The sequence below is a fragment of the Chroicocephalus ridibundus genome, chromosome 3, assembly GCF_963924245.1.
Source record: "Chroicocephalus ridibundus chromosome 3, bChrRid1.1, whole genome shotgun sequence".
In the NCBI taxonomy this organism is placed as follows: Eukaryota; Metazoa; Chordata; class Aves; order Charadriiformes; family Laridae; genus Chroicocephalus; species Chroicocephalus ridibundus.
Window position 1 is genome coordinate 56,905,778 of NC_086286.1, and position 288,358 is coordinate 57,194,135.

Below are 288,358 nucleotides of genomic sequence, written 5' to 3' on the forward strand. Positions count from 1 at the left end.
AACTTTATTCTTTGAGGCTTAGGCTGAGGGACTTCACCTCTGTTTGTCACTGCTCTGACTTTCATGCATAACTCATCCTCTGAGTCAATGGGATTTATGAGTTCTGCATGTGCGCTAGCTTTCATAGGATTTACATAATGTAGATTTTTAGATTTAAGATCAGTAGGGAAGTACAGGTCGATTAGTATGTAATTGCATGAAATGCAACCATGGCTCCCTATTTGGCAAATTAGGCAAGTAACCCATCCTGGGCACTGCACGTGATTCTAACCACTGTGGTGCTTACTAAAATCCATCAGGAATCAGTCAGCTTAGTGGAGAGGTGACATCCCACTCAAACAAGCAATCCTTTAAAAAATCTCGCAAAAATCTGACCCCATGCTTCTTGCTTCCTAAAGAACACGTGTGGTAGTGCAGGCAGCCATTTCTAAGACTTGTTGTTTTAAAGGCACTTAAGATACAAAGAACTGGCATAACTGGTTGCCTGTATGCAAGAGCATAACATGCATAAGCTTCCACTGTAGATAGTCTTGGACATTACCCAGTGCAACAGTAGCTAACTGATACTGCTGACATTAAATGTATTGTCAATATGGAGCAGTTAAGAAGAGGACCTGATGCCAATTTTGCATCTCATTTACCTTCAGAGAAGGAAAAGAGATCAGTAGGAGGTCTGCACTGCTCCCAGAAGGCTGAAAATGGATCAGATGCAGATCAGAAGCGGTACCACAATGCTAACATGCAACATGCGCTCAGGATAACATATCCTTCCTTTTAGCAGAGATTTGCAGCTTGGGTACAATGCCATGCTAACATGGCTACGTGATTTCCAGAGAACTTGGAGTACAGGCAAAAGTCATTTGAGTACATCTAAACCTGCCACATAGCCACACGGACAAGAATGCATTTAAATTTACTTTTTAAATTTTTGTTGCAGTTGTATAAAATTATGGTTCATCTGCATTGTTTCATTAAAGACAAAGACAGCATCTGCTTTGAACATAGCAGGAAGAAAACACTGCTGGCTAGACCAACTCTGAAAACCGGAAAGTAGCTTTTGAAACCTGTTCTTGCCTTTGAGGTAGCCATATACATTCCAAAATGCAGGTAATTGTCTGATAGGCAATTACAAGGTTTTGATTTATCCATTTTTACAAGGGAAAAGATTTGAATACAAATATAAATATTGCCAAAGCAGATTGCATAAATGGCAGTCTTCTTATGTAACTCTGGATATGTGTCATAGGCAAGCATTTACAGAAATTCAGCAAGATTCCTTCATTAAGTACAGATTAATTCTAGCTGATCTCTAGCTTCAGCTGCTTCAGGTCCAACTGAAAATGAGCCTGCAAAAATGTGTATTTTCTCATGTCAGTTTGAAAGCTTCTGAACCATTGATCAAACAAATTTGGAAGATTCTTGAAACATTCAGCAAAGGGAAAACAATCACGTGTATTTCTTGAGCATAAATTGGCAAGAGGGAAAGGTCATTCTATTGACAGGCTGCAAACAAAGGGCACTTTTTTCTGGCAGCTGCAAACAGAAGTCACCGTTTCCTCTGAAGTGTAATATTTGAGAGTTTGAAATGTATTTTCACAGCAGGAAAAAGTCAAGTGGCTCAGCCCGTCCAGTACACATAAGATGTCCCCTGTGCCTACTCTCCTCACTTTCCCTGCCTCGACATCTCCCACAAGAACGGTGCAGCACCTGCGAAGTAAAATTAAGAGAGGGAAAACACCAAATCAGGCAGCTGAATACCTTTAGTCTGTTGGCTTCTGCTGTCTGACTGCTATGGTAAACAACCACATAAGGTAAGAATTGGAGTCTACTAACAAAATTGTCAGTTACTATTCCGAAATAATGGTATTTACAAATAAGACATAGTTTAGAGAAATGGAACTAATAACAATTCTTACAGATATTGTTTTAGGCTAAAGCACTGATGAATGTAACACTATATCCATTGGCATTTAGACTATTTTCCTTACAGACACGTGCATGAAAAAAAATTTATGACATCTTAAAATCTGCTCAAGACAAATATCATATTAATTTTATAGTGAGAATGGTTTTGGTGCCTATAATTTGTGTATCATCATAGGCATATAATGCTGACTGATGTCTTTAGGGTTCTTATTAGGCTTGGCAATGGCCTGTGATAAGGTTGTGCCTACATTTACTGAGATCGTCTCTACTTTTACATTGCATAAGTTAAAAACAAACTTAATATTTTCTATGCAGTAGCATTAGAAAATATTCATTAGGAAGGATTGGATTTTGCTATTTTAGAGGTAAACTTAAGCATGTTTACATTCTTTCCTACAAGTGGAACACTCAAACTTTCATTTTTTTCAACAGCCTAATACTAATGCTTATTTGCTAGGTCCAGATTTTGGGTTTGCATTTAATGTGCAGTTCTTCTCTATTCTGCTACATAATGTGGGGCATCATTTCAACTGTGTTCTCTGATTTTAGTCAGCCACATCACACCCATTTTCATACAATATACATTCTATTTCTTAGTTTTGTCACAGATCCAACAAGACAATGGGAAAGTGAATCAGATTCTACATTGCCAATAATTGAAACACTTATTCCATCTTCTTTTTGCTCTGTGTGATTACAACAGTGTAATTAGAGGCAAAACAACTATTTCTAATATGCTTAGGGTGCCAAAGGGGTGGTCCATTACCAAGATATGTGAGTCAGTAAAACATCAGTCTTCATTTTCACATCTCAGAAGTAGCACGCCTTGCTGCAAATTAGAAAAATCTTTTGTATCATAAACTTGGCAAATTTCAGCAAAAAAGCACACAGAACAGAATCAACAAACTTGACCACAAGCCTAGCAAATGCAATATTTAAAAAACTTCATTTATCACATGAATATCAAGAGGCACCAGTTTTGTAAAGTTCTTATTGACTGTTTAAGAAATGCATCCTCCTGATGTTTCATGTAAGGAAAGGAAGTTTCCTTATGTAAACAAGTTTCTTTTTGATATTATTCTCAACTGCACATACTGTGAAGTACAATTTACAGTGCAGAGACTGCAAGAGCTACTACACTGGTCTCTTGGTATATTCAGGAAAATAAAACATATGTGCACAAATCTGGGAGGCTGTTCACCCCCCAAAATTAACTATCTTCCTTACCAGATGCAAGACCGAACAGAGGAAACTCTAGAGGCTAAGTCATCTTTTCATATCATGAGAACATTGGCTGTAAAATTGGTCCTACCCATAAGACTCCTGAGTTTCTTTCACTGGGAAGTATATTAAAGACCCAGTCCAACTTAAAGTTAATACGTCATTTGTCACGCAGAGAATTTCTATTAAAAATTTCGGACCTATATCATTATGCACCATCTCACCATCATTATGTTCTTCATGGCTCACTAAAGTTAGCAGAGACACACTGATAATCAGAGAGATTTTACTGCTGAGAATTGTTAATGCCTCCTTTCATAAGGACAAGCTGCTGACCATGCTCAAGCATGCGATAGTTACATCTTCTTTCCAGCTATCTTTGGATACCAACAAATTCACAAATTATTATCCTGCCTGGCACCTATTCCTTTTAGAGAGCTATCCTAGTTGGTGTTAGGTGGCTAAGTATAGACACATATAGAGGCTTCATTTTATTTTATCTTAATCAGACTGTACAGACTAACAGAATATTAAGCTTGATGGAAGGTCTTCTCACAGAACGAATCAGAAGTAATTGTCCTGATTTTTTAGGTCTTCTCACCATTGACCATAATGTATTTCTGGCCTATACAGAGGTATTTCAGGGATTTCACTTTGATAGGGGATTCCAGACTGCTAGAGAATTGATTTGTTCCTTGAATCCTTTCCAGAAGAACTGACTGTGCTCTCTTTTGACCCTTCTCTTGTTTGGTGAGTTATACAAAAATCTCGAGAGAATTCCTACTTTCATAATGAGTTTAACATCTCCAATACTTTTCCATTAAACACAAATTCTGGATTTCTCATACCGTTTCCAGATCTGAGAGCAAGGGACAGCTCAGTTCAGGAGTGAAGTTTGGTGGTACAAAGGCATTTGGGGGAGGAGACAGAAGTTTTTTCTGCCCTGTTCTTTGACAACGTATTAGCTTTTACCTCCACACTGAGTTTTACTTGTAGGGTAAGAGAGGAGTTGCTTTTAAGTTGTTCATGTTGAGGGTGACTGAAGCCCTAAGCAGCCTAGAACAACTGCAGGGCAGCCAGAGGGCCCCCCAGCACAACTCCCAGTGAACTGCTCAGAGCCAGCTGCAGACTCAAGTCAACACGTGTATCAAACACCAAGATTTCTATCTCTCTAATTAGAGATTTTATAAAGTTCCTGCCACTCTAGTATCTGAGCAATTATGGAGTTACTCCTACTTCGTATCAATGTTGAATTCAGTCATATCCAGTGGCAGGAATTTCTCACTTGAGTGATCCTACCATTGGGATGTGCTGCCCTTGAAGGCCTGAATTTCATACCCTCCAGGGCATGATGCCCTGATTTTTCAGATTAGCATTTGGTTCACTCAAACCTTCTTGTTTTGTTTTTTAACTTCCACAGTAAAAACATTCATCAAACACAATGCTCATAAATTACATTTTAGAAACAAATAAATATATATATATAACAGGATAGTATTTGCATGCTTTGAAACAAATAATTCAAGGGTTAATTTCATTGCAATGTTTTGGGTCAAAAAAAACCATTGTCATAATATGAAAACTTGTAAGTAAAATAACCAGTCCAGCGTTCACTCTCAAAGCTCAACACAGATGAAAAACAGACATGCGGTATTAAAATTATGTATGTGAATGATCATGTTAAGTCTATAATATAGTAAAGAACCTTTAGAGAACTACATGTACATCCAATTTTCTTTTAAAAGGCTCTTTGAGTTAGAAGTGCACATCTTCTGTAACTCCCTTCAATCCTGAAACACTGCAAATGTTTCATAGAAGAAGCAGTTTCTTCATACGCAGTGAAAATTTCCTACAGATATCCAGGCATATTTGCTGCTTGAATTTCAAGTGTCTTCCAGGATTCTTGTCCAAATATTAATAAGTTTTTAAATGTCAGATACTGTGTTTGCCCAATATATAAAAAGTTTAACAAGGTTTCTCAAACACATACAAACAATACAGGGAATTTTTCTTATTTTTATTACTTATGAAGTGATGAATCCTCCCATTAACTTTGTTTAGAGGGTGGGAAATACTTGTTCCAAGATATGAAGGGAAGCTTCAGAATTCAGAAAATAATTTCAGGAACAGAAAGGCTCCTGTGCAGGGGTCCATTCTTTGATAACAATAAAGAAAGTGAGATACTTATAAATATCATAAGCAGAAAGAAACTCCGTCATAAGTAAAAAGCCATCACAAGAGAAATAAATGCTGCCTTAGTTGGGAGGAGAACAGCAGTTTACCAATGGAATTAAATCAGTGGTCCATATAACCCTGTTTCTGACAGCGGGCAATACTTGATAGTTACAGGAAGTAAGAAATTACTCCAAAATAAAGAAATACAACTGATCTCTCTGTAGAGGAAATTGCTCCCTTACTCCAGTTAAGTTCTGATTAATTTAGCCATGAATGTCTATGTGCAATATTTTTCAAAGTTGTCAGCTAATAATCAGTAGATGTTCTCATTAATAATCCAAATATCTTCTTTTAAAATCTTTCAAAGCTCTTGGCTGACTAATATTTTTGCATTGAATTCCAACACTTCATTTTGTGTAGCATAAGCGATATTCCCTGTTGACAATTTTTAATTTGTTAATTCTTAGTTAAATATTTGTCATTTTTTTCTTGCATGACCAAGTATAAAGTAGACTTCGCCTTCTCATAATCCCACACATCGTTCTCTTTTTCACTATTATTTATATATAACTGATGCCTCTTTAATTCACCTCTTTCATGAATGATGTAGACCTACTCTCCAATATCTTCTTACAGTTTTCCTAAATGGGTCAGACTCTGCTTACTTATTTTAATTTTACAATGTTTAGAGTGACAAAATTCAGTCTCAATTCAATGTGCCAAAGAAACAGTGCTCTTCTTTCCTTTCAAAAGGATCTCATGCAATGTTTAAGACTTCTGTGTAAAAGGCATATCAATTTAGATCCATTATTTTAATTTCTATTATTATTTTTTTTTTGCTACATTGTTTACTATGTGGTGGGAAGGAAAAGAAGTTCATACCCTATGAGAAAAGTGGTAAATTATATACGATAAGAGACACAAAATACATTTTTTCTCCTTTTCTAAGCCTAAATTATGTTGCATGAAAGGAATAGGACTTTCTGAGAGGCTTACTGGGCCTTCTAAGTTGATTTCAGAAACTTTATGTATACATGTAGGACATGAAAGGAAAGAGGAGATCCTCCCAAGCAAACAGTAAAAGTTAGGAATATGAGTATCAGAAATTAATTTAGGTATGTAAGAAGGAACAGGGTCTTACAGAACTTGAAAATGCTGACAAAATGCTTGAAGTTAATATAAGGTGAAGAGTAACTAGGGGTTAAAAAAAAAAGAATGATATAATGGTAAACAATGGACAAGGATGAAAACTTGTTTTCATGGAAAAAAAATATGTGGAAAGATGTATTTAAAGAAGCCAGAGAGATGTTGCATTATTTTTTATGGGATGAGGACCTGAGAAAGGAACACACCCTTGAGGTGAGAAATCTTTGTGACACTGAGAAAGAAGATGAGGTAAAATTGGAGCTTGTATTGCTGTGGAGAGGGAGCACGGAGAGAATTCATATCCACTACTTTTAGTGCTGGTAGTGTGAGCTCACACTGTGAGCTGTGTCCAATCTACGAATAACATAATGTTCTGGGAGGAAAAGGGGTGTGATTCTCTGTGTGTTAACTGAAGGCAAACAAGGGGATACACAAGACATAGTTAAGAGATGGTCCAGGTCTTTAGTGAAGGGTGATGGGCTTACAAATCAGCACAGAGACAGTAGCTATAACTGGATGAGATATCTCACAGGAAACGTTGAGTTCAAAGTTCCTTCAGGATGTGCCAGAATAAAGTACGAAGGACAACAAACCACATGGGGAGGTAGCCAGGATGGAGAAAAGCCAAGAGTACATAACATCTGATACTGCTCCTGATGATTATCTGACATCTGGTGGTATAGCAAGCAAATATTTTTGTATCTTTTGTTACCCCATTACTGGAAAGTTCTCAAATGTTATGCAAATCTACACAATAAATTACCTCAGTAAATCTTTTCTGATTCAAACATTTTAATAAAATTGAAAGCAATTTTTTAAATACTTTGCCCTTAGATTTCCAAGTATCACATATACCTTTACATTAGAGCAATAAAGCAACAGTTGAGGGGCATGAGTGTTGAGAAAGTCTAAGTCTAAGACAGTCTAAGAGAAAAATACATAAAAATACAGGGGCAAAGTGGATTCATTGCCCTTTGCATGGTTCTCACTCATGTAACACTGTGGCAGTTGAGGTCAGCTGAAGCACTCATACTCACAGTTCCACATCAACCAGGAAGGAGCTGAAGGAACAGACCTCCACCAAAGGATCTTCAACCCTGGGATGTGTTTCTCTGGTAATCCGCTGGAGCTGGATGTCACTGACCTCCAGGTCACACTTTTTACCCATATTTTTTACCCACTTGCGTACTTCCTATTATACAGAAGAAATGTCTAGCTTTTTCTGACTGGGGAGGGTGTGATATCTTAACAGTTTCAAGTTGTGTTTCACAAACACTACATAATGCACATAATTACTTCAGAAATTCAATATTAGGCAGTGGTAGATAATGACCTTTTTCCAAAATGTGTGAAAAACAAAGCAGACTCTTTCTTTTCCCTATTTATGCTCTTCCTTTAATTTGGTTATTTTTGGTATTTTCCAGCATGAAAATACATGAGCACATTTTGCTCCTATTAAATTTTAGAATATTTTACTTCTATGGGGCATGAGTTTCACTGTTTGAACTCTCCTATAGTTTTTGGGTAGCAAGAGCTCTGCAGAGAGTTTGTTTAAAAAAACATTCCTGTTTTTTAAATATTTACTTATTCTATTTATGTCCTTAGAAGGAATATTTCTCCCTGCTTTCACCTTTTTTGTTAAACTTTTTTGTTATTGTTTAAACAAAGTTCTATTTTTTCACTAAATTTAATTTACAGTTTTGATGAAATATGGATTGTCACAAACATTATCATTTTCTGCTTGAAGTGTAAGGCACATTTCTTTGGTCATACTTTCTCTCACATAAAAATACAGCAGCGCATATATGCAACCAACCCTCCACCTCAAAGAAAACCACCAAAGGGAAATATTATACCGCTCACACAATTCTCCTGAGAGACCAAGAGAAAACAAGCTGTGTATGACAGATGAGAGTTATAATGCTGAATGCAGAACTGGTGTTCACAGCTACAGTGGTGAGAGTGCTAATAAGAACCTATGCAGAACAGAATAGGGAGACAAGATAAACTTCTTATTTCACTTAATTGTTTACTTTGCTCAAAGATACCATGCTTTCAAAAGATGTGAGGAAGAAAGCATTATTATTCAGCATTATATGAGCAGTTTCACATATGGGAGTTTTTGGGTAATGTTTGTTAATGCTTATATTGTTGCATTTCAGAAGAGCTGGTTTTATTATAGTATAACTCTAATATGCTTTTTTTCTGGGAAGACACCTTTTCAATACATCTGTCCACACCTGAAAGCTCCAAAGTTACAGGCATTATGAATCCAGCTGTTAGAGATATACTTCATCACATTCGTGCTTAAATGAGAATAATTCCTTGAAACTACTACTCAGTGGCCTCAATTCTTGGATTTAAAAAAATGTGTTTAGTGTAGAATCAGTGAGATAGACAAAGGTATGCCAAAGCACCTAACGAAAGATAGAGCAGCCTCACGACTCTGCGAAGTATGTGGTGGCTTAAGGTATGTGGTGGCTCTAGGGCATTCCTGAAACAGCGTGTCTGTGAGTACCTCCAAGCCTGAATGCAATAGCCAGGAGGAAGTCTGTGGACACGGATATAGCATGTAATATATGGAGAATTCCTAAATACCTGCTTAGGAACTGAGGAACGTGTATGTGGTGGAAATGTGACTTGATATCTAGCCTAGCCTAGCCATTGGTAATCCCCTTACTCAATTTCAAGGGAACAAACTATACTAAAAGCTAATGTTAGGGACTACACGCTATTTCTGATGAGACTGGGTAAAACAGAACAAGAATAGCAAAATGGACTTTGGAAATCTTTCACAATTGCTGCACAAAATGCAGCATTTCTTTAATTTTAAGATATACACAGATAGTTCTCCAAATCCATGTTAGGCTTACAGTGCATAATAAATAACAAATAAAAGAAAACTGCTTGTTTGCGCTAATTTGTGATGACTCTCTACAAGTCCTGTTTCCTTTGATTGCCACTTGTAAAGTCACTACATAGAGTTGGAAATAAACGGGTAGCAAAAAATATGCAGTCAAATGAAAATAGGCAACATGTGAGACAGAGGGTCTGAGTGACACAGATCAGAGAAGCCCAGGTTTTATTGATTCTTAAATCAGCTCTCACAAAAGCAATGTACTCCCTTGCTTGGGAGTTAGAAGACTGAGAGTGAGATCTTTCCATTTATGTTTGATAGGAAGTAAGTGACATTACACGCTATAAATCTTAAACTCATTTTCACATGAAGTGAAACAAAATGAACAGCTTTAATAATAACACTCACATTGCATAACTGTTGCCAGATTTTCCAATTTTAAATTTGTGAATGGAGCAACTTTATACAATTTTTCCCAAAAAATCCTTCTAGGATTATGAATGCATGTCCACACTAAATAGACAGCAAGGGAATAACTCACTTAAATTTGATATAAGGATTATTTATGAGATACATTTTTCTCTTTAAAAAATGTTGCTTTTGCTGAACTTTTAGACAAAAATAGTCATGACATAGAAAAAGATTTCCGTGGGACATAAATTAAGACTGCCCTTCAGATATGAATTGCTGCTTTAGATGTCAGCCCTGAAAATGTCAGGGCCACGGGGGACACCACCAGCCCCGACTAGCCCTGCCCGGCCCCCTGAGACTCCACCATGGCCCAGGACCCCACGTCAACTCCCAGGGCCATCAGCCCCTGACCCAGCAACACCACAGCCAGGCCAATCTCCAGCTCCTCACATCCCTGCCTGGCGATGGGCCCACAGCTCAGACCAGCCTTGGCCCATTCCTAGGGAGATGCCCACGCCGGGGCTGTGTTGGGGACTGATGGCTCCTGGCTCCTGGCAGGGGGGGTGGGTCGGGCCCTGGCTTCCAGGCTCTGTCCTGCACCTGGGAGCCAACAGCCCTCACAGAGAGCCCTGATGGAACGTGTATCAAACCGTCTTTACAATAAAACCTTCATGGCCCAGAGTTATAGAATCATAGAATCAGAGAATTCTTTTGGTTGGAAGAGACCTTTCAGATCATTGAGTCCAACTGTTAACCTAGCACTGCCAAGTTACAACTGAACCATGTCCCTCAGTACCATGTCTAACCGTCTTTTAAATACCTCCAGGGATGGTGACTCAACCATTTCCCTGGGCAGCCTGTTCCAATGCTTGATAACCCTTTCAGTGAAGAAATTTTTCCTAGCAACCAATCTAAACATTCTCCGGTGCAACTTGAGGCCATTTCCTCTTGTCCTATTGCTTATAACTTGGGAGAAGAGACCGACCCCCACCTCTCTACAACATCCTTTCAGGTAGTTGTAGAGAGTGATAAGGTGTCCCCTCAGCCCCCTTTTCTCCAGGATAAACAACCCCAATTCTCTCAAGTTAGTGCTCTTTAGTATTTATTAGTTAGGCTGGTGTGTTTTTAAAAAGCCTAGCTGCCATTTTGGCCTTAAAACACTTCCCAGCATAACTCGGGGCTACTCCGCCTCTGTGAGGAGCAGCACGCTGCACGCTGGGGGGAAGGACGGAGGGAGCTGAGCTGGCCAGGGAAAGCAGATCTCTGCACCCTGGCAGGGAGGCAGAGCTGTGGGTACCCTCCAGCTGTGCCTGCAGCCTCCGCCATACCTCTGGACATGCCTCAATGTTGGTACAGGAAAGCGATTTGCTTTATGGGCAAGGGGAAAAATGCAAATCTAATGCAAATTAAACAGCTTCCACTTCAGACTGTAATTTAGGCGTATGAAGCAGTACAAATCGTACCAGACACTTGCACAGGTAAACCAGCATGGCTTTATCTTGTGTATCTCAATTTCCAGTTGCTAAAATTAAGATAATCTCTTTTTTCCCATTAACCTTGCCTAAAGAGGTGGGCCTCTGTGCCAATAGTCTTTCTACCACTGTTTCTCAGAAACTGTTGTTTTGGCCTACATTAGAGTATTGACATGGTAATGCACTATAAAATACAGGTATAATTAATAAATATTGGCTATTCCTAACTGGCGCTATAACCAGCCCTAACTGGGGCACTATGGCACTAGGTGACCCTGCTCTGGCAGGGGGGTTGGACTAGATGATATCCAGAGGTCCCTTCCAACCCCTATCATTCTGTGATTCTGTGAATGGTGACCCACAGGGAGATTTGAAGGAGCAGATATTAACGACTCCTTACACACCTTGCCTGAAGTAAAGCTCAAAACCGTGATAATACATCAAGTTGCTGAACCTAGGCCCAGCAATAGGTCTAAATTCTGGTCAGGACAATGCCACGCACTGTAGCACTTGCTGACCTGATCTAATTAAAGCTTGCAACTTCCTCTAAGCCTTAATTCAATCAGTTACTACCTGCCAAAGTTCAATTGCCACAATTAGGGTTTCAGAAAGTCTCAGATTAAGTCACCAATTGGACCTAAAACCTACTGAAGAAGCTCACTGACTAGTGCCTCAGGACAGAATCTAAAAAAATTTTAAGAATTGGAGAAATGAGAATTGTCAGGCTTAACAACTTTATTAATAAAGTGGAATATGTCCTGCATACTCTAGGCTTCTCCAAATCCTTTGCCTTGTTAGCCATTTACTTCCCCTGAAACAATTATTTGCCTTGTTATTTTCAAATGATTATGTTCTTCTTAAATAGGAGGGCACTAGCATTTTCTTTGGAAAGTCTCAGCTGTCCTTGCACTTCACCTCCTGTTTCACTCGTTGGGAAAGAGGGGGGAAGACATCGAAAGAGGTACTGTTAGCCATACTTGGAATGATGTTAAAACCATGCAGATTATTCTTGGTTTTATGGGAAATCTTTTAATTGTCTTGAAATATGAAATTTTCTTGCACAACTGAGATAATCAGAAAATTTAAATATGTATCTAGTATTATTATTATTTCTGAACTGGTGTTACAAAAAGGGTTTACATTCACAGAAAAATGGTAGCATGAATGAAAATAAATGTACTAAAAAAAAAAAAAGAAAAAAAGAGCCAAAAATTACATGAAGCATAGATGCATTTTGGATCTTCTAGCTTCAACATCAGTAAAGGGATAGTCCACTTGCTTGCTTGTGTGCCTAGCCTTGCAGTTTATGTAATTCGCTGCTTTTAATTTAAAATAAGAAGAAAAAATACCAGTGAAATAGTAGCTGTTTTTAACAAAGGCCTGATGTTTCTGTAGTCTAAATGAGTACTTGTCTAGATTGTTAAACTACTGTACAACAGAAGTCCCCTTCCAACTAATGCATTGTAATTACAATGTCAGTAATAAAATATGTGAGCTTTTTTTTTTTTCTTGTAGTGGGCAGTCACTTAAAATGACTCATTGATGAAAGATCCTGTCTGAAAAGCTACACTTCGTACAAAATACTGTATATAAACAGATCACTATATTTGAAAAACATTTTTAAAACTGCAGCACTATAAACCTGTTTTAAGAATGGATAAATTAGTTTTGTCCATCATATTTTAGCTTTAATTCATTTAGTCCAAAAAAACCCTTCTTCACTTGGCAGACACTCATACTTCATCTTAATTTGACTATTTTATAAAGCTTGTGTTGATTTCACTTGTAATATTTTGCTGCCTTTTAATGGAGATAAATTGTATTTCATACTCACTTCACTCTGTTATGCAGGCCTTAAAGTGGCACTGTAATAAGAAGCACTTGTATTGTACTTGACCAAATACCATAAAACGTGTATGATAAATACATATGGAACAATATTCATTATTCAGTAAAGTATCAGACCATATTTTTCTAGATGGATAAAAGCTTTACATTGTTTAAAACCTGTTCTAACTGTATTAGCACTGTCTGAGATTTTAATCCTGGCTTAGGCCTACTATTAATGTAAAACTGAGAAAACAGAAATACAGCACATGGGATGTGAAATTGTAATTTTATTTTGTAATAATGCAAAAAGCAGAGGTTACAGAACCTCCATATTTGGAGATATGCAAAAATTAGACAGGACACTGAGCCTGAGCCTTCAATCCGACTTTGAAGTTGGATCCATTTTATGACTGAGTGGACCATTGGAGCAGATGACCACCAGAGAACCCTTCTCACCTCAGTTATTCTGTGCTTATATGATTCTGCATTAACATGTTTGAAGTATCCATCAGAACAGACCAAATTGCAGAAGCAATATGATATAAGGCAAGCAATGATGCAAGTTTTGTACTGGTGACAAGTATGTCATACTATCAGTTCACTAAATCACATCTTCTCCTGATGTAGGTTAAGATTATACATACTGTTAAGAAGGTACACGGACTGCATTAAAGGAAAAGTAAGGTTAACTACATGTTGAAGTGATGGCATGGATCGGGTTAAAATTATAAATTCCTTAGAATCATTATTTGTAATTTTGATTTGGTATCTAAAGAACTACAACATATTAAGCAAACTTAACAGTTGAACGTACATATTACATGCTCCTCCTGTAATCATTACAATCCACCAGCAGTATCTGAGTAATGATTTTCTTACAAATATATGGAGACTGAAAATCCCAAAACACTTCAGTTTAAGTGAGAAATAAACATTACGCGATGAATTCATAAACAAGGAAGTACTCATAAAAATATAATCAGTTAGAAATGGAAAAAATTCACAAAGGATCAGATCCAAAGTATAACAGATGTGGATTTTAGGAGCCTAACCACAACACTGCACTTCAAAACTGCTGATTCTGTGACTGCCTAGCCCTGGTGGTGCTTATTTGTGATAAGAAAATCAGAATCTTAATTCAGACACCCCACTTTCCGCCTAATGAGTAGACACAATCCAGAGGAAAATGTCATGGAAAGAGAATCTGTCCTCTACTTCACTTACTGATTTTTTTCCAAAAAGAAAGTAGGTGACAGAAGGAGACAATCTCTGCAGCTTACAGAGCATCCGCTTGGAATGGAGGCATCCTGAATTGTGAACCCTGCTCCTACTGCTGCTGTTAATGCACCATACCCTAGAAAATCACGAACAACAAAGAAGAAATACTCTGCCACCAAACTGCCTGTTTTGATTGCACAAGAGATTAATTTAAAGGGTACAGGACAACTGAGGAAGCTGTTGTAACTAAAAGCATGAAGCAGGAGAGCAGAGTACATGCTAGGGTTGAAATACCTCTATTCTTAACACAGAGCTGGCCCAAGCTCAAGTAAAATGTGACACAGAAAGCAGAAGAAATCAACAGACTGCATGAACAAAAGAGAAGTTTGCATTTTTAGTACAACATAAGAACGAAATTAATTAAATGTCTGCACTGGCCAAAGCAGATTTGGATAAGCAGAAAAATAAATTACTCCTTCAGACAGCGATAAAAGGAAAGGATTGGCTGAAGCCAAATCAGTTGGACTGTGCTTCTAGGATGACTTAACCTTAGGTACTGAAGACATGGCTGAAAATAATGACAGTAAATTTGAAGAAAAAAAAAAAAGTGGTGTTAACAACCTCCTTAAATATTTATTTGATTTTTTTTATTTTAAGAACTTCTATCTCATGAAAAAAGATGGATGTTTAAGTACAACCTTTTTTGAAGGGACTGTGTATCGTCAGTGAAGATGAGACTAATATGTAAGTAGGTCAATAGATAATAAGCAATAGACATACTTTCATTAAATACAGTAATTTTTTGTGTATAGTTTAATAGCTGATACTGCTTTTGTCTGGTCCAAGATGACAGTGGTGGGACAAAAGTGCAAACAGGCATGTGAGCTACTAAGGAGGACAGTGCACAACCTCTTTCACAAGTCTCACATTTCCATTGCATAGTGCTGCTGTCATTTATTCCTTTTGCCTTATGTGCTCTCCCTTGCTAGTGCATTGTAGCCATTCACCCCTTGTTACGTACCACCAGTAGCAGCCAGCAGTCAGAGACTCACAGTGGTAAACTGGTAAACAATTCCTTAAATTCTTCCTGACAGCCATGCCTCTTTCTTTTGCCATGCCATAGCTCAACACGCAACAGCTACAAAGGCACCTGTCTATTATTATCTGTACTAGTTGTGTAGATCATTGCTGTAGAGCCCTTCCAATTCATACTTCAACAACCAATGTATACACTTGTCATTATACTTGCTGACCTGTCTCGGAATCTTGATGCAGTCTCTGCAGCAGTAGGATGCGCCCTCTCTACCATGCACGTCCATACAGCCTAATGGCATCCATACATAGGCTGTTAGTCATGCTGTTCCATAGGTCTTTAATAAAAGATGCCCATGATCTGTGATCCTGCCAAAGACCACGCAGGCTTCCAGATGCAGGAACTCATCATATCAGTACAGGCATGGTCAATCAGGACGTTTCTGAAATGGGTGAATTTACAAACAATAGACAGCTCATCTCCAATTGAGATTATGGCAAGAACTAGCACAGGTTTTTTCCAGGAGGTGAACAGCTAATTGACACATGCTTTTCATTTCGCGGAATCATGGAATCACGGAATTTTTCAGAGTTGGAAGGGACCTCTAGAGATGATCTAGTCCAACTCTCATACTAAAGCAGGATTGCCTAGAGCACATTACTCAGGCCTGCATCCAGGCGGCTCTTGAAAGCCTCCAGAGAAGGGGACTCCACAACCTCCCTGGGCAGCCTGTTCCAATGCTGCCTTGTTTCCTTCTTGTTTACAGCTTATTCAAATTAAGCTGCAGAAATATCAAGAAGTTCACCTGTAGCTGGAAGTCTTCCTCAGGATTTGTCACCAATGCAGATTATTGGGACAAAAAAATCACAGATGTTTGTTTGGCAACAGATCTGAGTCTAGAAAGCTTGAGCAGTTTCCTAGCAGCCAGGAAAGATTCCAAAACTCACTTGGAGCTGTCGTTACACTGCCCTGTCCAATACATTTGAGTAGAACAACCTGAATAGGATTAGTTCAGAAACACTTCCCAGCTTCTTTCTATTTATGGCAAGAATGTTTGGCTAGGGCTCAGTCGATCCTGACTCTGCAGTGTGAGTGACTAAGCACCATTAAGAAGTTCTCAGGAAAGCTCAGCATCTTAGTTAGTCTTCAAAGCCTGGATTGACTGACTGTCAAAAGCTTTAGTGCAGATGGAGGCCAAGCAGAGATCTTGAGGTCACTTCTGATGGCCCTTTTCTTGTCTATGCTGAGTAGTGCAATAATTATTATGGTGTGCAAATCACCTGGACTACAGTGCCTTCTCTGGATACAAGCGGTAACACTTTTGGGGCTTACACACAAACTAACAATAAACACCAGAGTGGACCTGTTACTTCACTACCTACCCACTGCTCTGGGGTTACTCCACCAAATCTTAGCATATACCTTGTAACTGGGTGGGCTTTTACTCATTCTGGCTTGTGCGGGACTACCATTTCTCTTTCTTTTTCATGCTAACACTGATGGTATACTACCGCACAAAAAAAAGAAGAAAAAAAGAGACCATAAGCACAGTGATGTCTGCATTCTGCAGTTATCCATGAAGTTATTACGATTATCTTGAGAGAAAAGACCCAACAAGTCTGACCTGCACCAACTGTGCAGGTTGTCTGCGAGATTGTCTGTAGACCAATTGCCTCATTGCCTCAAATGCCTATTAGAAATAAGTTGCTTATGTGGTATCTGTAGAATACTAATCAAAAAAAGCATCTCTCTCCTTTTCCAGGTGCAGTAAATAGCAGGATCAGTAAGAAAAGGCGGGAAAAGAAGACCAAAGTGGATTAATTTGGTGGCAGGGATTTGTGTGGCCAATGAAGATTCACTGCTGAGGGCGAAGTGACTCATGAACACTTTAACAGTGGCTCTGTCACAGCTGGACTCTGTCACAGTAGAGTACAAATATGTTGCGAACTAGTTGGGTCTCATTGCTTCTTCTAGAGCTATGCAAGACACTTGGTCTTTGGCCTGGAGTATAAAACACTGGCAAGAGATTTCAGACATCAGAGGCCGGAAGGTCTGAGTGGGCAACATGAAGCAAGGAGATTAAGCAGAATTGGTCTTGGTTGTAAACAGGATGTGGTTATTGGGTAAGAGCTGGAGGCCCCAAAGAGGCTCTGAAATACAGCAGCTAAATCCTGAGAGACAATGGGGATGTTCACTGAACTATAAAATTAAAAGGCGTACTACTGTTCCAACTGATGTCCCAGTGAGAGGAAAGTTGCCACTAATTTTTTACAGGAAGAGTTGAAGTCCCAGAAAGCATTGGCTTGTTGAATGGCATCAACTACAGAGTGTGAGGGAAGAGAACTGCTGTGGTGTCAACTTTCTGTGTCCTGTATCAATTGCTTAAACATTCTGCAAGTATTGGTACAATGTTGCAGTAATGAATGAGGTTCTCCTTGTGTTAGGTGCTAATGTAAACAGAAAACGAACTCCAATCTCTCCTCTAAAAATGTATCGTCCAATTAAAGAATGGATTCAATAGCCAAGTGCATAGAAGAAAATGAAGAAGAAAATGGAAGTGACTGCAGTTTGCAAAAAGAGTGCTTTTTAAGTAAGTCCTTTAATTCTTCATCCAGCTTTGATGGGGGGCGGGTTGCTCTGATTAATATTGCTATAAATAATGAGGCTACTTGTGCTATGCAACTTATAACTAGAAGTGTTTGCAAGGCCTGGCCTAACGTATACTGACAATAGAACTCAAATAGACTATAACGTAAATTCTTAAAGTTCTATCTGTACACATCTTTGCCTGTAACAGTCTGTGTTTGCCACTTAGTCAAACACAGACAAGTTCTAGAAGTTTTCTTCCCTGTTTTTAGTGTGTTAGAATAAGCGTGTGTGAATAGATGGAAAAATTAGACATTATTTCTGTAACTTATAAACTGCTAGCTAAAATACGTAATGGGTATATAAAGACATACTGAAAATGCACAGATTTCTCTCTTAAAAATAAGTTTTTATATCAGATACTTACAGATCCTTATTTGAGTCTGCTTCTTGTATTTCTAGGACTTTTGCCGTCTCTGGAAGCATTCTTTCACATTTTACCAAGATGATTTGAGTAAGTGTCCAAGTGTCTTGGTAACGCAGGGAAACAGCTCTATAAATTCATGACTCAGTCACTTTCTAAGAACATGTAAACTGTCTTGGTTTCTATCAAATGCTTATACATCATATACCTGCTGTCAATATAGCTGTAAATTGATATGTGGTTACAGATCTGAGAAGAGTTTGTGGAATTTTTACTTCCGAGGTCATGATGATGGCTGCATCGTAACTGTTTTGCTGCATTCTGATTACGCTTATCCCTCTGTGCACTACTACATTTACTGTGCTAATAAGGCATGCCTGGCTATCAGGCTGAAAACACCACTTTAAAGGACCATTTCACTGTGTGCAGAGCCTTTTACTGCTAAGGCACTCACGCCGTAGCTAGGAGACGTGAGCCAATGTCTTGAATCACATCTCTACAAGCCTTCCCTCCAAAAGTGATGACTGATCTTCCAGTTCACTTCAGTTGAAAAGAAAGTTCAGGAAACGGCCAGAAATAATAATTACCTTCAGCAATGTAACAACGACCGGAACATGAGTAATGTCTATTACCTGACCGTGGACTAGAAAATCCAAAAATGCAACCTAGTAATAAAAGAAAAATAAAAGCAGAATACAGAATGCTATACGACAGGGGAAAAAACCGTTTTACTCTGTGCCACCTGCTTAAATTAGTTTGGTTGCCGTAAGAACGGATGGAAGCACCTTCGCCACCCCGGCGGCTCGCCCCGCCACGCGAGGGCTGGCGGCGACTTCCTCGGACGGCGGTGGCCAGCTCCGCGGTAGCCCTCGGTCCGGTCGCTTTGGGCTACGAACAGCAAACGCTCCCAGGCCGGGGCGGCGCCGCCCTCAGCAAGGCGGCGGTTAGGGCAAGGCGTACGGGTGGATCAGCTCCTCCGTTAACCATTCCTGCCGTTGGAAACGTTGCTCTTGCCTCGTCCCCCGCTGCCCCGGCCCCAGGGGGTGCCGCCAGCCCCGCCGCCGCCCTGTCACAGGGAAACCGCCGGCGCTGCCACGGCCCTGGCTGACACCCGCCGCCACGGCCGGGCCGCCGCCGCCGCCACGGGATGAGGCTCAGCCGCAGGGGGATCTTGCGCCTGTAGCCACGCGCGAAGCGCGGCTCTCGACACGGCAGCCCGGCTCCCCGGGAGCCGCCGTACACTTCCACTGCAGTGCCAGCGGCGGGGACGGGACGGGACGGGACGGGACGGGACGGGACGGCGCTGGCGCCGCCGCCACCTGTTACCTGCTCCCGCCTGCCCAGAAGCCACCACCCAGCTCTCGCCGCCGCGCCCCACCCGCACGCCCGCAGCCCTCACGCCGCCCCGGCCCACGCGCGGCGCGGCACGGCGCGGCGGGGGGGAGCGATGGAGCACCGCCACATCCGGGTGCCGGCGCTCTTAGAGCGCATGCGCGGCCGCCCCGCCGCTGCCAGGCAGGGTGTCGCGGTAGCCACCGCTACCGCCGCTCCTCCCTGGGGCGCTGCGCTTCCGCGTTGTCAGGCAAGGGGGAGCGACCGTGAGGCGGGGAAGGCGCCCTCCGTGGCGGCAGGAGGAGGAGGAGGATGGTTGTGGGGGCGGGCGGCCGCAGCAGCAGCCGCTGGCAGCAGCCGGGAGAAGCCCCGCCGGTGACTGGCTGGCGGCACACGCAGCTCTGAGGAGGCGGAGGGTGCCTGAGCCGAGCCGCGGGGCGGGCGCCTGCGAAGGGGGGAGAGACTGCGGCGGCGGGAGGGGACCGGCACACGCACGCACACGGACAGACACGCACACACTCAGGCACGCACGCAGGGACGGATGACAGCAGCAGCCGCCACGATGTGAGGCGGGCTGCGCGGGGGGACGCGGAGGCGCCGCGGAGAGGAGAAGCGAAGCGAGGCGAGGCAGTCCGCGCACCCCCGGCGGCGGGAGGGGCGGCCGGGGCGGGGCCGGCCGGGCCCGGGGCGAACCGTGTGCCCCGGCGGGCAGGGCGCGGAGCGGCCGCGGGCGGCGAGTCTGGGACCGCTGGTGGCGGCGCTGGTGGGCTGACCGGCTCCTGTTTGCTTGGCTCCAGTCTCCCTCTCTCAGCCCGCGGGCCCCGATGAGGAGCGCCCCTGCGCTGCCGGACTGACGCCTCGCTGCCCTCCCCTCCGCTGCCTCCGCCGCCGACGAGGAGGAGCGTTGCCCCGCGGCGGAGAGTGCGGCGCCCCGGATCGCCGGCCGCCCCTTGCACCGCCCTCCCCGGCGGGGGCTCGTCTGCCGCCTGCGGGGCGGGCGGCCGCGGCGCGGCGGTGACAGCGCGGCGGCGGCGAGGCCGGGGGAGCGGGGAGCGCCGCCGCCGAAGACCATGAGGAAATTTAACATCAGGAAGGTGCTGGACGGCCTGACGGCGGTCTCCTCAGCCGCCTCGGCGTCGTCCGCCGCCCAGCAGCAGCAGGCGGGGAACCGGGAGACCGAAATCCAGGAGACGCTTCAGTCCGAGCACTTCCAGCTCTGCAAGGTGAACGAATGCTGCAGCCCCGAGCCGGCTGGCGGCCGGGGAAGGGGGCGCAGCGCCGCGATGGGCTCTGCGGGCTTTGCTCCTCGGTACCGACCTCACCGAGCCTGCCCGCCGCTCCTGTTTACTTGTTTGGATTTATTATTTGGGGGGGGAGGGGGAAGGGAAGAGGGGGGAGAAGGGAAGGAAGCGGTGGGTGTAGCTGTACAGGTCTCGTTGGATTTCCGTAGTCGGCTTTCCTGGAGAGTTTCAGGGTTTGTCGTCTTCTAGGCTCTTTCATGCGTTTAATATTGACCGTGTTCATGAAGGCTTCGTAGAAAGAGTGGGATGGATGGGGGAAGGAGTGATACCTAGCTGTAGTGCAGATCTGATTATCGCGGCATTTGAGTAGAAGCCTCTGCTAATGGGCCCGAAGGACAGGGGATCTGTCGCTCTGCATTATTTGGAAATGCATTTATCCTGTTCCTTTGCGCCTGAAAAAGGCTGTAGACGTTTGTGGTGGTTTCGCTGCAGTGTGTTGCCAAGTTGCCGATGCTGCTATTGCAAATGTTCTCTAGAGACAGAGGAAAAGTTCCTGGTGTTTTATTTGCTTGTGCATGATACAATAACTGCAGTTTGTGTCTGCACACTTCAGAAAATGATGCAGCGAATTAATCCACCAGCTGTACCAAGAGGAATAAAAACTGATTTGAATATCAATACCCGGTTTTATCTTTACAGTGTACCCATGGCCTAGCTTGATATGGATGAGCTTGTTTGTGGATTCTCCTCCTTGTTTTATCTAGTATTGCAGGCATTTCTGCCACTTTTGCAAGTTGTTCACGAAGGATATGGAAAAGACCAGAGCTGTTGCCAGTTAGATTTTATTCACTGTGAAATATTGAGAGTTGCAGGGTATGCCTTCAACTTAAGTGAAGTAAAAGGAGTATATCAGAAGTTTGTTATGCATCTATGAGGTCCTAAAATAACTCTGCTTTAAACTAAAGGTTTTGAAATGGAAAAGCTAGGATTTGTGTGGCCTATGTTGTGTATGTTTATAACAGAAACTAGGTGATGCTTCTATTATGCTCTCAATTCTGATTAGTTGCAGCTTGAGAAGTGTAATGGAGTTATTGCTTGGTCAATTACCAAATTAGTCTTGGATAACCAAAAAGCTAAATGTGCCAATAGCTTCATATTAAGAAAGAATCCCATGGTTGAGGGGTTTTTTTGCTCTGTTGTCAGGGGGGTGGTGTGGTAGTGCATTTTTTTGGGGGGAGCTGTTTTTTTCTTCTGGGGAAGCAGAGGGCAAGAGACTAGTTCTGTGGAGCTTGGGTTGCTTTTTTTCTTAATGTGCTGAAGGAGGAGGTTGCACTGTCATGTGGGGCCTGTTGGATTGAAATTGAAGTGAGTCTCAGAAAAGCAGGTCTAGTAATTTGTAATAGTTCTAATGACAAGTCTGGCTTTGTTGTCAAACTTCCTAGGAACAGCTCAGACTTTAATAGTTTAGTGTCTTTGTTAGAGCTGAAAATAAGATTACTTGGAGAATGAGGTAGATGAAAAAATAAAATGCTGAGTCTTTGTACAGAAGAAATATAAGATTCAAATTAAGTTTCAGTAAGTATGACTGTCACTTGCTGATCAAGGATGAATGAGTAATTATGCCTAAAAAAAATTTTATAATTGGTTCATGTAAGACAGCTGATTTTCTCAGTCTGTTATTAAAGTGCTCTGTAGTTCCTTTCTTAATTGTGATTAATGCTGAATCCTGTTCCCTAACATATGATATTGATTCTGTTTATTTTTGGTCTACTGCTTGATCCATCATTACTGCGATGTTCTGGCTTGTTAGACTGTACGCCATGGTTTCCCCTATCAACCTTCAGCCTTGGCATTTGATCCTGTTCAGAAAATACTGGCCATCGGGACTCAGACTGGAGCACTAAGGCTGTATCCTTTTTTATATTCTGAAGCGGATTTAGTGCACCTCACGCAAGTGGCGTTTTGATTCAGCTGCTGGAACCATTCAGAAGTCTGGTGGGAACCAGGTATGCAGGATGGGAGAAAAAAAGCTCTGGTTTCTGTTGGTGGGTGGCCTGGCTGTTCTGGTTGTTCTTTGTGTCAGTTCAAGTTGTGTTAATGATGGGAGGTATGGCTGCTCAGTCCCCGTTATCTCAAATAAATATATACATTTTGTAGAGGGTTACTAGTGTGCTGATAGCTTACAGCAAGTGGCTGCAGATCAAAGGAGAGACCTGGGGTGAGCTCTGTTTCGTTGTTCTGCTGTATCCTCTGGGATTGAAAAACTCCGTGCTGCTTGGTGGGTTGTTCTGGGGTGGTGGGGTTTTTTTAGTCGTTGTCTTGAAATGAGCTTTGTAATACTGTACTTAACTGCTACTGTGTTGCTGAAAGATGATTTCACGTGGGAATGCTAAAGGATACAGGAATTGTATCTCACCAATAGTTTTCAAGTGACTGAGATAAGCAGAATGAATTTGTGGAATAAAGCACCAGTAACCCTGCTTCTTTTTGTTCACTAAAAAGTGAACTACCCATATATTCGTAGACATATGGTACCGTAGCCATATGGTACTATCCAAGCCATGTAACACATATGTGTTTAAACTTTTATTTTTAAAAGAAGATGCCCTGTAGATTCTTTAATCCACGCTGCTATTGCCCAGACGTTACTTTTCAGCAGAAGAGAATGAATTGAATTCCCTGTTGTCCTGAAATTGGCTGAACTCTGACCTTTTTGGGGAAGGCTTAGGCCATTTTCCTATAAAAATTGACGTAATCTTTAAACTGTAGGTAAATCTCATCTTTTCATTTGCTGCTTATATTAGTCTGCAAGTAGACCATTTTTGTTTCCCTCTGTAACATCACTATTCTGTCTATAAGGTTAATTGCCGTAGAGGGTTGTCTTCTAAAAGTTGAAAAATTAGAACTTCAGTATCAGATCTGGAGCTTTAAGAAGGAGGCTGGAGTGAAGTAGCTTGTATGGTATCTATAATGATATCTATTATGAACTCCCAAGATCTTTTAATTCAAAGTATGAGTAACAGTAATGATCGTGCAGTGCTTTTAATGCCATATTTGAAACTACTCAACTCCATAAATTTTGTTTTTAAAAAGGTGATAAAATTGATTTAAATGAAGAATGAATTGTGGGTGGTGCTGTTAATTATGCTCATATTGTTAGAATAGATGAGAAAAGAACGTGACCTAAAAATAAGGATCTGTGTTGGAGGAAAAGGAGAGATCAAAATGTACCTGTTTAGAGCTTGCTTACCTGTAATTTTGGGCAACATGATGTTGCAGTTTGGGTGATTATGACTTGATAAAACTGGTTTACTGGCATTCATCCATGACTACACCTGTGAATTCTTGGAGTGTGAATGCTTTCTAAATACCTGAGAGAAGTATTGTGAGGGAAGAAACAGTTACTGTGAGAGGAAGCAGTAATGTTGACAGAAAATGTATTTCCTAAGGGAATAAGTTTCATGCAGAGGCTGAAGTGTTGATGCACCCCTAACTTGATGAAGATGCTTCTCAGTACTTTGATACAGATGTTGATTCTTGGAAGAACTGGTTAAAAGCCCTCAACATTAGCTTATAGGTTAGCCCTGTAACCCAACAACACTGCAGAATTTGTGTCTCCTGTGATTACTTGCTCTTTGGGGTGGAGGAGCGCAGGCAGAAGGGATAGATTCATGCACATTCCCAATGTAAAACCAGCCTCTTACTTTCTGCCTAGTGAAACTGGTTTGAAAAGTACTCTTTGAGAAGGAGTGAAACTTGCGAGAAGAGCTTATTTCATTCTGTTGCGCAAAGATGACTTATAAGATGCTTTATCTGCTAAGGTTTTTACTAACTATAAACTATGGGCAAGGATTCATTAAAGTGGGAGCCACTTACTCTAGAGCTGCAAAAGCATTTTTAGTTGAAACAAGGTGTGGACTAGAAAGACTAAGAGTCAATAAAGAAATCATTGACAAGTAAATACTAAAAGTCGTAGAAAAGTCCTCATTTTCTTCTGCATTCATGTTGTGAGATTATAGAAGTAAAGGAATAATAATGCTTCTTTCATTGTGTACCGTGAGATGGGAACTGGGTATTAGTGTTTTCCTTGCATCTTCAAGTATAAGTGCATCTTTGTCAAGCTTTCACATCCTGTATTTGACCAGTCTGCAGTTCAGGTATTTTAATTTCAAAATCAGTATTGATTAGAACAGATTAATGTGAGCGGGAATTTTCTTAACCACACTTCCATCTGATTCTTCTTTATGAGGAGACTAACCGCTAGTGGAGGAACAGAGAATTCTAATACACAAATACAAAATGTTGTCTCTAGTATTGATACAGTGACATGTGAAAACAGAACTAAAGTTTTTTCTGAAGAACCAAAAAGTCTGTGGATACAAATATACTGGAAGTTCACTAAGTATATTTATCGATTAGAGATAAGTAAAAAAAAAAAAAAAAATAACATCAACACTCTGTTGAATTCTCTGAATCCCCAAAGTAATTGTGAAAATGGAAATACCTAAATTATAGGTGGCATGTTTCACTAATTGGAAGTAGAATTACTACTCTGGTAATATTCTTTGTCCCTGATTGTAGGCTTGATGGGTTAAAATCAGAGGAGAATGTTGTGGAGATGGTGACTTAGTGTGCCAGAGGCAGGACTTTGCCATTCTGTGTCCATAAGCAGCCGCTGGTTGTAGATCTTGCAGTTTTAAGAGGGACAGAAGCCTATAAAAATATTAGGAGACAGCTTTTAATGTAAAACTTAAACCTTATCAGTCACCAAAGTTACCGTTTGTGATTATTTACTATTTTAGCTTGAGTGGTGTATCCCTTGTATTCCTTTTAAAAAAAAAAAACAAACAACAAACTTGATTATATTTGCAGAGTTAATCAGAAATATTTCTGACTCTGATCTGGCTAGGAAAAGCTAAAAGCAAGTGTTTCTGAGGCAGACCAGTATTGCTCAGGTATTATCCTTAATTGGGGAAGTATTTTGTGCCCTCTATAGAAAGCAACGTTTTGAGCAATTAACAGCAAAGACTCTGTTCTTCTATTTTCAACAACAGACCAAAACTTGGTTCCTCTACTGTCTATGAGGGAAAGTTACAAATCATATAGCTTACTAGACTACAAATCTTGGAGAGAGTTCAGATGCTGGACCTATTACTCTCGACTGTAGAACAGCCAGCTGATGTGACCCTTTCCCTGACATCACGATCGGTTGAAAACAGTTAAACTGTTTGATCCTGTTTTCTGTATTACAGGGGAAATTGAGTAATGAGGTAGGCACAAGAGCAGAAGCACAGCACCAAGTGACATAAAATCTTAAATTGATTTATCTTGCATACACCCACACTCATCTGCTCATGCAGCTCCAGTTGTTCTTCTGGGTTCGTGGTGCTGATCAGAGGACACTTGTTCCAGCTGCTGAGGCCTTTGAGTCTTGGCTGATGGTCTGGCTCTTACATGTACCAATTCTGCCTTAGGCTCACCCTTCTGCAGAGTGCTGGATATGTGAGCATATATGATTTCAAACTGCAGTGGTCAGTGTAAGCTGCTAGTGGCCTCATTTGTTACTGCAGGCCAATCTCTTTGACTTTCTCCATGCTTAAAGGGGTTTAGCTGTTGTTACCATGATGGCTTTAACCTTTTGATCTCCTGTCCCAAAGTGTTACAGATACCAAGTAGTTAAAAGTTCATCTGTGCTTTGCCTCTTACCTGTGCATACCCAAACCATAACAGCAGGACATATAGTCCGTAGTTTTTTAGGAAGTTTTGTGCATAATTGTCTGTGCTTTGTTTTCTCAGCAGATACAAAAACCTTCTAATGAGCTCAAGTTGAGTATATGTACTCAAGATTTAGCTTGCCTGAATGGTGTAGTTGGGTAGACTTCACCCTCTGACATCCTGGCAGCATTCAGTATCATAAGTAATAGTTCTGCTTCTGTGCTGTCCCTTGTTTTCACTGTTCTGCTTTGAAGTCCCTCTAGAAGAGAAATGTGATCTGAACAGAGTAGCATTTAAATTGTAAAGAGGTATGAGAAAGGTGAAATGGACTTTTTCAGAATTTGTCTGTCTTAGGATGATGATTCCTCAGAACTTTAAACTACTAATTGTACAGGGCTGTGGACTTAGTAGGCAGCTAAGCTTTTATATTTGCTTTTATAGGAGGTAGAATAAGCTTTGAATCTAAAGCAGAAAATTGGAAGGAAGCCTCCTGCTCCGTGCTGTTTTAACTGTTCCATCTTAAAGAGGTTTCTTTGGTTTTGTGTGCTTTAATTTCTCAATAGCAAAACTAGGACAGTATATCAAATGAGATGTATTTTGATTGTCTGCCAACATGAATGCAATATCTTTATTAGTGCTTCATATCTTAAAAATACTCATTTGCAGCTTGGAGCTCAGTCTCTCTCTTGATAGAAAGAATTCTAAAAAGGAAGACTGTTTTCACTAGAAATTCTTGAGAATAAAGGGAATACCTGTAGAATAAGTATTGTGCCTTCCACACAGACCAAATTATGCCTAGGACTCTTTATTCCCAAGCCGAGTAAGTTATTTAATTAAAGATTGGGTGGCTTTTTTTTTTCTATTGCAAACCCAGGTTCACAGGAAGGAGAAAAATTAGGTTGTTTGTCATTCTGTCATTAAATATCTGAAGATCCAGATCATTCTGAATGTCAGCATCTGTTCATTTCCCCCTATTCTTTTCAGCAGTAAAACATTACTTTTATGTAAGCTAATGACTGAAGTTTTCATATATTTGAGGTGTATAAAACTTGCCTTCTGTGACTTCCATTCTCTGGCCCTTGTGAGAAGAACTCACAACTGTTACTCTTTGATCAAAATAGCTCAAAGCCTGGATGTATGGTTCTGTGAAGTCAGTTTCTGATGAAATGTTTATGTTGCTGCATCTGGATAGTTTTGCTGTAGATGCATACCAAAAAATTCAAGCCATTTGTGAATTCTCTGAAGCTGTAACAAAATTCCATTTTAAACTTGTGATGTTGTTGTATTCATTGAAAATGCTTTTCCTTTAGATCATTCAGACTATGCAAGGCAGTCTTACCAGGTGTTTTCCCTCCTCTCACCGAAACATCAGCTTGGGATGGTTTTGTGGTTTTGGTGTGTTTTTTTTGAAGTAGATCTACACCTGCTCCTCCCTTCTAGAGGAAGGGCATTAGGGCAATGACTGGAGTTGTGCTTACAGTACGAAGAGCAAAGATTTCAGTTTTTCAAACCAAGCATCTAACTGTGAAGTTGGCACAGCTTCAAGTGGGAGACTGGACCCAGATGAACTTGGGAGGTCTTTTCCAACCTAAATTATTCTGTGATTCTATCTGTTCTGTGAACATAACAAAGTCGAACTAAACTATTGTTTTGTGGATTGTAATTTTTTTGGGCATTTTTACACTGAAGAGAATAGACTCAACCTTTGCCAATGTTCTTCTGGCCTTCAAATGAATCTTCCTGTTTTGGGAAGAGTACATCAGTAAAACTACTAAAAATATTGCAATAGTGTCATGACAAAGACTCTGTGATTATCTCTTATTAAGAAAATGTTTATTGGCTACCTTGACACCCAGTTCACAGAGAGTAGTTTAAACAAGAAAACTACTTTGCTTAAAATATACATTAATCTTATCACATTTCCTTTTTCTTTTTTTTATGCTCTGCCATTTCTTATCATATCTTCCAGCACTTAGTTCACATGGGTATCATTAGCTCCCTTATGTCTGTCTTTCAATGAAAATTCCCCATCCCCTAAATGAAGAAAATCAGCTACCTTTGGATATTCTGAAGTGAAATAAGGTCAAAAGGTCATGATGAGACACATAACTCTTAAAAATGTGTGGAATTATAGCAAGTTAGTAGTACACAGAGCAGGCTATGACTGAATTCTTCATAATAAATAGGATGGTGTAGTTAGATGTATTGGGAGACGTGGTGATACTTCCATCAAAGCAAGAAAACTGAACGGGTCTTTGATTTGATGTATTATTGCATATACTGCGGTTCTACTAAACAGCTTTTTAGTAGTAATTGCTTTTGTTCAAAAATACCTGAAGTATAACTGTATTAAATCTCATACTGCAATTTACAAAAAATGAATTTTAGAATGAAAACTCTTATTTCCGGTAGCTATTTTGCTGACAGAGCAGAAGCCTAATGGATATAGCCTTGCAGCTTCAAACTTGCTGGGTCATAGTGAGCTTGGGGAAGGAAACATCTTCGGAAAGCATGCAAAGTTTGCAAGGCTGCACGTGTTACCATAGCACTAGCATAGCCTGTTTCCTTGTACCTCCTAGCTATTTGTGAAACACTGTGGTGGTATGGATTGTGTGAGCTGCTGTTTTTAGGGTAAAATGTAACAGGGAGTTGGACAGCTGGGACCCAGCTTAGGCTTTCAGACGCTGGTGCAGTGCTCAATTCACTACGCTCTTGATTCAACATTTTACTGGATTTGTTCTTTCTCAGTCACTGTGGAAGGGCTTTTAGAACTGAAGTAGCATTATTGCTGCAGGAGAAGAAATGAATAGTTTCAGTAAAGTTGTGTCTGGAAAAGTAGAAGGAGCTCACAATTTGAGATGTGATGAAGATAGCTTGAAAGCACAAATCAAGACTGCAAACCCTTAACGAAACTTCCTGTTTGGCAGAAATCTTTGTAACTGCATTAAACACCTGATAAGTGTCCAGATCTCCCTTTTTACAAAGGTTTCACAATGCAAAGATAAGCATTCGTACACATTACCTTTAAGGTGACTAGAAGTACCCGTACCCTCAGTTATTTTTATCTGTTTCCTATTGCTCTTCTAGAACTGTTTGTTTTGTTTCTCAGTTTAATGGAACAGTAAAAACCCGCATTACTTATCAGGGTTCCCATAGCATATCTGTTTTTTCTAGGGTTTTCTATGTAGAAGCTCAGTGAAAAACAGAGTAAAACTTGTAAATTATTACATTCTATGTGAAGTTAAACAAAACTGGAGGACATGTATTTTGGGAATAGTTCGCTTTGTCCTTAATCTTAGCTAACTGGTAATGGTTTCATGTTTTCAAAAAAAAAATAGAGTTCTTAGAAGCTTTGAGAGCGTTAATATTGTGGTAGGCCTTTATCTTTAATCTCTTGGGTTTGTCTCTTTTCCTCTTCCTGCTCTTGATGTATACCATCAAACTGATCATTATAATTTTTTTGAAAACTATAGATTCTTAATCCTGCAAAGTGCATCTGGTTAAGTAGACAAGACTCTTACTTTTCCAGAGATCTGTTTCTCGGACATGGAGTGTATTTATTTGTTTGCTGGCCTGAGGAAAAAGTTTGTGATACTTGTGAACCAAAACCACATGAGAGAGTGCATTGCTTACCTACTGCCAGTATGCTGTCTTTCAGCAGCTTTTGAAGTTACCTTATTTTGCTGAACCATAAGTTTAAATGGTGGTATCATAATTGGTACTTGAGTCCTAATCAAGCATAGCCTCTTAGTATTCAACTGGTGATAACTTAGGTGACCTTTTTCATGTCAACGCTTCTATCATAGGCACTTGATAATAATACAGCATACGTGTTTATCAAAGGGAACACTAAGTTACTACTTCTATTGGCTTCCAGTGCAAATACAGGTGAAGGTCTAATGACATAATGTAAATCTCTGGCAGTGATACTTGCATCGCTGAATTTGGGCACGGTTTAAAATAATGAAGGTCTTAGAAATAATGAAAAGTGAAATATTTTGCTAGTGAAGACTGTGTTAGAGTCGTATAATTCCTTATTTAGTAGATTTCTAAAATATGTAGCAATTCTGTCAATCTCTGGAGACTCATACTGAATCCTGATTCATCTTGATTTTTTTTTTACAATTCTTTCATGAAATTACTTTTTCTGCAGCTATCACTTAGCCTGATTGGACACACTGATGTTCAGTTTAAAACCCTCTGCCACGATGAAAAACACTTTGTTTTACAGTGAAAATCTCTCTTTGGTAAGAGATTCCAAAACTGCTTTTATGTCTGAGATCTGTACAACTTGATGACAGCCTTGGTCTGTGTGCTAGTTGTTCTAACCTAATCACTTCCTGCAAAGACAGTCTATTTTGAATCCCTAAGCTTATCTTAAAGAAAATAAAAAAATTCTAGTTATTTATAGTGCTGCCATTGAGGCTGCCATATCAGTTGCTGAATTAAGATTGAGTCTAATACTGTGTTAGTTAAAATTTTTCACTGAAGTTAAGGAATAGATCTTCCCTAGTCATTTGTTCACGGTTGTTCTGCCCTGCATCATTGGTTCTGTACTTACAGATTTTTCATTTGCTTTGAATTTTATCTTAAGTGTCAAGAATAGTGAAAGTAAATGAAACTTGAAATTTGTGTCTGCTAGTGTAGAAAACAAAGTGCAAGATTCGGTGCTTTGAGGAATGCTAGTTTATGCTGGTTGAGCTAACTAAAATATGTAAAACTGAAGCTTTTCATAATGACAATTGTGCTGATCTTGTAATACTTGAGAGTGCAGTCTAAAGTGTTGCAGTTTGCAAAATCAACTACTTGATCACTATTCTACAGAGAAGTTTATAGCCTGATGGAAATAATGAAAGGCTACATTATTTATTAATTTTACTGCATGTCATGGGATTTTGTTTCATAGGTGCCTTAAAATTATAGTAACAAAACCTGTGTTCTGTTTGAGCAACTTGAAGCTTAGTTTGCTATAGAAATGTAATTGCAGTGACCACTGCTTCTGTGTCCAGAATAATTCTCAGCCTGTCCTGCTCAAACTATAGCAATACTGGCAGAGAGAGGAGGTTAGGTTCTCCACCAAGAAGGCTGTAGACCAAACTCACCATTTTGAGGTAACTCCTATGGATTCTCCAAGAACTAATCCTCTCCTCCTGCTCCTTTATTCTAGTGAAAAGTCTTCTCAGGAGCTGTTTTAACTTGGCAAACCAGAGAACTAAAGAAAGGATGCAGATCTAAAGGAAGCAAGGCCTTTGTACTTCTGCTTAGCAAGCTACTATTTTATTTTGTGCGATTTATGCCGTTTCAAGCAGGGGAATGCATTGCATAGCCTCTTGAAGCTGCTGCCAGGCTTGTACTCTGTATGTGTTCAATTAACATTATTAGATCTTTGTTTCACATTAAGATGATATATTTAACACTTCAAGAGTAGTGAACTAAAGAGGTGATCCATCTTGTATCCAATGTTTTTGATAACCTTTTCTGCTAAAGATCCTGCCTCTTTCCCACCTAGTAATGCCAACTTGTAGTCAGCAGCAGCAGAGGGACAAAAGCAATTCGCATTTTTCTACTTGCTCGTTAGGGAAAAAATAATAGAATGGTAATTTTTTGTGATCACGTAATGTGAAATTGATAGGATTAATGTGCCTGTATATTTTTTTTTAGCATATGCTCTGTTCAGTCTTACTACCTTGTTAAACAGAGCAGATGTTCATCTTCACAGTTGAAAAACATTCTTGACTGAACTTTGTAGTGTTGATATTAGAAGTACAGTTACTAAGATATAGTGAGTCTTATTAATATGCAGAATGGGATGCATAGCAGTAACTTGCCTGGTGTTCCCTTTTATACATGTTCCAAACTTGTGCAGTGAGATTAGTTTCACAGCCACCCTTGAATGTCAGATGAAAAGGAAAGCCACCAAAAAAGCACCCAATAAACTTAGATCTAAGTGACTAAATATAATAAGATTTCTTGCTGCCATGGGGAATATCCCTTCGTTCTTTAAAATAGTTAGGTAGGAAACATAACACTCAAGAAAGAAATCATGGTAAATTACTAACCTGGGAAAAAAGAGATTGGGTAGCCTACCTCTTTAGAGTACACAGTATCATTAGTAATGTTCTCATATTTTCAAAAGGAATGCTGACCAAAGGAAATGATATTCAAATAGCAACAACTCACAAAGAATACTACCATTTTCTTAAACTTGTTTTGTACTTCTCTATTTTTCAGTTAAAAAAACAAAAACAAAACAACAACAAAAACATAGGTCCAAAAAGTTTTTTTTCCCGTTACCCACAATATATGTGGCTGCCTAGGACGTGGCTGTTGTAGTTGTTTTCTTTCAGACATTGCCCATGGAAGTACTGTGAATATAGTTCCAATTATGTTAATAGTCAAAGGGATAGTAAGAAGAAAAATAAATTAAAATAGAATGGAACTTATACCTGTTTTAGAGGATGCTGAGAGGAAGAGGCAGTAGGAACTTCTATAATATTGTTTCTTTTCTTGAGTAGTAAAGCACAAAAACTACTTACTTTTGAACTATGGCAGTTTAGAAGAACTGTGGGTTTGTTGGTTTTTCTTGGGTGCTTTTTTTTCTCCATATGAACACTCTGCCAATAACTTCCAGATCAAATAAATGCTGTTCTGGGTGGAAAAAAAAAATGTGGGTAAAAATCCTGAGTAAACTTTCTGACTTTTGATGATCTGTTCTTTCTGCTGGCAATTCCTAGTAGGGGAAGCAGTACATCGGAAGATGCTAACAGTGAATTTTGGTTACAAAATATTTAGGAACTGCAGTTTTGTGTTTTAGCATATAACCAGAAGCAGTTCCAGTACTTTGTGATAGTCTTGTGCATAACTAACAGTGCATTCTGTCACTTCCAGACCATGGTTTTTGATTGTGCAGCCTTTTACCTTCTGTAGCTTTATATAAACTGACTGAAACTTAGTAAACATATCTCTTTTAATGCAGGGAAGTTACCTGTAATGCATTCAGTGTAGTGTTAGTGCCAACAGCCATGAAGGCCCCAGTTACAGCAGTTTGCAAATACAGCTCTACTGAAATAAAAACTTAACTTCTACAGACCTGCAAGTACATGACTATGCACTGTGATGTCTATAATTAGAGACCTAAGTGAACAGTATGTGAATGTATCAGTATCTGGTTGGTCCCCTACTTTGCAGCAGAACTGACTTGTATTTGCAGCAGACTTTATTTAAAACTAGCTCTATTTTAGTACCAGAGATTACAATGCCAAAGGGGCCAGAAACGTAATAGTGCATGGTTTAAATGTGAGTATATGGTAGCTGCTAAAAAAAATTGCCTTGATGCGTTTTCTCTAATATAAAATAGCTAAAAATGAGGCTCTTGCTGCTCTTGCACCTGATGGTAAAGTCATCTACTTTGGTATAATAAGCACTAGAGGTGATCACCGTCACCAGTTCCTCTGGCAAATAGCAGCTGCCTGCATTTCATTTCAGTAGGCTGAAGTTGTAGAAATCCTTACTATTCTGTTGAGGTTATGGACAGGCTCTTTTTCCCTTAAGTGTTCAAAAGTGACCTTAATTTATCTGTTTCTAGTGTACCCTGGCCCAGGCAGGACTTTACAGACTTTAGCTGTCACCTTAATAAAACCCTTTAAAAGAAGAATAGTTTCTAAAACCAGGAGGAGGGAAGTATTTGGTTGTTGTCTACCCACAAGCTTTCATAACTCACTTAAAGTTGGGCTGTCCTTTACAAATGTAGTCTTCCATTATTTTCAAGACTGACCTGGGAGGGGAGGGGAGGGAGAAAAAAAAAATCAATTCCTAGTCGTGCTGCAGAAACTTGGGACACACTACTTCAATTCCAAGAATAGCACTTAAACGTTTAGTTTGTAAGGTTTTTTTGTATAATTTCATAGTAATTCACCTGTCTGAATTCACATCAGATATAATACTTAGGTTTCTAAATATATAGTACACTATTTAATATACTATATTGCAAGTCATATGTGCAGTATATATGAAGAAAAATAGGATTAGATTAAACTATGTCTTTGCTGAGACATAAAGATCACAGCAGTCAAAGTACAAAGATTCAAATCAGCAGATGTGTATTTTCTTTGAACTTTTTGATATTTTTTTTTTTCCACCAAATCTGCCCAACAAACTCGGAAGAGCATGGTGAACAAAAAAAGCATAACTTTGCTGTCATGTAGAACAATGGTGTGTCCACATTTTGAGTTCTGTGTTTTACACAGAAAGGCTTCTGCATTCTAAGTGGCATGGATTTAGAGGAGGGAAACTAGAGAATAAAGTGGCTGCCTTAAGGGGGGATTAACAATGCTTGGTCCTCTCAGTTTAGAGAGGCGGAGAAGAGGTAAATATCATCAAGGGTTGTAAAACTGAGGGAGGGCACTAGTTAATGCTCCCTGAGCTGTCATTTAGCAAATTTGCAGTGCAAAAATTAGGAGGCATTCACTAAAGTACTATTAGACTGATTTAAGAGATAAAAAGCAATTTTTAGTTTTAATATAATGAACAGTGACATTCTAGAATTTGTGGGTGTGTGAGGCTGTAGGCAGGCTGAACTGGTGCGTTTGGGAGGGGAATGGACAAACTTGCAGACAACAGCTCTACAAGCAAATGCCGAAGAGACTAGACTGGGATTTGTCCTCTAACATACCCAATCCACCAGGAGGATTTCGTTTGGGAGTGAAAAGGGAATAAGCTGCAAAAAGGGGCCAGGCTGGTGTTCTCTCCGTAGGTCATGTTGATGGCTTCTGTGTGCTCCATGGGCTTGAGTCAGTATGGTGGCTCCTGTGCTCTTTGTCTGGCTGACTCCTGTCACAGGAAAGAATTCCTTAACTATGAAGTTGTTCAACAGTATGATTGCACAAACTTCTTAATTTCAACTCAGCACTTCACATTGCAATAAGTTTTGTAAGCACAACTTAAAATTTTCTAAGCTTCTGTAGTTTATTAGCAAGGAAATAATTTTTGCTGCTTGAGCAAAACTTATCGGATGCCTAAACAGTTGATGAAACAACTTCTATGGTATGGTAAAACATAAAACACCAAGAGCCTTGGTGTGGTGTAGTGGTGAGTTTTAATGTTGAGGAAGCTGGCATGAAAACTTGTGTGGTAACCACACTGTGATCTGATGATGTTCTCTGCCTTCACTTTTTTTGTCTGTAGCTGAGGTTACTGTTGCAATTAGAGTGCTGTTCAGTAAACAATGGCCCTGAGTAAGTTTTAAAGGGGAAAAACTATTTTGTGCCATTCTTCAGATGCCACAGTGTGCTATTATAGTAGTTGTGTCCAGTTTGACAGAGAAGTTGCTACTGACAATGCTGGAGTAATGGTTCAGCATTTTTAGGAGTATAATCTCACTTGCTGTAGGAAAGGTCATTCAAAGAGACTGTTCTTGCAAAATATTCCTGAAATTGTTATTTAGTGTCAAAATTAGCAGATTTCAGTTACAAAGCAGGTAAAATACTCAGAAGCATAGTTTGAAAACTTTGTCCACATAGTTTGTTCTACAAAAAACCTCTGAAAGTAGAGAAACCTCTTAATTAAAAAATACAAAACTGTATTCTGAAACTTCTCATTGTCTGCTATAGTACATTAAAAGCATAAAGTGTAGATTATACAAATGTAATTTGTGGGGAGTTCACTTCTGATGAAATTAAACTGTTGGGAATACTTGTTCTAACTGTTGTCTCTGTGTGTTAATAGAGAATCTTTAAAGATGATCAGTGCAAGGGCATTCTGTATGAGTGATATTAAATAATTATAAATATATTATTTTCAGCTCACTTTTCAAAATATTAATAATCTGAGGTATCTCAGTAGCTCAGCTAGTCACAGCTATTTGGTATGTTATTTCTCTGGTTGTCTTTATTAGTAGTCCTTTTATTAAAAAAAAAACGATTCAGCATACTGTTTTTGTTTGACGGAATGCATGTCATCATGGTAGTTTTAAGTAGAACAGACTTCATCCTGGGTTTGTACAGGCTACTAATTGATGTTCCTTTTTTTCATTTGTGTTTGAGGAGATTATATGAAAAGATTGTTCCTTTTATACTTGCTGTTTTGAGTTATTGGTTAACAGAAATGATCTGTCTTTCAAAACCTAGTTAGTCTGCCTTTATCTTAAACATATGCAGTTTTCAGTGTCTGTAGATGACTGATTTCTTTTTCTCACTAAATGTTTCATCAAAAATACTGTTTTACAGTTGTCAGGTGTGCTTTTGTACAGTGCTGTTTCTGGTGGAGTTAATCGTAGCTCTTGTCAAGGAATAGTTTCCAAGAATGTATCCATCCTGGAAGAGGCTATCTCAGGTGGTTGGGATGAATGATTTAACTCTTTCCTCTTTCTTCTCTGCTTCAAGAGATACAAGTTTGTGGCTTGTTAGGAGGGATAAGGCTTGAATCTGAAATGTTTTTGTCCTGACTGTGCAACTTTGTTCACATAGTGAATTTGAAGCCACCTGTTCTCTGCAGACTCACCAAGTTTAGAGTCCAGCAGACTCTGAGTGTTTGTGGAGATTTGTAAGTGATTCTTGATTAAATCTTTTCTGGAGGCTGAAGTTGGTAACCTGGGCATTCATGAGTTAAAATGAGTAATAGTCAGGCTTGAGGTTGCAGTGCTAGCATTATCAGTCAGGGGCTTTTTATAGTCCTTTGAAGAGAAGTTGGGATACTTTGCAAGCAAAACACTACCAGACTTGTAATGCTTCAAAGAATGAAAATGAATCTGCTTGCAGCTGGCCAGTAAAGATTCTGTCTTTGTAAGGGGAAAATACACTTAGCTTTATTCTCTTAATACATATGTGGCTTGAATTTAGCTCTGGTGGAATTCCTTACCATCAGGAAGTCTAATGCCTTTCTTGAAAACTTTTTTTTCAGTTCACACAGAGCTACTGACCACCATCAATCTACAACAGGATTATTTGTTTCCATTTAAGATTGCTGTTCCACTATGCTAACAAGAAAGAAGAAATAAACTTTGAATGGTACCTTATAAAGACAGTATTCTCTCCAAACTTTTCTAGCCCAATCATGGAAACAATAGTTTTCCCCAAGTTTTTTTCTTTTCTTTCTAGTAAATGTTTAAAAGAAACATAACAGGTGATTTAGTCTGACAGATATCAACTTAAATGCTTGCTATTCCACATTATATCTGAGCCTCCTGTGTTTTTACTCCTCACCATGCAGAGCATATGTAAAACATCCATGTTTCAACTTCTAGTGAGTTGCAGTAGCTGGCTGAGAGTTACATCACTGGTTTCCTCTTGTATTTTTTTGGTGGAAGGTGTTATGGAAGTGAACTTTCAAAACAAATTGGCTTCATTTTCTGTATTGCTGAGTAGAAAAAGCTGTCTAACACTCAAAACATTAGAACAAATGTTTAAAAACATTTTAAGCAGTGAATTACACTGTATCAGTGCAGGTTCTCCTGACTCAAAGCAGGGCTGAACTGACTGGGCTACAATGCCATGTTAATTTTAATGATCGGGATTTGCTGCTTAGAAACCATCTTCAGGCTAGATGAAGAATCCTGTTCCAGACAATACTTTTCTCTTGTCTGAGCCCTGGATATTTTCATGTTCCAGCATTTCTAAAGTGCTGTTTCCCACAGATGGAAATTTCCCTAGAGAAGGTGGGAAACACTGTTTATTTGACATCTGTAACTTCAGGCTTTGATACTAAAACCTCAGTAAAGCTCTGGACTATGTTGATAGTCTACCTCAAACAGTGAGTGTTTGATTTTTTTTTTTTTTTAATTTTTATCTGCGGGGGTGTTACTGTGACTAGTGATGATGATAGAGGTTACATGTTTGTTTGGGTTTGGTTTTTTTTTTTGGAATACATATGATTGCTAGGTTTTGAAATACTTTTTATCTTTTAACTAAGCAGCAGCCATTTCACTCTTGGAGTGGTTTCCATGTGTAAATAAGTTGCTGAGGATTCCAGTGGGAACTAAATTGCTTAAAAAAAAATAATAATTCCAAACTTCCTTAGTCTTGCTTTTTAACAGCTGTCATTTTGAAGGTGGTAATTTTCTGAGAAATCTGTCTGTATTTCTCTTCAAGCATATCTTTGTGCAGACTTGCTCTTTACCTTGTTGCCTTTTCACCATTTAAAAAAAAAAAAGGGGGGGGGGGAGGAGGGGGGAAAGGAACAGTGGAAACCTGAATGTCTTCCCTTGGCGTTTGGGGAGCAAGGTGGCAGTGAAGGAGACAGCACCACTCTGTGGAAAGGAAAACTTCTGCTCTGTTTCTGCAGCCTTTCTTAGACAATGCAGCCAGTGTAGACAAATGCCCAGCTTTTTTCACACCCCTGACCCTTTCCTTGCTCCTAATTAAATCAGCGGTCAAACTATTAAATTTCACTGCATGTATTTTTTCAAGACAATATCATTCTTGCAGAATTATTGCTAGATATTTCAGTTAAGCTACAGGATTGTGGAGGAACCATGGAAATGCTGAGCAATGTAAACAGGTATAGCTCTGCATCTTTGAAGGGCTTGAAACTGCAGTTTGCTGTGTATAACACTTCCTTCAAGCTATCATATGAAGAGAATGGGGTTTCCCCTTCCCTTGGAACTAAACAGTTTCAGTTACAGGAAGTGAGTTGTAATATGTGGATATTCATTATTTTGGATACTTGTGTCTAGAGGAAAGAAACACACTTTATCTGTGAAACCTGCTATCATATGGCTCTATTTTGTAGTGCAATTACCTACCTGTTTTAACTTTTGAAATGTTTTCTGTGACTGCAGCGTTTTATACAGAGCCTCTATCTTAGGATGTTGAGGTGATGCTGCCACCTTTCTCATTTTGATGGGATGTGGATCTAATCTGAGTTTCTTCCCTCTTCTCAGCTTCCTATTTTCATAAAACTTACAGCAAATTATTACTTGCGAGGTTTCTTCCCTTCTGTCAAGGTTAATCAAAATACCTCTTCAGCCTCAGAAATTAGTAGCAGATGACAAACTGGTAAAACAAACATTCTTGTAATAGCAGGACAGATAAAAACGGCTTGAAGTATCAGATGTTATTTGGAATCTGACTGGAACTGGAAGTATACAAGGCTAGAAGATGAACAGATTCTCTGAAGGATCCAAAAAAAGTCTCACCGAAGCTAGAATTGCAAGGTGATAGCTTCCCTCCATCTAGTAGTTAAAATGCCTACTAGGAAAGCTGCAGGAAAAATGCACAGAACTACCTTGGACTGTACTTTTCTGTTGATGATCTGTTTTCCATCCCTTTGCAGTCTTAAACTGGGCTGTGGGTACTTGTAAAGCTCATAACACTGAATTATCCCCTTCCCGGTGCTAAGAAAAGCTGTTTGTTTCTGACATCCCACAGCCTGTACAAAACAGTAGCCCTGTGTTTATACTCTGATGGGAGTGCTTTAGCACTGTTGAGTGGTGCCTTTCTTGGGGCCAAAGAAGGGACCTATCTGAAGTCCTCAAGTACACTGAGAAAGAGCAAAATACAGGATCTGAGGTGGCATCTGCAACAATTTTTAAAAAGAAAAGTCAAGGTAGAATGGGTAGTGTTACTTTTAATGCTGTGCTTAACATTTTAATAATATTGAAGAACAGCATGTTTTAATGCCAGTTTTTTTTATCTGGCAACTTAATTTAGGTTTTTCTAATGATTTTTTTTATCTCTTTTTGGCACTATTTTAAAATAAAATTTAAGCTAAATAAAGCAAAATGCTTACTAGTGATGTTGCAATGGTGCATAAACTTTTAAAAATAAATAACTGTAATACATTTGAGGAGAGATGAATTAAAAAGTTGCTTATACAACCTTAGGGACAATGTCAGTGTTTTAATAGTCCATCTCAAGTTGGATTTCTGGTAAACACAAACCACAAAAGTACCACTTCACGCAACACTGATATGCAGCTATTTTTGTGGTGTGAAATGGAGCTATGTGTAATAGCACAAAAGTCTGGGAAAAATAGCTAAGTAAAATTACAGGTATTTGAACAAAACATAGTAATCCCTCTTAATATTGTGGCATGTAAAAAAACTATTTTTCCAAGTTCTATGAAAAGCACAAAAAATTTAAGAAATGCTCTAATGAGTAGGAACTGGGTTTGCATATTAAAAATAAGAATTCGGGCTCCAAGATACCCTCATTTATATGAGGACAGTTTCTTCTTTTGATTTTGGTGGAAGAGTGCCATCTACTGAATTGCTTGAATTGTACCTTAGTTTATCATTTGTGATTGTAACTTTGAGCTAACTTTTATAAAATTGTTACTACTACTTTGATAGTAGTGAAATAGTAAGTTTCTCAGTTTATTTAGTGTTGTCAAACTAAAAATTATACTGCAGTGGAGCTTGAGCAGGCTTAAAATAACATTGAAAACGCTGTTCTTAGAAGGTCTATATTGCAAAATACTTAGAGTATCAATGAGAGGATAGTTATTGATGGCTCTTATGTTTGAAGCTAACTTTAAAAATCTTAAGTGCCATTTTGAATGGAGAAGATTTGAGATGTCTCCCTACTTATGCCTTTGAGCAGACTTCAGGAAAAATCTCTCCTGAGACCCATTTATTGTATTATGTTTGAATTAGGATTCAGACACTGCTAGCTGAAATATTTAAAAAGCAATAGCAGCAGTACTGCTTGTGAACATCACTTTGGGTATATGGAAGACATTCCATCTTGTGACCACTGCCACTGTGAGTCTGGGGACACATTGTCATGTCAAGTTCGTATAGGCAGAGAGTTAAACTTTTATCTACCACCTTCATTTGGGGTCTAAGTTTCTACTTTTTGTTTGTGTTAGGTTCTTAGAACTTCAGCCAGTGAGTTTGCTGGTAAGTACTTCAAAAGGATGCGTAAGAAAAAAAAACAAACCCATGATACCCCTGCATTACTATATTAATAAAACACCTACAAAAGGGTGTTTGGAAAAGGGAGTCATTTCCATCATTGGTGCAAGGCAAAATGGTGTGAGAAGCAGAAGAGTCGATCTGAGCCTCATCCACAAGTTAAGTGTTGAAGGATTGTGTCCAAGGGGAGGAGCTAATATCAATACAGCAAAATCTGGGGGAGAAATATCTAGTAGTCAGTGACTAAAAATAACTGAAGAAAATTTGTTTGCCAGGCAAGAGTTAAGGGAAATGCTTTAGATCATGCTCTGTGAATTAAGAGAGACTTCTGGCCCTAGCAAAGAATTGCTTTGCAATTGGAAATCAGTGTTGACAGCCAAGAATTGATTGGCTATGTTCTTTGAAAATGTTAAATTGTCCTTCTTATTAGATAATATCTATGGTACTTTATGCTTTCGTAAGTTAAACTAAATAGGTATATAAATTCACTTAACATCTAGTTCAGAACATTACATTTGTTAATGCTGCTCTTGGCAATGTCTGTATGAAAGATTTGGATACTCGGAAGAGACATTCTTACTCCAAGTATTCCTGAGTTCTAGGAGCATAGAATGGCCCTGCCTTTAGTCTTAGCCAAGAAGCTATGGACATAGGGGAAAAGCCTGGTTAATTATTAATGTCGTGATATAGTATGTGCTACCAAAAGGATGGATAAAGTATGACCCTTGTAATAACAAAAACTTGCCATTAAAATTAAACTAGTCTAAACTTAGGATGACAGATGAACAGGACTTAGAAGCATACAACTGAATAGCAAGATTCTTGCCTCTGAATTTTGATGAAGTTCTTTCAAAATATATTACTTCCTGGGTTTTCTCTTCTGAATATAGTCTTTGGAAAAACTTCAGTGAGTTAGCAGTTGCCACCCATTTCACTGTGTCTTGTGTACTCAGAGGAATGATTATGCAGATGTATTTGTAGCAATTTCCTACTCTTTCCCCTTGGGTTCTGCCATTCTCCTTTCCATTCATCCCACCTAAAAAGTATCAGATCAGTCACTTTTTTGCATTGTTAGTGGTGAAATATAGCTTTTAGACTGTAGTAGCATAACCTGGAACAGAAAACAAAGTGATTAAAATAAAGGACTGTCTGTAGCCTTGTTAGTCTTCTGAAATTACTGTGTTCTTTAGTCTAAATTGATGGTTTTACCTCTTCATTTAACAGCATGCTTTGCTATCTGAATTGTGGATATAGAAACTTATGAAAACCAATTTTGTTGCTTGTTTGACTTTAAATCACAGATTTTTAATCCTGTTTGCATTTGTACTGCTTAATTACGTCTCGTTCGAATGAACGATTGCCTCTCACTGGCAGCTAAGAGAAAATTCTACCAAAACCAGCCGTTACAGAAAACTTGCTGGCATGTTTCATAGCTGTTTGGGAAATACTGTATTTGTGTATATTTGTGTAAGCAACTTTGAAGTTTAAGATGTATTTTGACTCCTAGCTTTTATTAGTGTTAGAAAATGGATCAGATACAAATAACTGCTTGCTATTTGTTCCCTATCAGTTTCTGTGCAAACTAGTTCAATAATTGTTTAAAATATATAACTCATACTAATTTAGGCAAAAAAAAAAAGTGGTTTTGTGCTTTAAAATTGCTGCATCTTCCTGTGCACGGAAACTAGTTAATGAACTTTAACTGAGATCTATGTACTTCAGTATTTTTCAAAACAGAACTCCTTTTTCACCCTATGAATTTAAGAGTTATTGTTTAAGTTAACATTGAATCAGTTGGCTTCTGATGTTTAAAGGAGCTGAGCATTGTTTTGTAAACAAATGAATACTTAAGGAAGTTGATCTGCATTTATGCAGGAATTAATGTTATTGGTAGCTGGTTTGGTAGTTGAGAAATTCAGATTCCAGGCAGTTGTGTAGTCCCCACTTCACTGTAATTTCTAAAGCTGCAGTAGCTAACGGCAGTAGTAGTTTGCTGTAACCTGTTAAGCTAATATCATACTTGTAATAAGATCTGACATCAGCTGTTTAAATACCATACCTATTGTTGTGCCCTCCCCTCTCCTTAGGAAAGCATGAACTGTTACGAGTGTCAGGAGATATAAAAACTGCTGAATTCAAATGGTATTAAATAATTTCATGATGATGCATCTCAGATACTTTTTGGACAAACATAAACTATCTGAATGCAACTTCTTAGCCTTCATTTTTATTAAAAAAAAAAAAGCTGAACCATCAACGCTGTTGCACTCTCAAAAATATTTGGTAACTTTGTATGATGTTAAGATTCCTAGAATAATCCATTTTCCAGTATTTTGGTGTGTAAATGATCTCTTCCAATTTATCTTCCTGTCTTCCCCCTCCCCTTCTCCAGGAGAAGGGAAGAGCTTTGGGGAAAAACCTTTTAGTAACATTCCATGACTGAGATGGTAGCCTCTTAATGTCTGAGGTGCCTTGCATTGTTTTCATCCTTTTGACTAACAGAATGAAGCTAAATGTAGAGATATTTTTTTTATTGCCTGCAAGGTATAGTTCTTTCCTCTCTAGGGACACTTGATTTGGTTTCCAAGCATAATATGTAATGTTGACTTTCTTCTGTCCAAGTAGCCAGGTCAAACTGTATCAAGATACCAGCTAAATCAGCCAGCACTGTACTTGATACACGAAAGTTGCAGCCAGTGTCTTCTGACTGCCTGTATCTGACGTTTTGTTTTTTTTCCTTATCCTGTTTCCTTACTGTCAGTTTTCTTGCCTTCTCATTCCTTAGCTGGCAGAAGGAGAATACATCATAATAGTCTGGCTGCAATTCCCATAGTAAATCGTTACCAGTAATTTGATAGTATTTCCACCTGACAAACTTTAATCTCAGTTTTAAAGCCCTAGTTTGCTTTTGCTTTGTGCTGTTATTTACATAGAGGAAAGCAGATCTGAAATCTTAACAAATATTATTGTTAGTGGTATTGTTATTGCAAACACAAATACTGAGGCATGGGGAAGAATAAAGACCTGCTCAGCTGAGTAATCACAGCAAGATGCTATGCAGGCCTAAAGCTTTAGGAAGAAACTCTGTAATCCTAAAGTTGTTGAAAAATAATGATATGATACCATATCAGGATTGGTATTGAGTCTAAAACTCTCCTGAAAGTATTTTTTGGATTTTTATTTTATCTTGTTTGGTAATATATAGATATTTGGGCCCCCCTCACCACAAAAAAGACATTGAGGTGCTGGAGTGTGCCCAGAGAAAGGCAATGAAAGCTGGTGAGGGCTCTGGAGAATAAGTCTTACGAGGAGCGGCTGAGGGAGCTGGGGTTGTTCAGCCTGGAGAAAAGGAGGCTGAGGGCAGACCTTATCACTCTCTACAACTACCTGAGAGGAGGGTGGTGAGACATGGGGGTTGGTCTCTTCTCCCAAGTAACAGGCAATAGGACAAGAGGAAATGGCCTCACGTTGCACCAGTGGAGGTTTAGAGTGGAAAAATTCTTACACTGAGAGTTATTAAGCATTGGAACAGGCTGCCCAGGGAAGTGCTTGAGTCACCATCCCTGGAGGTGTTTAAAAGACGTGTAGACATAGCCCTTAGAGATACAATTTGGTGATGGTTTTTGTCAGAATTAGGTTGATGGTTGGAATCAATGATCTGAAAGGTCCCTTCCAACCTAGGCAATTCTATGATTCTATGTGATATGTCAAAGTCAGTTTTGTAGGCAGTGTTGACTGTGGTACTTTCCAACTTTTTGAATAAGTCTCTCTTGGTAAATAGCTGTGTGTCTTGATAGTCTGCTCTTTACGAAATTATTTCTGTGAGAGATCATGCTTTTGTATGTGCAAGTAACAGTACTGATTGGGTCTAGGTGCAGGTAAGGTTGACAGATGGGAAAGTCATGTGAAGCTGCACTTCTACTGCTTTACTCCTGCTTAGATGTGTCACATCACCAGGACTTTATGGTACTCTGTAACTTGATGTAAATTAAGTCTCTCTCTTTATCTCTTGTTGGATTGTATTGAGACTTGGCGATGGTGAGTAATACCACACAGACTTTTAATCTTTATATACTTAAAATACTATTTGGAAATCTCGCCATCACTGTGTGTTTTTTCTATTACATAGTTCTTGGGGACCGCAATCAAAGCACGTACAAAAGTGTGTGCAAAATAAATAGTGGCTTTGCTGTCTATAAAAATAATTCAGGGTCTGATTAAGTAATGTGGGAAACTGATACATAGCAATGACTATAGTAAAATATGCCATCCTGGAGGGCTATATGCTACAGACTGGTATAGATAAGAAAAATGCTGTGAGTAATCTGCTTCCTTTAGTGTTTTGTATGTAATTCAGATCAGTGGTATGGTTTTTTTTCTTGTAGACAGAGATCTATTTTTTTTGCCTCAAAATTGTCAAATGTTTAAGTACTGTTAGATGTTACAGCTACAGTTTTGAGAAGTATCTAGGAATGAATTTTAAAATGCTACAGTTACAGATTTGTCTTAAAAATCTCGAGCTATTGTAACAGTGTCAAATCTGATAAAGGAACACGATCTGTATCTTGTGCTGTACAATCAAAATTTTTTTATAGCTGTGTAAAGACATGAAGATGTAAATATCTGTGTGTTGATAGTTTGGAAGGAGTTTATATTACAACTGTGTCTCTGTATACATAACTGGCTTATGCTAGGGACTGAGTTGGTGGCTACAGTTTTTGCAACTGAGTCCTGTGTCAGAAGGGTGAAACAGGTGAAGAACCTCCCAATATTCCCTAGGTCTACTTGGAGTAACTTAAATTAAAGAATTAAAAAAAAAAAAAAAGGGCTGGGGCTTTAATAAATATTCTGGAATTTGTTTTCTCTTTCAAAATGTGATTTCTAAGGGCATATGTGCTCCTATGTAGATAAGCTGCAAATAATAGTAATATTTTTTAAAAAATATATTAAAGAATATATTCTGGAGAGAACTCACTAGTTGAAATGTTTTAATTTTGCCTGGGGGGGAAAAAAGTGTAAGCTTAGGTCTGAAGCTTGTTTGGAAAAAATACCTTTTGGAACTGTTGCCATTTCTCATAAACCGAAGTAAAATCACTGTCATTATGTGATATTAAGTTAGCATGGTAATGTGCTTTCATGTACGACCTGCACTTCTAGCAGGTATGAAAATGAACACTGGTGTTAGGACATGAGTACCTTATCTCTTCTCTCAGCCACAGCTTTTGTCTCTTACTTGCATTTTCAAAAAACAAGCGAAAAGTGGGGGAAAAAAAGAAAAAAGACAGCAATGAAATACTAGTGTTTTACAGGGTTAATTTCCTAATGGCAGTGGGGAATACAGCTGTACCTTTGAATATTGCTACTGAGAAGCTATTAATTTATCCTATTTGTTCATATTTGGAATAGCGGATGATGCAGGAATAGTAGAAAGAAATGCTTGGAAGTGAAGGAGAAAGGATGTGCTGGTCAAAGCAGACTATTGCCTCTAGAGCTACCCTAGGTCTTCGGCAGAGAGTTTTACCTGTCTACCAAATTAAAATGCTTTGCCCAATCTGTCATTACTCATTATAATTTTTGCTTGTTTTGGGGACTACTACGTGGTAGATCATCACTGCTTAGTACAGTGAGCGCTCTTGCCTTAAGCACACATATGCAAGTATAGAGGATTTGGACAGACTGCATTCCCTGGGATGCTGCCTGTTTTGTGTGGTAGAGGAATGCTTAACATGTACTGAAACAGGCATGTATTATCCTTCTACAGTCAGTATTTAAGTGACGTGCTTTTTCAACTCAGCATACCCCGCAAAACTGGGAGGCTTTGCATTGCTTTAGAAAAGAAGATTAATGCTGTTTAGGAGGATGATATTAATTTGAGATGAGAAGAATAATTTTAGCTACTAGGTGAAAAAGTGACGATGACATAATCCATGTGTAAAGGAACTAAATGGGACTACCTGCAAGGATTTTTTTATTTTTTTTTGATAACTGTAAGCACTATAAAAGAGGCCAAACTCTATTTTCAGTTCTGCATGTGAGGCTTCCACTAATTTGTCAAGAAAAATAAATTTGCTTTGAATGTTTAAAGCTTGTGTAAACTTACTCACATTGCTGCATATTTACTGATTTCTGGAGAGAGAAACGGGTTCAGGCATCCTGGAAAATGTAAAAGGATTTTTTTGTTTAAAGAAATGTTCAGGTATTCTTAATATTGAAATTTTTACTGACTAGTTATAACAATGCTTCCAGAAACACTTGCATCAGAAGTGCTTAAAGAAAACATTTGAGGGATAAAATTTGAATGTTGTAGTAACTTGAGGAATCCATGGGCTTCTCTGTTTTTCTGGGTCATACTTCTCTTGTTTTGAGGTGGAGTAGCTGTAAAGCCTCAATTCCGAATACTGTGTGTGCGTAAATGAACAAAGGTTACCTTTAATTCTGTTGGAAGCTGATGTTCAGGGAGGGGGCTCGGAGAATCTTCTTTTGTTAAAAAAACTACCTGTGTCAGTGCAGGTAGCTAACACGTTTTAAAATTCAGTTCCTGTAAATGTCTGAATTTCACTTTCAGAAATGGCTTTTTGTCTATTTCTGCAAATAATTATTAATTTAAGCGAACGCAGAAGCATGAGCTAGGCTGAAGCAAATCTGCTCTGAAATTCCTGGTATTCCTTGTGGGAATATTTTTTCCAATCTGGCAATGGGTGTAGTCAATCAATAGTTATTGCAAAAGGAATGATTTTACAGTAAAAGTATCCTGAGTTTGTGTAGGGAGGTATCATTTATGGGGACAACACCTCCCCCACCAAGTTTTAAGCTGTATCTTTTTTTTAAAGAGCTATAAACTGTCAGTGAAGTACAGATGAGTTCTTTACATAGGAACCATATTAATAGGAATGTAAAATACAAGGGGAAAAACAGGTGAGGTGAGCTGGCTCTTTAAGCCCTTCCATGGCAGAACAAAATTAAATTACTAATTCTGTTTGGGGAAGAAAGCCGGTATTAAGTTTGATGGATTATTCAACATCTGTTTGGTATATCTCTCATCAGTTAGCTGGAGGTTATACAGATTCATTAGTCGAGGAGAAGAATGTGATTGAAGTTTAAAAGTTAAAATGTTGCAGTGTGTTGAAGCAGACTAGTTCCCTTTGCAGTTCTACTTGCATTTTATCTTGCCAACTTAGAGGTTGAGCAGCAGGTGTGTTTGAGTTTTGATTTGCTGCAGCCTAGTAATCTCTTCAGCCTTTCAAATGTCTGTAGCATGAATGCATGTATTATTTAAGTCTTCATATCCACTTTGGGTTTTGATCAACAGTTTCTCAGTAAATGTACAATTCTCACCCATTCTGCAAATTTCCCTGTTTTACTAATTTCTAGTGTATGCTGAGAGAAGAAATTGTACATTATACTCCCTGTTTTGCATATGTCTTTGGAATTATTTCCTTTCTTTCCAAAAACTAATGCGCCTCTAAAGCAAGAGGTGTTCAGCTCTTTGACAAACTTTACTCCAGAAGCCCTGGGCATACTATAATGATAAAATACTGATAATTTTGCGTAATTCATGTGGATATACTTTATTTCTGCTCTGTCTCCTAGAGGTTGGAGAATTTACTTAATTTCGTGTCAGAAGAAAGGGAATAACCGCATTTGAAATATAGAACCTTTGCAACTAATGAATCACGTATGGAGAATTAAAAGAATCTGTGTTGCTGCTGCTGCTTCTATTTGGTATTCATTATGGAAGTATAGGACCGACTTATGTGTGGGAGGGAAAACGAACAAGCTTTTGTTATCTCATAGTTGATGTGAATCCAGGAAGTCTTGGTACAGAGATCCTGGAAATTTACATTATACATAACTTCCCATTGACTCCTCCTCCATATTTTGGCTACTGATCTTTTTATCTGTCACACAGACTTTTTTTTTAACATGCTTTGCATCATTCAGCTCTTCTTTTATCTATAAGGAGTGTTTATAAAGGAGAGAAAGCTCCTTGAACACTGGCAAAATATTATCATTTGATTATGATGTTTTAGATTAACTTCCTTTTATACTAGTCCTGGTATTTAACACTACTAAAATAACTCATTCATCATTCTCCATTGGGTACTCATTGATGAAGAATCCTTTAAATAACTGTAAGTTAAGACTTAGACATAACTTTCATATTCCATGGGGATAAGTAAGAGAGGCTTTTTAACTCCTTTGTGGTGTTTATAAATGGCTTTTTTGGTGATCACTCAGATCTACATGATTAAATACTTTGAGTGCACTAGCTAGAAGCAGGATGTTAACCTGTTTGAATGTGGTATTAGTGGCAGTGACAATGTTAGTTATGGTATTTGGTTTTTTTCCTATGTTACATATGACGGTTATTCCTTAACAGTACAAATTGCAGCTTTGGTCGGCCGGGGGTTGAATGCTACTGCCAGCATGACAGTGGAGCTGCAGTAATACAGCTTCAGTTCCTGATTAATGAGGTTAGTACATTAACGATGTACGTGTTCAATAATTCAGAGAAGATAAACTCTGTATCTCCTTCAATTTCTCATTAAGGAAGCATCAAAATCAGCTAACACAAGTGACTCTTAGAGTGAATGGCAAGTAGTAATAATAATTATAAATAAATTAACTTTTTAATTTTAGAAAATGCTTGACTAACTGCTGAAAATAGCTTTGTCTCTAGAGTACTCCTTTGCTATAAGTAAGAACTCTTGTTTCCTAGGAATACTTATTCATGTCATTGAACATTGCAAGTTGTCTCTTGTAGTAAAGTATGTCTTCAGTAGTACTAAACAGTTTCAGTAGGTAGTTAATTTTATTTTGATAGAGTTACTGTTTTAGATGTGAGCTGAGCATATATCCCTAATCTGATCCCTCAGTAATTTCAGGTGTGTTTTTCCTAGGAGTGTAGTAGCTGAGATCTGACAGCAGTGCTGTTCTTCAGTTAGCTGGGGCCAGATTTGTAGGGGAATTTCTAGCTCAGAAGAATGGTGAAGTCAAACCTCACTAGCTTTGTCAGGACGTAGATATTAGCAGTTGAGTTCGTTGCTTAATTTCTCTATGGAGGTGGGCATGAGGGAACTGATGTGCACACACCAGAAATAGCTTCTCCTTCCACACCCTGCCCCTTGGTATGGCACTGAACCAAATGTGAATGAGCTGAATGATGTGATCACATCGGTTATCTCATTACTACTACTACTTGGAACTTGCCTGTGCTATGATGTCAATGAGCATGCTTATAAATATTTTTTTCATCCTGAAGGCAAATATATAATATGTTTTCACTATGATGGTGCTATAATGTTACTAGGGTTATGAAAGTAAGTTGACTAAACTTTTTCTTTCTCATAGGGAGCTCTTGTGAGTGCCTTGGCTGATGATACCTTACACCTGTGGAACTTACGTCAGAAGAGACCTGCTATACTTCATTCACTGAAATTTAACAGAGAACGGTAGGGATTGGATTATTATTGCTTTGCCCCTTACCATTACACTATGTGCTATTGTAAGATCTGATTTTTAATGCAGTCCAATTAATAACTTAAATTAATAATTATTAATTTCAGTTAATAATTGAAACTGGATCTACATCGAGTTTGAGTTGCAGGCTGTTAGGGCCCAAATTACTTATGAGGAGACATGCTTGTGACCTAAACTGAGATGACTCTTCTATAATTTTGCATATTGAATTGCTGAACATCAATTCTCCCATCTTTAAAATGCAGAGGTGTAGAAGACTTTCAATATATGTCTCCAGAGGAATTTTGGTGCAAAAAGTGCATGTGTGTACCGACAAGTCAACAGGAAAACTAGTTAAATTTTCTAGTTGGAGGTTTTTCTCCTGTTGATGACAGATTGGAATTCTGCAGTGTTAGAGCTCCTGCGTGTATCAGAGAAGTTGAAAACAACATGCATTTTGACTAACAATTTTGAGACTCAAGTAGCAGCACTGTAAGCAAGCTAGGGAGACATTTTAGATTAAATTTCTGTAAGTCAGTTGATACTGTTTCTGCAAAAAAATGTGTGTCTTTTTTTTTTAGTAACAAGTAGTCCTTCCCTTTTGGGAAGTAGCCCTTCTTTTCCAGTATCGGTGAAGTCTCAACTGGAATGCTATGTCCGCTTTTGAGCAGTGTGCTCCAGAGATGGACTGCTTGGGGAGCTCAAAGGATGCTAGCAAGAACACACAATAATCTGTGACTTATAACCCTGTTGAATAGGGCAGGAAGTAATAAGCTGGAAGTAATGGGTAGCAATAGAAAGAGGCAAGATAAATATTTATGTAAAACCTTCTAATGTAATGTCATACAAAGTGATAAACAGACTGTTGGGTGGATTGTGGAATAACTCTGACAGAGCAAAATTCTCTGCCTCAGGGGAGTGACAGTGTTCCGTTATGCGGCATAAAAGTAAAAAGGAGAGAAATGCAATTCATAGCCTCTAGCTCAATGAGGATTGTCCAACTATAGGAGATGCAGTAGTGTATCCAAACTGAATTTTTTCCCTTTCCCTTCCCCCTTCTTTCTTAAACAACTTTATTTGTAGCACCTATTTAAAGTGTCAATATAAAATTCAGATTTGCAGCCCGAAACCACACTTGGATATTGACTTATAACTAATGCTTTAAAGTAGATATCTGAGGAGGTGATTCTGATTGCATATGAATCTGTCTGTTGGAAGACTTGTGGAAGTGGAAAACAGAGTGAAGTTTTAAACCATCCTTTTCCTGTAAATGTGACATTTTCACTAATAAAGCCTGTCACAGGGAATTGAACTCTTACCAGAAAGAGGGGAAGGAGTGGAAAGGAGTCTAGATCACTCATGTCACTTCACTGGTTGTATTTGTTATTAATTTTGGACAGAATACCGATTTTTACAGGAAAACCCGTGCCTTGCTAAAATAAGTAATGAAAGCACCATAGTTACCAAGAGTGGTGAAGGTATGGTTTGAGACAAGGGCTTATTCTTCTAGTAACTTTAATTTTAAAGTATCCCTTATAATAGTGTATAGAAGTAGCCAGAATACTGAAGGTCCCAGAAGCATACATTGTCATAGCCACTTATCAAGTCATACTGGATGACTGTTAACTATTTTCAAATATTCTGTTTTCTTTTGACTAGTTTATAAAATAAAGCCTTATAAAGTGTAATGTCATTACTAGGGAATTATTTTGATTTTGAACTTTAAAGAATTGCACGAATTCACTGTTGAATAATTCTAAATAGGTGTCTCTGATTACTAAGAACTCTTAGTGTTATAATTACACCTAATAGGCTTGATATGTTATGTGATTTTGAAGCAAATGGGCTTTGCTTTGATCAGTTTTATGATATGCATTAACTAAGTTTATTGAGAAGAGTGTTCATGAATAAAACTGGATCTTCTCAATTAGTAAGTGCTAAATTGTTTGATACCTAATTAATGAAATCTTTTAAATAATTTATGTTGGGGGATTAAGATTTGCTCATAAGGATAACTAACTTCTCAAACAGGAATTATTTAAAATATTAAATACTACAACATAGCCTTGTAATAATATCTTTTCTAATGATACTTTAATTTGCCAGCTTGTGTAGGGAACTTCAATATCTTGGAAATTAGCTTGGGTAAAAGAATAAATAAGTTAAACTGGAAAAAATGTCCTTGGGGGGGAAACAAAGCCAAATCTTACTACATGACTGAAGCGACTATTCCAGTTATACCGGTATTTGCTCTAGGACTCTGTAGATGTTAAGGTTTAAAATTATATACCTGATTGGTATATAATTGGAACTTCCAGAGTTCCTGGAAGTGTGTTGACATTGCAAAAAAGTAGTATTTGTGTCCTGTTTAATAGGGGTTCAGCTCAACATGTCACAGGCCCATTTTTCTTCAGATTTTGTTTACAAATCAGAGTTTAATGTGTAAGGATTAGGTGTGAACTAGAAGGTTGTTTGTGGTATAGAAAGCTAACTGTAGCAGTTGGCTACCCAGATTAAAGGATGTCCTGGTCTTGAAAATGATTCTTGAACCAAGTTTAAGAAGGGGGGGGAAGGCTATGACTTGTTAATGAACTCTGTGTTCTCCTGGCATATTCTTTTACCAGCCCTGGCTAATTTCCTGCTTTTAGCCATATGGAAGAATTACTGTCCAATGTTTAAGAACGCAATTTCTAGATTTCATGTGTTTCTCCTGTTGGTAATTTAGCTTGGCTAGCTTGTTTTCAGGCCTGTTTTGAATGTCTTTCAGGTAAGGAATAAAAAAGACACAGCTTGTGTTGTGGGTCAAGTATTTTGTATACTTAACTGAAAATTGAATCAGAGTATTAAATTACCTGTAAGTTAATTCAGAATGCAGTGTCGTGGAGAATGGAAAGGGTTGTGAATTGCTGATTTCTACTCATGAATTTTAAGAACAGGGAGTGGTGAGAGTTGCTATTTCTTTTAAAATAATTGTATACCTAATACAGACTTTGTTCTGAGCTGTGGAAAATGTCTTTATTGGGTAACTTGCAGCTTTTTTTAGACAAGCAAAACCTTTCTTTAAAAGTAGTGACCAAGAGTCTTTAAAGATGCTGCTTTCTATTGAATTTTTAAATGAGTTGAGTATCTGTAGACAAGAAATCAGCCATTTAATGGATTCATAGCTCTTGACTGCCTTTTGTACCAGTGATGGTTAGTAATTTGAAGCAAGTCTTCTGAATTGGTGATTGATGAAGTTTTTGATGTATGACAAACCTGTTAGTTGAAATTATTGGCAGATGTCAGAAGCACAGTTCTGCAAGTTTTCTAGCCTTTTGTTCCTGTTGTATTTGTTGGGTTTTGGAACTGCTTTGTGTTCTAGTTACCAAACAAAAGTTAGAAGATACTAAACCAATGTCATACTAAGCTTGGCTATTCTTCCTTGAGTGTGCAAAGTGGTCTGTAGGGGCCAGGAAAAAATGCATAATGATGCTTACATGGTGGGGCTTGCTTGCATGACTTGTCATGCAAGTTAAATAAGTAGTACGTCTTTGCAGAACACATGAGTCAGTGAATTTACTTAGTATCTTAGGTTTTGTAGTTCCCTAAGATTTCTTCAGGGAATCACAATGTAGTTTCTCTGTCATCTACATACCTGTATAAATATCCTACACATAATAAAATTGTTGTCTGTTCACGTGTGATGTTGATGCTAGGCTAGATTAATTCTAAAATGAGCATAGCTAATACCTCTTAGAGTAAATATTGAAAGCATGTTGTGAGATAAATATTCAATCTGGCTTTAGTTTTCTTGCTATGCAGGAACTGTTAAACTTTGTGCTGACCTAAGGTCAGCAATCACGCATCACTAATGAGCCAGACTTCCACAGAACCAATTTAAGAGTGAGTGAAGTGATAGACTAATTTGATTTAAAAAAAAACAAACAAAACAACACAACCAACCACCTGAACAAACAAAAAAAGCCAACAAAGCAACAGTGGTGTGGGATGACAACTTTGAGTCATCTTTGCTGCAAACCAAACACCAAACCAACCCACTTTACATACAAGTATGAAAAATGTGTTGAGTTATCAAAGACTCGTGTCCTTCCTGAACTGAAATTCCTTGTTCTAATGCCAAAAGAAATAGTTTACTTGCTTTGTGACTTTGCATAAATGCAAGAACCAGAATCATAGCATAAAAATAGAACTGAGTGTTTAGTGTGTGAGTGCGTTGCATATCGATCACTGAGTGCACTGATAGCAGTTTAATTTTTAATATATCAACTTTTATGGTGTGGTATTTAAATTGTTTTTTTCACCATGAAACTGTGCAATTCATAGTTACAAAGTTATGCTTTAAGTATTGCTGGCTTTGTATCCTGCTGTAAACAGCAACTTTAGGTCTGTGTTTAAAACACAAACTGTCTATAGTGAGTGAAAAACCCCACTTGTATTTACTTCTTATTAATAAACGAGACTTCTAACTTTGACACATACCTTACCTAATTAGACACTAACTTTGCACCCAACCTGTGCATTAGCAGACATTAGTTGTGAGAGAATTTTTCCATCCACCTCACTGAATTTGTAAACTGACCAATTCTGCCACTTTGTGGATAGCAGAAGGACATACAGGTTTTCTTGCTTGTGAGAGCGGGTGATGATATTCTTCATAGGTTTCTGGTTGTGGTGTTTTTTCTTCCTCTTTCTGTTTACCAGTATCACTGTTTCACTTCCAGCCTCTGTTTAAGGGCTGTCACTTCCCCCTTTGCCCTATGTGTTTTGGGGTAGGATTATAGTATAATTAACAGAAGGATTACAGATATATATATCCAAACAACACATCCGAGAAGCTAAGTATTTTAAAGTCTTTGGAGAGACAATGATATACCAAGTACAAGTTTAATATAGGAAAAAGTTTTTTCACAAATAGCTATGTTTTACACTCTTCTAAACTGGTTTTCTTCTTGAGAGTTAAAGCAAATGATCACCAGGCCTGCTTGCCTTTATGGTGTCATATAAAGCCTTCTTTTACCTGGTGGGCTTAAAAATGTTACTCCATAGTGATCTGCTAGATGATGTATTTAGGAGTTCTATCTTTTTTCAAGAAGTTAGCAGGAGAAAATGAATTCCTTGACTGTCTGGATTTGCTGCAAACATGAATGTCTCTTTCATGCAAGATCAGATTCCTTTGAAAAACATTTTCTTGAGGCTGTGCATGCATGCAGAGTCCCACATGTTGGTGCAGCTGATGGAACTGCAGTTGCATCAGTTACCTTCTGCTGCCTTTGGCACTGAGGCAGAACCAAAGCGCTGAGTCCTACTACTCTGAGATTTCGGCTTCTAAGAAACAGTCTGCATTGTCCTGTTAGTTGTTCTCCCTGCATACTGATGACTTTCACAGTGGTGTGAGGCACATAATGGACAACTGCCATGTGCCTGGGCAGAATTTGACCTCTAGTCTTTATGCCCTGCTTGTATGACGAACTTTAATCCATCAGTGATGGGCATAATTCTTCTGTCTCCTGGGAAAACTACATCTCTGACATGGCCATTTTTCAAGTTGTAGTGTGTGACTTCCCAGATGAAATATTTCGCCTAACTGCATGTGTTAGAGCAAGGTACTTGAGTGTCTTCTGATGCCAAAGGTGATGGTTACTTTTTAAGTCATGTCAGATATACCAACAGGAGCTCATAAATATGTAGTGCAGGGGATTTTTATCAGTGGTAAGACATCTTCAGATCTTTCAGGTATTTCGTGTGAATTCTTTCAATATTGAAAAACTTTCTTAGTTTTCAAATAATTTGCCTCAAAAGGCATGTGTGCATTGGTCTTTTGTCAGCATTACAAGTAGTGAAGAGCCCTTTTTTTTTTGTGTAAAAATAAAAATATGGAGACCCCTTCTGAGTGAAGTACAACTGAAGCTTGAAAAGCCCTCTTAAAATGAGAGGTGAAATGTGACTCCATAAAGGAAAGAACATGTAAGCCATGAAATATATTAGGGACACCATATTGTAAAAATACAAATACCTGCAGCAACCTAAAAAACCTCTAAAATTGAGCCTTTTCCTGGAAAATTATCTAAATGGCCCTGGTATTGATCGCATCAGTGGTGAAAACTTTATTTCTGTTCTTGGCTCTTGCTTCCCTATTACTCCATCTTGACACCACTAGAATACACCACAACTCAGATACTGAACCATAGGCTCTTCTCAGCTGCCTTTAGAGGCAGCACTTCAGGTAAATATGTTTGGAGAAGCATCATTTGGAGTGCTGTTATAGGATATAAACGGAATTGAAGTACCTGGTCCAGTTTCTATGATATTCTGCATTTATCCACGTGGTCTTTTGGGAGGACAATTTTGGATTGCATTGAAGAGGAGGTCTTCCTCTGCATATGCCTTCTGCCCCTTCTGGCCTTTTTTGTACAGGTAGGTATTTTAAGCTATTGCAGTTACCGGATCTGAAAATAGACCACTTGCAGCAGTCTGGCAAAATCACAGCCACTGCTTGCTTCCATCAGTATGATATTCTGACACTGCCTCTTGATGTTTTTATGCCCATTGAAGACTCGACAAGAGACCATGGACATGAAGTCTAGACTAACATTGGAATTAAACTATTCAGCTTCTGAGTTTTACATGGTGGTTATCTCATGCGTGAAAGGTGAAGATAGAGGTATTCAGAATACAACTTTGGTAGCTTAAAACTTTTTAGAAAATTTTTATTTTATGTATACAATAATGATTTGAGCAGCTAGTGTAATTACAGTAACTGCAAACCTATAATGATAGCCTGAGGGTTCTATAAATAGTTTTAGTGACTTAAAAATAAAACCTGTTATCAGTGTTTGTCATTCACCAAAGCATTTGTCACTGTGCTTTGTTAAAGCAGTGGAAAATTCTGAAGAACATATAATGCTTCATAATGCAGTAGACTAAGGAAAGGTAAAGATTAATTTAAAAGGATTTCTGTTGTCATAATAATACACTCAAGATAACAGCCCATCATTTTTACTTAATATTTCCCTTAAAAGCCTAATTCTTACGTACCAAAGAATACAATTTATTAAATTAATATTTCTGTAATTAAATTCCTTTAGGGAATATTATCACTTGCTATAATAACTATTTTGATATACATTGTGAAACAACCACAACTAAGACTTTTCTTAACTAAACTTCGACAGATTATCAGAAAAGACACATGGTCTGCAGTTAAGAAAGTAAATCCTTTCAGTACGTGTACAAATGCCTTCTTAAAGACTCTCCTGTCACTGCTAATACTCTCACATAAGGAATAGCACAATTTATATTTTAAGTACGGTAAGAACAAGAAGTATTTTGTGAGGATTTTTCTTTTGTCAGTGTTTTCCACTGCTAGTGTACTACTGGCTTTTCTGTATATAACTTTGTTTTCTTGAACCAGTGGTTCAACTCTTACAAACTCATTTCATAGGAAAGTGAAATTTCTTGTGGGTTTTTTGGAAGGGGGGGGACAGGGTAAGGGTTGGCTTTGCAAATATGTATGCAGTGAGGAGGAATACTTTGTACAGCTACAACAGAGTTTAGAACGACCCTGACTGTTTTGGGGCTGCATAACTACTTAATTTTAGCAGTGGTGCTGGCATATATTAAAATCACGCTGTAGATTTCAGATTAAAAAAAACCTGTTTTTCTATAAAGGGATTTTTTTTGTACAGGTATGGGAAAGTGAAATATTTGGAATAAGGTGCTATACACAATACTTGTATTATACTAAAAGTTCAATCTGCTTCACAAAATGTACTGTACTTACTGAGGTAGTTGAAACTTCCTTGGAGATAACATGAGGAATCTGTTGTGCCACGAAAGGGCTGCGTGCAAAAGCCTGCTTTCTGTGATCACTGGCTCAGACAATCCCAGGCTGTCTCTTCAGATGCATAAAACTGGTCTATTTTTTTATAGGTGCTTCTGTTGTAGTATTTTTGTTAGAATGGCTTGATACAGGAGAGGAAGAGTACAGTACTCTACTTCGTATTGATACATTGTTTTCAAGTAGTTGGGGTTTGTGTGCAAGGGAGACTTGCAAAGATTTTTTTTTTTTTTACTTGGATTGAGTGTCTCTGTAGTCCTCTGAATCTGTTCCCAACAAATGATTGTGTTTTCCACGTTTATGTATGTATCCATTTGTGGGTATGTGGGGGAAGAATACTTGAGTTGTAAAAGTGGCCAGAGCATTGTATGGCAACTTCCATTTCTGTTGATCCTAAAATATGCGATGGCTGGAGTATATTCTAATCTTGTGGTGGCAGAGATAGGTTTCTGAAAGAAAAATCTGCATTTTTCAGGAAAAAAATATGCTGTGCTTGGCCAAGTGTTAACTAAGCAAGTACTGCCTCACCACCAAGAAGACCCTGACCTTTTGTTTCCATCCTTCAAAACAAGTTTGAATCCCTTTAATCCTCAGTCCAATTTTCAACAGAGCAAGCGAGGTCACTAAATGTAGACTGTATGTTGACATGCTAGTAGGTTGTCACTGGTACTTCAGATGGTCATAGCTTCACTGCATTTTAGTTTTTAAGAGGGCTGTAACATTTGCAATGTTATTCAAAATCTACGTAGTTTAAGATGAAGCCTTAAGCACTGAAGAGAGGGAATCTCAGAACATGAACTTTTATGTTGGAAAAGTTACTCTGTAGTAAATGCAGTTATCTGAAACGAATCACTTCAGACAAAATACAATTGAGTTTCTGAAAGTTGGAAGAGCTAGTTTTTTCTATTAAGAAAACAAAGAAATAGCAAATAAAACTATATTACAAATGGAGTAATATTTACTACATTCAATGTAAAACGGTAATTCTTTAATTATAGCAGATTCAGCATGAAAAATTCCTTTTGGATTTAACTAGTCATCAGTTGTTCCGTGAAACATAAAAGCTCTAAGAATATTGTTCTAGGTTACGCAAAAATCAGACGAAACTTTCTTTCTGATTGTAGAAGAACGGTAAAAGCACACTTCTAAGGATAAGGTTAAGAACCCTGTTTTATATGTGCCTAAACAATTTTGAAGTTACTTCAGCCTCCTCCCTTCAAGAGTTTGTAAACATTTTGTGAAATTACTTACTCAACTCTAATTTACTCTTGGTGTGGAATTATTTTATTGCTTGCTAACTCTTAATGAAATTAATCTTACTTGCACAGAGGAGACAGTAAATTGATTATGACTGCATATTCAAGAAGAGTATCAAGAGTCTTGAGGAGCTGGACACTTCTTTAAGTGTTGCCCTTTTGCTATAGCAATCAAAGTTACGGCCCCAACTTGTATTTTTGCCCACCTTTAAAAGACATGAAATAGATTGTTACTTATAATGAAAGTATTGGACAACTGTAATTGACAATATTAACTCACGGATCAAGACAGATAGGCCCACAGCCCTGCTCCTGAATGTTATTTTTGCCTGCTAGGCCCTGTTCTTAGATCCGGCTGATCTGGCTGCCAGCTGCTTCTGGCACATGGAATCCTGGCACAAAAAGAAGCTGGGGTGTTGCAGGGTGCTGAGGGTTTATGTTTTCACGTTGTATATCTTTCCCCTTCCCATGACCTGCTTGTAGTGGGAGAGCTCTGTTACTGGGCTGTAAGGTCTGGGGGCCTGCCTGGGGAAATGCCTGTACAGATGTATGTGACTTAGCTTCCAATAAAATAGTTTTTTCCAAGGATGTTGGGGAAACTCAAATCTTTAACCTGTGGTATTTGCAGATTACTATGATTAGTAAAAATGTTACAACCTCTGTAGGTTCATTGAGTTGGAAGACCATTTTAAATCTTGTATATAGTCCTTTTTTCTTGAAACATCAATGAAAAAAGTTAGTGCAGCCTTTTGGCTTAAATATTCAAGCACAAGAAATCAAGGAGTTAGAAAATGGATAAATTAGATTTGCTTGAGCAAACTGCATTCCCTAACTAGAAGGAAACTAGTGATATAAAAAGTAAAATGGTACACTTTTGATCCAGGTAGTATTACTACAGAAGCCTTAACTTTTGAAACCTGTAATACAAATTAACATCTCTTCCAGCTATTAGCAAGTTTTTTCATTGCTGCTGTTAGCCTTTGCTTTTGTGCTGAAGTTAAGAGTGTATATACAGCATCTAATGTAAAGGATCTAAAGCTTTTCTTTGCATAAATAGTTATTAACAGGTTTGTAAAGGGATGCATGGATTTGGCAAGAAGGGAGCCCAAATGGGAGAAAAAAAGAACAAAAAAATCTGTAAAGCTAAGGATTAGAGCTGACAGAACAAATTTCCATTGAATAATTATTCTACCCTATTACTGAAACGTTTCTGATAGCCCAAGTAGTTTATCAATTTCTTTCAATATTGGACCTTGTCAGATTAAAGTAGTTTATAGAGTTTACAGTTTCCAGAAAGCTTCCAGAAATTTCAAGTTAGTATAGAAAAATCAGATAGTTTAGAGGCTTCAGTTCCTACAGACATTACATCCTTATCAGTTTTGAAGAAATAGGCAGGACCCCAGAGGACAGAAATAACCAAGTTTTCAAATACTAATATTTGTGCTGGAGCTGTGGTAAAAGAAGAGTTCTCTGCTAGTACAAACAGTAGCTTTTGGGTTTTGTTCAGATACTTCCTTCTAGCAGAAGAGAAAACCTGTAAGGCAGAAAATTAAAACGTGGTTTAAGTAAACTAATAGCCCCAAATTTAAAATACTTGAAAAATAACTTTTATAATATTGGGGTTAGGTTTGCCTTTAGGGCATACTTTGGGTTACATATAAACTTAACTTTTCTTATGCTTGATTTTCTGCCTTTGTCTCCTCACTTGAAACCAGCTTAATCTGCACAAGGCTACTTCTAAAAATCCTTTGTTCTTTACAACTTTTAACTCAAATAGATGTCAAAGGGAGATCTATAGATTGCAATGTAGGAGTATATTTTAAGTTTAAAATTACAGCAATATGGAGTAAATGCATTCAATATGATAATTTTCAAAGGTGGCTGTATGATTTTTATCTGAATGACTTAATAGTTTTAGAATGTCTTGATTTCTATTTCTTGTTTACTCACAGTTTTTACATTGTGCATCTCTTACTTTGTCATGTACTTGCTTTGCTACATTTCTCTCCCTTATTTCTTGCCTTATTTCTTCCTGTTTGCCTATTGCCTCTTTTTCCTATTTGCCTCTTGATTCTTCTTTAATTCCTTTTTTTGGTGGCTTTCTCTTTCAGGATAACATTTTGTCATCTGCCTTTCCAAAGTAAATGGCTATATGTGGGCACCGAAAGAGGAAACATTCACATTGTCAATGTGGAATCATTTACTCTCTCAGGCTATGTCATCATGTGGAATAAAGCCATTGAACTGTGAGTTTAATCAAGTATTGGCTGTTGAGGGGAGGGAACAGAACTGTCCCAGATGTTAACATCAGTTGCACTACACCAATTACATGATCAAAGTACATAAATAGTCATGTAAATACTTTTTTATTCTCATAAATGTGAAGTGTTAATATTAATATATATGTTTCTGCTTATAACACTATTTTTTATCATAGTGCCTGAAATAGACGTAAAAATCATTATCTGTGGTGATAAAGAACTAAAAAAAAATATATGTTAAAATATAATGCAGCTGGTACTTGGGCAGGCATATCACTTCTATGGTTTTGGGGTCATAGTCCAAAGTATAAAGCTATGCATTGTAACAGGGATGATGCGTGCTGAGTATAAATTTACTGGCTGAAAATGTAAATTTAGATAAGGCTATTCCAGGAGTGTAGTGTATTTTTTACAGCTATTGTCATTGCTTCTTTTTTGATAATAAATTTGTGTATGCCAATATAGTGTTTTGCGGGTGAAAACCTACTTGTGTGCTGCTGTTCCTGTGGGGTTGTTTTGTTCCCAGATTGTTATCTTCGAAACATATGAAGTCCATCACTTGCCAAAGGTTGTTGAAACAAACACAGCTCTTCGTTAGTCCATCTTCTTCAATAGCAAAAAGTCAACGTAAAGTCTTAACTGTGTGTTGTTTTAACATTGCCTAGCTTGGGCAGTTTATGAATAATGGCAAGACCTGTTTTCTATCATAAAAATAAACATTTTATCTAACTGTGTCAATTCTGTAACAATAAACATTAAGATAGATATTGTAAAACTAATGGCAATTTTTTGAGTTGTGAATAAGCAGTAAATAAGTCTTTTTCTCTTATAAGAAAACAGAAACTAAGTGCCTAGAACTAGACAGAAAGTATTTATGGGCTTGAAGATAAAAGTGACTCCATGCTGAAATGCATTACTTGCAATTGTGTTGAGATGCAGTTTTGGGCAGGGAATTTTTTTTTTTAATTAAATGAAAATATTTCTTGTTTAGGTCATCCAAATCTCACCCAGGACCTATTGTCCACATTAGTGACAATCCGATGGACGAAGGAAAGGTAGGATATGTTTAAGGACTGTTCAATCTGTTATTTTTTCAAGCAAGACTTTTTATTAAAGGACAGAAAATAATGGCTTTAGACTCTGAAAATAATATGAAGCAAGGCACATACATAACTGTAGGACACGTTACTGGAATAATTGAATGAATTTTGTAATCAGAAACATCTGAAAATACAGCAGGAAGTGCTTAATTGCAAAATCTCTTGAAAACAAAAGCAAATAACTCACTTATGGTGGGTAAAAATTGAGAAGTTGCTAAAAAAGAACATTCATAACCTGAGTGCAGAAATAGTGAGATAGAAATCAAATAAACATTATAATGCTCTTGGGTGTTGCTGTTTCACAACTTCTTGTTTTAATAGCATGCTAGTTACAAGCTTGTATCCTACACACCTGAGTTTCAGTCCATCAAGGAGAGTTTCACAAGTAGAACTTCTTTCTTCATTGGGATGAAGTTCACTGCAGTAAGTGCATAACTAGTGGGTTTCTCTGTAGAAACTAGGTTTGAATCGCATTGCAGAATCGTGGACCCTAGAATATGCATGCAATGAAGCTATGGCAACTCAGAAAAGACAAGTGATCTATTTGTTCTGATGTATTCCATCCTCATGCCACTTTTAATTATTTTCAATTAAAGCTTAAGAATTACTGTTTTTATTGATGAGGTCAGCAACCAGTGTTTTAGAATCTGACCTTATACTCCTTTCTAATAAGAAAAATATTGCTGAAAAAAAACCCCTGTGCAGTTGTAAGAAGCTCCTTATTACTCACAGTGTAATCACTTTTTACTAAATCAAATGTGTCTAATATTTTTAGGGTATTTTAGTGCTGTATAGCACTGAAATAGATCAAATACTTTACCTGTAATCTGGTACAAGATCTTCTATTTTTCATACTGGAAATAACTGTACACCTTTTTAACATGCTGAAAAGACTGTCCAGGCAAAACCTCTAGGCATTGATTTAGAGCTCTATCCTTGACTACAATGGCATGTGTGTGAAGGCAGTGTTTTCTAACTTGTAATATGAAGGACTTTCCTAAGGGCACTTCTGTTTGCTCACAGGAAATAGGCTGTTTCAACAGCGAGTAAATCCCAGCACCCAACTATGCCTTTTCTTGTAAGTCCATGCTGGGGAAAAAGAAGTGGGAGTGAAGGTGTGCTACTTAATGCTAGCAGCTGTAGCATTTTCCTGTAGCAATACTGCTCAAAGGAACGATCTCACAGGAGATCCAGCAGCTATAGAAGGCAGCAATGCAGCTTCGTCTTTCATATAACAACTGCCAAGACTGTTACTACTGCCTCATGCTGACCTTGTTTTGTTTTTATTAAGAGAAGTGTGACTTAAGATAGGAGAGCAAAACACTTAAATACTGAACAATGTGTTAGACCAATTATTATGAGCAATTTGAATCTTCAGTCCCTGCAGAAATGGTTTAATGTTGTTTCTAGCAAAAAGATTATTTGGAAAATTATCTTTTTTAATTTCTCTCTAGCTTTCCTCTCTTTAAAAACTAATGTTCTCAGTGTTCCTTTAGCCACTTATCAGTTGTGAGCTGTTACCTAGAACTTCAGGAAGGATATGCGTTCTTCCAGCAAATCTAAGCAGAACAAATTCTAGCGAGGAAAATGAACAATAAGAAGTTCTCTTTTCCAGCTCCCTCACATTTTCACACAGGAGGGAATACACTTTAATGTTGATGTTTCTGGAACTCAAAGGGATTTCCAAGGATTCTTCAGAAGAATGCATTATTTTTTTTCTAATTTTGCATGAATGCTAGTTGTATTAGCTGTAAGTTTAGGAGAATGACAAGTATAAAGTAAACCTCTCTAACATTGAGGTCTTCACTGTTTCTCACTAACTTTTGTCTTCATAAGTACTTGTAGTTACTCCATGTAGTATTATGCTGCATCTCTTTGGGGGAAGAACTGCAGGCATTGCAAATGGTATTCTTTTGCTTATCCTTATAAAGACTTGATATATCTGCTTATTATTGCAGCTTCTGATTGGCTTTGAGTCTGGAACAGTGGTATTATGGGATCTGAAGTCAAAGAAGGCGGATTACAGATACACACATGATGAGGTAACATTTTTTCATCTGCATTATTTACCATGGGGATATCATTCGCTATTCTAACAGCAACTTAGTTTATTTTTTTTTGTTTCATCTCCTGAATTTGAAATTGCAAGTACTTAAACTTTTAGAGAAAAGAGCCATAGAGTTTGAATAATAGAAACTTCAGATTAAATAAATGTTCACTGAGTTGAAGTTTATGAAGTACCATGAGTGGTAGCATGGGTTGGATTTCTTCACTAATTTGGGGGGCTGGGAGATGGAAGCTTTCAGATACTTTTTCTATTATTGAGTAAGGTGACTTTCACCTGTGTTAAGAGCTTAAGTTGAAACAAGGTGATATAGCAATTTTTGTAATTTGGAATCTCACGCATATTCTGAAAAGGTAGAGAAATTATTAAACAGTCTCAGGAGACTCAGTAGAAATAAAACTGGGGGAGTTTAAAAAAAACCAAACAAACACATAATGGCATTGACTGACCCTATTTTTTTAAAACTTGATTCTTGAGAGAATGTAGGCTTTTTGAAAGACTGAGATTAAGAAAAATCATTTGACGTAACATGCAACTTGATGTATTTTATTTGAAATAACATAAAATTAGTCTCAATTACATTTCATTGATTATAAAATGTCTGAATCATTGTTCAGTACAGCTAGGCCTGTTTCTTGTATCACAGAGGGTGGTGTGTATTTTCGTTACCTCTGTGATGAGCTTTTCACAAGGCAGGATTTGGGTTTTTTGTGGAGGTTCTGGCTCAGTACCTGTGCTCGTGTGTCTGTTAGCTCTACCAATGGAGAGTTTGTTTGAAGGGGGAGTCTCTGAAGTAGTCGAAACCTCAGATCATCAGAGCTGTATTAGAACATCAGAGCTGAATGAGGTTTCTTTGTGTGTTCAGAAATGTCTGTATAAACATCAAAGTATGTTATGTGAAGAGCAATTTTCTACCTTCCAGTTTCATTGCATGCACCTAATTAATTCCCTCTGTTTCTTTGTTTCATAAACTTACTTGTATCTCCTCCATCTTTTTCTAGTCTTAATCAAGTTCTTCCTATACCTCTTACTCTTCTTGCTTTTCTAACTTTCTTTTTTTAATCATTCTACTTCATCTTTGTTTTATAAAAGACAAACACAACAACATATTATATTCAAGGTGTGGGCGTGCTGGATTTATGGTGTGGAATAATTGTTTGGTCTTGCTTTCTTTGTCTCTTGATCTTGATACTGGATTATCCTTTTAATGCTGAAAGTGTTAAGCAGATAGTTCCTTGGAACAGCCTACTGAAAACCAGAGTCTCATGCTTCAGTGTTAATTGTCGTCTCAAAGTCCATTGCACTTACTTGTAGTTTCACATCTACTTAGTTGGACAATAAAAGTTTTTCTGCAGTTCTTCACTGGAATCTTGATTTCTACCTTGAATATGCCTTGGTACTGTCAGCAGACTTATCACCTTAGTATGCTTATTCTAGTTTTCTGAGTTAGTTATGAATATACTGAGCAGCACAGGTCTCTGAGGGTCTCTACCAATTACCTTCATCCATGAACAAATCAATTACTGCCAGCCTGTTTTTATTCTAGCTTGCCTTTATTTCCTGATACCTTAACCAATTATTCGTCTATTCAAGGATCTCTGGTCTGTTTTGTTTTGTTTTTTTTTTTTTTAGTTTCCTTTGAGAGATATTGTTGAAAGACTGAAAATTGTGTAGACAGCTTAGTTGGGGTTTCCGTTAGCCACATGCCTGTTAACATTTAGGAGGTCTGGACATGATTTCCTTTAACAAAAAGCATGTTGACTTCTCTTACCTGGTATATTATACTCATCCATATGTTGATTAACTCTACTCTTTTAGTAAAGTTTTGTTGCGATTTCTAGAAATTTATGCAGGGTAGACACAATGCTGCTTATTCTGTTTTTTCGTTGGATTTTCTGGACCATTTGTTTAAAAACTGACTCCATACTTGTGATCTTTGTGAACCAACCCTAATTTGAAAGGTTGCAAACAGCAATGAATAGTTCAGCTCTTTCATCTTTGATTTCCTTTAGGATTTATAAGTGAATGCATTGCTGTTCAGTTTGGTTTTTGACTGCAGGAGAGATAATAAAATACCTTAGGTAAGATCCTTTGGTAAAGAAATGTGCATTATCGTAAGTTGGGAATGGATAGGAGGGGGAGAGAAAAAAATGAGGATGTATGGAGTGAACTTGATGAATTTCACTGTTCTTATTAATGAGAATCAACATACGTAAAGTTGCTTAAAAAAAAAAATAAATTGGCCATTTGAGTCTTAAAAGGTGAAGTATGCTTTTTCTGTGAGTTCAGATTGCCCTTTAAGAAAAATTTCTCATTTGAAAAAGAATTACTGTATGCAGTAATAACTTGTTGGTTCTCATCCATTTAACATTGTATGACAAGGAATTTCTTCTTCAATGGGCAAGTTATTTAGATCTAATCTTCTAAGGAGGAAGGCAGAATAGAATGTCCCTCTCTTTTATTTGGATTTGATACAGTTAGGCAGTTTCAAGTTCTTCTGGATTCTGGCCTGAATAGCATAGAAATAAAATGATTAATTTGGTCTAACAGAATTGAAAAATATGTGTTTCTTGAAAGGTGCCATTGTAGAGAGTGCTGTAATTGTTTCTGGACCGATGGCCTTGAGAGAAGAGCCTATCAGATACAGAAAAGATAACGAATAGGAAGCTGCAGAAAGTGAATGATTCTATGTATGCTATATATATCTGTCTGTCTCTTTTTTAGTGCATGTCAGGTGAAGTGGGGCTTCTCCTGTATCTTTCTTTCATTTTATTCTTCAGTGCCTCTCAGTTTTGTGTTTAGCTGCAAAAATGGAGAATCTCCCTCAGTTTGTCAGTGAAAGGAACGTTCAACTCCATAATGTTACCATAATGTGACCATAATATGGTCAGTACTAACTAACTAGTGGCCTATATAAATATACTTGTTGTTTTTCAGCTAGCACACTTTCAAACAGGTGAATGTAAATGTTAAGAAATCCAAAAGAAACAGTTTTTGTATTGCATTTTTCAAGAATCATAGAATGTGTTGGGTTGAAGGGACCTTTAAAGGTCATCTACTCCAACCCCCCTGCAGTAAGCAGGGACATCAATGATATAGCCAAATAATAAAAACTTTGCTAGTTTTTATGAGCAGCTTCCTTAACAGAACAGAGAAAAGCATTCTCACTTGCTTAATGCTGAAAGAAATTACTGTGAAAAGGTAACTTCTTGAGTCTCAGAGAACTACACCATAACTATTACTGTGAAAAATGCTGACTGGCATTGTTGGAATTCTGATAATAAGGTAAACTGTTCATTCTAGTTGACTATTTTAGCAATTCAAATACATAACCAAAAATGAAATGTCTATATATGTAGTAAGCAACTAATTCTTTTCAGTTGCAGGCTAGTACAGTTGTGTAGATTTTAAAGTAGAATGGAAAAGTCAGAAACCAGAGAAATTCACTGAATTGAGCAAGACACGGATGGTACAGCTAACCAAGGTTTTGGGTAAGAGGGGAGTAACCAGTAGACAGTTCTAGGCAGAAATAACTTATTGTGTGTCCATTCTAAATTTGACTGTACCTTGACTTTTTCTTTTTCCTTTTTTCCACATTTGAGACTGATATTAGTTTTCTTCTCTTAACATGTAATACTAAATACTAAAAAATATTTGAAAAACTGTGGTCCAGAAGGTGTAACCACAATCTGATTCTTAAGATATGTAATAGAAGTAACCAAAGTGTTTTTACATGGATGTAGCCAGGATTTAACACAATTCAAAACTTGTAGAGTTAAGCTTGCTTTTGTGGTTTTTTTTTCTGGAATATCTTTTCTTGTTGACTGGAGCACTAAGACATCTGCTCTTTCTATAACAAAGGAGCCTAAAAAATTGGTTGCCATATTAATTTCTCATTTAGCTCCTTCTCCCTTCTGTCCCCAATAACAAATAACTAGTGTGACATATCGTAAAGTATTGTAATGTTTTGCCAAAACCTTTATTGACTAGCTTAGTCTAGTCTAAGATTGCCCAAAAAGGCAGTCTTAACCCGACCACCCCAGCAATATCTTTCCATAATGAGTTGTGGCTGCGTGACAATACAGCAAGTCACAATATAATTAACTCTTTTCTCCTCTTCCTGTACACCCAAGAAAAGTATCAGTTGGAAGGACCCATTTCACATGAAAACTTAAGATATGAGGAAAATCTTCAGACTTTCTGGCAATGTAGTGGTTTCCTTGCTCAAGAGAGTACCCACACAGAGTCTAGCAGTGGCGGAATAATCCCTTATCTCATGAGATCTCCTCCGCTTTTGAGAAGCACGGCACAGAGCAGAGAAAGCTCTCTGCTATTTCGCCTCTTGCTAGCAAACCTTGTGAATTCAAATACTTCTGTGCACAGAATCTTTCTAGCTCTTGCTTCTTGTCGATTTCCTGGTCTGTGGCTTTGCCAGAGGCTTCTTTCGTATGCTGACTGTAAGGGCTGTGTTCCATCCGTGAACATGTTTCACATCTTCCCTCACAGAGGGTAATACATGTGACGTTCTGCCCTGTAGCAGGAGCAGGGTTTTAAGCCTCAGGATATATATTCTTGGTTCTCCACTCCTTCTTGATGAGAGCTCTTCTGAGTGTAGAGTTGACAACTAGTAAGAAGAGAGCAACTTAGTCCAATCTCGTCACATGTGAGATCTGGTGCAGAGCTGTTCATCAGACATAGGAAATGCTGTCTGGTCTCCCTTCTTCCTCCCTGACTGTGCTGTCTCAGACTGCTGAAGTGGAAAATCACAGAGGGATCTTGTTTGGTGAATCAGGCCTTTTTATTAGCACCAGGGGAACATTCTCTGGCTCTAACCCTATTGAAAACAAATAATTCTTCTGGTACTGGCTATCTGTGTAGTCCCATCAATCTCATAAAACCCATCATCACCAGTCACTGCAAAGGTGATGACTGATTCTGTGCCTATTGGAAATTGTAGTGCTCTACCTGGGGTGTGAACGTTGTTGCTGCTGGGATTTACAGGACTGATGTTAGCAGAGCTTGGAGCAACAGCACAGCTGTGGTTCTGCATGATGTCAAGGTGTAAGATGTAGCTGTCAGGACCCTGGCGCTGAATCGTCTCCTGCTGTGCAGTCTTTTTCCTGTAGCAGTGCTGTGAAACACACTTCTCTGTTTTGTTTGAGTGATGGTGGCTGTTACTGGGTGACTAGGTTTCATCAGGCATCATGAACATGATGGCCAGACACATCGATACCATAAAGACTGTTTGCTGGAAATTTGCCATTGAATCTGCCGCCCCCTCTTGTTGGGTGAAAGGGGCAAAGCGGTTTTGGCAGAAAATAAACCCCCTTGCGTTCTAACACTCCTCACTGAGGTGGGAGACTAGGTGTGGCTAGGTTTAAATTCTGAGTGGTGCCCAATCCACCACTATCAGTCCAGTTGTGTTTAATATGTATAAAACTGTTATGATTTGGATACTCTAATAGTGGACTGCACCTTCAGTCTAGTCGTGCTCATGAACTAGCACGGCCACTCTCGAGTCTTTGGTCGCATTCAATGAGAAACTGAAACGACTAGCTACTTAAACAGTGCAGTTTATTTAAGCAACAGATATATAGGTTCTTATGATTGCTGGTGATAAATACACTGTCTGCAAAGCACGTGCAAATAAAGATATTGTTAAATATACAAAACATGCGACAAAGTTATAAACAATACAGCCTGGCTATAAATGTAGGAAAGAGATTCTCTAGAGAGATTTCTAAGTTTCCCAAGGAAGCACTTGGTATAGCCTAAGTCTTACCCACGGGCGTCCCTATGGGGGCGAAGAAAGGCTCGGCCCATCGACTGGTCCCGGAAGTCAAAGGCTGTGATGGAGTCGTCCTTGACTTGTTCACGATGGTGCCAAAACCGCTTTGCCCCTTTCTCGCAACATCCTCTCTCATCACTTTGTAGTGGACATTGATCTTAAAACATGTAATCTGGGGGGCTGTGTGCAGTCTACCACCATCATTTGATGCATTTCTTCTTGACTCAAAACTTCAAGTGTGTCAAGGGGTCCAAATGCTATGATCTTCCTCTGCTAAGGAATAACAAGGGTCAAACTCCCTGCATGATCAGAGGTTTATGGAAAAATACATATACATATGTGATTTCCTCAGGGAAGAATCTGAATCCTACTGTATCTTTTTGTTGGTTCCTGCTTGGTTTCATTCCAAATTACTTCACCTTTAGGAGGCTTTCTTGAAGCAAATTCCCATGTTGTGGTGCGGCAGTCTCATTTATTGCCTAGGAAGCTAGGTCAGTGGAACACTATCCACGCTTTCTTCCTGTATGAACATATGTGCCTGCCCAGCACCCTGCTCTGGTAGTTGCAGCAGAAGAATGCTAGGAGCACTCATGCCAAGACAGGAATGCTTATAAGGTGGGCAACACCACCACCTCTAAAACCTTTCTAATCATATTTCTGCTTAACTGTGGCTGGGGTAGGCAGCTGTAGGTCATGACCAGTATTAGTGCTGATTGCTGGCATATTGTTCCCTCCACAACATTATAGTTTCTAACAGGGAATTTAATTAGAATTACAAAAGAGATCCTGAACTTCCAGTACTGTATACTTTTTATTGTAACAGCAATATGTCTCACATTTAGAATTAGTTAGAAGAATGCACAAATGTAACATTCTTTTTCAGAGAATTTGGAGGAAATTCTGTGACATAATGGAACTACAGTTGTAAATTAACTTTGCTTTAGAAAGCTTCTTTGAAACCCTTTCCACAAAACGCCCCTTTTGTCTTGGGCAGGCTCAGTAGAAAAATAAAACTGTAAATTCTTTTTGCATCATTCTTAAGTCTTTTATGTTCAAACATTGGGGACTTCAAACAAAAAGAAGTTATGCGTATCTTAAGTGGAATACAGTTTATACCGCAAAGATTTCCCATACTGTATTTTTCAGCCATGAAAGAAATAACACAAATTTCTCAACTATTAGTTTTGTTTCTAAAAAATTGAAGTGCAGCTTCTGAAAACTAAAACTAGTTTTTAATAAACTCCATTCTTCAAGTGGTATTTTGTTCTGATTTAAAGTAAGCTTTGATAGCATTAACTCAGCAACTGTATTATAGATTACTATTTTTAGGCTCAATGTTCTGTTACATGGCTGAGTGTAAGAGATTATTTTATGGCATTAAAAACATGTTGAAGTAGCCTATGGGATTAAGAGGAAGGTGGGGGTGGGGGGTGGGGGAAGCAACCCTGACATGTGACTTGCCAGAAACCAAAGCATGTCAATGCAGTCCTTAGGCACTTGCATGTTTCACTGCATCAAAACAATTTTCATGATATATTGCCATTTAAGTCTCAGCAGCTATATTCTTTTTTTTTTTCCATTTGCAGCATTTTTACCCTTTCTTTTTTAGGTTACTGACCAGAGTTAGCACAGGTATTCCTGTACTGGTGCATTATCCTGTCATAAGGGATTACTGGATGTTGGGATCCATATGACCAGTGATATATTCCACAAAAATATTTGAGATAGTTGAATCAGCACCAGCTGATTTAACCACATTGTTGGTATTATGGTACCAAAAGGGGACCAGATGAAGTTTTCAATCAAGATAGGAATTATGATTAAGACTTTGAGAGTTTTACTCTCTCTCAGTAAGTTTTGTGTAAAAATAAATAAATAATATCGGGGAAAAATGTGTTACTCCTTGGGACTTTGTACTGTTTAAGAAGCTAAGTATAAACTTGCAGCCTCAGTGGATTCTACCTGATTTATCTATTTTGGAGATTTATGCTTTCCTTCAAACTTTAGCACTAATATTAACCACGGAAAAACTGTCAAAACTTTCACTCTTGTGTATTGAGATGATTTTTCAATTATTGGTTTTGTTTTGGTGATTCAGGCTATTGATATCAATCAACTGGTTATTGTACTTTTTTCATAGTAACTGACTTGCCACTGTAGATATACTAGCCTGTTGTATACCTAGAGATCATGCTACGGCTACTTAAAGGTCTGGTTTTATTTTTCAGGCTTACAAACAGTTGTGAATTGTGTAATAGCAAAGGATGGTGCTCTCTACCAGAGTTTATCATAGTCAGCCCACAGAATTGTTAGTTGGATTACTTCAAAGTAAATAAAACGTGTATTTTTGTTATGCTCTAAACTATATTTAGCTGCATTGCTAAATGTAACCAGATGCTCTATAAAAGTAGGCAATAAATAGCCATAAAGCCGAAGACCTCATTATTCTCTGTCAGCTTGCTTTCCATCCCATCAGGTTCCTTGCAGAAATTAAGTGACAGCAGTCATCCTTCTCCTTCATGCTCAGTTCATCGTATCTTTTTATGTTCATAAGCATTAATGCTATTTCAGTGGTAATGGGTTGTTGCATTTTCTTCCTCATGACCTTCTCTTTCAAGAAAGAAAAAAGTGTTCATTTCTCAGATTTATCCTTCTATAAGGCTTGCTTTCTTACTGATTATTAAGACTTAATTCTACATAAATGGAACAGGTTTTGGTACACACACTATGGGCTGCCTACTGTTGTGAGAGTTAGACTCTGCATGGGAGAGCACTTAAAACATACTTATTACTCGTATTACTAATCATAGCATAGACAATCTTTTTTTCGTAGTGAAAAGAGCATTTTGAAATGCAACCTTCACTTTTCCGAGTCTGCACTCTCAAACCTGCTGATCGCTGACTTTGTTTGGTACTATGTTGGTAAACAAAAACAAGTTTTCAATATTTATGCAAAATTTGTTTTATAATACTTGCTTTTATTTCCAAAATAAAAATAGCAAGACTCTTTCACTTTGGCTCTTCAAGAATTCCTGTGAGTTGTCTAGGCTTCTGAGCTATATATCTGTAGATGTGATATTGGTACACTGAATCTGTCTTTTAAGAAAACCTGTAGTGATTCCACACTGCATAAGGAACAAGATTAAATTTCACTAAGAAATACTAAACTCATCTGTAGCTTACAGCTGTCCAGATCTTCTACTACTTTAGGACGGAAAAGTTGTTATTGGAGACTCTACACTCATGTAATGTCATTTTCCTCTGCTGTTTAATCTCTGGATTCTCCCAATCATATTGCTGGAAGCTGTCTTGCTTTTCTGTATACTCTTATAAAACGTGAAGATCCGATCTGTGTACTTTAGGCAAAGCTAGCTTAGATCTGTCTAATGTGATTTGCTCTTCACCTAGTAATTTACTGCCTAAGCTTTCACTGCAAGTTGGGGTTCCACTCACACACCCTGATTTCCTCTCAGAGGAAATACGTAGGTACCTGAGGAGTTGGAGTGAGTCTAAGCCCTGCTTACAGACAGAATCTGTATCTGTCAGTATCTGAGTAGATACTGAGGGTGTCTACTCAAAAGATGGTTTTGTGCAGCCCATCAGTTTTCACATATTCAGGTCCTGCTTTCAGTTTACCTAGAGTAATGTCTTCACCATAAGTATTAAGCAAAACTACCTACTCAGTAATATCAAAGCTCTGTACTTCCATCAGGTAAAACTTCCTTCTGCACCTTTTGGGTAGTAGAGAAATACTTCAGGTTTTCACTGTTTGTTGGTATTTTCATGCTATAACTAAAATTCCCTTGAACGTCACCTAATGGTTTCATAATATCTCCATGAACTAAAAGAGATGCAGGAAACAGAAATGGCACCAGTCTTTTTGTGCTAGTTAATCTCCTTGCCTTAGCTGTACTCTTTGTTTCATTGTTTACTTTTCTCTCACCTTAAGGCAGCAACTAGATTTCGTTTAGTCAGCTTTTTTCTGTAGTAAGACTTCACGTGGCATGGCTTAATCATTCCATTCCTGATTTTTCTGAATGTAAAGATCTTTCTCTATCTATGGAAAGATTTACCAGTAGATTCCTACACTTTCGTGTACCTCAAAACTGCTATTGCAACATTAGAATGCTTATTCAAGCCAATGTTTTGTTATTTCAAAAAAAAAAAAATCCTATTACTTCAGTTTTACTTATGTTCTCAGCCCATGCGTGCCTCTTGTGCATATCCATATAGACAGCTCAAAACGCCATTTAAAATTTTGACTTAATCCCATCAAGTAGGTATTTTTTGTATGGACAGTGTATTTTTCCCAATAATAAAAAAAAAATCTTCGTTAGCAAAGCTCAAATAAGTGCCTGCAGTTATTCTCTGCATGCTATCCATTGTTGAAAAATACTTTAATACTGCACTCTGAGGAGGATTTTTTTTCCCGCCTTTACCATGTCACTACAATGAAGACAATAGTTTTGATGGATAAAGTATGTCTGAAAGAAGTACTTACGATTGGAAAACTTACTGTGGGTAAATTAGGACATACTAAGAGTGGTATGATTTAATTAATACTTTCTCTATTTTCTTTTTGCTATCTAATGTCATTGAGAAAGGAGTAAGGATAAAATGATACCAAGATACTTGACTCTTCTCTTTTCTTGCACAGGCTATCCACTCTGTGGCTTGGCATCATGAAGGAAAACAATTTATTTGTAGTCACTCAGATGGTACCTTGACCATATGGAATGTAAAATCTCCTACCAAACCATTCCAGACAATCACTCCACATGGTAAGATGAAAATGGATACCCACTGTGTTTGACAGCTTTTAAACCACAGAGAACTTATTTTTAATAGAAGTGTGTTTTGCAAAACCAAGTATTAAAAATGCACTTGCAGTGCAAGTGAAAAACTTTGTCATACCAAATTCTGATAGATTTCATTAAAAGAAAAATAATCAGAGACCAGTCTTAATGAAATAAGAATTCAAATCAGTGCAATTTTGCCTAAATCTCTGAACTTTAAGACGGCCTTTCACACGATGGCATTGATCTCAAAATTCACTAATGCATATTTTGCAGCGCTTGGTTTTTGCTTGACATTACAATCCCATATGTTGTTTAAAGTACATATAAGCAAGCATCTGTTTCATGTATAAATGTGTAGATTACCATATAAATTCTTGGAAAGGCTTGTAACAGAGTAAGACTAGCATCTGGTAAGATGTTCCCACTTCTGAGGAGCCTTGTATTAATGTTAGTCTAGGAAATGAACATTGTGTGTTGTTCTTCTGTGAAACACAGTGCTGCTCTTCAAAAAAAATTCGTGTATAAATGCTAGGTTTACATGGTGAGCATGCGTCTAAATCATGTCTTGGCAACTTATTCACCTTAGATTCTTAAGTGTGAATGTAACAGTGAGGATAATATATGAGGTTACAGCTGTAGTACAAGATGCTTTAGTTAAACATCCTGGTTTACCTGTCTGAGCCTCCAGTAAGTCCATGTGTACTGTGCTGGCTGTGGACTAGAGTGGAAAAAGGAAGCTGTGGATTTCTATATCATCCGTAGCAGTCAAAAAATAAACTGACAGCTGCTGTAGTAGTAAAACTAGTCAGACAAGACTGACTTTATTTTAATATGTTTTAGCATCTTTTATTAAACATTTTTATTTTGATCTTGGGCTGCAAATTAAATTCTCTGCAGAATTTTATAGCTATATCAGACTTTATCAGTGTTCAAATAGGAGATGCATATTTACACTATACTCTTAATTTCTACTGACTCCATGGGAGTTTATATCTGTACAAGCTTCAGTTGCTAATAGAGCACAGTAGAGAAAGAGCGGGCCTTCATGCTCAAATTCAAGTCTTAGCCCTTAAGAATAACACTCAGAATAAACCTCATTTTACTTGTAAGCTGACCAATTTTAATTGCAAAACGGTAGACACAAGCTAAATTTTAAATCTCCCAGTGCCACTTAAAACAACTATTTTAGGGGAGGACTATGTTTTTGAAAAAAATATTTCAAAAATATTTCAAATATTTCAAATATTCTACACTTGAAAAAAAGACCAAACCAACAAAAAACAAAACCAACAAAAAACCCTAAACAACAAAAACCCCAAGCCTAAATATTCTAGGTTCATGTCTTTAGAGTTTTAATAAATCTTTAATGGTATTTCAAGGCATACTCTAATTGTCAGAGGTGTTGAATATATGTTTGTATGAGTGTTCTATTTTGCAAGTTGCATGGTGAATTTCATAATTTGTCATCATGTTATGGAACTGTAAGATTAATATAAGAAAATAATTTACTTTAGGAAAGCAGCTGAAGGATGGAAAGAAGCCAGAACCCTGCAAACCTATCCTTAAGGTGGAATATAAAACAACTAGAGCGGGGTAAGACTTTTTCTGTATGCAAAATTAACATATGTAAGATAAGTGAAGCTCTCTGGGGATGTACTTTGTTTTCCATTTGTTCGGATATGTATCCTGATGGCACTGAGCTATGGTAAAACATCTGAAATAGTTCTGGTAAATCAGATATTGCTGAATAAACTACAAAAACATATGTGAACAAATTACTATATACAAACCTTAACTTAGGTAAAGATACTGCTAATGCATTATCTACATGCTTCTTCCATGCTACTACTAGACTGTATTTTTTGCTCAATCTTTTGAAAATATTAAAGAAAAAAAGGCTGATAAAGCATAGAAGACACTGAAGCACAGACCTGAACAAGTGAACTTTGACGAATAGGAGCCTGATGCAAATATTCTAAATTCTGAATGTGTTCCTCCCCAAAAAATGTTGCTGACAGAAGCTTTTTCTGGTATAGTGCAGTAATTTATGCAGTGAACTGTGCCTAATTATGCACATTGAGAATGTAACAAAGCAGTAATTGCAACAAGAGGCTCAGATGGAATTACAGTATCCTGAGTAGCATGTTTTGTTACCAAGACTGCAATTAAGATTGAAGGATTTTGTGAACTGTGTGGAACTTCTTTTATTTATGGTTCTAAAGCACTTTAAAATGTTTGAGTAAAAAGTGCAATACGAAGATAAAATATTCATGGAAACCTGTTCAGCTATTTGCAAATGGTGGTTTTTTCATATTTTTTTCTTTGACTTTTGAGGGGGGGTTATATATTCTATTTTGCTTTCCAGCCATTCGTATCTATAGAAGGTTGTTATTTAATTGATGTAATATATGCTTCTACTGTATATTGGTATACCCGTACATATAATATCAGTGGGTTTGTGTATTTTTATTGTTTACCAAAAGTGAGGTAAATAGAAATTTAAGACTAGGGCTAATTCCCCGATGTATAAACATCTGTGGTTAGCTGGAAAGCCATATTTTACTTGAAGCAATCTACATCTGTCTGCATATTCCTTTCTCAATTGAAATGTCAAAATCTGATCTAAAGAAAGATACAGGTAACCAAAAGTAGTCTCAGCTTCAGCAAGTTACAATTTCTGCAATCAAAAGCCTTCTGTTAAGAATAGTCATTTTGAAGAGAAAGGTTAGTTCAAAGCTTGTTCTATGCAATTATAATCCAATGTGAAAACTAGTTGACTTTTCACACAGTTCAAAGACGAGCTTATTCTAGTATAATTCCTAAAAATACATAGCTCTTTGGTGAGACTTTTTGCTAGTGTGGGCTTTTTTGTTACACCTCTCACTTTCCAGTTCTTTGGGGTTAAGTCTGGAGACTTCACACGTACTGTCGGCAATAAAGCCAAAGATGTTTACCTTTCAACAGCAGTATGTCTGTAGCTTTATTTCTGGAAGAATATATGTAAAAGATGACTACTGAAAGTTGTTCTGTACCTGGACTAGGGGGTCAAAAGGCAAGTTCTTGGTATATTCATAGAATCATTTAGGTTGGAAAAGACCCATGGGATCATCGAGTCCAACCATCAACCCTACTCTACGAAGTTCTCACCTTCAAACAATAGTTCTCTACAAAGTTCTCCCCTTCCTTCAGCAAACTGGCATAAATTTCTAATCCCAGAGCACAGTGTCATTGTTCTCCAGCCATTTAAGTTCATCTAAAATACTCCATCTCTTTCTGAAGCAATGAGTTCCAAGGTAGGTTACCTTTTGAGCTTGCTGAAATGGTTTCCATGTTGCTTTTAGGCATAATTTTCAAGAGCTTCTCTATATTCAGTTTAGACAGAGCTTCCTAATGCTATTTCCCATCCCTCCAGATGTAGTCCCTTATAGTATTTACTAGGGTTGATATTAGCATTATTGCAAAATTGTCCAAGCTTATTCTTCTCTACTAGAGTACTGTATAATAGAAATTACAGCTCAAAAGTCTCTCCATAAAACATAATCAAAAAGGGTATTGTTTTGGTAGCTCATGCAGCTGTCACTGACTAACTATAGAGCATTACCTCTTAGCAAGATGGATGTATATAATTGGGACACAGAAGTTACAATAATAACAAAGTCTCCAGATAAGTAAAAGTTCTTGACCTGTTAATTTAGTTTGAATAGTACTATTTTGTTGTGTGAGCTTGTTGGTTCAAAAGCACACTTCCCAAAATGAATTTATAATTTATCTTTGCTGCTATTTCAAGATTTCCAGTCTTAAGCTAAAATAACTCTTGAAGTATTTTCCACCTTTATTACTAGGGTTTAACTTCTTGACAAATTCAGCTATGGTTTGAAAAGTAAGCTAATTGATACCCATGGCCTAACTTCTATATATACTGTTCTCTCCTGCATCCAGATTGCCAGAAACTGACTGACAGTTTACTTCTAAAATTGAGTAGAAGTATCCTCTAGGGTTTTGAGCCACTCAATGCTCAGTTGTATTATTTTTTCATACACTGCAAGACCTAATCCTGTGTTTTCTGAAAATTTCTTCAATGAAACATTGCCACCCTTTGTAGTGAATTTTTTTATAGTGCTCCCCAAGTGATTTTACAGATTTAACTGATAAGGATATTCATATAAAGGGATTGCTTCCAAACCTGCTGAAGCAGAACTCTTTCAAAGAAGAACCTCTGTGTTAGCAGCTGCTAAAAATGCTATATAGCAGTTATCCAAGAGCTCAGCACTGCTTTTTGTTAAATGTTTTCCATTGTTTCAGGTAGGTAAAATGTAACTATCAATCTTATTGATTATGTAAAATACAATATTTTTTAATTTTTCTTTTAAATTATGCATTTCTATTTAACATTCATGTGCACTAACCTTTTAATATGTATCACAACTGAAGGGCAGCACTTAAGTATTTAATTAGAAAACACAAAGCTTGTGTTTGTGGTAAATCCATGGTTTCATGAAAATACGAAAAGTTCATACACAAACCTGTATTAGTGTTTGTGGCAGACTAAAGTCAACTTTAATCTTTGACTCATCTGTGAAAAATCTGTGTGACAGATCTGCATAATCTATTCTTAGCTCTTCCATTCTTTGCTTCATAAGGAATACAGACCTTGGCAAGCCTGCCCAAAGCAACCTGATTACTTTGAGAAATAAAAGCAGGAGAAACCAGCATGCAGTTTTCGCTGTGATTTATGAAACTTAGAAACTGAAACTTGTCACTTTGTTATTGTCAGTTGATCTTGGTGAAGCTGCAAGTCTAATTACTGCAAATTTGTTCTGGCAGTATTATTGTTTAAAGAACTAATGATTGTGTGAATACAAAAAATACTGCAATAAATCATTCCAGTAAAATGAGATACTGCAAGTACATCACAACATTGTTTTTCTCTTCATTGACATCCTGAAAAATATCAGGTTAAAGTTTGTCCTTGTGGTGAAATCACTTCATGGACCTGACCATAAAAGACTGTGTGAAGTTCCAGTACGAAGAATTGAGATTAAATGAAAACTTTGAGAAAACTTACTCCTTTTCTAAGAAATACACTTTTGGCTACTGTTGGAGGCAGGATATTGAACTCAGTGGACCTGTGGTCTAATTTATGGCCACTCCTTTGAGGTATCTTCCTCAGCCAGCAGAATTCTTTGGTCCAACTCTTGTTATGGGGCTTTCTGAAGGATCAGGCGGGTTGTGAAATAATTGTAGAAACTGAAAGCTTATCTCAGTCTGCTTTGCCTTCAATGGTACAAACACAGAGCACACTTCAGTCAACTCATGAAGCATGTGCATAAATTAAATCTTTCACGGTTTTCAAGAAAGATGCACCTAATCTGTCATATTTGTGTTTCAAATGCTAACTTGTACAAGCCATTGAAACAGTATGAGAAAGATGGTGCTATAGGAAGAGACAAAAAAAATAAGAGATCTATTCAGCTTCCTTTTGACAATGTATCAGGATGGTGCTTTTTTCCCTACAAACTTTCTCCAGGTACTGACATACTAGCTGCTTCCAAGGTAGACACGAACAAAGGGTATCATTCCTACCTAAAGTGAGCATAAAAGTAGATCAGAGGAATTTCACACTCTTGAGTGCCTACTTTTCCCCCAGAAATATAACCCAGAATTTGAAGCAATAGTCAATAATGGATGAAACTTCTTGAGCTGTATAAACAACTCTTTAAAAGGCATTAGGCCCTATTTTAAACATAAACAGTATTAAATTGAGCGGTGACTTGATAATTGTGGAAGAAAATACCTAGTAAAACCAATAATTTACTTCACTTTGTTTTTAATAAATAAACTGTATATTATGAGCATATTGGAGAAAAAGTGCAAGCATATAAAAATTTGTTTCTGTAAAGACTTTAAAAAAAAAAATTAAGGGAAGCCTCTAATCTCTTTTCTCAAGACTAGAAGAAATATTTGTTGCTTTGCTGAACTCAGCCATTTAAGTATGCAGTATGAGTAGTCTATGATCTAGAAGTAGTTCCTTGAAATTTATGCATGGTGGTAGGGGTGAAAATGGATAAAATGTCTAGAGTAAATGTGTGATGAGCAAACTATGGGCATTTATTTATGTCTTTGCTTCTTAAAAGATGTTAGGTCTTTTGAATCTTATCAAGGAACTGGTTGCTTCTCCAAGACAGTCATGTTATTGTGACTGCAAAATTATTTTACACTGCTTGCAAAATCGTTCGTCCTTCAAAATTTAGGGTAATTCTGTACAAGTAAATTTTCCTGATCCTGTTGAAATACTTTATATGGATAAATGGGCCTGTTAGAAAATCAGAATCTGCAGTTCAGTAGAAAAATAATTTGAAAGTTCAATAAAATAAAAAAATCTCATCTTGGCAAACAGTTGCAAGGATTGGTTAAATAAGCAATATAAAGCCAAAGAGTTTGGAAGAGATGTCTGACTTGAGTTGTAGGCTTCTCACTCCTGGTTTTTAAGTTTTGAAACACATACCCAAGCTACACGTTACAGGGAGAGCTGGTTTGCATCATGCTTAAGGTATCTCTGCATAATGGTATCTCATTGAACTTTATAATAAGGTTACAAAACACACCCAATCTCTTTGTATGTATTATCTTGGCTTGATACTAAATGCTTCTGCTTTATTCCAGGGACCCTTTCATCATTCTCTCAGGAGGCTTGTCATATGACACTGTAGGAAGAAGACCCTGTTTAACAGTTATGCATGGGAAAAGTACTGCTGTGCTAGAAATGGATTATTCTATTGTTGATTTTCTTACCCTCTGTGAGACACCATATCCTAATGGTAGGCTCTGTAAAGACTTTTCTCAGTACTTCGACCTCTTCTTTCTGGAGTCTTATCCCGTCAGAATATTCTTTACGATTGCCTTTCTGTTTTATCTCTGGGGATCAGACTGCAGCAGTGGCATCTGTTATCCCTATTGTCTGAAGTCTGTTTTGCTTCCCAAAGCATCATAATAGAATAGTTTATTAAACCTGTTTTTCTTCTATAAGAATGCTGATTACTGGTTGCATGGTTTTTCCTCTTTTTTTATCCCAAAAGCACGTGCAGACAAAAAGTAGCATTACAATTGCAAACTGTAGTTACTGCAGCAGATGTGTTCATCAATATTTATTTAAGCACATAGGGCCTTTCCAGTCAATTCTAAATCTTGATTAGCATTTATGTAGCACTCTTAATTTTTAGTGACACTATTCATTCTAATACTCACAAGAAGTTCATCACTAACCTGTAATCTCTCTTCTGCAGAAGAGAACTTTTTGTCACAGTTTAGGCAGTTGTGCCAGATTCCTAGTATATTTCTGATGACTCCAATGTTTTTAGCTGTCAGCTTCCATCAGAGGATATAAAATAGCTTAGTGCAGGATTTGAGGCCTACCTGAAAGAGGGCAAGATAAACTTTTCTACTCTGAACTGATAGAGTGCAAGGACTGATCATGTTCTCGTGGCTGTGCATGCAAGAACTACATTTACCAAAAGTAACTCTTTCCTTTCTTGTTTTCAGACTTTCAGGAACCATACGCTGTAGTTGTTCTCCTAGAAAAGGACTTAGTACTGATCGACCTTGCACAAAACGGGTAAGAATCTTGTGTAGTCTTTTGGCTGCAGCGGTCAGCCTATTGTTCTGCTCTATAGCTTTTTAACCTACTGTTAATACCTCCCTGTCCAGAACATAAAATTTTGAATATTAAATATACAGTTTCTTCAGTAGAACTGAGAATCTTTATAGATCAATTTTTCTCAAGTTAGTTTGTAGTAGATGAGTAGAATATTAAGTGACTTTTTTTTTTTCCCCAGGCTTGATTGACTGACAGAAATTACTCATAGATCACTGTTGCTTTTTAATTATCACTGTTTATTTTGAAGTTGATTCCTTAGTGCTATGAGGGGAGCTCAGAATTTTCAGGAAGGGAGCAGGGGGAGCAATTGTTCAGGAAAGCCAGGTAAATTTGGCTGACACAAGTGTGGTTGTCATAACGTAAAAATGTGCTGATTTTATTGCCAAATGAATTGCTGTTTGTATTGCTTAAAGTAAGTCACTACTGATGCAATAAATAGTATATACATAAAATTAGAATGGTAACGTCTACTCCCTGGTTTTACTGCTGTGGTAAGAGGTTGCTTAAAAGTAGAAAAGTAGTATCCTATTACAGTTTTCACAACTAATACTTGCCTAACACATTTTAAGTCTCTTGTTAGTTTGTCTGTCTAACAGTCTGTATGCTCTATTAGGTGGTGATTAAAAATTCTAGATCCTGCAATCTTGTTTACCAACAGTTTTGAAATTAGTGTAGGCAGTAACAACTATTAAGGTATTAGTAGCAGAGGAACCTGAGGAATAAGATCTTTGTGGTGTTCCTGATTAAAAGTCACCAATGGTCAATGAAGATAAAAATCCTTGTGAAGAACATCCTTGTAGAGCAAAACAAAAACCTGTAAATATGTATCTGCAAAGTCAATGATGATACCTTAGATAATGAAAACTCCATCAAATTTGGAAGAATGTCAAGTTCAATACAGATAACTCTGCAGCTACTGAGCAAATTCATTTAAATTTTCCCAAAGTTGCATGGCCATATGCTGTACCCAGAACTTGTTTCTGATACACCAATGGCATTAAGCTTCCAGCACTCATACGTTGAAAGGTTAATAAAACAAGCTTTAATGAGCTTGAAATAAAAAGGTTCATACAAGGCTTTTCTTCTTTAGTGAAATAGTTTGCAGTGCCTGAAATTTGAAGTTAAGCTTGTTCCATTTCATGTTAAAAAAAAATCTTCAGCAGTTATGTTTTTAGAAGGCTTATAATGTTTGTTGTTACAGTTGACTTGCAAATTATTAATTGTTTCACACCTGAAAAAAGTAATAAAATGTATAGATTTTTGTTAGAGGAAGTTTCCTTTTCCCCTGTGTCATACAGATAATATTTTGTTAAAATTAAGCATCTCTTTCATTCACTTTTTAGAACATTGTTTTAGCTCTGAATAAAATTACTGGTGTACAGAATATTTTAAACTGTTTTTGCTATTTTTTTGTTTAGATGGGTTAAGAAGCTGTGTCCCTTTTTGCCTCTAAAAAAAAAAGTATGCATTTCTCTGGAGATAAATGTTCTTTGAACACAGATATATTTACCTCTTTGTTGTTATTACTGGCTTTTTTCCTCATTAAGGCTCTGTCACTTTTCTGAATGGAGGTGGTGGTGGGGCATATATGTGTGTGTGTTTGTTTCTAATTGGTAACTGAGTGTTGCTATCTATAACTTTCAGAAAGTGATCTTGGAGTTGCCAGTAGGTTATGAAAAGGGCTGGACAACTTTTTGTCTAAACAGTATCACAATACAAATTGAGGAGTGGAGTCTTCCTGTCTTTCTCCCTGGAAGAATAGACTAAAGAGTTAGAAATGAATTGATAGCTCCACATTACAACAGTTAGAACTCAGTAACTTCATTTTTTCCACAGGTTGTTAAAATAATAAGCTTTTAAAAACATAAAACTATAGGAAATAGTAGTGTTCTAAAAATATTCTAGAAACAGTACAGCATTCAGGTTCTATATAACGTACTACAGTGTCTTGATAGCGTACTGGATGAGCAGTAAAGTTGCATAGTATATTTGTTCATAGTCTGATTTGATATGTGTTGATTTTCCTCAATATGAAGAGAATGCAAACATAGTCTTCAGTGTTTTATTTGTGTTCTGTGTTTAAAAAAAAAAGTTTTTCCTGTATTAAGTCTTCCCCTTTCATCCATTAAAGGTACCCTATATTTGAGAATCCCTATCCTTTGACTATACATGAATCTCCGGTTACCTGTTGTGAATATTTTGCTGACTGTCCTGTGGACCTCATACCTGCACTCTATTCAGTTGGCGCTCGACAGAAACGTCAAGGTTACAGTAAGAAGGTACAACATCTAGTACATGCATATGTATTAGAAAATACTAAAAATCAACAGCTTTAAACAACATAACAGTAGCTATCCTAAGACCAAAGCTCCACCATATTCATCCTGTCTTTTAGCAGTGGCTAATAGCAGATGTCTAGAGAGGATATGGTATGTATTAAGTCTAAAGTCATGCTTTCCTGATGTGCTCCCATTGATCACCATATCACTGGAAGCTCAGGGATTTTCTGGAGCCAGGGGTGTTGTTTATAGCCCTTGTTGATTTTTTTTTTCCTCTTTGCGGTGGGTATATCTAATTTCTTCTTGAAGTCATGTCATATACTGGAATGTGCAGTAATGTCAGCATCTTAATTTTGCACTATATAATATTTTCTTCCTCAGTGTATTTGTTAATCTTCCAGGAATGGCCTATCAGTGGAGGCAACTGGGGTTTGATCACTCAGAGCTATCCAGAGATAATTATTACAGGGTAAGTGATGCAGTGAAGTAGTAATAACTTTCTTAGCTGATTAAGTAGAAGTGAGAGTATTTTGTTCCTCTTATAGAAAACAATGTTCTATGAGTGGTTTGAATGATTTAAGAAATTATGTCACCAGACAAGTCATTTGCATTCTTGAAGTGTTAACAAAAGTAAAGCAAAATGTGGAAGAGAAGATAGGAACAAAATAATAGCAGGTGTTTTACAGGGATTATAATTATGATGTGGTATCATGATTATATCTGCTTGCTATCAGTATGTCCTGGATGAAACTTGTTTTTTATTCTTTAACTTTTGGAAAATAGTTGTGTAGTGTTTCAAAGCACAGGAAGTCCATGAAATAGTTCTGAGTTCAGTTGTCAAAGAGAAGCCAAGTTTTTTATTTCGAAAAGGACAACCAAATACTTAAATCTGTTTGTTATGATCTCTCCTGAGACTGATCCTTCTAATACTACTCTAAGGAGCATAAATAAAATTAAATTTATAGCCATGCAGTGCATCACTGAAAGTGAGAGCACTACTGAAGTTTTTTTAGAACAGCCCATTAGCCGTAATGAGGATTACTGACACTTTATACTATGCATTGCAGAGACTTTGAGAGACAGTCCTGAAAAAAATCTAGTCATTTGATTCTCAATTTCAAGGATAAATAAACAAGTTAGGTGACTCATTTACACTGAAATACAGTATATTTTGGCATCTCCTTTACAAGTGTCACTCCAAATAAAGGGTATCTTTTTAGGAACAACACATGGTAAGGTATAGCAAACTGCTTATGAGAAATGCAGGTAACTGAAATCAGTATTTAAAATGGTAAATTAGTATTAGTAGAGTGGAATTTCAGGGAGCTAGCCTTCATGGTTTTTTTTAATTCCTTTTGTCTAAAGTAATTGGGGCACGTGTTCATAAAATATCGGCTTCCAATAAATCGTGAAAATAAAATAACACAAAGAATACTAACAAAAATAGAACGTTAGCCATATATTTTCTAATCGGTAGCAAAGAGGTCTAACACTCCAACTAACCATTTTACCATCTTATTAATTTTTTAATATTTCATAGGCATGCTGATGGGTCAATCAAGTTTTGGGACGCCTCAGCAAGTAAGTGTTTTCAGTAGAGATTTTTTTTTTCCTGTGCAGTAGCAGTTTTCTAAACTTACTGATTTATCTAATGGAATGTAATTGCAGACTAGTCATTCTCATTATTTCCTGCCTTATGTAGAGTCAGTAACTCCAGAGGAGACTTTGATTTAAAACTAAATAAAATTAACAATATTTCTTAGTTAATTTTTACACTGTTCTTACCACCTCAGTGAAAATGCAGTGGTATTCCAAGGACCAGATAGAATGGAAGAGTTCCAAAATTTTTTAGAAGCACCTTCAGAAGCACATTATTGAGCATAGAGATGCCTGGCAGGCAAATGCATTCCTTTTTAGAACAATTGACTTTCAGTAATTTCTGTATTTTTAGACAGGCAAGAGGCATGGATTTATAAGACATCAGCTCACCATAAATTACGGTATCTAAAAATGAGAATTGGAAACAGTAGTAGTTTGTGCTAATAAAATTACCTAGGCATTTGTGAAGAAAGGCAGGAGAACAGTAAAATAAAGACACTCTTGGTGGAACACTGAACAAGCTTTACATTTCTATTCTGTTAAAGGGTGAATTGCATCTGATGGTCTGCCCAGTTAATAGTGAGAAATTCAGTAAGAATTCAAATGAGAACAAACTACACAGATGTTTTAATTTAGTTTTAACTAACCTTACTCTTGGTACTTAAAAGCTGTCTGAAGCAATCTTGGAATCATTATCAGTTGTCTTTGAAAACTTGTGGAAGACTGGTGAGATTCCAAAATGCTAAGGGTGTGTGGGTGTGGGAAGGAACAGATGTAAGGTATATGTTTAAAAACTGGGAGGAGGAGTGTTTGGAGAGTTATAGATCTTTAATTTCAGTTTGGGGTGGGAGTGGAACCTGGGGGAGAGAGAGAGATGGGGAAAAAATAACCTGATTGATTCTGCATGCTTAAAAATTCTATTCAGCATAGATCTGCCAAAAGGAGATCCTGTTAAAGGCATTTAGTTTACTTCTAAAACAGATAAACCAACCTCTTAAAGGAGAAACTGCAGGTATCCTGTATCTTCACTTTAAATCTTTTAAATCTCTCTAATAGCACAGCCTTACAGTTGAACTAGGGAAGTGTGATTCAAGTGAAACCACTGAAATATAGAAGAGGAGAAAGGATGCTATAAATCTTGTCCTAATGATAGGATTAGTATTTGTAGCAGCAATTTGGGTCATTGGCTAGAGAATACGTCTGTGAAGTTTTAAAGCAACACCAAGACAGTTGAAAGAAAATATAAGAAAGAGTTAGAATTACAATTGAGAATGATATTGCTAATTCTTGAATAGCATCCAAGATGATTTATTTGAATATAGGATCAATGGTTTACACTTAGAACTTATTTTCTGGGAAAAAAAAAATGGAGATCTAATGGATTGCAGTGTCAGTGTTACAGGAAAAAAAAAATCATTGGGATAAATAAGTGGGAATATGTGTAAAACCAACATGGAATAATTCATTGACAATTTCTAAACTGTGGCAAGGCCTCCCTAGAACTGGGAAGCATGCTATCGAGAAAAATGTGGACTGATCAGAGGGCAGCGCTTTTGAATGATCAGACAGGACAAAATAAAATTGGAGTTACTGGGGCTGTTAAGTCTGAGAAAACAGGTGAGAGGCCATGGATTTGAAATACTGTAAGGAGAAAGGAAAGGAGCTTCACTTTCTCTACCATAGGTGGGCTTAAGTTGTGGGGATGGCATACGTAACTAGATGTTACTGTTATAAAGAGATCCCTAAGTATAGTTAAGCATCGAGAAACTGTGAGGCCTTAGTTAACAGCTTAAGCTTTGTATATATTTCTCAGGAAAAGTGTTGTGTTTTGTTGCTTGTTTTTTTAATACTAACTGATCCTGCATTGGGCACGTGGTGGACTGCATGGGCAGAGTCAATACAGATATTCAGAGCTTGTACTCTGCCCTCTTTTGTTAAATATAGTGGCTTTATCTATGAAGAGGAGTTTCTGAATTAGAAAAATTAAAAAGAGAACTATCTGTTGAGATCAAAACTAATGTTTATCTTTTTTGGTTTGTTCCTAGTAACGCTGCAAGTACTCTATAAGCTAAAAACAGCTAAAGTGTTTGAAAAATCACGGAATAAAGAGGACAGGCCAAACACAGATATAGTAGATGAAGATCCATATGCTATTCAGATCATCTCATGGTGTCCAGAAAGTAGAATGCTGTGCATAGCTGGAGTTTCTGCACATGTCATTATTTACAGGTTCAGCAAGCAGGAAGTCACAACAGAAGTTATTCCGGTAATTAGTTTTTCATTTCATTATTGAAATAGACAAAAAAAATTGTGTCAAAATGCAGAGGTGTGTTTTTGTGGAGGAAAAATAATAAATTATGAAATGGAGCAGAAGTGAAAATTGCAAACAAAGATTCTAGTTTTCATTGGCTTTTTCAGGTTTTGCAGCCAATAATAAGTCTTTGTTCTATCTATCAAAGCAAATAGGGGATCAAAACATGGCTATATCAAAGGTAAAACTAAACCAAAAGTGAATGAGATGTGGAGTTTTAAGAATTTTCAAAGCTTTTAGGGAGTTTATTCCATTTTTTTCCCTTGATTCCTAATAAATACCATCTGTCTTTGCAAAACTTCTGCAGTACGCAGAACTAGAAGAATAGAAGCCTGCCAAATGTACCCTAAGGTCTGTTAAGAACTTTGCTGTGTCACTGTTTTATTCTGTATAAGGTACAATGACGACTTCTGTTACAAGTTTGAGAAGTCCTTTTGTTAAATCAGGCACACGTGCAACTTTACTTACCTGGATGTGTGAGGGAAAGCTAACTTGAAGCCATTTAATTATAAAATATTGTATGTTTTGAGGAAAGCATTAATCAAAATGTAGCTGTTCTTTATTTTCCACACCCCGCCCCCCCAGCTCTTATTCTGCCCACTTCAGGTAAGTCTCAGTTTAAGGAGATGAGGCATGGTTGGTTTTTTTTCCTTCAGGTGTTTACTGATGTACAGGTACATTCCCTTCTGAGGGAGTAGTTTTTCTAAATGATTTTTACAAAACAGTCCCTAGAAAACTATTCTTTAGTACTAGGAATGCTTTAAAAAATTCTGTATAGTTCTTTGATTCAGTCCATGAGTTAAGTGCTACTTTGCAGATGATGAGAATAAACCAGTGGAAAACATTCTTTACACTTCACTACAATTAATACTGTTATTGTTACAGACCCAGTAGAAGGAAATCTGAAATAATGGTGAACTTAAAGTTCTCTTAAAAATGTATGGTCTGGTTCAGTACAATATTAAACGTTGAACTAAGTCCTGTGTGTACAGCGTTACAACAGTATAAAGTGTAGCTGTCTACATGGCTTCAGCTCTTTTTAGTTTTAGAATTCCTGAACTACATAGAACAAGTCATCCTTATAACTGAGAATTTATTATGTGCACAGAATGATAATTACATTGGTCTTGTATCTGCTATTTAATTTCTTTCCAAGATAAAGCAACAAACTTTTAAGTATTGAGAAATAGGTTAGATTTTTCAAGTTTAAACAATTTTCAGATATTCAGTCTGTAGTAGTTAATATGATTCTGTATTTCTGAAGACCGTGTGTGTTTAGGTTCAATAGCTTATTAAAGTACTGTTATCTTTCAAAAAATGAAAGGGTCCTGGGTGTCGCTTTTATCACTAGCATTTTCAGTTGCGCTTCATTTATTTAACATATAGTTTTTTGAAAGGCAGAATTTACTGATAAATTTTTAATTTTCATTTACAGATGCTGGAAGTACGTCTGTTATATGAAATAAATGATGTTGAAACACCAGATGGTGAGCAGGTACCACCTTTACCAACTCCAGGCACGGGTTCCAATCCTCAATCTATTGTTCCCCAGTCTCATCCATCTACTAGTAGCAGTTCATCTGACGGACTTCGTGATAATGTCCCATGTTTAAAGTAAGCATCTTCTGTTATACTTCTGTTGAATGTGAAACTTTACAAGAATATGTGATGAGAATGTATGTACTTTTATTACAGAAATGTCATTATTAGTAAAAATGTTTTATTTATTAGGGCAATGTTTTCCAAAGATCTGGAAGTTGAGTTCTGTTTTAAGAAATTAATATTACAATCTTAATTTCTTTAAACTTCATAAGATGATACTAGAAAAACAACCTCTGAGAAGTCCTATGACTGCTGCTTGCTTTAGGAAATTTGGTATAAATGTTAGTATAGTTATAGATGCTCATGCAAACGTTTTTCAATAGCAGCAATGTAGTTGCTCTGAAATCTTGTTCTCCTTCGAAATGAATAGACAACTTAATATTTTGTGGCTTTCCTTAAGTTCAGGTCAGGTATGTCTGAATAGATTTCACCTGTGAGATTTTCCAGAGCCTTAGATTTTTAGAGCTAAATCAATGAAAATGCTTACAGATAAGAGGTAACTCTTTTTAGGCTCACAAAGATTATTTTTTTTTTATAACTCTCTAAGGGAACTACTTTGTATTTTAGGAACAGGAACCAATTAAATGTCCCATTCTCATGGATCTTCATTTTGCTCATGCCTCATAGTGCTTGCAGTGTAGGTTTTTGGCCAGTTTTCAGATTTTTTTAAAATTAGGCGTTTTTTCCTTAAGGTTCTTCATGTATGAACTTCTTACTCATTTGAGAAATGAAGATTAAAAGAAGGCAATCTCTTTTACTGTTTTACAAGACTGCATTGTGAAGCCTCTACACCATCTCCTTTTCCTTACAGAATGTACATTGAACTTCATTTTCAGATACAAAGTTAAAAGATGTGTATCCTGTTTTATGAAGTTTTAAGGTCTCAACTTGGATTTTAATTCTAAGTGCATCCACCCAAAAAATAACTAATTCTGATGGTGTTATTTTCTCTGGGTGGGTGTTTTCCTGTCTCATTGGTTGTACTGAGTTGCAGAAGTGTCTTCCTAAAGATGGTAAATTCTAAAGAAAACTGGACAGAGTAGAAAAAGTGGAAAACTTACTTTTTATAAAATACTGGCAAACTACAATATGCATTAATGAGAATGAATGGGTAAAATAAGGGGAATTCAGGAACTGAATCATCAGCTTCTTGTTTGCATTTGTCTCAATACATTGTGATTCCATTTCCCTGTTCAGTACGCTTCTTCGACGTGCATCCCTCACCCCCTTCTATTCTCTAAATCAGAGATCTTGTGGGAGCTCTGAAAAGAATTGGTAACAACTTCCTTTTAGGCACTGAACACCTTTATTCAAGTCAATATAGCGTGCTAAGACAGTTAAGCCTTGCTCTGCAGAGGGTAGAAATGAAGTATTTGTGATCATTGCTCAATTATTTTTCCATTTGATAATGCATCAAAAGGGCCCTTAAAAAGAAGCAACCTTTTCTGGTTGCTTTTATGTGTTTGTGTTGATTATTTGCAATTTTCCAACTTCTGAAGTCCAACGTGCTGTAGAATTTAATGAATTCTGAGCCCATAAGGAAAAAATTGAGACTGCGGAGAATCATAAAGAGATACTGTGTTTTGTTTATCTTGCAGAGTTAAAAATTCTCCTCTCAAGCAATCTCCAGGCTACCAAATTGAGCTAGTTATCCAGCTAGTGTGGGTGAGTGGAGAACCTCCTCAGCAGATAACCAGCTTAGCAGTCAACTCGGCATACGGCCTGTAAGTATATTCTACACAGTTGTTTTTTTTTTCATTATTCTGTTAAAGTGGTTTAAAATTATCTATAAAAAATAAGTCTCCATGTGTGTTCACATGACCTACATAGCAACACAAGAGAGGCAATCAGTCTGCTGTGCTTAAAAGATAATTCCCTTCGGGCCATGACAGATCCTGGTGACGCTAACATCAGAAACAAATCAACATCACAATCACACTTCCTCACCTAGCACTGTAAGTGTCTGTCAGATAGGTTGGCAAGTGCAGTGACGATGCTTTGTTCTACTCAGTGTCACATGTTTTTACAAGAGAACAATTAAACAATACGGCATTCTAAAATAGTATTTTATAAATATGTGTAATTGAGGACAATTTACAAAGATTAGGAAGGCTTAAAATTCTGAACAGCAACAAATGCTGATATAAAACTTTACCAACATTTGATTAGCACTATCTTTCCTTCCACTTCTCTTTTTCCAGAGTAGTTTTTGGAAACTGTAATGGTATTGCCATGGTTGATTACCTCCAGAAGACAGTGCTCCTGAATCTAGGCACTATTGAACTGTATGGCTCCAATGATCCTTATCGCAGGGAGCCACGATCTCCCAGAAAAACTCGGCAACCGTCCGGAGGTGAGTAACCCAAATCTTGTTTTAACAAACTGTGCCTTTCTTCTGAGCTTATCTGATCTATTAGTGTATATTTTTTGAATACAAGCATATTTTTCTTTATCACGGTTTCATCCTTTCTTGTTGATCTATCCTGATGTCACTATTGCAGGTTTGTCACTTCATGTTTCCTTCGAAACTGGTGCTTAGTGAAATCTTCTGATGAATGACATCATTATTTATTTTTAGTGTAATGTATGTTTTAAGAAAAAGCAGATGAGGAAAACATTATCTGTGTATAGATACAAGTATGAACACCCAATGGATTTATGCAGTTTACAAGATTTTAACGCAGGATGAAGAAGTAGGAGTATCCTGGTATTTCTGATTAACCTAGTACCCATATCACATGCTTGTATAAACTCATTACTGTTTGCAGATTGCCAGTGTATCTGCTGGGATCTTTTGGCTTCCTATTTTAAACCTTGACTAGAAATGTCCCTGCTAAGCTAAAGCATGTTACGTTGTGTATGCTGTTATGTTATGCTTGAGAGGAAGCCTTTGATTTAAATGAACCAAATAAACTTCCAAATACGAACTGGTAAAATCTTTTTTTTGAAAAAAGGACTGGAAAAAAATATAGTGAAGAAGGGTGGTACTTTCCTCCTCATCTGCAACAAGACTTTTCAGTCAAAATTCCAAGCGTTTTATTGCCAAAAGGAAAACTTAGTATTTTTAATTTATTTTCTTCTCCTTCTTACATAGTTAACTTTTAAGTTATGTTTAGATACTTCTAAGTTAATTTGGAAAATGGCTAAGGACAGAATGATAAACAATGTCACTGCTGCCCCAGATGATTATTTTTCAATAGGAAGTAAAATGTTCAAAAAAACTTCTTCATGCTCTAGTGTTTGCTTTATTTTGAGTTCCAGAATAAAGTCCAGGTAAGTTCCTTAGGTAATATTGTATTCAAATTGAAATGGATGCTCTAAAATGTATTTTAGTAAATCATTGGTTTGAGAAGGACCTAATTAGCACCAGTTACCTTATTTCAACTGAGAAAACTGATCTAAAAATCATGAACATAGGGCAGAACACACATAGTTTCTCTGACATCCTGTCAGATAAAATATTTTCTTCTAAAATAAAATTTATTTTAAAAAAACTACTTGAGAGAAAGGAATAACTTTACTTGGTTGACAGTATTAACTCCTCTTGGGAGTATGGGACTTAAATTCCGATTCATGCATTTAGATTATAAACTGGTTTTTGGAGTGTTAAACATTACTTGCTTTATTTTCTTGGCTTTTGTTATTTTAATGTATTGGATCCACATAACTCTGAGTTACAACTGTCTCTAAGATGTTCATGAATGAAGTCCTTTTTGCTCATGAATATAACTGTTACATGAAATCATATATTTTTTCATCTTACATTTTAATATTAACAGTCTGCATGGCAAGAGCATTATATAAACCTCGTTATTCAAGTTATTCTGCTGGCTTTTCTGTCTCAAATGTACTGTTAGTGTCTCCGTCTTTCCTTTTCTCATTGCTTCATAAAGGTATGCTGACTGTGGCTTCTTGCATGTGCGGCCTTTCTAACTTATATTCAGAGTCTGTGAAAAAGCTTCGCACCTCTTATATAAGTAAGTCATCTCATGGCAATAAAAATACTTTTGAACACCTGAATTTGATTTTTTTAACTTGTTCACTCCCCATAAATATTTTTGTTAGTCCATTTTAAGTAATCGTTTTACTTTTTAGAAACTAATTTTTAATCCATCACACATCTATTGTGTTTATTGTTCATGGCATCTTTAAAAGAAACTTGAATGAAAAAAAGCAATCATAATAGTCTCTGTATTTTATGTTTTTTAAATAAGTAAATAAATATCAAAATCAAAAGAAGATCCTGTCTCAGAAGTTACTGATGTCTACAAACCCAAGATCTTGCCAAACTTAGTGTTGTTTTGAGATGTGAGGCTAGGAGCTTCCTTTGCATGGTCCCCTTTCTGGCAGAAAAAGCTTCAGAACTCTAGTGTTAGATTATTATTAATAATATATTAATATTTAATGTTGTAAAAGATGGTGATTTGTCTATTACAAATGAAGATTTACTTCTACAAAGGTATTGATCATAGAGATTAAGAGTGGAGGCGCCTGTGTATTGCACAGCCCTGTGTGGTTTCCAAGCAGGTTTGGAGTTCAGGCATCTATGCAAGGGAGGTGGCCCATCAGAACCATGATTTACCTGAGGGTTTCTCTGACTTATTCCATCATTCACAGCATCCAAGAATTTGGAGAACATAAAGCTGATTTTAAAAGCATAACATTGTTCCTTTCCCTAGGGTGCCAGTTTTCTCCAGCCCTTGGGCAGAGGTAGGTAATCTCACCCCATTTTTAATGAAGGAGAGTAGAATAAGCTAAGAGAAGAATGACCTTTGAGTTAATGAAAAAAATAAAAATAAAAAGACTTGAGATTATGGTCCAGTTCTGTTGGTTCTATTTTTTTTCCCAACAAGAAAAATAAATACATTTCAGAGAGGGTAGGCTCAATAACCAAATACTGGTTTCTGTGTAGTCTTCTATCCTTTGCTGCAAAGGGAGAAAGGGAGCTAGGCATAAAAGAAGTGCCTCTACCTTATGATGATATGGAACTGAAAACCAGGATTGACCACTGAATTATTATTGTGAGGAGAAGCAAAAGATGGGCAGAAGTCCCAAAACTGATTTCTGAAGCCAACAGTTGTAAGGCTGAATTTACCTGGACTATTTAATTTAGGAATAAGTTAAAACAGGTTTTGTATGAAAGAGTTAATTTCTTAACCATATAGTTAATTCCCTTTCCCTTCACCATCCTCTCAATATCTTGATTAGCTGGAGCTAGTCTCTTTAAAAACTGAAAATAATTTCTCTAGAGTTATTTAATATTTCTCATGATTTGTAGTTCTTTCAATGTATATGTTGCCCAGACTTCAATAGCTTAAATAATAAAGCATTATTGCTGTGTAATTTTCCACAACTAAGTCTGTTGCATTAAAGAATTATCCTTTACTATATTTATAGGATTGGAACTATAAGAGTTAATCAGAACACTTTTGGATTTTGCATCCTCCCTTTCTTAGACATTAATATCTGTGTTTAGTGTCTCCAAAGACGCAAGGAACTTATGTTTCCTTGGTTTGTTTTTGGAAGATGTGCCTTCATTGAATTCTTTCTTTAAAACATTTGTATTTTAATACTTATTTTTCTACGAATAAGACATTTTCAACTACTGCATAGCTCTAATAACCTTCAGGGAGTATTACTACCTAATTTCTAAATCTTCCTAGAAAAAGGGCTTATGTATTTAATGCAGTTGTTTTAGAGAAACTGAGTATATTTCCCATCCTCTTTGAGACAACCACAATGCATTTAAAGAAAAATAAAAAACCAAAAATTGTACTAGCCTATGCATGCAATCAGCAAGTTATTAATTAGTTACATTAAGTTCAGGTTCAGACAGCATGCAACAGAGCAGCATATTGTTACTGTATGTTGTATCCCAAGATTGACAGAACCAAAAATTACATTATTTCAATAGAGGGGGGTAGGAAAACATTAGCTGTTACTCAGCCATTTCCATAGGTTTTGCCAAAAAAAACACAGGAAGAATTCATCCTTCCTCATGAAGAACCCTGCTATTCTGTATGTTCCAGCATAAATTGTCTATTTAATAGATCATCAGTATCTGCGTACATATTTATAGTTTAGTAAATGGCATGTCCTGGGTCAACCAATTGAAAATTTTAAAAGACTTTTTAAAAATTTTGAGATTTTTCCCTTCACTTGTGTTGCAAGAATATGATGTATGTTTCTATCATCTTATTTTTTTCTACTCAGAAAAGAAATTCAGATTCCCGTCTTAAAGCAGCATCTATTTAGAGACAAGGCTCTCTACACTAGCTAGACTGTAAACTGTCATTTCAGGCTAGCTCAACAGATACAAGCTCCCAGTTGGGATCGTGTTTTGGAATTTATCAGTGATTCATACCAGGTATATTACTCACATGTTTTGGGTGGCAATTTATAGTTTGTGAAGCATGCAGTATATATGTTTTATGAAGGCCTTCGAGACAGTGTCATCAGGTTCTTGTCAAGCATAAAAACAAAGTCAATCTTTGCCGTCAGGTCATAATAGTTGGGGGGGGAAATGACCTTCGTCCATGTGCCAAAAGACACAACATGTGTAAGTAAAAACTTCATAGTGTGATTGAAAACTCTACATGCAGTGGAGGCTTACACTGTTCAGAGACCTTTGCTTGATAAACTGTTTGCTATAAATATGACAGGAGCTGTTAAGAAGGCAGCAAATATTGGTACCAATTTATCAAACAAGTCATAATTTTATGACTAAACACCAAAACTTTAGACAGCTGTTATTTTTCCTTGCTTAGTTATACAATTAAGTTCACATAGGACACCAATCTGAACTCTTTTGCAGCTTACTATTGTTGGGAGTTACAAGGTTTTGTGTGACTGCTCAACTAGTACAATATAATACAGCTCTTTATAAGTTAGTATCTCCTAGCTCTACCAGAGGATTTACCAGTTTAGGATTCTGACAAAATAGAAGCAGTTCTTGCATACATGTGAGACTCTTTTACTTTTATTATATATCAAAAAGGCTTCTTTCAATGCCATCTACAAGGGTTTCAGAAGTGGGGTTGAGTCAAACCTGAAGAAAATACATGCTTAGAACCTTTCTGGGGCTGTGTGCTCTAGTTTTCCCTGTCCCCTTTTCCCTTGAACTGGATGTGGACGTTAACTGTATTTGAATTTTTAATTTAAATGTCAAGTAAACCAGACTAATATCAGCTGTGGCTAAGCCAAGTCCAGATCTGAATGAGAAAGTTTGATTGTTGGGTTTGGGGATTTTTGTGCTCCATTTTTCAGGTTAATTGTTTTTAATTCTAACTCGTATGTCTTCATATCAAGTTCTATTATAATTCTCAATTAGACTAGTTTCCAGTCAAGTTATCGTGCCTTCAGAGATGTATCTGCCTAAAGCTTATGTGAAAAACTGGCAAATGTCTCGTGAAACTTACTTTGTACATCAGCTAATTCCAGCTATATTTCTAGAGAGTTTTTAATGCAACATGGTAATTTTTATGTCTTTAATAAAATTAGATTTTTTTTTAGTTCACTACTTAGTTTGTCCAATTTCTTGCTACTAAAGTTCAGAGAAATAAGCTAAAAGCTTATTAGAAAGTCACTCCTCCGTATATGTATTTTAGTCAGGTTGTAGTCTTTGCAGTTCTGAAATGGAAAATGTTGGATCAGTTTGCTTTTGTAACCCATAGCAATTTGCACATATGCTGTAAGCCTGAAGCCAGAGAACTTTTCCACGAGAGCGGTCTTACTGCCAGTGTGCACACTGCTTCTATCAGGGTACCTGGGGTTTTAAGATGAACAGCAATGATTGTTACAGCAGTTTCTTCTTCGCATTGGTCATGGACAGATGCTCATAGCTTATGGACTTGACTCAGATCATTCTTGTTATTCTCTGCTTAGTTTAATTACTAATACAGTCATAGATAAAATTACTTTTTATCTATTCCTGACCCTTCTCCTTTCTTTTAAGTAATGGTAGTGATGGCTATGCTTAGATTTCCAAGGGTTACGTACCGTAACAGTTGTCATAAGTCACACTTCTCTTTAGTGCAATAAATCTTACCTAATGCATAAAAGTAGTGTATAGGTTTATGATGAGAAAATGTTTTGGGGGGTTTCTTTTGGATCAATTGATAAGAGTTACAAAGATGTATATTAATCAAATCACAGCCTCAAAACTTCTTAGAAATCAAGCATGCAGATGTGTGACTCATTCTTGGCTAAAGGCTATTCCTGTCAATGCAGGATTTCCCTTTTCATAAGAAGATTGGTGTGAGAAGTTTAAACTCTTCCTATGAAGATAAAGTGTTAAAATACTTACAGGAAAAAGGAATTAAGTTCCTGAAATTTGTGTTTAGATTTGTGTAGTTTGGCTCCTGAAGGAGCATGATCTAGAAACACTATTTCTAAAAGCACAGTGCAGGTTTGTCCTCCTAGCACTGCTACTATCTAAAACTTGTATTGCGTGTTGGTGAGAGCTGCACCGCTTATTTTTGAAAGACCTTTTTACACAACCCTGTCTAGTACAAAACATCTAGACTCCCATGCATGTCTAAAACTCACGTGTTTTCAGAGGTCAAATCATACTTTGTTAGAGATGTGTACCACGATTATTCCATAGCGGTCATTGATTTACTGATAGATAAATAGATAAATAAATAGCTTTTTTTTCTCCTGTGTAGTGGAAAGTTATAGCTTCCACCTGGGATTTCACCATACATTTTAGAATTGAAATAGGTTACTGGACTATCGTGAAGTCTAGGCTTAACCAAGCCTCAAGGTGATTTAACAATTTCATATCAGTCCTAGTCATTGAGTTTTGAGGTTCAAGCTGTATATGCTCTTAGTAATCTTAAAAAAAAACTACTTTGTGTAAATGAAACTGTGTGTGAATGCAACATATTGTGTTCCACATGGATACAATATTTCAAAGAACTTTTTTTCTTTAAATTATTAACTTTTGGTTTAGTATTTGGAAATTCTAAAGCATTGATAGGGTAGTGCTGTTCCCATTTTTTTTGTTGTCTGTTGACAGATATGTACAGTTACACTAGTGAATGTGTAGAACACAGCTGTATAAACAGGCTCTGCATGTCAAGCTCTCATTGCCTTAGCCATTACCATTACACCTCTCAAGCTTTTTGACTATCTGAAATATTTGTGTGCATGCAAAAGCCTTTCATTTTAATAAATATTTCTTAACTATTAATGTAAAGTATTACATGCTTGTTTGTATTAGTATCACATCATGAAATTTGTGGAGGAAGACTTCATATAAACCTGAAGATGCATTTCTAGCCTTAAAATATCAATAAAATTCACTGTTCTTAATTGTGGGCGGTGTTGACAGCAATTTCTTGTCAAATAGAAAAATTCCTTGTATACTTCTAGTTAGTGCGGTGGAATAATACTTAGGACTCTTATGAGGGAATATCCATCTTTAGCATCTGATTGTGGAGTCCTGTGCTTTATTTTCTTCACTGGAAAGGAAGGAATGAATTTTTAGATATTAATATTTTGCAGTTATTCAAATGATCAGATTCGACAATGTAAGAATTTAGTAAAAGTCCTCCATACAAGGAAGAACATGTTTGTAAGCACCCTAGAACCTATAATTCTGTAAGGGACATCAATAAGGAGTTTTGCTGGAAAACGAACTTGGCAATGCAACAGCAAATGCGAAGCATATCACTGTAACAGTGGGAAAACAATTTTTGAAAAAAGGCACTGTAGTTTCGCTCATACTGCATGCATGGTTGTAATCTTCAAAAATCTTTTATCTGACTTTCTTTTGCAATTACATTTTAATATAACTCTAGGATTTTTGCAAAATAGAAATTATATTTGTAGTTAATATATAATCTATAGCATGTAATTAATGTTCTGATAAGTCTGTCTTGCTGAAAACATGGTGTTTTTCACTGAAATTTAATGAGGAAGCATATTTTGTAAAGAAAACTAGTAGGAAGAAGTAAGTGACTCTACAGTCACAAAGGGGAATGTCCAAATTAAAAAAAAAAAAAGTAACAGAATACATAACAAATTCTGTCACAACTGGCTGGTTTGTAGCTAATAAGAAATTAAGTTCCTAACTGCAGTGGAAGAAAGGATAAAATAGCAGCTGTATTTATTATACACTGGTTTTGTGTTCCAGCAGGTCTTTGTGATATTAATGAAGGTACAACGGTTCCAGAAGATCGCTGCAAATCACCCACTTCAGGTAATCATAACTGTCTCTAATCCTAATCTTCATTTTATTTGCCCAGAAGATGCCATGCTTTAAGTCAACGTTTACTGGTTAAGTAATTACATAAAAGCTGTTGTCTTCTCACATACTATTTGAGCTGTCATAAATTTTGCTGTGCTGCACAACTGCATTTTTAAAACAAGGCTGATTTAAGAGATGCAATAGAAATATGTCATAAAGATGAGTGAAAAGAGGTATAATCTGAATGTTTACGCTTCAGGGAACATACTGCAGAATGGAATTTTGAAACCCTGATAAGAGATGCACAAATTCCTATAATAACTCATGTGACTGTTTCAGAGTCCTGAGAAGTGGTAAAGATCATTTCTGTAAAAAGAGCTAGTTTACTTCTGCTTCCTCATAAGTGGTAAATAACTAACTATTTTTTTTCCCTTGGAATCAGAGGTCTTCAGAAACTGGCATCCTTACGAAGTAGGAATTCCCTACTTAACACTCCCCCTGTCCTATTTTTTTTTTAGTTGCCACTACTATATGTGAATATTTTAAATGAAAGCTTCAGAGAGATGTGATACTATTTAGCATTTTGTTTAATGTTGGCTAGTTGAGGTTATAGCCATGTAATACTTAATCGTGCACGTCAATATATAGTATTCGAGATGAATATTTCATGTACTAGCTAAACATTTGTCACTTACCTTCACCATTACTCTGAAAAAACTTTTAAGTTAATTGTCACTCTAGCTTTTTCATTCAAAGCTCTACTCAAAGTTTAAGTAGAGGACAAAATTGCATGTTTACTCAAGTACCTAAAGTAGCATATGCACTCTTTACAATGTAGTACAAAATGGTAATCAGTATAGGCATCTAAAGATAGATCCTTTTTCTGTTGTAGCCTGTACCTTTCAAAGCCAAGTTGAAAGCATAATGAAACAAAATATCCTGTTTGTAGCTCCAGTAGAAATTTTAACATAAATTTTAATTTCTGATTTGGCAACTTCTGTCTTTTGATGTTAACTTTAAATTGCGCAAAACTCATCTAGATCAGTCAACGTCGTCATCTTTTTTTGCTAATCGTTTCTTAGACTAACTTAGATTTATTTATAATTAAAACAAAATTTGGCTGAAAACTTTGAAAAGTCTTAACTAAAGATGTGATTTCATGAAAAACCTGTATAAAGATAAGTATTGGCATGTTGAAGTTATCAACTTCAGCATAATTTTTAATGCAAGCATTTTTTGGGGTGTTTAGAATATATTCTAAAGTGCATCTTTCCTCTTTCATTTTTAAATATCAATATTAAATACCAATGTCTGTAAACAAGGTGCTGTGTAGTCCTGCAGTTGCAATAAATCCCTTTGTCAAGATTGAGGAGGCTGATGATAATTCTTACTAAGGTATTTGAACTTGACCCACTTAAAAAATCTGGGCTAAGTCTAGTTTCTGATAGACTGCTATAAAACGTGTATAATGAACAGCTAATGAGTTGAAACCCTTAATCAGTATCCTTTTTCTCCCCTTGCTCCAATGTCACTCAAGTTGAAAGTCATACCACTTCCAACTGGTACCCCAAAACTTTAAAACACTATTTAATTTGAATTAGAGGGTTTCTTTCATAATTTGGAGTTGAAGTAGAGTAAAGTTCAATTCACTGTTTCTACTAACAGTGCAATGAAAGCAAGCCCAAAGATGAAAATAAAGGTTTATATGGAAAAATCCTAAATTTAACAGTTTGCCTCCCCTCCCTCTGTTTACCTCCCTCCATTCTATCTCAGTTGTGCTAACTGAAGTAGGTTAAAAAACAATGCAATTTGATTATTTAAGAGGATCAAAAAAGGAGGCAACTTAGAATAGATGGATTCAAATGTCCTGAAAGGAAACCAAATTAGAGGGAAACTTCTAATCCTGCAGAGGTAGAAATCGATCTCCAATTTATGAGTTGACTATCTGAGAATACTACTTTGAAGTTAGGTCATATTAGAACAAAATCCAGAAGTCTGAAGAACTGAGTGTTCCGTGAAAAGAGCATATAGCGTGTTATACACACAAAATAGTAAAGACAAATAAGTCTTAAAGTACCAAAATAGTGAATGGACAAAAGATGGAGGGGGAGAAACCCACTGTTGCATTCCCCCGTAAAATAGAATCTTGAAGTAGTGAGGTTGGACTGTGTTTTGCTTCCCTGAATTCTGTACTGTCCTCCCAGCTCTTGGTTAATGAGATAAGGCTTCTCCAGTTCTCCTTTGAGAAGGGTACTCAGAGGGAGTCACCTCCCTGATGCAGAAATCGTTTGGTGATGTTTGTGAAGAGAGAAGAGCTGCAGTTCTTTAGGTTTGATTTAAGCTTTATATCTTTTTCTGGGCAAGAGCACAAGACTGGAGTGAAGCTTGAAAATGGCATTCTGTTTTTGTAGACATAAGAAGACACTTTTGAGAAATCCACTGCACAGTGTTGGTGAGCTTGAGATGCAGGACAGAGGCCAGATTTAAATGAACTTTTTCCAGTCTAGAAGCTCTCTAAGAGGAAAGTACACTAGCACAAAAAGTTTGCTTGTTGCTAGCTCTAAGATTAGAGGATGAGATTGGCAACTGAGTGTGTTCTTGGCTTTGACTGCTACAATATGATCGGTAAAACAGACCAGCCGCTACTTGGGCTGAAGTCTGCATTTGCTCAAATAATCTGTCTTCCACCTCTTCCACCTTTCTGTGCACAGGTGAAGAAAAGTGGAAGCTAACTTCCGTTAGACTTCCTCCAGTGGGTGGTCTTAACAGTTGAGAGGACTGTGAAAGGTATTACCTGCCTATGCAAGTTAGGAGAGTCTCCTGCAGTTTTAATAACACCAAGCTATAGAAATATTGTGAAAATGCATAAGAAATAATAACTTTGTCTCCTCCTTTTTCTACAGAAGTTAAATGGTAATAAGCTTAGGCTCCAGGGGCATTTATCTGACCCATAAAACATTGTATAGCATTGTAAACCATTGAGTTTTTGTGCTCATGAGTGTCAAAATGTTTGCATTCTATTCTTATTTTACACTTCCACAATATAAAATCCAATGAAACTTGTCATTTTTTAGTTGTTTTAATTTCATCACAGCAGTAAGCCTCAAGTTGTGCCCTATAGCAACCACTGGTTTTTCGGTATTAAGGATTTAGAAAAATCCCAGGTGGCAGCAGTGGCTGAGCTGTCTGCAGAATAGTTGAACTGTGGCCCAACAGTGAGTGACTACGTTGGAAAAAAAAAAACCAAACAATTTTCAAAACTGAGTTTATTGTTACGTCAGTGTTTTGTGAATCATAATTTAGATTAATCTTTGTGTCTGGAACAAAGATTAGGACAGCAATCTAGTTATTCAATGTAAACACTTTATTCAGTGAGGGAAATACTTCTAGCAATAAGCTTGCTGCATTGTGCAACATTGTACCTTGCGTTATAATTTTTGTGGTTGATCTAAATATGGCAGAATTCCTGTCATACCAAAATAATTTGGACTTTATAGTATCTAGTACAGCTACAGAGGATACTGGTATTAGTATTTGATATTCTAATACATCTTTGTATCTTCCTTAAACTCAAAGCTTGTATTAATACGTTGGGTTTGTGTTAAATATGTTTGTATCTCCATTTCATTCTGTCTTCACTCGTAGGTTCTGGTTCACCAAACAATTCTGATGATGATCAAAAAATGAATAATTTTATAGAAAAGGGTACAGTATTTTTCTTTTTTATAGTCTTATTTTTTTCTTCAACTCATCCTTTGACACTTAGATTGATTTTTTTTTTTATTAAAATATTATTTACAGTGAAGACCAAAAGCAGAAAGTTTTCCAAGATGGTAGCCAATGACATAGGTAGGAACTAGAAAAATTCTGCTCTGTTCCTAATCCAGTGCCTTACTCTATGCAACACTAACCCAGCAGCAAAAAAAAAAAAAACCAAACAAAATAAAATTCAAATTTTAATGCATTAAGTTATTAATTTCTCATTCTTTATGCTAATTGGTAATTCTGTGGGCTGCTTCTATACTAAATACACTGGGCACAATAATTTTTTTAAAAAATCAAAGATGTTGGTGGTTTAAATTCTCTGATCTTACAATTGCACTTCTCTGTTTTCTGGATGGGTGAAATTCTAATCCGTACTAAGAGTTCAGTCTATGCAAGTCACAACATTATTCCACTATTTTTGCAAAGATACACTTGCTTTGAGAAGATGTGGGTGATTTAATTTCTTTTTATGTGCTGCTTTCATAGCCATATGGTCAGATTTCCATATGACTATGGCCAAGATAGAGGTAATATCATGTTTTCATTTAATAATCTGGAGGAGAACTTGATCATATATGTAAGTATACCCCATTACTGTTCCAGAACTGTATTTACCTTTCTGCATCCAACAATGACACAATACCCTACCAGCTCCAGATTGTGTTGTAACACTTTGGCGGCAAAATTGCCTTGGAATATGTTGTATGCAGGTAGATTGAACCCTTCTATGATTGGAATGGAAATTAACTCTGCTTCTGACAACTGGGTCATTAAATAAATGAAGGGTAGAGACTGTATGATTTAATTTTGGGAAAGGGACTCTTCCTTAACTGGGATATGTTTATTTTCATTTCAGAATCACTGTATAAATGGTTTGGTTTTCGTTGAGTACATTAGTACATCATTGCAGGAGGATTTCATTTTATCTCTTTAGTCAGATCAAAAGTTTGAAACTACTTTAGATAGTAAAACAGTTTGCTAAACTACTATGTTGTAGATTGCGTTGAACTACAGGTTAAGACTAGGGAGGGAGAGATTTCTTTTCCTGTAGTCTCCCTGTGATTTGCTGTTTGGCAATTTAACTTTTATCCTAAACCATTAAACCCTTTCATTGCAATTCAGTAATTAGGAAGAATCATTCAAAATTCAGTGGGATAAATAGGAGTATGACGAAGTAGTCTTTGGAGTCTGAGGTACAGAATGAGGAAGAGCAAAGATATGCCCTCTGCTCAGTACTGTCTTGAGCCCTCCTTGCAGTGATAACAGAAATGTTAGGGAAGATGAGCTCTGAGACAGTGGAAGCCTGAATATAATTCCAGAAAGCAAATGGCTGTCAATAATATATTATGTCAATTCATCTGTAATGAAAAAAAATGCAACAAATCATTTACATGAGTATCGATTAATGTGTTATCCTAAAGGAAATTCAGACTAACTAGAAACTTATGTTCAGTTCTAATGAGAAAAACAACACTTAGTCTTGTGCATGTTACATCAATTGTCAGTTGATGAGGTAATGTTTCCCTTTTGTCCCAAAGCAGTCTCTTCTGAATTTAAGACAGCCTGTCTTGTGCAAAAAACAGTATGGTGACTTTGTTATTTTTTTCACTTTTTCAGAGTAATGTTAAAGTATTAATAAAACATGCTAATCGCGATTCTGTAGAACTATTGACATCTGTTTCATCTTGAAGCCTTTCAACTTAAAGTATTGTGAATGTTTTTCACAGTTAAAAAAGGCAAAACATTTATGTACAAGTAATGCATTCTTTAGGGTGTAAGTTAATCGCAGAGTTAATTGAGACAATGCATTTGATGTGTAATTCATAAGCGTGTCTCAGTCAGTGCATAGTGTGATTTGTGTAACTTGATCAGTTTATTGGAACTTTAAAGGAAGTTAATTATGTCATCTGCATTCTGTTAGTTTTGGGTGGTTTGATGCCATGAATGGAATGGGTTTTGTCACTATGTTTTCTATACTTCATCTGGCATGTTTATTCTGCATGGCTCTTTCTGAACTTACATTCTAAGCTCTTCCACATAAATAAAACACCTCTTCTTCAGCGTTAAGTTGCATGGTTTTGCATTTCATTGTTTTAAACTGAATTGCCAACTAAACGTGGACAATGATTTTTGTAAAACGTGTCGCTTACTGTCATTAACTTCAACATGTTGTATGAAACAAATTGTTTACCATTAGCTGTGTTCACATGGATGAATTTGTATGTAGCATGGTTGTAGCTCTTCACACTGGCGTATGGTGCAGTCATTTCAAGTTCCTTCCATTCTTTGTCAAGAAATATAATGTCAAATGGATTGTGAAACCGAACAAGTATTATTTACATTGATAATTTCAGTTGCTGTTAAGATCACTCCTCTGTTTTTTGTCATATGGGAATAGTGAGTAAGGGAATACTGCTTGCAAAGCGAGAGTAATTTCATTTCAGTGATAGGGTTGTAAGGTGGTAATATAGTACACGTGCATTAGAAATATGAAGCCATTGTCAATTTAATCGCTTTATGGGAACTCATATAATAGAGACATCTCAATTTCTACAAATTTGTGTTATTAGTGGCAGTATCCGACAGTATCATTCTTGCTTCGTTAAGGTCAAAAATCATCTTAAGACTGCAACAATAGCATAAATTTTAAGTAAATGCTTCATGTACCAACATTTCAGCTTTGCCATATATACTGTTAAGATCGGTTATTCTGTGTTTTTTCTAAACACTCAGTTGCGAATGTTTTGCACTAAGGAGTGCGTAGTAACTCAAGTTAAAGGCCTATTGTGAATATGTTGCTGTTGGGTCACGTTTCCCTTTTATTTGCATCAGAGGGGAACTTTGGAATAGCTACAGTTACCTTGGATACATGGAGATACTTTGTTTTACTAACCATTTCTAGAGATTATAGAACATACTGTGGCCATTATTAAAAGCAGCCATTTCTTTTAGGAATGGCAAATATTTGAAAGTATAAATAACATGCTGTGAAGTAGTACAGAGAAGTGTACTAAGTGTACATGAACTTACAGGAAGAAGAATTGGTAGGAAGTATTTGATTTGTAAGGCTATGTCACTTTTATAGAAAGGTGTTGTGACCCAGATTCAGTGGAAGCAAAATCCTAAGGTGTTTTATGTGTACTTTGGTCAGTTAATTAATTGGCATGAAGAGATATATGTGACTAAATATATAGCTACAAATCAGGTCAGAAGTTAAGAGATACTGTAACACCCATTTCTGGAACAAGCTTTTAGTAAAGGTGTAGGCAAAATATTATAGCCTATAGGACCTTCAGAACTGTTCCAGTAGGCTACATGTCAAATACAGTTCAGGAAAGTTGGTTTTATTTACATTCTCCACTTCATAAATTTAAAAACAGTTGCAAACAATGTTAGTAGACAGATCTAAGTGGAGTAGCTTTAATTGCAAACTTCTGTTATCCATGCTGTTACAATGTAACAAACTTTTCCATGTATGTTACATTCTAAGTGTACACCTAAATTTTTCAAACCTTACTAAAGTCATTGACTGTTAATCCTATTTTCATGGAATGAAAGCTTAAGATGCTCGTAAGTTCTCATTTTCCCTAATGCCAGAGTAAGACTTTTTCTTCCATTGCGTTTTTAATAATTTGATCTAATTTTGGATATATCAAATACATGTTTTCTTACGTTCTCTTGTAAAATGGTTTTATTTTTCTTATATCAAATTTAGAGATTTCAGCATGAATAATCTCTTTCTGCATTGTACTGTCACCACCACAGTATTCAATTCTTTAGGCATCTTGAAATTGGTAATGTAGTTTTTTCACTGCTCTGTAGTTGTCAAATAGAGAATAATTTTGGAATTTTGGTATGTCTAACATTCTACGCTGCTTAGTTATTTCTCATGAAATGTTAAATGAAATAGGCTTTATGTAAACTGTTTTCTTGTCTGTCGAAACACCAAGATGGCTTTTCTCTTTTATAATCTTTAGGATATTTTTTTTAAAGGTTTAGACTGTTTCTTTAAATAGGGCATGTATGAGAAATCCCTCTTTAGCTTTCAAACTGATATGCTAGACATTGTAAAGCATCATCTCAGGATAACCCACTGCAAATAAAATGTAGCTGTTACTTTTAAGCCACAGCTTCCTATTGATAGTTCGGTCGTGTCTCAGCCTTCAGGTTTTCTTCGTTGAATTGGTTGAGTCTGCTATGCTGAAATAAATATGCTATACCAAGGTAACCTTTCATATTTTAATGCCAGCCCCATCAAGCCTGACCTATGGGAAATCTCCAAGAATCCTGAAGGCTGTTTTTGGATGGTTCTCTAGTATCATACTTTTATATCATATTTATTTATATCTATATATATATTAGCAACAAAAAGAACGTGTGTGTGCCTGTGTATTACTCCAGGTTTTCTAATTTAGAGGAGTACTAAATGTAGGTCTAAACACAGGCAAAACAGTTGCCTTGGGCAGCAGTGTGCCAGTCTCTGTCTCCTCGTCTCACTCGAGCTGAAGAAGGGTAGTCTTGGCTGTGAATGCTACAGCAACCACCACCACCAAGGGAGGTATTAAGCTGTGACATGACGGCTACTACTTGAGGTCAGCCACACGCAGCAGGAGCAGTCACCATCACCTCTGCCCTGTTATGCAACTGGAGTAAAAAGCCTGACATTGAGCTCTCTCTGTAGAACTCCATCCTGTCTTTTCCATTTCTCAGATGTATATCTCTTGTGTTGTAGAAGTTGTCTAGCACATTGCCATTTTTCATCTGAGGCACAGCAAAACTATTGTAAACCATAAGCCAGATATGAATACAAGCAGGATTTTTATACTAAGTAATGTAAGTTAAAAAAGGCTTAGCTGACGAAATATTCTTATTTTCTTACTGCATCTTTAGGCACTTTTTTCTTTAAACACAAGATGGCACTACTGCTACTTAAATAGGGTCTTGTTTCCTATTTACATTTGAATTATTGAGGGTTTTGACATATTGAGGTATGTTTTGAAATATAGTATTTTGTATAGCACATTCATTCACAATTTCTAGCAATGACATCCTTTTTAACAATTCATGTGTCCTCTTGTCCTATTAATGAGACATAGTTCAGTGCTTGTAGAAAATGATGTCTGACAAATTTGTTTTGCCTTATCAACATAGTTCATACAGCTGGCCTTTCACTAAGGAAGAAAAAGCTAAAACTGTGGATTGACTCTTAGAATCCAACAAGCTTGCCTGTACTTGTTATCTGCTGTCTTACCTGTTTCCTGTCTTTTTTTTTTTTTTGGTCAGTTTTCTCCAAGTTGTTAAAATTGCATGTCAAATGTTTCTATTTGAAAAACCAAAAGTCACCTCTCTGGTCTTGAACCAGGACTAAGTTAACTAAACATTGCCAGTGTTCACACATGGTAAAAGCTGTGAAAAGCCAAAAATAACTCAAATTATTTTCTGTGTGCATACCTGAGCTTTTGTTTCAGTATCTTGGCTTTTATGATTTACATGCCTAACACAGAAAACAACTCTTAAGATGAGGAATGCTCATTCACAGTTCCAAACGAGGTTCCGTGATCTCCTTTCAAGTTGATGTAAAATCAAGCTGACAGCAAAACCATGGGCTCCTGGTCACTAGTGCTGTTTTCTACCGCAGTTTTCTGTTTGCATAGCTGAGCTCCGATCTGAAACAGGAGTTGATCTTGTTGAAAACAACCCTTGGCAGAAACTTCATTTCAATGACTTTTGGCTTTACCATTAAGCTAGGCAGATGCCAGTACCAATGCAAGGATGAGGGTAAAAAACATGTAGTTGGACTGCCCATTTCAGTTTCAGCCTGCACTAAAATAAGTTAAAGGGACTAGCATTTCAGCCTGAGAGTAAGTAATCTCAGTTTAATTTGAATAGGACATACTTTGTAACATTGACACATGAAGGAAATTAGAAGATTATTTCTGGAGTCTAATTCTCAAATTTTTATAATGTATGACAGGAATAAAACTGTTCAAGTATTCAGATAACTAGTATTTGCAATATTGATGAGCATAATTGATGATATAATTAAATATTTCACTTTTTGAAGGAGTGGAAGTAACTTTAAATCACATGCTGTACTTCAGGATATCTAGAAAACAGAATGATCTCTGTTAAAATGATAATTTGAATGAGTTAACTCCACTTTAGCTGAGAGAAGCAGCAAGATTTGGGCTGCTTTATGACTGGTATCCATTACAATGTACTTTAAAATTATGAGGTTATTCTCAACATCTACTTTACGTAGAGAAGTATTACTGTTACAGGTTAGTGAAGAATTAAATGATGCATCAAAATTCAATCATGTGTCTGTGAAATAGATTCGGAGTCTAGCCCTGATCTAGTACTTAAGCAACATCAAAATTATTCCTTGTCCAGTAATTGTTGAAAGGAAGGTGGAAGAGGGTTGTATGGCTACTGGTTTACTAGTGACTATTTTTATAGCAGCATTTGTTAGTATTGTACTGCATTTGAAATGGACCACAAGACTTCCATTCCTATAAAGAGAATTTTCCAAGTCAGGGATGGGTTCAAGTGTTATTTCTTACTTCAGCAATATTATAAAAATTATACTGTCTCTTGTTTGACAGTGTTGCAAGTGTTTGTATGCTTCTGCTTTTATAACTATTCTCTGTAATGTCTTAATTCTTCTAAAGTTATGGATTGCATCTCAGATTACTCGTTTTTTTTACACACGTGCATTAGTGTTTTAGTGTAATTAAAAGCTCATCTTTTCTCTATTTTAAATATCTCAGGTTTGATCAGGAAGTAGGGCAGAAGAGGGGATGGGATGTTAACTTTATATAAACTTTAGCGCGCATTCTTGCAGTAGCCAAGAGTCTGTATTTTTTCCTGTCACCTGAGGAGATAAGACTTGAGGTTGAGCCAAAGCAAAAGTCATCCAACCTACCAAGCTCTACCTGAAGCCTGAGGAGAAACGAAGCTTGGCAAAAGTCATAAAATGCTGTATTCAGGGATTTTGGTATCTTCCGTGTTTTACTTTGCACGCCTCCCTTGTGGAAGTGAGGATTTGCTTTAGTAGAAATCCTGTTAAGTACTGCAATTAATGTAATAAGTAATTATATGTTAAATATTGGGAAACAGGCAAATAAAGGCCAGCAGAATCATGTTTATTCTTTTTAAAAAATAGATATACTTCACTTTTCAGCAAAGATGTCCAGGAAGCTAAGTTTGCCAACTGAGTTAAAGCCTGATTTAGGTAAGTTTACATAGTTGATGTTATTTTTCTAAAACTGTTTTACAGAATGCGATGTATGTTAAAGAGTCCTAAGTTACATAAACTATCATGATTTTTATGTTCCATTTATCCGAAGTGTAAAACTAAGATTTTAATTCCGCTCTTTCTGGGGGCTGTCAAGCACAAAATTTCATTGCTGTCATCGTAAGGTAAGCCTGCAAATCTCGTACATGGCTTATCACACTTTCATCAAAATTTTTAGGTATCTGTCACTCACTTTATCAGTAGTGCTGTGATAGCAAAAGCATGAATAAGCAGGTAATGTAAGGAAAACTGATGCCTGTTTAGGACCATTAGGACCACACTTTAGATGGAAAAATGATGTATCTTAAGAATAATGGCATATGTTGAGGTCCACTCAACAAATAATTGGACATAGTTTTACAAATGTTAATTGTCTTGTGACCACTCTCTCTAAATGAAAATAATATACAGCTGTTTGAATGGATGACCAGTCTGAGAATTTAATCTTTCTTGAAAAAGCCTTTTTATATAAGAAACAGTTCAGTTGTAAAGTCTGTAGTACTGGAGGTCACTGTATTGCATAACTAAAACAGCATATGAATGAGTAGATTTATTAATTTTAGTACTCTGTCATCAAAAGTTGATTGCCAGCTTGTAGATCAGTTCCAGCTCCCCTGCCTTGTTCTCTAAAGATGATGGAGGACAGCTGTAGACCTACAGCAGTAGATGCAGCCCAAATGTGAAAGCAGCCTTCTGCATGCCGCAGCTCGCCTTCCCCTCCTGCAGCAGAATTGCTCCAACAACCCCAGCAGAAGATAGACCAAGAGGATCAGAGTGGCAGCTGCAGAACTGTGTATTTGACAACTCCTGCTATCAGCAAGGAAAGGGTCCATGGCACTGGGATATCCTGAAACTGAGCTGGACCACCCTGATTTACAATTACAGCTTGCTCCACTCAGAGAAATGTGAAGTTGGAAAGAACCCTCAGAGATCCTTTAATGGATCTATGGCAATGATAAATCCTATGGCAAGGATCCTTAAAATCCTATGGCAAGGATCCAGATGTCTGACAATTTAACCTCTCATCTAATCATGAGCCTCCAATAAAGGAGTTTTTAAAGAAATCCCAGATAGAAAGTTCCAATATTTTATAGTCGGACAAATTTCCTGTTATTTAATCAATCTTCCTTGCTTCCCTGTTAACATTTTCTTGTCCTTTCCACAATGAACAGGGATAACAAGGGCGCCTTATCTCTGTTAGCTGTCTTTCTATGCTGTTGAAAGCTATCATCATATCTCTAATCTTCTTTTTTTGCAGATAGCTTCCTTTTTTTACAAAATTAAGTGTCGTCTTCAGGTTATGTTGTCTAAATCTAGGATGGCTTCTGTTAATCTCCTCTTGGAATTTTTCCTCATCTTTCTAAAACTCTCATCCCCAGAACTAGAAGGATTTAACTGTGGCCTTGTTGGCACGGAAGAGCAGAAAAAATTTGATTTGTCTCTTCAGTCTCTGTCGTTCCTTACTATGATTTAGGGATTATTTCAGTTTAGTGTGAATTTTATCATGCTTTGCAAACTGGAATACATTTGTACCTAAATATTATCCAATTCATTCAAATTTTGCTGCTGTTTTGCTCCCAGTTCTTTGATAGCAATAAGTACTTAGAAGTGTTCTTTTTTTGATGAAGACTGGAGAAAAGAATGCTGAAATTCTTTCAGCATTTTCCAATCCTGAAAGAACTTCAGCATTTTCTGCATCATTTAATATTTGCTCTTATTTCTGCTGAAATAGTGGACGTTTTTGTCATCTTACTTCTGCTATGCTCATAAAATAGTTTGTACTTGCTGAATTTTAATAGCCTTTGACTGGTTTTGCTTGATTTAGCGTGTGTGTGGATATCTGCACTTAAATGCCTCATTTTATTCTGTGTAAAATTATTCTGGGTTTTCATGTCTGTAAATAACTTCCTTAGGCAATTTTTATATATATATATATGATATATATATTTAATTTTACTTCTGTCTTTTCTCTTACTGGGATAGCTTTTCCATAGTGTTCTTCAGAGCTTGTCAGCTTGCTTGTATTTTTTTTTTTTGTCACTGATGTGGCCATATCTACTGGCTCTAGGAGACAGCTGAAATACCGTTCTCCCAAATTCATTGTCCTTGTCACTTTCTCTCCTTTTCCATGGCTTCTTGAAACCCACTTTTCCATGATCTTGTTCTTTTAAATTACTTTCCTGTCTTTAGATCTCTCTTCCTCCCTAACAAAATCTAAAGTATGTGCTTCTGTATTTATCCTCCACTTTCCAAAACAGAAGTTATCTCAAACATACTCTAGTCTGCATTATACCATTGCTTTTAAATGTTGTAATCCAGATGATTAAGGTACCGTTGCCCCTAGGTCCTATCCTTTTGTTTAGTTGCTCAAAAGAACCTCAACTTTCCATCCTTCTCAAAGTGGTGCATAGTGGGTCATCATACTGTTATTCCTTCCTCTTCATCTGAAACTAATCTGTTTAACAAACCATAGATTCTTCCTTGACTTCAGGATAAATAATACCCCCTAAAGCAGGTTAAACTCTTTTCTCTCAGTTCTCTGTTCTGAACAAGTTGTCCGCTCTTCACAGTGCCTGTATTGTCTGGGGTTTTTCCTGTCCATTCCAATGCTTCTGGAATTTGTACGCATGCTCTTGAAATAATCAACGAGATGCAACTCAACAAATTTTATGCATGTTGCAGTTAACGTGTGATTATATTCAGGCTGATCAATCCATGTTAGAGTTGTGAAAGCATTAAGTTTGCAAATATTCAAGCCTGAAGAAACAAGCATCTTAAGAGGAGGTGGTCATTAGAAGAATTATAAAAACAAATAATTGTTTTCATTGTTTTACTCTGGATTTGACTTTTTTAAATGTGAAAATTTAAGATGTCAACATCTGAGTGGTTGACCTAGTTTCTTTCTATAATCTGTGTTTTACACTTGACTTAACTAAAATTTGCCAGGACAATAATTTTTCTGTCCTTGTTGAAATGAGACAAGTATCTCCTGAGAAGATTCACAGTTTGTGTCGAGTAGATGTCTGTATTTAGTCAGTTGAAATCTATTTTGTATGCTTTTCAGATGCCTGTTAGATGTTCTTTGTAGAAAGTTTTGCAATAATTTAATGAAATTATCATAGTGATACTTCCAGAAAGTATGTGGTTAAAATGTTGTTCTTTAGCTCTTAACCCTGCTTTAAAGATGCCAATTGCATGTGTAACCTACCCAAAGATCCAAAACAATAACTTAATTTTTTAAAAATGAATATATAAATTGCATGAAACTTCTCCTAATATGTCTTGTCTTGTGCTAAAGTTTTGGAATGCTGAGTTGAGTAAAGCATTAATTCATGAATGCACAGATAAATTCAGACATGCTGATGTGTTAAATATCACCACGTGTACAGACACCACACAGCTAGAATGGAGAATCATGTTTAATGATTTGAGCTTTTTTAATATTAAAATTCATTTTCCGTTACATGAACCTTATTTGCTAAGCAGTGAGCAAGACATCCTGTGAAGTTTTAGTGCCATTTCTGGCACTACATTACAGTATTCAAAATGGAAATTTTCAGCTCTGCATACCAGTGGCAGGTGTCATTTGGTAGCATTTGATGTTTCTCTTACTAAAAGCTTGGGTGTGAGTAAACAGCCTGTTAGATGTCCTCCATACAGTTTCCTGAAGTGGGACATAATTATTGTGAGTCATTACAGGTTATGTGTTATCATGCTGTCCCGATGTTTGAACTAAAATAGTTCTATCTTCATGGAAGCCAATATTTTTTTAATCTGATAAATGAACTAATTGGCAGAGAGGCTTGTAATTGAACTTTTTAAAAGAAGTCCTATTTGATGGTAACTGTTACTCTCTGTCCTGAGTAGACAGAAGTATGCGTAACAATTGTATATGACGATTACCTAATGGCAACCTCTGCAAAAAAAAGTTGGGCGCTTTGTTCAGGATACGGTGTTGAAAACTGGTCCAAAAGGAAATATGACTAAGGAAGAATACAGGAGTAAACATCAATAGAATGATAGTATAAACTTCATGCTAAATAAGAGAATTCAAACTTTACTTTTTGTTAATGCCTACATTTTGCCATTCTTTTTCATTAATACTGATTTATTTTCAGATGTCAAAGACAACTCTTTCAGTCGATCTCGGAGTTCTAGTGTAACTAGCATTGATAAAGAGTCACGCGAGGCAATTTCAGCTCTTCATTTTTGTGAGACTTTCACAAGAAAGGCTGATACATCACCTTCCCCATGCCTGTGGGTTGGGACCACACTGGGTACGGTGCTTGTCATTGTACTGAACTTACCCCCAGGAGGAGAGCAAAGACTTCTTCAGCCAGTTATCGTTTCTCCTAGTGGTATGTACAAAGCAGATGTGCTGAAGTATACTTTGATAGAGTATGGTGGTTGTTCTTTCTGAAAAAAAAGAAAAAAACAAAAAAAAAAAAACAAAACACTTTTCTCAGTTATGGATTAATTGAAAGTTAATATATACTTTATTGATTTAGCTACTAAAGTTAGCAATCTAGATTAGTTACTTCATTACCAGAGTTTTAAACATGCAAAGTTGAAAATATCTCATATAATATAAAAATACCACCTCAATATACTTGCTGAGAAAAGCATGTTTTCTAACCCTAATTTAGTATGTGGCAAGTGTTAAACAGAAACAGCAAAAAAGATGAGTATTTAAAATGCTCAATTTATTCTTTTTTCAGTCATGAGGTAGGAAGCTTCCAGTTTTCCTGAATCATGAAAAGGGACTACAAATTAAGGGTTGTATATTGAACAACTAGCTCTAAATATTAGTGATAAAATATTCCTTTGGATTGCTGTGAGAGGTCTACAAGACCTTGTTTTTCTGATACACAGCAACTGATTTTGTTGTAATAAGTATTAATGGTTTGCTGAATGTGCTGTTAGGCATAGATTTACCTTCCCTGCTTACCACTGTCTTGGGCAGAACATGCTGCTGTGCTCCACTTTGCTCACACAGTTGGTATTAGGACATGCAAATTGCAATGCTATTTGATTGAAATAGGTATTAGGAATAGCGTGATCTCTAGACCATACTTGCTTTGTTCTTATCAACTACAGTATTGGCAGCAGTATTCAGATTTGGTAGCATTTGAGTGTAAAGGCAAGGCTGCAGACTGGACACTATGTTTAATCACTGGATCTGCAGCATGAACCCTAAAAGATACTACCATATGTGTGATTTTTCTGGTGTACTTTGCAAATGTTCATGTTTTCACTTGTGCTTGAAAAAATGTAAGTAAAATAAGAAATGTATTAGCTTAAGATCTGGCCTACAGAGACAGGGACTTAAACAGTGGGGATGGAAAACCTTACCTCTTTCATTTTATGCTAAAGAGAAGTGGATTCAAGCATGAACTGCAGCAGAAAAAATCTCACATGTTGCTTGTTTCTGAAACTGCCAGTATTGAAGAAAGAGGTGCTCACCATTGACTAAACGTTTATTGTTGATATTAAGCACACTGCATACTCCTTAAGAGAATTGCGTTTGTGATGCTGAACTTGAGTACAAATGTGCGTTCCAGCTTGGCTTTTTTAATAAATGTATACATTTCCTTTGAAGTTAATGGAAGAGTATGCATACACTTAACCCTTGCAAAAGGGTTTGACACTTTCTTGAATGTGTATGTGCTCTTGCACGTACTTCATTGTGTTTTAGATAAACATCCAAAGGTTTTGGTATGTCTGTTTTGCTACAGAGGCAAGCCTAAGTTCTTGTTTTCTTTTTGTTTTGGTAGCTTCTTAAAGGAATATTTTGTAGCTTGAAAGACAACTTAGAACTGTTTTAGAAATGTGCTAACCTTCTTTGTCCTAGGAACTATCCTGAGGTTAAAAGGGGCAATCTTGAGAATGGCTTTTCTGGATACCACAGGATCTTTGGTCCCACCAGCACATGAACCCTGGAGAGAACACAATGTTCCTGAAGATAAAGATGAAAAAGATAAATCAAAAAAGCGACGACCTGTCTCAGTGTCCCCCTCTTCCTCTCAGGAAATCAGTGAAAACCAATATGCAGTGATATGTTCGGAAAAGCAAGCAAAAGTTATTTCCCTGCCATCCCAGAACTGTATTTATAAGCAAAACATAACAGAGACTTCTTTTGTTCTTCGTGGAGACATAGTGTCATTGAGTAACAGTATCTGCCTTGCATGTTTCTGTGCCAATGGACATATTATGACTTTTAGGTAAGGCCTGTTTGATAGTAACTTAAATATAAAAAAGAACAAATAGTCTTTGGCTAGATAAGAAGTTTCCTTTTCCATAATACCAATTAAAATCTACATTCACTCAGTGTTGAACTTCTAACGTGTGGGCCTGGATAATTTTGATTACGCATTCTTATTAGTTATGCCTTCAACATGTGAGAATGTTTACCAGTTTAGCTCAAGCTACCCTGATTCAGCAAATAGTTCCAAATTTGTGATGTAGGTCCTGGACTTGACGAAGATTCTCAAATGCGAATTTACTCCCTGATTGAGGAAAACTGCCTTGAGTCAGACCTTCAGCTGGTACCTGACCACAACTCTGCTTATTTTTGTGCAGCTGTTTACATCACACTCATGCCTCTAGTTTATTTTTTTGTTGTGTAGCTTGATTGGGTCTTAAAAGCCTTAAACTCAGGCTATAAAAACAAGATTAATTGCTGGCAGTTGTAATATAGAAATAAGTAATCTAAAGTAAGAGATTTAAGTTATGGGTTTAAAGGTGTAGAAGTAATGTTTGAATGTCCTTACGTGTCCTTTACTATGTAACTTTAACATGTCCTTTTTCTTGGATATTTCCAAGTGCTATTTTGTTCTGAACAGCAGTGTGTATATATCTGTACCCTTGCACCTACATTTTAGTCCTTGATAGTGCTAAGATGAATGTGGAACATGGCATTAAAAAATTATGCCAGTAAAATCCCTAAAATGTTACTTTTAAGCTTGTGAAAACAAGTGCTCAGCTTGGGGAAATTCTCTGAAAAGATACTTCTTCGGGAAGTCGCTAGGAATAAAGCTAAAGCTGATCTGATGCATGCTACAACTAAAAAATAAGTTTTGATAAGTCTGTTAATTCTATTGATCTATATCCCATCGTATATTCTAAACACCTCTAGAAAACGCTGCTCACTTTGTGGGGCAAACACTCCTTTTTTCCCTAATTAAAATAGAACTTAATGTTCAGGTACCATATATTCAAACAAATCCTGTTTTCCACAGGATTCATTTTGTTTTCTAAAGAACTTTGCATAGAGGTAGGTGCTAAATCGTAATTATTGAATTGTTACCATTATGTAGGGAAGTTGAACTCCCAAGTATTAACTCCATTTCATAAGCATGAATTTTGTTGCTGGGAAGTGGATTAGATGTGCTGTTTTTGTAAAGTTGAGAGCATTGTGTCATACCCGAGACGCCCAATACTTATTTACTGATATAACTTTGTAGACAGGACTTATAATTCTGTTAAATTTGTTTGATGCTCTGAAAATGCTATCATGACTCTCATGCTTATGCTATCCGAGCTAATGTTTTTGTGTTTTCTTGAAGCTGTAAGGATGTTTTATGCTTCCATCAATCTGAAGCAAAGCACTTCCCTGTTACTAACTCTTATGAATATTCTTATTTTAGATATATGCATGGCAGAAGCGTCATTTCTGGCTGGTGTGCTTACAAGAGAATATGGCTTTTTATTTCTTAGCTGTAGAACTTCCTTCCAAAATCATGTTACCTGTTCTTCCTTTTGTCATAGATACCAGCCACAATCTGTAATTAGAAATCGCAGTATCATACAAAAAAACAAACAACGCTTACTGTTGCGGTTACTGCATTTTTCTTTTTCATAGTTTTTGGCTTCACTTTGCCCCTTTACTGCTTTTTTTTAGTTTCTAGAAATAATAAATTTATGCAGATGGTATCTGCAGCAGAAGCTGCTTAATGTATTGTTGGTACACTTGCAGCTACCACCTTACGTAAATTGTATTTACAGAAATTTCACAGGGGATGTTGTTGAGACAGCAGTTTATTTTGGGTTCTGTTTATCAAGACATCAGGTGTTAAAGTCACTTTTTACTTGCATTTATCATTACTTTGAGGGAGAGGAATGTTTGGTAGCAAGAGCATTGTTACAGCCTGAGCGTGTTGTATCTGTTCTTCAGTAGCTTGATGCAGTAGGTACTGCAGTTACATACGCAGAATCAGAAAATACAAGGTAAGCAAACTTTGCTCTAACAGGACTTCCTCTTAAATGTGCAATCAGACAAACAAGGTGGACATAATTCATAAGATGGTTGTTTGAGGCTGCTGCGTTCTGTTTTCCTTTGAAAGCACACACATCCCTGTGAATTTACACGTGTTCTTGAGGAGAGATCTTTTAGACTTGTATTTTTGGTCAAGGAGAAATTCTTTACCTGAGAGAAGAGATTGGATGTTTAATTGTAAACCTTTGGTAGACACTTATCAGAATACTTCTTTAGTATTTACTGAATAATGCTTTAAGTCAGTATGTGATTTACGTGCTCAGAGTATTGTTAAAATGATGGTTTACATGCATCTGTGATGCAGCTGTTTAAATTTCACTTTTGAGGTGCTATCTTGAAAAAATCTCATATTTATGTTTTGATTTTGTAACTGCATTAAATGATAGCCTGTTTATGTGGTACTTTACACAGATGGTAAAGTAAAGAGAAAATAATGAATTGCGCCATTTGATCAATAATAGACAATCCTGCTATACTTAGTGGTGGTTTTTTAATTCTTTTTCTTAAGTTTGCCAAGTTTAAGGCCGTTGTTGGATGTATATTATCTGCCACTCACCAATATGCGGATAGCCAGAACATTCTGCTTCACCAATAACGGACAAGCACTCTATCTTGTCTCACCAACTGAGATACAGAGGCTCACTTACAGTCAAGAAACATGTGAAAATCTTCAGGTAATGCATTAAAAAAAATACTGTTTTCTTAAACTCTGAAGTTCTTGGTTCTAGATTCACAGTGCTTACAGTTTTGTTGTAAAGCTGAGCACTTTGACTTTTGTGCTTTGATTATTTTTTTTTTCCTCACTGTAGAGTCTCATTCAGGATGAATCACTTCCCCTACTCTTAAATGTTACTGTTTCATCCATCCTCTTGTATTTGAAACAGTTTCTTACTTGATTTCCATTTTGATTGATAGGAAACTTCCTTGTTTAACATGTGCGGTTAACAAAACTCGCTTGTTCAATTGACGCTGGTGAGGTGCATGCTGACATAGATAGGGAATGCTAACTCAGGATATTTGAAGGAAGCTATTATGTTTCAGGGTTATTAACAGCTTGAAAAGGTTCTCAGCCATGCTTCAGCTTGGAAGTTGTATAGAATACTGAAATAGCAGAGTTGCAGGCTGTAAGCTCTACTTCTGTACCACACATTGATACGAGCATTTGTAGATACAGTTTCAGCAGAACAAAATCTGGAGTGTTGCCCAAGTTGTTGAGGGGCAAATACAGCTTTACTTGAACCCATTTCTTTGCTACTAAATTTCATGAGCTACAAGCTTGCAACTGTCAGACTTCTTAGTATGTTTTTTTTATTATTTCCTAAGTTGCCTTGCAAAGACAGATGCTTATTAAAGCATATTAATTTTGAACTCCAAATACACAAAATAAATACTTGAAGTGAAAGAATATTCCATTAATTTGTGTGTGAAATAATGTGTGCTTTGTTGTGTCTCCTTTTCATTGCAAAGGAAATGTTGGGTGAGCTCTTCACTCCTGTAGAAACACCAGAAGCACCGAACAGGGGGTTCTTTAAAGGCCTGTTTGGAGGTGGGGCACAGTCACTCGACAGAGAAGAACTCTGTAAGTTTTTAGTGTTCATTATTTTTCTGGTATTTCTACCCAAGGAAACCAATGATCCTTGAGAAATATATTACCTGTGTTAATAGAACATTACATTTGCAAAGAGGAAAGTAAAAAAGGAAATGAAGAATGCTTTTTCGTAGCTTTTGTGTTGTACACCTTACCAACAAGATCAGAAAAGCATCGTACTATTTTCTCCCAGGCTCCTTTACCTCATTTATTCAGGAGTAGATTTTAAAACAAGAAATGGGACAACTGATCTTATTTTTATTCATCTTTGTGAAGTATATAGGACTGACCATCATTTTCTTAATGCTGTTGAACTGAAAGGGGCTGGTTCTGGATAACACTGTTCTGGACAGTGAGAAAATAAAAACTCCATTCTACTTCAGTTCATTTGCAAGGTTCTTTTTTTCTCGTTAGACTTGTGCAGAGGTGCCTTAGGAATGAGAGCAAGGACAGAACTGTATGATGGCTCAACTCAGTCCTCTGTTCATAGGACAGTAAAATTCAGATTTGGCAAAGTTTTTATTACTTTATCATTTCCTCATTGTTGTTTTGATTACAACTTTTTTTTTTACTGTGGTGGCATGCAGCATTTTATGGAATCATTGAATAGAATCATAGAATAATATATTTAAGGAAAATAACTTCCATTTATTGAGATATTTTCTAGATATAACACCATATTATGCAAGTTTATTTGTAAGAACTGTTTCCTTTTTAACATGAAACATAGCTGTTAAAACAGACAAGACTTCCTGGCAGTCCTTTCTTTTCTTATTGGTTCGTTTGATCTGTACAATAAAAATTAAATTAGACTTTACGACTTGGGCCTGTACGTTTTGAACAAATATCAAATATTTAGAGGTCACTTTCTGCATTAAAAATTCTATTTGTCTTTATATATGTGTGTAATACTTTGAAATATTGGTCAAGTATTCTATTAGAGAAATTTGTGTGCAAAATTGTATGTTTAATTAGTATGACTGGGGCAGGGAAAATCTGCCTCTACATGGCAACAGAGAAAAGCACTCTTGTTAACCTTAGAAGGTATCTCTTTACATCATTTCAAGTTTCCACCATCAACTTTTGGCTCAGATCTTTAGATGGAAAATAGTATTGAATGGGAGAAAAAAAGCTTAATGAATTGTAGTCTGAAAGTGAGTTCAGTGACAATTCAAAACACATCTGAAAATGTCTTTAAAATAGCCATATTTAACATGAGGGTCACAGCAGAATCTGTAATAAGTGAAATGATTTCTCTTTTTTATTATTGGGAATTCACAGAAAGGTGTTCATAGTGTTAGTTGAAATGTAAATTTTTCTTTCTAGAAGCATAAAATCAAATCAGAAAATCTTGAAATTCTGCAGCAAAACTTGTTAAATAAGTTAATATTACTTTTCCTACAGGTGGAAAAAAAATACTTAAACCATAATTTCATTGTTTAAAAATAAAAGGTAAAGATTATTTGGTTTGACTTCAGCACACAAAAATGTTTTGGCCTTCACTCATTTTTGTAGAGTATACAATTCAGCATGAGACTGACATGTCCTTTAAGTGTCTAGACCGAACTACGTGGCTGATGTCCCATTACAAGCAAAGCAGATGTAGTCAGTGCGATCACTGGAGTCTAGAGAGCTGTTCAGCAGACAAGTCGTGAGTGTCTACTTTAGGATGAGCTGATTTGTTCTTACAGCTGTACTGCCTTTTCATGATTTACATTATTTTTTTTGACTAGAGTTTTACAATAATGAGAGCACAGACACGTAATATTCGGGTGTCTGCATCTAAAACTGAACTTCCATCAAAGGAAACTTCTGCTGGTGGAGTCATACGGGCTGGCTACACCAGAAAAGCACTTCCAGAACTGCCCACAACTTGTATTTTCAAAACTCCCAACACCTTCCCTGTGAAGTAAGCTATATTCTTAAAAATCACTTCATCGGCACAATTCTGTTGATGACCGTGATGCTAGCACTGTTGAGAGAGTTTGAATTTCACACTTGAGCCATGAAAAGGTTATAATTTTACAACTTGCCTGGAAACTCAGAAATATGTTTAAAAATCTCAGTTTTATTTAAATAGCAACATCTAGTAACATTGAGTAGTGAGTATTGCTTATAGTCATGCCTATGATTAGATGTTTGGTGTCCATGCAAAGAAACAACACCTCTTAATAAACTAGTTACATTGGTATTTATGTAATAATGATAGAAAACCTTACTATTCTGTTTTTGTTGTTTTGCAAATGCCTCCAGTTGGAGAATCGGCATCTGGGAAGGCATCAAGGAGTCTTGCCCAGCATATTCCAGGGCCTGGGGGTATTGAAGGTGTCAAAGGAGCAGCATCTGGTGTAGTTGGTGAACTAGCACGAGCCCGGTTGGCACTAGATGAAAGAGGACAGAAACTAGGAGAACTGGAAGAAAAAACTGCAGCTATGCTTTACAGTGCTGATTCTTTCTCTAAACACGCTCATGAGGTGAGTGTGTTACACGTTAAACTAACATTAAACTGATTCTCTAGCAAATAAATGCAAGTTCTGTGAGTAACTGACATCTGCAAAGGCATGTTAGAGGCATCTGAAGAGAATGCAATATCACTTATAAAGGACACTTCCCTTTTATCAGTTGATCATTACTCCTAATAATTAATGTAAACAGCTCTGTCTTGTGGCATGTTGATCTAGAGCATACCTTCTGCCTGTGGCATGTAAACTTCCAAAAGCACAGCTCAGGTCCCATTACTTAAAGAATTTGTCACGGAATTAGACAAGAGTCATGTTCTGTGTGAGATTCCTGTGATTCACAAAAAAAACCCAAACAAACAAACAAAAAAACCAATTGTTGTGTGCGAACCCTATGAGTCCAAGTTAACTCTTTTTCCTATGTAACTACATAGGATGGTTGTTCTTTTCCATGTCTAGGCAGATCTCTTGCCATCCCCTAAACTCCTGTGCAACCTTCCCATTCTCCCAAAAATGTCTTTTTCTATCTGAGGCCAGATCATCAGCAGTGATGCTTCCATTAGAAAATTCATCATGCTAAACCGTCACTGTTCAGCAATGGTGGTGGTGCAGTTTTGAGAAGTCTTACTGAAGTCCCATCTTTCTGCTGCTTTGTAAGCAAATAATTTGTATGTATCACTGAGCTTTTTGGTACATTATAGAAACAGTAATTAGAAATTGTTTTTTGTTTTTTAGATGATGTTGAAGTACAAAGACAAGAAGTGGTACCAATTCTGATGATGCTCATCAATGACATCTGTTTAATTTTGTCCTGATGGAAAAATCCTGGTTTTTCATTAATTTTGGCAGGACCATTGAAATCTAAAGGAGTATTCACCATTGGATACTGTTGTTTCCTAGCACAAATCACACACTGTTTTACCTCAGTCGTGGCTTTAACTGAGGAGCTTTATATTTAAAAGAAACACACACAAAGAAACAAACTTGAGTGTTTCTTAGCTGTTGGTTAGCTGAGAGTTGGAACAGAGAAGGTAACTAGAACATGTGGAAAAGAGGGTAAAGGAAAAACTTAGTGTGAGATGGGCAGGGGCAATGCAGGGTCAATCCTGTGTTAATATTTCATATGCCAAAAGTTCTTGTGCTATTGTAATTGCCGCCAGTGTTATACCCTCCTGTGAGGAGAGGCAATAAATCAGGGGTCCAAGAGCTGGAATAAAGTTGTTTGTCTTGCTGGACAGTAGCTGACTTACACTTAACCTCTCTACGACTCCCTATACTTACCATTGTTGTTGATGAAGAGTTGAAGTTTGCTGTCACTTCTTTCATCGGAAAAGCTGGAAGCTTGGAAGATTTCATGTTGAAAATTGTATACATAGTTGACCTGTGCATAGTCTTTTCTTGGACCCCTGATCGAGTATTCTTGTATTCACATCATATTCTGTGAAGTGCAAAACCAGAGAACACACAATTTTTTGCATTAAAGAAGTCAAGTGAATAATATGACTGGAATGTGTCATGCTGGGAGTTTTCATTTGTGTTATGGCCGTGCAATGTGAAATGTGGTAACATCTTCATTGTGGTAAGAATACTTCAACTTCTGTTCAGTTAAATATAATTTTTTTGCCAAAAATAGCTATTGGTTCGGTTTGTATAACATTTAGAGTTGGCTGTAGGTTCCATTCATGCTGTGATTTTTTTATAAATGTTTAACAGAATGTATCTTTACAGCCATTAATAAAAATAGCTGAGGTAGATAGTTTTGCTCAAACTGAAGTTCTAGGTGCCCCGTCAGTCCTTTACTATGAAATCAGATGATCTCGGACTCAGGTTTTCAAACAGTTTTACACTCCATGGAGGTGCTGATGCATGAATAATGGCAAGCATCTAATATTTAATAATTGTCAGTATATTCGTTAGCAAATTCCTAAATCCTGCTAGTGGAGCTATTTTACAAGTACCTATCTCAGTCCCACCCGGCACTAAAGACAGTTGGCCTAAAGTTTGGATTTAGTCTCTGAAGCTGTTTTTTTCAATGTGGGCAGTGGTAAGTGTCCACTAAAACTTCAGGAATTGCTGAAATACTGTTCAGTTTGGGTGAGGTAAATAAAATAGCTGAGCTAACTTGTTAATGGCTGCTGTAGCAGTAGGAATAACCGTAACTCTTTTAAAAAGAGAGGATTCCTTAAAATAAATGTTTGCATTTCAAAAATTAATTTAGACTTTTTTTCCTCAAAGCGGCAGTAGTTACTGATTGGTTTTGTTTTATAAAAGAGAGTACTTAGAAGCTGATAGGTCTGCATTGTCTGAAATTAATCATTTGGGTTTGCTTCTCCAAGCATCACATCCTCTGTGTTTTTGCACACTTTCCAAAGGTTCCCAAAGCAAAACCTTGGTTATATTTGTATTATAAAGTGATGTTGCAATTGCATAGATAAGGCAACCTTACAAAACACTTAAGGGATATGAAATATTAAAGTTACTAGTGGTTCTTAATTCATTTTTCAAATGAAAGGCAAATATGTTTGGGCTTCATAGCACAAATTGATAAATTTTCTGATTTTATGTATAGTAACATCTAATTAAAAAAAGTGAATTTGGTTGCCAGTACAAGGGCATGCCATACCGTGTCCACAGTTCAAAGAACTTAACAAAAGAGAACATGATAATTTGAACAAGCAGCATTATGATTTCTTGATGGCTCTGTCCCATACCTATTGAGGCAATGTTAACTCCAGTTACTTAACTCAGCTTGCTGCACAATGTTTGCCTCTGCATGTTAATTAACTTCCTTTTTAGTGTCTAATTAATGCATATTAACATAATTTTTTTCAAAATTCAGATAAAAGAAAGCTAGATAAACTACTATCCATACCATTTCCAAAAATAAAATACCCTATCTGACACTTGTCCTCTTCCTTATCTCACACTTATAAATTGAGGTGACTGATGATTATTTCACCTGGTGAAGAGGAACTACATTTCGGAGCCACAGAATTGTGGAAAATTAGTCTGTTTCGGCTCTGTGGGAGAGGATGGCAAAAGTACTCTACTCTTCATCAAATCCATGGTATCAGTTCAATGGAAGATGAGTGTCTTGAATGCGTACTTAACTTCCCCATCATGAAGCCTTTGATAACCACCAGCAAGAAAAAAAAAAAACAAAATAAAAAAAAACCAAAACAAACAGAAAACCAACAAACAAAACAAGAGGCAATGACAGACCATCTGCCAGTACAAGAAGAGTAGTGGCTTATTTGTTGTTATAGAATTATCATAGTTGAATCTTTTCTTTACATATGTTCAGAGCATGCTTCTAGATTTGAAAACTAATGAAATGATTGCTCATGAGATGAATACACAAATGATTCTTGGTCAATAAAAGGGGCCATGTACAATTTTAGTCTAAAATGTTCCTTTTTCTTTCTCTGTGGAAAGAAGTTGATCATACGCACGTCATTGCATCTTATTCTGCTATTGGTGGCGCACCTTTTCTACAGCAAAGTCTATTGAAATCCTTGGGGGGAAGCACCCCATTTTTTTTTCACTAGCATTTTAGTTGTGTGAATCTCTTTTTAGAGTGTCTGGAAAACTATAAAATGCAATTGAGCTATTTTTTATTTTTTTGACGGAAGTGTAAGAAACTGCTGCTACGTACCTGTTTATATGTATTGTCTCTCATTAGGAACTGTAAACTGAAGAAGCTTTTCTTCACCTTAGTCCTGCCAAATTGTAACTTTGAATGTTGATATGTGTAAATATGCGTGTATTCCAAATAAGTCTGAAAGTGTTACACCACAGGCATCTCCAGTGATTTGTTCTTCAGCAAGCAGTCAGTTACAAAATATATATAGCTGTGTTCCTTGTCTGTCTTTATGCAAAGATTTTTTTGCCTGAGGTGGTACTTGGATGGCAGGTGATGTTGGAAAGCTACATCCAAAGGAGGATTTTTTGGAAGCAAGTTAATTTCCTTTTTTCCTTTTTGTTTTCCTTTTCTTTTCCTTTTTTTTTTTTTTTGCTTAATTAATGGCACTGATCTTACCTGAACTTTTAAACTTGAATTTTTCCTGCACTTTAATTCAATCATGGATTTTATTACTTAATTTTGTTTCTGTATTTGTGCAGTTCAGGTTCATTATTTGTATATAAACACACACATTCAGTAAAGACTTTAGAACGGATTACTTTTGGGCACGTTTGCTAATTATGTGACTATCGTTTAGAATGTGTGTTTTCTTAGCAAAATATGTATATACAAGTATATACAATATAGAATCTAATGAAAGGCACTTATCCTGTGTCGACATTGAGTTTATAAATTACTGCAACACTTTCAGATTTGTTACTAGATAATACAATAAAATCTGTTATATTTATACATACTGCTTAAGAATATACTTTTAGTTAAATAATTTTTATATGTACACTTCTACCTTTAATTTTAAAAAGACTTATGTTCAATTTTTAAGTCGAAGTACTTAAAGTATGTATATTATCCATAGAAGAAGTTGTTTTAAGCTTATGAATACATTCATATCTCATATCGAGATGATACAATTACTAAGCAATGAAAACAAATAGCCCATTTTGCTTTGCAGAAAATAATCATACTTATTTTTACCTCCCATTTGGAACATCCTTAAACAATTCTCTAAGTATGGAGAGGGAAGATAGTGCATTCAGAAAATTAACCTAATGTAAAAGTTTTCTCAATAACTGCAGTCTGTGATTTATTTATTTTTTTAAGGTATACACATGAAAGGCTTATTTTCAGCTCTATTCCTTAGACTTTTAAAATTCCCTAAAACTGAAGTGGGGTTTGTCCAATAAATATTTCCTTTGAGTAACATATGAATATTGATTATACATCAGCTCTTTACGTGTAAATCAGGGGTTTCTTTGTACACTGAATGTGTGTTGGAAAACTTACAGCCTGTGGCCGAAGTGCCCTCTGCTTTCTCCTCATGGTTTAACATACCCGGGTGGGCATTGAGAGCAGCTGAAGTTTGGGGGGGGGGGGAAAGCGCAAAGCCTTGTGTCCCTCTCCCAGTTGCAAGGTTACTTTTGTTGCGAGGTAAACTTTTGGGTTTTTATTCTAGCCAATTTCCTGTATAATTTACAAGAATCTCTTTGAGTGGATGGTGAGAGCTTTGCTACTACCACAAAATCTTCAAATACTTTGTAGACAGAAATCAATGATGTTTGAGAGGAGGAAGTAAGTAAAACAGAAAAAAGATGTGTAGTGTAGGCAAATCAGCTGAACCAATTTTATTTCAGTTTTCATTGGAAAGCTAAGTTAAGCTGGGCAAATTTCTCCTTATGCATGTTATAAAGATGTGCTGGATATCATCTACTTTATTGCTGTTTCAAGCCAGGTGAGTGTGCTGTGTTTCTGGGTTCTTTTTCACTTTATAAAGTTTAGGCTTAAAGATGGGAGCATTCATTTAAAAACAAATAAAAAAGAAACAAGACAGAAACATAGAACAATCAAATGAAAGGTGTCCATCAGTATTCCTTTTAGTTTTTCATGTAAAGCGTCTAGAAATGTTTAAGTCACACAGCTGTAGGTTCCTTTGACGCCTGTATCTGTTTTTGTTAGTACCTAAGTTACATATTACCAGGCAAATAAATAACTAGAAGTTAAACTGTTTCAGTTGAAAACATGTAAGGAGTTGTATGTGGATTACCACTACCATTCAGTAATAGGTGATGCAAAGGGAGAGGGGTGGGAACATGTTTTAAATATTCCCTTTTAAAATGGAATTGTAAATAAGCAGTACTGTGTTATTTTTTAGACCTGAGCTCTGCTATCTGTAGTGGTTAGAACTAGGAAAAGATGCTGCTTTCTAGTTATGCTACTGTTTCATTGTACCAGCACCATGGGGGGGAAAATAAAAAAACATCAGTAAATTTTTCTAACATTGCCCACTTGTGGGTAAGCATGCTTGGTGTGTAGCAGTTCTCGTTTACGTATATCTTAGTGTGTACATGTGTGTTTTCTTTTTTCTTTTTGTTCATTGCAACTTATTCTTCAGTTAAGTCTTGCTGAGCCCCACTAGCTCTTCTGAGGGTGATTACTGGAATATGCATTTTAGGTAGGGTTGCAAATCCATCTGTCTACAAATATAGTTTCATATGAACTGCAAACTGTACTGTTACAAATACAACTATGTTAGATTGCATAGAGTTATTTTACTTACATGTACTTGAACTGAACTATGTCATCATAACGAAGTTAAATTAAGTATGGAATATTTTTGTAAATAAAAATACCTGTGCAGCTGGTATTTTAAATTTAAAATGTATTATACATTAATGTTTCAGAAAAAATGTTCATATATGTGTATATGAATGTGTCATTATGCTGAAGGGCTCTGATTGGGCAAAATAAACTATTCAAATCTCTCCTGAAATGAGTTGGAGCTTACTCCTTTTCTTCCTAAGCGGTTCTTTTCCCGCTGGCTGGAGCATGTGGTGACTCCTTGCCAAAAGAGGCTCTTTCATTTTGCTTAGGGTTTTGTGAGACGCAATTTATAAGGAGGGGAGCGGTGTGTGCCTGAAGCAGTGGCAGCCAGGCCACGGGCTGGTCCCGAAGGACCACAAAAGGCAAAATGTTTTGCCTGCGGTGAAGTTTCCAAGCAGGTCTAAAAACGCTCTTAAACGCACATATTGATGGTGGCGATGTGAAGTCCTGTTATCCTTTTAAGCGATCAGGAAAGTCAAGGGCACTCATGTTACAAAGACACAGTAAAGCAAAGCATTTTCTGTAGCTGCATTTTGACAGCGTTCATTAAGAATCTGAGGTGCATGGGGAGAAGAGATGAAGTTGATTTTTTTTTTTCTTTGACATATTTACGGCACATCAGATGTATTTTCTGTCTAATGCTGGAGGGGGGGGAACAACCACCACACCTGAGCACCTAAATGTGCTCTGAATGATGCAAAAATACTGAATCTGAAGAGAGGCTGGGGCAGTAATTCTGGGAAGTGAAATTGCTGCACTTCAGTGAAATTTTTGTAATCTCATGATGTCAAATAGTAAAATATTTCAGTGCTGGTTGTTTCAGTGTGGGATTGATGCAGAGAGGATGCAGTTTCATCTGTGGGAAAAGTCTACTGGTTCCAGACCTCTCTTGCCTTCCCGTTTTTTCTCTAATAAGTGATTAGTTATGTACTCTGAACTTTAAGCTCTGCAGCACATGGAGTTATTAATGGGATGATGCATTGGAATAAAAAATTGTATTAACTTCTCCAATTAAATTGAAGGTATTGAGAGCTGTCGTACTGCCTCCAGCCACTCGCTAGCTCTGGTCATCTCCGCCATCACCAGTAACACGGCAAGAACAGCGCTCTCCCTGGGGGGGCTGCGTGGCTGCGCACGGCACCAGCGGGCTGACAGCAGGGGATTGTCTGACTGAGGGTGCAAAGTAAGTGAAGTGCTTCCACTTAGCAAAAGCCAGAATTTGATGAGACCTACACAAAACTGGGTTTCTTTGCACATCATGTTACAACAGTAAATTAGAGTACTGTAAATTAAATGCTTTTAATTAAATGGGGCAGTGCTAAGGGCTGAGTATAGCAAAGCAACAAATATTTCTTCTAGTCTTGAGAAAAGAGATTAGAGGCTTCCCTTAATTTTTTTTTTAAAAGTCTTTACAGAAACAAATTTTTATATGCTTGCACTTTTTCTCCAATATGCTCATAATATACAGTTTATTTATTAAAAACAAAATCAAGTAAATTATTGGTTTTACTAGGTATTTTCTTTCACAATTATCAAGTCACCACTCAATTTAATACTGTTTATGTTTCAAATAGGGCATAACACCTTTTAAAGAGTTGTTTATACAGCTCAAGAAATTTCACCCATTATTGACTATTGCTTCAAATTCTGGGTTATATTTCTGGGGGAAAAGTAGGCACTCAAGAGTGTGGAATTCCTCTGATCTACTTTTATGCTCACTTTAGGTAGGAATGATACCCTTTGTTCGTGTCTACCTTGGAAGCAGCTGGTATGTCAGTACCTGGAGAAAGTTTGTAGGGGAAAAAAGCACCATCCTGATCCATTGTCAAAAGGAAGCTGAATAGATCTCTTATTTTTTTGTCTCTTCCTGTAGCACCATCTTTCTCATACTGTCTCAATGGCTTGTACAAGTTAGCATTTGAAACACAAATATGACAGATTTGGTGCATCTTTCCTGAAAACCGTGCCCTGGTCTCGCCTGCTCCCTCCTGCCCTGGTGCACCTGGGCTGCTCCCTTGGCCATGGGTCTGCCAGGCAAGAGGCACTGGGCCTTTCCTCTCTCTTAGGAGAAAACGTAGCAGCCTTGCTGGAGGCATCCCACTCCACACTCCGGCCTAAGGAAATAGGATGTTTTTTCCCCACAGTCCTGCACAGAGATAAACCCACAAGAGCAGAATGTCAGCAAACACCGGCTTCTCCCCTTCTAGGTTCCTAGCTGATTTTTCATAACATGTAATTAATGCTCCCTGAGTAAGGGCTTGGGGGCTTGCACGTGTAACTCATTATAGTAGCAGAGTTCTCAGTTGCTGTAGCAAGCACTGGGAGCTGTACCCTCTGGCTGGCCGAGACCTCGGGAGCCCTCCGTTAGCCTCAAACTCTCATTTAGAGCTGTTTTGACTCCAGAACTACTCAGAATGGGTGATGGAGGACTGTAGCAAAGCCACAGCCAAGAGAAAAATGGGAAGACTCATATTCTGTTTCGGAGCAGATAACAGCATTTCTGCATCTTGCTGCAGTCGCAGCGTGAGCAGGGCTTCAGAGAGTTGATCGCTTGAAGGGGCTTGCAATCAAAATGTCAGACTGTGCTTATGTTTTGATAAGTTTACCAACTCTTCTGCCTAATTAAGCAGGCATAATGAGAAATTTTATGTAACCATGATTTCTGTGGTGCAAGAGACTCCTGGGAAGCCTAATGCGGAATGCAGTCTCCTGTGTGGGAGTGAACAGAAAACAATTTCAAGCTGGTATCTCCTAATTCTCTTGGGCACCTGCAAGTCTCATGGCACTACCTAAGTAAGTACCTTTTATCTGAATGTCAGAGCGTCACCTACTGACTATGGTGCTTTTTCTTCTGTGATCCCGAAGCACATAGCACAATGGGCCAGGCCCCCGTGAGGCTGCTTTTCATACAGTTTCTCTCTTTAGACTGAGTAGGTACATGCCTGTCATTCAAGATGTGTTTCACAACATAGTGCTAATTCATATAATGAAGGATCGGGTTTTTTTTAAATTCATCCCCTGTGAAAGGGGTAGGCAAAATCTAATTAAAAGAGAAAAGGACTAATCAAGGTCATTGTATCACGTTTATCTCTCTAACATGCTCAAATTCAGAATCAATTCTAGCTGTGAACTTAGGAGGCCACAATATTCACCTACTTTCTGTTTTGTCTTTAAGCACATCAGTTTCTGGTTGGTTTTTAGTTTCCAGCATCTCTTGAAAGAACTCTGTGAAGTGCCTGAGAAGATAGAACGCAATTCTTTTATTCTACTGTTCCAGTCAAACCCCTTTAGAAAACTTACTAATTTTTTTTACACATTTTTAAATGTAATTTGTTGCCAGGATCCATGGAAGCTGCGTTGACCTCTAGAACTTTCATCTGGTTGTAAAAGACCATTAGTTAATGGGGCTCTAAACATCTAACACGCAACTGCTTGTTCTTCTTGGGCTTCTTCTGGAAGCAGCTGCTTCCTCTCCAGTAGTCCAGTCACGCTGCACGCACCGATTTTGTCAAGCAGCTTGTCAGCTGTCACCAATGCAAACTTTCTCTTCCTGCAGGTAAAGAAGAACTGAAAAATACCTAAGCACTGCTGGCTAGGAGGCTCTCATACCTGTATCACAGCGACTCCATGTATTTAGTAGATTATACCTGAAGGGACAACCAAAAATCCTTTGCAGCGCGCTCTGCAGGGCACAGTGCAACCCCTTGGGAGTCGTACCGTGTCAGATGGGGGAGCATGGCACCCGAGGCCTTTCACTAGCTCGTTGTATTTCAATGCTGGGAATGAGAACTGCTGTCAGACTGGAGTGGCTGCATAGTTTAACTGAGGGCTTTAATACAGAGCTTCAAGCAAAGAACAGGCGTGGTCTTCCAAAATATAAACAGCGACAGGAATTGCCCTTGTACCACGTGCTGGAGAGCCAATTTCAAGCCTGAAAACCTTGCTCCTTGTGATTTAACCTGGGGAAAAGATAAAGCTGATGTGAATTAATTTAATGGCTGTTTGCCGTAGTCCTCCATCAGACTGATGGCAACCTAAAATTTCTCCTGTAGCTGTTGAAAGGAATTTCTTTATATTTGCATTATAAACTATAAGGTAGTGATTGGTTGTCGGTCAGAGTGTGAGCTGTGTGTATTGCTGTTGAGGGCATTGAGTCGTTGAGGGCCCTACTCACAGTTGTACTACCTTATTATTACAGGCAGTATAAAAACATGGAAAAAATTGTTGATCTGAGCCCGGTCCTGTGGGCTTCAGCTTGGTAAAGAATGACTGACGTAGGTCAGAGAGGCAAGGGGGCAGGAACACGGAGACAAGGTTTGGCTGAGCCGGTTGGCACAACACCGGCTCTCTTCTTGCCCTGTTTTTGCAGCTATTGTGACATAGGAAAGGTTTTAAGAACACATTTAAACTGAGCAAAAGCGGCTGTTTGGGCATTTACAGGGAGCTGCTCCCTGACATAAAAAACAGCATGGAAAAAGTAAAGCGGGACTGTTTGAAAAATCTAACCCGAATTGATAGTGTTTGGCATAGTTCACCAATCATGGGAGATCTAGCATCCCACTAAAAGAGCAATGATAGCTCGGGGGGGACAGGGTGCTGAGAAGGCAATAAACATGGAGACAAACTGCTTGCGTTCGCTGCTGTCGAGAAGGGGGAAGCAAAGGGAAGGCAGCACAGGGGGAGGCAACAAGCACGACGCAGCAGGCTTCAAAATGATCTTTGCAGCTGTGCTGTGCAGGATGGCATCTGTCAGAACCAGAGGAAAGGATCTAAATGAGCGCTGATGTGAAGCTTTGTCATGTGGACGTATCCAACAGGCTTTGCTGCAGAAGTGATGCACTTTTTTGTGCCTGTGAGGCAGCCGCAGTGTTAGTGCCTGGGGAGAGTAGCTGGAAACGACGCCTGAGGAGACACCTGCTTGACCAGAGGACCCACACTATCCTGGGCATCACTTCCCATATAAACACCACCAGATATGGGCCATGCATTTCCAAACACGGTTACACCTGGAGCAGCACTGCAGCTTGTGACAGGCCCTAAATTTGTCTGTCAGCCAGGGCGAGAAGAGCACTGACCCCAGGGGTCCTCCTTCGGTGGTGAGGAAACTGAAAGCAAGAGTCTGATGCTGCTGCCTCCTCCCCAGCATCCAGACCAGGATCTCTGTCTGCCTCAAAGTGATAGAAGTGGGCTTCTTGCCCTTCACAGTTGGTAGGAGGTGACTCGGGGACCCCTCGTGCAGCCCTGCTGACACCAGGGCTTTGACCCCTGAGGTTTTCCAAGGTGGCTCTGAACCGAACATAAAAATGCAGGTTTTATTTTAGTGTTTCTTTAGCAGGGAAGTTGAAAATTAAACGGCCTTTGATTTTTTGTAGATCTTTTTCTTTAAGAGAAAAAAAAACAACAAAAAAACCTCACTGCTCTGGGCCAAACTAACTGGCAATGTTGCTTAATGTCACTAAGGCATGATGTGTGCAGCTTCCTTCAGTGCACCGACATGTGGCCACATCTGTCCATAGGGCACTGCAGATGAAAGCACCCTTCCGAGTAAAGAAATGACTAGTTGCAGAGTGCCCTTCAAGTAGCTTTTGGCTTCACAGTTGCTGTTCTGCCAGTCTGCTTTACTTTACCTTGGGACTCTTGCTCCCTGGAGGCAATACACATGACACAGGAGCAGATTTTTTCATTTATTCCCAGAGCGTATGGTGAAGTGCCACATTCTGGCTGAAGATTCACAAGACAGGGCTTCGTGGGCATGCCAAGTTCCTGAGCTTCCACTGCCAGGTCGCTGTGAGTGGGATCTGCAGCAAGCTCACAGGCTGGGCAGAGAACGTGCCCTGTAAGTAATAAGCCCCTTGGCTCTTGGGCACCAGATGGATGTTCATGGGTGGAGTACTTGTAATAATGCAAATTAATAAGTAAAGAGCCATCCCCTTTTCATCGTTACCACCCGTCCTGCTCTGGAGTGAAATAAAAACTCCTCCTGCTCCGCACTTTTAATTAAAAGCTGTGCTGGTACATCATAGGGCATTAAGGATGATTGAAGTTGTAAACTCCTCTTCCCCCCCACTGGAAGATTTACTGTGTAGGCAATGGTGAGTTGTATGTCTTCCCAATAGCGTTATCCTTTAGTCCTTTGCATACCTGAGCAATACAGTAATAAGCATATGCTGTAATAAAACGTCCCATAACAAGTTCCTGAATAACTAAAATAGGGGTCTCTAGAAACTTTTGCTTTGATAGGGTCACTTAAAAGATTCCCACACTCACCTCTGTGTTTTTTTTGTTTTGATTTTGTTTAAACTCTTCCTACCTGTGTGTGAGCTATAGTAAAAGCTTTCCCAAAACCTGTGCTCTAGTTTTTCTGTGGATTGGCACTGCAGCTCCTTGTGGAGCGTTTTCGTTGCCCATCATGCCAGGCAAATAAATGCAGCTGGGCCACCGGAGTGGAAGCGTGGCAGATGGACCTTGTGGAAAACTCCTCCAAGACTTCCTGTCTTCACGAACAGCCGGCCTTTTCCTGTCAGGTGGGTGAAAAGCATGGTATTTACCCTGGGAGGAGGAGAGATGAGAGGATGAGGGTGGGATGAGGAAGATTTTGTGCAGCTGGTGGTGGCCAGGCTCCCTCCCAAGTGCCGGAGGGGATGCCTCAGGTGGGGCAGGATGCTGACATGTCCATGGGACACTGGGGTGGGCAGGAAAGGAAGACCCAGAGGGACCTGAGCTCAGCAGGGGTGGGGGTGGTGTTTCAAGCATTGGATGGGGCTGGGCAGGGCCCTGGCTGGCTCTGCTGTAGCCCAGACAGGGTGCAGCTGTGTTTTGGACAGGTGAGGGACCAGGAGAAGAAAATAAGCCTGTGGATTGCCAATGCGGTGGCGGGCAGCTGGCGAGTTGGGAGACAGAGAAGGTGGTGCTGGCTGAGGACGGTGGGAAGAGGTCTGTGTGGGGAGCGTTGCTGCTCCGACTGCACAGCAGAACCAGGCTTTGCTTGCCGGGACATAACATGCTGTTTTGCAAACATTAGGTATCACTGGAGACCTGTGAGAAGCAGTTTGGCTTCTCTGATTCTTCCAACTCATGCTATTAGTTTTCAACTTAAGCTCATCCTCTAATCAACAGCATACAATACAGGGACCAGCTACGGATACAGCCTTTTACCTCTCCCAAGCTTTGAGAAAAATCCCCCAAGGAGAGGAAGAGCAGCACCATTCAATCACAAAACCTGACTGAATTGAGCACTTGGGAATGGTGCACCCTGGATCATCCTGCTCACCTCTTAACTAGTGTTTGCTGGGAAATTCTTGTTTCTCAGAGGATGCTCTACAAAGGCCTGTGATTACTGCCCATTGGTGGGTCTGGGGGGCCGAGAGCCAGAGCAAGGGGAAAAAATTGCCTCAAAATACATAATCAAGGCAACAGTGTGGGTTTTTACCTAGGTCTGACAGTAATGAAGTGAGCCCCGGGTCATTTAGCAATTATTATGGTTGATCAGTAATAAGCACTTCATGAATTAATGTACCCAGCTCCCATAAAAGATGAAGGTTTTACGGATAGCGACCTTTGCCATGTTGCAACAACTCTGATACAGCCGTCCCAGTCTCTCCTAGCACTGAACAAATCAGCTTTTGTCAAAAGCACAATGAGACATTAGGCTCCTGGTCTGGGTTCAGATACATCAACCCTGTGGTTTCTCAGGAGTTTTTCAAAATAAAAACAAAATGCCTTTACTTAGCACAGTCTTCTATTATAAAATATCATTGTACGTAGATTACAGATTTTGCTAGAGTTTAACAGTCAATCTTTTCCATATGAGCACATGCTTTTGGCTGGGAAAACTATTATCTGAATATAATGGCTTTCTTTTCAAGCCAAAAACTAAGTATGGAAGGCACATCCAACTGAAATGAGAAATGCTGCGTTATTTCAGTTTTTGTAAGACTGCTCTTATTTCTGACAGCGGTTTTGCTGAAGACAGTGGTTTTGCAGAAGAGATGCAATCTTTCTTAAATAGACTATAAATAATAGCTAAAAACTGAATTGGAAGCAGAATAAATAGAGACAATTAATTCAACTGAAAAAGGCTAATTTTCATTCTGATTACCCATGCTAGCACACAATCATCACTTAATGCCATTAGGAGACTGTAGGATGAGGAACAAATCATAGAATTCAATTGATAAAATAAATGGTACAATACGCATGCTGTTCGTTTTCAATCTGCCAGCAATTATTCTCTGCTGTGTTACACAAAAATATTCCCTTCCAGTTTGAACACAGTTTCAAAACTCTCATTAGAAATTTCAAGACATACATGTAGACAATGTGGGTGATGCTCGGTCCTCCGTTCTTCAATGTTGCATGTGTCTTTCTGCCTTCGCTTTCCAAATATGTACTTGGAAACCCTTCTCAGTTGGCCAGTATGCCTGTGCCCCCCCTTCACATTCTAAAATATTTCACTGAGGTTATTCCTCTAATTTCAGACAAATCTTGCTGCTTCCCCTCAGCCAGCTAATTTCCCAAGCTAGCCCACAGTTAATTAATTTTTTGTTGTCCTACTGCGCTGGACACATTTCATTCCTACCGCCAGATGCCAACCGACGTTCCCTGTAAGTGGCAGCTGTCATCCAAAATTAGATCTGGAGGAAAGTCCGTGCTGCTCTCTGCTGGGAGGACCTGAAGGTACGTGCAGCGTTCGATGCCTGTGTTGGTTTCTCACTGCAGTGCCGATATCCCCTGGAAAGCCATTGCAAGAGTGTCTTTTGAACAAAATTCCTCAATTTTATTGGTGTGGTCTTCATTTTCTGTTTAAAAGCATCACTATTATTGTACTGCAATACTGACCTTGCCCACCCTCACTCATTTCTGCATTTCTGCCCCGTAGGGCAGATGACCAGACCAGACCAAAACCTGTCCACACCTCAGTGATTCTGCCGTGGGGTGAAGTGCAATAGTACTAATACATCTGCTTTTCTTGTTCTAACTGTTGATGACCAGAGAATGCATCAGAATTTGGAGGGACTTACTTTTACTGTGATATGAAATTTAAGTGACATTGTAAATTGAAGTTTAGGTTCAATACCAATTTGCTCGGTGTCGGCAGCTGGACTATATGAGCACATAAAACTTGTTTTCCTGAGAAACTAGGCTGAAGATCCAGTTTGAAACCCTCAGTACATTTGTATCAAACAGTATTGAGAAATCAATTCACGAAATCATATAAACAACTGTACCTTAAAAAAAAAACAAAAACAAACAAACAAACAAAAAAACATTTAAAACATTAATTTCTAAACAGCAATGTACTCCTGCAAAAAATTTCTGCTGTTAGCTGGCTGAAAACTTTTCCAAGCCTACCTTTCAGCTTATCTCATCTTTATAGACTCTGGGAAGGCATGTTGGTCTCTAGGCGATGAATATGATTTGTTTACTCAAAGAGCTTCCTGAAATCACAACACAGCACTCTGTATGTTATTAAAAGATAAAAAATGTATTACTGTCAGGTGAAGGGTCAATGTCAAATCCTTGTTATATCTGGCAAATTCAGATTTACAGCTGAAGCAGTCTTGAAGATGTTGAATTGAAAGCATCATATTCAGAAAAAACATCTCATGATCCCACATTGTTTCCTATGTCTGGGTCCATCTAGTGTTGTCAGAAGAGAAATATCACCCTAATGTGAAGCTGCCTGACAATTTACCTCTCTGGATACTTGCAATAAATTACCAGTTGTACAACAAAAAAAGAAATTTAGAGAAAGACCATCTTTATAGCGGGTGGGAGGAGAGGAGAGCTGGGCTGGGCTGAAAAGGCTTGCTGGAGTCTTTGTCTCTTTCTGTCTGCGAGCCGTGGTTCTGCACTGAAAGGAGACTGTTAAAGTGGCACTGGTATGTACTATATCTCAAAGGGAAGTGGCAATAAAAGTCACCTCTGTCAAATAACTAAGCAGATGTGACTGGATTATGGTAAGGAGCAATTTGGTTGGAAAACAGAAGTCATTTTTACATAACTGCATTCCAGAAGAAACATTCTTTAAGTTTTTACTGCAGGACTCAATTGAGTCTTGTGTACTTGGCCTTTCACGCGGTTTTACATGGATACTCCCTTCATAAGAGCTACTATAATGTATTTTGTAGAAACCATTATTATAACCTGCATAATTATTCTTGCCCTAGGAAATATAGAAAGTCTGTTTGAAGTACTTACAGTCACAGTGCTGTGATGAAGGTGAGGTAGCACAATGGTAACTTTTTATTCAGAAGCTAAACCAAAATATCTACCGAATTGACCGGCGGGGGGAGAGGGGAGAAAGCAGAGCAGTGTGTTAAGACCACAAGGCAATCGGTTCTTCCAGCTACACTGCAGGAATCCATCACGTTGCAATGAGATTCTCAGAGGCAATTTAGGTAACTTTGTTTGATATACATCTCAAAACAAAGTAATGGTAACAATAAACCACAGAGAAAACAATTTGCCCTGTTTCTGACAATTATTCTTTCAATACTGTGGTGACCCCATTAACCAGCCATGTGCATTAGCAAAATCCAACATTTCAGCTAAGAATAAGGGGAAGAATAACAATGTTTAAATGGGTTCATACTAAATCTAATAGCCAGTTGAAAAAGCTATAAAGTTTTTATCAAGCGTATAGATTCTCCTAAATGGACAATGTTCTTACTTATTTTTCCACCACAGAAAAAGATGAGATCCTTAAATCCAAGGTCTTTTCCACAAAGGGCTTGAATCTCTGTTACAAATCTTAGCTACTGGAAACTGCTTTTGTACTGACATTTTTCTGACAGCAGAGGATCAAATATTTAAAACGCCTAATTTATTATTGCTCGCATGCAAACAATTTCTCTCTTCCAGAATGAACAAGTGCAAATAATTACTTATGCATTCCTGAAAAAGAGGCACATGAATTTTTCCCCCCACGTAGCAAGGCCGTCGATCCATCAGGTATGTCTCCTGCAGTTGTCCTAAAGAAAATATTAACGTCTTTCAACACCTTGGTAAGATAGTGTGTAGCATCAGCAGCTTATGATAAACCCTATTCTCAAATGATTTTGCTGAGACAGGAGTATTGCATGAGCAATACTCATGGACATATTTCTGCCACGAGCAGCTACTGCGGGCGTTAACAAATCATTTTTTGTCCCCTGGGACAGCCATAGCCTCGTGGAGTTTGTATCACATCCCATCCTTGTTTCAGTCTACTCAGGCATTTCACTTGGGTTCCAGCTCCCAGTTGCTAACACGGTATCCCTCCAACAGCCCGTGTTCTCGTAGAGCTGCTTGTGTTTTTATTTCAGAGTGTCCCCATGCAACCCCAACCTCATTTCTATAGTTTCGTGCGTTATGGCATATCTTCTTGGCTGGTAGAAGACATACAGGCTATAGATTCATTAATGCCAGCCACAAAGTATCAACTTGTTAGTTTCAATTCTTTTGGTATATTAAAAAACTGAGTTTTAGATGTTTCTCTTCAAATGCAGATGTGACAGAGAGTTAATATTTAAAATTCTTCAAATTCTATGACAAAAAATCAAGAATACAATGAGAACAACGTGCCAGACAATCCAAGTGTGATCTATGTAACATTTGGTCATATGTAAGTCATTCTGGAGTTGGCCTGTTAGCACCCCTATGTACACCAGTGAAAAAACTAGTCGCTGCTACTGAAAACACAAAGCAGCTCAAGCTTCGGGTCTGGCTCCATCTTATCACAGAATCACAGAACGGTGGGGGTTGGAAGGGACCTCTGGAGATCATGCCAGAGCAGGGTCACCCAGAGCAGGTTGCACAGGAACGCGTCCAGGCGGGTTTTGAATGTCTCCAGAGTTGGAGACTCCACCACCTCTCTGGGCAGCCTGTTCCAGTGCTCTGCCGCCCTCAAAGTAAAGAAGTTCCTCCTCATGTTTAGGTGGAACTTCCTATGCTCAAGTTTGTGCCCGTTACCTCTTGTCCTGTCCCTGGGCACCACTGAAAAGAGCCAGGCCCCATCCTCCTGACACCCACCCTTTAAGTATTTATAAGCATTGATAAGATCCCCCCTCAGTTGTCTTTTTTCCAGACTAAAAAGACCCAAGTCCCACAGCCTTTCCTCATAAGACAGATATTCTAGTCCCCTAATCATGCTGTGGCTCCATGTCATAAAGCAGTTAGGACCAGATCCTCAAGGATATTTGGCTGCTTGATGCTCTTTTAAATCAGTGGAAATCTGGTCATGCTTACCTGTAAAGTTTTGCTTCTTGTGGAATTTTCAGAAGCACTAAAGCATCAAATTTTCACAGCTTTCTCTGGGAGCTGTGAACCTAGGGGTTTGAGCACTGCTTTTGGGTGCTTGGGTACGTACGTATCACTAAGACTCCTGCCTGTGGAGCCACAATCTCATTAAATCACAACAGGTAAATGGCATGATGGCTGAAAGAAAAGCAAAAAATAACGTTAAAAACAGCAATAAATTAATCAAAGACCATTGCTGAAAAGAAAAAGGATCAGGAACTTTTTTCAGAGACATGTTCCACCAGTACCGCTGTGTAGCCTCCATTTCTTTCTCTGCGTTTGAGGCGCTACATTAATTCTTCATGTCAAGCAAAGCAATTGTTTGTGACCCCAGGAAAATGACTGTGCAGACATTTTGTGTTTTCATTTGTACCTTCCCTGCATTTCAGAGGAAGACCTCTGTGGCATGGTGGCATAAATACTACGCTCGGTTCTGGACCGTACACCGCTGGTAGGACCAAGCCTGAAAAATACAGTTTTCCCCAGGGTAAGTAAAGTTCATCAGCCCATGGTGGTGTGTGGGCTCTCCTACAGCTGCTTTGCACTTACTATTCATGAACAACACCCCAAGAGCTGAATGTGTTGGTTTTACAAGGAGCTATTTTTTCCTCAGAGTTGTCTTCAAAGTAGTGTTATGCTCAGACTGTCTCCTAACGGTTTCCATCTGACAAGCTACTTCAGAGTTCTGCAGAACAGAGACAGGCAGTCTGGATTCCACTCACGACCCTTCTTGTCACACTCATCAGCAAAGTCCCTCTCCTGTCAGGCTGAGGGGTTTGCAGTCCTCCTTACCAATTTGTGCTGCCATGGCCTGGTTGCCATGCCCAAGCTCATGTACGATTTATTTTACTTTTAATTACTTATTCAGCTATTAGGAGTGTACACCTGTAGTTTGGATCTGCGCAATTTGAACTAAGGGTAACTAACATTTAACAAAGTTTGTACCAAATTAAAAGCCAAGGAAGGCAAAGAACATGTTGATAAGAGAAGCTGTGCTTGCTGTCCATTTTCCATCAAACTCCCCCCAAAATCTGTTAATCCAGGACAAAAGCTTGGAGATTTCCTAGTTACCGTGTCCTTTTTCTCTGCTTTTATAATTTCCAGGAAATGTAGTAAATGCTGGCATAATGGCAGGTGGAAAATTAATCCACTTCAGGCCACAGAGATCTGTGGGTAGATGGGTCAGCACGGCCTATTCTGAAGGAAATCCTTTGAGGGAAAACAAACTGGCTGTTCTGGTTTCAGCCAGAACAGAGTTAATTTTCTTTCTAGTGATTGTGGTGAAAGGAATGTCAACAGCACATATGGTTTTAGTTGTTGCTAAGTGATGTTTATGCTTTTCAAGGACTCTTTTCAGCTTCCCATAGAAGCTGAGAAGGAGCACAGACAGAAGGACGGAATGGCCAAGGGAACATTCCGTACCCTAGAGGCCATGCTCAGTATATAAATGGGGTTGGCTGGGGGTGTGGGCGCTCGTGGTCACTGCTCCCGACGGTGCCAATTCATCGGGCAGTGAGAGTGATTTCTGTCGTTATTATTATTATTGATGCTATTGTTATTATTATTGTTATTTTCCTTTTCTGTTATTCTATTAAACTGTCTTTATCTCAACTCACTAGTTCTTTTTCCTTTCTCCTCCTTTTCTCCTTCTTCTCCCTACCCTTCCTGGGGGAGGAGGGAGCAGGGAGCGAACAGCTGCGTGTTCCTAGTTGCTGTCTGGATTCAAACCGCAACACTGGCTTAAAACAGAGTGGTTACTTTAAAATTTTTTTCTCTTTAAAATCTAGAACAGAAATACATAGAGCTATGATGGAAAGTTGAACTTTAGGAGTTAAATTATGCTAATCTGTATGTTTTAATGCGTATAAAATTTATACGTTTTTATGCTAACCTGAAACATAGCAAACGGGTCAGAACAGATTGCGTTCTTATTTTGGACAGTGAAAATTTAAGCCACTTAATACAAAATAGCTTTGCTTTGTACGTAGGTTGTAGGAGCAATTCTGGTTACAAGGCAAGCCTTTTATTCTTGTCCCTGTTCCCAGACACCAGGTTTTCTGCCAGTGTGCCACCACCGCTGCCCCAGCCTGCCCGAGTGCCCCAGGCTGGCCATCCAGGTACTGATGGGGACCACGGGCCCCCACCAGAGCAGCAGTTTGTCCCCACCATACGCATCCTGCATCTCATCTCACCGGCTACCTCTGCAGCACCTCATCTCTTTCAGCCATGCCCTCATCTCTCCCGCCTTCATGCCAGGAGGACCCTAGAAGGTCCAGATAGGATCCTATTAATCCCGCTTTGCTGATTATCCCTAAATCTCCGGTGTCTGTATCCTTGCTAGGCTCTGCCCTTTCCTCTAGGGCAGTCTGCTCCCTCTCTGGTCTCTTTTGTAGTTCCTGCCGACCTGAATTTCTTCAGATCCTGCCATATTCAGGTTTCATCTCTGGTTCCATAGCCTGGTGTTGGCTTCCCAGTCTCAGCTAACCCTCCTTCAGCCCCAAAAGGTTGAACCAATAATTTTCTGCCGGAGTATAAACAAATTTTGATAAGCATTTGCTGAAGTGAATGCTTCAGCAGTTTAACAAGTTATTTTATTTTCACTGATTCCCTCAGCGTTCCCCACCTTTGAATACGAAGGAGTGGCTAAAGCTCGCTCTGAAGTCCAGGAGCCCCCCTTTCCCCAGGGACCCTGCTGCCAGGTGTAAAACGCTCTGTCCCCTCCTCCACCCCACAGCTTTGCACAGCCATAGCAATGGGTCTAAGCTGGCCCCCATGGGAAAATCTGCTTTTTGTCCACTTCAATAATTGCTCCATACAGCCGTGTCCTTTCAGTCACCAAACCGTAAAATTGCTTTTGTTATTTATGTTATAAAAGCACCTTGAGTGCAGCCTCAGCAGAGCTTTCTGTGCTAGGTGGTTGTTTTTTTTTTTTTCCTTTTTGCCTTTGCTTTGCAATTTATTGATTGAGGTCCTTATAGAGATGATTAACATCCCAGCACCTCCCAGGACTACTGAATGTGGAAAAGTTGGATTTGCCTCTCTCCGGAGGTCAAAGTGGCTTGTGTATTTAGCCCTGAAAATGGCAAATGTTTTGGTCATCTCAGAACCATTTTGTAGTGAGCTACAAACTTCAGACTCCTGAACTGACTGATGAGGATGCAAAACGTAACACAGGTGCTCCCTAAGTGGCACTGCCACAGAGGTGAGCACTCGTTGTTCTGATCCAATTACAAATCCCAATTCCATAGTCCTTTGAACTATAAAATGACAAATTACAGTTTGTTCATGAAACCAGATGAACCAAACCTTTCCTTTGATTTGTTGTTAGATTAGAATTGCTGAAGACAGCAGGGCTGGGGCGATGTGGTTTTGATAACCTGTGCTGCCTACCCGGTGTCCTTTGGTCAGCAATGCTATTCAGGATGCAAATAATTTACATTCATATTTCAAGCTTTCAGTTTAAAACAGCGTTTATCATACAGCAGTCTGAATTCAGCAGGAAAATTGCTGCTGCCTCCCCAGCTGTCAGTCGGATCAGAAGAGCAACACTCTTGTTTCTAGCAAACTCTCCCATTAGACTCTTTCTTACAAACCCAAGGAGTCTCTCAAGGATTTTGCTGGACAGGTACTGCAGTAATGCCATTTCTTTTCATTTCATACACTTACCAAATATGAGACACACATCTTAATTAGGATTAAGCATTTTAGAGTTTCTATCACAAACAATGAGTCTTTTCATGAAGGAAAAAAAAAAAAAAAACAACAAAAAAACATTTACTTTCTTCCATTGAATTTCACCCTCCTGAGAGCAGCATATCCACACAAGTGAAATTTTTGTATTCTTGCTCAAGAGTCTTTTGGCATTTCAAGCACCTCCAGGTGCCACCAACGATAAAATATGCCTGGAGGTCAGGCTTGGAGGTTAGAATTTTTTAAAACCCCAGTGATGTTTGTGGTGTGGATTGAAAGCCCAATATTTAAAGTGTTTAGAACACCAAAATGTGGGACTGCAAGTGTACTTATTGGTTTGTACTGCATGGTTAGCATCCATTACCGTCTTCAAGATTTTATTTTCATACGATGCACAGAACTTCTCAGCTACCTCTAAGTCTATGTCTTAACCTTCCCTGAAGGTTTCAGATTTTTGCGTGGTCTAGGTCATGAATAAAATAGTATGCTGAAGGGAAAATTCTCTTTAGTAGTATTCTCTTATTCTAGGGTTGGGGTCAGTAAACCACCTGAATATTACCTGTTCTTTCACAAAACCGACAAAGCTTAGCGCAGGGAATTTTAGAGTCCTTGACTTAAAGGAATCTAAAGACCTGATGGAGAAAAAAGTAAGTCCTGGGATGTTAGAGCAAACAGGAAAACTACTGGTGGTGACAATGGCAAAAAGTCAGGCCCTACCTGCCTTTAAGATAGACTAATTGATGTGTAAAGTCTTCAAAGAGCGACTGGGCTGAGAAAGGCAAAGGGAGACAAAAAGAAAAAAAAACAAACAAACAAACAAAAAAACAAAACAGGAAACTGTAGTCCTTGTTGTGTATAATGACTATTTGGTTTGATATTTTGCCTCCATTTTTGTCTAACCACTAAACTGGCCTGAAGCAATGTCTCACGTGGCCTTCGGTCTTTTATTATTAGGAGGTGGTATGATCTTGTAAATGCCCTTCTTGGTGCAAAAGTTTCTCTCCTAAACCTCAGGTGCTTTCTCTCTCATAAGCATTTAAAGGGCTTTTTGTATGCTTTTTGAAGTTTGGTGACCTTGTGCCTTTCCCAGTCTTCAAAGCAATAATGAATTGATGGACAGTGAAAAGACCATACTTTGGGGCTGTGATTTAATTTCAGAGATCTGGTATTATTGCAGCAAGTTAAGCACAAACAGCAACACTGAATCCCTCTCACCTCACCTCCTTCCTCATAAAGCAACAGCTGTGACTTCATAAACAACACCCAGCCCCAGATATTAATTTAAGTTTTGAGGAGTTTCATTTCAACTAATTGCATGAGCAGTGTGCCAGGGTACTGTCTACAATTCTGACCTTCATCCATTTAATTTCTTCATTCTCAGCACTAATCCATGTGAATAGCAGATGACATGCAGCCCAAGCAGTAGTCTTGTTGCTCCAGTTGTTTCTGTTTAATCTTTCATGAAAACCAGCCTTGGAGTAAAGTTTTCAACATTTCTCATCTTCTCAGCTTGAACTAGCTCTTCATCATTTCCCCTCTAGCATCAACAAAGATTTTACGGGGCGGGGGGGCGGAACAGAAAAACAAAGGACTGCATTAACCTACCTCAGAGCAAAAAGAACAGTTGACGGAGAAGGGCATGCCACCAGTGGTATCACTTCCCTCTGCTCCAAGAGAAATACTGGAGACTGGAGGTATTGTTGGTCTCCAGAGACTTCATTGGCACTGGAGGAAATGAAAATTGCTATGAAAATACACCTGGAAGTTCAGTAATTATTTCTTATTCTGGTTTTTTTTTTCTGTGCAAATAATGATTGCCAGTGTATATTACAATAAAAAGGGTCTGACAGATTGCAGGTGGTGGGGTGGAAGCACAGAAGAGTCAATGGGTTTGTTAAGCTGTGGTCACTGATATGAAAGCCACTTTTCCATGGCTTTGGGCATTCTGGCCCTTCTCCCTCTGGCTGCCTTTCAAAGTATGGACTTGCATTTAAATGTGTTGGTTTGTTGTTGAGGGTTTTTTTTCTTAATCAATGGCACAGATTAAAGAGGATGTCAGTGCTGATGATATTCTAATTCTCTGGACTGGGCTCTTTGAGAGAGCTTCGGTACCCAACCTCTTAAGGCTGAACTTTGCCCTTACTGTGTTTCCATCCACTGCTGGGACTCACCTAAACAGAGCAAATGTATATATAAAAATGACCCCTAGAAAAAGAAAATAAGATACACCTCTGCTTTGTCATTATCCAGAGACCATAATAGCTCTTAAGCCTAAAACCAAACCCTTCTTCCTTGTGGCCATGTAAGCTTCCCAGCCACTAAGAATACATTCCTGATAAAGACTGCAGTAAATCAAAGTTAAAATTTAGTGTACTTATAACTAGTGATGGATTCCCCAAAATAATTGAAATTACATAAATTTATACTTTTGAAGACATTGTTGTTTGTTATTGTGGTACTTAGTTATGTATCAGTAGCACCGAGATGCTCTGTGACATTCACAAAACTCCAGAGGGAAGGTATCTTTCTTGTAGCTTCATTGTAGACACCCATATGAGAGCCTTCCCTGATTTGCTGTTCTTCATTGTGCCAAATATGAGCTTCTAAGCCTGTTTTCCAAATCTCCTGTGATTTAGCCCTGACCAAGCTAGCTCTGGCTTAGCATGCTGAGGGAGGAGGGGGAAGCTGACTGCTCTTACATCTTTTTTTAATGCAAATATGCAAATGACCTTCAGTTTGTCCTCCTTTGAGTGCCTCTAAGCATAGCATGATTTTCCCCCAATATTTAGACTGCTAATACCACCACTTTCTCCAAATCTCTAATTAGTATTTGCTTCTGTGTTGGTGCCTGCTGGAATTAATTGATATTTCTTAGATGCTGAAGGGCAGGAACATATGGTGCCCACCTTGCGTGCTGCGCTGCTCTGTATAAAACCCTGCTGCTCTAACTGCTGAGTCAGTTCTTCCCTTTCCTTCACGATGGCAGTAGCTGCAAGATTGACAAGTAGCGAAGGTGAAAACATTTAACCCAGTGTCAGAGCACTCTGGCTACAGATGCATTAGAGTTGTATTGCCCAATACTAAGATATTTGTAGAGAGAAACACTCGGAATTTTAGACTATACCCAAGTCAGGAGGGTTGCTTTGGACTAGGTCAATTCTGGGCTGAATCCCAAGACGCAGATGAAGCACATTGCATGTGTTTCTGGAGCACGTATTTTTGTTTAGTTATGGCCAGAAGGAAAACAGCTCCTGCGCTCCAAGGCTGCTCCGTGAAGCCCACCAAGCATTTGCTAAGCTCTACCACGTTTATCAAAGTGGTAAGCAGGAAAAGTTGGGAGACAATAAATGTAAGCACACCCTAAACATGCCAGACTTCTCATCTGTAGCAGCAATGCCCATATGTGATCTAATATTCATTTCATTTCCCTACAGATGTCCAAACTGCGAATTGTTAATTCGTGCCCTGGCTTTGAAATGGGTTTGAACTAACCATTTCTTTTGGCAAGAAAACATGGGTGTGATGAGAGGGCTGCTAATGCCAAGCTCCGTGCCTGTAGATGCAGTGCAGATGTAAACAAAACTGTTTGGCTTTCTAAGACTGATGTAATCTTCCAAAAACAGCCCAGCAACCTTTGTGGCCTCTTTCACTCATAAGCCACATACAAGTCTCCATATGACACACATGGACATTGTGCTGTAAAATGCTGCCTGTGGTGGGCTGTGAAGCAGCCAGGCAATTCTGTACCAATGGCCAAATCACACAGGGGTTTGGTGACTTCAGTGCTCCAGTTTGCAGTTGTTGTGACTTGGACTTTGCTTCAAGCAGCGATATACGAAAGCAGCTCAGCAACTGCTTGATGCTGGCTTTCACTCTCTGACAGTGTAAGATGCCAATCCAAACAAAAAAAAGGCAGCCTACCTGAAGCCCATGAAGAAAAACACGTCCATAGCACAGCAGAACATGCTGTTCTCCTTTTGGCATGGAGACATTTGGCATGGAGCCCATGCAGAGGGTCTGGTCATACACGACTTCCTGGGTTGGGGCCTGGGTTCCATGTTAGCCTGTGTGAGGCTGCAATTCCAGACTGTCCTGTGAGTTTCTCAGAAACTGGGGACCATGAGTAAGCCCTGCTCAGGAACCTTGGCCATAACTTACTGAGGCCTGTACCAAAGAGCGTGCCTCCCCGCTGCACAGGACTCCAGCCCTGGGGAATATCTCATCCTGATTTCCATGTTTTGAGGAGAAACAAGAGGGTACAGTTGCTGTATGTAGAAGGCAAACACTGTCTAACATTGTATGTGGGCAGTGAGGTGTGAGGAGACGGGCCACAGGGGTCAGAGGCGGAGAGAGGCTTCCAGAACCGCTGGATCATTTTTCTTCCTGCCCCATCATAGCTCCTCATAAGGTCTGAGCTGCTCAAGCTACTAGTGTCCACATCTGACAGGGGCCAGGCGCCACTTTGTCATTGCACCCACCCATACCACGGCTACACTCCCCAGCAGCCTGGGGCAGAGCACAGGGCACACGTCCCTCCTCAGGAAGCTTTGCCCTCATAGGCATCCTCGCCCTACCACACACCACCAGATGGATAGGGGTGCTGCACACCATTACCCAAATGTTATTTCTTAGAAAACGAGGGCTGGATTCTACGTTCACTGCCAGGTTGCTGCTGCAGGATTAAGGCATCTGTGTTTGTACTGCAATTAATCTGTGTGCTTTTTTTTTTTCAATCACCCCGATTCAGGGAGTAGTGGCGGTAATGTAATCATACGATGTTTTACTAGCCTCCTGACTTCATTGTTCACCTTCTTTCCTTCAGAATAAATAAATTGAAAATACACTGAAAGAAAAGAGAAAAAAAACCCAAGAGTTTCACCAAACCAAAACCTAAAACTAAAACTAACTCCCCATTGCAAAAAAAAAAGTGGTGCCTGGGAACCGGAGGTGCTGAAAAACTAAATTGGCCATGGCTTTTAGCGCTGATTTGATACACCTTGCTTCCAGGTCTTCAGCAGGTGATAGTACCGAGTAATTAGTGCAGAGCTGGGGAGGTGATCTAGACTTTGTTATTCCCAAACCATCCAGCTTAATCCCTTCTTAGAGAGGACATATGCACTGAATAAAAGTTTATTGTTTTAAAGCTATACTGTAGACCCATCTATTGAGATCTTTATCTTTTTTTTTAAGTTTATGGATTAACTACATACTGGTAGAAAGTTGCATACACATTTTCTCAGCCAAGGAAAACCATAAATTGGCTGCATTTGCTCACAGAAGAAGGTGCTGCTAAGGCAAACATTCTAGTTCCTGCTGAGAGGCTGTGAATCATAGCGCACAAAGCAACACATACAGAGCTTTTATTCCATTGTAAAAATACCGGGCTGAATTTGTTGCCTGGAAGAAATGAAATGCACTGAGACAGTGTGAAATACCTTTAATCTGTTTCTTGCTGACATAATGTGTTTTGGATAGCTTTCCATTGTATTACCCTAAACAGCCGGACATTTGAGTTGATGAGATTTCATCAATTTTTCATAATTAATATAGGTCTTTCTGAGGGAATGGTGTTTCTAGCACAGCAAAGGGTTATTTTATTTTCCTTATTTTACTCTCATTTATCTTCACATCTCTCTCACTGACTTTTTATTTCAGCACCTTTTGCTTTTCATGGGTCTTTAGTTGGATTAAACATCCAGCGCTAATTAGACTCTGTTGTCTAAACTGTACCAAACACTTCACTCAAAATCAAAGAGCATTTAATTAGTTAGTCTACAGGTTACACCCTATCTTGCAACATTAATGCGAATGAACAGTTGAAATGCTTGTTAGAGCCTGGCGAAAATGTAAAAAAAGCTTCTTTAATGGCAATCAAAGTTTCTCTTTCACTATTGATGAAGAAAGGCATGACAAGTCCTTGCCACTCAGATGACTCTGCTGGGCTGTTTGCGGTGGAGGGAAGGCAGTAATGCTTATTTCTGTCCTTTCTCAGGAACAGCTATGCCGGCAAAGCCCTGTGCCTGTGCTGAGCGCCCACGAGGCCAGGGCCGAAGGGGTGAAGCTGCCGGGTCGCCTTGTCTCAGCACAGCCTGCCACCACCGTGGGCAGCATCAGACTTCCAGAGAGTTCCACTCCTGCAGCTTTTTTTGGATCTCCGGGTGTTTATTCTGGCATTCAAATTGGAAGCAGGAAAACAATTGCTAATCTAGTAATACCTAACTTTTTCTAATGAATACAGCAATAGGATGCTAAAGTTCAGTTTATCTGTGTTTATTAAGTGTTTTGATATCTCTGGATGTGCTACCACTGTGGTACCAAGCTTTTCTGATTACCTGAGATTTTACTAGAGTTTGGGGCGTACGTGCCTGATTTGAGGTACGTCGACTAGTGGCAGCTCACTGTTAAGGTATCTGTCCATATCCTCTAACTATTCACAGGCAGAAGTGGAGGTATTAAGCTGAAACAGACACGTCAGACCAAACTAAACTAATTAAAGATCTTGGGTCTTGTCCCTCTTTCCCAGCTTGGACAGGGCGGTAGTGACTTTGATACAATTAGCCAAATGCAGGTGAGGTAGGAGGAATTCATCTACCCATGTGCTATCAGACAGATGGTATTTCTTTCCAGATCGCAGTAGACATTCGGGTGAACTGGATGCCCACTGGATGCTAGACAAAGCATCCACTGCAAAGTTTCAAAGTTTCCTGAAACTCCAAATCCCCAAAGCAAGTAATGATGTGAAAATCTCACCTTTCTTTCTAGAAAGAAAAAAAAAAAGTAACCCCCCACCACTGTTAGCTGCCCCCCCCAAAAAAAACCCCCAGCTGTCATGAAAATGAAATTAATGTCATCAAATGTAGTTCATGATTTCTGAATATTCTGGATTGAAAACACATTGGTTGCTACAGAAGCAAAGAATATTAGGCAGTTTACGTAAGAAGGAGTTAAATCTCTTAAGTAATTACTCTTCAACTTGTCAAAACCATGAATAATAATTATTTGTGGTCTCTAGTAAAGCTGCATGTAGCTGTGTGAATGTTATGCTGAAAAAATGGAAATGGCAAAACAGAGCCAAAAACTTGATCTGAAAGTGCTTTAAATCTGTATGATCTCTGGAATACTTGGAGAAAAAGATCTGCTCAAGTGAGCGAACTAATTCTTCTCCAAGTATTTCAGACCAGTGACCGGCAGTAATGTTTTCCAGGCATGCTTTACTCCCTGTTCCTTCTCTTCTCAGTAACAATCCGCTAGCACCATTTTAAAAGAAAATTCCTTCAGGTTCAGAGTCTGCCTCTGTTTTGCGAAACATTTAAGTATCTGTTAAAGTAAAACTCCCCAAAGGAGCCTCTTCTTGTAGATAGATCTACGTAAGTCATCTTTTCAAAGAAAACTTGTGCTGAAATACGCAGAACTGCTCAAGACGTGCTTTAGATAATTTGTTGATGGCATTGGGTTAGGCAGCTCAGTCTGCAAAAGCAAGTTCTGCAACTTAACAAGGAAAATAAATTTTACTAAACTGCTAGATACCCCCTTTAAAAACTGGACATTTATTTTCTGATAGAGAAAAAATTATTTGAACCAAAACAGAATCCAAGTTATAATGCTTAAATCAATTCAGTTCAGTGATCTTCAGAATGCTGCACTTTTCAGTCACTTGCTTTGGTCCACTAGCATAGCTGACTCTTAATAGAGGCAGAATGTATTTGTGGTCTTCCCATTGTAAGGTATAAAAAAATATTGCCGTTACCAGTTTCTAAGTATTATTATCAGTTTTACAGTGCCCTGCTGTGAAGAATGATTGCAGCAAGTCCCCTCTCTTTGTTGCTTTTTCTAGGAGTAAAAATCTAAGGAAATAAGGAAGCTTTTCCGTTCTCCCTCATGAAATGAAAATCTCAAAATTAAGTTGAACTGTGCGCTGCCAAAATTATAGTAAATATTCCTGTTTAATGTGTTGCTTTTTTTATTTTTTTTTATAAGACTTCGCTACAGCCATCTTTTAATACAATTACATTAAACACAAGTAGACAGGTACCACGTATACTGCTGCAATCTCTGCGGGAAGATTTCCAATAGATGTGCAATTCCATGAGTCTGAGGTGTCTGCCACTCCTTGAGGTTAAGATATGTAAATAAAGCAACATGTCCTTCTTTATATTTATTTTAGCATATAAAATGAAAAAAAAAAGCTATGTCTTACAAGCAGTTGTGATATTTTAATGGAGAAATCTGTCTTTAAACAACATTAGAATTAGCACTTTAGAAATCACATATTTGACTGATATCTGCTGCAATGTTTTTGGCGTGTTACATCTCAGGTGAATTGCAGAGAATATATATATATACTTGACTAATCCAAATTAAGCTAATTCATCATTATTTTATTAATTTTATTTATGTTAGGTTTAGATCAAACCTTGGATCTTGATTCCAAATCAGAGTCTTGAACTTGATGAGGACAGGATTTAACCTGTCTCAAATCGTTAGCAAGACTGAAACCTAGAGGCTGCAGTTAGATGGAAAGGTGGGTGTGCTTCATGGCACACGTCTAGGTCCTGGTCTCTCAACCATCTTAATCAAGGTTTGGTTGACATGAGCAATAGCTGTCTTTCAGGCTGTGTGACTGCTGTTAGTGCAAAGATAACTACCTGGACCATATGAGGTAATGCAACAATAACTACCCGGACCCCCAGATTCTGCTCTGGTAAGAGGTTGTGACACAGCTGAATTCACCTGGACACCTGGGAGCTCAGAACGTCCTTAGTCCACCAAGCTGAGATATAGCCTTTCTCTGCTGCTCAAAAGGCAGAGCCATAGACTTACAACTGCATCTTCTGAATTTGGCAACCTGAAATGGCAAAGAGAAGCAGGATGTTGGCAAATGCTGAGGTCTTGTCAATGAAGCTGCTTCTGGGCTATTTTTGACCCATGCCTAGATCAGAGTTGGTGTCACAGCTGGGATCATCTCACACGTGCAGACCCTTTTCACTTCCACAACAGTCCACTCCTACGTTGCATACACAGCTGAAGTGGGTGAGACATGAGAGCCTACAGAACCCTGGAAAGGAAGAAAATATTTCTTCCTCACCCTACCAACACTTTCAGGGTTAACAAGCATCAGCAATCTGCACATATGCTATTTTTGAAATTTGAGAATTATTTGCTTTATAGCTCGTCTTTCCCTTGTCTTCTCCCACCAGAGGTGCAGAGGTTAACCCACAGATCTGTCTGTCTTTCTGCAGCCAAGGTCTGCGCCCCTCAGCAGTCTTCCCAGATTCACTTCAAATATAAGCCAATAATTCAAGACGGATGAGGGTTCACACAAATGAAAGTGTTTGTAAATGAATGGAAACTGCATGCATGCTACAGAGAAACGAAGACTCAATAATAAAAAGATAAAACACTTCTGTTGAGCTACTGGTTGTTGGAAAAGCAATTAAAACACAATACATCAAAATATAAAATTGGATGTGTTCCCTGGAGATAAAACCCATCATCCAAATTTTGTAACTACAGAAAAACTCCGGGTTCTTTTAGGTGGCAAGACTCTTTATAACAAGGAAAAATTGTCTCAGAAGTACAGAAAACACATTACTTCATTCTTTTTCTTCCTTGCATTTCTAATTATACTGTTATATCAACTTCGGCAGAAATATGTGTGGTGTAAATGAATTCATATGATTATGAGAACTTTTGTTTGTTAATTCCCTGATCTTGTAATATTCTGCTAGTCTTGTATTTATCCATCTAAACAGTTAAAACTCCACAGATGCACCAGCCGTGACTGCCTGTGTCAGGAAGATGCTGGGTATCAGCTGCAGTAAGACTGGGATCAACACCGACTTAATGAAGAGCCGGCGCAGCGCGGCGGCGTGGCAGTCAGCGGGGACAAGGCTGGTGTGATGGGCCAGGCTCCTGTGACGCGTGATTGACTCCTGACATGCCAAGGGACAGCGGAACGAGTCCCAGCTGGAGAAAAAGACCACACAAAAGGCGGGAGCCAGTATGCAGCGCTGTCTTTTGGGAGACCTAGTTGAATGACTGACAAAAATCTATTACGGAGAAAGGGGTGAGCATGACTAAAAGGTCTCACAGCGTTTATTCTGACAGGATGATTAATTTCTCGTTACTCATCCAGAATGGGACTGTCTGAGGGGAATTCAGGGAAATATTTGATTCCTTCAAACACTGATTATTTGGAGAGGAGCTTTTGCATAAATCCGAATACTTTATCCTGTCTTTGTTTTGAAATGGCGTAGTGGAAGCTTTATAATTTCTTGGTGGAAGTTCTTCAGAGTCTCAGCACTACCAAGTCTCCTCAGTTCAAAGCCAGGAGCCAAATCTGTAGCCGCTTCAGAGGGTCTAACTTACCTGGGCCATGCTGTAACCTTTCATGACAGTTGATTCCTTCTCCTCCTCCTCCTCTGGGACAAGAGGTCCTGCTGATATGTTGGGCTCAAGCCCATAATAAAGAAAAATCATGACTGCGAACCTGCAGTGCTGGTTGGCTCCAGGAATTTTTACCTGATAGCCACTTGGATAATAATTTTGACTTCTTTCTGAAAGGAAGCACTTCACATTTGATGACCCTCGCAAAATAGAACAAGCATTCACTGCTTTACTCTTGCTGATTTCTACCTTGCATGGCTCCTGCTTTTATGCCTTGTTTCTCAAGTGCTGTTCAGGAACCTCTGTGTGTTTATACCATCTACAGCAGCTGAGCTCAAGAGAGAAAGGGAAAGCCAGGATAGTGTTTTGGACTTTCAAGAAAACCGTGCATAGCAATGTCCATGCTGAATCAGACGAGAAGTCCCTCTAGCCCAATATCCCGTTTAGGTCACAGGTGCCTAAGCAAAAAAATAAGTAAATGAACAGGGAAAACATTACAAGGGAATTTTCCAACTTAACTATTTTTGTTGGAGAGGCGTGGGGAAAGAATCAGATCTGGACATTGTGAGCAAAAGAAAAAATAGCTGAAAGTGAAGAGTGTTAACAAAAAAGCCATTCAGCAGAGAAGTTGGGAAGAAAAAGGGCAGGAATTGTGGAAATAGGAGATGATGAAAAACACAGTCCATGAGACAGGCAGAGCTGCAGGAAATTGGCTGGGATAATAGACATGGAGGAAGGATGGACAGATGGGTGGATGGGTGGATGGAGCAGTTAGAGAAGGAGCCCATGGAATAAGGGAACCAAGCAGTTGCCAGCAGGTAATAAGAACAGACAGTCCCTACTATTAGCCATGAAATAGAAAGAAGTGTAGGAACACAGTTTTAATTCTTACGTACTTCAGAGTACTTCTGGGTTTTGAGTGATTTTGAAAATATCATGATTTTCTATCTATCTTCCCCTAAATACCTTATAGATCTGGGCCTTTGCCTACATGCCTCTGAAGGAGGCAGAGTAAAAACAAACATGGGAGAAACTAGGATCTTCTTGTCATACGGCAGCTTTTCTGATAGCTCTGTAAAATAAATGGGTGACACTGCTCCAGGAGAGCACAGAAGCCTCAGCTGTTCTCAGCTGAATGGCAGGGTTTTTTCCATAATTTCCCCTGAGGTCAGGATACTACCTAGCAGTCCCAGGACATTGGAGGACCCTTTTGGAATGGAGTGGATAATTTCTGAAGGGTTGAAGGGTTCCCCCCTCCCCCGACATACACTTTCTCTCCCACAGTAGTTACACCTAGTAATTACAGCTAGTGTCACAAATTTTAGGGCAAGCTGCACAAGCTAGTTAGAAACAATGGATCCATTTTTGCCCATTTTATTAAATCCTTTTTTTCCCTCCACAAAATGCTTTGGTGTCCTGGAAACCTGACGTCTGCTGTTTACGGATTTTCACAATGTATTTGTTCAAGACATACGACTATGCTGACTGTAAGTGAGTTCAATTTTACTAGGCAGTAGCTGTATGCTCTAAATTCAATTTCTCACTGAAAAAAAAAAGCCAACAGCTTGAAAGCTGCATAAAGATTGTTGTTTCATGGTTTGTGCATGTGTCTGATTAAGAAGCCCTTCTTGATGAAGAGGAGTATGTGGAAGTTCATAGAAAAAAAAAAAGTAGACAGAAGCTCACTCTAAATGTCCAAGTGACAAAAGCTTCCAGGTTTTTTTTTTGGTCATTGTGATTCCAAGATGGTATCACATGGAAGTGCTAGATTGTAAGTTGTGAGGACGTAAATATTCATTAATTTTCTACCCACTGAGCTGGTATTCAGTTGGTATTTCCAGGGACTTCCACAACTTATGTAGTAGCAGGAACACTACTATTAATAATAATTTAGGATTTCTTCTTATATTTGCCTGCAATAAATGGTTCATTTAAACAGCATTCAGTGTGAAGCGAAATGTTTTGAGGACAGGTAAAATTCAACCATGTGCACACCATAGTGTCAATCTTCTGGCTTAAAGCCAATAGTAATGACCGTTGGTCAGTGTTTTAAGTTTGTAAAGACAAACCCACCCTGAATTACTGTAGGGAACTCTTTCTTTATGAAAATAGGTGTCTGCCAGCAGTTGATGAAATAGTAGTCACAATATATTTCTAGGGATAAAGTGTATTTTTGTTTTGTTTTAGAATAATCCTGTTTTCTTTCAGGACAGAGTCTTTGATAGAGATAGAACTTGTGCAACCCCATTTTAGCTTCTCATTGACAGTGACATACAAAAAAATGTTAGAGGTTGACTGGTTAATAAAGAATCAGCTACTCCATGGAAGAAGTTTAGGTCCTATGCTTTCTCCTTCTATTACCGAGGAAAAAGACGCCAAATTTTTAGACTGAATTCTGGTTACAGAACTTGGTCTGAGGAAAACAACAGCCCTGATTTGGATATTTATTCCCATTTCTATTCTATTTGCTTCTCTATTGCATTCAGAAAGTGATCTTATAGTTATCACAGAATTGATCTTATATTAATGCCTGCAAATTTTAATGGGAAAGGAGCACCACAGTAAATAAAGTAGCGACTCTGCTTCAAATGCACTCTCAAATCCAAAATAGTTTTATCTTCATGACAGAGAAAAAAGGATGTTTCATCAGCTAGATCTTTTACTTTCCCAGTTGGATAGTCTCAGTGAGCATTACATTATTACAAACATAAATACAGTGAGTAAATTTAGGGCAAGGGGTCATGTTTTTTGTAGGTTTTAAAGTCTGCTTTAAAATTAAAACACTGTTTTGCTCATATAAAGTACTAAGTGATAAATTTGTTTTTGTAAACAATTCTATTTTTACATTTAAATTTAATATAAATTCCTTATTGCAATGTTCTCATTAGTCTCCTTTTTTGTTTTCTGTGATAGAGCTTTTGCTTAAATAACCCTTCATAACTCACAAACAGCATCATTTTAAATTTTTGTCTGTTGACAAAACAGGAGGAGAGGCTAGGAGAACTCAGTTTGTTCAGTCTAAAGATGAGAAAGCAAAGGGAACTAAACTGCAGTCTTCCACTACCTATGAGGAAAGTTATAGAGAAGTCAAACATTTCTTAGACGTGCTCAACAAAAAGACACGAGACAAAGGTCACAACTGTTCTGACCAGAGAGGAAGAAGAAATTCTTCTTGGTGAGAGTGGGTCAGTGCTGGAAGAAACTGCCCAGAGAGGCCGGGTAATGTCCACCCCTGCAGATATTCAGAAGTCAGCTGGGCCAACCCATCTGCAACCTGATCTGACTTTGCAGTTAGCCCTACTCTGAGCAGGGTATGGAACTGGGTGACCCCCAGTGGTCCTCTCCAACCTAAATTTACCTATTATTCTATGAAACAGTACTTAAAATAATGGCCATCTGATTTTTTATGAGGAAAAGTCAATCTCCAGAATACCTAACAGCCAGTACTATTCATTAGAGATAGTACAGCTCACGGGAGTTTACAGCATGTGTACTGATTTTTGAAGTTCTAAGCTTTATACATAACCTTATTTCTCTGCAGAGTTTACGTGAGAAAATCTTCCTTTAGATGCTGAGTTTTGTTGCTATATGTTCTTTAGGATTAACACTTTAGATAAAACAAGGGATATAATATTTTCAAACCTTTTCTCACCATCGTAATTACTTTCTTCTGGACTCTTTGCCATCATACTCCAGGTGCAGTCAAATAATTGCAACATTTTACACAGAAATATAAATAGCTCTATTTACCTGAACTAATAGACTGGTTCTGCAAATATTTGCCATTGTGTATGAGCAGTTCCATTCATTCTAGTGAATTATTCACCTTGTGCCCTAATGGAAACCTTAGAAAAGCATTTGAGAACCTGCTTCTGATGTTTTAGAAAAGTACAGCTTGCGCTCATTCATTGCACGTTATTCTTTGCAACACAATCATGTGGTACTCCCTCACTCTGTGTGTGAATCTGAATTTCCTTTTCTAGCTGAACAACTTCACAAATATCTTAACAGAAGGGTATTAATTTCAGAGTCTTCCTCTCATTCATCCGCTGTGTGATTACCCCTCTAAGTATTTGTAGTCTTGTTTCAACCATGAAATACCACACACTATTGTGTGTGGTTCAAAACACTAAAAAGTATTTAGGTATTCAGAGCAAAGGCACACACTGCTTCCTTAATGTGTCGAAGTATCATTAAAGGTAGCAAAAAATAAACAGCTCTAAGGATTCCTGAACGTATTTTGTATCGAGGCGTAAGTTAGCGTTCAGCTACATTTTTATTTATCTCATCCCAAGCAAAATGACTATATACTATGTATATGCATATTTCTATATTATATTCATGATACAGAAAATACGTGAACATAGCTTTGCAAAATCTATCGTACATTATTGTCAGATAGTGTCATCCAATAGATAATTATATATTTTAGTAGAACAGAAGTTCAAGGATGAAACTTTCTCATTTCTTGTTACACTGTAAATGTAGGGTGCCTTCTGTTTAAAGGACACCTAAATCAACGATTCAGTTAAAAAAAAATCCTTTACATTTGATAAGCAAATCTGACATTGTTGTGCTTTTTGGCAGTATCAATCACATTTATGTTTTATTACATGAATAATATAGTCTGATACGGTGAAACCTGCCAGGAATCTCAGTTCTTCCTCATAGTGGGCCTGCAAAGCTTACAGAGCAGGAACAAAATCCTCAGGAAAAATAGTATTTTTTCTGCCATGCATCTCATCTGGACTTGATTCTTCTGAATACAAGTTAGAAATAACTTTTATCCATTTTGCTGGAAGCTACCCTTAAATGCAAAAATCTGGTCCTTACCCTCCACTGCCAAACTGCTTACATGTAAGAACTCTAACAGCAACTTCACAGCAAACATTTCTGTATTTGCTCTCCATATGTGTGCATGTATATTGTGGCTGCAACACAGCAATCCCATATTGTCAGTGCGACTTCTAATACGTCTTGCCACCTTTATTGTCTGCTGAATTTGAAAAACAGAGTCGAGACTGAGTTTGGAAATGTTGGAGACAATCCAGTCATACAGAGCACTTCAGAAATTAAGCCCATTGTGTCAAATATTCCACAGCCCACACACTTCAAACAAATTCCAATCAAACTGCGGGTTGATTAACTTAAACTCAGATAAGCTTGGAAATAAGTGTGTTCTTTATTTGAATGACAAAGTATGGAAAGTGGGGAGAAGTGTCCATTTCTCACCTGTTTATAAAAGGTAAGAAAATATTATCTATTACGTGCTGCGTGTCTCTCCTAGGACAATGCAGTTGGGTGGCTGGGTGGCTCATCCTTTCTCACATCGTCTGTTGGCAAGGTCAGAGACAACTTGCTCCATAGGTTCCATAGCCTGGGCATGGCATTAGGTAATTCTAGAAAAGAAGATGATTATTTGCATGATGTGAGTAGGGTATGATACTATATGAAGGAAGCCAGGACGTGTAGCACTAATATATTTACTTTTTCGCTCAGCATAGCTTCTTTCTGCTGTTTATCCTGGAACTTGAAGACAGACTTACCTGTCTTCATCTCACCCTTTTTAGTTGTCTGCTCGTGCTCCTTTCATTTACAAATTGCTTGCGCTCCAGCTCTTTGTTTAGGCACAACCTATTTCCAGGATACGTCAGGAAACGCTATGCATTCAGGGGAAGCTTCTCCTGTCTTGTAACATACAAACACGTTAATAAGTATGTGTATATAACACAAGTATAAATAGTGTACTGCAGTGATAAGCTGAATTTAAGGTGAAATACAGTGTCTATATTCCACCACTAAAATTAATCTGGAAATACTGTAAGAAATACTGTTTAGAGTGATACTCCCCTATTGATTTAGTCGTTCTATAGATACAATATGCATGAAAGGTGGGGGTCTTACAATCAGCAAGCACACTCTTAGGTTTCAGCTGGATTGAAACCACAGTTCAATGTCTCAGAAATTAACAATTTTTGCAGTTAATATTTTATAATAGTAATTTTGCATTTAATAAAAAGTACATAAAGGAGGTTTTCAAACTGAGTTTGCTGTTATCACTCAAAACATGCCTCCATTTCCTGCTCTGACACTCTGTGACCTTCCTCCTTTTTCACTCTCAAATTTACTTCCCAACGTATTGATTACTCCTCCCAATTTGGTGTCGTCTCGGAATTTGGTGAGAATGTGCGCCACCTTGTCACCGAGGACATCAGCCAAGGTGTTGTACAGTTCTGGCCCCAGCATCAGCTCCTGAGGAATGCCCCTTCTAAGTACCCACCAAAACTTCATGTAAGTCTTCACAAAGACTTGCCCCAAAGTTTTCCCAGGGACTGAGGTGAGGTCGACCGGTCTTTGGTTACCTGGACTTCTGATTGGTTTTTTTAATGACATAACATTTTCTTTTTAATTGTTGTTTATTTTTGTATTTCAAAGTCATGTAAAATTTTGCTGTATTTGCTGCCAGGTGAAGTCATTTTGTGAAACCAGCATCAGTGTCAAACACAACCAGAGAGAGTTTCACAACCTTGTAACCTGCTGCCAAAATCCATGCTCTCATGGGGGTGCACCACTTCTCCTCCTTGCCAGAAGCTAAGGATCCTACCCTTTTACAGGTGGGAGACCTGTAGTTTACCAAGCACATCTGAATCATAACATTTGCAATACCTTAAAAGCCTTCCAAGACCCTTCTAAAATGCACACAAAGAAATGATATAATTCTGTATGTACTGTCAATAAGCCCAATGAATATGGGCTGTACCGGTCAGTTTTTCCTATCTATCTCTTACACCATTGATTCCTGCTGCAGTTCACAGAGCCTCCTTGCTAATTTCTTTGGCATTGTCAGTCTTTCACCAGGTCTGTGAAGAGAAGGTAATTGCTGTGTGTCAATCTCCGTCTCTGGCCTGAGAAGAGGGTTTGAAATATTATGTGGCCTGGAAGGAAAACAAGATACAGAAAAAGAAGGATGGAAGGAGATTTTAAAAGGAATAAAATGCTGTTCCTCACTTTCTCCCCTTCTAGCATGTTAATCTTCGATCTCTAGGCTTTATGCCCAGAGGCTGCATTTTAAACACTTATAAGTATCAAACCTTTTCAAAGCACCTTGCAATATAATGCTTTTCATGAGAATGCTGCTACGCTACCTAATCCTGTGGTGAACTACCATGAAGTCCCAAGGACAAATGTGGACCTATCTATCTGCTAAAAGAGGTCCTTCAGGAAACCTGTTACAAACAAATCCCACCAAATGACAGAAGTGAGTGCATTCCTCCACTGGCACCCCTCCTCCTGCAGGGCAGCAGGATGGGTGCCCCCCATCGTCGGTCCCCAGCTCCCCCGGCCCAATTTGGGCTGTCCCTGCCCCTGACTCTGCCCCGACCCTTCTGCCGCGACGCGACAGGCAGGGCCAGCCCTAAACGCTCCGACTCCCTCAGTCCCCCACGCATGGGGGGCCGAAGGCTCTGCTGAGGGAGAGGGATTTTCGTGAGAAAACAAGTTTCAACCCGTTTTAAATTAAAACGGCAGCGGGGTCCACGCATCACCACCGCCCCCCGGGGGGCTGGCAAGGGGAGCGGCGAGCCCCGGCCAGCCCGCCCCGCCACCCGCCGGGCCGGCTGGGGCCGCCGGTGCGTGTCGGGCCGCGTCCAGGCGGCGCTTTCCGCGGCGGCCCGGCGGGGGCGCTGCGAGCCCGGCCTTGCGGGCCCAGCGCGGCGGGCAGCGTGCGGCGCCTCCGCCGGCCCCGGGCAGCCGGCGGCGGCGGGTGGGAGAGCGGGGCCAGCGCCTCCCGCCTCTCCTCACCGCTTAGCCGCAGACGCCGGGGGGGAACACGCTCGCCTCCCCGCCGACAGCCCCGATCCCCCTCTCATCTTCCCCCGAAGGGTCGCCCTTCGGCCGCGAAGGGGCTCGGAGCCGCCGCCGTCGGTCGCACCGTCCCGAGGGCGCTGGGGGGCAGCTCCCCGGGCCGTGCCCCCACCTCGGCGCGGTGCCTCTCCCTTGCCGGGGGGGAAGGCGGCCGGGCAAGCCCGCCGGATCGCTTGGGGAGCGGAGGCAGCCCCCCGCCGCTGCCCGGCTGCCTTGCCCCCGGTCGGGCCGAGGAGGGGGCAGCCGGCAGCGGGGCGGTGTGCTGCCGGCGGGGAAAGTTGGAGAGGCCGTGGGGAGGGCGCGGGGCAGGGGGCTGGCAGCGGGGTGACGGGCGCGGAGGAGGAGCGGGGAGAAGCCGCACCGGAGCACCGGGAGGAGCCGGAGAGAAATCCGCTGGCGGCGCGACAGGCGCCTCGGGGGTAGGGGAGGACGGAGGAGCCGGGCGGGGAGCACCGCTGGCCGGGTAGCGCTGGCAGGGAGGGGACAGCACCGCCACCAGCCGGGGGAGGCGGGAGGGGGAGCGCCGGTGACCTGCCGCAGATCAGCTCCGCCGCCGCCGGAGGGTGCGGGAAGCGCCGGCTGCCCGCACGGCCCCGCCGCCTCCCGAGGGCGGCTGCGGGCAGCGGCGGGAGGGGCGTCAGCGGCAGGGGAGAGCGGGGAAAGTTGTGGGCGACAGGAGAGGGGCTGCGTGCCCCGGAGGGACGGGGCGGGGGGCTCACCGGCGGCATCAGCTCCGAGAAAGTGGGGTTGGAAAGCAGTTTTTGGGCTCGCTGCCGGCGAAGCGCATTTAACCATCATCCCAGGGATGAAGGGGAACTGGGAAAGTAACTCGGAAAAGTGAGTGGGGTTCTTAATTTTTTTTCTTCCTTCCTTTTTTTTTTTTTTTTTCCCCTCCTAATCCGAAAGGACCCGTTTAAAAGGAAAGCAGAAGCCGCCGTGTGCACCCGCTGCCAGGAGAGATACGGGAAAGGAGGGCACTGCACACTGGCACCCCTGCCTGGGCTGGGCGAGGGTGCGGGATCCTGCGCTCCGTTCTCCCCCAAGACGATGGTGTACCAAAGCAGCTACACATAGTAAACCGATTCATCATGCGACAGAGCGCAGGAAGGTGAGACAGAAGCAGAAACAGAAACTAACACTGAAAGGAAGAGGGGGAGAAAAAAAAGACAGCGACGGCGAATTACTTCCAGAGAAAGTGGGTGGATGTTGTGCACCAGCGACTTGGGCTTTTAGGGGATGCACCCTTACATTTTGCTTCTCTCCAGTCCGAGCCTCCCTTCTCCGGTGGCAGAAAGCGTCTGTATTCGGTGGTAGGAACATAGGAGGAGGAACAAACAGGAGGGTTTCGTTCAGCAGTGCTTGCGATGCCCTACCGAGCTGCTTTAAGGATTTTAATTTTTTTTCCTGGTGGATGTTGATTTCTTGACCTTGATTTTGAGTCCTTTTAGTTGCATCGCAGTTTGTGGTTTGTGTTTTTATTTCCTTTGGCGAGGAGTGGAAAGGGGGAGGCTGGCTTCGGTGCTGAAAGTTGCAATCACCATTATTTTGGAGCCAGCATGTGCACCAACATAGTCTACGAGTGGCTGAAGACCCTGCAGCTCCCCCAGTACGCGGAGTCCTTCGTCGATAATGGCTACGACGACCTGGAGGTCTGCAAGCAGATCGGAGACCCGGACCTGGATGCCATCGGCGTCGCCGTGCCCCACCATCGGCGCCGGATCCACGAAGCCGTGCGGCGGCTGAAGGAGGCGGACGAGCGGGCGGCGGGGCTCTACTTCACCCTGGAGCCGCCACCGCCGCCGCCGCCGCCCCCCCCGCGGCCGGCGCCCCCCGCCGCCGGTCGCTGTCCCCGCCGGCCGGCGGGGCAGGACGGGGGGGCACGGCGGGGAGCGGCCCCCCGGTACCGCCCCGGCGGGCGGCGGGGGGCGGCCGGCGGCGGGGGGCTGGCCGCCTACCCCCGGCTGAAGCTGAAGATCATGATCCGGGACAAGCTCATCCGCGACGGCATCAACCTGAGTAAACCCCCCTACTCCAACAAGGTAAGAAGGTGCCCGTGCCTCCCGCCGGCCGCTGCCCCCAGGAGAGGCCGGGGTCCCAGGCGTGGTGGGGCAGTGGTGGCAGCTGGGCAAGTCCTCCCATCCAGCTGGAGATGAGGGGGTCCAGCAGGGGCTGGCCCCAGCTCTGCCGCGGAGTGTCACAGCTGTGCCTGTGGCATTTTTGGAGGGAAACGTGGTCAGGACTTCGCAGCAGCCAGGTGTGAAGAGGAGTGGGGCCCAACGCGGGGCAGATCCACTAATGCTTGTTGGCCTGATGGAGACTTACCGGGTGGTGCAGCATTGTGCTGTGGTTTGGTTTCACCGCTTTGTTTTTGTTTTGTTGTTTTTTTTTTACCCATTAACCGGTTCTTTTAGTCCAGTCTAGTTTGGGGCGTGAAGGCAGAAATTGACAGGACGGTCTTAATGGTTTGAGGTTTTGTTTGTTTGTTTTTCTTTTCTGTGAAACTTTTCCATTGTGTTGGAGAGTGATGGCTTCTCCCATCTTTTGTTAAAGGTCATATTTTAGTGTCAGTTTCTGTTGGTGCAATGGCTCATGAAGCAAGTGGTAATCTGGCTGGAGGAACAACTCCTTCTGTTGCCTGGATTTATTTACTGGAGGATGGTAGTGACTGGTGAATGTCAAAACTATTCATCAGCTGCTCCAGCACAAAGTCGGTCTATCTCCAGGACACACGGTCTGCTGAAAAGCCAGAAAAATGCACATCTCAGAAGAGTCATTCCAGTTTGATGAAACCCCAATATTTACCTAATTCTTATCTTTTGAAAAGGTTAAAATGTAACAGTAATGTGGTTTGGAAGATAGAAATTGTTTTGTCTAAAGTTTTCTGTAGGTTTCCTGCTGAAAACATGATATGCAGAATAAATAAAATGATAGAATTAAATGGATAATGCCATAGAGGAGAAAATGATTTGTGAAAGAATACAAGTTACTATAATGCATGGTAGCTTCAGAGTTCAGAATGAAGTGCTTCTAAGTTGTCTGATGACCCAAGTTGCCTGTATTTTCTTTAATGATTTGAAGTCTGATTTTTCAGCAAGACCGAGCAGTTGCAATTGACTTTCAACCTGTGGGTACTTTTTATCTCTGAAAAGCTTATGGAGGTATGGAAGCAAGGTGAGGGGAAAGTCTGCAGGTCTGGGTTTACAGAAATGTGAGGAATTAAAATTGAGAATGAATTATCTGCTGCAGGGGACTTGGATGTGAGGTCAAACCAGGACAATAACAATGTGGAGGTACAGATAACAGGATTCCTTGGATAGTAAGTTTCAGGACTCCAGTTTTTTAACAGCTTGATGTTAGAGAGAGCCACACTTCTTAAGTACAGCACAGTTGACTGGTTTGAGATATTTATTTGTTCTCTTTTCCTGAAACATCTGGCTAATGACATTGTCAGAGACAGTGTATCAAATCTGATAGGACAATAGCCAAATATAACAAAACATCCATGGACATATATATACCTAGTCTAAGTACAGCATCTTCAATAAGTCACTGTATCATTTTGGAGAGATTTTTCTTTTTTTCTCCCTCCCTTTGAAGTGATACATCATTAGACTTACACCCTTCTGAAACTACCATTACATGTCTTATATAAAAGACCTTCTATTGAAGTTCTGTCTTATCATTGCAGCTGCAGCACATTACCCACCTCCGTAGCTTCGTTTCACTTCTTGCTTTTGAGTTTGTGCATTTTCATTGTCATCAATTCCATCTTACCACGTGGATCCTCTACCTTCTCTCTTCTATTCTTCCTCCACAGGAATTGTAAAATTTCTAAGACGCCAGCATATGACATCAAGGAAATTCAAATCCTTGGCGTTGATTTCTTCTTTAGCTCACCTTATTTTAATTTGATGGGTCTGATAATAGTGTGGATTAACTGTCAGGGCAAGCTTGTTTTACACAGAAAGCATCACTCAGCTTTAATTGGTTTAAATTTAAATTAATATTTTGAAACAGAAAGAGGAACCAAGCTCGCTTTCCTAGTTTTATTTCAGCCTGTGGTGTCAATGTATTTATTTTGGATGATAAATGCATATAACATAATTTTTTTACAGTAATAGAAAAACTTTCTCCATCTCCTCAGTGTGAATCACTTCACATCATAGCATGTTGTAAGAAACCATAAAGCTGGCAAGATTTGAGTGTGTGTTGCTCAACATGTGTTATTCTGAATGCCACCCACTGTAGCAATCCATCTCCAAAACGGCTTAAAGGGAATAGCGAAAGATCACGTCACTGTGCATTATTCATTGGATGTAGTTTAGAGCAAGAAAAATGAAATACTGTAATCCTTCATTTGGGAAAGAGCCATATTATAACAGCGTCTCTTAAAAAAACCCCGCCAAACTTTAAAAAATTATGAATATAATTTAAGCAACCTGTATTATACTTTTTATGTAGAATATGCAGTGTACAGACTTCTGCATGTCAAAAAACCCAAAAGGGATGTATGCTTTTCTGTGCACAGGATTAAAGAATCAGCTTGAGGTTTGTGTCAAGTTTTTTGTATACATTTTTCACATGTCAGTCTACAGATGGTCATGTGGATATTCTGGAGCAGGGCACTAGACACTGACCTATTTGACATCTATTTGCATTTCTGGTGCTGCTGAGCTGCTAACTAGCCTTTTATTTCCCTCCATGGCTTTCAGGGAGAATGCCATCATCTTTTCCTCTTAATACCTATGAATGGAAAATAGTATCTATGAATGGAGGAGCATGCTTGTGTGTGTGTGTGTGTGTGTGTATGCGCAGCCTGGTCTAGTGGGAGGTGTCCCTGCCCATGGTAGGGGGGTTGGAACTAAATGACCTTTATGGTCTCTTCCAACCCAAACCACTCTATGATTCTATATGTATATGCATTTTACTCGTTTCCTGAAGAATACTTCATGTGTTCAGTTATGTAGTTCTCAGACAATTTTAGATTTTTATTTGAAAATGTCCCTGAGAACTGGAAGTGCTGCTCCTCTGTCTTGTTTATAGCCTTTTGCCAGCTGCCTGAGCTGTAGACGTGTCAAAAGATCAAAAATGAGTATTGTATGTGGAGACGTTAAAAGCATCCTTTTGCTGTCCTTCCAGTGTTGTTGCTGTATTTTCAGATGAAGGGTGAAACAACAGAGTGGGAAGGATAGAAGTGTATCGGCGTGGTAAATTTTAGTTTAACTTAGTTTGATTACAGTCAGCAGAAATTACTAACAACTACTTAGCAGAGCTTAATATAAATCTCTTAAATACGTGCAAACTTTGAATTGAAGCCATTTGTGTGGGTGACTTCAGACATGGAGAATTATCACAAGCCACATCTTGATTATTTCCATGGAGAATTAGAACAAGGCCTTACCTTCTCAAATTGCATCATACATTTTTCAGGTATAAACCAAGGAATATAACTGTAACTGAGGAGAACTCTATGGAAGTCAGGTTTTTTTCCATGTTGGTAATGGTCCTTAATACTCAAACCTTTCTATTTTAGTTTCACGCCTGCTGTTGCTGGCTGATAGCCTTAGAAGTCTCATATATCTAAGAAACAACTTCTGGAGGTGATGGGCCTGAATGCCCTTCAAACAAGAACCCATGGTACATCTCTGAGTCAAGTGAAACACCTGTGTTATCTCAAAATATCTAGCTGCTTTAAAAAATAATCCTTATTTCTGTCCTTAATTAGGAACTTAATTATGCCCAGTGTAGGAATAGTATTAATATTGTTTTGCCATGTAGAAGTTTTGGGGGATGAACTGGTGGCAGAAGGAAACCCAAACGAGCAGCCCCCCTGGGTTCCAGTGAAAACGAATGAAGGGAAGTGGGGCACTGACCTGAACCAGCCGGATCAGAGGAAGTAGAGCCTTTACCTCCATACACAGACGCTTCTCGCCTTGGTGGGCTTGTTGCAAAACGGATTATGTCCGTTCTGGGTTTGAGCAGGAGTAATGTCACTAAATATCACTGTGGTAGGGAAAGCAGAGGAGCACCAATTTTGTCAATATAAAGACAAGTATGGTACCTTGTTGTGGAACACGTCAAGAGAAATTAAGTATTCTATTTATCTTGAATATAGATTAAGTGACATTTAATAGTTTACTGGAATTTCATTACTATTTCTAATTGAAATAAATGGCCTGACCTGTTTCTTGAAGAACTTTATTCAATTTTTCATCTGCAGAGAATTGGAAATACATTACAAATCACTAAAAACATACATGCATTAAAAGCTTCCATACCAATTAAGATGATTTGCATAGCCTCAGTAAAGTTACACTCGTGTAGATTTCAATATTTATTAGAGAGAATAAAACTGTAGTGTGACATATGTATGTATACGTGACCTCATTGTCACTCACTGTGCTGTTCATGATTATCAGCATGCTTGGAAAACAAACAGTAAAAATTCAGCTGCAGTTGAGGTCATAATCTCAAGAGTTCAAGTAGATGTAGAAAAGTAAGAAGCCAGATCCAAGTGAGTATCTGCTTAAAGACCCAACCACATTTTTTTTTAAGTTCTGTGCTGATGATATAGCACAGATTTGTGGTTCTGATTAAATCTTTGTTTAATCTTTGCCACTACAAAATGAGGAATATTTCACTTAAGTTAAATGTTAAGAGGTAAATATGCCAGTAATATTGCTATGAAATACTCTGGTTCAAGCTGAGTCTGAGGCTGGATAATGTAGTCAGCGCTTTAGATATTTACAGGAGTGAATTCAGTGAATTAAAAATATTGTGCTTTGAAGAAATGGCAACACTCACCCATACTGTAATGAAACATGAACCTTTTTCTAAAGACCTGGCTGCTTTGGAATAACTGCATCAACTCTGATTAGCAGAGCGTTCTCAAATATGCCTTGGGGAAAGCTGCCTATTGACAAAAGTACCAGTGCATTAAGTAGTAACAATATTTTCATGGCAATAAATTAGGAAAGCTACAGGCAATGTTCAGGAAGTGAAAAGATATTTTATATAAGAAACCACTGAATTTGCCTTTGACTTCATAACTCTGGGGTTTTTTTAAAGAAAATCCAGCACCTCATATATTGGGCAGTTGTTTCAAAGTCCCTGTTTATTAAACTAATGGAAAACAAACTGGAAAAGATCTTCTTCCAATCAGACCATTAAGGCAAAATGTTGCAGAATATGAATAATACAGTGCTGTGCCGTATTTGCATTTGAATTGTTCCTGAATAATTTAAAGTGTATTCAATAATCTCCTCTGGAAATGTTGCATGTAAATCTTCCTGGGTTTCATTATCTCTCAGTTTTGAGGGGAGGAAAATCCCATTTGGATATATTAAAGGTGGAGTCCTGAGAGAGGGTAGTATCAACTCCACAGCCTTCTCGCCCCCTTTCTGCCATCGTGTTCAGCGTATGTTCTCAGCTCCAGTCGCGGTGGGGTCTGGCAGAGGAGAAGGGGAGCGTGTGGCTCCCAGCTCTGAGGAACTGTGCAGGGCTGAGCAGCAGCTGCCCTGGCAGGGGGATCCGTCCTTCATCCTCCGCACGGCTCTGAGTTTGAAGGAAGAGCTAAACTTACAGGTCCCTGGGAAAAGAGAAGTGCCTGGCCTCTTGTAATTCCCTGAAGGCTTTTGCTTCCCCCAAACGACATGATTCAGTCAGACCTCTGTGTTGCAAACCTGAACTGAATTTCCTCACACAATGTGGGGATTTGTGTGCGTCCTGCACCTCAACAGGGACACCACCAGTGGTGTGGTAAAAGTCTAACTACCAGTTTCACTCCCACAGACCCATAAACCTGACTTGTTTTAAACAAGTTTGGCGATCCTAAGTCTTTCTGAGGAGAAGGCACATTTTAAGGAAAATATTTCTGTTGATACCCCCCACCCGAGAGCTTCTGTCTCTGCCATATGTAGGGCGATGAAGCCCATACACACAACCATGTATGAGGAATACCAAAGAAACCAAGATAATTTCTCAACAACAAAGTAATCTTGTGAACTGTGTTTCTAATTTTGTTTATGACCAATATCACTATCTCACATATACCGTAATATATAGAATCATAGAATCATAGAATCATTTAGGTTGGAAAAGACCCTTGGGATCATCGAGTCCAACTATCAACTCCACTCTATAAAGTTCTCCCTTACACCATATCCCTTAACACCACATCTAAACGAGTCTTAAACACATTCAGGGATGGTGACTCCACCACCTCCCTGGGCAGCCTATTCCAGTGTCTGACCACTCCTTCTGTGAAGAATTTTTTCCTAATGTCCAGCCTAAACCTACCCTGCTGCAGCTTGAACCCATTCCCTCTTGTTCTATCACTAATTACCTGTGAGAAGAGAGCAGCACCAGCCTCTCTACAATGTCCTTTCAAGTAGTTGTAGAGAGTGATGAGGTCTCCCCTCAGCCTCCTCTTCCTCAAACTAAACAGTCCCAGCTCCTTCAATCGCTCCTCATAAATCTATTCTCCAGGCCCTTCACCAGCTTCGTTGTCCTCCTCTGCACTCGCTCCAGCACCTCGATATCTCTCTTGTATTGAGGTGCCCAGAACTGGACACAATACTCAAGGTGTGGCCTCACCAGTGCTGAGTACAGGGGGATAATCACCTCCCTACTTCTGCTGGTCACACTATTTCTAGTACAAGCCAGGATGCCATTGGCTTTCCTGGCCACCTGGGCACACTGCTGGCTCATGTTCAGCCACTTGTCAATTAGAACCCCCAGGTCCTTTTCTGCCAGGCAGCTCTCCAGCCGCACTTCCCCAAGCCTGTAGCGATGCATGGGGTTGTTGTGGCCCAAGTGCAGGACCCGGCGCTTGGCCTTGTTGAAGCTCATACCATTAGCGTTGGCCCATCAATGCAATCTGTCCAAGTCTCTCTGTAGAGCCTCCCTATCCTCATGCAGATCAACACTCCCACCTAGCTTCCTGACATCTGCAAACTTGCTGATGATACACTCTATGTCCTTATCAAGGTCATCAATAAAGATGTTAAACAGAAATGGTCCCAACACCGAGCCCTGAGGGACACCACTTGTGACTGGCCGCCAGCTGGATTTAACTCCATTGACCACCACTCTTTGGGACCACCCATCCAGCCAGTGCTTGATCCAGCAGATCGTATGCTCATCCAGGCCATGATCCGCTAGTTTTTCCATGAGAATTCTATGGGGAACAGTGTCAAATGCTTTTCGAAAGTCTAGGTAGACAATGTCCACAGCCTTTCCCTCATCCAATAATCGTGTCATCTTGTCACAGAAGGAGATCAGGTTCGTCAGGCAGGACCTGCCTTTCATAAACCCATGCTGACTGGGCCTGGTCCCCTGCTTGTCCATTATATGACTTGTAATGGCACTCAAGATGATCTGCTCCATGACCTTCCCTGCTACCGAGGTCAGACTGACAGGCCTATAGTTTCCTGGATCCTCCTTTCTGCCTTTTTTGTAGACGGGTGCTACATTTGCTACCCTCCAGTCCATTAGGACTTCCCCAGTTATCCATGACTTCAGGTAGATAATGGAAAGTGGCTTGGCGAGCACGTCTGCAAATTCTTTCAGCTGTGTCCCTTATTTCAGATGTGAAATTGAAGAATTTGCCTAAAGTCATGAAAAATTTTAGACAGATGAAGCACTGGGATACACTTCTACAGTGTCTTTGTCCATTGCCTTATGATTAAGAGTAAACTTCCCTCTGTGCAAGTAACAGAAAAGCAATCAAGGAATAACCAGTAAATTGACTATATGGCAATTAGTTATGCCTGTTAATTTTGCCTGTTAGTTATACCCTGTGTGCATATGTCATTATGAAGAGTCCCTGTCCACTAATGTATATAGATCCATATGTATAATCTGAAACATACTAACAGCTATTACAGAATTTTTGAAAAGTGCAGCAGAGCGGTTTGAAGTGACAGGAATATTGTTATTGCAGATTAGGAATGAATTTATTATATCACTTACAGAAGCTCACTTACTGGTTTGAGACTCTTCCAAAGCAGGAGAGGACGGAATGAGTTAAGACCAGATTGGTAGGTTCAAGTTTTAAATTTCTTGCTTTGTCAGTTTGAATGAGCCCCTTTGCTTGGCATTTGACAAAGCTATCTGGTTCAATCTCTTTGTCTAGGCTAATATGACATCTCATATTGATGTGCTTATCTTGACAAATGTGGTGGCTTATACACGCTGCAGGAATCGCTGTTTATTAAAAGAGCACGCTGGTGCTATGTTTAGCACTGCCGTGTTATTTTGGGACCAGCTGTGGAGCAGGAAGGGGAGAATCGGGTGAACCTTCCCTGACACTGGCAGTCTGTGAGCCGGGCTGGCCCGAAACCGTCTCCAGTGACTCATCCAGCCTCTTCGGTTTGTTACTTGCAGATAGTAAAAAACTTTCCTTACTGCAAAACAAAAGAGAAGTGTTGTGTCACACGAACCACAAGTAGAAGGGCCTTCAAATAGTATCTCGTCCTGGTTCTCACAAACTCAGCAGGATGTGAGTGGCAGTGATGCATGCCTCTCACGGGAGCCCCGCTCCTCCAGTTGGGCTCATTCCCAGTGAAGTCAGTGGGGGTTTTGCCAGTGATTTCATTTGATGCTGGGTTTGGCGTGAAGTGTTTGAATTTAAATCAGCTAACAAGCACACCCTTACCGACTGTAAATGTTGTGGTGGGTGAGAACAGGATGACATGAGATGAGAATGATAAATACAGCAGTAGCATGCAAAAAAAAAGAAATCTGAACTTTTTGGAGCTTTGAATATCACCATTAGCAGCTTGAACAGCAGCAAGGCAGACTTCTGAACATAGATCTAACGGGTTTGTGCTAGAATAAATGTTTGGTAAACATTCTCTGAAATCTCCGCTAATGTATACTGGCTGGAATCAAGTACACGTAGCTGTTTACAGTTGTCCTCAGTAACTTACAATCAGGGAGAAATGGCAATAATACATACCAAATCAAACTTATAACCGGATACAAATGTATGTCTTCCACAAGTTCTTTTTTCCCCAAGAATTGTGTTAGTTTTGAGGATCCACACCCCGAAGCAGGGATGCGGTGCATATGGTGTCAGTCGGAACTTTATGGGGAAATCAAGTCCGGTTCTGATGTCTGTGCCTCAGAAACCACACGGTAAATTTGGTGCAGTTAAGAGTTAAAAAGCTGGAAAAAAGTTTGTCTTTCAGTCAGGGACTAAGAAAAGCTTGTACTGTTTTTTTCCCAGAGTTAGTTAAGTGGCCACTTGGCCATGCTCTCACATGCACGGAAGGAAATATTTTTATTAGCAGAAAAAGGCATTGAGAACTTCAGTGGCTGAGAGCTGGAGCTAGGCTATTCATGCTGTGAAGAAGGCCAAAAGCCAGTATAAACCAAAAACTTAATAAGTCAATATTCCACAGAGGAAAAAAAAAAACAACCTCAAAACCCAAAACTAGGAGTGGGTGCCAGTTCTGCATCAGTGCCCTAGGTTTGTGGATAGAGATGTTTGCTGGGAGTAGCTCTTCTGCACTAGCAAGCTCCTGTCCCCTGGGCTCTACATCTCCCAGCCCTGCTGGCCCAGAGCCCTCTGTGAACCCCAGAGCCACCCTTTCCCTGACTTCTCCTAAATCATCTCCTCTAAGTCTGCCTCAAAGCACACTATCTTCTCCCCTAAGTGCACTCTCTTTCCCACCCAAGAATGTACATCTTTTGCCTTAGGCCTCCCTGACTTTTTTCTCCCCAATCTACATTCACTCAACAACGCTGAGGAGTGTTAACCACGATCTGTTTGGGTGGAAAGACAGAACTGATGCAGCAATACCTTTTTGTACAGCTTGAGACAATGCTGTGTCTTTCTCACGGAATCACAGAATCACGGAATCTTCAGAGTTGGAAGGGACCTCTAGAGATGATCTAGTCCAACTCCCCTGCTAAAGCAGGATTGCCTAAAGCACATCCCTCAGGGCTGCATCCAGGCGGGTCTTGAAAATCTCCAGAGAAGGGGACTCCACAACCTCCCTGGGCAGCCTGTTCCAGTGCTCTGTCACCCTCACTGTAAAGAAGTTTTTCCGTGTATTTGAACGGAACTTCCTATGTTCTAGCTTGTGCCCATCGCCCCTTGTCCTGTCACTGGGAACCACTGAAAAGAGCCTGGCTCCGTCCTCCTTAAACCCACCCTTTAGATACTTGTAAACATTAATCAGGTCCCCCCTCAACCTTCTCTTCTCCAGGCTAAAGAGTCCCAGCTCTTTCAGCCTTTCCTCATAAGGGAGGTGCTCCAGTCCCATAATCATCTTGGTTGCCCTACGCTGGACTCTGTCCAGTAGTTCCCTGTCCCTCTTGAACTGGGGAGCCCAAAACTGGACACAGTACTCCAGTTGTGGCCTCACCAGTGCAGAGTAGAGGGGGAGAACGACCTCCCTCGACCTACTGGCCACAATCTTCCCTATGCAGCCCAGGATGCCATTGGCCTTCTTGGCGACAAGGGCACACTGCTGGCTCATGGATAATTTGCTGTCTACCAGGACCCCCAGGTCCTTCTCCTCAGAGCTGCTTCCCAGCATGTCCGCCCCTAACCTATACTGGTGTTTGGCATTCTTCCTTCCCAGGTGCAGGACCCTACACTTGCTTTTGTTGAACCTCATTAGGTTCTTCTCTGCCCAGCTCTCCAGCCTGTCCAGGTCACGCTGGATGGCAGCACGGCCCTCTGGAGTGTCGGCCACCCCTCCCAGCTTGGTATCATCAGCAAACTTGCTGAGGATACACTCTGTCCCCTCATCTAGGTCATTAATGAATATATTGAACAAAATTGGTCCGAGTATTGACCCCTGAGGGACACCACTGGTTACAGGCCTCCAACTGGACTCTGTGCCGCTGATCACAACCCTCTGAGTTCTGTCACTCAGCCAGCTCTCGATCCACCTCACTGTCACCTCGTCTAGCCCATACTTCCTCAGCTTCCTAATGAGGATGTTATGGGAGACAGTGTCAAAAGCCTTGCTAAGGTCAAGGTAGATGACATCTACGGCTCTCCCCTCATCCAGCCAACCCGTTATAACATCATAGAAAGCTATCAGATTGGTCAGGCATGATTTGCCCTTGGTAAATCCATGCTGACCACTTCCAATAACTTCCTGTTCCTCTGTGTGTTTGGAGACGACATCCAGAATGAGTTGCTCCATTACCTTGCCAGGGACAGAGGTGAGACTAACCGGTCTGTAGTTCCCTGGGTCCTCCTTCTTGCCTTTTTTGAGGATTGGAGTGATGTCAGCCTTCCTCCAGTCCTCAGGCACCTCTCCTGTTCCCCATGACCTTGCAAAGACAATGGAGAGTGGTCTAGCAATAACATCTGACAGCTCTCTCAGCACTTGCAGTGCATCCCGTCAGGGCCCATGGATTTATGAATGTCCAGCTTGGCCAAGTGGTCTCTGACCCGGTCACTTGATCCCATCCCATCCCACCCCATCCCAAGCCCTGTATGAGTTTCCTTCCATCTCTCTCTCCTGCTGCCCCAGAGTCTCAGGCTGTAATTTAGATCTTTCTCTCTTTTCCCCCATGCTCTGATGAGGAGAGAAGCTTTCTCTCCCACTCGGGAAAGTGGGGCCGTCACTTCTCTCTCCTTTGCACACAGTGTCCCCAGATGCTTTCCCATTGACCAACACAGGTGGCTGAGTCCAAGTCATTCTCATAAAAATAAAGCTCTAGACTGCAATCTTGAAAATGTCAATCTTAAAACTGCCACCGTCTGTAGTTATCCAGAGTCCCTCCAGCCCCAGTTCTGTGGCAGAAAGAAGGGATTGATCTAGGAAAAGGAGGATGTATTATAGTTTTTGAACACGTATGGGACTGACTTGGTCTTTTTGAAGAAAGACTGAATGTAAAGTGTTGAAAATAGTGAATGTAAAATGTTAATTTTATAAAAATATAAAGAAACGAGTTGTAACCTCATCAAAAGCTCAATGCAAAAATGTCGAAGGATTTTTTTGGCATGATTTTTTAGTGCTCATCACGTGATCATGATAATTGCTTTTAATTGCAGCATCTTTGAATTCTTGTCCGATTGTTTAGTGGTTGCCCAAATGTTTTTCTTCAAATTTTGTTTAAACCTGTTCTACTAATAACTGCTTGTGTTGTACTGCATTGAGAATTTCTATAAAAATGCATCTCTGATCTTTTGTATACCTCGGAGTTAAGGTTTTCCCCTAAATATCCAGCTATTAGTTTAGCAGAGGTTTTTCCATAGGTAGGGAATGAGAAGTACCAGAATAAAGAATCATCAAGAATCAAATTAGCCCTTGAGAAGGTCTGTCACAGATCTTTATGTTATAGTTCCTAGACTAAAAATTTCAACCTAAAGATAAGAATGAGTGACTGTTGCAGCCTCTGAGTCTACATTCTCTCTCATATCACACCAAACATCACAAGGAAATCTCATTTTAAAACACTGACCTGAAGAAACTCAAGGGTTAATAAAGAGAACTGTGGAAACTACTAACCAAGAAGGCTTGTTCATTTTCAGGTGTTAATGTTCAAATAAGGAGAAAAACAGATAATATGGAAATGCGACTGAAGCTATACCAAGAGATCTGGAAAAAGAGTCATTTTGATTTCACCTGCTTTGTTATTTTCATGGGAAGAAAATTTATTGGACTTTCCTATGATAACTTCTAAATAAGATTTTGCCAAGAGAGTATTTCAGAGAGAGGATTTTCACATACACTTGTTATTTATACAGTGATAAAAATAATGCTCTGTAGCTTGTGGAGTAGGATGGAGCAAGAGGAAGTTTGACAAGAATACCACTAGCTGGTTTCTGTCCAGCTCTAAAAATTACATACAATAAGGACGTACTTCATGCAGCCAGTGACTAGAAGTAATGAAATGCATGTGTGTCATTGCCAATAATGTCAAAACCAAACAAAAACCCCAATCGCTCATTTTGTATCTTTTTAAGAAGTAACATTAGTATCCCTAGCAAAGATTATGGCAAAATTCTCCTAAAAAATTGACTTTTTTTCCCAGTTTTGTGGCCTAAAAACTCAGTGTTTGAAGCAACGTTGAAAAATTCTCCTTTCAGTAGTACTTTGGGTCCTGATGCAATAATTCCCTGGGAAAATGATTTTATTCTTTTTGATAGAAAGGCGTGCAAGTGCTGCAAAGTGAAAGGGAGGGAACTGACTTCATTGCCATCGGGTAGTAATGGAAATCAGCTGAGCGAGGCTTGCCCCTGGGTACTCCCAGGCTAGGGGCCTCAGTGCTCATTTACTTCTATAAGTATTAGTAGCACTGCAAAGCTTTGAACTAGTTTGGGCTGTTTTTCTAATGGAATTTGGATAATCTGCAATGCTGTTGCATTGCAGAATTTGGATAATCTTGCAATGCAATGTCATAGGTAAGTCTTAGGCTTATCAATTAAAGCAGAGATTTTCATAATTAGAGGCAGTCTGAATCTCTTGTTGATGTTGGCTTGTACTAACGCTGTGGCAAGTATGTGATAGTATGCGTGCTGTGAAGTTTATAAAATATTACATCGCTTACAAAGTTAGGTGGTTTTTGTACGACTCTTCAGTAGCGGGTTATTAATTCACCTATATAGGAAGTTGTAAAGGATTGAGGTGTTTCCCTAAGGAATTATTTCATCTTCGAGTTGGAAATTTACTTAAAAGAGAATTTATATTCTAAGCTTGTGTATATTAAAAAAACCTGCTTATGCAACCACTGGATTCATTAAATCAATTCCTATGGTGTCTAACAGGAAATAAGCCACTGCAGTCCATCCTTCCTCTGTGTGTGATGGTTTTGGTTTTGGAAGGAGCACAGATTTGTCCAGGAGAATTAATTGTTTTCATAGAACTTGCTTTATAGATCTTTCAGTGGCTGAAATTGATGTAATAGTTAATAGTATTGATCTAGATTTGGAAAATAAGGCAGAAATTCCTTTGTGCTGAGCACACTTCTTCCTACAGGGATAAGGAAATGAGCATCATCTTCTTAATAAGAAATAGCTTTGTACTTACAATGAATATGAATTAAGTTCAAGGAGAAGGTAGTGAAGGAATTTCAAGAGCTTATTTTGGTTTCCTTCTCCTTGCCTCTCTAGTCATATTTACCATGGAAAAAGGACTTTCTCTAATTTGAATTTGCTGTACAACTGGACAAAAAACCAATTTCATCCTTTTACTTAGCACATTCTAAACTCATAATCTTCCTCTTTTTTTTTGTTTTCCCTGATAGTTTGTGCAGTATGAATATACAGTTCATGTACTTGATAGTTTTCATAAGTGTCTAATTTTAAATTTTCAAGATGTGCTATTTTTAACTGAAGGGGTAGCATTGTTTTCCCTTCAAATTAAACGTATTTAAATGCTGCTATGAGCTCTTAGAGGTGGTGTCTTAAGAATGACTTTCAGAATGATTCAGGTGTTTTCACTAACACCTTGCTTCTTTAGACAGTCTCTGCCAGAATTTATCTTGGCTCTGTAGTAGTGCAAGTTTGCTTTTATCTTTTCCTTATTCTTTGCTGATATACTGTTTTAATTCTCTGACCTCTGCTGTCTGAAGACAAAAAATTCCATTCTAAATGGCATTGCTTTTTACCAGTCCTTCTTTATTTTAGCGTGCATTGGTCTTGCAAAATCTTGCGTTTACAAAGAAACCCACCAAACTTTTCTGTGGATTCTTTCAGACAGTTACCTGAATAGTAATTATCTATTAGTGATTACGTATATCACACAGACAAGGAATGATATGCTAATGGAGCAATATTTATGGTTTTTATAGTACATGGTTTTCGGAGCATGCATGCATATTTAGGTTTTTTAGGAATTTAGGAATTTTGTAATGCTTTCTAAACAGACTGCAGCACTGAATTTTTGTCTCTGTGTACTTTCCTGCAGTCTGTTTGCTATCTGCTTGAAAGTGAGACGTGTGGAATATGTAACTGAAACATGTACGTTAGTGGGTAAATAGCTCTTTGATATAAGAGGAAACTTCTGCAGTTTAAGCAGCAAGTGTTATCAGTTGCCTTTTCTATAGTAGAAATTTCAAAATGAAAAGCATGTTTACAATAGATTCTGTCAGGTATGTAGGCTCTGACCCTGTTACCCCCAACATGAAAGTCCGTGGAAATTTTGCTATTGATTTTGTTGGGAACAGACTGAGGTTTTTTGCCAAGGACCTACAATTCTGCTTTCAAAGTACTAAATCAAAAAATGTGACCATTATGGTTTCTGGTTGAAACCTTGCCTTGATCTAAACGGCTTTTTAAACTTATTTTTAATAGCTGCTGTTTTCATGAACTGGTGAAAGTCATTTCTCTTTGGAATGAGCCACTGAGATTGTGGACACACACCCCCCTAGTTAATGTTGCCATCCAAATACCATTAAAATTAGGTACACCTTTTTTTCTCTCTTAGTTTTTTTCTTTCTTGCTTTTCTCTCATCCCCCCACTTATTTTTCCAGTTTGGAGCCCAGTGAAGCCCTAGCCTGTCAAAGAGTGTGGTGAAGTTCTGGATGGTTTTCCATTTTTCAGCTAGAAGTAAGGGAACAGAAAACATAATCAGTAGGAATGAGATGCTTTTTGGTATGGGAAAAATATTTAGGAGGCAAGAAATAGAAAAAGCTGATAATTGTGCTATAATTATTTACTGATGCTGCATAGCCCTTTCAAAAGGATTTTTAGCCTATTTAAGAAAAGTAATCCTGTATGTTAGTTCTTGGTGCCTTACTGGGCTTATGCTGCCTGGGAGGAGCTAAACTTGGAAAGGAGGTATGACCTGTAGTAAAGAAATCTCAAGAGCAATCAGGTTGAGAAAAAAGTTTTCACACTGAGTTTATATCCCATTGTTTTGGAACTATGTGCCCCAAGGAGGAGATCAGTTTTACTTTGGTGAAATGGTGGGATTTGTTTGGAGATGGGTAGATCAGTTTGCTTGTGTTCTGTCAATCCTAAAAGTAGAAATTTGGCAGACATTATAGCTAGTTTCCAGTTCTTTTTTTTTTTAATTAGTGATGTGTTTAGAGGAGTTGCTGGCTGGCTGCCCATGCACTCCCTCACTTTTTCTTCAGAATCTCTGGTTTCTGCTCCATTTTCCAGTAAACACACAGGTTTGACCTGTTTAGCCCATTGCTTGTGCCCATGTAGACCATTTTGTCAACCTGGAGTGGGGGGGGAAGGCCTAAAAGGTTATGTGAATAACACTCTAAGGGTGTTTCCTTTCTGTGTTCCCAAAACTGTGTATAAAGAATACTTAAACTTTGGGTTTCTAAATACTGTCAATGTCCTTTAAATACAAGAAAAAGTTGGAAGAGAAAAGCATTTTTATTTTTTTTATAGGTTCATGTTTAAATTGCAGCTCTGGATGTTGTTTAGACAGCTTGCAGCTGAAGAGTATGTTTAGAAAAAGACTCCTGCAGTTTTATGCAAGCTGCTTCTCCACTGTCCAAATCAGTGGTGGTGCTGCATGGGACTGAAGCAACTGCATATCTCTAAAGAGCAGAAACAGCAGTGAAATTGGTGCAGCAGTTTTCCTCAAGTTCCTTTTAATATATCTAAGGTTGACTAAATTGATATTGCTAAAGTTGTAAAATAATTCTGTTCACATGATATCTGATCTGCACTAGGAGTTAAATGTCCTTCTACTGTTTGGCTAATCGGTAGTACCAATCCTTATTAATTTTTGTGATTGAAATACTGGTCCAATAGACAAGTGTTGTCGCCTCTGAATAGAGGCAACATAGTGGCAAGTGTTTTCCTCAAATGTGAGCTGGATTTTGAAACTACTGATAGACAAGCAGTTGTCTAACTTCACAGAGGTTACATTACTGGGGATCTTAATCTTGGCTATTCATCTTTTTACAATGCTAAGCTGTCTTTGCTATTCGAATGTTTTTCCTCATATCTTACCTAAATCTTCCATGCAACAACTTTAGCTTGTTACTTCTTGCCATGTCTGCCAGGGTCATGGAGAATACGGGCTTTTTCTTTTCCTCTGGTGTCAAGTTTTAGCTAGCTACCTGAGGGTACTACAAAGTCCTGCCTACACGTCTCTGCTAAAATAAAGAACGTGGTTCATTAATCCTCCTTTTAGTTTACACTTCCTAGACCAATTCTAATTGGTCTCTTGGTCTCTTCTGTCCTCTCTCCCTCATTGGTCTGAAGGGATCTGGAGGTGGTATCCCAGCAGGGGCCTTGCTGGTGTCGGTCAGAACTTAAGTTACTCTGTCTTTGCAGTTGAGAATTTGGTTTGTTTACCCCCATGTGGCTCTTACCCTTTTTATAATGTTACGATATTGCTGAGTCATGCCTTGGAGCCACAGGAGGCCGCAAGACCTTTAAGTAGCAGAGGGAGCAATTTTTTTCCCATTATTGGTGTATGTAATGATTCATAGTCAGGTGTGCTTTCTTGCCCTTATCCCTGATGAATAACATCCCTGTATTTACTGGGCTCTCCCTCCAGTTCAAGACCATTTTGAAGTCTAAAGCTGGTCTCATCTGCACTAATGCTCCAACCACTTTAATGTGGCCTGCTGACGTAAAAAAAAAAAATTTGTTTCACTACCCAAATCTGTACTAAAAATAATGGTTATTGCTGTACTGAGGACAGCCCCCTGCAAAACTTCTCTTGATACCTCCTCAAGTTTTGGCGTAGATAGTTTGTAAATATGATTTTCCTCATATTTTGTACTCATTTTATTATTTTCATTAAGGCTGTGCTTCCCTAGTTTGCTAATACAAGTGCCTTGTGAAACAGTATCAAAAGATGTAAGTCAAGATTTTTGGCATCTATTTATTTCCTTTTTTCTTGGAGGTTTGTTGTCTGGTATACAAAGAAATTAGGTTGATTTGACTTAATTAGTTCTTGGCAAGTCTATGTTCACTGTTAAACATCTTGTCTCTTTTTGATTCATGAAACAAACAAAAAAAAAAAAAAAAAAAAAAAAAAACAACCCATTTTTATGTGGGAGGATCTATAAGGCTTTCTCTCTACAGCATAATAATCTTGTTCCAGCCAATACAGTTTTCTTTCATCCTTCTGTTATGTTCTCTTCCTCAAACAGTAACTGCGCTTGGTCACTTACACCACTGGTTTTAGGAGAGGGTAGCATGCTTTCTTGGTACACCAAAGACCATCTCCTTGCGTGCAGACCAGTTTCCCCGCCTTGTGCTGCCAGTCTAGTTGTGATCATAAACTGAACGTAGTCGGTGGACTCCTTTGTAGAGCTGTTTGCCCCTACCTGTATGATGTCTGTTGGGCTCAGACACCTATGTGTCCTCTGCATTTCAGCTCCTGCTAGTTTTCTAATGGGTAAAGGGAGCTGAGGATAACTCTGTGCTGCACATCAGCACTCTGTGCCTGAGGAGAGCTTGTCTGTAGGCACTACAGGAATGTGTATGTGCCAAAGCGGGCTCTGCAAAGGAAAGCTTTGAGACACTCGTGTAAATCATCTCCTGGGGAGTGATGTGTGCATTCTGGCCATTGCCAAGGATCTGGCCTGGTGCGTATCTAATGCTGGCTAGTGTCCATTCTGTCATTCAGGATGTAGCTGAAGAAAACAACAATGTGCCCAGGTCACACGTGAATCATGATTAAATTTCTCAACCCTCTTTATTCAATGTTAGTCTGACTTAGTCTATGTAGGCCTATCTTTATTCTATGTTAGTCTGACTCAAAAGTATAAACTGTAGGAAACTCTTTTCCTACTGGGCATGTCATGTAAAAATAATTGTGTCTCTTCTGCATCTCCCTGCAGACAATACTGACCCAATTCGGGGTCACTAGGGGTAGGACTAATGTGGTTTTAAATTGCAAGCCTTTGAGATTTTACTGTATGCTTGCAAGGATATCTTCCTCCCTCTGTCTCTCTCTCTGGATAACCTGGTGGATTTATTCTTCCCAAGGTGTCTCTGCTATTCTACATTTTTCCCCTTGCACCAAGACCTCAAAAAGTTTCATAGACTCTTTGTAGTTCTGGCAATGGGCAGATAGGTATCCTGCAACCTGTTTGTGATTAATTTTTTTGTTGTTGTTTAGAGAGGGTAGACTACAAACCAACCACATGAAACCAGAAACCATTTGATTAACTTGGTCTAGTTTACACAACATGCCAGGGACAAAGGCCCAGGAGTAGCCTGCTGTACAAGTATGAGCAATTGAATGACTGACACAGGAACAGACTTCAGGGCATACCACAACTTCCCTTCATTCTATGGAGAGAAAAGGTGTCTTCTCCTTTTTCTCCCCATTGCGCATCTTGCTGTTGTTTTGCCAGAAATTCGTCATTCATGCTTCTAATCCCTGGGATCTTCATCCCTTTTTTAAACACACCTATCCTCTCCCTGACGTGGGATAGTCACAGTGAGATTATTTTAAGTCTCTTCTGTCAACAGTGGTCCACTAATGAAATCTCTGATACCGTTATCTCTGAAGAAGGGCTCTTCCTCTATTAATTGCACTGCATGATGGCCATACATTGTGAGGATCTACCTGCTGTGATATTGCAAAAGGCAGAAGCAAGAGCAGTTGACTATCAGACCATAAGCATTTGGCCTAATGAGAGAAAAGCCTTTCCTGGCTCTGAAGCAAGGGCTCAGTCACATATGCACAGCATCCTGAAACTCAGCACAGTAATGTAACCACGGGGAGGGACGTGCTGCTGAAAGGAATCAAGTTCACAGAAAAGCACTGGGAGAGTTTAAATGCACAAGCAAGAGAAAAACAGACCCAAGTGACTCTTGTGTTTCCTCAAGCCTTAGCAATGGAAGGGGTAAATGAGGAAAAGCAGCATCTGCATCCCCATGTTAGCTTCTCTCTAGTGCTGTGTATCTCACTCCCTACTTGTATAATCAGCAGATCTTCCGGTTAATGCAGTGGGAACCCATTTATTGTCTTTAAGTGTTGTTGGCATTATCATTCTAATGGACTGAATATGTTTGGAGTCATAAATGCTGATCTTAATGTGAAGGGGGCAAGCTGCAGCATACTGGAGATTATACTTAATTACTGAATGACACATTCATCTACATACACTTATGTGAAGTTTGGCATTTTCAACAGTTTATTTTTAACTAGCTGAAAACATTCTTAAATAATGCTGATGTTACCCGCTTTCAGCCCACTATTCCTGAAAACAAACAGTTCAACAAACAACAGTTGCTTTTAGGGGAAATATTTTTCATGGTTGCCCCTAGCATGGGGCTTTGCAATATTAGGAAGTAATTTAGGGGAAGTTATAAATCAGTGAAAAGGGACTCTTAGATTAAAGGATGCTTCTTCAACCATGACTGTGGCTCATAATGGGATGTTATAATCTGGTCATGTAGGAATTTCCGTGTTAAAGTTGGGGTGGTGGGGGTGCAGGAGGAAAGGATGAAGTGTACTTTTTACCCTGTTCTGTCCATATTCTGTCCCTGGAGGTTCTGTGGGATGGATCTGCAAACTGTCTCCTACTGATTTTTTTCAGTGTCTTTAATTTAGAAAAACCTACAAGAATGAAAAACAGTTGTTACCTACCTTAAAATAAACTCTGACAAGTGGAAGCAGGCAATGATGTCAGTATGTAGGTGTGGAAGAATCTTTTGGATTTAGGAAAATAGTTTATTCCTATCATTCATCCTAATAGAAGCACTTCAAGATCCTCAAAACTGTTTTTTTTTTTCTTTTCTTTTTAAATCGGAATGATCATCTAACTTCCAACCCATGTTTATTAGTGATTTCTTATTCTTTTTTTTTTTTTTTTAAAGTGATGACTTTCAGTTTAAGTAGGTTACCATGTAAAAAGAACAACAACAGAGTGCCCATCCACCTGTGCATAGTTGCCAGTATGGGTGTATTTCCTTGGATGTAGAGACGAATTGCAACAGTAGTTCCCATTCAAGGAATATCCCAGCATGATGAGAGCAGTCCTGTCTCTTCGATGTCTTCGTTCCGATAGCTGAAAAAAGGAAAGCTCTTGCAGTCTGTCCTTGTAAATTCGGCTGTCCAAATCCATGGAAATCCTGATATCCCTTTTCTGCACCCATCTAAGTTTGTGATATGCCTTTTTTTAATGTGGGTTTATTCCAGATGAATTTTTAATCTAGAAACATTAAAGCCTTTTCCTGTTATGAGGTATTTAATGTTTCTGATTTCCTTTCCACCCCTCCTAGAAAACAAATATTTCTAGAAGCCAATTTTCTTTTTATTACCAAAGAAATGCAGTAGATTGCCCAAGTAGTGTGTGGGCACTTTCTTTTTTTTTTTTTTTTTATGAATAAATTCATATACAGTGTTTTACTACCCTGTAGAATGTTCTTGGGCAGTGCTGTAGGTAGTAAGCCATACCAGGTGTTATAAGCTGTGTCTTAAAGTTTGTGATTACAGGTCCAAACTGCACGAATACCACTGCTGGGCTTTTCAGTTTTTACCTATAGCACTTGGCGCAGATTTTTTTAATTAGTTATTTTGACAGCCACATGTATTACATCAACAAGCAGGAGTGCCAAGTCTGACCTTGACATTTTTAATTAATTTTTAAATACCCCAAAGCAACTACTGCTGTCCCTGCCACTACCCCTCTCTTAGATAAGGTAAATGTTTTTAAAGTCAATTCTGCAGGGCTGCAATTCTTGGCAACAAAATAATTTTGAAGACTAGTAAGGAAATTTATGGATTTCAATTATAGCTTGTAGTGTATCATAATTCTAGTTTTATACCCTGTGCAGTTCAGTGTTTTGGATTTTTAATGGGTATAGAGCAGTAATCATAAAAGTGATTCAAAATGCACCCAGTAATTACAGAGATTTGCTGTTGCTTTTGCATTAAAAATGATGATGATTTACAATCAACAAAATTGCAGTCTGTGGTTTTACTTCAGATACTCATGCTATTACACCGCTTATTGGTTATGGTCAGTGATTTAGAGCTTAAGAGTTACAGGTTAGAAAGCTGTAAAATTAGTTATTCTTTAATAGATGATAACAGTAAATTTAAAACAGACATTATATTAATTATAATCTTGTACACTAAAGAATACATATGTAGCTCTTTGTATCTTCTTTTGTTGCTGGAAATTAATTACAACTAAAATGAAGTACTTGGGCTACAACAGCCAGAGTCACATAAATATTTTTTTCTCTTAGTTTCTATTACAGTCCAAGAATTTTAAGGTTAGCTGCCAGACTCGTTTCTGTCTAGCAAGTAATGTAAATAAGTCCTTTTCTTCACCCCTTTCCACACCCAAAATGCATATTTTGGTACACTGAGTTATTAAAAAGGTAGCTAATATATTGAAATTGTGAGCATTTAAAATCATGTAGAAAGAAGGAAGGCATATTTTTACCTGCAAATTATTTTTAAATACCTTTGGAATAAGGTAAGAATATGGAGGGGTTCTGCTCACATGTCACCTTTCTGTCCATTTTCTTCCTTTCCTGAATACTTCCTCTTTTTCTGGTACCTTCATGCATGAAAACTCAAGGACAACAGATTACTATCTATAAGAAGTATTATTTCTGAATTGGGCTTTGCAGTTGGGAACTACAAGAGTTAAAGCTATTTTAACAATAACGTGTTTCTTTAGAACAGTCTCAAGCATTAGCATAAACAGCACTTTCCCTGCTTATTAAACCTGGATTTAAACTAAGATAAGATAGCGATCAGGTGCATTAGCAGTCAAGTCACGATGTGAAATGTACTGGCATAGTTACTGATTATATAGCTGTTTGTTAGAAATCCTGACTGAAAAACTCAAAACTAGAGAAGTTTCTGAACTGTTTGGTGACAGTGGTTTGTTTCTACAAGCTCTTATGGAAAGAGTGCCCCTATTATTTTTGACCAATGGTGTTACTAGAATAAATGTACAGTACTTTATTTTAGCTTGTGTTTTATGTGGAATCCATAGTTGAGTAAGCCTTCAATCACCGTCTTGCATTAACAGTTGTATTCATCTTACTGTTTGCAAAATATCCTAAAGTGCTGGCCTTTAGAAATTCTCCTTGTCAAAATTCTTCATCTGAAAAAGGATTTTGAAATGCAGCACAGGCCACCTCAGAACTAGTTGCTTTAGGGTTTGCAGATTCTTCCCAGCTTTGTACCTTGTTTAGGTGGTTATGATGGTTTGAGACAGGGTGCATTGGAAAATTAGAATAGCAAGATATTCTTTATTTTGTCATGTTTAAGGACTTAAGCACTTGTAAATGCAAACAGGAGAGATGAAACCCAGCCCCTCACCTGAAAAGAGGTGGGTTTCTTCACCATGGTGTATTCAGGTCTAGAGATTGTTGGATATTTTTTTGGTCAAAATTAAGAGTCTGAAATGTTTCATTTGGATTCTTCCAGGATGACTGAACTTTTGGTTACTGATGAAACTTGGCGCAGGCTTTCAGCAGAATCTCTCTGGGCTTTACAGACATCATCTGTAAAGCCTCATCTGTCCATTTCTCCTTCTCATCCTCTTTCTCACTGGAGGACATGAGAATACCTGGCTGGTATCTGGCCCCAGCTTTTGTAACCACTCTCTGATATATTCGTGAAGCCCAGGTGGTTTTCTGTTGTGTAGCCAACACTCCAGTGTTTGAAGTCCAGGAATTGATTGTCAGGGTGAGGGAGAGTTTGCCCAGGAGCCATATATCCTGCAAGCCCTCACAGCTGCTCAGTGAGATTGCATTCTTGCATGACTAAAGATCCTTTTGCCAAATTGTGTTTTAACTACTGTACTTTCACTGTGTTAGTTGAAATAGTCCGTATCAGAATTAAGCCTTCATTTTACAAGCAGTTTGAACTGGTTGTGTGTTTAAAAAAAAAAAAAGAGACTTTTTTAGGCAGTTAATTTTAAATCTGGGCTACCTTCCTCTTGTACGAGCACACACACACAAAAAATTTCTTTGCGTGAGAAGGATTAGTTTTGACTTGAATTAGTTCTGTGATATGGGTAAACCCATGGCCATGTGAAGATGGGTGGCATAAAGAGCATTAGGGGATGGAGCAGAGGCAGAGACAAGGACAGGAGGGCTGGGGGGAACTCATGAATGCTGCTTTAGAGTCAGGGTTTGCCTCTGCCTCCTTAAAATATGTGACCCTCCGTCCTGTGTGCTGTAGATTCATGTTTTCTGAGCAGGATTATTTCAGCCAAGTATTAACTGGAAGGGGTAGCGAGTGATGGATGAGTAGCAAACAGCCCTGACAGAGTCCTTTGCTCCAACTAGCTTTTCTTCCGTTTGTCAAGAGAGTTCAAGCCTGCCTGTTTCAAAATAGCTCTGGATTTACAGAAATAAAACTGCTGGGCAGACTTGATTTTTTTTTTTTGGTCGATTTGTATAGTGGATTGTGCCGGATGGGTTAATACTTGCTGCTAATAATTCAGTGGTTTCTCTGTTTAGACTGTTTTCCATGTAATACAGGAAGGACAGGAAAAAGTAAGACCTTAAGTTCCCAGTAAGTCTGTAAAGCGCGAACATCTGCTGGAGTCATGAACTGTGTATTGACTGTGTTTGGTAACAGGGCAAAGGCAGCTGATCATGATCGCCCTTCTCTTAATTACTTTGTCAAATGTCACTACAGTTCCATGTAGGGAAAAGAGTTATTTCCTTAATGACAAGGAAATAGGATAAACAGCAAGCAAAAATGGGGTAGGCTGCCAGTATGCTGCTGCTCTTAGTTTTATTTAATCATAACTGGTTTTTGTCATGTTGTTTGTCATGAATTCCCTCTTATTAAGATCTCAGTACCTTTTTTCCTACCAAAATACATGGTCTCAAGTTCTAGTTTTAAAGGTGGCTGGCCTTTCGTCGCTCTTGTAATTACCCAAAGTGAATATAGGTCAGAGTTTGTTTGGACATTCCTTCTGCCACTTTGATTTTTCTCTAGCATTATGCTTATCCACCCTGATACTATTTTTTTTTTAATGTTGTCTTAATGAATGCTTTTATGCAGCAAGATGAGGAAGAGGTATACTTTGCAAGTGTGAATGGTTTACCAGAATGTAAAATGGACAGACTTCAAATGAATCTATTACTTGAAGCTCAGCCTAGCAATAGAAATTATGTTTGAGGCCTTTGGACCTTCAAGGGACACTAGTAATCCATAGATAATCTTTATGTTAGCAAAATCAAAGATATGTTAATACATTTTTAACACTGAAGTACTTAAAATATGCTACTCCAAAAGGGATTGAATATGTAATCCAAAAGTGTATTATATCATGCTAATTCCACATTGATCATTTAGCTTGTGAAGCTTGAATAAGGTATTTGTGGCCTGTAAGGCAAAATAGACCCATGACTCTGTTACAATCACGACTTCTGCCTGCACAAAGGCAAAATCAGACTTTTTTTTTCAGGTTAAAGCTAGCCAGGTGATAGCATAGCAGTAATATCACAGTTTAGACTTCAGTGTCGACTGTGAAATTCTGCTGGGAATTTTCTGGGCAGCCAGGCACGTGCAGAAGGTAGACACTCAAGTTACGGTTTCGCTGTCCTGCAGCTGAGCTTGGTCTTTTTGACTTGCGAAGTACTGCTGAGTCCCCTGGGCATTTCTCTCGGTGGGAGTATGAGACAGCAACAGCTTCCTGCGCAAAACAACCCACTACAGCTGTTTGTTACTGCTTACTGTAAAAGTGACCGTTTGCCTTCAGTCATGCTGAATTATGTTAGCCTTTCAAGATGAAATAGTCTGAAACTAGCTGCATTTACATGCATTAGCTGAAGCTGCCTAATTAGTTTAATTAATTAACATAATTAGCTAAAGCTTCATTGTTCTGCAGAGTTAGACTGCTGGGTAAGCCTTTGGGCTCAAAAAGGGTATTTGAAGTACCTGGGCTAAACTAGTGTAGACAAGGATGAACTATTTATTTATTAATCTCAGAAGTAATAAAAGATGATTCGGAATTTCCTGGAGGTTCTGGTGAGTTTAGTCCTTACGTATAAAGGAGATGTTTACGTCTGCTAGGATGTAGAATCTTCTTGTGTGAAGACTTACACAAACTTTATTTGAAGAGTTTTTCTTGTGGCAAATATACACATGAGTTTGAACTACTTTCCAGTGACTGCCTATGAGATTGGAGTGTAACTTGTTGGGATAGTTTAGTATAACTTGTCAACAAACGTTCCAGTCACTTGTATCAACGTTTTTTACATTATAAATTCCATACAGATTGCTTGGGAATATTGTTAGGTGCCTGTGGATGGCAGTGAGGGCCTTGAGGAGCACCAGCAGTGGAAGCTGCCGTGTTCGCTACTGGTTCAGATGTCTGCGCAGACTCAGTTTGCTGATGGTAGAGCAGCATCTTCTCTCTGATGCCTGAGAACAGCACACCTGAGACGGTGAGTGCTTTGGTACCCTGCTCTCTACACCTGCAGCCTGAGCCGGTGCTGGGCTCCATGCCCTTTCACAGCAGGTGCCTGCGCAGAGCAGGCAGGCTGCTGCCGTGACCACGTGTGAGCGCACGCTAACCTTCTCAGACTGTCCAAGGGGTTGGTGCCTCTTTCTATCTCAGGTTGCTTCTGGAGAGGTGTAGATGTATTCTGCCGGCGTGCCTGTATTGCTGACAGTGTATCGGGTTGGGCTTTTTGCTTGGCTGCTCACAAAACGTGAGGGGCAGGATTTGTCCCTGATGTAATATACAAAACTTTCGTGGAGGCACTGCAGAGTTGAATCTGGTATGTTTTGTCTTGTGTGTCTTTTCAAACTAAAACAGTAGCAGCAGGATGAGCAATATTCAGTAAAACTAGATTTACTTTTTAGATACTGTGAATTTTAAGGCATGATGTTTGGTAAGTAATACTGTCACAGGATAGATTTATGGGGAATTCAGGAAAACTGAACCACTGCATTATTTGCTTTTGGGATAGTTCTTTAATTATTCTGGATATAATGTGCAGAACACAGCGATCCCTTCTGTTTCTCATCGAATGAGAATGTTCGCTTCTCTATCCTAGAATGACTTCTGTAAAAGATATTAGTTCTTTCATATTCATTTATGTAATGATCTGCAGAAGTGTGAGAGAGGATGGCTCACGCAGATCTCTTTCCTTCTTACTGGTTTCCCTCCTAATACATTGCAGATTTTCTGTGCATTTTATGAGTTTGCATCATTTGTTTCGCAGTAAACATGTGGTACCAAAGCATGCCCGGCACTACACCAGCAACCAAAACATGGAGGTTTATATGGCAAAAGTGTGGAAGGGAAGAAAGGCATTGTGTTATACTCTTGTTTACTTACAAGTTCTAAAAAATTATTAAAACAGGGAAATTGAGCAATGAAGAGTACATGTGTGGAATGGCAGCAGCTAGCACAGACTTACGTAATTTCAAGTGTGAAATTGAAATTTTCTTGTGATCTTAGCAAGTGTCTACCTTATTAATGCCTTGTGTACTAGTTCCTACAGCAATAGCAATATGTAGTAGCCACTTAATTTCAGTGACTGGCCTAAAAGTAATTTTAAAAGGTGCAATTTTAGAGGCCCCGTTGGAACCAGACGTGTGACTGATCAGTCCTAGGACACATTCAGTATTGAAGATTAGCATGAACACTTATTCATTCAAATCTTGCCTCTTGTAAATAAATGGAAGTGTCATTTTACTGCGTGAGTGTTTCCTTCACCAGCACCACTTGTTTCAGAAAACCTTGTAGATAAATGATGAGCGTATACTAGGGGCCATATGGGTGGAGAAGAAGTGTTGAAAGCCAGAGTAATTTATTACAATCAGCTTGCTCCTGGAACAGGTGGGGTAAATCATTATTTGCCAAGGACATCTCATGAGTGCACAGAGAGGCAATACATTAACTGAGGAAAAAGCAGACCCCAACTTTAATATGCTCTTGTCCCAAATATAAATGAGGAAGAGGAGAGTGATACAAACAGGATACTCTGCCTCATAAGGACTAAGGAAGACATCGTGCTGGAGTTTCTGTTGTTGTGGCAAATGTATATTGCTGTGAGCAGCTAGCTATCCTGCTAGTTGTCGCTGATACACAAACGAGCTTTTTGGAGTTTGCATTCACTGTTTATTCTTTAGACAGTTTTCTACACCATATTATAATCCTAAAACTTCAGAAGCCTGTGGCTTCCCTTGTCCAAATTTTAAAACTAGCTGCTGTTATACTTACTTGGACAGTAGAGCTGGTTGAATTTTTTTCTGACAATATTTTAGTGAAGCAGTATTTTTTTTTATTAAGTATGTGGGATTAGATACTATGGCATTTTTTTAATGTTTCTGTTTTTCTCAAGAAACAGCAACATTCATTATAGTTTTAAAAAAGGTTCGAAATGGTCAATTTAGCATAGAGTACTTAATTTTATTTAAATCGGTTTGTACATCAAATGAATGTGTTGTGGTTTGGGGTTTGTTTTGTCTTGTTTTTACCCCTTATGGAAATTATGAGATTATTTTCTGGAAAATGGAAGCAATAGTTTTTTCCTTTGAAATAAAAGAATTAGTTGGTGCTGATGCAAGACTTGCAAGCTAAGGAGTGTGGGAGATGGAGGTAAGGGATATGACAGGGCAGAGGCCACCCAGGAGGGTCATTACAAGTTTATTCTTTCTCTTTTGGAAACTGAGAAAGAAATGTCGCAGAGTAAAGGGAATACAAACAATGCTGAGGTGGAAGTATAGGTTAGTATAGCCATCCTATGCCAAAGTACCAAACCTAGCGTGCACCTGATTATGGTTGCTTTATTGGGAGAGTTTGTTTCATATTATGGGAATTAAATAAAGCTGTGGCCTGCCATATAAACTGATCCTGTTGCTGCATGTTTGAACAGTGATAGCTGAATGCTGTCAGATGAAGTGACTATTTGACTTGCTTTAGATAACTGGAATCATCTAAAGTACATCTACATGCTCTGTGTGTTTGTTTCTACCCTTTAGGTTTTCATATCAATATTCCAAAATAAATTTGAGTCTTGGAATTGCATGACTGGTTGTTTCTCTGCTGACAATCCAAACCCCTTTTGATCTGATTTGTTGCTATCAATTGCTTCTAGATTCTCTTCCAATCTATGATGAATGATAACTTTTTTCCCCATTGTCTTTCTTCCTTTGTACACCCCAAACTAGGTATCTACTGTGGCTAGCATATACAAGGCATCACACAAAGTTTGCACGTAACTGTTCTTGTTATGTTTGTACAACTCTGAAATTATATCAGACCTTGACTGCTATATGGGATCTCAAATGATGACACTTCCATCCTAATCAAATTGCTCTAGTTATAGCAACATTTCAAGTTATATTGCTGACTTTGGCTTGCTTTATACTGTCAAGCTGACTTCTGTAGGTGATGCACAGAGAATCTCTATGTATTGCTCCTCCTAATTTTGGTTGTTTCAAGAATGAGATTCTCCCATTTTATATATGCCAATTTTGATAATTTGTTGCAGATGTTTGTTGTTGTTGTTGACATGCTAGGAAGGAGTGCAGTGCAGACAAAGAATGGTGCCTCTCTTAGGACTTCCATTTGTCCAGACAAGACGATGACCTTTTGTTCAGGAGGCTATTTGGCTGAGGGCCTCAGGCCCTCATCTTTCCAACCTTTGCCCTTTCTATGTAGGGTGGCATACTTGGGAAGGGAGCTGACTGTTGGATCCTCCTGTCCCTCTAAGAAATCCATGTGGCAATAAGACAGCAGAGGAGTTGTATGATTAGTCTAAAGAGCACTGATACTGTGCTGATCAACTTAGTCTTTGTCATGGGAGGAGGGAATTCTTTTTCTAACACTATTCTATCATATTCTGTCTCTCATGCCTCCTCTCCAGTTGTTTAATAAGGCACCCAGATGACTGAGTTATTTATTAACTTGCATCTTCCTCCTTCTCTGCATACTAATCCAGTTCTTTGCGACTGCTGTGTCCAGTAGGCAGTTGTGATTGGCTCTGGCTTGTGGGTTTTTTTTGCCTAAGCTACTTGGATCTCCTCTGAACTGCTCAGCCGGTGCTTTCCTGCTGCAGTGGAAGGGAGGAAATGTAATCTCTGATTGGTGTCGAGGAGATGCAGTGTCCTGCTGAGGGCTCTGTCATTAGTGTCCCTCTGTGTCTCGAAATCAGAAGATTCTTTTCCTAGTCGTAAAATATCAGTGATTGGAATGCATGTATGGCAGCATAAAGAGGTAACATATGAAAAAACTCATCTCCTGATGATGAATTCAAGAAATATGATATGTCACAGATGGCAGAAGGGCTGTAGCAGAGATAAATGGATGCAGTTGAATTCTATACTAAAAAAAAAAAATAAACAAAATCTTCTCAGTAGCAGACTTGGTTGAACTCCTCATTGCCATATATGTAAAAAAGCAAGGCATTTGGGAATGAAGATTGTTTCTTGAGTCTTAAAAGCCAACACTAGGGATATTTGCTGCAGTGGACATTGCCTTTTTTAATTATTATTATTCTTTACTTTTAAATGTTTCAGGTTTTATTAGAGAATTAAAAGACAATGCAGTGTTCCATCTTTAAACAACTGAAGGACAGTGACTGAAGTCCTGGAGCTGGAGTCAGGAAAACAGATACATAATTGCAATTGAATGAGATGTTTAATATGTATTTGTGTCTGTAATGTGGGTTTATATGCATTTTTTAATTTCTTTTGCACTACTTCAGAGTTACTCAGTGCATAGAATTTATGCTATCATCTGCACAAGATTGTTCCGCACATTGTGTGCTGGTTCTCCAACTAGAAGCAGAAGCTCTCAGAAGGTAAGAAATTTTTGAGGATGGTAGGAAGAGGAATTGGAGATTAAAGTGTGGATCAGCTGTTCAGGGGAAACTTTCTGGGCATAAATGGGTTATGTTCTGATCTTGACCTAAGCAATCAATGTGAGAGGGAGTCAAGTGCCATTAAAAAAAACCAAACAAACAACAAAACACAATCAAACCACAAATAACAACAACAACAAAAATACCCCAAAACCTCCAGCATTAGTCAAGGTAGCATTACTGCAGGTGAGTGTTTTATGCAGTAAATCATAGATAGTTCTTGTGTCCTTTATAATTTAAGTGTACCTAGTTCAGTCAATGGCGAGTGGTTTGGGATACTACTGGTGAAGAACTGACCTGCAAGCTAATAGAGACTTGCTCAATTTATTATTCAATACCCGGGTATCACCCAGGCTCCAGTTTAGCCTTCCAGGGACTATGACCTGAGGTGGCAGGCTGAAAAATCTCTGGTTTGGTACTGTGTGTTCTGATATTTATTAATGAGAATTATCGTTGTACCAGGTTAGCGCTTGCTGCCGTGTTGCTTTATGAACATGTTAAGGAAGCTGTTGCTTGGACTTACCTTCTGAATAGGCAAGATGAACTATGAAACAGGAAAAAAAAAAAAGGTGAAGGGTAGAGATGATGAATGTGAGAGCTGGGACTAAATTTTTCAAGTTGATAACCTGCCTTCAGAGCTATGCTGACCATTAATAAAGGGAAATGGGGACCTTTCTCCCAGCTACTCCTGTGCTTGGTTCAGCAGCCCTGCAGGCTTCCTCTGGGAATCTTCCTTTTGGCTGATGGTTTGTCATGGAGTGTACTCTGCATTTGGTGATCTGGTGCTGCCATTGTGCCGAGTGACACGATTTTTATCTTGCTTGGAGTATGCGGAAACAAGGCAAAAATTTTCCTGTTTCGCCTTTGGGCAGGCGGGAATGAATGCTGGATGAGCTGGCTGGCAGCCTCCCAGTTCCTGTCTGCTGCTCCTTTTCACCCCATGAGCGCTGTTGTTTTTCTTGATGTTTCCAACCCTCTCAATGACAAAGCTCTTTTCTCACTTAGCAAATGTAAAGTCTTTGAGTGTTATACACAATATTTTCAGTAATAGAGTAACCCGAGCATAAATAAAATAGTATAATCGACAAAAATGCCTGTGTTACATTTATGTTTTCAAGTAAGCAAAGACTTGGTAGTATTTCCCCAGAGACGGCAAGACAGTAGTTCTGTGAAACGTAATTACAGACTACTTTGTGTGCTACTGTTGGCTTTTGTTTCTGATAAACAGTGTTGTTTGGTGGGTTTTTTTAAACAACGCTGTTGCTGAGTATCAGTGGTTTCAAGTTAGTGTTTAATGTTCCAGCAGTTTGGGTTTCATGGGAGTTGACAAAAGGCTGGTTCATAGTTAATAAGTTTCTTGTTTTTCCAACCAGTGCAGTCATATTTCTGAAGCAGAAAAACATATGCAAATCTAAATTAATATTTAGTTTAGTTGAATTGAGAGATTTATTTTATTTTTCAAGAAAGCTATAGGTGATTTTTTGAATAAATTAATCACTTCCCAAAAAAATACTTCTCTTACAAAGTGGGAACAATTATTTTAGTAGGGTTTTGGATTTTTTAATCTGTATTATCTCAGCAGTGACACTCTCAAGACTGTGGGAACACTTTTTAATATTGCATGTGATAATTTTTTGTTCCTTTAATCTGTAGATTCTGTAATCTCTTGACCTAGATGCCTACTTAGTGAACTGAAAAATAAAAGTACTTGATTATGTAGAGGTCTTCATCAGTAGATCTCAAGTGTTTTACAATGGAAATAAGTACCATTTGACAGGTGATGAAACTTAGAATAGTAGCAAAATAAATCACCTGAATTTGCTCATTAGATCAGTTGAAGATCTGGGAATAAAACGTAGTTTTCCTGTGCCAGTCTCCTGTTTTCTTTCCAATTAAAAAAAAATACCTCCTTGTACAGTCAGTTTTTTTCCTGGAACAACTTCTTTCCTGAAAAGAATAGCTGGCAGTTACTAAAAATAGTAACAAGTAGCATATGTGTGTGCATATAGTGTTGTTATATATAGTGCTTACCTGCTCATAGCTCTTTGCAAACACTAATTGTTCTCATTATCCTCAAGGTTAATATAATTATCTGCAAGGTTATATTTTATATGTTATAAGTATCATTAATATTCCTAATTATCTACAATGTTAATATAATTTTTAAATTCAATCAGACAAAGCTGTCTCTTCTCCAATGACAACATCAATCGTTACGGTTTACAAGAATGTAAAAAAAAAAAAAGGGGGGATTTGGTTTATTGTATAAAGTGAGATTTATCTCTTTTTCTATACAGTTTTGTGGGTTTTTTTTAAAGATTGAGTAGAGAGCTCAGTATTGCCTTTTTGAAAAAAGCTGTAAGACTGGTTATTCTTGGCCTCCAGCACAGATCAAAAGAAGTCATTCTGAAGTAGGATTAAACTTTTATTTCTGTCTTAACATAAATGCCCCATATGCATAAATGGGACTTATTTCAGCTGAAACGGAATATTTCTATTGTACATACCTTGTTGATCCATCACTGGGTTATATTTGCTTTTCCTGTGGGTGGTCGTGTCCTGCTGACACTCAGTTAATTATAGTTTGATATATATATACTGCGGTCTTTCCTCCTCTAATTTTTTTGATAGAAACTGATATTACACTCTGAAGTGTTATGGCTATCTCTTTTCCATATATTAATCATAAATAAAAATAAAAGATCATTCAGTTCTGTGTGAGAGTGACCCTCCTGTGTGTTGCTGAACCTCCCCTTCTTTGTGACGTTCACAATTTCCACGTGTTCCTTTTTTCATGTCAGGGAAAATACTAAGTAAGATCAGTCTCAGGACTGATCATTGAAGAACACCAGCAGCAACCTTGTTTACATTGGATAGTTCCTTTTTCATTATAACCTAGCTACATCTCTGACTGCTTTCAAATTTATGTACTAATCGCCCTGCTGTCCCTGTAGGAAACTAGTTGAATTTGATGTAAATGTGGAGAAAATGTGAGGCTGAACAGGTGAGTTCACCGGGACCAGACGCCATTCACCAAAGGGTACTGAAGGGACTCAACTGTGACATGCAAAATTGCTGAGCTGCTGGCCCAGTTGAGTAACATCCCATTTCAGATGGCCACCGTGCAGATTGACAGTATGCCTCCCATCTACGAAAAAGGGCTTGAATGGCCATCCTGGAAACTAGAGGCCAGGAAGTCTGACTTGTATCTGTGATGCAGTGGTAGAGCCTGTGATAAAGGATTCGCACTGAGATTAATGCTGGGACAGGTTTTGATCAGTATCTTCTTCACTGATGTGAGGAAGAGCTGAAACAGTAAAATCCCTAATCCTATGTTGAGCTTTATTTTTTTGCGTGGTCAAATGCTGTTGCAATCTTGGCGACTGCGGGAGGAGCTTCACAAAAACCAAGTGGGCAAAAAGGCAGCAGATAGCTTTAGTGTAGAAAAATATGTAAGCAGTGCATTGAGAGGAAGAATAATCCGAACCACGTCTACGTGTTTCTGAACTTGGAAATGCCAGTTACATCTTGGGAACATCACAACATGACAGAGTGGATTTCCTATTTGCCAAATCTTGTGACGTGAAAACTACAGTGGACTCAAAACTTGTAGGATGTGGGTGTAAAATGGGTAAAGAAAGCATTCCTGACACAGCAAGTAGGGAAGTTCTAAAACTGCCCCTCCTCACAGCAGGGAGGGACATGAACTGGAGAAAGTGTCTGTTCCCATGCCTGCTCCCTCAATACCCCTTCCCCGCTGCTGCTGCTGGGGACAGAATACGGGACTAAATGGACCATTGGTCTGAACCTTGATTCTTGTTCATGTTTCCTGCCCTCATGTACTGCATCCTCTGCTATTGAAAACTGAGACAAAGTAGTTTTTGGTCCATATCCTAAATTTAAGTACCATCTTCTCAAACCTTTGGGGTTTTTTAATGACTGATGAAAATAATCAATCTTCTACCTCTTCTAGCAGCCACTAAGCCTTGCTGTTGTTAATTCCCCCCCCCCCTTTTTTTTTCATTAATTTCTGTGGTAGATTCAGTTACTGAGATAACTGTGTATTTGTGGCTTCTTCAGTAAAACAATGTTCTTCACTCATAGCTTCAGATTTGTGTTTAAGATGAATTTGTTACAGCAAAATTTTGGTGATCTGTGTGAATGTTCAACTCGATGCATGCTATGAGCAACCCAGCAGTAGGAATGTGTTTATACAGTTAAGCATAAGCCTTCACAGTATTGTATTTCTGGGTTCCACTTAATCAGTTACTTAAATTCCTAACATAAGCTATGACTTGTTCTTTGGACTTCAAAGCTACTTACCTTGTGTACAGTTATGTGGGAGTTTTCTTTCTAACATCATAACAGAATGGAATAGAGCTAGAGAAAAGCTCTAAGGGACTAGAGGGCCTTTCAAAGGATTATTTGCAAGAGCAAATATTGGGGCTTTATTTTTTTATATTTCACTTAATGTTTTTAAAAAATGAAATATGGCAATGTGTGCTGTAGACATCCACTATAACTTCTTTAAGTTTTACATTTCATCATTTGACTTTTGTCTCTCACTATCAACTTGGCTTAAGATAAAACAGTCTTTTTTTGTGTCGTTTAAAGTACTGTAGTTCATCCTCTGTTAATGAATTTCACTAGCGAAGGATAGATAGTGGGGGTTTTGGTATGTAACAACACAATACCATTTTTGTATTGTATTAAAACCTTGATTTATTTTATTTCACTCAGTTCAGTATTTTAATACTTTTTTTTTTTTAAATGCCATAGCAGAAGTTTGAAAAGATGCATGAGTGAAAATCTCTGTGTAATCTATCTAGCATTTTGTGGTTGCACTACATAGGTTGGTAGGATACCAAATCAATTCATAACAGCCTAATAGTTAGCATACTGGCACCAGCAGGCAATTATTTCAAGTGGGACTTTTTTGGATCCCTAAAAATTGTGCATTGGTTTAATGCATTTTACAAAATACTATAATTAAAATTATGGGAAAAATATGCTTTTAGTATATCCGAGTATGCTTTGAAAAAAACCTGATGTGGTCTATAGACAAAGCTTATGTTCTTGATGGGGGAATTAAAAAGTCTAAGAATAGTTCAGAATACGTTGGATTGCTTTTAATAGTAAAATAAGGTGAAGGTGTTCCTGGGTTTTAGGACAGTAACAGAGTACAAGATCATCTAAACATCTTCATACGACTGACCAAGGATTCTCTCCCAATTTCACCTGGGCCTCTACTCTTGGAAATCTTTATCAAAGTATTCGCTCATGCCAACTCCCCTAGAACAGCAGGTTGAGGCAGAGACTTAAGTTCCGTTTAAACTATGTGTAAGTCTCTTCGTAAGGTTGGTGCCTGGGACGTTGCGGGAGGTCCTGCAGGGAGCGCTGGGGGTCCCCTCCCCAGCCCCTTTCCCTTCCCGCTCCTGGCCCTGACTCTCCACCCGCATCTCCCCCAGTGGAGTTGGGGGGGATGTGCCGTGACACACGTTTCTGAGGGGCCGACATTCAGCCTTGACAGATGGGTGGTAAATCATAAATTCTGCTCACGTTCAGTTTTGCGGGGCCATCGTTCCAATGAAGACAGTTAAAACTGTCAACACCTAACAATGCTTGAAGATAATGAATGTAATGTAAACCTGGGAAGCCCGTGAACAGCTCTGGCTTCCACATAGCAGATGAAATCCACTGGGTCTCTGCATTTCAAGAAAGCCTCTTAATCCTATTCAGGCATTCATAATAATACAGTGCTTATGTAAAAAATTCTGCTTGTTCAAAGAAGCATGTTAACAAAAAGAAGTTAGAAGTGTTTAAGAATCCTGTGTTTAATGTGTTCTAAAACCATTCCAGTATGTTGACAGCTGGTTATTAATTACAGTGCCATGGATAAATATGCCACAATAATGCAGCACATAATTTTATGTAACTTATATACACATTTTCCAGCGCATGCTCCATGCTTCCGTGGTGGATTTCAGTAATAAAATATGATACAGTGGATTTCTGTATTCTTCACTAGCTTAGCTTGTTTTAGTTGAGTGCAATGTGGAAGTGAATTTCATTATCATCAGTCAGTAATGTTTGTGATACTTGCTTATTTTATAGATGAAAATGTCTTTCCATTTAAGTCTTTTCCCTTTTTTTGGAAGGAAGATAGGAGGAATGAGTGCTTGGTAAGGCTCTTTCAGAGGGACTAAAAGCAGGAAGCTTAATCATGGAAGAGGCCTGGCCTTCAAAATCCTTCTTTGAAATGAAATAGAATACAAAGTATTGTAGTATACAGTAATCCCCAAGGAAGGTAATTAAATGGAGAAATGATCAGGAAATGTGTGAAGTAATTGCTGAGAATCATGCATACAGAAATAATTTGTTTTCTGTCAGCGTGTGTGGCTCTAACAACAACAGAGTTATTGTCTGAAGACACTTAGAGCTGCCACTAGCCACAGAGTATTCTATGTGATTTCCCTTTTATTTGACCATTGCAATTTAAGTGGTTTGAGCTTTTTTTAATTATATGACCCTATATGATAGGGGCGTTCACAGTGATAACATATGACTCTTGTTGCAGAAATCACATGGATGCTCTAGAAGTGTTCAGTAACTGTTATTACAAATGTGGTCCATACACATATCTGCACATGCACGTGATATTTACATACCCATTTTATGTGCTTCCTTGAAGGTACAATTCAGAAAAGAATTTCACTTTTAACTTTCTGACATAGCAAGGGTGTCCAAATTTAAATATACGTGGGGGAAAGGTGCTCAGCTCTCCTCTCCCCAGATTACGGTCTGAGGGCAGAAAAGATGGTTGTTACTGTTCCCTGAATAGTTAAACACCATACAACAACCTGACTGATATTTTCTCATAGTCTCTCTTTGGAAGCTCATCATTGTTACTTCTATTTTCCTCTTTAATACTATATCTACAGAAAGACAAGACACCTGATTTTGTAAAACTGCAAGCATTTAATTCAAAATAAACAAATGAGAACCTTGTGTGATGGAAGCTGTACAATAGAGCTTTGGCTTAATTCTTAATTAATTCCAAAGTATTTGCTTAGAATTACAGATCCCTGTGCTAAACAGTTCCAAGAAATGCTGCAGAACCTCCATGTAAAACTGCAAAATCCTGGGTGCATTTCGGCTGTTACTTGCATATAAAATAGATTTATTTTTTTTATGATTTCTATTACTTACTCCTTTGTAGTGTAGAAAGAACAGCTGATTAGGAGGAGGGATGCTTTGGGTTTTGGAAATTTGTAAGTGAAATACACCACTGTGGGAATGAATATAGCTAGTGAAGGATATAGATAAAGTTGCTGTGCACTAATAAAACTGATACACTGAGCAATTAACTGCCTTTGTAGAATAATGGTCTATAAATACTAATGACAGTGGCTTAGTTTTATACAAGTGAGCTGTTCCACTCAAAAAGTTCTTCTCACTCAAGTCTCAAATTAAGGAAACATTCGATTGTTTGAAGTGTTAATCCCATGGAGGTTGTTTTCTGGAATGGGAGTTAGTATAAAACTGATTATTACATTTTTGCATATCCCACAAGAAAGATAATGGTTTTCTGAAGAGAAACTAAGTTTTGACTAAGAGATTGGGTAGGCTTGTTCTTTTTTTTACTTTTGGGGGATTGTGGGTTTGATTTGGGGTTTGGATATTTTTTTTTTTGCGTTCTTATATTCATTTTGTGACTATTTAATGTGTTGCACATGCCTTACTGATGTTTCTTGATTTCATTCAAGATTCAGGCACCTTCTCTTTGGTTGTGGAGTGTGATACCAAACTGGACAACATTCTGATTTTTTTCCAATTTGGTCTTGGGCTAATAGCTGCCTGCTGTAGTGAGTGATAAGCTGAAGTTATGGAACAGTTATTTCACATGCGTTTGATAAATGTACATATTCCATTCCAACCCCTGTTTCTGCAGTTTTTAGGACAAACCACTACAGGGCTGCAGTGGGTAGCACAGATCAACGTGCACTACAGAATTGGGCCAGTCGTAATTTTTCCTACTGAAAAGTGCTATCGAGAATCATACAAAGAAACAAGTCAACCAGCTGAGGGGGGAAAAAGGGAAGTTTGACTCTTCAGCTAGTTTCTCAAATAATCTCCCCTGAATTTCTTGGGAGAATATCAAAAGACAAATTAAAGTGAATAAAAAAAAAAAAGGATTACTTCTGTTACTTACAGCTTTGGGGAGACTTCAAAATTTTAGAAATGCTAATATTAATTTCGGATCAGAAATAAATGAGTTAAACTCTACATTTAGATCTGGTTTCTACTTTCCAACTAGTTCTGCCAAAAAGTCATTCCACTGGAACATTAGGAAGGAAATAAACTTTTAAACATAATTTAAGACCGGAAAAATCTTTTATGGTTGTATTTTGTATCATGACTTTTATAAAAATGACAACATTTATTTCAAAAATGAAACAGTCTTTCAAATATATACAGGATAAAATAGTACATCCCTGGGACCAAATGTCAGGCATATCACTGTTTTCTGTATTTGCTTTAATGGTTCTAAGTGTTTAACATTCTTAGCAACTAGTTCATATACTAATGGCTTAATTCAGTAAAATCCTCTAAGAATACGGAAATCTGCCCAGTCCCTGAAAAATCATTCTGGGGCTTGTTCAACAATGCAAGTGCTTACATACGACTGTGTGGGGTCTTCAGTTTTATTTAAATACTGTCCTAAAAGTATTTCCCTGTTGGATTTTTTTTTTTTTTTGAGGGAGCTGTAACTCTGAAGCAGTTTGCTTATTCTCTTCAGACAGCATAAATATGTTCTCTCTGTCATTTTATTTGAAGCTATTGTTGCAGTAGAACTATACTTGCTGACATTATTTCCATTGAATAATGCCTTATCCTTAAAGTATTTCCAAATTCCATGTATAAGGTGCTACTCGTAAGAATAAGGATCTTGAAACTCAGCCCTTCTAGGGAAACCAATGTAAGAAGCACAATTTTTCATATAGTTTGAATAATTTTCATTTTATGATACCTTGCAGAATTCCATAGCTTGTCACTTCTATTCTTGCAAGATCAACAAATCAGTGCAATGATGGCAGCAATTTTTCCTCGCTATACTCTTGGAAAGAACCTGCATGCTCTGGGCAGCTCTCAAACCTTCTCTATATTCAGTGAACAGGGAGATAATTTTGTATAGAAACTTGGTTTCCAAATTTTGGACAATGGGCACGTTCTGAAAGAAAAAAATCTTTGGTGATTATTCAAGGGGAAACCGCAATAATATTTATTGGATTGCCATTGAAAGCAGGTCATGCTTGTGACTAAGTGTGAGAGAAGCAAGTGTAGGCTGGTGGCAATGATCTGCGGCTATGTGCCAGCTCCAGCCAATGGTGATGTGAGAGGCCTTGTGTTTATTAACAAAAAGGTATAGTTTGTCAAATGTTAAAATTAATGTTTAAAACCCTGACTAGACAAGGTGAATCACAGGCGTATAGATGGTTGAGGCCTGTCCTTCTGGAGTCAAATATAGATGACTGAGCCCTCAAAGTCCACTGTGAAAGTAAAAACAAAAAAAGTCTGTTTTTTAAACTAGCTGATTGCATGTGCAGGGAGGGGATCATCTGGGACATGTGAAGTGAGTAAAAACACAATTCCCAGTCTTAGAACTGAAACAATCTTCCAAGAATTCTACCGAGCCTATAATAAATCATTTTTTTAACTGAAGGTAAATCAAAGCGTTTTCAACCAAAATGGTGATTTTCAAAAAAGAGTTAATAAAACTGTCACTTGAGCTATAGCTACAGTTAGTCTCATAATAACACTTAAATGTTAGACATCCTTAATTCTTATAATTAGGAAGAAGGAGAAATAAAGACAAAATATCTTGTTTTGTGAGCACATGTCTTAATAGTGGTTTCCTCATTTTATTTTATTTAACATGGTGCAGTATTATCTACTGTAGCATGCCTCTATATAATTATAATTTTGCTTCAGAAGCTGTCATGAGATGATACGTTACCAGGCTTTCCTTTCCGTAGCTCCATACTACATTTTAGCAAACCATATGCATCCGTGGATCCTTCCCTTCCCCCTGAGTCTGATGCCAGAAGTCTCAGTAGGTCGAAACCCAGAAAATACCAAAATAAGCAAACAAGCAAATAAATAAAAAACAAAAACAACAACACCCATCCACCCCCCCCCACCCCCCCCCCCCCAAAAAAAAAAAAACACAGTGGAAAAACGGCAGGGGCCAATACAAAAATGTATTCTGTCAGCCTTCTGAATGGAAGGCGTAGAGTCTGAGGAGGGAGGAGCCTGGAGAGTTGCATCTAAAAGCCCCAGAATTGAGAAACATGGAAGGCAATAAGCAAAATAATAAAACCTAAAGTATTCTCCACAGGGAGTGTGTTAAGTAAGGGGAAAAAATAGCTATGCATCCAATAAATTTGAACATGTAATGAAGAATATATGAATTTATTTTGCTATCTAGTCAAATTACTGTTAATTGAAGTAGAAAATTAATTAGAAAAAAAATCATTCAAGTATTTGTTTCACATGCCACCTCCTTTCCCATCCCCTTCCAGTGTACAAAACAGATAAGACGAGAAAATCTGGATGTAGAAACAAGTTGAAGCACTCTGTGACAAATTCCATGACAAATTGTAGAGGGTGTGTTACTTACTGAGATGAGAATTTAATCGAAAAGATCTGAAAGCTAGCACAGGAGGTTTTGCATGAGTTTAACTTGTTAGAGTTCTTGAAATGCATATATTAGGATGTGATTGATTTTATTTTTTTTAAGGCCCTGAGTTTGCATTTTTACACCCTTCTGCTCTCATCCTAAGGATCCTTCCACTTGATTGGGTGCTCTTATTTTAAATAACCTAGATTAATCTTGCTTGTTCTATATTAGCCATACTAAGTACATCCTTTACTAGCTAGATGAAATGCAGGTTTTTCAATTAAATTTATGAATTCAGTTTCTAAAACAAATAACTTCTATAGATGCAAAATTCATATCACCTGGCCATGTTAGTTGATCAGGATCTGACTGTTTTATGAATTGTAATCATAAAGTAAAATTAGCACTCTGTGGAAGTAGTAGTTATCTTGGTGATTGTTAATAGAAATTAACAAATCATGTTACTTGATATATTTTTTTTATTTAAAAAAAAAAATTCAGAGAAAATGTTTTGCAGAATGCAGTGGTTTACGTAATCTTATGTCAGTGAGATAATTTAAGGTCTGGCCTCATACAAGTCAAAAAGCAGCCAAATATCATGCTGCTCTGTCTGATGTGTGTTCTACTTGCTGTAAGAAGGTTAATTATAAAGGAGAAGCCTTGAACAAATTTTAAATGTGATTATCAATCATTTTTCCAGGTTGCCTAGGGGCAGCATGCATTTCTGTAATTAAGGGTGCACGTTTAACCAGCACAAACATGGAAAAAAAATGTATCAGTATCTTAATACCGTGTTTGTGAAGCTGTGTTCATTTCTTTCCTGAACTGGACTATGTATATGAAGTTATTGTATCAAAATCAAACTTGCTTACATTATTTTCACTGGTTTTAATGGAAAAAAAAACAAACAAACAAAACAACCACCAACAATGCCCTCCCCCAAACCTCTAAGGTAATGGAAACATTTACTTTTACAAAAATGTTTGTGTAATGCAGCCTATAAATATTAGGTAAAAGATGATAGTCATTAACGAACAGTTGGAGGTGGTCTTCAGGAACTGGGTCTTGGCTTTCTGGAGAAGAAAATGTTACTTTTGTTCAGATGTTAGATTACCAAAAGCTTCAATATTGTATGCTGACTGTTCTTGAAAGTCTTCCCCTGCCCCGCGCAATCCTTGCATCTCTCTGCCCAGGTTTTGAATGAAATGAAATGAAATGGTATTTGTATGACTTGGTTTGCTATGGTCTGTTTTTGATTAACCCGGGGCAGATTATCCAGTTTTGAGATTAACTCAACCACAGGGGCAGATAGACTTGCTGGCAGTAGGCAAGGTGAGCCCTGCCACCCCGGGCTGCTGTTGGGGACGGCTCTGCACAGGTGTCGCAGGTGCCTCTTTGCTTTTCCGTTTACACATTTACACCTTCCCATGTTGTTTAATCGCTCTTACCTGAAGTAGCTTGATCTGGGGTTTTCTTCCTGTGTTATTCATGATGTGAAAAACTCAGTAGCCTACAAATTTAGGAAAAAATAAGAAAAGGGAAAGAAGAGCGCTTGACTCTGAACTCAAAACTAGAGTATGTCAACAAAAAAAAAGAAAAAAGAGAAAAGTACTAAATGGAATATTAAGTGGGGTTTTACCTTCCTGAAGATCTTTGTCCTCTCACTTTGAAAAGAAACTTTTGTGTGTTGGGGATTCAGCCGTCCTAGCCTCCAGTGTTTGTCATGAAAGACAGCAGCTCTTCCAAACCAATTGCGTAGCACAATTGGTATAATTAGATCTTTTCTCAGGCTCCTGGTGTACGTTAAGAACAGTTAAATTGAATTGTCTTGTGTTATTGTAGATCATCCTTGTGTCTCACTGATCAGTTTATGGGGCATGGATACTGTATGCTTTCCTTTTCCATCATTTTACCTTGCCCTTCTAGCTCCTCGACTTATTATTATATTGTTAATTGTATCTTTTCCCTCAGTTCATCTGGAAGTTGTTTCTGTGTGCTGTCTCTGAAGATTTTATTCAGGATCATAAGTTTTAATACCAAGTCATGTCTGCCTCAGTGGATATAACATACAACTGTTTCACTCAATGCTTCCACTGAGCAGTAATATTGCAAATATATTCAGAAACACTCTAGTGGGTGGCTCCAACGCTGTATTGCCCAGAATAATATCATAGTTCTTTGTTTTCTGTTATCTTAAGAATAAGAGCAAATTTAGTAGAAAATTGAAAACAAAATTGTGTGGTTGAATTTAAATCCATCCCAAAAAGCAGGATGCAGTTGAACTTCACAACTGCAGTTGACTACAGTGTCCTTCTGAAAGACATTAAAAGCAGTGGCTGAATATTCTCTACTTAAACTGATAAGAAAAAGACTTTCCTCAGCCTTGTGTGTACAGACAAAATACGTCAAATGAAGAAAATCTAGTTGAACAATCACTTAGACTCTTTATGAACCCTGTATTTTACTGCTTTTTGAACGGTATACTTCATTAAAAATCAAGCCAACAACTTTGATAAAAAGGGCCTTTTTATATAATAAAAAAGAAAGCAAATGGAATGTCATGTCAAGCTGCAGCACAAAACAAACCTAACGTGCATAGATGTATATTTAAAAGGATATATTTAAAACAGAAGTTAATTTAAAATTCTCATGTGCTGTGTACAAATAGCCCAGAACAGAGAGACCCTGGAGATCTGTACAGCAATATTAAGTAAATTATTGCAAAAATCAAATGCATCAAACAAATAGATCTATTAAATAGATGGTATTTCAAGAGATAATCTGTGCATTTGACAGCCCTTTTACAATGTAAAGCATTCTGAAATACAGCTATTTACACAACAGCTTATGTGGTCTCTTATTTCTCCCAGTATTTCAAAATGTTCTTCTTCTAGTCTACCACTTGTCAAAACGTATTAGTTGGCATTTGCCTTTGTTACAGACTTCAGAATCCTGCCAAGTTAGTTTAAGGATTTGTTGACAATTATTGGAGAAGCTTGCGATATAATTAATATTTTTATTTCATGTTGTATCATGGTGCTTTACACATTGTGTTGCTTAATAGTTAAAACTAATTTTTTCTTCAAGGAGAAAAAAACCCAGTTCGTTTCAGTGAAGTTAATTTAGAAAAAGAAAAGCTGTGTTAATGATATAGTATGGTAGTCCCATGGTTTGCTTGCTATCAACAGTTGCTTGTGAATAAAACAGTTAATGTCTGCATTAGTTTAACAAGGGTAAATACATTAGAAATGAGATGCAGCTCTTCAAATTTTACTCTTCAGAATTTTTCTGTCAACAGAACTTGAAAAATAACAAAATTACTTCTCCCTTTTTCTTGATCCTCATTGTTGAAAATTGATATGCTCTCTAGTAGGAAATACCGCTTTGGAAGAGGGAGCTAGCACTTGCAAATGAGTTTCATTGGGAATTTGGGGATAAAAAGGCATGCGTGTACGCTTACAAGAGTGGAATAGTGCATAGTTTTATGCTTATGACTAATTTCCTCATGCTGACTGTAACTTGCTCTCCCTGAGGCTGTTTCAAGATGGCTTCTTTTCAAAATCAGGAGAAAGGGGTATAGCATTGGTTAAGTTTTAAAATTGAAGCACTTTTGGCTGTGTTAAAAAGGCCAAGATTTCCCAGCAGACCTTGATGCTTGCTTTTCTTGTTATTTAAATTTCCTATATAGCACAATGCTCATCAGCATGGAGGAGAGTCCACCTTATGCCCCTTGCGTTCAACCATCAGATCCTCAGAGTAGCGTTACGTGAGGATGAAAGGTTGGAAATGATGACTCGTCAAGTAACACGAACTAAATGAGGTGGTGCAAAGGAATAGATTTTTCTGGATCTGTGTGGACCAACGTCCAAGTAGCAGGCTGTGTCTTGTGCTGTAAGCCGTGTGCTGGGGAGCCTGGCACCTGCTCTGTACCAAAGTTGTTCTGTTCAGTGCCCAGGAATCCTCAAACTCTTTTTGAGCTGCATCTGCTCAGGTAGCTAGAGCACTTGGAGCATGTTCCCTGGTGTGGTGTCACCAAAAGAGGCTGTGTTCAGGTGGTGCAAGTGCAGCACACGTGGGTTTTTAGTGGATTGCGCTTACTTTGGGTAAGCTACCTGAAACCTATGTGGTCCAGGTCAAACTTGAAGAACAGTATAAAAACATGTTTAGCTGCAGGAGGCATTGTTTTCCTAAGCTCTACTGTACTAAACTTCACGTGAACAATGAGTAATTTTTAATATTTCTATCCTTAAAAGATTTCTTTGTTGTACTGAGAAGCTGTTTGTTCATCTAACCTTCTTATGCCAGATTACGCTGTTCCTGTTTTCCCTTACATGCACAGGTGAAACAAGGGATTGTCAACAAAAGATAGAAAGTTTTTTAACATCTTGGTCACAAGTTCAACTTTGTCCTGTGTCGGTACTGGTGGATAGGGTCACACTTGAGGAACTGTATGACATGGATGTGGGATCTTGGTGACGGTTTTAGCAGCTTTCATCCATACAGGAAAAAAACCACATCCTAATCGCATTTCTCTTTAGAGCCTGGGCATGATCCTTCTGCACTAGGATGGCCTGAGTTTAAAAACGTTCATCACTTGTCTCCATTCTCACTTTTCCCTGGATAAATAGACTGCTTTTAAAACTGCAAACCCCACACCTTTAAGTACTAAATTAATTATTATAGAAGGTTTTTTATAAGAACAAGGACAAACCCTTTACTTCCTCAGTTGTGAAATTTGCTTAGGACTCTTACATTAAAATACATCAGTAGATATGATTTCCCATCAGTGCATTACTTCTAAAATTTCACAAACAGGAATCACTTCTAAAGTGATTTATAAGTGCGTAATAAGCATACTGATTAGTTTGATTTTATTTCTAGGAACGAAGCAGAGCACAGAAAGCTACAGACCTTTGCTGAAAAATCCTTGAGTTCTTGTCCTTGTATGTGCTAAAGGAAGAATAAGTGAGGGAAGAAAGTTGGGTTATGATGAAAGAAGTAGCGTTCGGTTATCCTTGATTTTGTTTAGTTTGGCAATGTTGCAGATGTAGACTCATGATTAGATAAAAGTCTTTCCACTTTCTGTTGCGTAGTGTATATGTACATGTTTTCTTTGGAACTGAGAGAGAAAAGTAAATGTCATAGGATACACTGGGCATACTGGTGCTGAAGCGCACCCTCCTCTTTCTAAACATGTTCCTATGTTACTTAAAATGAGAACAAGTTGTTAAAAGTTCTACAAAGCCTGTGTGGTTTTGTTATGTTTTAAATGTAAAAAAAAATGCAAATGCTTTTTTGTGGGTTGTTTTTTGAATGCTTTTTTTAATGGATATTTTACAGAATAGAAAATGAAGCAGATGTTTCAACAGATGTCACAGGGGGCCTCTGGAGGGAATGGCTGTTCCATGCACTGACAGCGTTAGAAAACTACTGAAAGGGGAGGAAATCTGGAGTTGTGTAGCCTGAGTTCCGGTGAGCTAGAACTCAAAGGCTTTGAGATTGCAGCTATTAAGAGTGGCAGGTTCTACTTTTATTCTTGTGTCAGGGCACAAATTCAGAAACTGTCATCACAAGCAGTATTTCTCCTCCTCTGGCAGCCAGGCAACTCTCTGCAAAGACTGCAGTGGCCGTCCGCAAGCTCCTGTGCAAAGTCTTCCATCTGTAAGAGGAGTGGTCAGAAGCAGATTCCCCTGCCTTGTGGGCAAAAACCTTACTCCAGTCACTGCAGAAAAGTGCTCTGTGGAGGAGCTGCCAGAAGGAAATCATACACGCGTATCTGGAAACATGTTTTCTGAGCTGGAGAAAACTGCTGCAGTGAGGGATGGATGAAGACTAGAAGTTAAAGGCAACTTTAAAAAAAGGTAGAATGGGTTATGAACTCTAGACTTGCTGCGAAGTGATACCAGTTGCAGCATTTAGTCAGCTCTAAATTGAGACTAATTTAATTTCACAGCAAGGAAGAAATGCAGCAACCTCCACATCCTGTCTAGAAATGCCTTGCTCAGGAAACAGCTTTCCTATCACCCCCCCACTTTTTTTTTTTATCAAAATGCTTTTCCTAGTTCTAATAACTATAACAAGAAAAAAATAATTTGGAGTTAAAATCAAATGATAGCCAACTCAGCTATCTTTATTCCATAATGTGCAAAAACGTTGGTTTTTTTTTTTTTTTAACACTATGTGAGTATTAGCTCCAGCAGTCCTGAATCGGCATGGTTATTTGTAGGGTGTTCATGCCATGAATGTGATATGCTCCATTCTGTAGGTGCAGTTCTGTGGAAAAATGTCATCTTGCTAATGAATGCAGACGTATATTAAGAAGAAAAAGGAAGATTTCGTTTTGTTTGGGAATAAAAGCTTTAGTCAAGTGAGGCCTTGTAGCTTCCAAACATACCTGAATCTTCTGTCTGAATGACACAAAGCTACAGGGAAGATAAAGCGATAGGTCTTAGGAGTCAGGAAAACCTTTCGAAATGCAAAACAAGCCTTTGTCTTGTAATTACCCAGAGAGGGCTGTTGAAAGGAGTGGGATGATGGAGAGGGCAAAGGTAAGGAAAGCAGCACATGATTTCTCATACAGCTGAACTTGCCCAAATCTGCAGAGGCAGGAAAAATACAGTTTTCCAGTTCATTAAAGGCAGCAAGCTGTCAGTCAGATGCTTATGAGCCAGCTCGGTTGAGAGAGGACACATGCCTTGGTTGTTTACACAGAAATTCTATGACTGCTGCACAAATGCTTTTGCAGCCACTGTTGGCTGCACTTAACACGGTGGCATGTTGCTTTGATTTCAGACTCGATTCCCGGTTTGGACCTACTTTCTCATGTCATCACAAATCAGCCCAGAGGGATACAGAGCACCCTTGATTTTTAAGTATTTTGGAACCAAAAATTTACATGCTGTATTTTACCGGGGATTGACCGTGTGTCAATTCATTTGATCTGTGAGTAGCTGCTTCTAAGAATAAATTATTGCAATAACTTATACAATAGGAATCTGTACTACAGAAATAGAACTCTTTCTCTAAATCCATCCTTTTCCCTGCTGCGTGCTGCAATATGAAGAACAGTCATCATCCTGCTTCAGGGGGGAAAAAGGATTGCCAGGGCAGGAGGAAGAGAGAGATTAAAATTGTAAGAGGATTTAAGAATTCCTGACAAAATAGTTTTTGCCTCGTGCTTTTCCAAAACATGAGAAGCACAAAATGAAGGGGAGAGGGGGGAAAAAAAAAAATAACCACCAGATTTAAACAGACCAAACCAAAACCTAGAAACATAGACGTGTAAGAATGTATGAGGTGCTTTGTTGGGTTGGGATTTTTTGTCTGGTGTTTGTTTGCATGTGTGATTTGAGGAGCATCTTTTGACTCTGGGCAGTACAGAGCTGCACGAACAGCACTGCAGGTATGAGTGTAGAAAACATTAAAGAACTTTAATGAGAAGAGCGGAGCAGAACCTCTAACCATCCTGGGCTACCATTCCCAGAAAGGTGTGATACCCTACAGAGATGGGATCAAATGGAAAACAACTGTTTGCTGAAAGGGAGAAAAATACCCTAAAGTGGCAACACTCAGCAATCCCTAGTGATACAGCAAATTATCATGGCTTAAGTGTTTGGAGTTTAATATTGCGGTGCAAGTATTGTGGAAGATTTACACGTATTATCCGCTACCCGAATGGAAAGAAATGTTCTGCCAAATTCTTAGTTGTGAAAATGTAAATGGCTGGAATTGTACTCAAAGATGTATTCCATTCCTTTTTATATCATTTAATAGCTCCTGAAAAAAAGAGAATGGTTTTGCTGATTCAAGGGCCTTGGAGATATTTGTTGCTATTTTCCCGTGTACCGTAAATCTCATTATTTGTACTTGGAGCAGCAAGCTGATTTGCAGATGTAGAGACTGAAATTTATGGGAAGAAGTAGAGGACTCCAGTGGCTTTAATACTGTCCACAGCTGAATCGAAATAAATCCAGAGCAACTGCATTTAAGCGTTATAATTGCTTCAGAACTTTTTTATTTTTTTATTGCAATACCTTTTCTATCCCGTGTGGTTTTTGACCTTTATTTTTATTACTACTTATTTATCAAGAATCATGTAACTTGAGACCATTAAAAAGGGAATCCAGAATTAAATGTTGGATATTTGTGACCCTTATTTGAACATCTGCTTGATTCCTAAAAGCCATCCTGTTGTGGTGGCAGGTTTTCTGGTTTGGTTTTTTTTTTTTTTGGTTGGCCTGAACTTTTTTTTAAGTAATGCACAGTGAAAATATGTAAAGAGTCTCTTAGATGGTGGAGATTAATCCAAAAGGAATGGTATCTGATGTATACATTTTCTTGATTTGATGTATAAGGTACTCCATAGTACAGCATACTGCGGAGCCATGAAAAATGCTGCTCTGTTTCAGGAAAGTGCCAATTCAGGCCGCTCTTGCCCTGGAAAATGAGAAATGCAAACACTGAAGAACCATAATTGCTACCTTTTTTTGGTATTTTCCAATATTTTCATGCATTTGTGATCTGAAGGTAGAACAGGCAGTGAAAGTGTAGTTATACTTGATGTGCATGTTAAATGAACCCCCTGAACAGTGGAAATGTGGATGTGTTTGTTTATGGTACAGTTTTACTTATTTTACATTGACATATCTTGATAGAAAGTCTCATGGAAAGACCTAGGACTTTTGAGATAAGAATCCATTGCAGGGCAGCGATGTTCTTTCAGAAGCTTTATTTATCGAGAACCATGAGGTAGCTGTTAAATGCCTGGGAATACAGTATGTGTAAAGAAGTCGGAATGTGGAAGTGTGTATTACCTTTTTGCAGGGCCAGATTTGTTGCTCAGAACACAGAGAAATCATTCTATGAGGAGGAGTATGTGAATAAGGGAGAAAGGATGCTCTCCTCCTGACTTCTGGCCTGTGTTTTAATTCCATTCTCGGTGGTCTCTTGAGAACCAGGGACTGTGTAATACCAATGAGAATAATTAAAAAAGAAATATAGGTATGTGTGATAGATCTGCCTTTAAATGGTTGTGAACAAGAAGATTGCTAAATCATCAAATGCTTGTGCCAGAAAATCTCAGTTGTTTTCTCAGGAATAGGAGCGCTCGTCCAGTGGTGGGCATAATTTATCCCAGCTCTGGGCAGTTGAAGGTGTTTGCTGCAGAGGCCTATTTAGATATCTGCGGAAAAACCTGACTTGGTTTGTCACCCTCACTCTTACCTATGAGGGATATAGTGGATTTTGCAGTAGACCTCTCTTTTGTGCTGGGTGTGGTGAGGAGCTGTTGTGTTTTTCCATCTGCATGAGGGACACATATGGGAGACTTTGTTGCCACGTTCACCTTGGTGTTACACGTCCTCTTGATGGTGACTTCAGCTCCTTCCTGACTATGTTTAGGGCACTGCTGTCCACAGATCTCACTGAGAGCGCAGCAGCCCTTTATTTCTTTTTCCAGGCCACCACAGCTGTATTGCCATTCAAAAAATAAGTGAGGAAATTGACTGAAAAATCATGAGATCAATTCAGGTTCTTTCAGTTCTCCTGAAATTTATTTTTGTCTGTTGTTTTTGCTTTAGTGCTTTTTAAGCTTTTTGCCCAGATACAAAGAACACATTATTAAAGAGTGGATGCTCATTGGATTGTCACTTAACCATATGCCTCGGGGAGGGGGGGGAAAACCCGCTGATGGCACTTCTGACAGTGTTGTAGGAGTTGGCAGCATACTCATATCCTCTCTGCGTTCTTGACAGAGAAGGCAGGCTGACTTCGACACTTATATTTTGACACTCTAAACTATTCGGTTGACATGCACATTAAAAACAAAAACAAGAAAAAAACTATAACCCCCTATTTTTTCCACCACTAAACAAAGAAGTGAGAATGTCATTTATATACTGCTGTCACAAGAGCTGTTGTGGTCGAGCACAGGTGTAAAAACTCATTGCCCCAGGTTTCCCTCTTCCCACACAGTAGAACTCCAGTCCTCAGCTTTGTGTTTCCAAATTGTTCAGTCTCTAAAACTTTTATTTTGTGGCCATTGTTTTGTCCCATATAAACTTCCTCTCCTTTTTTGTATATTCTATCATCATAAAAATTAGCCTCTCAAAACAAATACAAGTTTATCGGATTGGTGAATTAGGTTTTATTGCACTCTTCTTTTCTCAATACAGCATAATAATGCAAGCAATTTAAGGAGAGAGTGTTTTAATAATAATTAGTTCAGCTGCAAGAGATATTCCAATAACTTCAACTGTAGTGGTAACTATTTTCTATATAAGTTAAATAAAAAAAAAAGCATTTGCAATACTGGCAAGGACGCTTATTACTACTGAAGTTACCAATAGTGTTCCCGTGCTGTTTGTTTAGATCCAGTAGTTTGGTTCAATGCACTCTCCTTCAAATTACTTTTCTGTTCAATTAGGCTCTCCTATGCTCAGAAAATAATCTACTTCTAGCTGATGTTTCTGATTTAAATGTATGACTTGGTAACTCTTATGTTAGGGATTTTGTCAGGTAAGCAGAATTGTTGACTGTATGTGATAATTTCCTAAGTAGGCATCAGGAGGGAAGGGTGTCAAATGCACAGGAAAAAGTAATATGAAAAGTCGCAATATAATTTATGGATAAAGGTTATTTTTAAAAATGCAATGTTGATGATTTATTTTTAACTAGTTGATCCCACTTGGTCGGTCTTTCTCCAGACACTTCAGTTATTAAAGTAATGCAAACAGTAAGTCATTCAGTATCTTAGTTCTCTTTACGCTTGTCAGACACATTTCTGTACAGACTGTTTTGGCAGCAGCAGTGATGAAATACACTTATTGACTGCAGTCATAGCAATCTAAATAGATATCTATCTTTCCCTAACACCATGTAATAGGAATTTGTGGGTTTTATCCCTGAAGTAAATCTACTCAGAGAATTTTTCCTAACAGAGGTTTTAATGTTTGGTTTTGTCTAGAGTGGTTTTGTTAACGTTTGGAATACTTACTGAAGGCAGGAAGGTGGTTTCCCATAACACAACATTCCTTTGAACATATTTCACTATGTTTTGAACTTGTTTCTTAAAATTCATGTATAGAATTCTGTTCTTTTTCTGTCAGTAAAAACAACCATTTACTATTTTTTTGTAAAAGGGCTATAAAAGAAGCCTGAAATAAAGGGGTTTATTTTCCTTCATTCCCGTGAATGACCCATCTCATTTTCTCTGATTCATTTTTCTTCTTTGAAGGTTGACTTCTTCAACTAGTTCCAGTTGTTCTGAGAACTGTGCAATAAAATTAAAGCAAGTTGCTAAAACAAGTAGACGATTAGTTTTAATGGGGAAGTCCTCAGTGTTGTGGTCTCTACTCTGCTACCTGTATTTCTATTTTGTTTGAAACAGTAATTAGATAAAACAGATAATTCTCTTAGGAAAAGGTATTGGTCAGTAGAACTGTGGATGGATGCCTTTGACACAGACTGGGGAGTTGTTTACTTCCTCCCCGCCCTCCTTTCTTTGTAACCCTAAGACATTTTGTCATTGTACAGACAAGCATTGCAGAGTTAACAGGGGACAGAAAGCACTCTAACTTGGTCTGGCCTCTAACTTGATTATTAGCACATGTTTTTAGGAGGTGAGAGACACGGGCGGGTGGAGAGCACAGAGATAGTACCAGGTTCTTCCTCACTAGTTAAGGCATTTCAATTGCCTTTTTACCAGACCCAGGCTGGGAAGAAACAAGGAGATAGGATATAGTTTCTGTGTTGCTTCAGTTTCTCTTTGTGTGTGTGAGAGGTCTTAAGTGTCACACGTCATCTATGGCCCATTCTACTCTAATCTTGCAACTATAACTGTATATTGACTGGTGTCTTCCACCAAAAAGACATTTTCCTACCAAAGCTCTACATTATTACCACCATATTTGTTTTCAAGATGTGCAAAATCTGAAACTCTTCTTTCTCCTCCATCATTACCCAAATGATCTCTGAAGGCTCCCCTGAGCACTCTTCCTACCATCTACTTAGTTCTCCTTCTGCAGATTGTGTTTTTGGTGCCATGTAATGCGTTTTGGAAGCCCTGGGCTGATAGTACACACAAGTGTGCAGCTACTTGGTAGGTCTTAAATTAATGGCAAGTATCAGCCAAACTTACTTGATTAATTCTGTTAAGAACCTTCTGATCTATCATACCACTGCAGGATTTCTGGGTATTTGTGAGCAGGACTTTTGGTTCTGATAGTAATATCCAAGTGTTACATTGCAGGCAAAATAAGCACACCGAAAATAACTAATAATGAGCAGTATCCTATGTACTTGTTTAAGTGATAGTTTCACTTGAGTTATAAATTAGATTTCTTTCCTGTTGTCATGTAGTTTAGTATAATAACGTGGCACACATTCCTTAAGATGTTTTTTTGACTTCCTGGGCCAGACGGAGTTGGGCATAAAGTGATGCAGTAGGATTTAATAAAAAAAAAAAAATCCTTAGTAGTTCTTACCCATTGAGATTCTGCCAGGCACCTCAGTAAATTTCTATTTTACTAATTAGCTTTTAGAATCTGATGTGGGGTGGTTTATTTCAGTCTTGGGCTCTGGCAACACACCTAGTTTTGAAAAATAAACAGCATGCAAAGACTTAATAAGATAAAGAATTCGGGAGTGCAGGAAGAGAATATTATGGCTACAGAAACAAGCACTCAGAATGAAGAAAATAGCAAATTGTGGCTACCCATGCGATTTTAACTTGTTTACCCTTTCTCCTCTTCTTCCATGTGTATGCTATTTCAATTTTTTTCATTACATGGGATGCAGGATGTGCAAAACATTACATTTTCTTCACTGTATTCCTAGTACATTTTTGTATGCTAATTAAACAGTATTTAATGCAAAATTATTCATTTCTGTGGGGGCTTTTAAGGTGGATGTCAGTGGAGCATCTTTGTGCTTCACAAAGTTTATTAATTTATTTTCACAATATCCCTTGATGTACTATTTCCATTATACATTTGGGTAACTTAGACACAAAGAAGGAAAACCAATATCAGAATTTTTAACATATTTAACATCCTATAGACTGTCATGTTCAACTATGATGACGGGAGCATTCTGCAATGAGGTCTTTAGCTCGTTATTAGACAGTACTTTAAGCTTGCTGTCACACATTGTAGATGATTATGGTTCATATGAAATACCTCATATAATTACAATATCTCTTGTGTTGAAAGGAATGTACCCATCTTCTCAGTGAGACAAGACAATTACATAAGGTTATTCACAAACACTGCAGCCCTGTCATGGTTTTGCATAGGCTTCTCTTTGCTGTTGTGTATCTCTCGCATACCTTGATGATTTTTAAATTAAGTGATAGTCGTAGGCTGCCTCATGATTTATGTATCCCCTCACCGGCTTTGTATTAATAACTGTTTTCCTCAGATTCCCACATCGGTGCCATACTTTAGAATCAAGAAAGAAGTAAATGATTTTTAATGGCATTTGTTTCCCGTGGTATATATGCTAGAGACCAAAAATATCACAATTTGGAATTGCTCTGGATGTTCCCACGGCACATACGGTCTTGTAAGTCAGTACGTAGTTAGCTAACATGTTGTAGAAATGTGAAGTTAATCATGCAGATGGGCATTTAGGAACTCAGCGTTTTCTCAACTTTACGGGTTGATGATGATTTTCCTTAGGACTAATTAGTAGGGTTATTAATTCAAACAATTAAATTCTCTACTAATAGTACAGCTGTCTGATTAGTGAATCTATTAATTAATCAGTAGGTTCTCCAGATGTCTACTAAGATACTGTCCCTTGAGCAGCAATTTTAGTTGTTGAATTTTTGTAAACCAAGAGCTAGAATCTTTCATTTGTTTGGTTGTGTATTACACAGGAGCTGGATTTATTAAAGTACAGGAGTTGTATCTTTTCTTCTTTTCCTCTGAGTAAAAATCTCTTTTGAATTATCATCGGTTATTTTTTCCATTCAGCCACCTGACATACTTATGAATAGATAATGTGTGATTAAAATCTATGAGGTTGTTATTCAAATGCATCCTTTCCAGTGACCCAGAAAAAGCTCTTGCAAAAATGAATGTTACCATATAAACATGCAAATAACTTAATTGCTTTCAATTTCAAAAACCTACTTACCTTGTGCCAGTAAGTCATGATCTTACCACAATACTGCTGCTGCTGAATTCTTGTATTTACTTGGGTGTGTTCGATGTTTTCCTTACAACTGAATGAGTGCAAGGTCACTATCTTCTTCTTCAAAACTTTGGGGTAATAAGCCATTACTAAAGATCTGGTGAACCTGCCTGCTGCCCTCCCACATGCTCATCTTTTCCCTCTTTCAAATTATACCTGTGGAAGGGCAGGGAAAGTTATTATGCCTGCTTTCACCTGCTGATTAGGCGTTGTCCTTCTTGATCTTTGGTACAGGGAGACCAACCTGTGTGAAAGTGGTGTGGGCTGTACTGTTCCCCAAGGTGTGTTCTGGTCTGTGGCGTGCTGCCTCGCAGTGTAGCTTGAAAACGGGCTGTCATTTGGGTCAAGTCTGGCAAAGTCATCCTGTCTGGTTTAATTTGACTGATACTGCTTATCCCACAGGAAAGTGCTTTGACCACGCACTATGCATGTCTTTATGAGCACAGGATTGACAAAAAACCCCATGTTTCTCTGCATGCTGAAATGTATAGGATATGCTGCTCATGTTTGTGCTGGTCTGCTTGGTTTGTGATTTCTTTTGAAAAAGTGGGCTTTCCAAAATTAAATACTGAATCTTGGTATTTAGCATCTTTTGTTTCATGACTAAAATAGTTCTCGTTTTATTCAGTAACAAAGTCTTACTCATCTAAAAGTAATGAAACCTGGGGATCATCCTTCCCTCTCTGTTCTGCAGAAGCCAAGGTATAAATTACCTCGTCAGTTCTAATTATCGTACAACAGGCCAGAAAGTAGCTACTAAGCCGCCATGGCTGCATTTTTGCTAGCACGTTGTCTCCCTCAGACGCTAAGACCTATTTTATTTCTCCTATCACTCCTTCCTCTTAAAATTCCTTCTCTTTTCATTTGTCAGGTACGAAAGAAGGTAAGGATGAGGAATCGAGAAAACTGTATTCATTTTAATTAAAATCCTAGAATGTAATCCACACCTTCTATATTCCTATGTTGGTGTGTGTGCGACTCAAAACTTGCCAGCCCACAGCTGCCAACATTGCTGTATTATTGGAACATACGCAGAGTTGGCTGCTTTTCCCAGTGCCATGCGTCCTTGCTGAGAAAGGTGCTATACTGGGAAAGGACGGTGTCGGAGGAGCTGAGGGCATATGTTCTCAATTGGAGTTTGTCCGTAGTGACATTTTGCTGGAGGCTGGTGCTGTTTGGGAAGGTAGTTTTACTGAGGTGACAGGCTGGGTTTTGCCAGCTGGCATCGAACTTATGCAAACTATTGGCAACAAGAAACAACTGCTTGGAATAAAACTTTGTAGGAGCTCAGACCTGAGTGAAACTGGCTTTACTCAGGAAACATTCAGGTTCCTTCGGCTTCTGTCCATCTAATTTAGTGTTAACACTGATATTTTAGGGCGCTTCGAGATTACATTGGCTCAGTTTCCAGCTGAGTTCTAGGAACTGAAGACTGAGCAGAGGTATAATGCTGTTTCTAGCTCTAGACTGACATAGAGATAACCGTTAAGTGTTTATTGTCTGGACTATGTTGTGCAGAAACCTCCAGTTGCATTATATCAATAGCTGTCTGCATGTGGCTAACCAAGCACAGAGGACTAACTGGAAAATAGAAAGAATGCTGAACAACTGAGGAAATGAATCCTGAATCTATTAAAGGAAGAAAATAGAAAACGTAGCTCTATAAAACTCCTCTGAATTAGGAAAAGCCTCAATGTGCTTCAAGGGCAGAAGCTTTATTTAGCTCATCTTAAAAAAATCTTTAGTATTCCTGTTCCTCTAAATTCTTTTGCTGGGATTTAGAAAATGAATCTGACTTATCATTAATTGAAAACCTTTCAGTGGCAGATAAGCAGGTAGTGGTTTTGGTTTTTTTTTTTTTCTTTGTAATTTATGGAATATGTTTGTGTTCCAATAACTGAAAATCATTCCTTGATCATTTTTTAAAATAAGCGTTTAAAAAAAAAAAATACAACCTGCAACAAGCCAACCCTTCCCCCTCCAAAACCAAAACCTTAACTATGTAAGCATTTAATGGAAGAGAGTAACCACCCCTAATACAAATGACAGTGGTGTTGGAGAGTATAGTTGTATCTTAAATGCTTTCTCTGACTAAAGAATCTTTGGAATCTGGCTAATCAGAAACTGGAAAACAGTTTCTGTCTCTCACAACTGTATCCTCCCTTGCTCTCCTCTCCTCCTCTTCTCTTTTTTTTTTTTTTTTGTTTCTCATCCTAAACTCAATTCACTACCTAGTACTTGCTATTGTATTAGTCCTTGTATATTCTGTGGATTTGAGGCAACAGTGCTAAGAATCATTTTAGTAGTAAAGTGAAATGAGCAAAACTCACTGTTTGCCTACTTTTTTCTTGATTTTCCACTGTGCCATAGAGGTTTTCACTCCGTGGTTCCCTAGTTATTGGTGGTCTGGGAAATATACGGCAAGTATTTGATCCTTAGAGAGCTAGGTAATCATATGGTTTTAACTGTCCTCTTGTTTTCAATTTTAAAATTGCATTAAAAGGAAGAGAAGACCACATTGCCAATACTGCTGTCTTATGTGAGCAATTTATATAGTTATTGAAAAGATATTACATGAAAAGGAAAGTTATCTGTGCCTATGAAAGGAAGGATGTATGTTAAGACATAGTCTACAATATAAAAACATTTGAGAAATCCTGCTATCCGATCTCAGCCTCAACGTTTTCATGGATTCACATTCAAGGATACCCAGTGTGGTCCAAAACCCGGGTCTAGAAGTTTTCAGAGGCAGAACAAGGACATGCCCAAATTCTGCTGATCTACAAGACAGTTTAGAGCACGTGATTATATTTTGTGCCTTTGAAATTGTTTCCTGGCAGTGAAATCAAGAGGTCTGTTTTCTAGTCTTGATTCTCTTAATGTATTGATTTCCTCTTTTTTTTTGTCCTAACCAAAGCTATTATTTGTAATATTCATTCCAAACTTTTTAGCCTACTCACAAAAAACCGCAGCACATAGCTATTACTGCTATATTATTTGGCATTTTGCTAATAAAGACTACTTTAATAAGACAGAATCTTTCCCCCATCTTATTTATATGTATTCTCTGTTATAGGTTTCCACATTAAGTGCCGAAGAAATATAGTTTTATGATCTCCACAACTTAATGAGAAACTTCCTTCCAGGGTGGACAAAGTAGGTAATTTGTTACAGTAAGCTCCACTTTTGGCTAGGATTGAGAACTCCCTGAAGAGCATAGGTTAAAAAGGTGAGATTATTTCAAGAAATGATAGTCTTTACCTCCCTGCCAAACTCTTCTATGCACTTGAGTTTCTCACCACCTTGCTCTGTTTCATTTCTTTGACGTTAGCGATTGGTAGTGTTTAGAGAAACTTTTACTTTGTCAGGATGGTCTGGAGTACAGTAGATTCTTGCTATGTGAATAGCAAGATCCTTTTGAAAGCTGGGAGATGATGACGTGCCAGCCAACTTTCCAAGCAGATATAAATAAATTCCAAAGTAGATTTCACAGAAATGGATTTGTACCTTTGGTGACATTTCTTTAGAGAGTAGGATAGCATGGAGGCTACACTGTGCTTGGCAAAGACAGGCTTTTTTAAAGGCAGTTTAGTTTGAATCTTCTCGGTTTTGATGTATGTGGTAAAGATCCTTGAAATATGAATAGATTTTTTGTGCTCTTCAGCCTACCTAAACACAGCTCCTGGAATGTCAAGTCAGTTTTGAATGAAAGCGGAAGGGCCCCTTGTCTCCTATTTAGGCAGACTCTCTCAGCATACTGTGCGTGATACTTCAGCACTTTAAATAAACATGCTGTGTCAGGCATACTTGATCAAAGGTAGCCTTCCATTTCTGATTAGGGCAGGTGTGCTTAGAGCCTGCCTTTTTAGAAGTGCTGAGTGTCTACAAAGCTCTGAGTCACTTGGATTTGCAGGAACTCAGCATCTTTGGAAGTCACACCACTAGCAATGACAAAATTGGAGTATCCAATTAGGTATTCTCATTATAAGTCCAGTTAAATTATAGATGTTAGTATACTTACAGATGCAGGTAATCATGTGAATGCTTACCCCATTGAAATCAATAAGTGTTAAATTACTCAGTGCTTTTGAAAATCCCTTTAGGCACCGAGACAGCTGAATAACTTTAGAAATCTGATGTATGGGAACATTATTTTATATGGGTGGCATCCATTATGCTGGGACACTGTGCAAGAAAGCTGAGCTTTTTAAGAGGGAGCAAAAGGAATTAAATGCCCAGTCAATGGGCCATTCAGTGGCTAACTGTCCTAAGCTGTTCTAAAGCCACAGATTGCTGCTTCTGCTTCCAGAGGTTTATGGCCCATATGTGGGAAGAGAACTACTTGGAACATGGCAACACTGAAGCCCAGAGTGTTTATAATATTCAACACTCCGTTGCCCTTGGCAGAGAATTCTAAATATTGACCCACTGCCATACTTTCTAACCACTCTCAGCCAAATTATCTCGGATACATTCATGCAATGCCACTAAGTTTGGTGGACAGAACCTAATAAACATCAAAAGGGGCAATATCTGGAAAAGCAGGAATTATTTAGAATGGGTTATTTTTTTAGTATCAACTTATTTTACTGGATTTTCTTTTTCTCCTAATCTTTGTGAAATATAATGAAATCGAATTTTCTACCTTGAAAAGCTTGCGTGTAAGAAAGGGTTGTAATCTCTTACAGAGGGAAGGGGGAGTTACAGATGATAATCAGAAAGCCTGAGTGGTAGAATTCCAGCTAGAGTGTTAGTGAGGAGAAGAGTAGATGCTTAGCCAATATGAGTCATATGAGACGATGCGAAGATATGCAATTTTACTTGTCTGACAGATGTTCAAAACCGTATTTCAAAGGCATGCCTAGAAGCCTTCAGTGAATATGAATGTATTAAAACTGTTACTCTTTTTAATGTTTCAAAAAATAAAACACATTAAAGCTACTACTTGGCTATCAGCTCCCTCATGAACTTTTCCAAATATCAGCCACAGATAATAGCAAGAAAGTTTATTTCATCAGATATTATCAGAAAAGTCAAAATTATGTCTCAGTTGCACTTTATTGAAAAAATGGTATGTAGAAAAGGATTGAAAACTCTATTTTAAATTTCCTTCGTGTGTGTGTTGTCTTGCTTTACTTTGACTGGTCTTGACAGCTTTTTGAAAGTACGTTTTTAAGATCTTAAAATGTTAAGAGACTTTTATAATGGAAATCTTACAATGTGGTCAGTTAATCCATTTAGAGAAACAGTAAAAAACATGTGTTCATGAAGTTCATTTACTTGGTTAAACTTTTGAATACATAAATGCTAAAATTAAGGCTTGAGTAACAATTTTTTTATGGTCTGAGTATATTTGTGGTCTTGTTTTGTGATAACAGTAGTAATCAAGCTAAAAATTTTTGCCTAAAAAGCCTCTAGTGAAAAGCAGTTAAATTAGTGTTTGTTTCTGCAATCGTATTCCCTTTTCTTGGGGCAGAAGGGAAGCGAGGAGGGGTAGGTTTGGGGGCTCTTGGAAGGTTGCTTTTTTAATTGGGAGGGACGTGTTTTCATTGGGATAGATCTTGAGGATGGACATTTAGCAGAGCTTGCAGCCTTTGTATTTTTGAGTTTCCTTTCTGAAGATACGTGTCTGGGTGAAAAAATACTGTATGTGTTTAGTGATGATAACATTTAGTAGTGCTGCAAACTGACCCCTGTGAACGGATCATTCTCCATGACTCCTCCCTGTTGCATGACGTTATAATTTAGTGTGTAATAATACTCAGTAAATTCCTGTATCTTTTTCCTCAATATGGCATATATTTGGAGGTATGGTAATTTGCCATTGTTTGACTTGAGACAATTTGTACCTCACCAGAATGATCTATGGGAGCCCAGCTGCTTTTGTTATTGGCTTTATCTACTGAGATCCATAATTGGGAGTACAGCCTTGAAATTTAGGAGCAGGTGGCCTTTTTGTCGGGGATATGTCTTTCATTATTCATTTGCCAAATTATAAACTTTTAAAGTCTGCATGCATGGGCTGAATAGAGACAAAAGGGAGATATTGAAAAAGGCTAATCTTCTCTGTAGTTAACGGCAGACAAGTTCTTCCAGGGCTGATTGAAAGGATCAAAGTTAGGTTCCTGCTGAGTTGCTCTCTTCTTTCATTACTTCTGGAGGAAGTCAAGGGAGAGAAAACTCAGTTGACTGAAGTCAGCCCTGGTGAATACTCCTTTTAAGGTTTTCTGAATTCTCTGAAGTTGTGTGCGAGCATTTTGCTGCACCTTTTAGTTCTGCTAATGCTGACCAGTCTGTGCACATATCAACCCCCCTGAGATACCTTAACATGCTTTAGCCTGGAGCTACATCATTAAAGTTGGATTCATTTTACTGCAATTGCTGCTCCTGGCTGAAGAACTAGCACTGAAACTGAAATCATAGCCCCTATCTTGCTGTGCTCTTGGTGAACCCTGTGCTGGCCCTGAGGCAATGCTGAGAAAGAAGCTGTCAGACAGGAGTGTGCAAAGCAAGAGGGGAAGGAGCAAGGCTGAAGCGTTTCAGTGGCAGTGGAACAACAGCAGTGAGAGGAAATAGTAATCCAGATAGTTCATATCTTTTTGTGATACAAGGGAAGACAGGGATTGGAGGAAAACCAAAACAAAACCACAGCAAACCTAAAAAAACCCAAATCAAACAAACCCCCCTTGGTTCTTCATCATGTCGCTAAACCCCTTGCTCTTGTATGTTTTCTTTTACTTTTTTCCCTATATTGTTGCCCACTCCATTTAATTTCAGATTTCCATAATAAACCCATTTATACTCAAATGCATGAGAGAATGATGCTTTTGTGTGTTGAATGTGCTTTGACATAATTTATCTAGAACTTGACAGGGATGTCATCCTTGATGATTAAAAAGACATTAATGAGATGGGTACTTGTCAAGACTAGATTATGGCCATCTCCATGTTAGTTAAATGGCAATGGGCTGACTACTGGAAACAAATGTGAAGCAAACATTTTTGCAATGAATTATTGATTGTTCTTGATAGAGGAAATAGAATGACTGGACAACAAAATATAAGCACTCCCTCATATTTTAATCAGGCATATTATGACATAGTTCATGTAAGATAAAAAGCTGCACACAATACGAAGTAATTTCTCTTTAAAGAAGCCTAATTCAGTTTAGACAGGAAAAAAGAATGTGTGGTGTTTTCTTTTTTTGATTAAGCCATAACGCACTATGGTTTATGCAATATGCAAATAGTTAAATTTCTTCAACACATACATGGGAATTCTTAATTACCATTAGATAAACTGATAATAATTCAGCTAGATAATAAAGCATATGGTCGATATTACACCTATAACAATTCTCAGAGCTTAAAAATTTAAGCATACACTAATGCTGATTTAATTTCTTAGCTATTTAGTTATCTATTTTTATTTGACAAATGGAAATAGGTGGCATCTTGGGGAATCAGACCAAAATCTGATGTGTAAATACTTATTATCTTTACAAAATGCTTTACAGACACTGCTTTTCTGTGACAGTATCTTCACAGATTTTTATCTTGTAATGTCAAAACAATTAATGGGAAAATAAGCATTTCAGGATGCTTCATCTTACTTGTCTCCATTTTGTTAATGAGCTCTTATCTCTGTATCTGGAAGGTTTTAATACGTATGTGTGAGGAAAGATGTACTGCAGTTCTGCTGCTGCTTTATGGGGCAGTAAGGTTTCAAGAAAATTATAACCATGAATGAATATTCCTTTACACACGTCCCCCAATCTAATCTCAGAAGTATGTGATGTGAGATACAGTAAACGTTTCCTGCTCACCATAAATTTGTGTGTCTTCCAACAAGACATAAGGCAACCAACATATTAGGGTTTGGCATTTGCAGAATTTTGCCTGAACGTGGAGACATTACATGTGGAGCTATTTTTAGGGTATATTGGTCTCTAGAATTTTTTAAGTATTTATTTTCAACCTTATTTTCTATTCTTCTCATCATGCAATTGATGGAAAATGCAGGAAAACAGTTTTAATCACTTTTAATTCCACAATACAAGTTCTACTATTTCTCCTGTGTACATCAAATAGACAGTCTTTATCCACTTCCTTGTTCATTACTGTGCCAGTGTACTCCCCTATTTGAAACCTCATTAATAATAGTAGCTTTAATTCCAAGACATGATGGATGAGTGTGTCTGGGCTTTTAACACTTGATACGAGAACTTTAAAAAGTCTTTATTTTCACATCTTGTTTTTCAATCATTATTTTAGTAATAAGTTGCAACAAAATAGTAGTTAGGAAGATCCATCCAGCACTGACATCAATATGTCCAGTCTTGTGGAAAGCCAAGTGGTCCTCCATTCTGAGTTAGCCACTTTGGGTTTGCGTCGCAGCACAGGGATTCTAGGATTACACCGTCCACTAGGTTAGTAAATAATTCCTGCCTGGCTGCAAGACAAGTATGTATCTCTTCTTATTCTTTTTGTTTCTTAATGGCAATAACTTGGAAAACTGCTCCACATCTCCTCAGTTCTTTCTAGCTCTGTGTCTTTTCATGACAGCAGGTAATTTATCTTATAAATATATAAGCATGGATGTCTCATAACACACTTATGGATGTAAGCATGCCAAAATATCCTAATTAGTTTACTAGGAAGTGTGATCATCGTGTGTACAAACATTATCAGGCACATGATCACTTGTTGTGACTTCAACTTCCCCCATTTGGCAAGAACATGAGATAATCTGCCTCCTCTTAAGCAGCGTGAAGGGAACTAACTGTTTCCTGCACCCTGGCCAAGCAGCAACACTGCCAGAGGGATCCGTTTTGCTTCTCCCATGGTAGGATTGTACCAGGAAAAATTTCCAAGCAAAACCAGCCATCACGTGGAAAGGAAAAGGGCTGGGTGCGTGTGTGTGGTGTTGGGGTAGGGGAAGTGAAGAGCATTTCACCAAGAGCTGAGTTTGGTCTGCTGACTATTTCAGCTAAATTAGCACTCAAGCTAATGGGAAGCAACTTAAATACCTGCTCAACCTATAAAGTGACTCTTGGCAGAACAGCAAAGCACAGGCGTTTTCCTGGCTGGTTGGGTTGTGCCAGGTTGTGAACAGCTACACTTTCAATGTAACCCATTCACGTATGCAATGCACATTAGCTTTTTAATTGTAAATGGTAATTTTCAGAGTGTTTGGCTTTTTTAAATTGTTACTGTGAATGTAAGGTTTCTGCCTTTAGAGAGTGAGAAATACCCCTTTTCCCAGTTTTATGACACTTGGGTGGTTTGCCTTTGTGAAGTTTTCTAAAATAATGAGTATTGTGGGATTAACATTTGCCTCTCACTGAAATCAGTAGGAAGAACTCATGAACTTGACTGGGAAGAGTGTCAGACCAATAATGGGTAGGAAAAACAAGCATGCTCTGACACCAAGCTGGTTCCACTTGTGCCCAAGCCCACAGCATTTTCTCACACAATGACTGCGGAGAGATTGCATTTGTCAGCCCCTTGCTGGGAGCTCTGGGCTGACTGGAGCTGTTCCAGACAGACCTAAATATCACCCAATAGGGAGGAGTCTGTTTCACGTTCCTATGGCTTCCTGCCTATAAGAAGCAACTCGTGGGTAGGTGTAGGCAGGCTTAAAAGTCTGGTTTTCTTTAGGTTAGGTTGCAATGACAGTTTTACCAGATCTGCCACAAAATTGCAATTCAGAGAGAATGGTATCATAGAATACCAGGTTGGAAGGGACCTTAAGGATCATCTGGTCCAACCTTTCTTGGCAAAAGCATAGTCTAGACATGATGGCCCAGCACCCTGTCCAGCTGAATCTTAAAAGCACCCAATGTTGGGGAAGTCACTACTTCTCTGGGGAGATTACTGCAATAGCTCATTGTGAAAAACTTTGCTCTTGTGTCGAATTGGAGTCTCCCCAGGAGTAAATTGTACCCATAAATACGTGGTATGTCACAGCCAAACCTGCTATACCTCGGTGTGATTTAGTCCTTGCCGAGAATTTAGCAAAGGTAGCAAGTTGTAAGGCTTTATGTCAGCATTTTGCAGCTGAATCAACACAAAACACTAAACTCACAAGAATTGTTCTTAACACAAGTCCAAGCGTACAGTGAAAATTAAGTTTCCTATAAGAACTCTCTCAAAATATGAACTGTGATTCCACTATTTTAAGTTGTTAGATTCTATTTAGTTGAAGAATGTTATGGGCATATAAGTAAATATTGAGTGGAGAGCACCATGAGAGAAAACAGGTTCTCTCTCCATGTGGTAGATTTAGAAGAAAAATTATGCTAAATTAGAGGTTTATGTTATCATTTATTGATGGTATTTTTATGCTTCCCTAACATCTTAAATTTGAAAAATGTCAATGCCTCAGGAAGCTAACTCATTTCTCTGAAGGTGATAAAATTTCCATAAATGTGTGGTGTGAAATCTGATAGACTTGTTTTTACTGAATTGAGATGTAACTGAAGCTCTATTAACTTGTTATAATCCCTCTGCTAAATTGGGTTCCACATATTTTCTTGCTGTTAAGTTTTACTATGCACTGTATGTATTGCAAATATGTAACTCTGCAATTGACTGGGAATAGTTGTGAAGAGGTTGTTATGGTCTCTCTTGCGTAAGTAATACATCTTTAGAAAACAGAATTAGGTCATTGGCACACACATTTAACAGTGATTTGACTCAAACAGAAGAACTGGAACTGTTTCTTTGCCCCCTGAGGAAAAGAGCAGTTCTCTGTGTACTTAAGTCCTTCTGACTCTTCATCATAGGCTATATGTTATGAATACTGTCCTTCCTTTAGAGGAAATTTAGACCTTTTTCTTCCAGAGGATAATTCTCCCCTTCCCATCAGACACATGGTTTGGCCAGGATAACTGCTGTGACTGGCCACACTCAAGGAGCTGAGCTCAAGATCTTTAGTTGAAGCTTGTGACTATTCGCTTTGGAACACTTTTAAAGTTAAAAATCCCAGAATGAAACTCAAGACACACAGTACGCTTCCTTTGCAGTAATCAGAAACTCACAAACTTAATTGTCTTGGAATTTGCAGTTGCAGAGAATCTTTCAACAAGGCTGTCAAGGTATTCTGCAAATGTTAATTACATAATACACTTTGGATGGTGGTTTACTTTTTCTGTTGGTAACTGAAGCACCAGCAAGCTCTGGGGTATTGCTATGGCTATACACTAAATCAGTAATGCAAAAAGGTAAGAAATTCAAAAGTCCAGAATGACACATGCTACTATAGAACCACTATTTCCTCTAGTACATGTAATTAAATAATATCTAAAGGTTAGCTATCCATCCAAAACTGGTAAGGAGTTTTACCAGTTTGTACGAGAATGACTGAGAGAAGCTTTAGTTTTTGAAGGATCTCAGTGGCATGAAATCAGTTAAGAAAATTGGCTGTGTTGCTCCTGCAGGATGTTGGCTGGATGGAGTGGCACTTGTCCACACGAGTTCCTCAGTGAAGGCTTGAGTTGCTTAGTCTGTGCGTGTGGTTGAGCCTCTGCTCTGCAGGAAGCACTGCATCAGCATAGCTATAGAAAGCTACGTGCTTAGATCTCAATGTCCTTCCTCCTCACCACTGCCTGAGTGGCTTGGGTGTGAAATGGCTGCTCAGAATATTACATTTAATTCTCCTTTCTTTTGTCTACATGAGACCCTGTTAAGACTGGTCCTTGCTCAGAGACAGTTCTACACCACTTTCACATTTTAAAGATGACTTCACACGGCCTCAGGTTGCGTCCCCCACCAGTGGGGTGTGCCTCACTGGTGAGCTGAAAATAAACTAACTGTGAGCTGCAATGCAAAATGTGAGCAGATGAACTTTGCCAGACCTGTACTGGTTTTCTGCATGGTCAGTTCGTTATTTTAGTCCCTAAATCTTGGTGTGGGAATTCTGTAGCTGTAACAATTTCCCAAGAATCATGAATATGAAAAGGTTAGGAGCAGTTATTCTGTACTGCTCCACAGTGTGAAAGAATGTACAGGAGAATTTGTTTCTAAGCGTTAAAATCTCTTCATAAATATGCTGGTCCAAACAGAATAGTCTCATTAAATTCAGCATATATATTCTGGACTAGCATTCAGTAAATACAGGGAATTGTCACTCCACTGCTTGAATATTTTTTTTTTCATACTTAATACAATGTCCCTGACAGAGGAAAAATGTCTTTGTATTAAAAAAAAAACCCAAAAAACAAAAACAAAACAAAAAAACCCCCCACAAAACAAACAAACAAAAAAACCCCCAAAAACCCCAAACCCAAAACCAAACATCCTGGACTGTGGTAGTAGGTTAATAAGAATCTCAACACACTTTAAAAATAAATATATGAAGTCATGCTACATGTAGCAACCGTCATATGGTTTAATCATAGTTTAATACAACCAAGTTCAGCCTGAGTCCAAGAGATAGTTATCCTATTAAAACCCAGTGTGATTACAGAGCTGTTTTCAGGAAAGAGGGGGGAAAAGGGTTTGTCAGCTTTTGGCAGTGTTGAGGTGTTGGACTTTGATCAGAAACTTTGATTCCTGTGGCTTCTATTACACAGGAAAGGAACTAGTCTTGGCACATCTTCTAACAGGTTGTGAAAGATCTGTTGCTCATGCCCATTGGAAGAACTTTCTTGACTATCAGACATCTTGGTTTCATTAAATAGTTTCAGAGAAAGTCATGAATTAGAACTTGAGCATTCACAAAAATGGTTTTAATAATGAGTTTCCAGGCACCATGTTTATGAAGCATGGGAGAATAGCACTTCCCTGCCTGCCAGATATCTGGAAGGAAAAGTTTATTGAAGGTTATGAGATGCCGTACTTAACTGGAGATTAAAACACAGTGAGGGAATGGAAGGTGAAAAGTCATTTGTAAATACTGGTATGAAAACTAGAAGCTACTGTATATGATTTATTTTAATAAGCATATTAATACAAATGTTTGAGATTTTATATATTTTCTTAGGTTTTACATTTTCTATTATATTTACAGTTTGTATGATTTCATTCCCCTTTTAAAGTCAATGTAGTGCTGTAAGCAGTCAGGTTTTTCTGTTTACCCCTCAAAAGCCACTGGAGCACTTGAAATAGGAACATGTACAATTCCAAGCAGTGTCAGTAAAAGGAGAGTAAAGAGTGAAAAGATACTGACTGAATCCACCTTACTTCTATGTCTTTGATAAAGCTGAACACTGCAAGCACTACAGAGTTCCACAGATGAGGAGCAGACCTATATCAAAAGAAGCATGGCCAGCAGATCGAGGGAGGTGATTCTGACCTTCTACTCTGCTCTTGTGAAACCCCACCTGGAGTACTGTGTCCAGCTCTGGGGCCCACAACATAAGAAGGACATGGACCTGTTGGAACGGGTCCAGTGGAGGGCCATGAAGACGATGAGAGGGCTGGAGCACCTCTCCTATGAAGACAGGCTGAGAGAGCTGGGGTTGTTCAGCCTGGAGAAGAGAAGGCTCTGAGGAGACCTTATAGCAGCCTTCCAGTACCTAAAGGGGGCCTACAGGAAAGCTGGGGAGGGACTCTTTATCAGGGAGTGTAGTGATAAGATTGAGGGGTAATGGTTTTAAACTGAAAGAGGGGAGATTTAGATTAGATGTTAGGAAGAAATTCTTTGCTGTGAAGGTGGTGAGACACTGGAACATGTTGCCCAGGGAGGTTGTGGATGCCCCATCCCTGGAAGTGTTCAAGGCCAGACTGGATGGGGCTTTGAGCAGCCTGGTCTAGTGGAAGGTGTCCCTGCCCATGGCAGGGGGCTTGTAACTAGATGATTTTTTTTAAGGTCCCTTCCAACCCAAGCCATTCTATGGAAAACCCCTAGGCAGGCATGCATTTTCTAGAAGTTGGGAAAGTGTTGCTGCTTCCTCGGCACTGTCTGGAACAGGCTGCCCAGGGAGGTTGTGGAGTCCCCTTCTCTGGAGATTTTCAAGACCCGCCTGGATGCAGCCCTGAGGGATGTGCTTTAGGCAATCCTGCTCTAGCAGGGGAGTTGGACCAGATGATCTCTAGAGGTCCCTTCCAACTCTGAAGATTCCGTGATTCCGTCTGCTGCAGAGCATCTTGCCCATGCAAGATGGGAAAGGCTGTGTATGACTTCTATTTACAGACCAGCCAGCCCACTTCTATGTCTGCAGATACAGCTGGCCACCTACTGCAATTTTCAGAGCTGTGGAGCTCCCACTGGCTGATCTCAGTCATATCCCAGTTGTCAGCCACCTGAGGCCTCAATACTTCTGAAAATTAAGCCTTAGCTCCCCTTCCAAATGTTTCTTATTATAGCAGAGTGTGAATTTAGAGTGTAATAGCTGTGTCTGATCAGCTCCACATCCAGAACCCAGCAACAGGGGTGCCTACGCATGGAGTTAATCAGAAACACTTTCATATACAGATAGCCAAACCGGTTCATTCAAGGTGATGGGGACTGGGAAACACAGATTTTGAGTACTGTAAGTCCCTGCTTTGTAACCTTAAGCTTCAGCTTATCTTTTTCTTTAAATGTAGCTATTGTACTGGTTGATGAACAGTGTGGGCTAAGCACAGGTCTGCAGGTATGTTCCACAGACCTGAGATGCCCTAAGGTTATCCCAGCCAGATGTGGAAAACTAGCATTTCTATGGAGAAACAGGGACTGCAGGAGGGGCACTGGAGGATTATCAGTGTTATTTGTATTCTCTCTACAAAATGGGCATGTGCGAACTTGCTCTAAACTAGATCATGGGCTCTAAGCCACACTGCCATCTGCGCTAGCTAGTCAAGATTTGAGATACCCAGACTTGAGTTAACCTTTTGGCTCTGTGAAAGTGAGGAGGTTTCAGCCAAGATCCAGTAAAAACATTAAACTGTTGATAATACAAAAAGGACCAGGCTTATTTTATTTTTCTTTAACTTTTTGGAGTGAAATCGTTTGTTCTTGTATCTGTATTTGCAGTCTTTAAAAGAAGCTTGGGGTAATTTTAAGTTTCCATACAAAATAATAATATTAAAAAAAATAAAAAAGTCATGACCTGACAGGAATCAGTGCTTTTGTTTTTCTTCTTACCATTCCAAGGCAGAATTCTTCAGTTTAGCTCTGGGCTTGATTTTCACTTTGGATGATAACAGCTTTTGTTTTAACTGAATAGCTAAAGTTTTCATGATATTGTAACAGTTATCTAAGCCAAAGATGTTGTATATATATTTTTTTTTAAATTTTCTCTTGTTCAGAAACAAAGGAAGAGTAAATTAAAAACATAAGGTTGTTTGGTTTTTTTCCAAAATATATTCTTTCTATGGTCTGTATACCATAATTTCATGTTTAAACTTTTAACCAAAATCCAACATACTTAATGAAGTACAGCATGCAGATCAGTGGTTTCAAATTTTCTGGGGTCTGTGAATCCAGTTCCAGCATCACAGCTTTTTTCCAGTTGTTCCTTTGGTCTGTGAATCCTGATTTATTTGAGAACCACTGAGTTTGTAGAACCATGGCTATGGGAAACCTCAGTGATGAGGAACGAGCCCTTTGTTTGTGGGAATACCAGTTCCCAGTGCTGTCTTGGCTGGTGTCCTGGCTCTGACAGTGCATTTGACAGCATCAGATAACTGAAGTTGTAAAAATGGCACAGTAGGTAGATAATTTCTTCAACTGTTTTCACCCTGATTACAGATATTTTAAGATAGGTTTAAAACCATACAACATGAGACTTTAATAGCCTTTTAAAATGTTATGTTGGTTTCACAAAATCCAAGTATCCTTGACAGCTGTGCAAGTTATGTATGGCTGTCAAAACTTTAGATATATCCTTGCTTTTATTTTGATTTTTTTTTGACTGTAAAACAATACTAATCACTTTTTTTATTCCTGAATTTCTCTGCCTTCAGTTTTATTGCACAATTGTAATGCAAGACAGGGGACTCTGATTTTAACTTTTCTATGCAATTTCTATTTTACTTTTATATCCTAGCTGTTCTTATTCTTCTTTTGCTTGAACAAAGCAAAAAGACTTAAAATAGTAGTCTCCAGTTTCATGCTACCAGGTTTTCCCATCTCCCTAAATCAGAATGGTGCAGATCAGGTTGGTGAATGGACCACGACAGGCCATTGCATGTTTCCCCGTGTATATGGCCTCTCCCTTTTCCCCTTCACGTTACTCCCAGCTCCATATGTCTCTTGCTTGCCTCTGTATTGTCCTCACTAGTTCTGTGGTGTCCTCTGTATTTTAAAATATCCCAAATGTTTGGCCTTCTCTGGGCAAGGAACGATACAGCTGGGTGGATAGGCGTGCACTCTGCCTGGAAGAGTAATGGAGGTGGCTGGGAACTGCTGGGGCAGGTCGGCTTCTGTCTATCGCCTATTTCATGGTGTATTCATTTTAATAGCCCTGACGTGATACTGGGGTGGTGAATTTAAATTGCTCTTCGGTGATCCTGGATTGCATAACTAAGTATATTGTTGATATGTTTACTGTTTGAATATGCAACTTCAGTTTAGCAGGGAGCTGTTGGAGGAAAAATAAGCGGTAATGAAAATAAGTATCAGAAAGCGAATCTCTGTGCAAATGTCAGAGAACTGTTGGTGGAGAGGGACAGGACAGGGACTGGTGTCAATGTGGCAAAGAGCTGAGGGAAGGAGCCGGTTTAGGAGAGAATATGACTTTTCTTGGTGAGGGAAAGTGGCGAATGAAGCTGGGATGGTGGCGGGGTTTGTCTGAGGCCTTTCCTAGTTACCTGCTGACAACAATATATCTTTGCATTACCAACAGTTTCACATAGAAATATCTTTTTTTTCTTTTTTTTTTTTTTTCCCTAGAGGCAGTGTGAATGCTACTTGTGTTTTAAGGTATCTTTGCAGTTGGTCACTTGTCACAGAGGGATGTAGGCCCAGCCGTGTCGGGGCCTGTCACACACACAGCAGGTAGGCCGGGAAGCGGCGGGGGCTGCGATATGGGGCCTTGCCAGGCTCTGCTGTAGGGCCTGTGAAGGCTGCGGGTCTCTAGGTCTAACTGGATCATCCCTCCAAGAAAAACTGAACTTTTCTTTTCCAGAGGTGAGGGGCAGTGCTGGAGAGGCAGAGAGATGAGGGTGCTGGGGCAGGCCAGCTGCCCAGGAGGGCAGGCCTGGCTCTTTCTCCCTGAGGCAAGAGTCACTGCCATGTCTTATGCCTTCCCTCGGCATCACCCCTCAGCTGTCTGGCTCCTTGGAGATCTGGTACGGGAAAGCCATACCAGTGACAGGATTACTTTGCTGCCCTCAGTGATGTGCTGCTGTAGGCAATCTTCTGCTTCAGCTGCACAGGTGAGAGGATCCTGTGCTGAGAAGTCTGAAAGAGGCAGCTTCATGCTGTGGCAGCAGGTCAGTCCTGCCAAATGCCAAAATATTGTAAAACTGGATTTGAAGAGGGGTGAAATTTTATTGTATCTTGATTCAGGATGTCAGTACAGGTGCTTTTATTTGTATTTTTATATATATATATATACACACACACACCCCTTAAAAGAAGATGCAGAGGTACTTTATGCAATACTTTCTACCCTGTGTTGGGATAGATGTAATTTTCCAAAGGTGTAATTTCATATGCCGTTCTGGGTGTGGCATTTCTTTAGTAAGCTGAAGAAAACCAAGAGAAAGACTTTCTGAGCTTCCTAGCAGTATCAGTCTGTTGAAGGGATGTGAAGTTATTTTGCAGGATGTTTATAAATCCCTTCTGTTGAGCTGGTATTTGCGCCTTGTCCCATAATGTTTGATGACAGCTGTATTACACTTCTCCTACGCTTGCGATGGGCCCCAGAAATCATTGGGGTGAAGTTTCTTGCAGGGTTGCAATGTACTTTTCTGTAAGTGTTCTTTATAGTAAAAACTGTGATAAAAGATCTGCTGCAATAGAATATGCATGATTTTTCAAATGCTTTGCTCAGATTAATTTTTTTATTCCCCATGAGTCCAACAGCAGCTTATAACTGGAGTTTTTTTCATTAAGTTGTTGGAAATAACTGTACTCCAGCAAATGATAAATATGCTATATTATTCTGAAAACTCTGCACTGTAAAGCATGAACATAATTTTCTTACTTATAAGATACTTTCTATGCTGTGCACAAATCTCTTATTATGTGTCTTGTGTTGTGGTTGTCCTTATTTTCAGTTAAATTTATTGCAGTGCTTTGTCTGAAGAAAATATTTTGATTGGTTAGTAAACATACCACAGGGGGTAGGTAATTTACATGAACTGGCAATTCTGTTGAAATTGCTATTCAGCATTTTAAACTACCTATTTCATCCTTGTTGTAGGTAAACAAGGGGAAAGAGCTACCCAAAATATGACCTAGCAAAAAAACCCAACCAAACAAAAAAACCCCAACCAAACAAAAACAAAACAAAACAAAAAAACCCCTACAAAACAAAACCACACCAAAAAGGAACACCCTAAAAAAAACCACAAGCAAAAAAAAAACCCTGTCAGTTCCAGAAATATGGAATAGGTGATCTATTTATCACCCAGTGATGTGTTTCTATTGCAATAAATACCTGTAGCCATCGATGCTGCTCTTGTTCTGTTATAAAACTAGGTGGGACTAAAGTTCAGTACTACTAGTTTGAGACAACTACAGTTACAACTACTCCAACTAGCACTAAAAGATGCCTACGAAGCAGCAACTTCATTGACAAAATGAAGTAAATGAAAGCCAGTCTCAGAGATCTGTCAAGTATGAAGAATGCTGTTTTAAGAAACTTCATGTTCTGGAGAAAAAGTTGTTCTTTGCACGTGTTCTGGTTATAATGAATCTGTTAAGTATTTAATAACTAAGACGCTATGAATTCTGTAAAACCACTTAATACCTTTGATATCACCTGAGGATTGAAGGAAGGTTTAAGCCGTGAACAGCCTCCCAGTTCTGCTGCAGGACTTTTGAAAGTTGTGCAGTCCTGGGCCTCCATTTTCCAGTCTTTCACGACCGTATCAGGCTGCAAGTGAAGGCATTCGTGTTTGGGAACAACTGAAGCATATGTAATGCTCAACACTTTAAATATGTAAAAGATTCTGCTGTGGGACATGATGTGACAGAAAACGCCCGTTGTTACTCTTGAAGACTGTGGAGCATCTTGCACTCTGTATGTAGTTGCTAAGTGTTCGCTGACAAACTACTTTCTGCCGCCTCACTCCTTGTTTCCATTTTCATGCATTCCAGTGAAGTACTGAGACTGAAGCCCCAGTGGGCCCAAAACTGGATAGAAAAAGAAATTTACAAGCTAAATATGTTCTTAAGACATGTCTAATGACACACATGTCTCAAGTCAATTAGTGCTCAGACTTTCATTATTAAAACTGAGAGCTGGAAGCTCAGTTTCTGCCTCGGCATTAAAGTGTCTGCCATATCCATGTGATGATTCCTGTCACTTTGCTACACTGAAAAAATCAAAGGGGCTGCAAAAGAGGGGAAAAAAATCCCACCCCAAATGTGTGTGTGGGGCAGCCTTCCCATGTCTGTGTCAGAGAATTCAACAAGGATGTGAGAAATTGAAGTTTTTTTCCTCTCTTCCATGTGGGAATGTGCTAGCTCAGACTCAGGAAAGTGTCCTGCCTTGCAAACGACACTTGTCTGGGATAAGGGGCAGTCCACAGTTGAAACTGGTTTTTGCACACAAAGAGATGCGAGACTTTCCTAAAACCAATAATCAAGAGGTTAGATTTTTAATGTTAATGCACCTAACTCTTGGACTACATTCCAGGCTTTTCAAATGGGCACATTGCTGGTTGTGCTGCAGGGGGAGCTGGGTAGAAGATGGTTCCCTGCTAGCATCTTTGGTTCCTGTTGGCTAACTTCAACATCTCCCTAGCCAGGTTGCTGGCTTCTGAGGGTGCCCAGTGAAGGCACCTCCTTTCCCTGTGAATGCAGAGCGCTGTGCACAGGTACCCAGCTCATGAGCGTAAGAACAGTGCCTGAAAATTTGGCAATGAAATCTAGGCAGCAGGTAGCTCAACATGCAGGGGCTGTGTCTCTCCCCAGAGAAGGTATTTATCAAGTTGTATTCTCTGCCTGAGAGAAAATAGCCTGTAAACTTCCTTCGTCAATTAGGATTTGCAGCCTACCTAAATACTTCAACCTCATGATTAGTATTAGCCTAGGCTAATACTGAAAATGGCAAAAAGTTTGTACCAGGACAAAGGAGGCAGCATGTGCTGAGCATGTCCATATGGTGATCGAAGAGACAAAGATTTTACTTTTTCCAGATAGCCTTCTCTAAAACATAGCAACACTTTTAAATCCTGTACATCTGAAGAATTACCAGTAAATCTTGAGACCAGCTGTAAAACATCTGAAGATTAAATGTGGTGATCCAGGGACAGAATAATTCATTCAATGCTGAGCCGCAGATCTACAGCATCCCTTTCTGTTGTATTTCATGATGCCTATGGATGGTTTAGTGTGTGAGATTGACTCAATACCCATCGTATACAACAGAAACTTGTTATCTTTTCACTCATTTTTCAAACATTTGTTGCATGGATAAAAGCAGTGAATTAAAAATCAAAGCATAAGGTACTGTAATATTGCTTCTCATAGCTATGTGCAGGCAGTTTCTGTTTTTTCTTTTATTTCTTACTTAAGCTCTTCTGGTTCAGTGACAATTCACTTATGTAAATATAGTTTATAAAATATACCTCACAGTTCATTCCAATTTCTAAAACAATTGACTTTGGAACGCTATCTCTTTAATGCATTTCTGTAATAGAAATATTTCATGTCATGCACACAAAGACCAGGCGAAGCAGCAAGCTACACCAGAATTTTCCTGGCTTCAGCCTTAATAGGAAGTGGTCAGGAATTTCCTGCTTTGAAATGTTTTTGATAGAGTTCTGAAATTGTTGTGACATCCTAATTTAACACTATTTAAATGAAATGGCTCTGCTTTACTCTTTAGTGTTTATTTCAAAAGCTATAATAATTTATAGTAAAACCAAAAAATTGCAGCCATCAAAAGAAAACATTTTGATTGATTTAGGACTACTTTTGGCTTGAGGACATGTCTGGATTTTTGATGTTTTATTCATAGTTAGAAAAAAAACCCTGAAATTTTGTGTGACAGCAAAACCACTTCCATCTCAGTCTGTCTAGCATTAAGATCGTATTAAGCTAGCTTTTCATATTTGAAATTATGAATGGAGGAAAAAAGAATACAGTAAGGATATATTTCTTAGACATAAGAACTCATTATGAATGACATGAAAAAAGTGCTAACCTTCAACTGACAAAGTCAATCTCATAAATATATCAATATGTTTGTGTATGCGCTACCCTTAAAATATTTTGAAAGCAACAGCCACCACTCCACTTGAGCATTTTCTTATAGTTTTAATTTGCTGAGTATCACCGTTTTCCCTTTTGCTCCTTTTGTGTCTCCTTGCCTTATTCAGGTGGGTTTGGTATTTGTAACAATACAGATATTCTTGCTGTCCTGAATTGTGCAAAAGCTCAGTAGCTGATAAATATACAGCATAATAACAATCATGATGATAATGACGATTAATTCATTACTCTTTCCAAAGCCTACTCTGATGCAGTTGTCAATGTCAGAAGCCTGTGAGGTGGTTCTTTACGTATTAAAAAATTAGGAGCAAACTGAGGCTTGGCAAAAAAAAGGCAGGAATGTTTTCACTCTAATTATTTTCAACCTTTGTGAAATAACTGTTGCCAGTTGAGCTTTTACTGTTGAGGTGATTTCTGTGAAATTATATTGGAGAAGAGGAACAACTCTCTATCCCAGAAACTATGCTGCTGTTTTGAAATTTTGCGTAGATTCTGGATGAGTGTGTCCTTTTATTGGAGAGTTAGTATGAGCCAGTGTAGCAGTCAGAGTGGTAGAAAGCCTATCAACCACTCCTTTTTAGGTATATGCTAATATATTTTTGAGGCGTCTATTTTTGGGAACAGTACATCCCAATGAATAACTTATATCTGGCCAGTTAAACTTGAGTTACAGAAACACAAACAATTTTTTCCTTGTCTGCACGCATAGGGATTCATAGCCCAGGCTGGAAGTGGGCAACAGCAAACCTCATTAAAAATTGCAGCTTGGCAAAAGTGTGATCTAGTTATCCCAAAGAACTAATGCTACTGATCATTTTTACAGGCAGAAAACTAGTTATAGGCCACAGCTGGGGAAAGGGATGGAGGGGAAAGGAAGCATGCCAAGACTGAGAGAAAGAAATTGCTTTTTGTTGAGCCAGCTTAAGATGTTTAAGGCAGGCTCCCAGGTCACTGGTGCATGGGTTATTTGCCCACCTGAGAAGCAGAAATACACCTGCTGGGGAAATATGAATGATGGAAGTCTTGTTGTTAACTGTAGTCATCTTAAATGGCTTAGAAATAGTAGCTATTTATCAAGGAAATATACTTCAAGGTGGTTTAGAATCAGAGTAAATTGGGTTGGAAGGGACTTCTGGAGACCTAAGTCCAGCCCTCCACTCCAAGCCAGACCAACTACAGCGGGTTGCCCAGGGCCTCATCCAACCCTGTTTTCAGTATCTGCAAAGATGAGGATTCAACAAGCTGACTGGTCCTCTGTTCCAGCGCTCGGTGTTTCGTTGTGAAAACTGATTTCCTAATACCTCACTGGAATTTCCTGTATTACAAGCTGTGTCAATGTCACTCATCCTGTCCCTGTGAGCTTCTGAGAAAACTGCACATGCACACACACACTCTCCCCCATTTAGCTAGTTTACGTTGTCATGTTATCATAGCCATGATGATTGTAATGGAAAGAAAGAACAAGTAGCCTTGTTTCCAAAAGGAGCTGCACATTCTGACTCACAGTTTTGCAGGGACCCAGAACGAGAAATTAAGAATACAAAACCAACATCTAAAGTGCAGCATTTTGCCTATGTGTCGTATTAAATACCAGTAGCAACAGAGCAATAACTTTCTATCTGAATTTTTTCCCGGTTTTATAAACGCATATCTTAATATGATATTTAAAATATAACCCACATCCAGATAGACTCTAAATGTTATTGCTGACAGGAGTCTAGTGTACACTTTTCCTCCTTTCTATGATTTCCAGTCTAACTCTGTGTTGATACTAGTTAATTAGATTTAATAACATCATGTCTTCAGTTCAAACATAACTTTGTCTTTACATGCTCCTTGATACATATCATAACAGAAAGAAGTGTCCTCTCTTGATCATTCTCTTAGCAAGTCCTTTGCCTGCCCCACTTCACTGCTGAGCAGCTGCTGTGATTTATAGGATAGTTTCTGAGCCAGTTACATAAAGTGTGGACTGGCAAGTTCATGATTAGTAAAGAATATGTACAGCTGATCACAGTAAAAATTGATTATGCTAAATGTGATAAAATACAGTACAACACTGGTGCCAGTATGGTGCTTTGAGCCAAGCACAAATGCCTGACATGTTTTTCATGTATATAATTTTGCTTTATTTTGTTACCTAGGATGAGTTTCAAGTCATCTAAATCTAGCTTTCTGGACAGGCACCAGTCTTGAGCATCTCCACACTGTGATTTTTCTTACCTACTTCCAAAGATGCTCTCTGCCCTTTCCTGTAAGAAGTGTGTGCTTGGATTCTTTTTCTTTTTCTTTTTTTTTTTTTTCTTTAAGCTGGCCAAAACTAGGTAGATAAATTCTACTCTTGACCAGTATCTATCCCTTGTGTGATTTCCAACTTCATTTTCATAATAGCACAGTTCTTCTACTTCTCATTTGTGGATTTCAAAACAGTGGAGACCACTTGCAATATACCAGTTTCTGGGTGGGAAACTGAAGCATCATGAGCTGAGAGTGGAAGCAGATAACAAGAAAGCCATAATTAGAATCTGTATTTTCTAATTCCCAATGTACTGCCCTAGCCTCTAGGACAAACTGTAATGTTAGTCCTTTAGGGATTTTTTTTTTTTTTCCAAAAATGCTAGAGTTTGAAATTAGGTTATTGTGTGATAACTTCCATTTTCTTTTTAAATTTTAATTAAAACACCGGTTTGAATATACAAGACTCAAAACTCTAAATGTACAAAGAAAATAAAGGACTTTACACAGAGTCCCTAAAAGAAAGCCTGTTTTTAAACATAATCTCCTGAGTTTTGAAAAGGGCTTTAGTCATGGCTCTCCCCTCCCCAAGTGCCTAATATTTAAATTTTTTTTTTCCTAACTTTTACTGTCACTTCTTAAGTGTATGCATTTAGCCAGCACAGTATGCTCTGTTTATGCAGTGATGGTGGTAAATAGCGATAAATATATTTCAGAGTAGCAGGTTTTTGCAGAGAGCTGTGGTAGTAGTCTAATCTGTCTAGTGCAAAGATGATTCAGTATTGAAAATCTGGGTGGTCTGGAAGGGGAAGGAAACAATAGCCTGTCTTAAGTAGTTATATTTTAAGCAGACCACCTCCTTGCTTTTTAGCTTGGGAGAGGGGAGTAAAAGTGAAATAATTTGATCTGTCATCAAAAGATAAGCCAGTCTGGAAGGGCTACTTTTCAAATCCATTACTTTTTTTCAGTTTGAAAACAAAAAGAAGAGAATCATGTTGGAATTCTTTATTGGGTTTTTTGCATAACAATGCTGCTCAGATACAATGGTGGGAGTGTCTCCTGGATCAAATGCAATTTACAGTGAGGATCCGGATCTGTTGGTGTGGAGTAATTAACAATATGGAGCAGTGCAGATGCTTACCCCTGAACTGAAGTCAATGAGACCTTTTGTGTTTTTAGAGCTAATTGCAATAAGTCTGCATAGCAGGGCATTATACTGTAGGAAATACCTCTTAAACATTGTGGTTTAGTCCAATGTGAAAGAATTTAGTAGTAAGGCTGAAAGGGATTAATGAGTTATGTGGGTCAAAATTATTTCTCTGGATGATTATCTTAGACTTAGGTAATATAATTTTGCTAGTGGCTTTTGGCCATCTGCAAGTGGGTACCTGCTGGCTTTATGCCTAATATACTACATGATAATGTTCTGTATAGTGTTAAATAATGCTAATTTCCTAAACTTAACAAATATAAGTACAATTACTATGAAAAATGCATCATTCTGGTAACCTAAATAATGTTAAAAGGATATAGGATATGTTCAGTCTGTGTGTGGTGTTCTGGGAAAAAAAATCTAAAGAGGAAAGCATAACTACTTCAGTGTGTGTGGGGAGGGGTAAAATATATGTACTTTTGTCATCACCTCAGCATATGTATATGCTTCACTTCAGTAAAGTGAACTTACTGCTCATAATGCAGCAAAAATCATCACTAAGCGATATTTAAGAGAATATTTTAATTAAACTTAATCCTCCAAACAATGAATTTAATTAATAGGTTGTGTTCCTTAATGCCCTCTAAATAAAAAGGAGCTTGTTTTGTTTTCTGTGGAAGAACAAATGGTTTCATACGTAATAAGCAGCTTCAGGAATTTTTCTTTTCTAAACCTTTAAAAGCTGATTTAGTCTTTACAGAAAAAAAATTCAATTGCAACTCCCACTTGTGTTGCCCTGCTGACAACATACCTAGGAAATGATTAAGATGGTACTGCATGTTACTGTACAAGTTGAAGAAGACATAATGTGGTTTTAGTACTTTTTCACTATTTTGCATGTGCACATATCCAAATGTTTTATGGGCAAAAAGTAGACACCAAGATTTCTAGTTGAAGCTGTTTGTAAGCATTGATTAGCTACTTTATTTTCCTAAACATATGGCTATATCATTGTGTACGTTTGGAGTCATTTTACATACTGTTATTTATTTCCCTTCAGTAAATGTTGGCTGTCTGCCTTGCTTCATCTTTAGGTCTGTGCCTGTGATAAGTTTCGGACAAATAGTGTTATACTTTAGAATCATGCTGTTGTAGCTCAAACATTGTTTTAGCAGAGACTTGAAAGGAGTATATTTCTTATTATTTTAACTAAATTGTGGCTTTTTTAATTGGCAATATAGTATACTTTGCCACATTACATTTATGAAATCAATTTTAAAAACTTCTCTTTTTTTCTACCTTTCTTTTATTTGGCAGTTCCTGAAAAATATCTGGAACCATAACTATTTCTGTTTATCTCTTGCTTTTACATTTATTTCTTCCACTCTTCATCTATTTCCTTTCCTCCAAGTTTGCTTGCACTTTTTTATGTACAATCTTTAGATTCAGTCCTTTGCTTGAAGTACAATCAATAAACGTTATGGTATCAGAGTAAGCAAAGTGATGGACTACAGCCCTTGTTATACACTCATTGCATGGCTCAGATTTGTTTTCTGAGACAGTGCAAACAGCCCTCAGAAATGGAGAATGTCTTCATGAGGAAGGGATAGAGATGTCCTTTTACAGCTGACTGTCACTTACTTGAGTTGCTGGCAGGAAAACAGGAATAGAAACTGGACCTACAAAAGAAAGCAGCCCTCCACCTAAGGAATTGGATAACATAGCACGTATTTTCAGATGAGTTTGTGCTGTGCTCCCCTCAGTGCAAGGCAGCAACAATACAGACTCAGTATGCTTTACTCTCTCCTGGAGTGTGAGGAGGAGAGGAATACCAACTGAGTCAGTCTCTGTCTTAGACTGTTCCTGAGGCTGCACAACTGTGTCCTATTTGCTTGTGACATGCATTGACTGCAAATTTAGGAAAAATGCCATTGTAGGCACTTAACAGGGACCAGAGCGGTTTTATTTGCAGAACTCTCCTGCACAAGACTATGCTTTAGTCCTAAGTAGTAAAGCTTGTGTGATTGAAAACATGTGACATACTGCTAATTGCAACACCCAGCTCCTAGCATTTGTCGTGCTTGTCCTGAGGAAATCAGAAAGCTCTTCAGTAAGGTTACTGCCATTGGCGTTTGTATTGAAGATTGAGAAATTGAGGCACAAAGTGATATGTCTAGGTCAGTAAGGCAATGGCAGGTTTTAGTCCCCTGAGCTCAGCTCAACACACAGTACAATAGGCCATTAACTTCTGTTTGGCCCATCTGTTGTCAATGAAAGTGTGATTGATTCAAGTGCTCATTGGATACATAAGAGCACTGTGTGAATGGTCTGTTTGTTCCTATTATGTTAGGGAAGCTTTTTTTTTTCCCTTTAATGCTGTTAAATATATGTCCATATTCTGGAACCAGTCATTGTCCTGTACTTTTAGTCTTTTATTTTCATATTGTACCTTATCCATCTCTGTTTCTTCCTTATCTGTTAGTTTAATTTTAATTTTTTTTACTGTTAGACAAAAGGTTGATGGATTTCCTTAATAGTCTTTATGCTTACAGATTCTTAATCTAAAATCAGTTTTCAACAATAAAGATCTAAAAGCTTTAAAATCTAAAAAGATTTTAAAAGGTGGAGTAGAAGTTTCTATGCATTTTGTGATTTTTAAGCTGTGGATAATGGTTGCTGCAGGCCAGACAAGAGAGAAGGTGTTTGCCATGAGACACTGCTCAGGGAAGGCAATCCAGGGATGTAATATTACATCCCACTAAAGCCCTGTGAACTCACGTTAAATAATGGCAGTACTTGTCACGAAACTTTCAGAGATACTTCAAATGGGTATTTAGATTTGTGTGGCTTTGAAGGCAATTGACATGCAATTTTTTTGAAATCAAATTGAAGCAGTGAGTATGATCTACGTGAGGATGGGCTTGATTTCTGTATGCTGCAAAAGGGAATGTGTGAGCAGTGGATGGGGGACTGGGAAACCATGTATTTTTCACTGACGTAAAAAAAAAAAAACCAAAACAAACCCAAAACACAAACCCCAGTCTTATTGCTGCTTATCACGAGAATGTACTTCAAAAATCTTTAAGTAACTCTAAAGAAGTAAAAAGACTTTCATCATCATTTGTCTGTCAGCATAACTTTTGATCCAGTCCTACACACGTCTCATCTTCTCTTTTTGCAACAGTGTCTGTACCCTCTCTATCCATGCCTTCTGAGCTATGGAGAATCATTGACTTTAGTGGCAGCATGCATTTTGCTAGTGAAACACCATGGAGAAAAAATAAATGGAATGGTGGTGAAGGATTTTTATGTTTGGGTGGGTTTTGTGTTTGTTTTTGGTTTTGGGGTTTTTTTAATATGCAATTTTACAAGAGTGACAATACCCTCAGAAATCACGGGAACAAATCAAGCATAAGAATATTTGTCCCAAAGGATGACCTTCCCAAGAAAATGTATGGAAATACCTGACATAAGAATTTATAATAACAATGACTTCTCAGTCATAGTTATGACACTGTCCCTCCAATCCTGAAGCCTCTGTGCTGGATGTAGCAAATGATTGGATTTCGTTTGGTTGTGGCTGTGTATTTCTCCTGTTACTGCTACTCCTTCATGCAGCTTGTTAGAGCAGTTGTCCTGACGTTCTGCTGCAGCATTAACTTAGCTCTAAGTATATGATATGCTTCCTTCTTACCTGCAAATTCCCAGTTAGAATGGATGCTTCATATTGTGCTTTTAACAAAAAAGTTATCTTCATATTATCAAGTAATTGGCAAACCTTGGCATTGGTAAAAATTAAATCGATACTATGCCAAATTCATTCATGCCATAACATCATTGACTTCAATGGCATTAGACCAGATCTGAGTTAAGTCTATTGTGCTTCTGTTGCTTGGTTTTTCCAGGCACAGATACAGGAAGGAACAGGGTGGATATAGAATAGTTGATATCTTCTTTGCCTTTCCCATGATTCATTTTCCTTGTAAATTAGTTTCATTGAAGGAAATGATATAACTTAGCAGATCCCTGGCACAGTTCTTCACATAAACAAAACCCATTATGGAAAAAAAAAAAATCGTTGTCCGTTATAGTTTGACAGCATTGTGTTCGCTAACCATGTCTGACATCTGAAAACATAATGGGGCCACTCCATCTAAAGCAAGGAAAGAGCAAAAAAAGCATTTCAAATAGGACAGCAGTGACCAAATAACTTTTCACAATATGGGTTTTTGTTTGAGTTCTTTTATATGTTTTATAACATTGTGGTAATCTTTACAAAGCCCAACCAAACTAAAGAGCTTACACAATAGTTTTGTTTGGAGTATTGTCAGTTAAAGTAGGACACAAAGTAGAAAAATAGCCAAATTTAGTTTATGCAGCAAATCTGGTCTAACCTGATGATTGTTACCATCATGTCTTGTGGAAAGAAATTTAAGAAGAGGGAAAGCAGCTTAGTCCTGAATTCTACCCTGTGGGTAAACAGTGAAGTGTGAATTATGAATCTGAAAATGACATTTGGGGGAATATCTCTTCATATTTCACTTGTTTTCTGTTCATCATTTCTTCAACAGCTCTTGGAGCTGGCAGAAAAAAGGACAAACTTTGCGTTCATCCTGTCTGTCCTGTAGGCACTCATCCTTCTCGTTGCCTCTGTAAATGAAGCTTGCTTGTCTTACCTCATTTTAGATTGCTGCATGATATGTCCTTTTCCTGGCCTGTTGCAGTGACTGTGCTGTTCTTTGAGTCTGTGCACTTGCTGCTGCTTTCCTACTATATAGTTACCATCACTACTTGTCTTTGTTTGTTATTTGGAATATGTTCCCTCTTGGCAGCAGCCTGCTCTTGCACTGGATAGCTCTAACATGAAATTGCTCATGGGGACATTGTCTTCTCCCCTGCATCAGCCTGTGATCTCTGTCTCCATTGCCTACAAGATTCTCAAATGAGCACCCATTGCAGTTTCTCACATGCAGCTTTCCATACTTGGCTGGAGGTCATCGTGAAGATCTGCAGAACTACTTCATTGCTCTCCTTCAAGTCCCTCCTTTAAACTGTCCTTCGTCATGAGGCCTATGGAAAACAGACCTTGTGGGTGGCTGCTGGGCTGACCAGCACTGCTCCAACTTCTTGTTTTATTGAACTTCCACCTCCCAAAGTCCATCTCCCCTCCTTCCCTATGGATAATATTTTACTAAAGGGAAGGACTATCCTTGTGTTGTTCACTCTGTTTTCTACAACAGTGAAATCTTGTTAAGGCAGACAGTAAGTCATCTTCCTCATATTTGTTAGCATGTTGCATTAAGGAAGGACACAATGGAAGGATAAGGAAAGCAACACTCAAAAAGTGCTAAATTAGAAAAGTGGCTGAGATATCATCACCAGTCCCTTTAGAACTGATGTGACATGGCACCATTCCTTGCAATAGGATTTATTTCAGGATTGTTTTTCTTAATTGTTCATTCAGTTTCAGTGTCAGCACCCTGAAATATGTATCTCCAGTGCTTGTGAGAGAAAATTCCTTTGTGGTTTAGAGTTGGCATGCAAATCTTAAAACTAAAACAAACCGGTAGTTAAGCAGCTCTGCTTTGAAGTAAAATTCTGTTCTTCCTGCAATCCTGTTCATTTAGCATACAAGGACAGGTTTGTGCGCAGGAGAAACCAGTCATGATGTACGGCAGTACAGATAAGCATTAGTGGGGTTTTCATTGGGGTAGGAGAAGTGGAGGAAGAACAGCAGTGGGAGAAATTTTGATTATAGATTCAATTCATGCCCACTGTCCCATTTCACTAATCTGGTTGATAGAAAACTGTAGGAATTCCCTTTAAAACTGTATTTGGGGAATGAGGCACCCTGTGTGTGTCTGGGGTTGCACAAAGCCCTTCACTATCCTTTCTCTCACTGTGTCCCTTGATGAGAACTGCACACTCTTGCTGATTGCTGTTGTACTCTGAAGTAACCGTGTGTATTTTTTCTTGTGAGATTTATAGCTCTATTTTGTTGTTGGTTGGTTTTTTCCCCCCTTTTTCCCTGGCATTATCTATATATGAATATATGTCATTACAGTCGTAGGTTCTTCCTTTATAGGATGTCAATATCCACTCTATTTGAACCTACTGTATTACAATCATATATTAATTTTTAGGTGCAGTATTTAAGCGTGTTGCTCTTTTAAGTCCACTGTCAAATTTCACATCCCAGTGAAGTAGCACATGTGCTTTAACACGTATTTTAACTATTCCAGCAAATGCCACAAAGCAAATCCTGTTCTGTTTTATACCAGTGTAACACAGAAGTTAAGGATTTGCTGGTCTAGCATGGATTTACACTAATGTCATAGATTGCTTTGGACTTTGCAAAATTATGCTGCTATTAAATGAAGCATATTAACAAAATAGAGAGCAAAACAGAAATAAAATCTCTCAGTATTATTTTTTACATTCTCTTCTAATTAAGTGTGAATAATAGTCATGCCCCTGTTTATGAAAGAAGGAAAAGTCATATGAAAACAACCAATGCATTTTTTTTTTAAATCAAAATGTCTTTTCATAAAGCTTCATTGTGCTTTGAAAGGGAGGGGGAAAAGCCCTAACAAAATACAGAACTCATACTCTAGCTTATTTGTTATTTACTGCCTATGAAAATTGGGGATTAAAATATTTTTTTGTGGTGGAGATAGAACTTAATGGTGCATATGATGTTGTGGTTTACAGGAGCTTAATTGTCAGGGGGAAGATCTGTTCCTCTTTCGTGTTGAGCCACAGGGCATTTGTTTAGTAGCAGGAGAGCATCCACTGCAGCATCAGCTATGCCTTCCCCAACAGGTGGGCAGCTGAGAGGGCTGCTGAGTTTGCTCTTGGACTGTGACAGGTGAAAAATGCTTTTTAATGAGTTTTCTTCCCAGTCAATTAGCAGAAGGAGGGAGCTTTCCCATCTGTGCCTGACACAACCAGGGTTTGCTGGTTGCCACATTTCTTTTGTGAGAGTGATGGGCAATTCATAGAATAGGGTAGTGACAATGACTTTGCTGTCTGCAGTCAGTCTCGCTAACTGCTCTGATCTGTTTAATCTCAGGAGTTTTCTATTAAATACTTCACAGTAGTGAAAAAGGGCAGTGTGGAAGAAGGGTTCTCACTGGGACAGTGCAGTGCTGTATGTGGGCTACACATGTCTCGCAGTAAAACAAAAAGGAAAAACCAACAAGCAACTCCCAGGCTGTACTCAACATTCTCATCTACACATGTAATGTATCAATAAGAGACGTGTGTTTGTTTGGTTGGCTTACTATCTGCAGGAGCTACTGGTAAATGTTGTCTTATTTTTGACTACTACTGGCTTTCTCAGAGAAGTATGTTATACCCACATCAGTAAAATATACATAAATTCTTCTGAAGTCTTTATCTTTTCCTGGCTGTTTCTTTTCAGGGACCCTAGTAAAGAAAATTTCAGTCTGACACCAGAAAGCTCAAAAAAATTCAGTAGATTACCATTCACATGCACGTAATGTGCCTTCCTCTCTGCAAATTCTCTACTTAATTTAAACAGAATTTTCTAATTGCGTATTTTATTCATTCAGAGACTATTAATCCGTCTAATGCGCAGACTTTAAATTTCTTCACACATCAGTTCTGCTGAAGTAATGGAAATTAGAGTACATTAACATATCACATTGTACTGCTGATACATTGTATTTACTTGCAGTGATACATACAATTTTCACAGAGAAAAGGGCAAGATAGGTAGCTATGCTTTCTGTACAACAAATCAAAATATCTTTGTAGGTTTTCTTGGAAAGTAGCGTTCTTGTATTGCATTTGGCTGAGAATCCATCTATTGGATGGCATTCAAGTGCCTGGTAGTAGTATTATTCCCGTTACCTATGTTCTTAGTATTTATTTTTCACTTTCCCAAAACTATATTTTGTCTTAAAAATCTACTTGAGCCATTTTATTTCATGTGTTTTATTGTGGGTTTATAAACTAGCATAAATACAGTTTTGAGTAGAGGGAATTGCTTTGTTTTTCTTTTTCTTTTCTTTTACTTTAAATCTTCAATTCTGTGAAATATAGTCGCCTTGGGGATTCCTTTGAAAAACCTGATAATGAATGTAAGATGTGAGTGACTGGTGTGTGATTGTGTTGATGTTTTCCCTTCTCTTGAGCCCAGTTTGAAATTCAGCTCTGCACAGCAGGGATTGTCCTCGGCCACATATGACTATTTTGAGGATTGTGTGCTCGAGTAGCTGCACAGGCTTTGGGCAACTGGCAGCAGTTTGTCATGGCTGCCTTTAGGCTAGTAAACCTTGGGGATTTTAATCCCTATCCCTCTCTGTCAATCAAGTCCGTTTCAGTTTTTAATGTAGTATTATATATTTTCAAACAAATGGTATTCATTCTATGGTAGGTGCAAAAATACGAAAAAGCAAAATACATGATGTAGGGAGTTTACCTGTTTTCCCCCAGCTGTGTCACTGAAAATTATTTGCTCTGTGATATAATTGTTCATATTTAAATCATCAAGCTCACTTGCCTATTTTCTCATTGTTTTATTTTGATTGAGTACTTTGATGCTGTGAATCCTGGCTGCATTTAATTCATTATAATCATGTGAAACTAAACCCTGAATGCCTTCCAAATGAATATTATTTAATTTTCTTTGGCATTCACACAAGCAGCTTCTTTGCCAGCTAAGTAGTAAGTATAGACACGTTTTTCACTTCTGTGTGACATGGTCAGATTTTAGAGCTGTTCTCTTGCATTTTCAAAGCACTGAATATGCTGTTCTGAATATTATTATTAATATTTTTCATTCCTTTTAGCCTCAAAATGTGAAAAGTAAAAAATAAATGGTGTTAACAGTTTTTTTTCAGTGCTATACAAGGTGAAAAGGGAGTTTCCACACTTAATAGCGAGGTACCGTGCAAAGACGATCAGACATGTCCAGGAAGAATAATTTGATGTTTATTTGTGACACATTTAAAAATATTATTACATAATGTGGAAAAAAGACATTTGTATGGCTTTATGTGTATAGCCATGCTATTCAATTGCAAAACCTCACATTGTAATGTTGGCAGGACTTCCAACACTCCAAGCAAATGAGTTTTGATTTTAGGCTTCTTTTTGTCCCTGTTCCTTCTTGGGCAAGTCAGTGAATGTGGTTCACAGTCTCTATAGGTAACTTATACTAAATTGATGGAATTTTAATTTCAACAAGTTAGTCATAGAAAACAAGTTAGAAACAAATCATGCTCAGATATACGTGATTTCAGGAGGAGGCTGAGGTGTCATCTTTTATTGCCTGATGTGGTAGGGGAACCAGTGCACCTTTCAAAGACTTTTTTGATTATTGAAATCATATAATTCTTATGTCTGAAAGGAGCAGGCAACCAACAAGTCAAAGGTTGCTCACAGTGGGCTGAGAGAGTTGCATGCCTAACTGTGGTGTGCTAGAAGCAAACCAACAAAACCCATCCTCTGCTGACTTCTCCCAGTGGAAATAGGCATATAGACTAAACTGTGGAGGTCTGCACCATTGTTTGCAAAGAAAGGGCAATGTAGTTCCTGTTCTGTGGCACCCCAATTGTTTTCACAAACCGTGAAGCTTGCATACTTGGACTTTGGCCCTGGTTTTTTCCCACCTTTTGAGGATTATTACTCTATTGTAGAAAGATAAGTTTGGGGGTTGGGTTTTGTTTTGTTTTTAATAAAATGCAAGATCATCAATTTAGGGATTTCCCGCCCTTACAGCAGCTTATATGATGAACAACAGCTTTCATGATATGACGATAGGGCTAATGCCAGTTTGCCTGTCTCCTGCCTCCTGTTGAGTCTGAGAATGGGTAAGTACCTAAAGCCATTGCTTAAAAGAGTGAAATGGTAAAACCACTTCATAATGGACTCCACATGGGACAAAATCCGGAGATTTTATTCAGAACATAGAGATCATCCTTTAATGATTAACATGGGTCCTCTGGTCACCATAGTACCTGTACTCCTATGAGAGGATGTCTTCCCTTCTACTCAGTTTGGCTTCCTAATAGGGTTTGAATACATAAGAACTGCAGGCTGCACGACTTATATTTGAGTGGTATGGACATCAGCCCCAAACAAGAATCAAATGGGAATCCAAAGAGCCCAAAAATTAAGGGGCAGTCAGTCTTGATAGATAAACAGGAAAAGGGAAATTCAGGAAAGGCTTAAATCCCATGAGATGTTGAAGACAACTCTCGCATCCCATTTTAATATGACAGTAAGGAGGTATGTTAAATACAACCTACTGTTCTTGTCCTTGTGTTCTGCAAGTCTGACCAGACGTTTGATTTCTAGAGCCCTTGGTTCTGCTTGTCAGCTGAGAGACATGCTTAAACGTGTCTGTGTTTCCTGTAGTTGTATTTTTTTTGAAGCCTTTTTTCCTTTGTAATTTCATGCTGTTATTACTCTGTTACCTACTCAGTCACCTAAACACTGTGCATTCTGCGAAACTTTGACCCAGTATTCATCTCGCTGTCAGACTCCCACAGTACAATTACAGAATGCATGAGGGAGGTTTAAAAATGATTTGGTCCCCTAGTTTTTAACAGTTTTACATATGATTAACTACTAACTGTCTCAAAATGCTGCTGTAAGCACCATCTTTATATTCCACCAGAGATGTGCTCTCGGGAGAACAATGAAACATTTATGATATTTGGGTGGGAGGGAGATTAGAAAGTGTAAAATAATTTCTTACTCATAAACTCCCAGTAAATTATCTTTTCATTTTGAAATAAAACACTTAGTTTCAATAAAGATATACATCAGTGGATTGCCAGAAAATGGCACTGTATTTCTAGTCCTTAGTGAAGGATAACAGTGAAACAATCAGATGGTTTTGGAAATTGTTTATCACAAATCTTTGGATCTTTATTTGTGGGAATTCTAGTACTGAGCCCTTTCATTTATATTCCCCTCTCATCATCTCACTTTCATTAATTCAGAACCTCAAGTTACTGAATTGAGAAGTCTGCTCTTGTTTTCATTTAAATTGCTGAACATTAAACAATAGTGATATGTTACACTCGGGGGCAGTGCATTTTTCTCCTGAAAGTAGAAGACATACAGCCCAAGACCCAGATCTTCCTCTGTCGCAAGGGAATAGATGGTTCCATAGAAAGACAGGGTCCTGCTCAGCCCTGGCAGCCTGCTTCCTTTACATTCTTGTGTTGTCTTACATGGAAGATACAGTCACCATTGTGGCGGTGTCACTTTTTGTAACATTCTAGGTGATGGCCCTTCTCCATAGCCTACCTGGTCTTTGGCATACTTTTCTAAAGAGCTCCCTAGTCTGGATTAATTTTATATGTGGAAAAATTATGAGTGTGATGGATGCTATGGAAGCATTAGAGACCTCTTTCTGTCTCTGAAATTTCACCTTTCATAATATAAGGTACATGGGGGTGAGACGATTTGGACACAAGGATGTTAGGACAACTCACAAGCTTCTCCTGCAATTCAAATGATTGACTTTTTTCTGGTTCTCTTTCCAGAGTAGAGCAGCTCCCTTTGAGCTGGATCGTCAGGCTGCAGCATCACACTTGCCCAAAACTTGACTTGTGGGTTTGAAATTCTTCAGGCTTATCCCTGGAATGGTGGTAGAATTACCTTCACAAATGGCATCAAAGACACAAGGAGTCTGAAGATCATATCTTTGGGTACGGAGGTGATTTTAATTAAATCCCCATCTATGTACCATGCTTATATTATGGATCTTAGTCTTACAGTCTGACCTTTGGAAAACCAGCCTGCAACATATCTGATAGCAATTAGTTAGAAATCTTCAATACCTATAAAGAGGCCAGTCTTTTTCCAGTGGTGCCCAGTGACAGGACAAGAGGTAACAGGCACAAACTTGAACATAGGAAGTTCCATCTAAACATGAGGAGGAACTTCTTTATTTTGAGGGTGTCAGAGCACTGGCACAGGCTGCCCAGAGAGGTGGTGGAGTCTCTGTCTCTGGAGACATTCAAAACCCGCCTGGACGTGTTCCTGTGTAACCTGCTCTAGGTGACCCTGCTCTGGCAGGGGGGTGGGACTAGATGATCTCCAGAGGTCCCTCTCAACCCCTATCATTCTGCAATTCTGTAAAGGATGCTTTTGATATAGCTCCATACAGTTGGATAACATTTAATAGATAAACAGAGGTACAGGTGATGTTCCCAGTGAATAATGAGTCTCCTTCCTTCATTTTTATTCTCTCTATTTTTAAAAATAGGAAAGAATTGGCATATTTACTGGTATTATCACTGTTTAATTTTATTTAAAAAATTATACACAGTCTCTTCTTATGACTTCTAATTCTTTGCTACAGCAGAACATTACTAAGTATAGTTTTCTAGATGGCTAATCTTTGGCTTCAGACTTTTTCTTCTTCTCTGGTTGATTCAGGTTCCTGGTGTTTTCACTTCACATCCAGGATTGTTGAATGGCCGTTGGGCCATTAGGCTGTTGGGCCTAAACTAATGGACATGTGTGTGTGTCTTCTGATAGCTCACATCAGTACCCAGTCAGCTGGGTGAGCACCTGGGGATTCTTTCACCAGTGACTATGCCCAGCATTTTTGAGAGGTGTGCAATACCTGGCTGATCTGTGGATATCTTTTTTTAATTGGGAACATTTTAGATGGACAGAATAGATTTGACAAAATACATACTTTTCTAAGGGAAGTTCAACCTATTAATATTTTTCTCTTGTATTTATGAATTTCAAAGTATATGGCTGGACTTCAAATAGTTGATCAGCTCGCTTGATAGGAAGAACTTGCATAAAATTACAGTCATGTTTCTACACTTGCTCCTTTCAATGCAGTGGAAAATGAGAGATGCAATATGTGGATGGCATACTCAAAACAATAGCTTGAAGAAATGGTCACAACTGAGCACTGTTGTATTTAATAGCCTTGAGAAAGAAAGATAATACAATAATCAAGATGCGAGATGCTGTGGACTTGCATGAGCATTGTAGCCATGTGGATGGACATAAACCAGCCTTATCTTCCTTCCCTCTCCCAACAACTCAGACAACTCATTCTGCTTCCTTTTACTTGCACTAGTGCCTCAGTTTGCAAATCACAGAACTAAAAAAAAACCTACAAAAACCCCACTAACCCCCAAACCCACAAATGCTACGTTCAAGTACAAAGAACTAGAAACTGTTTTGCTATGCTATATTTCCATGCTTACATGAAAAGTAATTCTCTGTGGAATTATGCAGTTCTTTTTTTTTTTAATTTTTAAATAAAGGATCATACCAATTATAAGGTCTTCTATTCAGTTGTTTTCTTCATTTGTAATACAATACATATTTATAAACTAGTAATACATATTTATGGATTGCTTCTAAGACAGCAAGTATTCTACAGTTTGTATAGAAAATGGTTCACAGGGATCTACTATGTAATTTTCAGACCTTGCAGAAAAATAACAGTATTGGTAACCTTCTTTTGAAGAGATACAGCCTTAGCAGATTTCACTGTTAAATTAAAAAAAAAAAATTAAAGCATGCCTGCATAGCTACTAAGCTTTTGCTTTTGAAACATGACAGGAATTCAATTGCCCTGAAATAGATTTATTTATTTTTTCTTTTTCCCCAGCTTCCCCAAAGCACAAGGAATGGAGAAAGAGTGAAGTGATGTAGGTAATCTGTAGCCTTCTACTCACGACATGTGGTGTAATCTGTTGTGTTTAGGATGAAGCCTGTGGACCAAACAGAAACATTGTTCTGGCTAATTTTAGGGTATGAAGCTGTCCTCTGGTAGCTGGAGGAAGGAGCTGATATGAGTTACAGAGCATCCTCCAAGCAGTTTAATACATCTAGGAGATATAAAGGTGACTTTTGCTTCTTCATTCTTCTGGACTGAGTCTACTTCGCTGTACTTCTTTATTCACCCAGCACAGGATATAGCAGTTCGTTTTTGTGGTCCAATTAAACAGAACTAAGCTTGTGAATCAGAACCAATCACTTTTCACACATGCCTTTGTGGCTGCTTTCTTAAAATTAGCATATCTTAGTTGTACAAAAAAAAACCTGGAGAGCAAAATACACAAGTCCTTAGGAAGTTGTTTTGGGAAGGAGTTTTGCCTGATTTTTAAAAGCAGAGCAATGGGAAGGAGTAGTTTCATATACTTAAAATGTTCTGCCTTCATAGCATAATATTAGTGATCACTGTAACTTTTGTGTTTCACTTCCACAAGATAAAAACTGGGGTTGTCTGATTCCTCAGTTGATTCATGCCTGTAGCATGACCATCTCAACCTCAGGGCTCAGTTCAGCGGTCAACAGCATGTCTCCCATGTACATAGGAGTTAATCAAAGATTTGGATTACTCTGGATCTTAGTTGCTCAGAATGCACATCTTCTGTCAGGTGCATCTGGTCAAGTTCACATAGCAGTTTAAAACCAGCTTTTCCTCTTGTGGGATGAGGACTATATTGCATACACAACTTGAGGGAACCAGGCACTTCTGTTTCTGCTGAAACTCACACTGAGTGAATGGAGAAAGTGAGAAAGATGAAAGCCTATTTCTTCACCTCTGTTCATCTCTAAATTATGAGTCTTGTAATGTCCCAGCTTCGTGTCAGGACAAGTCTAGACCACACAGTAATTCCTCCTACTCCTGCTGCCCTTCTTTTTTTTTTTTTTTTTTTTTTTTTTCCTCATCTTTTCCCTGCACCTACACACGCTCGGGTCGGGTGCCCTGCAGTTCAGACATAGTCTTTATGACTAACAAGCCCCAGTGCTGATGGGAATCTTCAGCTGCCTTGTTACTGCAGCACCAAAGGAGATAGCCATAGGACTACAAGGCAAATTTTGTTATGTATATAGAAATTTTTATATTCTGAAACCCTGTATATCTGCTATATCTTGAAAATTTTACCTTTTAACATCTATTTTTGTGATTTTTTTCTATATTCTTTTTATTATTGCTTCAATGATAAGTGCTTATATTAGTTTTGTGGAGGTTTTGCCATGCTACTGCAAAAATATTTGAAGTGCAAAGAGAAATGCTTTAAAAGAGATCTGAAATTTACAGGTGCTCAGAATCCCTTGGGTAAAATAATTTCTATATGGCTTTATCAGGGTCCAAAGTAGTGCGGTTTACAAGATCTTCCAGCTTTGAACATTTTTAGCAGTATTAGAAAGTTAAGATTTTGGAGGTTGCTGGTATCTTACACTGTTTCAGTAGAAGTCATATATGGAAATCACTCTGCTTTGTCAATTTGGGACAATTACTGAAGATGCCGTTGCAGTTGTGCCTTGTACTGCATAGTCCTCGTTGTCTAGAAATGAGCAAGGACCCTCGTGCTGAGGGGAAGAAGGAAGGGGCTTTCTAATGAAAATTCCAGAGAACCATGCTGTAATTTGTGCAGAGGACATAATTGGAGGTAATATTTCTTCACAAAACTTACAGCCTGTCTTACATGGCTGATGATTGTAGACAAAAGTAAGAAGCCGCACAACAAAACAGAACTACATAATTTAGTATCCTTGACTGCAACAGTACCAATTTGATGGATCTGAAAATAGAAATTCCTATCTCAGGGTTTGGCACGCAGTCTGGGAGCACAATGCCTGATATTAAAACCATGACTGCTAAAATGCATAAAGTAAAATAAGCTATGATTCTCAGCAGTGTTTTGGGTGTCAGCATCCGGTCAGGCAGAGAGCTGAGGGCTATCCTGAAGTGACCGTGTATACCTGCCCATCAGCAATGGAATTCATAGCAAGGCTGAGACATTAAACAGAAAAATGGTGGCAGATACTTTGTGTTTCCTATTACTTTCGGGGGAAAAATATTGTTAGTGTTTCAAATGGATCTGTACACAAACTTGGTAGATGTTTAGGTTCTCTTACTTCTTACAGGCTCTAATAAAGGATTTCTGCTCTTTTTCTCTTATTACTTTCTCAACTGAATCTGTTGCATGTAGCAAGAATGAAGAGTTTTGTGGTACTGTAAAATATACAATGAGTTTATGGTGCCAGTGCGCTAAAGGTAACCAGCCAATACAATCCTTTTCTGAGAATGATACTCTTTGATTGCCTCTGTGTTTTCTTAAGGCTTTGTGACTCTGCCACAATAGCAGTGCTACATGGAACTCATTTCCATTTTAAACGATTCACATTAGCGTTGGTAATCCAGCAAGGTTAGTTAGTCTTAATGGCTGTAATATTATATGCTCTCTCACCCTCCTTGCCTCCTCCCAATTTATATTCACTAATGTTGTCACGCATATTTTTGCTTAGTGTCTTCTGTTTATGTTTTTGGGTGGGGATCCTGTGACCTAATCATCTGTGGTGTACACATCCACATGTGAATTCAGCTACCTTTGCAGTTCATAGAAGCGGCGTTTGGAGAAAATGATTCACACGTTCATCCTCTGACAGATGTCTAGAGCTGGTCAGGTGAATCACAGCCCAGAAATGCCCTTCTCTCATGGTGAGTCTAGGCAGCTAGCCAAGATGTGAATGTCTGCGTTGCAGAAGTCTGAAGCTGTGTCCTTAAAATAAAATGTCATTGCTTTCATTTCCTGAACAATGCAAGCTATGGCATTCTAGCACCATTAGGCTATTTAGATAATTGCTGAAAGAAGTTTACTTTCAGAGTCTGAACTTTAAGAAAATAATTTAAAATGATGGTTAAGTAAATGAGAAAGTGCATTTATTTAAAATTATGGTTAAGTAATATTGGTATTTCCTTTATTTGTTTGATTTTTGTACCTTATATATAAAATATGCAAAATAATTTTGTGTAATATATGGAATATGTTGTAGGCACATAGAAACTTTTATTCAGTGACTGTAAAGGCAGATGCTCCCTCTAGTGCCTAAGACTATTTTCTTGCAATGGCAATAGCTTTGTTGGGCTTTCTGCCATCTTTTAGTATACAGTTGCTTGAGTCCCTCAGGTGTCAATCTTAAAATGGGTGATATGAAACGGGGATAAAACCTTTAGTATTGCATGCCTGCTGCATTTTTCCCTTTGTGTGTAGCAGAGGGAGTCAGATAATTGGTTAGGATAAAACATATGGGAAAGTTAATCTAAACATTATTTTAATGTAAAGGTTTTTATAGCCTATTAGGTCAGTACACTGTTCCTTCAAATTAAGCATCATCTGGGAAAACTGGTATTTGTGAGCATTCCTGAACCTAAGGAGGCTTAGGTGTACATGGAACATGAGGGACTCTAAAAGTACCTGGACACAAATCTCAAATTTGTTAGCTGATGTTTTTAATATGGATGTTGAAGGTACCAGACTAAAGTTGTATGACACATTCTAAACCAGTGTATAGTATCACTGTGCAAAAAGAAGAAATGCCTGAACTATCTAGACAGCCATATGCACTGTTTAGTAAGAGGGTATAAGCTATGAGTATCTATGCTAGCATCTGGGAGGAGGAGAGAGGAGAATGGAGTATGTTTGTGTGTTATGTGAGATGCCTGAGGATGCATGTCCTCTTTCCTTATTAGGCTGTTCCTGTTAGGCATTCATCCCAGCACACAGTCCTTTCTGAAGGCAGCCTTTTGATGCCGTATGCGTTCTGAAATATTTAAATGTTATTTTTAAAAATACGCGTTCTACCATTTTGTGTGTATCTGTGAATCGTGCTTAAAAATAAATTCTGTTAGAAATAGTATGTGTATAGAAAAAATATGTATGAATCAATGTATATTCCTAGCAACATTCCATGACAAATTGTAAAATCCAAGATTATGAATAGTACTGCAGTAATGCCTACACCATTATCAAGCTCTGATAGATGTGACAACAGGGGGATTTGAGGAAAGAGAAATAGGTAGGAGTTTTGGAAGAAGTTTCTCCCAAGTATGATGGTGAGTGAATATTCTTGTGCGCTGTATTTCTTCTGACTAAAAGCTATCTGAAACAGTGAGATTTTAGTTCAAGGAATTTTATCTTATTTCCATAGTTAGTCTATGTGTCCCTCCTCCCTCCTTTTCCTTCTGCCAGTCTTTCTCCCCACAAGGAAAACAAATGGAGAATCTATTGTAAAGGCTCTGTGGACATCAGCATTCAAACCCAAGAAAAATGTATACAAGCAAAATGCATGTTCTACTTAAGTGCACTGGGAATATCAGTAATATTTTTCATTCTGTAGCTTGCATTTTTACAGCTGAATGGAAGAGTGATACAGTGCAATTTGAAATAGTGGCCAGCAGCAACCTCTCTTGCAGCCTCTCTTCTTTCCTTGAATTTTCCTCTTTCCCAGGGGGAGGGAGTGAGGAAGTGTCCACGTGTTTTAGCAATCTTTCTTTTCAACGTGTACCAATACACAGTGTAAGAAAAAGATACTGAAAGTAATTAACTATGCTTGATTACATTTTAAAGTAGTCTGAAACTACAGCTGAGTACAAAAAAAAAAATAAATCTAGTAACTTGTAATTACACTGATTGTCTATTAAAAGTTACTTCTTCAGCATTGCCATTGGGAAAGCCATTTGCCTGCTGTAAAGATTCCTTTTCTCCTTGTGGTGGCATTTTATCAGCATCAGTGGGTATGACAGTAAACAGCAAAATCATGTCATTTAAGAGCTAGACTCCACTACAGATCACCCCTCCATGAAGAGGATGCTTCTTAGATTACCTCTTTTAAATTCTGACAAGATATGTTTACATCCTATTTGATGTCTCCATGTGCCTTTAACTACTTGGAAGTTTAAATGCTGTGCACTTTTTTGTTTCCAGCTGTGCATTGTAGATTTTGTGCAGTAAAATGTTCCACCTGTCTGCTTCAAAATTGCTAGGTAGTCTAAACTCATAGCCAACTGAGTCTACATTTTATTGTGGTTTTTTGCGTGGTGACCTTCTTAAGAAGGGCGCATGTTTCCTAGGAGGGGAACTGGACCCCTAACTTTCTATTGTGTGCTACGTGATTACCTTTGCTGACGTTCTCTCAAGAGAAATGCTGTTTCTTGGCAATTGCAGTATGTCAGTAGAGACAAATATGGTTCAACAGAGTCATATTCAGGAATTTTAAAGATCAGGTAACACGTCAACATCCTGAAATACAGTATGGAAATGATCATTCACGAGGATGCCGTTTGCATGCGAATATCACATTTATTTTCTTTGAGGAAATGGGAAGGAATTTATCCATCATAAGCATTTGCATTCCTGCTTCAAATACAGGTTTTTTTCTTCAAACTGCATTGAGTCAGCAGGATGTGGCCTGCAGTTCCCTCCTTGATGCTTCTTCCCTCCAAGACTATAGCAATTAGCTGATAACCTGTTGGAATAGCAAATTATTACTCTCCTTCATGCTGGCTCTGCTTAAGGAGGAAAAAAAGGAGGATAAGATCTTGGGTATGAAAAGCTGCATTATCTCTTTTCTTATTTGATGATCAACACTTGTTTCTTCAACCTGAAGATATAGGTGCTATTTCAGAAGTGTTTAATGAAGTAGACTTTCTATTGTAATCCATCCTTAACATTGTCTTATAACTACTGCAGTTGCAGAAGCAAGATGCTCAGGCTTGTGATCTTAGGCCTGTTTCTGCTCTGCTGCATGTGATTAGCTTTGTGCTTCTTAGTTAAAATCCTGATGTTCATTTAGAAATGACTAAGAACAGAAGTGCACTGCATGATTCTGCAATGATGCAGTTGTTATAATTTCAGTCTAAACATTAAGTGCTGTGGGATTCAAACTTTAACAAGACTTTTAGATTTATAGTTTAGGTTTTATTAGTAAAGGGTAAAATCTGCCCTACAACTCTGAAAAACTGCGTTGGCTTTTGGTTTTTATACTATATAATAGTTTATCAGGTAAGGACAGGAGAATTTCATGTAGCTGAATATATATTTTAAAAATTACTATTTCAGTAATTATTAATTGGCGCTATTTTATTTTTGCTTCTCCAGTCCTGGGAATATCTGAGCAGTGGGACACTGGCCTGACCTGTAATTCCATCATGAATTCAGGTCCCATTATAGCTATTCTGATCTATATTGCTGCTGAAGTTCAACTAAGGTCTTGACCATTTATATGTCATGGAGTGATTTTTTTTTTTATGTCATTTTTCTTTTGCTCAAACAAAGGTGACTGTTGACTTTCTTTAAATTGTACAGTTGTTAATGTTTTCTGCCAGTCCTGTTGTTCTGAGTTAGTCTTCCCCTGAATGCGTTTGTACACTGTGTAAAAACTGATTTTTCTATGATGCAACATGAGGGCAGAACTTAACTTGATTTCATTTCATTCTAATAGTGACCTATTTGACACAGTTTGCAGTTTACCTTTTTATGGATATAAATTCATACCTTGCATCTCTTAGTTTTGTATTTCAGCTGTATTTTCTCAGGATAGACCTAGTGGAAAATGCTGTCTTTGACAAAAGAGCTTTGAGACACTAAAGCTAGTGCCTGTATTAGAATTATATTTTCTGCAAAATGAGGCAACCATAATAAAAAAACAAAGCCCCATCAAACTTTTAGCATTACCCTACGTTCCCAACTTAAAATAAATCCGTTATGATTTCTCTCAGTTTTCTTTTATAACTGTTTATCATATCAATAATCTCATTTACAGCATTCATCTGACATGTGCTACCAGGGATTATCTTTTTAGGGTAAATAAAGCTTTTGGAAATATTCCAGAATATATCACGGTGTGATATATGTCATTGTATAAACATGTTGGCAAAGCTTATCTCAGTATAACTCTAGTGAGTTGGGAGTATAAGCCACTGTGTTCATGTATTTCCAGTAGTTATTTTTCCCTTTCACACTTTTGTGGTAGTTGACCTGCTTACCTTGTATTCTTTTCTCTGATTTGTATGCTCTTTCTCATTTTCCATCCGAGTGTTATAATGCTGTATGTGTTTCCTGACAGCCAATTAATTGGCTAGTTTTTCACACAGCCAAGAATAGAGGTAGCAGTTCTACATGGACCCTTCATGTCCATTGATGTGTACAGCAGACATCCTAAGAATGGGGACACGTTTCCCTGGTCTTGTGACTGCATGCTGTTCACATCAATTTCCCATTAAAAGGTAATTTAAAGGTATAGCCCCAGGCAGACTCAGGAGAGAGTTATAAAAAGAGTTTAATTAACAGTTCAGAGTAATATAATCTAAGGTTGAATAGTCTGTAACCAGCTCGGGTTTTTTGTTCGCATTTGTCATTTCCTTTACTTGCAGATTAGAGGAGATTTCCTTGTTTGGTAAAGAATGCAGTGAAATAAGTCTTCGAAGAAGCTTTGTTGTACGTGTCTTGGAGCTAGATCACTGCGTTATCACAAGCTTTAAACTTGCCACTGCGTATCTTCTCTCTACATTAGCTCACCTCTTCTGGTCAACACGTTTTAACAGAATAGATTCAAGTCATCTCACAGTTGGGCCCTCCATGCTTCTTGAAAGCTTTACTGCCATTCAAAAATGCATTTAGCCCAACTTGCTCCAAACTACCCTAAAGAAATAGCTATTTTCATGTGTAAAAAAAAAAAAAAAAGGAGGCGGCTTTGTATTCAAAAGCAAGAAAGCAAGTACTGTTGTTTCTCTTTCCTCCGCTTGTTGGTTGTATTTTTCATTAAAACTTTCTTTGCGATTTTTTTATTTTATTTTTTTCCTTCCTCCTGTGTTTTTGTGTTGTGCAGGTTTCTGCACACATCCAGCCAGGCTGAATATAGCAGGATGCGTTACTTTCATGACTCCTAAGAGCTTTCAAATCGGAATGATTTTCTGTCACATTGGCCTGACCTTTTCCTGGAAAAATTTATTACCTAAAAGAAGAAAAAAAAAAAAAAGACATGTGAGGGGATCTGAAGTACTCTCTTCCTTGAGGGCTAAAGATATACAGTACTTGTTGTCATTTAACCGTCCACCCACCTAATTCATTCTAAAATGCCAGCTACAAGTGCAACCATTTGTGGACATGACATATCTTGTGTGCTTGGTACATTAGGTCTACAAGCCTGACAATTTTATTCTCCCACAGAAATCTGTCTTGCTTTCTTAGCTCTGCTTCCTTTTCTCTTCCAGTGGAAAATATGTAGATTTCTTAGAAACTTTTTCTTTTTACATAGATCACCTCTGAGGAATAGAGTGGAAGCAGTGACTGAACTCTTGTTTTGCCCTGTGGCCTAGTATGTTAAATCATTCCACAATTAAATATGGCTACGCTGGGACACATTCTGTACAAATTAAATAAGCCTGACTTGTCAAGTACCGAGTTTGTTTTGATTGCAGAGAAAATGAGATGAGGCATAGTTTGATCTTTATTCTTTTGTGTGCCAAGTTTTTAAGTACATTATGACAGTTTAGAAAAAAAAAAGAAGCAAACCAGGAATCTTTTCATATGATTGACAGAAAGACCCCTTAAGAAGTGCTTGAAGTGACTACCTCAGTGAAAACTGTTGTGGAGCTAAATCAGCTTTTGCAGTATCTAATTAACACTGCCACAACATCCAGATAGTTTGTTAATTACCGTTCTGCTTCTCCCTCCAGTTGCTGTGTCAGGTAGGCACAAAAGTTAACATACACCTCCATAGTATACATCAGATCCATTCATTTTCATCATGCTCTCACAATGGAAAGCTGTAGAGGTGATCAAAATAAATTTTAACTGTAGCTATTCTGAAGGCTTAGTAAACTTAAGAGGCAAATGTTAATTTACACATGTCTATTTCAAACATATGGTGGGTTTATAATTATAACTGTGGAATGGTTGGGGGTGGGGATTCTGTCTTGTAGAGCTGAGACTAAAAGCAACATTTTTCAAGCAAGCCTGAAAAACTCCCATGGTGCTGACAACAGGGATTTTCCAAAGTGAGCATAACCCAAGCAGGCTTGATGTTCAGTGCCAGGAAACTCTGACTTCAGGGGTCTCTAGCATTCATGAGTTCCAGGGAGTGGGTGAAGGAAATTAAAAGTAATTTAAAAATAGAGCTGTGTTTCTCAGCTGTAGCGTAGACATGCTGTCTCATGGAAATAGTCACTGTGTTACTCTTTTCTTTTTCCCTTCTTTTTTTTTTTTTTTTTCCCCCACACCCCCCCCCCCGCCCCGCCCCCATCCCCCAGGTTGCAATGCTAGGTTCCTGATATCTGTCTGTCCTATAGAATAGATCCTGTATATCCAAAGGCATAATTTTTCCATACAGAGATGAGAGCACTGCAGTGAAAATTGACTTTACTATCTTATAGGCATACACAGAACTTCATTGCAGGATTGAGCACTGCTGCAGAAGAGGTCTAGTGCTTGACTTGTACCACTGCTGAAGAACACCAGAGGTGACATGAGCAGAAACAGGCACATCAATAGCTGTATTTTATTCTTATCTTTCTGTTTGCTAACAGGTAATTGCTGACCTACACAAACAGTATATATGCTACTCACTAAGCAAGTCTGGCTAGTATGTGCTGCTCTCTGGAAAAAAAGTTGTGCTTATCTGTAGTAACCATTTACTCTGCGAGGAATGAGGAGAACGCAGTCCACGCTTCTTCTGTGATGTGGGCTTGAAGACTTGATAGCCTGAGTAAAGATGAAAAGGAAGAGATGAGAAGCTCCACACTGGGTTGCATAGTGGAAATCAGTGTCTAGCTGTAACTCATATTGGCCTGAAACTACCAGTCTCCAAGAATGACAGTAAGATACATCTGTGACTCCACTTTGTGTTAGGATTTGCATCTTGTAGTACAACAAGAGTATATCTAGCCTTGCCCAAGACAGTGTACTGCAGACAGCTTCCCTGCTGAGAGGGGCACTGGAGAGCTTGTCCTTGGGAGCTGCCTCAAGGTGATCCTGGACATGAATTTGGCTTTTCTTCTAGAAGTTGGCCGAACTAGTAGGGACAGTGAATTTTCTGTGGAAGCATCACTGAATAGCTAATAATGTCTGACACTTCTCAGCCTTCCTAGTGGCAGAGAGAGACAGTGTATTCAAGGGTTTGTTGACCATCCCTTTGCAAAGATGGCTGGAGAATAGGAAGACGAGACATTCTGCCTGCCCCAGAACATTAGAAATTTTCAGACTCAGGAAACAGTGAGATTAGACAAGAGTGGGCAAGCCCAGTACCTTTATTAACATGGTCTGAATTACAGTTTCCAAACCCTTTAGAGTACAGTGGCTGTGATTAAGTAATTCTCTTCTTTATCCGAAATTGGTAGAACTAGGAACAAGAGGAGCCTGCAGTCAGGGGAAGGATTGAGGAAGAGTGAGTTCAAAGTGGCACCAAAACGTTCAGAGGAGGTACATGTTGGACCTGGAGAGAGCTGGATCTATTAAGAGCTAGTGGGTCTGCAGACGTTTAAACTGTTCAGCAGTGGACTGGGCCAAACTGTCGGATTGAACATCTTTTGATGGACATCCTTAACTGCCACAAATGCAATCAGGAGAAATTCAGTGTGTTGCAGTTTTTAAATCTATTTGCAATGCTCTTTCATTTCACCAGCTGTTCTGGCCTTACTTCGTAGTAGCTTCCAAAGTTTTAATTATTCTTGCCCGTAGTTAAAATTATGCTTGTGTGGGTAAACGCAAGTGTGTTCTATCTAACGTCAGAGATAATTGCTGTCTGCCTCAAGAGACTTGATAGATTCATTACCTCTACATATGGTAGGAAGAAAACTGTCAGATTTTATTTAAGCTTTGAAGAGCCTTTAAAAAGGGTTAGAAATTGTCACAGAAAGAGCATCAGTTTGCTAAACAAGGTCCCACACGTTGCTACATTAGTGCAGTATATTTAGGTTAATAGATCTTTCCTACTTGTCTTACAAAAAATAGTCTGGAAACAAAAAATAAAGGATTTATGACTCTCTTTCTGATGCCCATAGATCTTCCAAAATGAAAGCACTTCATGTTGGACTGTCATTTTGAGTGTCTGTAGGAGATCTGTCAAATATACTGAGGTATTTTCCAAGCAAAATCTCTGATGCATCTGATGCTCACTTACTAAGAATGTGGCTGGTTCAGCAAACATTAAAAGTAGCACATTCACTTTGACGTTGTCTCATTTTATCTATTTTATTGTATTTTTCCAGTGTAATTGCACTTAATGGACGCATTGAGTTTGAAGTTTCATTGTATGAGGAGACAAGTTCCTGTCTCAGAAAAGTAACTGAAGCACCTAATAGGAATTTAAGTTGATCTCACTGCTGGCTGCATAGTCCCACTCACCTCCTTTGTTTGCTGCATGGTCTCATCGCACTCACTTGTGCCAGTTATGGTATTCATCAAACCTGTCTTTCACCACGCCAAGCCAATAAAACACTGATCTACGTAGCCAGTACCTGGTTTGTTTAGCCTGCCATAGAGCCTCAGCCTGGAGGTGCAGTTACGTGTTACAACTGAGCTCATCCAGTGCTGTAGAGAGGACCTTGCTCCTCCTGTCTGTTGCTAACCACATGGTTCCACCCACCTCCTTTGCCGCAGTTTTGGCTCTCACCAACTTTTCATTTAATTTGCTCAGCTTGCTGATTCAGCAGAAAGTCCTTCAGTTCCTTTTCTCATGCTTCTTTTCTGATGAATGACTCTACCCAGTGCAAAATTGGACAAGCACTTGATGTGGTGCAAAGGAGGATGAGAGGCAGATGAAGTGACTGGGATCAAGGGGGGAAATGGCAGAAGAGTTGGCAACAGTGGGAGCTCCTTCTTCAGTAGCAGCATACTAAGGGGTAAGTTAGGTCATAATGTGCCGCTTCTCTCCAGCACCCTAACTGGAGGAGCAGGTATAGCCAAGGCCAGAAAACAGAGATGCAGAGAAAAACCAGTAGTAGCAGGGAGCTGGGAATTAGTTCAGGAACTCTGCACCCACCACCATCACACTTTTTTGTGATCTTTGTGACCTTGTGGCAGGGTTTTGAAAACTGCAACTGTTGCAGAAAAAGAGTGTAATAGATTTTATTGGATGTTTTCTCATTTGAATCCCTCTGCCTTCCCTGAAATAGTTATATGAACATAACAGATACTGATAAGATTATTTTTTTTAGTACACTAGAAACATTACAGGCTAATTTCAGTGTCTGAATGAAATATTTAAGTAATAAAAGGAGTGGAGTGTGTAGTGGTAAGAACAACAGGTACTTTCACTGACACAGATGAAAGGTGAAGGCTGTGAGACAGTGTGGTGGCCTAAGGAGGTTTCCCAGTGGCACTTGCTGGAATTCTCAAAAGCTTGAATCCTCCCTTTGTGCTGAGCTTTCATGGGTGTTTAAATCTGTCATGAGCACGCAGGGAATTCATCAAAATATAGCATGTATTTGACGTAATGGCGGCTGCAGAAAAAGGGATTAAATCTGTTACAGATGTTGACATATTTCAGTTAGCTCAAGTGGAAATCTAGCTTGTCTTAATTAACACAGAGAAAGCTGGAATACGTATAAAGAGGAACGTTCTTCAGAGCAGATATGGGATCTTTCAGCTAGTTAGCCAGCTTGCTCTCATCTCAAATTCAGAATGACATACCTTTGGACAGAAGGAGTTGGATGATGAAGCACAATTGTCCCTCATTTTTTCAGCATTTAAGGTTAAGGAATGTGGTTATCCACAAAAAGCCCATTTGTAAAAAAGTTGTTGTGCCTAATATCTGTAACAGACTGTTGGGAAACTGTGGAAATCAAAATTGGTGAAGAAAAAGCAAGGAGACTCACAGCTTTTCCAATTTTGAAGTATTTCCTTCCAGTCAGTGAAGCATCACACAAGTGTACTACTACCAAATATGGATTACTCAGATATGAATTTTATATTAAAGTAGATTAGAAAACACATAAAGGAGCTATAATACTATGCAGAATAATCTTATGAAGCAGTGGAAGCAAGTGGAAAAGGGTTTGGGTTTTTTTTTTTTCACAATATGTTTGACGTTTTTGACAAAATGTTTCCATGTTTGACACACCTGAGAAACAGAGGGCTACTCTGCAGAGTAGCATGTAGGAAAGCAATTAGTTCATGTTATGATGTAATGTGCATAGAGAGTCATAAAAACCTTCTGTAGGGTTTTATTTAGAAGTAAAAGAGCATTTGCTTGTTGTGTAAACCTCCTTTGAGGAGAATTTATATTGGTTCTTTTGTCTTCAATTCTGTCAGGGAAAACATTTCTGTGCATTGTGCATGTTTCTGTGTTTCTCTCTCTATGCTGCAATTTTCTCTGTTACTCTGGGGAAGAGAGTTTTTGAAGCCAATAATTTAGAAATTTTGCAGATGTCATCCAGAAAGTGAAATTTGTCTCTCTATTGTCTGAGCTGTAGAAATTAGCTTGCAAGCTTAACAGTGAAATAAAAAATGAAGTTTGGTGCGATCTTTATTGTTTGCGATTTATTTGTGGTAATAGCCTCTGTCATAAACTAATCATTTTACAAGTGTTCAAGGAGGACATTCTTTGCTCTAGGGAACTTGCAGCATAAGGAAAACCGGTGAAGGAAACAGGGGGACAGTGACAAGCAATTTAAAGCTTTGAAGGTGATGACAAGAAGCTTAAATTTGATGTGATAGACGTGGAAGGCTTCAAAGAGGGAGTGACTTGACATGATCAAATCGACAGGTGAGGAAGATGGCTGTTGCAGCTGTGTTTTGCATGGAATGAGGGGGAGTCAAGGAAGGGGATTTACCAATGCTCAAGGTGGGATATAATGAGGGTCTGAGTAAGAGACTTGTCTATAGGAAACAGCAGCAGGATCTTGGAGACGTTAAGAATGAAGTAGCGTTAGAATTAGAGTGTGACTCAGCTGCGTAGTAAACAGCGAAGTTGAAAATTAACTCTGACATCGTAAGTCTAAGCGATGGTGAAATCAGTTGAGTTGTCATCTTTCATAAAGAAGTGGAAAAGCGTAAATAAAATGTTTGTAAGGGAAGATGTGGATACTGTTATGGCAGTGTTACATAATATCCATGTACTTTGTTACTGCACATTGAAAAATAAAATTGGAAGTGCAAAGTTTTTCACTTCAGTTTTCCAGACTATAGGACAGATGCGAGGCAAATCTTCCATTGCGTGCAAGTTATCAACAGTGCAGAGCAGAACTGTGTACGCTGTGGAAAACATAGGAGAAGTTTAGAGAAAGAAAATTTAATTCACCATGAACTTGGTTAAAAGGCTTTCCAGGGCAAAGCTATGTGAATTTTACTGATGGGGGAAAAGTTCATTTCAAGTCTCGGAAATCAGTGAGATACAGAGAAGCTGTTTTCAAGAGAAATCTAGGCTCTCTGGCTGAAGAAAGGGCTATAGAAAACTCAAAGTCAAGCAAAACCATTTTAGTACTTCATGTCAAGTTCTAAAATATTTCAGCTGTCTTCCATATGAAGGCAGAAGCACCCTAGTCTGAGGAGCAAAGACCTAACCAAACACAAAGAGCCGGCACAAATCACAGCAGCCTAGTAATTTTCAAATTTATTTTTTCTTCTTCGTTGTAGTTGATTTTTATTTTTTTTAGGGGATTTTTTTTGTTTGGGTGTGTGGGATCAAGGCTTAAGAAGATTTTTTTTTTTTTTTTGGAAGCATTCTAATAGACTACTGGGATTCAAAGGCACAGTTCTCTCTTTTATAAGGAGAGTTTTCTAACCAAATGACTTCAAAAGGGTCGTCTTTGGGTGGGCTTCTAATGAGGAGGCAGTATCTATAGAGAAGATGCCCATTTCATGAGTCCGTTTCTCACCTCTTAGCTTCTCTGAAGTTTGAGGGACTATTTCTTCTTGGCTGATGCCAGAGCAATATTTGAAAATTATGACGTGTTTGTTTTCTCTAGATTTCTCCATATACTTTTTTCCTGCTAGCTTAATTTACAGGATATCAAATACGTGGCAAAGACTATTCTGTTGCAGGTTATAATTGTGCATGATATTAAAAAAAAAGAAAGACAGAAAGACAGAAAAAGTCCTACAAAAATCAAATTAACAGTCAGATAGCAGTTAAAGATACTCTAAAATTGTTGCCAACTTAAGAATATATGGAAAACCAGGCACAGATGATTTTAACCGGTCTCACTGCATAACAAAAAATTATGACCTGCCAGCCTGTCTTTTTCGCGATTCTTTTCTTAGCCTTGAGCTTTATGAAACACATTTATTTTTATTTTACTTTATATCACCAACCAAATAACATGGTGGCTGACTGTCAGACTAGAGTGAAATACGCTCTCCTCTACTGTGGGCTTTCACACAGGCTTTTAATTCCCCCTGTTATTGCAGAGTATCTCTTGTCTGAGCTGTCATAGAGAAATGTGCTACAGTTCTTTCTGCCTGTCTTGGGTGTTTATGGATTGCTGCTTTAAGAAGTAGAAAAGTTCACATTACTTCACAAACATAACCCTTAAGGTAAGGTAATAGAAGAGGTAAGATAGCCCCTTTGCTACTGTAATGGCACAAGCAGCATCACATTTCGTGTTGCACTTACTCTCGGTGACCAGAAAGCGCTAGTTTTTTCAGGAATTAGTGGGCGGTGGGACAGGACTAACAGAAAACATTCTTTAAGACAGAGTATCTGATGCATAAAGGCAGAAGGAAGAGAGATAACATATCATCGTTGTCATGATAGAAATCACGGGCTTCCTGCGAGTCACTGTCAGTTACTGCAAATAAAATTAGTGGGCAGGTGCTGTATTGACTTACGGCCAGTCTGAACATGAAGTTGCACTCTTATTTTTATAACGTTGCAGAGACTTTACCAGTATACATCAATGTTTTAAGGGAAATGAGACTTAAAGGATTTACACAGATACACTATGTGTTTTCATTGCAAGAACAATGTAGTTTTGCGGGTGCTTCCTTGTGATGGTGATTTCTTTGCTTTCAGACTTGCACAGTGAAGATTTCTAAGTATTATTAACTCACTTGTTTTTTTCTTATCTCTCTGAGTAGTTACCTGATGGCATAATCCAGCTTTCAGTTTACAAAGTCATGTTACTCAGTGATGATGTCTTTTTGGTGTTTATATTCCCGTTCCATGGAAGTACCCTGGAGAGAATAACATGGGAAGAAAAAACTCACAAGGAAATGGCTGTATGTTCATGATTAAATAAGTATCTATCTGTCATACTTAGTCATATTCTGTGTATTTAAATATTATTAGCTTTTTTCTACAAAGTAAATGTAATGTGCAGGGTTTTTAACCTTTGAAAAGAAGATGTTTAATATGCCAACTGAAACTGTGAAATGTAATGTAAGGGCTTTTCTACAGTAGAAAAGATCAGATATTATTATGATTCAAGAAAAAAAAAACCTTGGTATTTTAACTTCCCTGTCTACAAGAGTTACTGCTGTTAAGTGTGTGGGTGACCAGCTGCAGATCTTCACTACATATGAGTAAGGCAATCTTTTTTTTTTTTACATATTATCTATCTCTTTCAGTGTCTGTACACATATATACATAAATATATAAAATGTCACTGGATAATAAGATGGCTAAATCCCGTATGTCTAGGAATTGTGGGGAAAAAGAAAAAGAAACACAAAGGATATAAAACAGGAGATCATATATTAGAAAGGACTTCGGAGATGTGGAAAACAAACCCAAATTATACAATGAAAAGTTATTCCATGCAAGGTCTATCTCCCCAGACTTGTGTCTTTATTCCCCATATTCTAAAATCTCCAATTACTTACATATTTTGGTAACCACTTGACAGTTCCTCCTCTGTCCAAACTACTATAATTTAAATGGACTTAAGTCAGAGACTGTAGTAAAGAGAGACCTTGAAAGAGAAAAGAATTTTACTTGTGGTTATTCTGTTCCATGTTTTTATGTAGTAGTAGTCCTCAGATCTACCAAAAAAAAAAAAAAAGAGGAATAGCATATGTGTGGGCTGGGAAAAAGTACATTTGCATGTAATAAACTGCAATATATATTGGTAACTTTTTAAGGCCATTGCTTTTAAAGTTTTAGCAAAACCAGAATGTATAGAGGCAGACATTCAAGCAAAATTGTGTAACATATTTCTTCTGACTTATATGCTTTTTCAAATTGTTTATGTATTCTTGGAAGAGGAATTAAGCCGTATATTTTGAGGAGATACTGTTTAGAAGACTCTGTCCCAAATTTCCTATGATACATGATCATGTGCTACACTAAGTATTAGAACTGACTTCTGAGTATTGAGAACGGTAGCAAAAGATTAGCCGTTTGTGGGCTTCCAGAGGTTAAAAGAAAGCTGGTTAGATTTACTATTTTTTTTTAATTTCCATTTCATGCTTTTATTTCACATGAGATAAATGTTAACTTGCTAGTTAAAAAAAGAAAACACCAAATTCTTTATTCAGAGGTACAAAGAAAAGGCATATGGATATGTTGGTAAAGCATATGGAGACCCTTATGTAAAGACAAAACAAAAGCAAAATAGAGTTACTGGCTGGACCCCTGAGGTGCAGCACGTAAGTGCATTTTGTGGAATGTTGCCAATTCTCTTTTCTTCTGAAGAACAAAAGTTCCTTTATATCCTAAACAAGTAAAAACAAATAACACAGACAGTATACATCTGCACACTACTTGAACCTCTGTTTTTTTACTTGTTATTTTCACTCAGTGCTCCAGAAGTGGTGACCTTAAAAAGTTCATGGCAATTACTGTATTAAATGCGTTGGTTTATTCCACACGAGCGCAATGCATTTTTCTCAGGTTGTGTATTCACAATATTGAAAGATTGCTACTGTAGGAACCTCCTTTCTCTTAACAAAGATCTTTACCCTGAAGTGATGTTTTCCCACTGTAGTAACAACTACATTTGCAAATAAAACTTCACTGGCTGAGCCCAGAGACATAGTTTAATGCATTTACTATTTCTTTAAATTTTATGCAAATTTTTGGTAATTTTTACTTCTTTAGTAATGCTTCATGTCTCCTCTTTTCATTTATGGCAGCCATTTAGACACACCAGCTGTGCAAAGGTAAACATGTATTTTAAAAAATTAAAACATTTATCTTTTGCTGAACATAGTATCTATTAATAGCTTGCTCTGAACGTATTTGAATCAGCCTCTGGGATCTGCTGTAACTGACACATACTGTCATTACTAAATTAAACATGCCAGGAACTGTTATGGCATATCCATACGCTCATAATACATTTTCACACTCTTTTCATGTCCTGCAGAGCAGAGGCAGCATGGCTGTAGGCAGACTGCCTAGTAGGAACAGTCTCCAGTGTATACTAACCCCTGAACTGTGGCAGGAAATTATTAGGGAACTCACTGGTCATCGCAGCACAAAAGCATATTCTAGTGATTTAATAGCAGAAACAGCTAAGGTTTGGTACCCAGGAACGTTCCTTGTCACAGTAAAATTTACTACTGTAGGTATAACCAAGGAGTACTTCTAGTAAGTCTTCTTCTAGGCTACTGCTGTCTCTATTCTGAGTTATTTTTAGGGAATATTGCTGGGAAAGAGACCTCCTCACTGAGCGTTACCCCTTTTCAGAGCACATACACAGACTATAACTCATGTACCACTGTACACATTGTTTAAAGAAAAAGAAAAGTCATCCTCTTTGGAGATTTTGAGCTATGAGAACTTTCCAACATTGCTATCTAGTAGATGGCTAATGCATTGTGTTGATTTTTTTTTTTTAAAGGACTCAGAGTGAGTACTCAGCAGCAACCAATAAAGATGCCGTGACAACTTCAGGTTCTTTTGACAATAACGATTGCCATTTTTATGATATCTTTTAAGATACCCTTAAAATTAACTAAAAACACCATAATGATTACTGTTGCAAATTAATAAGGTTTCTTTCTAGCTAAAGAACAGAAGCTATACCCCAACTGCCAATGTATAACAGAAGTTAAGTTCTGAAATGTGAGGAATGTATTTGGGAAAGCTCAATAGTTGCCATAGTCTTCTACATTCAGATATTATGTCCTAAGGTATGTCTTTAAATTACAGACTGGAGTGAAGTAGGAGCATGCATGGACATGAGGGGAGAGAGAGGGTATTAGACTCCCAAGGGGAGCTGCATACCGGAAGCAACATCACTCAAAGCTGTGGCTAAGACACATACAGTGTCAGCATGGGCACTGTGACAAGACAGCACCATTTCTACATCAGCTGCAAACTGATTTAAATCCACAGCTCCATCTCAGTCCTGCACAACCTGGTACGTGTGAGACGTCTTCTGTGTCCAGCATCTCCTAAGCTAGGATGATATCCTGCAGGTTTGAAGGATGGTACTGGCCTTCCTTTCAGTCTGTAATCCCACATACCAGAGAGAGAAGCTCATACATCTGCCTCTTATCTTGGAGACTGCTGCACTGTGCCGCAGCTGTTTGTGCTTCCTAGTGTAGCCCCATGCTGAAAAAAGTCCTGCCAGACAGCTTCTTGTCTTCCCTCCCCGCATTTGGAGAGGACTGGCACAGCCCATCTCCTCTTGTGTGGCCAGAAGTACTCTCTGCGCACACCTCCATTGTGTGGGCCCTTGTAAGAAGAGGAAGTTGATCTCTGCCTGTAATGCATCTCAAGTTTCTGTAGAGTCTCCATGTTGGTTTTGGAGATCTATAAATTATGTTGTTAAACGTAATTCATTAGGAAGGCAGTTTACCATGGATAAGTGTGTCCAGCTGTTAGTGGGAAACAAATAGACAAGCGATGCTTGGCCCCAAGCCGTGACTGAAGAGCAATTGAGCAACGCGTGCGACATGTCACAATTTGCTTTGCCATTTGTTGGATATAATTCCTCTGATATGGAGAATTCATCTTCTACCCCCACCTCTCTTTTTTTTAAATGGCAATAGGATTTAAATTGAGAACAGTTTCCCAGACAACCTTAGCATTCCTTAAATGCTAAAGACATTTCTGATGCTTACTGTAAATGGGGTGGAAAAAAATCTTAAAAAGCCAAGCAAGCTATGGCCTAGTTTATGTCAGTCATCTTAGCAGTTTGCTGTGATTAGATTCAAAATCCATAAGTGATCTTTACTTCTATTGCCTATCAGTTGCACCAAATGGGGTTGCTTCTTTTTTGCTTCTGTAAGAGTTCTTAAATGCCACACTGATAGAAGGAATACAGGATATCTTTGCTCAGAAAGATGTACTAAAAACTTTGAGAAGAAATGCTGAGAACATAGATGTAGTCTGGAGAGTTGAAATTCTGCTGCAGGTAGAGCAATTTCTTCTTTTTCTTCCACACCTCCTGATTCGATCATGTTGATAAGGGTCTATGTTATGCTACTGCATTAAAAGATTAAAATGTTTGGAGGAGCTTATGCAGAGTGTCCCTACAAGGAACAGACTATCTTTTCAGACACGTCTCTGCAATTCTATAGAGCAGGGTTTGAGATGGACGTCACGATGAGCAGAAGATCAGGAAAACTGGTATGTCTGCTCCTACACAGATTTAGCAGACATTCTATGGTGAGTCTGGTTGTGGGAGAGACCAAGGGGCTGGTGCTCTGCAATGCATTTAAGTAAGGAAGATACCTTTTATTTTAGCTTTGTTCCTATCAAGTGTTTCTGCTAATAAATGTTTTTGTCCCATGGCAGTTTAAATATGCCACGTTATTAAAAGGCACATAGGGGAAGAACAGAAAAGCTGGAAATTACAAGACTGTTTATGCGTGAAGGCAATTTTCCAGAAGACTTACATTGCTAATACATTCAAATCTTTCTAATATGATGCCGCATTTAGTATTTTTTTAAACTTCTGCCAATTCAAATTATTGCAATATGGTGATGAAAAAATGAAGACTGTTTCAGTGTCTGATGTTATCCCAAGCAGTAGGTAGCAGCAGTGTTTCCCCTACAGGTATATTAATAATTTCCTTTAAGGCTTTGACACTCGGGTAGGTTTTCACTGTTGGTTTAGTGAACAAACCCTTCCTATTTCTGTAGTACAAGATGGCTACATCAATTTGAAGGCACATACTGTCACAGCCTGTTAGTCCTTCATGGCAGTAGGTACTTTGAGACTTGGCTGTGCTAGGCCCCCAAACTATTGCTGGTTCCTCAAAGACATTCTAGGTGTGCAGACATCATCTTCAGAAGTTAATGATTCTCTGTTGTGCATGCTATGGGAGATTAATTTTACTATTTAGACAACAGATGACGGATTCCAGGTATGGTGAGGCATTTTCTGATAGCTTGATAAATCAGGCAAAATTTATCATTTGTACATACACAGTTTATTAGAATATTTGGTTCTACAAACACTCCTCAGACTATTTCCCAGTCTCCTGAGTGTGACCTACGGGAATCAGCTGGGTGGATTTATTTAGGGGAGGCCTAATATTGAGATAGAATATAACAGCAGAATAAAAAAAAAGAAAATGGAGGTCAGCAAAAGGCAGCCTTTTCTGTTACTGAAGTACAAGATCAGCTGCAACAGCTGACATCTCACCCCGAGTAGCAGCACGGTCTGCCAGAATTGCATGTTCTACAGAAGGCACAAACTAATTCTCTACAAAAGCAGGGTATTCACTATCAGTTTTAGTGAAACAGAACACCTTGGTTACAATGTTTTGTTCTCTTTCACTAACCTCTATTAGGTTTTTTTTGTAATTTTTAATATTGACAGCAATAATAATTAAAATTAACTTAAGGTATGAATACAACATAGTCCTGCAGGTATACTGAGATAATGGGGAAATGCTATTTTAAATTTTTTAAATTTAATCATACATGGGTTATTTTTCTTCCTTCTTCAAATCAAAAAGGTGCTAATTTCCATTGCTGAATTCTTTTGTTGTATTAAATAATTTTAAATTATACTTTAAGAATAACTTTAGATCTTGAAAATTTAATTAATAATTTGAATGATGGAAAGTAATGGAAGTGCATGTTTGGGATAATATGCTTGCCTTCAAAATCAAAGGCTTGATTTTAATCAGAATTAAAGCAAGAAAACTTCCTGAAAGGAAGCTGTGGTACGTCTTCATTGGTGTACATGAGGACAGTCTGGTGGTATTAGTGGTTCACAGACTGTGAATGGTCCCAGGAGTTCTGGTAACTTGAGGTCGTCTTGGTATCTTTAACTTCTGTTGTTGGTGGTGTATAAGTGTGTGCAGAGAGGTGAGGGACTAAATATTTGATGAGCAATTTCCTCCTTTCAAGGAAAATCTTCTTATTACCAAGTGATTTCTGATTTTTTTTTTATTCTGTTAATCAAGACAATACATTATTTTTGCCTTTCAGAAAGACTCGGACATGTATACTTTAATTTTATAGTGTTGTTTTTCAGAATGGAAGTTGCATTTAGCACCTCTGGTTTCCTACATAGCACATTAGGAAGAGATTTTTATGTGTTTAGCAAAATGCACAATGTCATTCAAGACTATTAACCCCAGGCTATCAAAATGGTTTTTTGACAGCCAGAATTGCAGATGATTTAACATTCAAAAGGACCAAAATGCCAAGAGGCAAAATAGACGTGGAAGAAAAAAAAAAAAAAAAATCAATAATTTTAAGCATGAGTGTCATTTTGTAGAGTTAAGATGAACTAGAACTTAGTCACACTGAATACCTTAAAAAGTTGAAGACTAGAACTCTCTGCTTTCATTCATAGAATCATAGGGTTGGAAGGGATGTCTGGAGATCATCTAGTCCAACCCCCCTGCCAGAGCAGGGTCACCAAGAGCAGGTTACACAGGAACGTGTCCAGGCGAGTTTTGAATGTCTCCAGAGACAGAGACTCCACCATCTCTCTGGACAGCCTGTGCCAGTGCTCTGCCACCCTCAAAGTAAAGAAGTTCCTCCTCATGTTCAGGTGGAACTTCCTATGCTCAAGTTTGTGCCCGTTACCTCTTGTCCTGTCCCCGGGCACCACTGAAAAGAGCCTGGCCCCGTCCTCCTGACACCCACCCTTTAAGGATTTATAAGTGTTGATAAGATCCCCCCTCAGTCTTCTTTTTTTCAGACTGAAGGGACCCAAATCCCTCAGTCTTTCTTCATAAGAGAGGTGTTCCAGTCCCCTAATCATCTTGGTAGCCCTTTGCTGCACCCTCTCCAGCAGTTCCCTGTCCCTCTTGAACCGGGGAGCCCAGAACTGGACACAGTACTCCAGGTGCGGCCTCACCAAGGCAGAGTAGAGGGGGAGGATGACCTCCCTCAACCTGCTGGCCACACTCTTCTTGATGCACCCCAGGATGCCCTTGGCCTTTTTGGCCACAAGGGCACACTGCTGGCTCATGGTCATCCTGTTGTCCACCAGGACTCCCAGGTCTCTTTCAGCTGAGCTGCTCTCCAGCAGCTCAGCCCCCAGCCTGTCCTGGTGCAGGGGGTTGTTCCTCCCCAGGTGCAACACCCTACACTTGCCCTTATTGAATTTCATAAGGTTCCTCTTTGCCCAGATCTCCAACCTGTCCAGGTCTCTCTGTATGGCGGCACAGCCTTCTGGTGTGTCAGCCACCCCACCCAGCTTTGTGTCATCAGCGAACTTGCTGAGGGTGCACTCTATCCCCTCGTCCAGGTCATTGATGAATATATTGAAGAGGACTGGGCCCAACATAGATGCCTTCACGTAGATGCTGTCCAGGTATTACGAAGCATATCCTTATGCCTAAAAAGTTGTCATATCCTCCAGCTGTGTAAGGCACCCACTTAGAAAGCTTCAGCAACATGAAGATTCACTATTTTTAACAAATTGAAGGGAGGTTGGGAGGAAGATTAGTAATAAAATTAATTAAGATATTTATAGCACCTTCTTACCACTAACATGGTTGTGTGTGCATTTTATGCCTCTGACCTTGCAGCTTCATAAGAGGATGTTTACTCTATTGATGTGTGATGAGCCATGTACTTGTAAATTTTTATAAGTATTAGTTTTTGGGAAAAAAATGATAGTGCATTATTTAAAATGAAAGCAATTCACTTTACATAGAAAAATGTCATTATCAAAGAGATGAGAATTACACTTGGTTGTTAGTTTGCTGTAGATTTTTAAAGAAATTATAATAATCTAAGCCATATGGAAATTTATAACCTTCTGCTATAAAACAGCTGCACTTTTCATAGCTAGTAAAAATTATGCACGTTTTATATTTGTCAGATTAACGGCTGGAGTTGGTTTTTGTCAGAGCTGCTGTTACAAGATAAGACAAGTATTAAGTTCATCTTTTTAGAGCTCACTCTGTTATTGCTATTGTTAATATTCTTTCCTTTTTCCCCCCATTTCCACTCCCTTATCTCACTGTAATCATTCCCACCCCATCTCCAAAGATCTTTTTTCAAACACACTTAAGTCTGTTGTTGAAATCAGTGTGAGTAAACTGTTAAGAAGGTGATAGTGGGCTTTGGCTCCTGGGCCTTTGCAGTAAAGCAAAGTTATGTAAATGTTTGATATTGAAGAATAAGTGTTTTAATTTGTATTTTTTTTAACATTTTTCTGAATCCGTACCTTTACATGCTTATGCCCTGTCTACCCATTTTGTGTGTCTTCTGCATTATTAACTCTGAAATAAGGGTGAGATTGCTTATCTGGTTGCTTATTGTCCTCTAAGCAGCAGTGTTTTCCAAACACAAGAACAACACTATCATGTTTCATGATTGGACACTGATTTCAGAACACAGTCTTTCATATAGCTCTTTCAAAGGACTGAAGTTTATCCTTTAGTTATATGCAGAACTGAGCGAAAGGCATCTCATTGTGCTACACTGACTCCCCATAACTTCAACTTCCCAGGTCCTCTGTCTAGACAAACGTGCTGAGTGTCCACATGGGGTATTAACTCTAGACCTTGTTCAGGAGTTTCGTGTTATATCGTCCTATGAAAAGCGAGCAGCTGATGCTGAGTAATGAACACCTCATTCCCACTTTGCAAAGGACAGGTGGGAGTTCTCGGTTTTCTTCCCATCTCTCTCTGCAGCTGCTCCCCTTCTCCTCTATTTCAGACTGGGAAGGTATCTCCTCGAGTGCTGATATTAGAATACTTGACCAGAAGTTTCAGGTTGCTTCCATTTGTCTCTACTGATTTAGATGAAATTAATTTTGAATGATGAGTTATTTCAATTACACAGCCTTTTCTGTCTTCTTGTCTTTAAAAAGAATCCTTAACTGTCTTAGCTATACATACTGTAATTATTGTTTTCTTCAGGCTTATTATTCATTGGTTTAAAATAGAAAATCATTTGCTAAGGGAAGAAGAAATCTCAGTATATCTACTGTTAATGTGGATGGTTTTTTCTCATCTGGTTTCCTAATAATGATAGGTTGTGAAAAAAGGATGTTTATATTTACAGCTGTAATGAACTGCATGATCACATGAAGAACTGGTAGGGGCCTGCTGGGGATAATTCAGGAAGAAGGAAGTGAGATGCGGAACATAAGTGCCGAACACTCTGTGTAATTAGAAAATCTGCAGCACATTCTTAAGAACTGTGACCACTCATCTGCACTGCATATTTGTCCTTAAAGGTCTGATGCTGTGAGATAGATATTGACCGTGGTGCTTGCAGGGTACGGTTCTCATTGATATTAGTGGGAACCGAGGGCATGTGTCACCTTGCATGAACATACGCTCAGAGAGGTAGTATCAGTTACCTCCTGCCATGTGAGTGCCAGCTTTGATCCATCACGATGCAGTTTCACAGATGTGTCCTGGGTCAGATCTCTGTGCTCAGGCAGTATCATTCAACTAGAGGGCAAGTGTCCTGTATCACTTCTGTACCCCTTCCTGTACCTGGGAGACTATTTGAGCCAGCACAGCTCAATTACTGCGTAACAGCCCTCAGGGTCTTGTAGGTGTGTGGGTCTCTGTGTGTGAGTTGTGATGGGGTATTTAGTTTTTAAAAAAGAAGAAAACTGATCAGAGGAAGAAAATAAAAAGCTTAATTTTCCTTCTGGAGGAACTGCAGGCTGACGGACTGTTTTACTCAACTCTGTTAAAAGTGCACAAAACGTATTTACACCACCTCATTGATTATCGTGACAAAAAATACACAGGAGGAATTTTGCTGGAGGCAGAGACAGCACCAGAATGTCTGGCAATTGTATTACCACTTAAAAAAAATGATCTTAACCTCTGCTTTTAATCAGCATCTTTAGCGAAGTTGTTTGTTGAGGGGGTGGGTGTGTTTGGGGCTGTCTCTTCCTTCCCCTTCACTTTCCATATTGTAATGGAAATGCAGGATGCCTGTGCACAATCTTTCACCTCTGACAGCATGTACTGCGCGCTGCACACAGCTGTCATGGTAATGACAAGTCTGGTGCACCAGGATAATTGGGTATTTGAAGAAGATTCATAAGGCAATATGCTGCACAGTACTGTGTTGTGCCCTGGGGCAAGGGGAAAAAGAGAGAGGGTACCAGGCAGAGTAGGGAGTCTTTTTGTGAGAAATGATAATCTAGTAATGTGATTTTGTTTGCCTATGAAGTGGTTTCCCTCATGCCCACCCCACAGAATTACATTAAGGGTTTCAAAGTTGGTTTGTACTACGTAGGAAATTGGGTTCCATTTTATAAGTAATGGAATTGAAATATCCCAGTGGAATAAAGGGGCTGAGTGTCGTCACAACGCTGTGGCTCTCTGTGAGAAGTAGTTTGGTGTCAAACCACACTATAATCCTGCCATCTGACAGCTCATTATTAAGAAACAACAAGAACTGACTTTATTACTGTACACTATAGTTGGCTTAGCTGCAAATTACCATCTTTTGTTCCCTTGTGACAGATTCTGTCTGCTTTTCTGGCATCTGTCATG

The 288,358-nt window shown here is 38.6% G+C and overlaps 2 protein-coding genes across 9 annotated transcripts in view; both read left to right on the forward strand.

The window, feature by feature from the left end:
• The first annotated feature begins 20,033 nt into the window (after window positions 1–20,033).
• STXBP5 (syntaxin binding protein 5) lies at window positions 20,034–129,804 on the forward strand. Of its 7 annotated transcripts, none has more exons than XM_063329256.1 (28): window positions 20,034–20,854; window positions 22,683–22,780; window positions 49,828–49,909; window positions 50,787–50,887; window positions 62,099–62,233; window positions 63,240–63,303; window positions 65,307–65,390; window positions 75,859–75,982; window positions 77,515–77,593; window positions 82,664–82,818; window positions 83,540–83,612; window positions 85,786–85,933; window positions 86,335–86,402; window positions 87,474–87,514; window positions 89,578–89,798; window positions 91,279–91,457; window positions 93,044–93,169; window positions 93,647–93,798; window positions 101,584–101,649; window positions 105,283–105,342; window positions 105,439–105,486; window positions 112,586–112,636; window positions 116,818–117,057; window positions 118,551–118,920; window positions 121,483–121,648; window positions 122,442–122,553; window positions 124,816–125,036; window positions 125,757–129,804. In XM_063329256.1, exons 1-28 carry the CDS (start codon window positions 20,702–20,704, stop codon window positions 125,796–125,798), a joined length of 3,459 nt encoding a protein of 1,152 aa, XP_063185326.1. In that variant the 5' UTR covers window positions 20,034–20,701; the 3' UTR covers window positions 125,799–129,804. The 7 variants fall into 7 exon arrangements, with proteins under 7 accessions (XP_063185326.1, XP_063185328.1, XP_063185329.1 ...); XM_063329258.1 differs by having other exon boundaries at window positions 101,587–101,649; XM_063329259.1 differs by lacking the exons at window positions 105,283–105,342; window positions 105,439–105,486 and having other exon boundaries at window positions 20,052–20,854; window positions 112,568–112,636.
• Window positions 129,805–165,776: 35,972 nt separating this feature from the next.
• Window positions 165,777–288,358, forward strand: part of SASH1 (SAM and SH3 domain containing 1) — a 567,620-nt gene continuing 445,038 nt past the window's right edge. For both annotated transcript variants that reach the window (XM_063329265.1, XM_063329267.1), the window contains exons 1-3: window positions 165,777–165,899; window positions 166,387–166,588; window positions 166,973–167,519. In XM_063329265.1, coding sequence (XP_063185335.1) covers window positions 166,569–166,588; window positions 166,973–167,519 — 567 coding nt within the window. In that variant the 5' untranslated portion in view covers window positions 165,777–165,899; window positions 166,387–166,568. The remainder of the gene's footprint in view (window positions 165,900–166,386; window positions 166,589–166,972; window positions 167,520–288,358) is intronic.

What these genes read in the sequence shown, in the direction of transcription:
- STXBP5 (XM_063329256.1), top strand. Translation starts at nt 20,702, where the DNA reads ATGAGGAAATTTAACATCAGGAAGGTGCTGGACGGCCTGACGGCGGTC. An exon ending in ATCCGATGGACGAAGGAAAG is followed by an intron (nt 63,304 to 65,306) that starts GTAGGATATGTT and finishes TTATTATTGCAG; the next exon opens with CTTCTGATTGGCTTTGAGTC. An exon ending in TCACAACAGAAGTTATTCCG is followed by an intron (nt 89,799 to 91,278) that starts GTAATTAGTTTT and finishes TTTCATTTACAG; the next exon opens with ATGCTGGAAGTACGTCTGTT.